The 288,358-nt window shown below is 37.1% G+C and overlaps 2 protein-coding genes across 3 annotated transcripts; both read right to left on the bottom strand.

Moving 5' to 3' along the window:
• Positions 1 to 34,902: 34,902 nt before the first annotated feature.
• On the bottom strand, positions 34,903 to 36,008 carry LOC106090879 (integumentary mucin C.1). The gene is made up of 3 exons (XM_013257216.2): positions 35,867 to 36,008; positions 35,227 to 35,803; positions 34,903 to 35,172 (listed from the first exon to the last, which is right to left on the bottom strand). Exons 1-3 carry the CDS (start codon positions 35,867 to 35,869, stop codon positions 35,060 to 35,062), a joined length of 693 nt encoding a protein of 230 aa, XP_013112670.1. The 5' UTR covers positions 35,870 to 36,008; the 3' UTR covers positions 34,903 to 35,059.
• A 37,199-nt stretch (positions 36,009 to 73,207) lies between these two features.
• LOC106090880 (aquaporin) lies at positions 73,208 to 206,305 on the bottom strand. 2 transcript variants are annotated; one of them, XM_013257218.2, is made up of 6 exons: positions 205,985 to 206,304; positions 205,792 to 205,837; positions 119,884 to 120,077; positions 74,361 to 74,504; positions 74,080 to 74,292; positions 73,208 to 74,004 (listed from the first exon to the last, which is right to left on the bottom strand). In XM_013257218.2, exons 2-6 carry the CDS (start codon positions 205,805 to 205,807, stop codon positions 73,816 to 73,818), a joined length of 756 nt encoding a protein of 251 aa, XP_013112672.1. In that variant the 5' UTR covers positions 205,808 to 205,837; positions 205,985 to 206,304; the 3' UTR covers positions 73,208 to 73,815. The 2 variants fall into 2 exon arrangements, with proteins under 2 accessions (XP_013112672.1, XP_013112673.1); XM_013257219.2 differs by lacking the exon at positions 205,792 to 205,837 and having other exon boundaries at positions 205,985 to 206,305.
• Positions 206,306 to 288,358: the final 82,053 nt, after the last annotated feature.

Below are 288,358 nucleotides of genomic sequence, written 5' to 3'. Positions count from 1 at the left end.
ATTAAAAATGCATAATTTATGGCCCCATAGCAGCTATATCGAAATATGGTCCGATTTGGACCAAATTCGACACGGATTTTGAGTGGTCTAATAAGTACAAGTCATTGTTCAATTTTGTAGAACAAAATATCGGTCTTTTTGGTAGCCATATCCAAATATGGACTGATCTGAACCATATACGACACGCATGTCGAAAAGCGTAACATAAGTCACTGCGTGAAATTTCAGCGACTTTACCAATCTGAGCCAAATTGCAGAAGGATGAAGGGCCTAACACACCGCACTGTACCAAATTTTGGCGAAATCGGACATTAAATACGCCTTTTATGGGCCCAAAACGTTAAATCGAGAGATCGGTCCATATAGCTGCAATATAAAAAACTGGACCAATCTGGGCCAAATTGAAGAAGGATGTCCAAGAGCCTAACGCATTTCACTGTCCTAAATTTCGGCGACATATGATATGGGCCAAACTGAAGAAGGATAACGACTGGCCTAACACAACTCACTGTTCCAAATTTCATCAAAATGGGATAATAAGTGTGGCTTTTATGGGCCTAAGACCATCCGGATGGGTCTATATGGGGGCTATATCAAGATTTAATCCGATATAGCCCGTCTTTGAACTTAACCAGCTTATCGACAAAAAATGAGTCGGTGCAAAGTTTCAGCTCAATATCTCTATTTTTAAAGCAGTCTTTAGCGTGATTTTTTTATATGAAGTTGTGAAATCTAAACTTATTACCCACCATTAAGAAAAAGGGATAATTCTATCATTGTTCTGGTAAATTGTGTTGTATGCTTAATTGTGAGGTGGGTAGTAAGTAGGGCTGTTTTGGGTGCTCTAACCTAGGCAATATGGGTGTCGAATTAAAGGTATTCATGAGTAAAATACTGCAAAAACAAGTCTAAAAATTGGACCCGGGGAGGACCTCGAGACCCCGGATTTTGGACGCTTCTTAACCCTAGGCAACAGGGGTATTAAGTGAAAGGTGTCTACGAGTAGATTATAAAAAAAAACAAAAAAGAAATAAATTACGATCATCTGTAGCACTTTTTTCCAATTCTCATTTGTATCCAAAATTTTGGATGAAGAGGAGGAGAATGAGTATGAAAACATCACATTGTTGGTATAAAGGAAGCCCACATTAAAATGTGATTGGCACATCCACGCCGCAATCCCTAGGTATTGCCAGCGACAACAATTGGCAGCGCGTCCTTCCAAATGGGCATTTTTCGTCCTTAGGGGGTCCAGAGGCCATTGTCCCAGATACGGACTTCAGATTCGTGTCCCTAAGCTCAAATCTGGTCATTTCGTTTGTAACACCTCGAAATATTTATCTTCGACCCTTCAAAGTGGATATATTCTCAATCGTCTTAATTTTTTATTTTTTTCTATTTTGTGAAGTCGAGAAAATTATCTCGACTCCGACTCCAAGACTTTGACTCCGCAGCCCTTGTATTATGTTCAGATTTCACTTTAAAACTTGTTATAAAAACAAGTAAAAGCGCTGTAAGTTCGGCCACGCCGAATCTTATATACGCTCCACCATGGACCGCATGGGACAAGCTCTTTGAATAATTTTTTCAAACTGACACACCGATTAGCACTATGCACCATAGTAGCATTCTTGCTAATTTACAATCAAATTGGATGGTAATTGCGCCCTCAAGAAGTCCAAGAAGTCAAATCTAAAGATCGGTTTATATGGCAGCTATATCAGGTTGCGAATCGATTTCGATCATACTTGGCACAGTTGTTAGAAGTCAAAACAAATACCTCGTGCGAAATTTCAGCCAAATCAGATAAGAATTGCCTCCAGTAGAGGCTCAAAAAGTAAAGATCCGAGAACGGATTGTATGCAAAATTTTAAGAGTCTGGCTTTACTTCTTCGAAAGTTAGCGTGCTAACGCAGACGGAGGATGAACATAGCATGTTAAACGATTAAGAATATATATACTTTGTTGGGTCTCAGATCAATATTTCAATATGTTACAAGCGAATTGACGAGATTAGCATAAAATATTGTGGATGGTATAAAATATGTGACTTAAAAGTAGCAACTACACTAATAGACAAAAGTTTGCTGAGAAAAGCAAATACTGTCTGCTGAATATTAGTGGTTAATTTTGCTGCTATTGTAGCAGTATTTTTGCTATTACAGCATTAGTTCTGCAATTTCCGAGCAACAGGCTTACTGCTGAAAATTCTGTTGTTTGCTGAAAATGACTGTTGCTTTAATTAAAGTAACAGGCAAATATACAAAATAGCCTAAAATTTTCAACTCGTTTTCTACATAAAACAGCAGGTTTTGTTTGCTGATTTAGCCGACCGAAATGTTTGCTAATACAGCAGCCCTATATTTGCTGAAACAGCGGTAGTGACTGCTTTCCTGTTTTCAGCAGACAACAGCTGCTGTTTAGCAATTACTTTTGCTGTTTTGAATAACAAATTTTGTTGAGTGTAGGCACAATTAATCCTAGTATTATGCAGGGTGCGCCAGAGTAACATATTTATTTGACAAACTCCCGAGCATTGGGTGGGGAGGTGGTTAAGAGGGTCGCATATGGAGGGGGAATTGACGAATTCTCCATCAAGACCTTCATTTCATCCCTATAAATTGGCTGTTGTGTAAGAATAAACTCAACGCGATTTTGTTGCCCGTCAAAATGCATGTGAACTGCTGATTGACAAATTGGCTGAAGACGCGGTAGTTTTTTCCATGAGGAGGTTCAAATAAAATGTTCCATATTTTGTCCATGAACATTCCACTTAGAAACAGGAGCAATCTTCTCACATATCAATGAGTGCAGTCCGATTCTAGTTTAAGCTCAATGATCATCATCATTGAATGAGGAGGTTCAAGCAAGCGAGGCAAGACAACAACAAAGCGTAACATTCTCGTCGTTAACATACCGATTGAAATGGTACAAAGAGTGGACACAAATTTGAAAAATCGGCTTATTTGGCCATTTTCCCGATGTCATTTCCAAGACAGCATGAAAAAAACTCGGATATTGTATTCTAAAAAAAAAAAAAAGAATCAAAACCCTAACTGTAGTGCTCTTATTTGTTTTGACCATTCGAAAATAAAGTTTCTCTGTTGTGTTAGTGCAGAAAATTTGCCGCAAATATTTTTAAGTATGTTAAGATATTTTATTTAAGTTTTACACAACTAAAAACAGAGTTTCCTGCTTTTGATGCCTCAACATTCTGTGTTGCCATATGCGAAATAGTGTACATATATAAAAATTTTCGGGGTCAACGCGAGCCTGCCAATAAAGCATAATGCGCTAATTCTATTTTGACCTTTATATCGCAAATGAAAATATTTTCACAGATACTTTCACTCTTTTATATAGAGTTTCACTGTGAAAACTAATCTTAATACCCACCTAAGTTCTTCACTGAGTGGAAATTTGACATTCATTAAAATCGTGCAAAATCAACTTGAGCCATACGATTTGAATGCTTTTGCAAAAGTCATTGTTCAAATTTCCAGTCCAATCGGATAAAATTGAGTGCCCTAGTTGCTCAAGAAGTTAAAACGGGAGATCGGTTTATATAAAAGATGATTTTTTAAGAGTTTTTCAATAAAAAACACATAAAATTCAGTAAAAAGGCATGAAATCTTTATTTGAATCGATAGTACGGTCTATATAATTTAATGAACCATCCAGGTCGCTTTAAAAAGCCCAATAACTCACGAATGTTCGCATCCGTTAAATCAGACAGGTTCTCAAAGAAATGAGAACCTAAAGTGAAACTCCCTCTGCTTGCTAATGGTGCTAGAAGGTGTTCTATAGTCTCTTCTTCTTCGATGTCCTCACAGCTTCTGCAAAAGTTGTTGCTGGCAATCTTCAGTCTGTCAGTATGTTTTCCGATTAGACAGTGACCTGTCATGACGGACACAATAAGTGAGACGTCTGTTCTAGCCAATGACAGTAAAGCGGTAGACCTCTTCAAGTCTAGATTAAGCCACATAGTTTTGAAATGCTCACAGCCCTCTCTTTGTGACCAACTATTATTCGTTGTCCTACGGGCCGGGTCCTGGAAACATAGCTTACATGTCGCTAGAGGAATATGTAGGGTAGTTCCTAGTCTCGCAAGCTCGTCCGCTTTACAATTCCCTGGGATATTTCTGTGGCCCGGCACCCAGAACAGGTGAATTTTGAACAGTTCAGCCATCTCTTTAAGAGATCTGCGACAGCCGAGGGCGGTTTTTGTATTTAGAAATACGTTCTCCAGGGATTTAATGGCTGCCTGCCTGTCTGAGAAGATATTTATGCTAATCGTCGTAATGACATTATATCTTAGCCTTTCCACAACTTCCTTAATTGCAAGGATCTCCGCTTTAAACATACTGCAGTGGTAGGGTAATCTTTTCGATATGACCAATTCTAGATCCTTAGAGTACACCCCAAAGCCCATCTGGTCGTTTAGTTTGGAACCATCCGTAAAGAAGTCTATGTAACTTCTATTACCACAGATATCTTAGTTCCAATTGGTTCTATCAGGAATAGTGGTACAGTAATTTTTATCAAAAAGCGGCACAGGTAGGGTGTCAATGGCTCTCTTGCATGTATATTGTGCAAGATTTGCCTTTCTTACCCTTTCCGAAATGTTGGATTTTAAGTTAAATTTCCTGTCCAGCAAAACACCCAGGTATTTTGGGCTTTTTGTAAATGGAACATTCTCTCCACCCAAGGAGACAGGTTCCACTGTAGGCAACTTGTATCTCTTGCTGAAAAGAACTACTTTTGTCTCGCACTGATTTATACCTAGACCACTTTCGCTAGCCCAATTTGCTTTTGCACGTAGAGCTTCCTGAATTATATCTCTTAGAGTGCTGGGAAACTTGCTCTAACCCCAATTGCCGCGTCATCAGCATACGCGACCACTTTTACGCCTTTTTTTCCACAGAAAATAAAAATGTTAATGGCTATATTCCAAAGGAGAGGAGACAGTACACCTCCTTGAGGAGTTCCTCTGCTGACCCATTTTGTTAGATTCTCAGATCAAAAGCCTTCCTTAATAAACTTTCTTATGGTAGAGTTATTGAAAGCACCTTTAATGTCAAGAAATGCTACCATTGTGTATTCCTTGACAGTGATAGAACCCTCTATGTAGCCGACCAGGTAGTGAAGGGCTGTTTCAGTGGATTTGACCTTTACTATATGCATGCTGCTGCCGGGACAGGCGATCTCCAGGGATCTTTGCCCTTAGATATGTTTCTATCAACCTCTCAAGAGTCTTCAGCATAAAGGATGACAGACTAATAGGACGAAAATCTTTCGCTTTCGTGTGGTAGGGTTTTCCTGCTTTCGGAATGAAAATGACCTTCGTGTCCCTCCATCCCACAGGTATATATGACATTCTGATACAAGCAGAGTATATCTCCCTAAGCCAGGGAACCAGTCTATCAGACACAGCTTGTAATTCAACCGGTGATACATCATCAGGGCATGGCGACTTAAAGGACTCGAAACTTCTTATCGCCTCCGACGAATGCATGTCAGTGACAACCTCTTCTGGCGCCACATTGTCCGTTGGAGAATTTCCCGGGAAATGTGTATCAACGAGTAGTTCTAGTGCTTCTTCACCAGACATTGTCTATACATTCTCTGACTTCTGGATAAACCCCACCGTAATAGGGGTCGAGGACTGAATCCGGTGCTCTTGTGGCTTTTGCTCTGTTGAAGAGATTTCTGCAGTCCTTTCTTAGACCAACCAGCTCTGGGGTCCACCATGGTGGTCGATGTTTGCCCCTTGGCTTTGCACTAGGGCATGCTGACGCAAGCGAGTCATTCAGGGCCTTAGTGATTCGCTTGACCACTTTGTCTATATGCTGCGTAGTTTCCACTTTCTTTTCTGGCCTAGAAGGAATAGACGTGCATAATTTGTGGCGAAATTTATCCCAATGCGCCTTCCTTCTGTTTAGCCGAGGGACCACTTCTGCAGTAGTTTCTCCAAGGCTGAAACTTATAAAACGATGATCAGAGAAGCTGTGGTCATCCAATACTTCCCAGTCGCATATTCTTCCACTTATATCTACCGATACAAAGGTAATATCTAGTACCTCCTGCCTGTTCCTGGTAATAAAAGTCGGGTTATCACTTTTATTACAAATCGATTGCCTTTATTACAATAAGATTGCAACTTATAATATATTCAATAAGCAGCTCACCCTTTTCGTTGACATCCGAACTTTCCCATATCTGGCGATGTGCATTAGCATCACTTCCTACAATGAGGCTTTTCTTTCCTACAGAAGCGGCTTCAACCAGCGACTTAAGGTTTGAAGGCGGCATCTCTGAATCGTGTGCCATATATAGGGAAGCCAGTCAGTAATGAAACTCGTCTATTTCAAGGCTAGCGACTACTAAATCTTCAGTGCTTAGCGAGGGAAGAAGAAAATATCTATACTACTCTTCGCAAGAATATAGGCTCTGTGTCTCACATTACCTTTACCCTTGAGAAGTTTAAATCCCGGAATTCTTAGTCCACGAACCATTCCTTCACACACCCATGGTTCCTGGATAAGAATCACGTCAAATCACCCTGCCATCAGGAGGATCTTTAGTGCCGACGAAGCGACCTTACAATGGTGGATATTTATCTGTATAAACCGGACCATAGTCAGGATTCAGAACTTCCAACACTGTTGTGTTATCCTCGCCTTCTGATTCCACAAGGAGTTCATCCTCACAATATACGTTAGAACTTGTCATGATGAGCTTCCATACGCATCCCGGGGCAGGTGAAAAAGCTGTGGAATCACTCTTCCTCAGAACACTGGACACTTGCGGTGTGGACGATTTCTCCTTAGATGTTTCACTAACTATTGCTTTCGAAGTACTTTCCGTGCTTCTCCGCTGGCGCACACCTTGAGCCCAGTCCAACTTTGTGACCCACCCACACAGGACTTGTAGGGTTCCTTTTCGATGCCATCCCCTCGTGTGTTGTTTGTGACAGGGGAATTTTCAGTCTCTTGCAATCCGACAGCCTTTAGCGATGTGGTCGATAGAAAGTGTTCAGCAACAACTGCTGAGTCGTCTCTTGATTCCCCAACCCCACCGCTTATATAGACGTTCAGTTTCAACTTGTTGAATCCGTAGGATACAACCCCTACAGGCTTGTTGAGGTCTACGAGACAGTCGGAGTTTAGTACGAATACTGCATGTCTCCGGTCACCATCAGCCACACCCAATCCACCAATCTTCCAGTCGGTGGTTGAAAGATAGGGATTACATTCCCTTAGTCTTCCACCTATCGATTCAGGATCTGATTGAATTCTTGGTATCCAAGCATGCGCCATGGGACGAGAAGGAATATCTGGCTTCTTGACTAAATCTAGTGCTACACCTGGCCAGATCTCACCAATCTTTTTAGCGCACACGATACATTGCTATTGAGCTTTGATCCCCGAATACCAGCCTGCATCGTCACAAATTGGAGGAGACCCAGGAAATTCTGCAAGGACATCGGATTATATTGATGACAGTCCATTGACTATCCCACTCCAATTATTCCTAGGCATGCAGCCCTGTTCTTCTCCCTTGTCGACAACTGCCATCACCAAACTGTCCATAGAAACATTAGCAAAGGTTCTTGAATCCATCTTACTGTTGTTCGTTCTAGTTCTTTTAGGCATGGGATGCCCTCCAGGTGACCCCAGCGTTTTGGCTGACTGTAGTTTCCGAATCTGGACGTGTAGTCTTTGTGGTAACCTGTGCAGGGAATTTCCCAGCCCAATTTAGGGAATCTCTCTCCCTATTAGTGAGAGTCTTAGGATAATTCGCACCAAGCCTCTCAATAAAGCTGAAAGTGATGCGCCTTCTATTATCCCAACTTCTTAAAGAGCACTTTGGTTTGCCGGGGAAGGCCGATGACCTAGGCACATTATAGGTATGCGAAGAAAGATCTTGTTCGGCCCTGTCCTTAAGACTCGAACCAGGTGTCTTCGTCAAAACCCCCTGCTGACCAGACGTCTGTCGGTTTCAGTAGCAAACAATATGCTACGGCGTTATACCACCACTGCAGCTGTTGGGTCTTTGGAGTCCATTCCAAGGCTACTCCCGGGCCTGCTGCTCCTCTGGAAACAGACGCAGATCATCAACTGCCTAAGGGATACCTCTATCGCAACTATCCTTGAGTGACTTAAATTTTTCAATGGCAGCTATATCACAGTTTTTGGAAGTCATAACGAAACACGAAACATGCTAAATTTCAGTCAAACCCGATAGGAATTACGCCCTCTTGAGACTCAAGATGTCTAATTGGGCTATATGAGGTTAAGGACTGATTTAGACTATACTTGACACAGTTGTTGAAAATCAAAATAAAACACTTCATGCAAATTTCGGACAAATCGGATTAGAATTGCGCCCTCTAGAAGATCAAGAAGTCAAGACACAAGACACGGTTTATACGGCAGCTGTATCAAGTTATCAACCGATTTTAACCATACTTAGCATAGTTGTTGGAAGTCATAACGAAACACGTCGTGCAAAATTTCAGCCAAATCCGATAGAAATTACGACCTCTAGGTACTCAAGAATTCTATTTGGGAGATTTGTTTATATGGCGGCAATATCAGGTTATGAACAGATTTAGACTATACACTTATTGGAAGTCATACTAGAACACTTCATGCAAAATTTCAGTCAAATCGGATACAACTTGCGTCCTCTAGAAGCTCTAGAAGTCAAGACTCAAGGTCGGTTTATATGGCAGCTCTATCAAAATATGGACCGATATAGCCCATTTACAATCCCAACTGACCTACACTAATAAGATGTATTTTCGCAAAAATTTCAAACACCCAGCTTGACTTCTTCGAAAGTAAGCGCGCTTTCGACAGATGGACGGACGGACGGGCGGACAGACGGACGGACATGGCTAGATCGACAATCAAGAATATATATACTGTATGGGGTCTTAGATGCATTTTTCGAGGTGTTACAAACGGAATGACGAAATTAGTATACCCCTCATCCTATGGTGAAGGGTATAAAAACAAAAAGTAGTCACATCGTACAACTTTAAACTCTTCAAAGAAACCAATCTGCCTTGTTAACACACAGAATTTCTTTATATTTCTATTTTCTTTTACATTTGAACTTCCAGCTGGGTTTCTTTCATCTCAAGCATTTTCCAATAATAATTACCTTTATACTGATGTTAGCAGAGAATTGTTGATGCCTTCGTTTGTTGCCTGTTGGCGGATGGTTGTTTGTGGCCATTGAAATTGGTATTGCATTAAAATTGAAAATTTTCATTTCCACCTTTGAGTTCAAGTGGCCACTGTGGTGCTGGTGTCAGCAGTCGTAAGATGGAAGTGGCATGGAAGCAGCTTCTTGATCTTGATGTAATCGTTACTTACTTATGGGGACCGAGCAAAATAAGTTCTTAGAATTGTGGCTATTTTGTGGCATACTTTTTCGAATGAGGACTGACATGGAATTGTTCAACATGAAATGAATTGAATCCAATCGAGTGAAAGAACATGTGGGTCGGTTTGGTACTTTACGAGTACATTTCAAGTGGAAACAAGTTGCCTTACAAGTGATTTGTTTTGTGGTTCATTCTTCGATTTCCTTTCGATGTGTTTCACTTGATTTTATGTGTGTCAGGAGGTCTAAAGGCTTCTCGAGTAAACGTAGGACGCATTAAAACACTCGGCTTAGTATTAGAATCCAAGTTAGCATTGCACTTCTGGCAAAAGCATACGTTCCTTGTGAAGCCTGCCATTTGAGGGATGGAACATTATGAAGAATGTATAAGGGCAAATATATATGAAAGTACTATGTGGAAGGGCTTGTGGGAGCTAAGAATTTCAGAACCGTTATAAAACTTATCTGAAGGAGGCAATACCTATCCAATTGGGTGTGATATGCAATGATTTGTTCTTTTATAGCCTTTAATCGAAATCGATGAAATTATAATACGACTTGCAAAATATAAACAAATGTACCAAGAATCTTTACGCGTATGGGTCCAATATCTGATATAGTAATTTAAGTTATACTCACTTCGTTTCTACTTACAGAAATATATGAAACAATGGCGAACGCGATTTATGGGGAAACATTTTTTGAGAAAATTTCATTTCTATTTTTCTACGAGTATCTATCTATCTACCTATCTATTGTATATATATAAATGAATTTATGTTTGTTTCTTTGTTTGTATGTTTGTTTGTGGGTTTGTAAATCTGTTTGTTCCGTATAGACTCTAAAACTGTTAAACCGATTTTTTTATAATTTCACAGATTGTGGGGAGTGTTCTGGAAGGAACAATAGGCTATATGTTTTTTTTTGGCGGAAGGGGGCGGACCCTCCCCCTTAGTCCAAATATTCGACCCAAAAGTAAAAGTGAACCTATCGGGACAATATGGGACTCAAATTAAAGGTATACAGTAGTAGACTACGAATTTCATATTAAAAATTGGGTCAAAGTAACTGGGGGCCGCCCCGTCCTCAAACTTTATTGGATTATTTACAATATGAGACTCGAATGAAAGATATTTGGGAGTAGATTACGAATATGGTCAACAAATTATATAGCCTATAACTCGGGTATATAATTTGTTGATATTGGAAGGGGGTGGACCCTCCCCCGATAGGGACAATATGGACCGATAGGGATAATATGGGTATCAAATGAAAGGTATTGGAGAGTAGAATACGAATATGATATTTAAAATTCGGTTCAAGTATCCAAGGTATTCGGGAGTAGACTACGAATATGAAATAAAGAATGCGGTCCAAATAATTGGGGGTTGTCCCATCCCCAAAAAGCAGCCCAAATTGAAATGAGACTCAAATGAATGGTATTTGAGAGTCGATTACGAATATGACATTAAACTTTGGGTCCAAGAATCTAGGTGGTGATTTACCTCCTAAAATCGCCTCCAATAGGTTATTTGAACCATTAAAACAATGGAGGATTAAGTGAACGATATTTTTGAGTGAAGTGCGTCATTTAAATTTGTGCTCAAGTGGCACATGGGGTGTGGCGCACAACCCCACTATAGACGCTTTACACCAAACGGCTGTATACCCAATCATGACAATAAGGGGTTCAAATGAATGGTATATGATTGCTGACTACGAATCTGATATCTTTATTTTCTCGGACTACCTCACCCAGAAACAGGCGATCAATCATAACGACCTAACAGGACACTGGGTGATTTAATTAATTTGAGGACACAAATAAATGTAGGCCGCCATTTCCCCAAAGTTATGTTGTTCAGCGTGATAGAAGTTGCAAACCTTAACCAAATCCAAACGACGTTTAATATGACAATATGATTTGATTTAAAAAAAGACTAAATGATGACTATCTAATAACTAGTCATTTATAGACAACTACCATATGATGGTCAATGTTATATGCATTAAGCCAATCCAAGCGAGCAGCACTAACATTGTTTGAAATTGGATTTAGTTGATCCAATCTACAACAGTCAGTAGATGGCGCTAATTTGGAGAAGCCAACATGAACAGAGAGCGAGGTCAAAATTGTTCATACGGCACTTACCTACCTATCGGTTGTTTGCGGCATTATTTTTTAACTTTCTCACGCTCAATAATAGGCGTTTTAAGTAGTTCAAGTGCTAATCTTTGCCATAGATAAAAATAGATATAAACACTACAAATATTCTATAGAAAAAATAATTTTGGAGAAAACCCTTATTAGTTAGAATGTAGTACAAATTTTGGAGTAAGAATTAGAAACATATTTTTCGCGTGGTGTAAATGAAGGCATAGCGAAGCAGGCCGGGCTCAGCTATCTATCTATATATATATATAAATAAATTTGTGTTGTTTCTGTGTTTCATATAGACTCAAATACGGTTGAACCGATTTTCTTGAAATTTTCACGGATGGTGCATTACGAACCCGTGGTGAAAATAGGGTACTTAATTTTTTTATCTGATTACCCTAATTTTTAAAAACACCAAATCTCAGAGATTGGTAAGGCGATTTACACTTACAGTAACCAAAGCAAAATTTTGGTATCAAAATCTGGTGTGCCTAGCAGGTTCGCCCAACCCCAAAACCCGCCAAACGAATTTATAGACCAATCACTACAATATGGGTATCACACGAAACGATACGAAATTGATAACCAATTTTGTGGCCAAGTGTTTGGGGGACGCCTCATCCTATAGACTATTTTTAAACCAATGGCAATATGGGGTCTAAATTAATGGTATTTGAGAGAAGAGCACAATGATGATATTTTTTCAGGGCAAAGTGCCTGGCCTGAATATATTCTAATGATGTCATCGGGCATCATGAGAATATCGGGCTGAAATAAAGTGTTTTGAGAATGTAGTGCATTCAACATCCAATCTTAAAGACATTAAACCCTCCGAGCGAATTCGTAATCCAATAAAGATCGCATGGGATTCAGATAAAGACAGTAATATTGTTATACTGTTAGTTGTTAGCGATATGCATATACCATTTTCGTAGCTGGTATTCCACTCTAAGCTCTTTAATTGTCGAAAATAAATATTCAAGGGATAATTTTGCTCCATACAAAGTAAAGAAGGCGCAGCAGAGTGTGTCCGGTTCTACTAGTAAGTTATAAGAGATCTTAGGTGGCATCTGTGTCTTTGGGAGGAGGCGAAGTCCTACCATTTTGAATGCTCAAAATGCCTGGGTATTTAACTGGACAGAATATTGAACCTCAAATTCAATATTCTGGAAAGGGCGATGGTGGCACGGAATTCAGAAAACGCCTAGTCAGCACATCACTGCCACACTAAGTACCAATTAATACCTTGGGACATAGTGGCCAGACAAATTTCTGCAACTACTGCCGCTGGGTTAAGGATCAATGCCTTTGATCAATCAACGGATATGCACACATTGATGCCTCAGACAATTTTACTTTACTGTCTGAAATCAAAGGAGCTTGGTTCTAATTTCTTCGAACTTGAGGTAAGACAACAGTGGACCGTAGTTAAAGGCGCAAAATAGGCTTACAAATACGAGCGTCTTTAAATGTTTAATATTTAAGGTTAAGATGCTAAGTTAAGTATAGCAACGCTAGTGCGTCTGTTTCCGATGGAGCGGCAAATCTAGAGCCCAGCAGTAGGCTTAGAGTGGACACCAAAGACCAAACAGTTGCGGTGGTAGTATCAGGCCGTAGCTTGTTATCTGCTACTGAGACCTCGACTGGTGGAGCTGTTGCGGCAGGCTCCATTAGCCTACAGATGTCTGGTCAGCAGGGGCTTTTGAGGAAGACACTCGGTTCGAGTCTTTAGGACAAGGTCGAACCTATTTTATCTTCGCATGACTATAATTTGCCTAGACCATCGGCCTTCTTCGGCTCTCATATTTATTGAGAGGCTTGGTGCGAGTGATCCTTAAACTCTTACCGATAAGGAGAGAGGCTTCCTTAATTGGGCCCGGAGGTTCGCTGCACAGGCTACCCCAAAGGCTATACGTATAGATTTCGAAACGGCACCAAAGTCAGCCAAAAGTCTACGGTAACTGGTGGGCATCCCATGCCCAAAATAACTAATGCGAACAATGGTAATACGGGTCAAGAACCTTTGCTAATGTCGCTAGGGACAGCTTGGTAATGGTAGTTGTCGACAAGGGAGAAGAACGGGGATGCATGCCTAGAAACAATTGGATTGGGATTGTCAATGGAATATATATTCCCTATATACTCCGATGTTCTTTCGGAATTGCCTGGTCCTCCTCCAGTTTGTGACGATGCGGGCTGATATCCGTGCCGTTTCAAACTAATTACTTTCAGGGATCAATGCTCAATGGAAATGTATCGTTGCGCCCTATGAAAGACTGGTGAGATCCCGCCAGGCGGAGCACGTTCTTCTAGAATTACTCGTTGATACACATTTCCCGGGAAACTCCCCAACAAACTACGTGCCTCTAGGAGAGGTTGTCACCGAAATGCATTTGTCGGAAGTTATTGGAGAAATTGCGTCTGAGTCGAAAATCCTTTGGGCGATAAGAAGTTTCGACTCCTTTAATACGTCAGGCCCCTATGAATTATCACCGGTTGAATTACAAGCTGTGTCCGAAAGACTGGCTCCTTGGCTTAGGGAGATATGCTCTGCTTGTATCAGCATGTCGTATACGTTCTATTAGTCTACCATGCTGAAGACTCTAGAGAGGAGATATACGATTTGAAGACGGTCCTTTTGGTGAAGCTTTTGCGTATTTAACTAAGGTACACTGTTGTCTTGTCCCAAAGTCAATTTCCTTACTTTCAACGGTATTTTGACCTTCATTTGAGATTTTTGTGTTTAGTTGGAAAATTGGTAATATTTCTATTAAGTGTCTTGTCTTTGGCTCGAATCATTAAAATTAGTACAAAAATTACTTCAGTATAGAGGGTTCTATCGCTGTCATGGAATACACAATGGTAGCATTTCTTGACATTGAAGGTGCTTTCAATAATGTAAAACCGACGTCAATCATGAAGGAGCTGGAGTTTCTTGGTATCAACACTACCGTAAGAATGTTCATAAACTACTTACTAAAATATGCACTACGGCAGGCCTGGGATCTGTAGATCTAAAACGAGGGGTCAGCAGAGGAACACCTCACGGAGGTGTACTGTCTCCTCTACTATGGCAATTAACAATATATTATTGTATCTGGAAGAAAAAGGTGTAAAAGTGTTATCGCGTATACTGATGATATGACAATGGCGGTTAGGGGAAAAGTTTCCCAGCACTCTTAGATTCATACTTCAGAAAGCTCTACATGCAACAGCGAAGTGGGCTACCGAAAGTGGTCTAGGCGTAAATACGTTCAATATAGAAGCAGTTTTTTCAACAGGAGATACAAGATACCTACAGAGGCACCTGTCTCCTTGGAAGAAGAGAATGTTCCATTCACTGAAAGCGCAAAATACCTGGGTGTTTTGCTGGACAGGAAATTGAACTTCAAATCCAACATCTTGGAAAGGGCAAAAAAGGCCACTCTTGCCCTATACACCTGCAAAAGAGCTCTTGGCAAAAGTTGGGACTTTTAACCGCGTATCATGACCTATAATGCTTTATGGTGTTGTGGTCTGGGGTACAGCGTTTCAAAACTCCACCTACTGCTCAATACTCAGCCGAATCCAAAGGAAGCGCATTGTGCATAACAACCGCACGGAGGGCGACACCATCTGATGATCCGAAATAAATTTTACACCGGAACTTAAATCGGGAGATCGGTATGTATGGCAGCTATATCCAAATACTCCCTGACTTAGGCCAGACCTCAGTAAGAACGTCGAGGGGCCTAACACAACTCATTATGCCAAATTTCTGCAAACTCAGTTCCCTTTTATGGGCTCAAAAACTTAAAACGGGATATCTGTTGATACGGCAGTTTTATTCAAATATAAACCAATCTACAATAGGATACACCCAGTGAGAACGTCGAAAGGCCTAACACAGCTCATTGTGTTAAATTTCAATAAAATGAGTTGATAAATGCGTCTGTTTTGAGCCCAAGACCTTAAATCGAGAGATTGGTCCATATGGGGGCTAAATCAAGACGTAGTCCGATATAGCCTATCTTCCAACTTGATTCTTATTTTACTTCATAGATGACTGCCCAATTATTATTTTTTGAAAAATTCTTTTTTTTTAAACATTGCGTCTCAACCTTAAAAAAAATTAAAAATTTAAAGACGATCCCATTTGTAACGCTGTTTTGTGTCTTTAACTACAGTTCACTGTTGTCTTGCCCCAAAGTTAATTTACTAACTTTCAACTATATTTTGACCTTCATTTTAGATTTTTGTCTTTAATAACAAGACGCAAAGATATGGTTTTATTATTGCGCCATTTAAAATGAAAAATCCTTAATATGAATGAAAAAATTGTTCACCAACAGGAATGTTTCTTTAACATTTTTGAATCTTTATCATCTTTAAATTAAGTTTGCTAATTTTTGGCCCGAATCATAAAAATTAGGACAAACATTTCCCAGGGTATGACTGATTGCAACCATCAAGCTGAAATCCTTGCAAGTAATGAAATGACAAAGTGACTAAGACAAATGTTAAAATGACGATTTGTATAATTACTTTCTCAGGTAGCCAGGCAGCCTTTAAATATCTGGGGAATGTATTTCACAATTCAAAAATCACGTTAAACTTCTGCAGAAATTTAATGTCACACTGGCAAAGACATGAAGTTCCGCTGTAGGTTTTCATTTGAGGACTTTTCTAAATTAGTGGATAGACCATGGGCTTTTTAAAGCGATTTGGATGGTTCAACTGTAAAAACTAGAACGCATCTTTTATTTGTATCATAATGCACGAAAATATGTAAATGAGTCTGATTTCAGACTGCCATTAAAACATTACCAACTTGGTATCCACATTTCCCTACATCACCTCCTTAAACTTTACGCTCAATAATATTTTTTTATATCCTCCACCATATGATGGGGGTATACTAATTTCGACATTCTGTTTGTAAAACCTCGAAATATGAGTCTTAGACCCCATAAAGTATATATATTCTTGATCCTCGTGACATTTTAAGTCGAACTAGCCATGTCCGTCCCTCTATCCGTCCGTCTGTCTGTCGAAAGCACGCCAACTTCTGAAGGAGTAGAGCTAGCCGCTTGAAATTTTGCACAAATACTTTTTATTAGTGTAGGTTAGTTGGGATTGTAAATGGGCCAAATCGGTCTATGTTCTGATATAGCTGCCATACAATCCGATTTTGGGTCTTGACTTCTTGAGCCTATAGAGGGCGCAATTCTCGTCCGATTTGACTGACATTTTGCACATAGTGTTTTGATATCACTTCCAATAACTATGCGAAGTATGGTCCTAATCGGTCCATAACCTGATATAGCTGCCATATAAACCGATCTTGGGTCTTGACTTGACTGACAATTTTGCACATAGTGTTTTGATATCACTTCCAACAACTATGCGAAGTATGGTCCTAATCGGTCCATAATCTGATATAGCTGCCATACAAACCAATCTTGGGTCTTGACTTCTTGAGCCTCTAGAGGGCGAAATTCTCGTCCGACTTGACTGACATTTTTCACATAGTGTTTGATATCACTTCCAACATCTATGCGAAGTATGGCCCTAATCGGTCCATAAACTGATATAGCTGCCATATAAACCGATCTTGGGTCTTGACTTCTTGAGTCTCTAGAGAGCGCAATTCTCATCCGATTTGGAACAAATTGTGTACAAGGGCTCCTCCCATGGCCTTCAACATACGTGTGCAATATGGTCAGAATCGATGTATAGCTTGAAACAGCTCCCATATAAACCGATCTCACGATTTCGCTTCTTGAGCCCCGAATCGGACTATAACTTGATATAGCTGCTCCTCCGTTCTTATGCATTATACTTTGTTTCCCTAAAAACAGATACTGCGCAAAGAACTCGACAGATGCGACCATAGTGGAGGGTATGTAAGATTCGGCCCGGCCGAACTTAGCTCGCTCTTACTTGTTATTCAATTAGAAGGAGATCTATGATTCAGTATTTTCATCTCCATATTGTGAACTGAGCACAGTGTGGAGGTACCGATCTTTGGGCGTGCTATATTTTATTGTGTAGTCACATCTCTTCAGTTACCTTGTATGTAACAAGACACTAGCGTTTATTATTTCGGCTCTTGATGCTTATCTATGCTGATGGTTACTTTTTGCAGATGTACACATTAGAAGAAGTACTTTCACCTATCAAATTTGACTAAAAGCGATATACTTGTCCAAATTGTTATTAGCTCACATCGCATAGAATATTTGTTTTCCAACAAAGCTTGTTTAGCTTCTTTTTACTACAATGTGGAAGTTGCATTTTATTTCATTCAGGCGTTCAGCGTCAAAGGTGGGTATGCTAACCTCTGCGCTACGGTGGCCTCCACTCCATGCCACCATTCCATGTGAGTACGTCTAAAGCTATAAACTCCTTCCATTTAAAATCATAATACGAGACGAGAATAAAAATGAATGAATGAATAAATTAGTTGCGTTTAAACCACGATAACAATCCATCTTTTGAATTTTTTAAAATATATACTTTTTGTTCTCCTATTTAAGTCGTCTTTGGAACATGATACTCTACTTCATTCATTTCACCTCAAAAATGGTTTATTATACAGTGAACCTCATTGAAACTCAAAATACAGTCATCATTTCGTAGTTAAATAGAGAATTCGGAAAAACTGAATTCCTTTTTAACGAATTCTCTATCCCGAATGACACTTGCTATAGATCGAAATTATAGAAAAGATTTATTGAAAGATTTAAGTGTTGTTATTCAATTTATTATTTATAAATTAAACTGGAAACCTTTCTGGAAGTTTTAAATTATATAGATAAAATATTTTTATTTTTTTATTCCTCTTTTGAGTCGAAAGTAAAGCCAGAAGATACCACAACACCAACCATAAATACTTTCAATAACCCCAAAATGCCAAATGCAAATTTTGCCCATGAACATTCCACTAAGGAACAGGGGCAAACTTCTCACATATCAATGAGTGCAGTCCGATTCAAGTTTAAGCTCAATGTTGAGGGGCCTTGTTTTTATAGCCGAATCCTAACGGTGTGTACAGTGCGACATCTCTTTGGTGTCGCTGTTTAATCTGAATATCATCTCCTCATGATTTTCATATGATTTATACAGCTCTGGCTTGATATAAAACCGATATTAATCAATAGCAATAAAGATGGTATCAGTGTTTCAAGTAAAGCAAACATTTCAAAACTCCCAATATATGAGAAAAATTCGGGATATAAACATTTATTATTGAGACCGTTTATATTGTATGAAAGGATTCTAAATATGCCAGATATAAGATCATTTTCCTCTTCTACTACACCCCTCATTAAATTATTAGATTTTACTGTTTTTTCTAGTTTTTTGACTCCCAATTCTTTTTTAATATATTATATTTAATGTTTAAATTAAAATTATCTCCAAATAATTCCTTCATAACAGTGATTGCATCAATAGTACCACATACCAATATCCGATCTTTGTTCCACTTGAACCATTTACTTCCAACTCTTAGCTTGTCATCTCGAATTTTAATTTGATGTGCCTTGCTAAACTCCATTAACTGTTTTCTTAGCTGCAGCATAATTATTTTGTCTCTTCTTCTTTCTGCGTTCAAATCACGTTCTACATATATATTTGTGCCCCTCAGATTCCTGGTTTTGCTTATAACATCCTCAACATCGTTTTCCGATTCAAATTCCACCAAGACTGCGGTCATTCTCTCCTTTTGGTATAGAGTTTTCACCGATTTAACGGTCTTTTCTACCTGTAACACAGTAGAACATAGTTTTTGGATTTCAATTTTGTTCGCTTGCCCAGCTGCAATTCCTCTAAACACCAAATTTTTGCCTTTAATTTGGGATTCCAAGTCGTTTAATCGCCTTTTCAATAGATTGTTTTCCTCCTTCAAAAGTTCCATCTCATGGACTAACGCTTCGTTTTGCGATTTTAGCTCTTTGACATCTTCTGAGAGTTTCGCAATACTTCCCAATACTTCTTCATTGCACTCCTTTATAATTGCTTTGAGATTTGCAACGCTCAACTCCGATACTTTTTGTTGCTCATTACTCATCTTAGCAACTTTCGAAAATTTCTCCGTTTCCACCTCAGGAGATAAGTTAAACGCCTTTCTTTTTTCCAGGTTGTTGAAAATATTTTTTGCGGTGTATTTTAAATTTGCAAAACTGCTTGTAACGGTTTTAGAAAGTAATTGTGAATGGTAATGTTATTGTGAATGGTATGTAGTGTAAACACTGCCTTTATTTGCGAATGACAGATGGTCAGCGATCAGCTGATATTGTAAATATAAATATTTATTTTTTATCCACTTGGCCAATCGGTTAACATTGATTTCTTATACTTCCAACAAATTAGAAATATTGTCAATTTTACCAAAGTTTTTTACTTAAATTTCTGTATGAAGCAGTCCTCCTGTACACCTACGTTCACCGCCAGGGCCACTCCGAGCTACCTCCGATAGTTTGGGTTCCCTTTTTTGTGAGAAACACTTCTTTGACCGGCGAAAATCAATATTCCTTCTGGAGCTCAACAAAACGTGTATGTATTTAACAGTGAAACTTACAAAAATCAGTGTCTTCTTTAGAATGATTCTGGCACACCGACAGGAAGATTTTTCTTTAAGTTCAAACTTAGTATATAAAACTATCTAAATGCCACTCAATTATTGTAGCCTAAAATCGCAATTTCGTTTGTAACTTATTGACATATTGATCTGAGATCCAATAAAGCATAAATGTATTTTCTATAACGTCTTGAAATTCTAAATCAATGTACTTCAATGTTCGTCCGTCTGTCTGTTGAAAGCATGCTATCTTTCGAACGAGTAAAACTGGGCACTTAGAATTTTGCGCAAATACTTCTTATTAGTGTAAGTCAGTTGAAATCGTTCCGCGTTTTGATATTGCTCCTATATAAACCGATCTCCCAATTTGGTTTCTTGGTCCTCTATAGGGCGCAATTCTTATCCGATTTGGCTAAAAATTATGACGAGCATATAATTTTTAATCGGTGTATGAAGTTCAATGTTGCTCCAATTTAGTTAATTTTAACTAGTCTTGAGGTTCCAAATTTTTTGAGTGTGTAAATTTATTGACCTGGATAACTTAAATGTACCCGTAATAACACTTCAATACCTCATATTGAAGCTGCTTGTAACTTGGGTTTAACTTTCAACCTTAATTTAACCTGAACTTATTACATTAATAAAACTCTTGACAAAGGGTACACTCAACGAAATTTGTTATTCAAAATAGCAAAAATGTTTGCCAGAGCAACAGTTTTGTTTGCTGAAAAAGGAAAAAGCAGACATCACTGCTGCTTCAGGAAACACAGTGCTGCTCTTTTAACAAACATTTCGTTTTGCAAATTTAGCAAACAAAATCTCATGTTTAAAATACAAAAATCTGCTAGAATATTGAAAAAGTATTTATAAAAATCTGCTGAAATGAAAACAATGTTGGCTTTTTATTTCATACTATTACCAGCTGGACAGGGCCCGCTCCGCTTCGCCTTCTTTCACTCTCTTATTTTATCTGAGCCCTATACTGGCACGGTCAGGTCCTGTTTGGAAGTGTTGGTACGGACTTTCAGATATTTCGCCCCAATGTGGATATTGGTGCTCTACTCCCATATTTTTTTCATTGGATGTATGGGGATGTTTTTGGAGGTGAAGTGGAACCCCACAGCATCAGATTCGTGCTATAGTCTTAAATACATTTCATTTGAGCCTTATATTGTCATTATTGGTTTAAATTTCCATTTGGCAGTTTTTGGAGGGGAGAGGCCGCCCAAGACATCGGGTCAAATTGCTGTTTTTGAGTTATTACAAATAAACTAACGTAACTCGCGCAACCCATCTCCGAGATCTGGCGTTTTTGAAAATGGGGTAAGGGGAGAGTCCGTCCATTAAAGTTTAGATGTTAGATCCACATCATTCTCTTGGTCCGAGCCATAAAAAAAATGTGAGCATGGCGCTCTACTGTTAAATTCCCTTTATTTGTGCTGCAATTGCAATTGGTTGAGGGGGAAGTTTATGGAGTGAGACTACCCCCAAATACTTGGCCTCAAAATTGGATATCAAATTCGTTTTCTACTATCAAATACCTTATTGCCATAGTAGGTAAACATGGCCGGTTTGAAGGGAGTTTAGGGGACCTAAAATAATATCAGCATAGTGCTGAAGCCCCATAATGTCAAGCATTTTTAAGATATTCGGGGCTACAGGTCTCGTTCAGATCCACACTAATTAATTTTTTTGTATCTATATACAAAATCATATTTCAAAACTACCATATTTTTAAAGATCCGCAGGTCTTCCTGTGTCTTTTCCAGTTTCAGGGTAGAAAGTGTACTCTCCTACCAAAGATTTTTATAGCTGTCCTATTCTATCCTGATCGGCCTTCATGTATTACTTTTAAGTCCTTTTTTTGGGTAGGATGGGAGGAAGGACGGTTCTTCTCTGACACGTCCTTTCATTTTAGTTCAATATATTTTTGGTCGGACAGTTTGGTTTTGTTTTTATTAGGAGGAGAGGGTTGGTTCCCCATGATGCACTGTGGTGCTCTTTGAGTTTTTTCGTGGCAAAAATCATATCTTTTGAACCAATTAAAATAACTGAATGATTTAAACGGCATGTAAGAAACCTGTTCAGGCTATTAAACGAATGTTTAAAAAGGGTGTTACGCCTTGTAAGTGCTCAGTTATAGCTCATCAAATTTAGAATTTATGGAAAATTGGTAAATAAGTGGATTAAAATATTTTTGTTGATTCTACATTTCCCCCCTTCTTGAAACATTAATGCTTTAAAATTATTACCTAAATAAAAAATAAAAAAAATGCTAGTTTCTGTTAAATTTTCGTCAGAATTCGTATATAAACCTATGTCTAAAAGACAAATCATTTCTAAACTATAATTGTTTTCTTACTTTTTTCGTAACTTCACATGCCGCTTTGAAGAAATAAGTGGATCGGAAGATGCTGCCAAATTGTTGTATATGTCCTCATTTTGCCTCACACGTGATGCCCTTAAAGCGTAGTCTGTAATCTATATTTTTATAGAATTTGTTAAGAGACACCTGTGCTTCTTCAGAAACCTCTTCAATTGGCAACGACTGATAATCTTTGTTATGTTCCAATATTTTATGGACTGTTGGGGTCAATATCTTCTGTGGATACTTTTCCGCTAAAGGTGTTGCAGTTTTTAATGCATATTCATTCTTTCCTTTCAGTTTAAGACATTTAAAATAGTTTCTAACCTTTTTACGATTTGATTGTCAATTCCAGTGATTATAGTTATTGCATCATAATTTTCAAAAAATCTTTTAGAAGTGTTTCTATCGTTTGTATTTCCGTATCCGTACTTGGGATAGTCTACTTTTAGTTCAAGTTGTTTAAAAAAAAAAAGCATGCTGCATTTGCTTCTTCTGATATTTTTCCTATCCTTAGTTGATGTATTTTCATCGAAGTTTTTTTTCCTTTTGTATAGGGTATATTTTAACAAGAACTCCATGCACCGTATCATCGCATGCAAAGGCATATCATGTTCGTGGTTCTCCTTGTTTGTAGAGTAGTTAAAATTACTGAAGTTCTTCTGACTCTTTTTACAAATTGAACATGACAATGTTGAGTTTGTTCCTGTCAGTTCGTTCACGATTTTTCATTCAATATATTTCCTTTCTCCAATGTTGAACATTGTGGGCTTAATCTTGCTTATTTTTTGTTTAATATCCTTCACCGCTGCACTTTCCAGAGATTCCTTTCAATTTGAGATTTCCAGATTCCTTTGCAAATTGAAACATTATTGGTCGGCAATAATGCACTGATGAAGAACATGGAATCTCCATAAACATATTTGCGTCCGATATTTTTTCATCGGAAGATATCGTTTGCTTATAAATGTTTTGTCCTGATGATCCATCGCAATGCCATTTACTGATCAATGTACGTTTTTTGGGATGAGTCGCCACCTCATTTTCAGGAAGACTCTCCAGCAGCCATTTTGAAGTATGGTCCATAAGATCCTGCAGGCTGGTTTTCGCGGAGACTTCCGTAAATTCCGTATGCAGTGGTCGTGAATCCAATTTGGCTTGCGTAATATGACTTCATGTGGGTAAAATTTCAACCCCGTATTGGATTGACGATGTCCTAAAATTTGTCTTTGGAAAGTTCTAGGTCCATAAACAAGGCCAAGGCTCTTCCAAACCATCCTTTTTAATGGGTGGGTTTGATTTTCTAAACAGGTCAAATAATTTTGAATAGTTCAACTCCATGTTTTCAGTACTTGTAGCGCCAACTTTCACTCCTAAACTAATCCACAGATTATGTTTATTTAGCAATATATAGCATTCAGTAACAGGTACCTTTTTGTATTGGTCGGTTAATGAAGTACATTTTATCAAGTGCGTACCTGATAACTTGTTAGGTAGCTTTTTGTCCATCTTAAGACTGTAGGAGGGTATTGGGATCAAATTTTGGTAAAGGTTTCCAGATTTAAGTCGTAACTTCATTTAATAGGTTGTAATGAAAGTAAAATATCAACTAAGTATACCTACTGAACATAAACGTTTAGATGGAAATCCCATTTTAAGAATGACCTTTAAATTCTTCGTTTAATTGTGACTTTAGGTACCTATGACCTGATTAGGAGTATGTCCATATAATTATGATGTAATTGTTAAATCGATGGGCATTTACCTGAGGGTGCAGATATTTATCCGCCCCATGCCACTATGGACATACACCTAAGCCAGTAATCGGCTTGTTATGCGCTCTAAATACTATAAAGTAACCTTTAAAAAGAAAATTTTAAGTTAGGAATTCCGTGCTACTTACAAAATCCTTAATTGTTTTTAATACCACTCCCCTAAGTTGGTTCATGTCTAGTATTGTGTCTCCACCTAAGTGCCGGTATCTGTTAGACGCGAAAGCCGGGCAATGACAAAGGAAATGCTACAATGTCTCATCATCTTCCCCGATGCCCTACACATGCCCTACACATGCTATCACTTGCAGAACTGATTTTATATAAGTGAGCTCGTAGTCCTATGTGTCCCGATATGATATCAATAGCTATACTGACCTCCTTCTTACTTCTTTCTGTGATAGCCTCGTCTTTCACGATTTGGATTCCCCACAGTATTTTCGCTGTCCTACCCCCGTTTCGCTGTTTTACAATGTTGCATACGCATTCGTCGCCCATTCCCTTAACTCGGACTGCGTCGACCCGAAAGTCTTCGGATTAACCAAGTTTATTGACGGCAGTCCTCTGGCCTTCACCGCCAAATCGTCTGCCCTTTCATTTACTTACTCCGTTATGGCCCGGCACACAAACGATGCGGATTTTGCCATCCTCAGAGAAGGCGTTAATCTCACTCTTACACTTTGTTATTGCCCTTATGGCAATTTTACTGTCGGTAAAGATGTTCACACTCGACGTCCTCGCGTTAGCACCACACCACTTCACACATTCCGTGATCGCCCGGATCTCCGCCTGCAGGACCGTATTATGGTCAGGCAGGACGTGACCCAAATACTTGAATCGTTAGCCTTCAAACATCAAGGAATACATTTTTATGTTAGGGTTGTACTCGAATTTAAATACCTCTTATTTGGTACCCATATTGCCCAAAGCGATAAATGTGTCCTGTTGGGTGGTGTTTTCGGTGGTGGGAGACCTCCGACACTAAGGGTGAAATTTTTATGCCAAGTTCGTAATCTACTCTTAAATAGCTTTCTTTTGATACCCATATTGTACCAGTCGGTAAACATGTTCATTCGGATGGGCTTTGAGATAGGCGTCCCCTAGGTAAGGGCATGCAAAGTTTCGCTTACATAGGTGCACCCATCTTCAAGATCTGGCATTTTTGAAAATGGTGGTTTGGGAGAGGGTCCGCCCCCCCTCGGATATCAAAACTGTAGTACCCTATTTTCACCGGGGGATCAAACTCTACCATCTGTGAAAATTTCATAAAAATAGGTTCAAAGTTTCGCCTACATAGGTGCACCCTTCTTCAACATCTGGCATTTTTGAAAATGGTGGTATGGAAGAGGGTCCGCCCCCTTCGGATATCAAAAAATTTAGTACCCTATTTCACCGGGGGATCAAACTCTAATATCTGCGAAAATTACATAAAAATCGGTTCAGCAGTTTTTGAGTCTATACGGAACAGACAAATAAACAAACAAAGGGCAACAATTTCATTTTTATATAAAAGAATACCTGGAAAGGTACGGTCAGAAAATAAGTCCCGTTTGGGGGTGCTGGTACGGCCCACGGTGCTGGATATTTCGCCCCAATGTGGGTATCATATTTGTGCTGTACTCTCAAATAACTTTTATTTGAGCCTTTTATTGTTATGGTCGGTAAATATGTCCGCTATGGGGGTATGTTTGGGGGAGAGGTGGACCCCCATATATCGTGGTCTTGTTTCATTTGAGCCCCATATCTTCATTATTGGTTTTTATTTCTGTTTGGTGGGCTTTGGAGGTGGCGCGGCCCCCTAGATATCCCTCCCTAAATAAATATACCAAATATCTGTTATGAGTTATTAAAAACAAACTATATTTCGCTTAAATCGCCCCACTCATCTCCGAGATTTGGCGTTTTTGATAATAGGGTAAGAGGAAGGCCCGCCCATTAAAATTTTGATGTGAGATCTACTTCATTTTCTTGGTTTTGGTGGTGGGTTAGAGTAGCCAAACCCTTTGCCCCGAAAGTGAATTTTAAATACATACTCTACTCCCAAAAAACCACATTAGAGCTACATATTGCTATAGTCCGTAAATAAAGATGCTCAGTATGCTTTGACATTTCATCATGAATAGACTTACTAACGAGCAAAGCTTGCAAATCATTGAATTTTATTACCAAAATCAGTGTTCGGTTCGAAATGTGTTCATTCACCGTAACGTTGCGTCCAACAGCATCTTTGAAAAAATACGGTCCAATGATTCCACCAGCGTACAAACCACACCAAACAGTGCATTTTTCGGGATGCATGGGCAGTTCTTGAACGGCTTCTGGTTGCTCTTCACTCCAAATGCGGCAATTTTGCTTATTTACGTAGCCATTCAACCAGAAATGAGCCTCATCGCTGAACAAAATTTGTCAAAATTTCGAACCGAACACTGATTTTGGTAATAAAATTCAATGATTTGCAAGCGTTGCTCGTTAGTAAGTCTATTCATGATGAAATGTCAAAGCATACTGAGCATCTTTCTCTTTGACACCATGTCTGAAATCCCACGTGATCTGTCAAATACTAATGCATGAAAATCCTAACCTCAAAAAAATCACCCTTTATGTGTGGTTTAGGGGGAGATTCTGAGGTTAGGCGTCCCTGAAACACATGGTCATAAAACAGATATGAGGTTTGAGCCTGAACAAATATGTTCAGTTTTAGGTGTATATTGGGTGTCTCCCACGCTCTTAGCTCTGAAAAATATCAGCACAGTGCTCTCAAATTTCTTTTATTCGAGCCCCAATAGCCATTGGTTTGGGGGGAGTTTATGGGGTTAGACGACCACCAAACACTTGGCCTCAAAATTGGAAATCATATTCGTTTTCTACTATCAAATATCTATTATTTATTGCCATAGTAGGCAAACATGGCCGGTTTGACGAAAGTTTAGGGGGCGGGACCTAGTCTATCATAATTTGAGGGTAAAAGGTGTACTCTACTACCAAGGACTTTTGATTGCTGTCCTATTCTATCCGTATCGACTTCCATATATTATTTTTAATTCCTTTTTATACCCTCCACCATAGGATGGGGGGTATACTAATTTCGTTATTCTGTTTGTAACTACTCGAAATATTCGTCTGAGACCCCATAAAGTATATATATTCTTGATCGTCGCGACATTTTATGTCGATCTAGCCATATCCGTCTGTCCGTCTGTCTGTCGAAAGCACGCTAACTTCCGAAGGAGTAAAGCTAGCTGCTTGAAATTTTGCACAAATACTTCTTATTAGTGTAGGTCGGTTGGTATTGTAAATGGGCCATATAGGTCCATGTTTTGATATAGCTGCCATATAACCGATCTTGGGTCTTGACTTCTTGAGCCTCTAGAGGGCGCAATTCTTATCCGATTTGAATAAATTTTTGCAAGAAGTATTTTGTTATGATATCCATTAACTGTGCCTAATATGGTTTAAATCGGTTCATAACCTGATATAGCTGTCATATAAACAGATCTGGGGACTTGACTTCTTGAGCTTCTAGAGGGCGCAATTCTTATCCGATTTGGCTGAAATTTTGCATGGCGTATTTTATTCTAACTTTCAACAACTGTGTCGAATAAGGTTTAAGTCGGTTCATAACCTGATATAGCTGCCACATAAACCGATCTGGGATTTTGACTTCTTGAGCCTCTAGATTATTATCCGATTTGCCTGAAATTTTGTACGACGGATTCTCTCATGACCATCAACATACGCGTTTATTATGGTCTGAATTGGTCTATAGCCCGATACAGCTCCCATATAAATCGATCTCTCTATTTTACTTCTTGAGACCCCAAAGGGCGCAATTCTTATTCGAATTGGTTGACATTTTACACAGGTCTCCAACATATAATTTAATTGTGGTCCAAACCGGACCATATCTTGATATCGCTCTAATAGCAGAGCAAATCTTTTCTTATATCCTTTTTTGCTTAAGAAGAGATGCCGGGAAAAGAACTCGACCTTTATTGTCGTGATATACATGTCCTGCCAAACGGCAGGACGGCTAAACACGACCCAGATTCTTGAATCCTTAAATTAACATTAGATTCGAACTCTACTGACATAGACCTTTCTTTTAATTCACATATCATTCTGCTCGAACTACACGTCCTATTAAAGGATATTTAGGGGGTGGGCCGGTCCCAGACTCTATCCCAAATATGTATAGCAGATTCTTAGACAACTCTCAAAGACCTTCCATTTACTATCAATTTTGTGACGTTGGACATTCATGGCCGTTTAAGGGGTTTTGGGGTTGGGGAGGCCTCGTAGATACCTTGGACCAAATTGTTATAACATATGTGTACTCAACTTTTAAACACTTTTTATTTGATATCCATATTGTCCCAATTGGTAAATAAGCCCTGTTGGGAGGTTTTAGGGGGGTGGGGGAGGGTAGGCGCCTCGTATACCAAGAAATAAATTTTTATATCAGATTCCTACTCTACTTTTAAATATGTCTCATTTAATATCCATATTGTCCCAATTGATATATATGGGGAGGCCCCTCAGACACCAAAGAATACATTTTTATGTTTGATTTGTACTCTACTTTTAAATACCTTTCATTTGATACCTATATTGCCCAAGTCGGTGTCCTGTTGGTTGTGGGGAGGCCCCTCAGACTACAACTGGCGAACTATCGATAATCGCAACATTCGATAGTTTTAATAATAAATATCGATTGTATCGATACTATCGTTAATTTCCCATCGCCTATATTTCAAACGAAAATGAAAATTACAAATCAGGAGATCGATTTATCCAGAAGCAATATCAATGCCATACCAAATAAAACCAATATTAATGAAGTCAGTTGGAAGTCATGAGAGAAATCATTGTACAAAATGTTAGCCTAATCGGATGAAAGCTGCGCCATCTATAGGCGGAATGTATCAGCTTGCTAATTTTTGTTTAATGTTGTAAAAAATGTATCTTTTGCGATAGTATCCTTCGCAAAAATATCAATCGATAGTCAGTCTAAAAATTAAATATCGATAGTGCCATTGATATTTTGCCAGCTCTACCTCAGACAGCAAGGAATAAATTTTTATTTTGATTTTTTATTTTGATACCCATATTGCCCAAAGCGGATAAAAAGTCCAGTTGGGGAGCTTTTGGGGGTGAGGCACCCCGAACACTTTGGGCGAAATTGTATACCAAGATCGTACTCTACTCTTAAGTACCTTTCATTCGATACCCAAATTGTCCCAATCGGTAAACATGTGTCTCCAGGTGGGTTTTGGCATGGGGCTTCCCCCCAAAGTAATTTGATCCAAAAATTTTATACCAATTTGGTGTTTTTGGGGTACCATAAGGTGGCATACAAAATTCGGTGCACGCATCTCTGAGTTCTGGCGTTTTTGAAAATTGGGGTATGGGGGTGGGTCCGAATATAAAAAAAATTAGTACCCTATTTTAACAGTGGGCCCAAACTCTACCATCTGTAAAAATTTCTTCAAAATCGTTTTAGACGTACGGAACAGACAAACAAACAAACAAAGTGCAACAATTTCATTTTTATATAATAGAAGAAGAAGAATATTTATGTATGCATTTTAATGCCGGCTATGTGTTTTGATCACTTTGGGCATTTTTAACAAAGACAGACGAGCTAATAACCATTACGAGTTATGTTGAAATAGAACATTTTAATTTGTGGAATATTACTGAAAGGAAATTACCTGATCAACAGATCCTTATACAAATGTATATTGCGGCCATTTATGTATTTATTTCGAAAGGTATAAAAAATTTTCTCGTCAACGTGACGATTTTACGTCATTTCGACTATTTTTTTTGGAAAAAATTGGCCTTTTGACGATTAACGATCGTTGCTTCAAATCTCTTTACTTTTTAACGATTTTTTTTGACTTTGAAGGTCACATAATTGTTAAGGTCATCAGGCCGATATACAAAAAAAGGGTTACATATTTTGCTATATATTGGTTGCCCAAAAAGTAATTGCGCCAACCCAATAGTAACTAGCTGAGCCGGGCCCCCCGCTGCGCCTTCTTTTACTCTATATGGAACAAAATTATCCCTTGAATATTTATTTTCGACATTTAATGAGCTTTTAGTGAATACCATGCTACGAAAATAATGTATGTATTCGCAAAAGCATTACAATTTAAATGCCTTTATCTGTATCCCATATGATCTTTACTGGTCTATGAATTCGCTCGGTGGGGTTTAATGTCATTAACGTTCGGATGTTAGATGTACTCCATTATTAAGTCTTTATTTTAGCTCGATGTTGTCATGATGTCCGATTTAGGGGTGTTTTCGGGGGTGAGGTGGCCCCTTAGACTCTTGGCCCTGAAAAAATATCAGTATCGTGCTCTTCTCTCAAATACCATTCATTTAAACGCCATATTGCCATTGGTTTAAGGGGTGTTTATGGGATGAGGCGTCCTCAAACATTTGGCCCCAAAATTTGTACAGTTCGGGAGGTGTTTTGGGAAAGAGGCGGTGCCCCAAATACGTGGTTCCGCATTTGGATATCAGATTCGTTTTCTACTACCAAATACCTTTATTTGCGATGGTCAGTAAATAATTGTTGTTTGTGGGGTGTTTTAGGGAAGGGGTAGACCCCCAATACCTTTTATATGAGCCCCACATTGATGTGGTTGATAAATATGCCCGATTTAAGGGTGTTTTGGGGAGTGCCGTGGTCCCCAAATACTAAGCCTTGAAAATATATCAGCATCGTGCTCTACTCTCAAATATCATTTATTCGAACCAGATATTGCCATTGGCCTCAAAATTGGATATCAAATTTCTTTAATTTAAACCCCTTATTGCAAAAGTCAGCAAATATGTCCGGTTTACGGTATGGGCCCTTAAAACTATCAATATTGAGATCCACTCCCTTTAAGACCCAAATTGTCATGGTGAGCAAATACGTCCTATTTGGGCGTTGTTTTGGGGGTGGGACGTCACCTAGGTCTACTCCCAAATACCTTTCATTTGTGCCCCATATTCCCATAGACAGCAAATATGACCGGTTTCGGGGGTTTCACTGGCAGCCGTTCCTTGACTTGTCCCTGAAAATGTATATCAGATTCGTGTTCTACTCTAAAATACTTTTTATTAAAGCCCCATTTTGGAATGGTCAGTAAATACGTCCTATATGTGTGGTGTTAAGGGGGTGGGGTGGCCCCATACACACTTTTCCCAAATAATGATATCAGATTTGTGCTTTACTCCCAAAGACCTTTCATTTGAGCCCCATATTGCTATTGTAGTAAATTTTTTTTGGGGGTTGTTATTGGAAGGGGCGGCCCCCTATTCACTTGGTCGACACATTTCGATATCAGATTCGTATTCTTAACCCAAATACCTTTTATTTAAGCCCCATATTGTCGAAATGATCAGTAAATAAGTCCTGTTTGGGGGGTGTTTTGAGTCCGACTATTGGATATCAGATACGTTTTCTAATCTTAAATACCTTTCATTTGAGTCCCATATTGTCGTGATTGGTCTAAATAAATATTTTGTGGGTTTTGGGGGTGGGGCTGCCCCCCTAGGTACCCCATCCGAAATTTAGGTGTCAAATTTTTATTTTTAGGTTACTATAAGAGAGCACAAATAATTTTGCTTAAATCGCAGCACCCATCACCGAGATCTGGCGTTACTAAAAAAATTAAGTACCCTATTTTCACCACGGGATCATTATGCACCATCTGTGAAAATTTCAAGAAAATTGGTTCTGCCGTTTTTGAGTCTATAAGGAACACACAAACAAAGATACAAACACAAATTGATTTTTATATATAAAGAAGAAGATAAAGTCTGGTTGTAACTATGGCGATTTTTGACCCAGAAATGACCCACCTTTCTTAAGATGTTTGATTAATTTTTCTTCTTATAGTATATATCTCCTTTATTTACAATTGGAGTATATTATATTCAGTGTGAACATTGTTGGCCAAAGCGCTTGCTTTATTCCACGATATGTGGGTTGTTTTTTAACTCTCTTTTTGTACAGCGGATCCATGTGTTTGTTCTTATTTGCAATTCTTCATTTCAGATACAGTTTGGCCAGAAAATTCGAAATATTTGGGGGTAGTCGCTTGTGTCAAGCTCCATGTTGTACAACCATATAATAAAATAGATTTCACACTACTATTGACGATCGTGACTTTTGTTTATCTGAGATTTGACTGTGCGACAGCATAGCAGAAGAAAGAGCTAAAATCGGGTATACGTAACTCACGAAATGAGAAAAAAAGGTTATTATTGATCAGACTTCGTATACATAAATAAGCATGTGCTGATTTATTGAAATATCTAAAGGGTGATTTTTTTGAGGTTAGGATTTTCATGCATTAGTATTTGACAGATCACGTGGGATTTCAGACATGGTGTCAAAGAGAAAGATGCTCAGTATGCTTTGACATTTCATCATGAATAGACTTACTAACGAGCAACGCTTGCAAATCATTTTCAGTGAATCATTTTCAGTGAAATCATTTTCAGTGAATCGACAAATTTTGTTCAGCGATGAGGCTCATTTCTGGTTGAATGGCTACGTAAATAAGCAAAATTGCCGCATTTGGAGTGAAGAACAACCAGAAGCCGTTCAAGAACTGCCCATGCATCCCGAAAAATGCACTGTTTGGTGTGGTTTGTACGCTGGTGGAATCATTGGACCGTATTTTTTCAAAGATGCTGTTGGACGCAACGTTACGGTGAATGAACACATTTCGAACCGAACACTGATTTTGGTAATAAAATTCAATGATTTGCAAGCGTTGCTCGTTAGTAAGTCTATTCATGATGAAATGTCAAAGCATACTGAGCATCTTTCTCTTTGACACCATGTCTGAAATCCCACGTGATCTGTCAAATACTAATGCATGAAAATCCTAACCTCAAAAAAATCACCCTTTATGTGTTAAATTTCAGCCAAATCGAATAAGAATTCTACCTTTTAGTGGGTCAAGAAGTAAAACAGGGAGATTGGTATATATGAGAGCTGTATCAGGCTAAAGACCGATTCAGACCATATTTGACACGTATGTTGGAGGTCATGGGAGAAGCCATTGTACAAGATCAAGATCCCTGATCGGTGTATATGGCAGCTATAACTGGTTATGAATCGATTTGAACCATATTTGGCACATTTCTTGGAAATCATAACAAAGTTGTTGAAATTCAAGATCGAAGATCGGTTTATATGGCAGCTATATCAAAACATAGACCGACATGAACCATTTACAATCCCAACCGACCTACACTAATAAAAAGTATTTGTGCAAAATTTCAAGCGAATAGCTTTACTCCTTCGAAAGTTAGCGTGCTTTCGACAGACAGACAGACGGACGGACGGACATGGCTAGATCGATTTAAAATGTCATGACGATCAAGAATATAAATACTTTATGGGGACTTAGACGAATGTTTCAAGGAGTTACAAACAGAATGACGAAATTAGTATACCTCCATCCTATGGTGGAGGGTATAACAAAGCGTTGACCGCGTGACGAAGGCACACAAGTTACTTACACTATCCTTGCGCTTCTTTCGGTTCTCCTATGCGCGCGGGCATAAGATTTTATGTGTGGTTGGGTGTTGTTGTCCATCTATGCCTTATAACAAATGAATGGATTTAAAACGAGCAAAGGGGTTTTTTCTGCAGAAAACTGTGCATTAAAAAAAATTAATAAATTTCTGTTTTCAAATTTTTAGATCTATATGCCTCCTTTGATTTTTTTCAAACTTACCTCAAAATGTTCCTTATCTCATCACCTTTCTACCCTATAAATGAAATTTTGGGGTTGATTTCTGTAGATTGGATAATTGATCAGCTTAGCCCAACATTGTCAATGTTCGACCGATTGTAATAACATCGTCATTTGTTTACCTATCCTCACGAAACTTTGCACAAGAAATTCTCTTATGATTCAGATTTTGGTGTAGCTCCCATATATATGTATCGCCCGATTTTGACTTTTAGAGCTTTTGCACGCGCATTTGTCAACCAACCTTCTTAAAATGGTTTGACAGATCCTACTGATGAGTCTGGTTATGGCGCCAGACGAAATCGCGTTTAAGGAAACCAGTCAATGCTATTAACAGAAAAACATTTTCCACCTAACTTTAAAAATAAGCTTTTTGCTTTTCTGTTTGTAAACAGAGAACCCCACAGTCTTAGACTGTGTCCATCCGTCTGTCTGTTGAAATCTCTCTACAGTCTTTAAAAATTTAGACAGTGAGCCGAATCTTTGTCTTATAGTTTTTTACCATAGGTGGGTTATGTACAGAGATTTTATCGTAATAAAGCCCCCATATAGTGCGTTCTTCCGATTTAAGTTGTTGGTCCGTTAAGAGGCGCATGTGCTATCCAGTTTCACTGGAATTTGGTACAGTGGGATTTATGTGGTAAGATAAATATTCTTGGTGGTGGGTATCCAAAGTGCGGCCAGGCAGAACTTAATAGATTTTTTCTTGTTTACTTTGTTCACATTTTGTCAAGATCATGCCACTGTGCGTCATTGAATTTTACTGACTAAGGTTGGAAACTCGCAGCGTCTCTTATCAAGGAAATTCCAATACTGATAAAGTCTCCGTGTAAATCAATTCGAAGAAAATCGTCAATTTAATAAATACATATGACTTAATTTAGTGTAGTGGATGGTTTTTAATTCGAATTCGAGTAATTGGTTGTATTTTTTGTTCTAGTTAATAAATCAAATATGTACATGTTGAGATGTCTATATTTACAAAGTTTTCCTAGCCATTCGAGTATATCATTGTCATTGTTATAGTCCTTATTAGTAATTCAGGCTGTTGCAATTTGAAGAGTGCACTGGGTAGCAGGCGGCGAACTGAGAGTACTCATACCGGCAACAGTAATAGCAGTTCAGAGGCAAGACCAAACGATATCCTGTTCAAAGGGATATAGTTTTTATTGAGAACAAGTGCTGAACGTTATACAAACCGTTGCAGGTCCACTGCCAGCGAGAGTAACCGTATTGAAGCTTAGAGTAACATTTGGTGTTGTAACTAGGATAACCCGGGTAGGCAGGATACCATGGTGTGGTCGATTGGGGCTTCAGTGGGGAATCTGTGGTTGGAGTTTGAGGATTGTTGTCGTTTGGTTTGGAGGTAGGAAGCTTCGTAGTTGGAGGCGGCAGTGGTGATGGTGTCGTAGTGGGAACTGCTTCAGTTTTTGGGGCCTCGGTAGTTGTTGTTGTAAGTAATGGTGTTGTTGTGGGTTCCTGCGTTGTTGTTGTGGGTGCCATTGTACTCGTCAGCTCCGGCGTAGTCGTTGGTTCCTGCGTTGTTGTTGTGGGCTCAGGTGTCGATGTGGTCGTAGTAGTTGTCGTGGGCTCAGGTGTCGATGTGGTCGTAGTAGTTGTCGTAGGCTCAGGAGTCGATGTGGTCGTAGTAGTTGTCGTGGGCTCAGGTGTCGATGTGGTCGTAGTAGTTGTCGCTGGTGGCTCCAATTCTGGTGGTGGCATATCCTGCGCCAGAGCACCGACCAGCAAAAATGTTAAAAGTATGCCCGAATTTAGCTAAAATTTCAAGAATTCTTACTTTTTGATGCCCTCTCAAGTTTTTTTTTTGTAACACATTACCATAGTATCTTCTTTGTTTTGCTTATTTCTGTTTGAATGGTCTAAAAGTATAGCAATGAGAAAAAATAGCGTATTTTTATATGTAACAACGAAATAATGTTGTGTTGCTCCGAGCTCGTTTTGTTGTATACTAAAAAATTTCTACTTGTTGCGGTCTCTACAAAGTCTCTCAATTCTGAGTGAAGGTAGTTGTCGCGCTGCTGCGGCTAAAAGTGATCGCTTGTTTATTTTGGTGATACGAGAATGGCAAAGTGTGGAACGAAATCATATCAATTCATTTCGTCGTGGGGATAATGGGGAAACCCGTTGCCACGCACTAAATGCTTCATGAACATCAAATGATCGGTGGTAGGGTGAAATACAGTAATGAAAAACTCAATCCTACTTGGCTGAGTTATGAATCATTTTTGTTATTTAGAAAAGGCAGCGGTAGTCGAATAGACTTTGAGCAAATTGTTTTTATTCGCATTTAAGTAAATATATAACAAATGTGGACAAAGAAAGAGTAAATTGATCCATTTGTGGTGTTTGCTTATAATTGTTAAACATATAAAATAAGGATTTTGTTACTGGTATGAGTCAGTTTTTTCTAGGTTGAGTCGGGGTCTGAGCTTCGTCTCCGCCGAGATCTGTTTATGAACCTATTTGGGAAGAGCGTTGGAGAGCATACAACACATTAAACATTAAATGTTTATTAAAATGGCAAAACACCATGCTTTAGGGTCGCAAAAAGTCATATCTGGATTTTAGCTTATAAGAGAGATATACATATTTTTGGACCTATTCAGCACAAATTTTTTTACACTTTACGAAATTGGTTATTCAAAATAGCAAAAACGTTTGCTTAAATAACGGGTTTTGGTGAAACAGACATTACTGCTGTTTCAGCAATCATAGGGTTGATGTTTTAGCAAAAATCTTCGTCTGCAATTTCAAGTAACAAAATTTGCTGTTTTAAATACAGAAATATGCTAAAATATTGATATTACTGCAGAAGTTATAAAAACGTTTTTGCTTTTGTTTTATTTCATGCTATTATTTATGTTTGCCTGTTAAAGCCGGTCATGTGTTTTGATTGCTTTAGGTATTTTAACCCAAAGGAGTCGACTTAAGGGCCATGCGAAATTATAGTCGTGGAGAAAATTTTAGTTTGTGGAATATTACTGAAAAATAATGCAATCAATAGATTGCTGGTACAAATGACATCGCGTCCATTGGTAACCATTTCGAAAGGGGGGTAAAATTGCTCGTAAATTTTATTACTCTGTTAATGTACACATGACTGTCGATGTTACTTATTTTTATATCATATGAAAAGGAATATGGATTGTCCGGCATCTGATCAACATATCAGTCATGAAACTTCCTTAAATCTACCAGTGCCTACATTCATTATTTCTTTGGACTCTGCTGTATTAACTGCAACATCTGAGACGTTGGGCATTTCCTTTGTCATTACTCGGCTTTCCCGCTTAACAGATACCGGCACTTAGGTGGGGACACTATACCAGACATGAATCACGTTAAAGAGCACAGTAGCACGTTAGAGCGCACAACAAGCCATTAGACCGCACAACAAGCCGATTACTGGCTTAGGTGTATGTCCATAGTGGCACAGGGCGGATAATATCTGCACCCTCTTTTCAACCTAACCTAGTTGCAACATCAACTGGGAGATATATTTCCGTTTGCGTACTGATAAATATCTGATTCATGGAACTGCCTTAAATCTGCCTCTGTCAATGTTTATTCGATTTTTTGGGCTAACTAACACAACATCATTTGTCCCTTGATAGTAAGTAAAACAATTACTGCATCGCATTACTTATGTGAAAAGTAATAAAAATGCTTCGTCCCTTGCTTGCTATCCCCTGCTGTTGAATGTTATTGTTTGTTGTGTGAAACCCCATTTTTATACCCACCACCATAGGATTGAGGTATACAAATGTAGTCATTCCGTTTGAAACACCTTAAAATATTCGTCGAAGACTCCATACAGTATATATATTCTTGATCGTCTTCACGTTCTGAGTCGATCATGTCCGTCCGACAGTCCGTTCGCAAATGGACCATATCGGTTCAGATTAAGATATAGCTCCCACATAAACCGATCTCCGGATTTTAATTCTTTAGCCCCTGGAATCCGCAATTTTTGTCCGATTTCGCATGTAGTTTTGTTATGACTTTCAACAACTGTGTCTGATATAGCTCCGATTTGGCTGTTATAACTTCCAACAACTGTGCCAAGCACGGTTCAAATCGGTCTATAACTTGATATAGCTCCCATATAATCTGATATCCCGATTTGACTTCTTGAGTCCTTACACTTCCTTGAAAGAAGTTTGGTATGTAGAATAAAATTATGCTCTCAACTAAATTTATTTTGTATAATTCTTTAGCAGAATCCATGATGGTGGGTTCCCAAGATTCTGCCCGGTCGTACGTTAGTACGCTTTTACTTATTATAGTTGTTTTGTTTCTCAGAATACGCGTGACGTGTGGTATGTTATGCTATTATTTGTGTTTGCCTGTAACTACCTATCATGTATGGATTTTTATACAAAATCTAAATTTTCCGTTTTATTATTTGACAAAATTGTTAGTATCTTGCAATAAAATTCTGGTCCTGAAGTCAAGTTAAATCAGAGGAAAATTTTATTCGTGATTTAAACAGAAAAACGGATTGAAGAGTTTTCTATATTGATTTAGATAGGCAAGACAACTAAAAATATAATTCCTTTTACTCATAATGGGTATTCAAATAAAAAAATTATGCAAAAATTTCAGTAGGAAATGTGAGACCGCTAGTTCATGCTTATCTAGTTCATGGAAAACATTGCTGCTGTTCGTGATACTGTGGAAGGAGAGCCGTCATTCTCGGTTTGATCGATGTTTCGTTTAATTCGATGTCAGTCCCTTAATTCAATGAATAATAGAAATGAATTAAAGGTTGCTGCAACTTAATGAAAGGACATTGTATTTGTAAGGAAAAAATAACCATATTTCTTATATTTAAAAATCAATTTGTGCTTGTTTGTTTGTGTGTTCCTTATAGTCTCAGAAACGGCTGAATCGATTTTCTTGAAATTTTCACAGATGGTGCATAATGATCCTGTGGTGCAAATAGGGTACTACATTTTTTGATATCTGAAGAGGGAGCGGACCCTCTCCTTACCCTAATTTTCAGAAACGCCAGATCTCGGAGATGGGTGGTGCGAAATTTTGTGGTATTCAAATTTCGAATGGGGTACCTAGGGGGGCGCCCCACTCCAAAACCTACCAAATTTATATATACTCCAATTACAACAATATGGGACTCAAATAAAAATTGTCGGACCAAGTGTTTGGTGGACCAAAACACCCTTAAATCGGACATATTTACCGGCCATGGCAATATGAGATTCAAATGAAAGGTATTTGCGAATAAAATACGAATCTGATATCCAAATTTGGGACAAAGTTTATGGGGGCCCACCCTTTCCCCAAACAGGACTTATTTACTGACCATGCCAATATGGGGCTTAAATAAAAGGTATTTGGGTGTAGAATAGGAATCTGATATCCAGATGTGGGACCCCAAAGAATACAATTTTACGACCAAAGCAATATTGGACTCAAATGAAATGTCTTTGGAAGTAAAACACGAATGTGATATCAATGTTCGGGAAAAGTGTCTATGGGGCCACCCCATCCCATAACACCAACCAAATAGGAAGTATTTGCTGACCATTGCAATATGAGGCTCAAATAAGAGGTATTTTAGAGTAGAACACGAATCTGATATTTATTTGCAAAGCCAAGTAACTGAACGGCCGCCCCATCCCCCAAACCGGTCATGTTTGCCGGCTATGGAAAACTGGAATGAAGGGTATTTGGGAGTAGACCATGTATATGACATCAACATTCGGGACCAATTGTCTAGGGGACGTCCCACCACCATAACAACCCCCAAGTAATTGCTCACGAAGACAATTTGGGTCTTCAAGACAGTGGAGCTCGATATTCATTGTTTTAAGGGCCTATACCACAAACCGGACAAATTTGCTGGCTTTTTCAATAAGGGGTTTAAGTGTATGGTATTTGAGATTAGAAAACGAATTTGATATCCAATTTTGAGGCCAATGGAAATATGGGGTTCAAATATATGAGAATAGAGCACAAACAGCAATTTTTTACTGACTATCGCAATATGGGGCCCAAGTAAAGGTATTTGTGAGTAGAATACGAATTTAATATCCAATTGTAGGATCATGTATTTGGGGCATCACCCCTTCTCCAAAACACCCCTCCAAAGGGTAAAATTTTTTAGACCATTCCAATATGTGGCTTAAATGAAGGGTATTTATGATTAGAAAACGAATTTGATAACCAATTTTGTGGCCATGCATTTGGGAGACGCCTCATTCTGTAAACTCTCCTTAAACCAATGGCAATATGGGTTTAAATAAATAGTATTTGAAAGAAGAGCACGCTGCTGATATTTTTTCAGGGCCAAGTGTAGGGGGGACTACCTCACCCCCGAAAACACCCCCAAAATCTGACATCATGAGAATATCGGGCTGAAATAAAGTATTTTAAGAATGGAGTACACCTTACATCCAAACTTAAATTACTAAACCAATACAGATTATATGGGATTCAGATAAAGGCACTTATATTGTTAAACTGTTTGTCAAACGATATACTATTTTCGTAGCATGGCATTTCACTAAAAGCTCTTTAATTGTCGAAAATAAATATTCCAAGGAAAATTTTGTTCCATATAAAGTAAAAGAATGAGCAGCGGAGCGGGCCCGGTCCAGCTATTCGGTTTAAAAATAAGGCTGTTGTGATTTGTGGGTAAATTAGTTAACATCAACATTGAAAATTCATTTTTCATTTTTAAATATTACTCATAAAAACAGCATATATATTATTTAGTCAAACTATGAGAATAATGTTATACTTGCAATTCACTTTCCAATCGTATTTATATATTTGTTTATTTACATAAACATCTTGATGTATATGTCAAGGATGAGTTAATATTTTAATTATGCTTATCCCGTTGAAGTCTTTTTATGATTTTAAAAACCCATTGTTGAATGAATAGAATAGAATGATGCAAAAAAAAAAAAATAATTTATGAAATAAAACATATATAAAATATAAAAAACTCTTACCAGTCATTTTGACAGATTTGGTTTTTCAAGTGTTAAATTATTACATAGAAAGGAACTTTTCAAAACTCCGTTTTATTGGTTTTGAAGACTGAAAAAGTTTTATGTTTCCCGATAAAACGCGTTATGAATAATAGAAATAACACCGATTTACATTTAAAAACAGTTCAGCATCGATAAATGAAACAAACATAATTTTTTGTTTCATTTATTTTGTGGACTTTTTTCATTGTAGGTTTTTTAATTCGGAAGTAATTTTAGTATTTTTTTTATTTCACATTTATGAACATACCTATAAACCAATACTTAAATTTATAAGATTTCTTTTGTACAGGCATAAAAAAATAAAAAAGTTGTACGAATTTACTTAATACAATGTCGTTTGTGTTTTTTCTCTACCTGAAAATTATATATTTTACGTTAATGTAATGTTTTGCAATCCCAGATAGTTGATTTAATGAATTACTGCTCATTCACGGACAATCGATACTAAACTGAAAGTAAATTTCATTTGCTTTAACTTTCCTCCTAGAAATTACAGTAGATTGTCAAAAAGAAGTGTTGATTTGTTCTACAAGAGGAAATAGTTTCACTTCAAAGAATTTTTATCTACTTTTTTAAATTTTAAACTAAGCATAGACAATTATATGTTGTTGTTGAAACTTAAAATGGTTAAAAAATATTTCAATAACGTTTTTATTTATCACTTGTATTTGCATTCGAATGTACTGCGTTCGTTCACTTCTGCTGCCAAAACGAAAATAAAGTTTGTTTTGAGTTGCATCATTTTTTTCTCGCAATAGGTAGTTCATCCAGTAAACAAGTTATTCTTCAGAAGGAGGAGGGGAAACCACCTCTGGAAGTTTTTTTTGATGGTCTCGCGAGGATTCGAACCCAGACGTTCAGCGTCATAGGCGGGCATGCTATCCTCTGCGCTACGGAGGCCTCCAAAATCTACCGAAGTTTAACATGACTAATCTCACAAAGGTTGCCAATCTTAATGAGAACATAACCACCTCCTAAATTGTTTCCTGTTGAAACTCATATGTTCGGCGACATAAGAGGACACAAGCGGATATGCTTCACTTTCCAAGGCCCCCGCAAATACCAATTTTGGCTTATTATGCGATAGAAACCAATTGAAATGAAAAAAAAATCCAAATAATGTTTTTACCTGTTATTCTAAAGCGAAAAATGGACATTGGAGGGAAATGAAAGGAAACCAAAGAATGTAATTTGCTTGTATTTGATGGCGTCATATTTGAAAAAAAGGCAAAGACGTCATAAAATCTTTTTTATAATTAGGGATTTTTAGGACATTTTTAATGCCTAAATGAATGTGAATGGAATAAAACTTTCGCAAAAAAGGCTATTCAAAAATTTTTCACGTTTTGATATATTTTCAACTATTTATTTATTTTTACTATAATTCCAAAATGTTTCGTTGCTAAGCTCTCCCAGTACAGTACATGAGGCCGTCATACTTTTCTCAGTGTATTCCGGATGTAGCCAATTTGTCTATTTTGATTCACCACATTCGACGATTGAACATCAATCAATGTATTTTCGGGCATTATTTGCAGCATAGTGACATGTCAGATGTATCGTGTCACACAAATCACACTTTATTGTTATGCTCGTATTACTGCATTCTACATTTTTAACTTACTAAGCTACTAGAAACCTTAACTTTCATGCAATATGAATGAAAATTGGTACTTATAGTATCTACTTACACTCAACCAAATGTCATCCAGATGGGTCCATGAATAGATAAAAGCCCGTAAAAACCGATCCATCAATTTTCTTTTTGAGATCAGATTTAAACATACATATCAGCATGAAATCAGAAAAATTTTAGGAGCAAAATTCTCTGCAACTAATCTTTCATGTCAAGTCATGCTTTATATTCCCATTTTTTTAATGGGAATTTTTTGAAAGGCAAAGAAAATTTAATAGTTCTTCTCGAATATAGGCCACATAGGTAAAAATTTTTGATATAAAAGTTATGGAAACCTATCTTCATATTTAAATTCTCGAACAAAAAAATTTCTTTGATTAATATCAGGATTGCACCGATTTTCCGTATTTATTAAATTAGGCCACTTAATGAGGTCTAATTTCATAAATATGGAAATATGCCTCATAATGAGGATAATGTTTTAAAATTTAATATAAACTTCCCGTTTGCTGTGTTTTTTAAACTTAAAAATAAAGTAGCAAAAATTTCTTACTAATATCAATACTATTTTTGACTTTTAATTTCAGTAGAGTGGTCTCCTTCAATTTAAACGTAAAGGCTCTATCTTAAAGTTAATATACTTCAATATAACGCGCCTCAAATTTAGCTCAAAGATATGAATCCTTATGTCAAGGACGAGATTTTAAAGATTAGTATTTAAGGTCAATAAATATTTGTAATATTTGTATTTGTAAATATTAGAAGCATTTACTTGCCATTTAGGACAAAATCATTTCCTTAATATTTCGAAAAAAATATTTTATATTAGCACACATTATTTTCAGTGCATGGTTCAGCTCAGACGTTAATCTGAATCTGGCACTCATTGAAATGTGGAACAGTAATCGTGATAGTGACGTTGCACAGTGGGAGGAAATCGAAAAGAATTAGTAAAACCAATAAGGAAAGGCAAAAGTCGGACGTAGCCGACAATATAATACCCTACACCACCGTTTCTGCGTACTACTTTTGATGCATGGAACCTATAATGAAATATAGTCAGAGTTTAATTTTACATAATTATTCATATATTGAATAGAACCTTGTAAGATTTTTTACGATAGGACCCAAATTGGTACTACTACAGCCTTAAGAGCCATATCAGATGAAAGATATATATGGGAGCTATATCTAAATCTGCATTTGCTTTGATAAAATTTAGCACACGTATTAAGACATCAAATAAAACACCACACAGAACACACCACACCTATCGGATGACAGATATATTGGGTTGCCTAAAAAGTAATTGCGGATTTTTTAAAAGAAAGTAAATGCATTTTTAATAAAACTTAGAATGAACTTTAATCAAATATATAATTGCCATTTTGTTCGATAATCTTTTGCCATCTTCCTGGCAAATTTAGTATTCCACGCTCATAGAACTTCTGGCCTTTATCTGCAAAAAACTGAACCAAGTGCGATTTTATAGCCTCATCATTGTCGAAAGTTTTACCATTTAAGGAGTTCTGCAAAAATCGGAATAAATGGTAGTCTGATGGTGCAAGGTCAGGGCTATATGGTCGATGCATCAAAAGTTCCCAGTCAAGCTCACTCAGTTTTTCCTGGTGGAATATGATTGACCAATTCTGGTCGCTTCTCCTTGATGGCTGTATTCAATTTGTCCAATTGTTGACAGTAAACATCCGAATTAATCGTTTGGTTCCTTGGAAGCAGCTCAAAATATACCACACCCTTCCAATCCCACCAAACAGACAGCATAACCTTCTTTTGGTGGATATCAGCCTTTGAAGTGGTTTGAGCTCGTACACCATGCTTGGACCATGATCGTTTTCGACTAACGTTGTTGTAAACAATCCATTTTTCATCTCCAGTTATGATTCGTTTTAAAAACGGATCGAATTCATTGCGTTTAAGGTGCATATCACAAGCGTTGATTCGGTTTGTTAAATGAATTTCTTTCAATACATGTGGTACCCATATTAAAATTGACGCCAAACAAACAAATGTAAACAAAATTTCGCGCACTTTTTTCTAAAGCAAGCTAAAAGTAACAGCTGATAACTGACAGAAGAAAGAATGCAATTACAGAGTCACAAGCCGTTGAAAAAATTTGTCAACGCCGACTATATTACTACTATATTACCGACAATTACTTTTTGGGCAATCCAATATATGGGAGCTATATCTAAATCTGAACCGATTTTTATGAAATTCTGCACACGATGTGGGACGTCAAATAAAACATCTCGTGATAAATTTTGTAATGATCGGACCTGGGTTCAAATCTCGACGTGTTCATCAGAGACATTTTCAGCGGTGGTTATCCCCTTACTAACGGTGGCTACGTTTGTGAGGATAGTGCCCAAAAATCCATACAAACAGTCCGCTTGAGGGGTATAATGTCTCCACTGTTTTCAGGGATGTACGAGTTTTAATTTTTTTTTTGTTTATGACATGGCATGGATTTGTGACAAAATTTACAACACAACCGAAATGTTTGTCCACATCTGATTATTCAGTAAAAGTTGAAAAAGAGCCCAATTTTGCAATTTTAAGTAAAAAAAAATATTTTCCTTGATTAGCTCTTATTGAAAAACCTGCTTTGATATTAATACTTTTTCTTTTTTTCGTAAAGAAAACATGGTACAACATGATTAGTCATTTTAAGTTAGCGATCTCCATAACACCTCAGCTCTAACCATTTCAAATTTCAAAGAGATATCACTACCCGTTCTCACACGTCATATTACTTCGATTTTATCCCACTGTGCGTTGTTACACATGTAATAGCCGGCCCATATCGTACAATATCATATGACTGTCATATTGACTGATCTTGGTCGTTAAAAAGAGGAAAATTAAAATTTTTGCTCACACCCAGAGAAAAATGGATATCAATGAAAAAAAAACAAAAAACCAATGAAATTGTATGCCAAGTCCGAACGGCGTTCCGCATAACGCCATGACTTGGTAGAGAATTTTTAATGTGGCAGGATACCTCACAAATGTAGCCATCATTAGTAAGGGGATAACAACCACTGAAGTTTTTTCTGATATTCTGATGTTCCTTAAAATTAAGGATTTTAAGTAATTTAAAATAGTAGATTAATAGATCCTTAACATTTCGTCTTGTTATTGAAGACAAACGCCTAATATGAAAAGGCAAAATATCGTTTAAATCATCACTTCAGGCCTTAAGTTACTAATTAAAGGCGCTTCTGCAGGAAAAAAACAGCCTGATAGTGAGAAGTGATGCTAATTCACATTATCAGATATAGGGAAGTTCGGATATCAACGAAAAATATGAGCTGTTTATCGAATATATTATAAGTTGCAATCTGGCGATTTGTAATAAGGGAATAACCCGATCTTTATTATATGGAACAGGCAGAAGGTACTAGATTTTACCTATGTATCGGAGGATACAAGCGGAAGGATATGCGACTGGGATAACCACAGATTCTCTGATAATCATTATATTGGTTTTAGCCTTAAGGAAAATACGGTAGAAGTTGTCCCTCGGCTAAAAGGAAGAAAGGCGGATTGCGAATATAAACACAATGGCCAAGTTTTTCACGAAGTCCCTGAACGAGTCGCTTGAGTCAGCATGCCCTAGAGGCAAATCAACTGGCAACATCGACCACCATTGTGGCCTCCAGAACTTGCGGTGGGGTATATTCAGAAGTCAGATAATGTATGAAGAATGCCTAGTGAGGAAACAGTAGAACTATACGTTGATATACATTCCCGTGAAACACTCAAATGGACAACACTCAAATGCACCAGAAGAGGTTGTCAACCTCTTCTGGTGCCACGTTGTATGCAGTCTAAGGTTATTGGGGTAATTGTGTCTGAGCCGAAAATCCTTTGGCCCGGATGATGTATCACCGGTTGAATTACAAGCTGTGTCTGATAGACTGGTTCCTTGGCTCAGGGAGATATACTCTGCTTCTATCAGCATGTTGTATATACCTGTAGAATAAAGAAACATAAAGGTTTCATTCCAAAAGCATGAAACCTTACCTTACCACATGAAGGCAAAAGATTTTCGTCCCAATAGTCTGGTTCCTATATGCTGATGATTCTAGAGAGGTTGATGGAAAAATATCTTAGGGCAAGATCCCTGGAAATCGCCTGTCTCGGCAACAATATGTGTATAGTAAATGCAAGTCCCTAGACACAGCCCTTCAATACAACGATAGAATTTATTGACATTGAAGGTGGGTCGGCAGAGAAACACCTCAAGGAGGTATACTGTCTCCTCTACTTTGGCATATAGCCATTAACAATATATTGTATTATTCTCTGGAGGAAAAAGGTGTAAAAGTGGTCGAGTATGCTGATGACGTGGCTCTACGAGCAACAGCAGAGTGGGCTACCGAAAGTGGTCTAGGCGTAAATCCGTCTAAGGCAGAACTAGTTCTTATCTGCAGGAGATACAAGTTACCTACAGTGGCGTCTGTCTTCCTGGGAGGTGAAAAGGTTCCATTCATTGAAAGCGCAAAATAACTGGGTGTTTTGTTGGACAGGGAATTAAACTTTAAATTCAACATTTTGGAAAGGCAAGAAAGGCGACTCTTGGCCTATACACCTGCAAGAGAACCATTGGCAAACATTGGGGGTTTTTACCACATGTCATGCAAAGGCTGAATGCTGCATTTGTCAGACCTATAATGCTATGTGGTGATTTGTTCTGGTGAAGGGCGCTTTAAAAGCCAACCTACTGGTCAATACTCAGCCAGGTTCAAAGAATGAGTTGTTTGTGGATAATAGCCACACTGAGGACGACACCATGCGATGCACTGAATTTAATCCTACACCACTAATTTCTCCTCCGTACTTTATTAAAATCCATCGGTAAAATAGTGTCGGTGAGGTGTAACCGGTGCATGGAGTGGGTAGTACATTTCCGTTCTTGCTCTGGCCTAACTTCACTACGGGAGTATAGTCATACTGATTATGTCGCAAGGTGCTGTGCGAACATAGCCAGCAGTGGGTCACAAGCGTCGTTGTCGTCGCCTTCGGCGTCCTCGTCGTCGGACTATGTGACCCCCCCGACCTCTCCCGTACGGCAATTTATGCAACGACAGCATCCTAGCCCTACTATTGCCAGGCCAGTGCCGGGAAGTGTATCGTTCTTGCAGTTAAACTGCAACGGACTGCGTGGCAAGATCGATGAGATCGTAGACTTTATGAGTCGGAAGAGCATATTGGTTGCAGCGATCCAGGAGACAAAGCTGACCAACACCTGCAGCTTGCACTGTTGTCACTGATACAATGTGCTACATAAGGATCGTACTTTAATAAAATCGATCGATAGAAAAGATGTCCGGTAAAACTATAATTTGCATAATGTCTTTATAAGTGCTAAAGTTGTCCTAATTTATTGGAGATAAAATAAGAAAAGATGGTAATGTTAGATTTCAGAAATACGAGAAGATTTCCACGTTATTGCAGTTGTAAACTTTTTTCTTTCTTTGCCCACTAATTATTACTCGGTAGATGAAATAAATAAATGATTGATGTCAAATGACCCAGCGACAATTGTAAGTTTAATATAAAACTTGCTTCCATAGATAAACGTCTGCCGACTAATATTATTTTAAAACATTTCTTTACTTATGGTGGATATAAAGATCTTTCTTTTGTAATTTTTTCATTGTAAAATATTTTTTTGGAAGAAAATCAATAATTCAAAAATTACATTTAAAATTTTTTTTTTAAATATTTGACTGTGCCCAAAACTACGGTTGAAGCCTACAAAACTAATAAATTTGTACTAGAATCAAAGCTGCTTGCTATTGACTGATAGATTTCGATCCCAACTCACTGTGAGCTCCGTATCAATTGCCTTAAATACTGTATTGTGATATATGAAATTCCAAACAAAAACCGGATTTTTTTTCATTTGCAATAATTATTTTAAAATGTGAATTAATTAATCTGGGTGATTCGGTCTTTAAAGAAAATGTCATTAACCCATTAAACACGAATGGATTGAAAAATACCCAAGAATGGAACTGTCTTAGAAAAATTTCAGCTCGATCTAGGAAAGAGGTGTCCTAATTTGAATTGACGTAAAGTGAACGATAAAAACTAATTAAAAACTAATTTTCTTGTGATATAAGGTCACGTTTTGTGGAAAATTGGCTTGCCAAAATTCGTCAATTTTTTGCATTCGAAACCACACAACAAATTTGTTTGTTTAAAATTTCTAAAATTTATTTTAGTGTCTTGTTGCATTTGATGGTTTCAATATTAACAAGTTAGAGCATGCTAAGTTCGGCCGGGCCGAATCTTATATACCCTCCACCATGGATCGCATTTGTCGAGTTCTTTGCGCGGTATCTCTTTTAAGGCAAACAAAGAATAATGAATAAGAACTGTTATGTTAGTAGAGCTATATCAAGTTATAGTCTGATTCAGACCATAAATGAATTGAATGCTGATCATTGCAGAAGTCATTGTGTAATATTTCAGTCTATTCGGATAAGAATTGCGCCTTGTAGGGGCTCAAGAAGCAAAATCGGGAGATCGGTTTATATGGGAGCTGTATCAAGCTATGGATCGATTCAGACCATATTAGAAACGTACGTTGAAGGCCATGAGAGAAGCCGTTGCACAAAATTTGAGCCAAATCGGATGAGAATTGCGCCCTCTAGAGGCTCATGAAATCAATATCCCAGATCGGATTAAATGGCAGCTATACCAGTTTATTAACCGATTTGCACCATACTAAGCGTAGTTGTTGGGAATTATAACAAAAAAACTTCATGCAAAAGCTCAGCCAAATTGGATGAGAATTGCGCCCTCCAGCGGCTCAAGAAGTCATAATCCAAGGTCGGTTTTTATGGCGGCTATATCAGGTTATGAACCGATTTAGAACATGCTTAACACAGTTGTTTGAAGTAATACCAAAACACCTCATGCAAAATTACGGTCAAATCAGACGAGAATTGCGCACTCTAGAAGCTCAAGAAATCAAGACCCAAGATCGGTTTATATGGCAGCTATATCAAAACATGGATCGATAGCCCATTTACAATACCAACCGACCTATGCTAATAGGAAGTATTTGTGCAAAATTTCAAGCGCCTAGCTTTACTCCTTCGAAAGATAGCGTGCATTCGACAGACAGACGGACGGACATTGCTAGATCGACTTAGAATGTCATGACGATCAAGAATATATATGGGGTTTAGACCCATACCCTCTACCATAGGATGGGGGTATACTAACTTCGTCATTCTGTTTGCAACACTACGAAATATGCGTCTGAGATCCCTTAAAGTATATAGACTCTTGATCGTCATGTAATTTTAAGTCGATCTAGAGGTAGCAAATCGAAATGTTTAACATAACGAACATAACGAATGGAAGAAGGTAGATGCCTTCTAGTTCTTACTGTTGAAACATCCAGATCGCTTTAAGAAGCCAAACAACTTGCATCCGCTTAATCAGGCAGGTTCTCAAAGAATTAAGAACGCAAAGTGGAACTCTATCTGACTGCTACTGCGGGACTCGCACACAGAAGGTGTTCTATAGTCTCTTCTTCTTTGCTGTCCTCACAGCTTCTGCAAAAGTCGATGCTGGCAACCTTCAGTCTATCAGAATGTTTTCCGATTAGACAGTGACCTGTCATGACGGACACAATGACTGAGACGTCTTTTCTAGCCAATGACAGCAAAGTGGTAGACCTCTTCAAGTCTGGATTAGGCCACATAGTTTTGAAATGCTCACAGCCCCCTCTTTGTGACCAACTATTATTCGTTGTCCTTCGGACCTGGTCCTGAAAACTTAGCTTGCATGTTGCTAGAGGCATACCCATAGATTCCAGAATCCCTGGAATATGTAGGGTAGTTCATAGTCTCGCAAGCTCGTCCGCTTTACATTTTCCTGGGATATCTCTGTGGCCCGGCACCCAGAACTGGTGAATTTTGAACAGTTCAGCTATCTCTTTAAGAGATCTGCGACAGTTGAGGGCGGTTTTTGTGTTCAGAAATACGTTCTCCACGGATTTAATATTTATTTTTATGCCAACCGTCGTAATGACATTATATCTTAGCCTTTCCACCACTTCCTTAATTGCAAGCATATCCGCTTGATACACACTGCATTGGTAGGCTAACCTTTTTGATGTGACCAGTTCTACAATAGATCTTTAGAGTACACCCCAAAGCCCATCTGGTCGTTTAATTTGGAACCATCCGTATAGAAGTCTATGTAACTTCTGTTACCAGGGATATTGTAGATCCAATTGGGTCTATCAGGAATAGTGGTACTGTCATTTTTATCTAAAAGCGTCACAGGTAGGGTGTAATCCACACTGCCTAGAACATCGGATATTGTATCAAGGATAACAAAGTGTCCGTAGCCGTTACATGACCAAAGAGAAAGCTCCCTTACAATTTGTCTAGCCAGAATGTCCAGAGGCATTAGATGTATCATTAAATTCACTGCATCAGATGGTGTCGTTCTCAGTGCGGCTGTGATGCACAAACAAGCCATCCTTTAGATCCGGTTGAGTATTGAACATTAGTGGGACTTTTGAAGCGCCGTCCACCAGTCCACAACACTGTATAGCATTATAGGTCCAACAACTTCAGTATATACCCATGCACGACGAGCGGTCTGAACCACCAACTTTTGCCAAAGGCTCTCTTGCAGGTATATAGGGCAAGATTTGCCTTTCGTGCCCTTTAGAAATGTTGGATTTGAAGTTCAATTCCCTGTCCAGCAAAACACCCAGGTATTTTGCGCTTTCTGTAAATGGAAATTTCTCTCCTGCCAAGAACACAGGTGCCACCGTAGGCAACTTGTATCTCCTGCTGAAAAGAACGACTTCTGTCTAGCACGGATTTACACCTAGACCTATTTTTAAGATCCTCATATCCCAAGCTTGCCGTAATGCATCTTTTAGTAAGTATGTTATTAATAAATTTTCTAATAGTAGAGTTGATGCCTAGAAACTCCAATTCCTTCATGATTGACGTCGCTTTTACATTATTGAAAGCACCTTCAATGTCAAGAAATGCTACCATTGTACAGCGAGAGAACCTCTATGTAGCCGACTAGGTCGTGGAGGGCTGTTTCAGTGGATTTGCCTTTAGTTGCCATTCTGCAAATGGATTGTATTAACGTTTGGAAACTCCAAGATTGCAAACGAAATTGCAAGTTTGCCGTACGATATGGAAAGTGAGTAAGGAAATAAAACACAAGGATTTCAGTATGCTGTTTAAGGGTTCATTGGGCGCGGTGCTTCTTACCGCTTCGGCTGCGTGTAAATCAATGCACAATGCCAATGCGAGCATTAATAAAAAAAGTGTATGTCATTTTAAATTCAGCTAGAACCGTACATGGAATAAACTCTAAGATGGAGACTAAATATCCATTTGAATAAATCTTTTATATATTTGGTTGAAATTGGATAAAGAGTTTCCATATCTTTATAAATATGTATATAAAATGGGGACTTAGGGACTGTTCAGTTCATCACTATGTGCATGCTGCTGCCGCGACAGGCGACCTCCAGGGTTATTTGCACTAGATATGTTTCTATCAACCTCCCAAAAGTCTTCAGCATAAAGGATGACAGACTAATAGGACGAAAATCTTTCGCATTCGTGTGGTAGGGTTTCCCTGCTTTCGGAATGAAAATGACTTTTGTGTCCCCCCCTCCCACAGGTATATATGGCATGCTGATAAAAGCAGAGTATATCTAAGTCATAACAGAAAACTATGTGCAAATTTCAGCAAAACCAGATAATAAAAGTGAAAAGATAATCAAGATATAGTCCGATATAGCCCATCTTCGAACTTAACCAGCCTATGGACAAAAAAGAATCTGTTCAAAGTTTCAGCTCAATATCAATATTTTTAACAGTAGCGTGATTTCAACAGGCAGACGGACAGAAATAGCTAGATCGTCTTAGATTTTTACAATCAAGAATATATATACTTTATGGGATCGAAAATGGATATTTCGATGTCTTGCAAACGGAATGACAAAATGAATATACCCCATCCTTCGATAGTGGGTATATTTTCATAATATTTTTTAAAAAAAAAAATTTTTTTGGCCAGGGAGTGTAAAAATACACTTTTTATACATCCACCAAAGGACGGGGTATACTAATCTAGTCATTCCGTTTGGAACAACTCGCAATATTGATCAGGGACCCCATGATGTATATATATTCTTGATCGTCTCGACATTCTGAACTAGCCATGTCCGTCCGTCTGTCGAAATCACGATAGCGATCGAACGCGTAAAGCTAGCCGTTTGAAATTTTGCACAGATACTTAATATTGATGTAGGTCGATGGGGATTGCAAATTGACCATATCGGCTCAGATTTGGATATAGATCCCTTATAAACAGATATGGATTTTGGATCGGATTTGGATATTTTTTTTTCACGATGTTTTCATGGGCAACATATGGGAGTAATATCGGGCTATACATTGAATTCGACCATACTCTTCATGGATCTCATATCAAAACACTATGTCAAATTGGATAATAATTACGCCTTCCGGGGGCTCAAGTAGTGCGATACGACGGAATATGGTTGAATCGCTGTGAGTAGACGAAAAGGTTTTGGGATCGAGAAGATATGTTTGCAAGCTACTGTCTATGGAGAAGTTGCATCTGAGCGGCACAATACGAAGCACTACAGTACAAACTAAATTATGTAAACATTTAACCTTCATAGGCATCCGAAATGATGATATAGATACATATGTCGACGGTGTCATTGCACTGACGTGCCACATACAGATTTCTTTTCCTTTGCTAATGTTCGGCTTTATGGCGTAGTAGAAATAGTATACGGAAATCTTTCGTGTTACAGGCAGGAGTTAAGTGGGGTAAGATCAGTCAAACTCAAGGACTTCATGCTGGCATCTAAATGATTGATGGGCCGTCTTTAAGTAGACGAAATTGAATTCTGGACGATGTTTTGGCATCTTCCTCTTTCAACATAACCAAAACTAGATTTATATGGAAGCTATTTCTAAAATATCAATCAGAAATATGAATTACAAAATCATCAAAAATTTAGATACCATTGCATACAAAGCATTTGACCCGCTATCTGTATCTTGATTTCTGATTCGCCAAGAATCTTCATCAGCAGAATTTGTCAAATGGAGATAGCCGGTCAATTGCTTTTAAGCAACATCACACATTTTGCCTTATTTTTGAAAGTTCTTTTCTGTTCTGTTCTTTGAATAGAAAGTATTGAACGAAATGGTCTATAGCCGGACAATATCATGCAATGGAATATAAATGAGATTTTAACCAAAAAAAAAAGAAAGAGCAAAAAGAAAAATGATCAAAAATGCTATGACGATGAAGAATATCAGGCCTGTTTTGATTTTCACAGAGGTCTGCGAATCAAAATCTTAACTTTAATGTGAATCTGAAGTCGTATGATTTTATGTTCATAAAGTTTCTTTGGCAAAACTTGCAGCTGCAGCAGAAATATTTAAAGGTTTAACCAATCTATGCAGTTAGGTAAAACCTTTGAATATTTTTGCACATAATGTTCTGTTTTGACTTTCAACAACTGTGTCAAGTGCGGTCAAAATCGATCCAGAACCTGATATAGTTCCCATATAAACCGATCTCCCGATTTGATTTCTTAAGCCCTTACAAGCCGTGATTTTTATACGATTTGGGTGAAATTTTGCATATAGTGTTCTGTTATAACTCTCAACAACTATGCCAAGTACGATGCATGCCGGTCTATAACCAAATATAGCTTCCATATCTTAGCAGAATGCATGGTGGTGGGTTCCCAAGATTCGGTACGGCCGAAATTAAACTGCATAACTTTTAACCGAATTATCAGATGTGGACAATTTTTGCATCGTTCGTTGTAAATTTTATTACAAATTCAAATCATGCGTAAAAATACAAATCGAACCATAGATGCCTTCATAAATTGCAATATGTGAAGCAGGTCTCGGTCAAAAATGCAAAAAAGATTAAAAGCCGAATATCCCCGAAACCAGTGGAGATATTGTAGACCTGAAGCAGACTTTTTTTAAGAGTTTGAGCACTTTCTAGCAAAAATTGAAAATGGGATCAAAAACGAAGATTTGAAGGCTCCAAAAATTTTTGAAAAACCGAGGTGACCAACTTTAGGGGCCTGCCAGAAGGCACCCGGATGGCGCAAGATCTTGCTAGCACCTCAGCTCTAACCATTCCAAATTTCAAAGAGATATCTATTCTCGTTCCCACACGGCATATTTTTTTTCGATTTTCTCCCAATGTGCACGTTCAAAGTTGGATATAGTATATATAGTACTTCGTTTGTACTGTAGTACCTAGTCTGTACTGTAGATATCGGTCTATATGGCAGCTATATCCAAATCTGGAGCGATTTGGGCCAAGTTTCAGAAGATTTCGAAGAGCCTAACACAACTCACTGTCCCAAATTTCGGCGATATCGGACAATAAATGCGCCTTTTATGGACCCACAACCTTAAATCGAGCCTAACACAACTCACTGTCTCAAATTTCATCAAAATCGGATAATAAATGTGGCTTTTATGGGCCTAAATCGGCGGATCGTCTATATGCGGGCTATATCAAGATATAGTCCGATATAGCCCATCTTCGCACTTAACCTGCTTATGAACAAGAAAAGAATCTGTGCAAAGTTTCATCTCAATATCTCTATTTTTAAACATTGTAGCGTGATTTCAACAGACAGACGGACGGACATTTGGCTAGATCTTCTTAGATGATCAAGAATATCTATACTGAGTAGGTTCGGAAATGGATATTTCGATGTGTTGCTAACGGAATGACAAAATGAATATACCTCCATCCTTCGGTGGTGGGTATAAAAAGAAAACGCAACTGAAAAGGTGCTGAGCTGTTTATGGTAGTACTAGTGTTACAATCGATGGAATTGAAGCGAGACATTTGCTTCTGAAAAACGTGAATGAAGAATAAATGACGTTTTCACCTTCCAATGACACCGAATGAGACTCAATGACTTAAGCACCGAGTGTTTCTAAAATAAAACCTTATGTCATCTGGAAACGAACCCCTATGTGTCGTTGATAACAATTTGGGATAATATGTTCATGTGTATAGGAGAACCTACTACGTAAGCGTTTAGAAAAATTCAGATGATAACAAGTGTTGTGTGGTTTTTATGTTTGTTTGGTGACAACGCTCGCCAACACCAGTGTTCGCTGCGACAGCCGCCCATAACTTTTTCTTTTATAACCGACCCTCATGATTGCACACTGTTCGATGTATGTCATTCATTCATAAGCTTTGAGGGGAATATTCGTTTTGTTAAGTTTGTGTGGCCGATTGTTTGTTATTAAAAAAAAAACTTTTAAACAAAGCCAAGACAGTTTCCTTGATTTATTTATGCGCTTTGCTTTGTCTGGCAGTCGATCTTCCTTAGTTGTTACATTCAGGTTCATTTGCCATATCTGTGAAATGTATGCAAATGCGTGACGTTGTTCTCAAGAGCGTGTCTGATGGTATTGATTTACGGCCAGACAATTCTGAAATGAAATGACGATCAGAATAACAGGTGACCAATGGAAATAACGCATACACATAGTGAGGGCTGAGTCATTTCAGAAAATACCTTTAAATTTGTCAGTGAAGTTGGTCATTTGTCATATAAATAAATAATTCGTAGGTTAGATGATTTTTGAGATATATTGACAGATGAAAGATCTCTAAGTGCAAATGTTTGCAAATTGCCTATGAACATTCCAGTAAGGAACAGGGGTCAAACTTCTCACATATCAATGAGTGCAGTCCGATTCAAGTTTAACCTCAATGATAAGGGGCCTCCTTTTTATAGCCGAGTTCGAACGGCGTGCCGCAGTGCGACAGCTCTTTGAAGAGAAGTTTTACATAGCATAGTAACTAACAAATGTTGCCAGCATTAAGAGGGGAAAACCACCGTTGAAAATTTTTATACCCTCCACCATAGGATGGGGGGTATACTAATTTCGTCATTCTGTTTGTAACTACTCGAAATATTCGTCTGAGACCCCATAAAGTATATATATCCTTGATCGTCGCGACATTTTATGTCGATCTAGCCATGTCTGTCCGTCTGTCTGTCGAAAGCACACTAACTTCCGAAGGAGTAAAGCTAGCCGCTTGAAATTTTGCACAAATATTTCTTATAAGTGTACGTCGGTTGGTATTGTAAATTGGCCACATCGGTCCATGTTTTGATATAGCTGCCATATTAACCGATCTTGGGTCTTAACTTCTTGACCCTCTAGAGTGCGAAATTCTTAACCCATTGGAATGAAATTTTGCACGACGGGTTTTGTTATGATATCCAACAACTGTACCAAGTATGGTTCAAATCGGTCCATAACCTGATATAGCTGCCATATAAGCCGATCTTGGGTCATGACTTCTTGAGCCTCTAGAGGGCGCAATTCTTATCCGATTGGAATGAATTTTTGAACGAAGTATTTTGTTATGATATCCAACAACTGTGCCAAGTATTGTTCAAATTGGTTCATAACCTGATATAGCTGCCATATAAACCGATCTGCGACTTGACTTGACTTCTTGAGCCTCTAGAGATCGCAATTATTATCCGATTTGTCTGAAATTTTGTACGACGAATCCTCTCATGACCATCAACATACGTGTTTATTATGGTCTAAATCGGTCTTTAGCCCGATACAGCTCCTATATAAATCGATCTCTCTATTTTACTTCTTGAGCCCCCAAAGGGCGCAATTCTTATTCGAATTGGCTGACATTTTACACAGGTCTACAACATATGATTTAATTGTGGTGTAAACCGGACCATATCTTGATATCGCTCTAATAGCAGAGCAAATCTTTTCTTATATCCTTTTTTTGCCTAAGAAGAGATGCCGGGAAAAGAACTCGACAAAAGCGATCCATGGTGGAGGGTATATAAGATTCGGCCCGGCCGAACTTAGCACTCTTTTACTTGTTTCTGATGGTCTCGCCAAGATTCGAACCCAGGCGTTCAGCATCATAGGCGGACATGCTCACCTCTACGCTACGGTGGCCTCCTCTCTAAGTCTAATACGAATGAAATTTATTCGGAAATATATATGGCTGCCATAGATACAATTTGGGTAAATTTAAGACATTCTGAGAAGATCCTGTTAAGTTTTACTCCACTGGTTTATTTTGAGTTACACTGGGCATATATCCACTGTGGCGTGGGGTATCATTTTAGATCGGCGTTCAGGCGCTTTAAATTACCCATAAATTTAATTTCGGTGGGGCCGTATCTTATATACACTCCGCCATGGATCAGATTTGCCAAACATTTTTTTAGCAATGTTTTCATGGGCAACATGTGGGAGTAATATCGGGCAATGCATCGATTTGGACCATACTCTTCATGGATCTCATATCAAAACACTATGTCAATCAGCATTTCACACGCATTTTGACGTGTTACAAAATAGAGTTTTTGTCGGGGAGAAAGCACAACTACTGCATCACTCTTTCGATATTTTCCGGTGTTCTGATAATCCAGTGGAGTCCATTTCAGTGTTAAGAGACTTCTACACTCCCGAAATTAGTTAACCTACGACGGAATCGAATTGCGGCCAGGAACGAGTCTGTGAGGAGGAATTTCAAAGCGGACGCGGAAGCCACATTGCGTTGCAACATGTGAACGACCGTTAGAAAAGAAGCTCTCGATGGCGAGGGCCCGCTGCAACAGACTGGAGAGAGAGACCAACTTTGGGACTTTCTCCTCCATATGCGCCCAATCTCGACCCCCTCTCCACCCAACATACCGCTCGGGAGTTTTTTCAAATAAGTAATTTTCTCTGACTCACCCTGTATTGCGGTCAAACGACTGAATGGATTTTAATCAATCGAAAGATATTTCTCCAGAAATTTGAAGAATAAATATGTATGAAAAATTATTTTCCGAATAGAAAAACTATGAACATGAGGAAATAATTTTCAATAAAAGAAGAACCAGAACAAAGCAAATTGTTATTACTTAAGCATCTGTTCATTGTGTGAATGCAATCAGTGTTGCCACTTATGAACATTATTTTCTACCAATTCTACCAATATTTAAGAAAATTCCTACCAACCCCGACAAAAACATACCAAATATCCTGCAAGCCAAACAACCACCGAAGAGTTGGCTATTTTTTCAGCCCTACAAAGTTTACATACTAAACCGTTGTAATATTCGTAAACGAGCTAGCCTTACACGTCCCTCTGTCTGTTGAAATCACTCTACAGCCTATACAAATAATACGCATGGTTACAAGATGACCTTTAAAATGTCGTATTTTTTGTCCGCTGATTTTAAGATAATGCGTTCTACCGATATAAGTCCCTGAGCCCACAAATGCTCATACACTATCGATATTTGCTGTAACAGTGAGTTGCATGGACCTGGACCCCTCAACATCCGAGTATGCCTCAGATCCAACCATATTTGTATGTCGCTGCCATATATATAGCCATATTATCCGATTGAAAGCATTGAACGCACAAAAGCCGCATTTATGAAATTTGGAGCAGGTCGCTTAACACTCGTTAAGCAGTTACATCATACTGACTAGGATTTTCGTACTCTTTTCTCTGATTTTTTAAATGATTAGAACCATTGCTCCTCGACGTTCATGGTTTTATTCAGCACTCTTAAAGAACACACAGAAACGACTAAAAAATTAATAGAAACCTAAAAAAAAAAAAAATTTGTGTCCTTATTTAAAAGATTCGAGCCAAAGACTAGCAAATTTATGGTGTTGTGGTCTGGTGGACGGCAAAATGTTGTCCCGTATAAGTGCAACATTAATGTAACACTTTTTTTTTGAATAGATATCACCATTAGTTTAAAGATGATAAAGGAAACATTCCCATTGGTGAAAAATACTTTCCTTCATATTAAGGATTTTTTATTTTAAATTATAGATTAATAAATCATTAACTTTTCGTCTTTTTATTAAATACAAAAATCTAACATGAAGATGATTAAAGTCGCAAAATAGCTTTACAAAAAGCAGGGTTTTAAATGTGTAATTTTAGGTTAAGATGCTGAGTTTTAGAAATGAAATTTTCAAAAAATAATAATTAGATATAAGAAAATAATAATTAAAATAAGAGTCAGTCAGCGATCAAAAATGAAATCGATGGAAACATTTTAGATTTTGGGCCAACTCTTTTTTCAGTGTACCAAAAACTGTAACACTGAATGCAATGCCATATAAGGGAAGCATGAGATAAGTGAGGCCACCGTGGCGTGGAGGTTAACATGTCCGCATGTCAACCCAGTCGTGAATATCAGAAAAAATTTTCAGCGGTGGTTATCCCCTTACAAATGCTGGCTACATTTGTAATGTATCCTGCCATATTAAAACTTCTCTTCCAAGTGGTGTCGCTATGCGGCACACCGTTCGGACTCGGGATAAAAAAAGAGGTCCCTTGTCATTGAGCTTAAAACTTTAATCGATCGGCACTAATGAGAAAAGTATCCCCTGTTCCTTAGAAGGGCAGTTCATGGGAAACTTTGTTTAGAGATAAGTGAGAGTAAGAGAAGCAACTGGTATATGTGTGTGAAAAAGAGTATCACTAATTAGGAGAGGGTGTTGTGGGGGTGCGATAGGTATGCGTGGGCCTACTTGGCATGTTTGCAGGTCAGCCAATTGCTTAAGGCTTGGCTGTGTCAAGTGCAGCATTTGCATTTTTGTTATTATTTGGATATGTATTGCACAATTAGATAAGACATGATAATTACAGTATAGGTAGTATGCAAAATGTAGTGGGTGGATGATTGTCACGATTCTGCTCAGTCAAAGGAGCTAATCTATGAACGAAATAATTGATGGACAGTTTGAAGAAAATAGGGGACATGATGCAATACCTTTATCATGTAAAATATCAATTTCTTTTTCTTTGTATGTCCATAAAGACCTAACAACGTCGTAACCGATTTTCTCGAAATATCCGCTGTGAAGAATGATTATGATCATGGCAATATGGTATTTCAAATGGAAGGTTACTGTGTGCTGAAAAACTAAAGTTAAATAAATTAAAAATGTTGTACTCACTTATAAAATGCACTGTACATGGTGGCGCAGAAAGACTTAATGAAAATTATGTGAAGCATACTTTTAGGATGAAACAACATATGCTTGCAAATGACTAAACTTTCATAAATAAGTGCACGGGTTTTAATTTTAAAAGGTTATTGTTAATATCTGACGTTGTTGTTGGGTATAAAACCCATCACCATACTTATCCACTCTGTTCTGGTTGCAACTCCCCGAAATATTGATCTGCGACATATATATGTCTGTCGGCAAACTGCTAACATATCAATGATGCTGTCTGATTCATGTTTCAATCTCAATGATAAGGGACCGCAGTGCGTCACCTCCTTGGGAAGGAGTCAACGTGGCGCTAGAAGAGGTTGTCACTGATATGCATTCGTCGAAGGCCATTAGGAAATTGTGCCTGAGTCGAAAATCCTTTGGGTCATAAGACGTTTTGAATCCTTTAAGTCGCCAGGCCATGATGACGTATCACCGGTTGAATTACAAGCTGTGTCTGATAGACTGGTTCCCAGGCTTAGGGAGACTCTGCTACTATCAGAAGCATTCCAAAACTATGTGGCCTAATCTGGACTTGAAGATGTCTACTCCTTTGCTGTCATTGGCTAGAACAGACGTCTCAGTCACACGTCATGACAGTTCACTGTCTAATCGGAAAACATGCAGAAGACATGAAACTGTGGGCCACTCAGACGGACGGATATGATACACTAGTCACGCGTTTCTGGGTCACCAGCCCAGAAACGCGTCTGCCAATGGTTGTGATATTCTGATAGCTGGCAATTTTTTTCTTCAATACATAAAAACAATCTCTGCTTCCTAACACACATTCTCGTAGTCATTTAAGCTCGACTAACGCAAGAAAAAAAGTATAATTAAAATTTTTATGACATAGAACATAGCATAGAACAATTGGTAGTTGATATGGTTCAGTTCAGAAACTTTCTTCCAGGTTGTCCATCGCTCCTGAATAGAGGCAATATGAATCTTGACCTTGCTGTTTTCTCCATCAGAGTGTGTGTAGCTGTCTCGCTCCGATGGAGGTTTATCTCAGTGACCTTAATCATTAGTGAATGGACTTCTTGGGAGTAGTCGTCTGTTTCCTTTTCTTTAGGCTGTATTGAGTTCCCGTTCATGCACTGCCTGATATTTTAATAGTAGGATCATTGCTTATCCTAGTCTTCCCAATATTAAGAGAGCCGTTAGGCGGTATTGAGTTACCTGCCACTGCACGATCTGATGTCTCAATACGAGGACCCTTGCCTATCTTAGTATTCCCAGTCTTCCAATGAAAAAATGTACCATATATGACTTAAAGAGATCTGATTGCCCTAGTCGATGTGGCAGATATATCCAAATATGATCCGGTCTGGATCATATCCCGCAGGGATGTTGAGGACTCATTGTTTTTAATTTTAGGGTATTGGGTTATATTTACCTAAGCCTTTTATATGACCAAAACCAAGAACAGACATCTATACATAATTTTTACCATATCCGGCGGAGACGTCTCGTGATGTAATGTAACTCAATGTTGCAGATAGAGATGTGTGCGTGAGTGATTTTCCTATTACGCACGACTTTTGTACGTCGATTCACGTTCACGCACTCTTACGAGAGAAAAATTTTAATCGCTCACGCACGACTTACAAGACAATCACGACACACAAGACAATCACGACTCATGAGACACTCATGAAACACTGACGACTCTCGAGACAATCACGACTAACGAGGCACTCACGACTCACGAAAAACTCACTAGTCATGGTTAAACGGTTAAATATTTTTCCATGAAACAATAAGAATTATTTTCCATGCGTCTTAATAATACCTAGAAATATTAATGTATCAACCTGCATTTCCGTTAAAAAATTTTGTTTTTCGTTATTTTTATACCCCTTACCATAGGATAGGGGGTATATTCATTTAGTCATTTTGTTTGCAACACACCGAAATATCCATTTAACGACGATTTCGGATCGTCGTTAAATTCTAAGACGATTTAATGTCTTAGAATTTACAACGTCCGCCTATCTGTTGTAATCACTCTATAGATATTGAGCTGAAATTTTTGAAAAATACATCTTTTTGCTGCACGCACGCAAGTTCTTGAACTGGCCAAATTGGACCATATTTGGATATAGTTGCTATGTAGATCGAACTGCCGATAAAGGGTATGAAGCCCATAAAGGCTTTATTTATTACCCGATTCCGCTGAAATTTAAGTCAGTGAGTTGCTTTAAGCCTCCCGATATTCGTCCCAAATATGGTTCAGATTGGACGGTCATATAGACCGATCTGCAGGTTAAGACTCTAAGGCTGATAAAAGCTGCATTTATTATCCGATTTCGCTTAAATTTGAAATAGTGAGTTGTTTTAAGCCTTCCGACATCCGACCCAAATATGGTTCAGATCGGACTATATTTAGATATTGCTGTCATATAGACCGATCCGCGATTAAGGGTCTGGAACCCATATAAGGTGCATTTATTATCCGATGTCGCTAAAATTTTAAACAGTTTTTTGAAGCATCCTGACATCCGACTGAAATATGGTTCAGATCGGACTGTATTTAGATATAGCTATATAGACCGATTTAGGGTCTGGAACCCATAAAAGATGCATTTATTATCCGATTTCGCTGAAATTTTAAACAGTGAGTTATTTTTAGTTTCCCGACATACGACCAGAATATAAATCAATTATTACCCGATATCAAAGAAATGTGAATCTGTGAGTTGTTTTAAGACTCCCGCCATCTGATCGGACGATATTTAGATACAGCTGGCATTTATACCGATCTGCCGGTTAAGGGTCTGAAGCCCATGAAAGCTTTATTTATTACTCAATTTTGTTGGAAGTTAAAATTGTGAGTAGTCTAAAGCCTCCCAAAATCCGCCTCAAATATGAATCAGATCAGACTATATAAATATACAATAGCTGTCATATAGACCGATCTTTCAATTTAGGGTCTTAATCCCATAAAAAGCGGATTTATTGCCTGATTTCGTTGAAACTGTTACTTGTATATGAGGTCACGTGATTGGATCTCATTCACAAATCACTTAACTCACGCGTGACACGACAACTCATAACTCACTTGCACACAAATATTGGGATGGCCAAAATAGGTGGCATTTATAATTTGCATGCATCATACGAGTACACGCAAAAAATAAAACACTTTGAATATCTTTGCAACAAATGAATCTGTTTTATTGGGGAAGAACTAGGCAACCATGCAACATTTTCTCCATCGTTAAACGTAAAGTTCTGAATTTGCCACATTTTGAAGTAAAAGTTATTTCGGTTATGGTACAACTTTTATGAAATTTTGTCTGTGGTAAAGAATGACTCTTTTACGCAAAAATTCAAAACAACCTTTAAGCCGAAATGTATCGTTTACTGTAAACGACGACTTGTTATACGAAAAATACGACTCTATTGTTTTGTTATGTCTTGTATTCATTTTATTTGGCAGAAAGTGCGGCTAAAAACACATTTTTTTTTGTTTTTATACCCACCACCGAAGGATGGGGGTATATTCATTTTGTCATTCTGTTTGCAACACATCGAAATATCCATTTCCATAGGGTCGGAAATGGATATTGAAAGTATATATATTCTTGATCAGCGTAAAAATCGAAGACGATCTAGACATGTCCGTCCGTCTGTCTGTTGAGCTATATTGAGCTGAAACTTTGCAGATTCTTTTTTTGTCTTTAAGGTGGGTTAAGTTCGAAGATGGGCTATATCGGACTATATCTTGATATAGCCCCCATATAAACCGATCCGCCGATTTGGGGTCTTAGGCCCATAAAAGCCATATTTATTATCCGATTTCGCTGAAATTTGGGACCGTGAGTTATCATAGACCCTTCGACATCCTTTGTTAATTTGCCCCAGATCGGTTCAGGTTTGGATATAGCTGCCATATAGACCAATCCTCCGATTTAGGGTCTTAGGCCCATAAAAGCCACATTTATCATCCGATTTTTCTGAAATTTGGTATAGTGAGTTGTGTTGGGCCCTTCGACATCCTTCTTCAATTTGGCTCAGATCGGTCCAGATTTCCGTCTGTCTGTTGAAATCACGCTACAGTCTTCAAAAATAGAGATATTGAGCTGAAACTTTGCACAGATTCTTTTTTTGTCTTTTTTTGTAAACAGGTTAAGATCGAAGATGGGCTATATCGGAATATATCTTGATATAGCCCCCATATAAACCGATCCGCCGATTTAGAGGCTTAGGCCCATAATAGCAACATTTATTATCCGATTTCGCTGAAATTTGGGACAGTGAGTTGTGTTAGGCCCTTCGACATCCTTCGTCAATTTGGTTCAGATCGGTCCAGATTTGGATATAGCTGCCATATAGACCGATTCTCCGATTTAGGGTCTTAGGCCCATAAAAGCCACATTTATCATCCGATTTTTCTGAAATTTGGTACAGTGAGTTGTGTTGGGCCCTTCGACATCCTTCTTCAATTTGGCTCAGGTCGGTCCAGATTTGGATATAGAGCCATTTTATTTGTTATTTCACTGGGTATAGCTGAATCAGCCAGCAGGAAAGTGAAAAATTTTCAAATTTTTGTTTTAGGTAACAAATTGCTGGTATTTACAATAATATTAACAAAAAATTTCTCAGCAAACGGCGCCAGGCTGGAGGTTGCACATATTTCTACAGCGTATACATAGTTTGACTATACCTTGGCTATTAAGATGTATCCATCCCTTGCATTCGTCTCAAATTATTGCAATTTTATCGTAAACAATGTGCCAATGTTTTTTTACAAAAAGAGTTTACTTGCCGAAAAATTCGTTTATGACTAAAGAATTTTTTTTTTGCGTGTAGAAGTTGCACAGTCAATTTCCTAAATGAACCATACTTGCTGGAAAGGGACCGCTATATTTTTTGATTAAGGCTGGATATCTAATTGTGTGTGGATATCTAATTCGTGCTCTACTAGCAAATACCTTTTTGTTTGAGCCCTAAACAATCATTTCTTGACATTGAAGTTTATTTTTCAATAATGTAAAACCGTCGTCAATCATGAAGGTACTGGAGTTTCTAGGCATCAACACAAAATGTTATTGTCTCTAGAAGAAAAAGGTGTGAAAATAGTATATTTCTGATGACGTGGCCATTGCGGTTAGTAGAAAGTTTCCCAGCACTGTTCGAAATATACTTTAGGGAGCTCTACGTGCCACAGCAAAGTGGATTGCCGAAAGCGGTCTAGGTATAAATTCATGCAAGACAGAAGTAGTTCTTTTCAGCATGAGATACAAGATACCTACAGTAGCACATGTCTCCTTGGGAGGAGAGATCATTCTTACTGAAAGCGCAAAATACCTGGGTGTTTTGCTGGACACGAAATTGAACTTCAAATCCAACATTTTGGAAAGGGCAAGAAAGGCAACTCTTGCCCTATACACCTGCAAGGGAGCCTGCAGTTATCAGAACTATTAAGCTATATGGCGTAGTGCTCTGGTGGACGGCACTTCAAAAATCCACTAACTGTTCGATACTCAACTGGATTTAATGCCACGCCTAATGCTTCTGGACATTGTGCCGTAGCAAATTGCTGCGTCCACTGCTGTGAGGCTAAGGAAGCTTTCTCTTTGGTCATGTGGCGGCTAGGGAGACTGTGTTATCCTTGATACAATGTCCGATATTCTGGGCAGTGTAGATTACACCCTGCCTGAGCCGCTTTTCTGAACTGTACCACTTTTTCTGATAGAATCGATTTGAGCAACTATGTCCCTGGTAATGATTGATTTTTGTTTGAACCGTTAAGTGTAGCGGACGTTTTGTTATTGCGCTCCGCAAGAATTTTTCTGTAACTCGTAATAGGTCATTATTTTTGGAAGATAAATTTAAGACACTCAAACATAGCTACGATAATGGTAACCATTAAGTGGTTGATGATCTGCGTCTGTTTTCAGTGGCACGGCAGATCTAGAGCCTGGAAGTAGGATTAGAATGGACTCCCAAGATCCAACAGCTGCGGTGGTGGTATCAGACCGTACCATGTTGTTCGACTGAAGCCTTGTCTGGTGGAGTGGCTGCTCCAGGATCCACTTGCTGCCAGACGGCTGGTCAGCAGGGGCTTTTAACGAAGACATCTGGACATTGCCTGATAAAAGTGCCTCCAGTATGTGACGATGCAGGCTGGCATCGGGGCCGATACAGACTAATTGTCGATACTGCTCAATTGAAATGTATCGTTGTGCGCTAAAATACCTTCTTCTATTCCTGTGGTATCACAGTAGACGAAAACGTCTGAGTGTGTCTGATGGCAGACTGCCTCTTAAAACTAACCCAACCTATTCCTGATAACAGAAGTTACATATACTTCTACACGGATGGTTCCAAACTACACGAGCAGATGGGTGAACGACCAGTATTCACCTGCTCTGGGTGCCGGGCCACAGAAATATCCCAGGGAATTATAAAGGGGACTTGGGAGTCGCCTCAAAATTGGACATCAGATATGTCTGGATATGTCTGGTTTTGGGCGGAGTTTTAGTAGTTGGAGTCACCCCAAATATTTGGGAGTCGCCTCAAAATTGGACATCAGATACATTGCATTTAATTTTCATATTGTCTTGTTTGGTCAATGTATACCCGTTGCCCCACCAATAGTTTTGATACCAAGTTTTTGTTTTAGTTTAACATAAGAGCACAAACACATAAGTTTGGAATGTGACCATCTACCATTCGTTGCCTTTCGGTTATGATGCTGAAGACTTAGCTTGTATGTGGCCAGAGGCATACCCATAGATTTCAGTTCCCAATGTGTAAGGTTGTTTCTTGTCTTGTAAGCTCGTCCGCTCTATTAGTCCCTGGGATATCTCTGTGTCCCGGCACCCAGAACAGGTGGAGTTTAAACTGTTCAGCAATCTTGTTGAGAGATCAGCGATGATCTCAAGCGATTAAACGGCTGCCTGGCTGTCTGAAGAGATATTTAAGCCAATCGGAGTTATGACATTATATCTTTGTCATTCCACAACTTCTTTAATTTGTAGGATCTTCGCTTGATACACACTACAGTGGTCGAGTAACCTTCTCGATATGGCCAATCCCGGTTCTTCAGAGTACGCCTTAAAGCGCATCTGGTCATCTAGTTTAAAATCATCCGTATAGAAATGTATGTTACTTCTATTACCAGGTAGTTATAATCGGATCAATTATGATAAGTGGTCCAGCACTTTTATCAGGCAATGTCCAATTCACACTGCCGGGAACATCGTGCATGGTAACAGTCTATGTAGCCGACGTATGACCTAAGAGAAAGTTATATTAGCCCCACTGCGGTCGTCGTATCAATTTGTCGAGCCACAATGTTTAAAGGCTTAGCTTAGGTATATGTCTTTACTGGCATGGGACGGATTATTATCCGCACCCTCTTTTCAACCAATCCTAACCTTATTGAATTAAGTCAGTTAAACTTTTTTTTGAAAGAATAAACGATTTGCAATAAATTGGTTTATTAAGCTTATAACAACTTTAATTGAATTAGTCAGCTTATAAATGCAAATTACAAAATCGTTTATTAATAAAAAAAATTCATTTATAAGACCGATTTCAGCAAAATTTTAAATTAATATCCAAATTTAATAATTATAAAGACTTAAAATTTTTGTTTGTTTCTCGTTCGAGATGAGCTCAATGATCGGAGATGCAAATGGAAAAGGAAAGCCAAAGATTGCAACACACACCAACCACTATGGAACGCGTTTCGTCTTTGTTTAGAAGACTTTTTAACCATATTAGGTGTGATGGCTTCAAGGGCCGTGCGTTGGTATGTTGTATTTGAATCGTATTATTAGCGAAAAAGCATCTATGGTACAATTGCCACATTAACTAAGCTCGACAACCCTGCTTATTAGCTATACTTTTCCCAATGCATGTATTTTTGTGTAATGACAGACATTCTATCTGTGAAAAATTACACTTCTTCAGTACTTCATATGATTTTTATTCATCTGTTGGAAGTTGTATTGATAGCTTCGAACGCTAAGACAACGACAATGGCTCTCGCTGTTGCTTCGTGTGCCCAGGTTGTTTAAGCTCAATGATAAGGGACCTCCTTTTTTATAGCGAGTCCGAACGGCGTGTCGCAGTACGACACCTCTGGTCAAAGAAAGAGTGTTCCATGTAGACCCTCCAATCCTGAACCTCATCGATTAGATTTTCCGAAAATATTGTCACATCTAATACCACCTCCCTATTCCTAATAGGTCGTTAGTATTCAATTACTCTGCCAGGACTTGGCCCCGCTTATTAGTGTTGGAACTACCCCACGAAATGTGGTGAGGGTTCGCATCGCTCCCTATTACTACCTCGTTTCCTGTCTGTTTTGCTTTCCTCACCAGCGGTTGCAGCTCCGACGTGGGTGGCGGTGTCGGAGAGTTGAAAGGCATATAAAATGATGCCAGGTAGGCTCCACCGTTTCACGAGTGTTGCATCCGATGTTGACAACTCTGGGGGAAATATATAGTGGGTTGCCCAAAAAGTAATTGCGGATTTTTCATATAGTCGGCGTTGACAATTTTTTTCACAGCTTGTGACTCTGTAATTGCATTCTTTCTTCTGTCAGTTATCAGCTGTTACTTTTAGCTTGCTTTAGAAAAAAAGTGTAAAAAAATTATATTTGATTAAAGTTCATTCTAAGTTTTATTAAAAATGCATTTACTTTCTTTAAAAAAATCCGTAATTACTTTTTGGGCAACCCAATAATTTATATTTTTATGAAAAATAACGCAGGTCCTCGGCAGAGTACCAGAGTTAGCATAGAATAAATGGTAGTTGATATGGTTCAGTTTAGAAACTTTGTTCCGGGTTGTCCATGGCTACTGAATTAACGCAATATCAATCTTGCCATTGCTGATTTTCTCCATCGTATTTTCTCCATCGTGTGTAGCAGTATCGCTCCGGTGGAGGTTTATCGGGATTACCTCAATCATTGGTCCTCCAGTAAATGGGCATCTTGGGAGTAGGTGATGATCTCATCGTCTGCTCCCTGTTCTTTAGACTGCATTGACTTTCCTATCACTGCACTGCCTGATGTCATCGTTTTAGGTTCTTTGCCTAGACTAGTCTTCCGACTCTTTGTATTTGATTTCCATTGCCTGTACTGCCTGATTTTTCAATACTAGGATCTTTGCCTATCCTAGTCTTCCAAATCTCACGTAAATGGGCTTCTAGGGAGTAGGTGATGGTACCATCATCGGCTCCCCTTTCGTTGGGTTGCATTGAGACTCCTGTCGCTGCGCTGCCTAATGTTTCAATATAAGGATCCCAGTATTCAGAATTTTGAAGTCGGTGATGGGTCCGTCGTCGGGTTCCTGTTTGTTAGGCTGTGTTGGGTCTCTCGCCATTGTACTGCCTGATATTTTAGTATTAGATCCTTGCTTGTCCTAGTCTTACCAATATTGAGAGAGGCCGTGATTGTCTCGTTGTCGGCCCCCTGTTCGTTGGGCGTTGTTGAGTCACCTGCCCCTGCGGCCTGATGTCTCAAAATGAGAATTTCTGCCTATCCTAGTCTTTCCAATCTTGAAACAGACAACTGTGCTCCCGTAGTGCGCAATGCCTTTAGTCTAGCCCAAACTCGTTACGGAGACTTGATCAATGCCAACCACAAAGAGAGAGTTCCTAACACCTCCCATTTCTCTGCGACCAAACCTTGGTTTTGCTTGCCCAAGAACCCCAACATGCGTTCCGTCTCAAATTTACTGCTTATCCCTTGATGGAGACCGTCGCCTTTGTCAGCTAAGGGATATACATCTTTCTCACCATCTCAGCAAAGCTATCGCTCACTTCTGCCGTCATCCCGATGCCCTCATCTCTCGATTCGGCTGCAATGACACCGTAGCTGCTGAATCCGAGTCAGAAACACCACCTTTACTTAAAGACTGGGGACGAACTGTTCATCCCTCAGGTTTATCCGTCTCTTCCTCATTAATTAGTGTGACGGCTAGTTGTGCGCTTGCAGCATTACTCTCGACTACAGAAGGGGAGGACAACACGCAATGGTCTGACGCCACCACCGCAGTTGTTGAGTGTTTGGAGTCCATTTCTAGCCTACTCCAAAAGGATTACAAATTTTTTCGTAATAGGTAATACCTATTCCAGGATACGGATATATTTTTTTCTTCTTTCTCAACGGCTACAATTGCATTGCTATAAAAGGCCAACATATTGCTTCAATATTTATTGGATATGTTGTCTGAAAACAGATAGATCAAAATCGTAGTATATTTGTTTCCAAGTCATGTTTTCATTAGCAGCTACTTGTCGGATTTGCACTTTTGTCTGTGGTTTGTGTACATCCCAACGCTGCTATAGTTGACAGAGTGTTAACAAAAAGCTACTGTATCGCGGTGTGGATTGGGTGCAGCTGTGTTTTCCACTATTCTTTTAGTAACTTATCTTATTTCAATAGTCATTCCGCGCCCCATTTCCGAAAGTTTCTGAGACATTTTTCGTCAAAAATCCAAATATATATATATATATATCCATTTCCATTTTATTAAAAGTAGGTTGATTTTCACTAATTGCTATATATTTCACAGCAATCAGCGAAAAACACATGCATTGGGAAAAAGTACAGCTAATAGACACGGTTGTCGAGCGTGGGCGTTTTCGCAATTATACTATTCAAATAGAACATACCAACTCACGGCCTTTGAAGCCATCGCACCTAATATGGTTGAAAAGTCTTTTAACCAAAGACGAAACGCGTCCATTGGTGGTTGGTGAGTGTTGCAATCTCTGGCTTTCCTTTTCCAGTTGCAAAGGAAATCCCCGATCATTCAGCTCGTAAAAAAGTTCGGTAGAGCCCGGAAGAGATTCGAACCTGTGCACACGGAGCAATAGCGAGAACTATTGCCGTTGTCTAGCGTTCGAAGCCATCAATACAACTTCCAACAAATGCACAGAATCATGTGTACCACGGAAGTAGTGCATTTTTCACAGAAAAAAAGTCTGTCATTACACAAAAACACATGCATTGGGAAAAAGTACAGCTAATAGACGGGGTTGTCGAGCGTGGTTAATGTGGTATATTGTTTTTCAATTACTGGTCTCATTTAGATGGAAAACAGCAAAATTTTTCTTTTTATCCTATAATTATTTGTCTGGGGTACTTGTTACCATAAACCAACACTTGATACGTTTCAGTTGTTTGCTGCCTTTTTATACCCTCCACCATAGGATGGGGGGTATACTAATTTCGTCATTCTGTTTGTAACTAGTCGAAATATTCGACTGAGACCCCATAAAGTATATATATTCTTGATCGTCGTGAAATTTTATGTCGATCTAGCCATGTCCGTCCGTCTGTCCGTCCGTCTGTCTGTCGAAAGCACGCTAACTTCCGAAGGAGTAAAGCTAGCCTCTTGAAATTTTGCACAAATACTTCTTATTAGTGTAGGTTGGTTGGTATTGTAAATGGGCCATATCGGTCCATGTTTTGATATAGCTGCCATATAAACTGATCTTGGGTATTGACTTCTTGAGCCTCTAGAGTGCGCAATTCTTAACCGATTGGAATGAAATTTTGCACGACGTGTTTTGTTATGATATCCAACAACTGTGCCAAGTATGGTTCAAATCGGTTCATAACCTGATATAGCTGCCATATAAACCGATCTGGGGTCTTGACTTCTTGAGCCTCTAGAGTGCGCAATTCTTATCCGATTGGAATGAAATTTTGCACGACGTGTTTTGTTATGATATCCAACAACTGTGCCAAGTATGGTTCAAATCGGTTCATAACCTGATATAGCTGCCATATAAACCGATCTGGGATCTTGACTTCTTGAGCCTCTAGAGGTCGCAATTATTATCCGATTTGTCTGAAATTTTGTACGACGGATTCTCTCATGACCATCAAAATACATGTTTATTATGGTCTGAATCGGTCTATAGCCCGATACAGCTCCCATATAAATCGATCTCTCTATTTTACTTCATGAGCCCCCAAAGGGCGCAATTCTTATTCGAATTGGCTGACATTTACACAGGTCTCCAACATATAATTTAATTGTGGTCCAAACCGGACCATATCTTGATATCGCTCTAATAGCAGAGCAAATCTTATCTTATATCCTTTTTTTTTGCCCAAGAAGAGATGCCGGGAAAAGAACTCGACAAATGCGATCCATGGTGAAGGGCATATAAGATTCGGCCCGGCCGAACTTAGCACGCTTTTACTTGTTTTTGTCTTCAATGTTGCATAGATTCAACGATTTTATTTAATAGGTAGTTGCTAATAATGGGACAGTGAGGTAAATATCTCGTCTTTCATCGCCATTTAAGATTTCTTTCTTTTCATGCATATTTCAAATTTACCCGCACCCCCTCACATAAATGATTAAACAATTGTTTCCTACAATTAGACATAAGGATTATACATTTATTAGAGATTAAAGCGAATTCTTAGCAAAATATATATTATTTTCGACAATTTCTTTGTAGTTCTGTTTTCTTTGAAACAATCGAATGAAGACGTTCAATTCTCTTCTCGAGGGACTCATATACTAAAACTCCTTAAAATTTATAAGCATTAACATACATACATATTTTGTAAAATATACAATTGGATATGGGGTTGTGCAGTTTTAGTGTCTGTGTATCTTTTTGTTTCCGTTTATGTTTTTTACTCGATTTAAAACTAAATAAATTTAACAATAAATAACGACGTCGAATAATGACAATTACAAACAATCAATGTACATAGAATTAAATATTCAAATGTTTAATTTCATGCATAACTTTTTCTCTTACATTCTTAACAATACAAATGTGTGGTGGCGTTCGTTTGCGAACCTGGATTTAGAGTGTTTCGTTTGAATTTTATATAAAAATCTTCTGTATTTTTATGTTAATTGTTTTAGGTGAAAGCGAAAAAATAGCGATGAGGCGAAGGTTCATAATTACTTTCGTTTCCTCGTTCTTTTCAGTATAACACTCGGGCTACGACAATAAATTCTCTAAATTCGTTTAGAAGTCATACGAATTGGCCTCATCGTCGCCCTTGCGTACCTTGAAGACGAACTTGTAGAGGATAGCGGCTACAATGGCGCCAGTAATGGGACCCACCCAATAGACCCAGTTATTGGTCCACATGTTTTGTACAACGGCAGGACCAAATGAACGGGCTGGATTCATGCTGGCCCCGGTCAATTGGATCTACATTTTAGAGAGAAAATAATAAGGAATGAGTTGAAAAAAAAAAAAACGGGAAAAGTGTTTCATCCCACTTACAGCACACAAATGACCGGCCGCAATTGAAAGGCCCACAGCCAAGGGGGCAGAACCTTTGATGTCAGTGCGACCAGGATCAGATACAGCTTTCACAACCACCACCAATATAAAAGTAATACAGGCTTCAATTAATACAGCTTGGCCGACTGTTAAGGTGCTGGAAAAGGAGGATATGCCCAGGCCAGTAGCTGAAACTTCTTCGGACACTCCCACCTAGAAGAGGAAAATTGAAATAACTTTGGATTTTCTATATTATCAAAAAGCCTTAAAGCTAAGGTTACTTTAATGACAGCAGCTCCGGCAATAGCTCCAACGCATTGAACGGCAATATAAAGGGCGCTCTTGATGATGCTCATTTCACCTACAATCAGGAAGCCAACAGTCACAGCCGGATTAATGTGACAACCGCTTATGTGTCCGATAGCCTAAAAATAAAAAGGCACACGTAAATTGTTTTGAATTTAATACCATCAACATATTGTTTAATATTTCTTTTCTTAAAACGAATATTTTAGTAAATAAATACTTCATATATCAGTGGAAAAAAAGGAAATGGTGGAATACTCTTGACATTATAGGTGTTTTTCGAAGAAATCGGTTCAGTTTTATATATAGCTCCCATATATGTACATGATCGTCCTGTTTTGAGTTAAATTGCTATAATGTGGTCGTTTCTTAAAGGACTCACTGTCTCATGTCATCAAGTCTCTTCACTGCTATTACGATATCAGCATGGATTTCATAAAACTTATTCAACTGTAACAAATGTTTTGGAATTGACTACAATTGTAAACAAATAATGGACAAATCGTTTGCAAACTGATCTTATATTATATACTGATTTTAGTAAGGCTTTTGACAAGGTAAACCATAGTCTTCAATTACTCAACTAGTCTTGCTGGGGTTTTCAGACTCATTGCTAGCGTGAATGACAATCTGCAATCACTCAATCTGTTAAATTTAATAATTCTGTTTCTAAAACTTATGATGTTCTATCTGGTAGTCACAAGGTAGTCATCTTGGGCCTATTTTGTTTTCATTATTTATTAATGATCTTTCATCCACTGCCACTTTCTCTCAATTACCTATGTATGCAGATGATGTTTAACTCTTTAAAACCATTCAAAATGACTCCAATCAACTGAAATTACAATCCGACCATGACCGATTATATGACTGGTGTCGACAAAATCTAATGGAATTGAACATAAAACAAGTAAAAAGGCGTTAAGTTCGGCCAGGCCGAACTTTGAACTCGGATATATATATATGTAAACCACCTTTCGTCAAAATCCGATGAAAAATGCATATCTTATGCCCCATAGCAGCTATATCGAAATATGTTCCGATTTGGGCCAAATACTAAAAAGTACAACTCATTGTTCAATTGTTTATAACAAAATATTGGTCTTTTTAGTATATAAAAATAAATCGATCTGAACCATATATGACACGGATGTCGAAAAGCCGTAAGTCACTGCGTCAATTTTCTATGTAATCAAGCCTTTCATCGAGATATCGGTCTATATGGCAGCTATATCCAAATCTGGACCGATCTGGGCCAAATTGACGAAGGATATCGAAGGGCCTACCACAAATCACTGTCCTAAATTTCAGCAAAATCGGATGATAAATGTGGCTTTTATGGGCCTAAGACCCTAAATCGGAGGATCGGTCTATAAGGCAGCTATATCCAAATCTGGACCGCTCAGGGCCAAATTAACGAAGGATGTCGAAGGGCCTAACACAACTCACTGTCCCAAATTTCATCAAAATCGGATAATAAATATGGCTTTTATTGGCATAAGACCCTAAATCGGCGGATCGGTTTATATGGGGGCTATATCAAGATGTAGTCCGATATAGCCCATCTTCGAACTTAACCTGCTTATAGACAAAAAAAATAATCTGTGCATTCTGTCAGCTCAATATCTCTATTTTTGAAGACTGTAGCGTGATTTCAACATACAGGCGGACAGACGGACGGACATGTCTAGATCGTCTTAGATGTTTACGCTGATCAAGAATATATATAAATACTATATAGGGTCAGAAATGGATATTTCGATGTGTTGCAAACGGAATGACAAAATAAATATGCCCCCATCCTTCGATGATGGGTATAAAAATATAATCATTTATCGTTTTACAGATTAAATAATCTAACCACAAATTACTCTATAAATGGTTCGCCACCCTAGAGACTGTGGAATGAATCATGGGTCTTGGCTTCTTGTTAGATCAAGGGTAACACTTTAGATCACATACATCATTGACGATAAAAAAAGCCTATGGTTTTTTAGGATTCGTTAAGCGTTGGAGCGAAGAGTTTTTGGATCCAATCGTTACGAGAAACCAATTTACGTTACTTGTACGACCGATTCTGGAGTATGGATCAATAATATCGTGCCCTTATTATCAAATCCGCTGCAATTAAATTGAGTCTGTGCAAAAACAGTTCGTGCTATTTTGTTTACGTGGACGTAACTGGACATTTATAACTTAATCACCCTGAAAAGTCGACGTACAATGTTGAACCTCAATTTCAAATAGAAACCAAAAGTCTGGTTTTCTATTGGACCACATTTACTTAGACGTACCACTGAGACCCACACGAAATTTTGAACATCTTCATGATGAAGGTTGGGTTAGGTTAGGTTAGGTTAAGTTTAAGTGGCAGTCTGTCATCAGACTCACGTAGACGTTTTCATTTCCATTCCATTCCATTGTGGTACCACAGGAACAGAAGAATGAAGATGCCTTTTAATTCCTACCGTTGAACTATCCAGATGGCTTTAAAAAGCCTAATAACTTGCGAATGTGTACTTCCGCTAAATCAGACAGGTTCTCAAAGAAATGAGAATCTAAAGTGGAACTCCTTCTGACTGCTAGTGCGGGACACACACAGAGAAGGGTTTATATAGTCTCTTTTTCTTCGATGTCCTCATAGCTTCTGCAAAAGTCGTTGCTGGCAGCCTTCAGTCTGTCAGCATGTTTTCCGATTAGACAGAGAACTGCCATGACGGACACAATGACTGAGACGTTTGTTCTAGCCAATAACAGCAAAGCAGTAGACCTCTTCAAGTCTAGATTAGGCCACATAGTTTTGAAATGCTCACAGCCCCCTCTTTGCGACCGTCTATCATTCGTTGTCCTGCGAGCCTGGTCCTAAAAACTTAGTTTACATGCCGCTAGAGGCATACCCACAGATTCCAGTATCCCTGGAATGTGTAGGGTAGTTCCTAGTCTTGCAAGCTCGTCCGCTTTACAATTCCCTGGGATATCTCTGTGGCCCGGCACGCAAAACATTTTAAATTTTGAACTGTTCAGCCATCTCGCTGAGAGATCTGCGACAGTCGAGAGAAATGAGTTCTCCAGGGATTTAATGGCTGTCTGAGAAGATATTTTATTCTGCATAAAATATCTTATTTTATAATTTTATTTTACCAAACTTCTGTCAAACCAACAAAAATTAAAGAGTCTACGAACCGAACAGAGATGATCGAGAGACCGCTTTATAAGGGAGCTATATCATGTTATTGACCAATTAGGACCGTACTAGGCAGTGTTGTTAAAAGTCATAAAAAAACACAACATGCTCAATATCAGCCAAATCGGACAAAAATTGCGGCTTGTAAGGGCTCAAGGAGTCAAATCGGGAGATCGTTTTATATGGGACCTATATCAGGTTTTAGACCGATTTGAACCATACTAGAGACAGTTGTGGGAAGTCTACATTCAAAATTTCTGCAAAATCGGGCAAAATTTAGGCTTGTAAGGGCTCAAGAAATCAAATTGGGAGATCGGTTTATATGGGAGCTTATCTACATCTGAACCGATATGTCCCATTTACAATCCCCAACGGCCTACATCAATATTATGTATCTGTGCAAAATTTCTATCTGCTAGCTTTACGCGTTCGACCGCTATCGTAATTTCGACAGACGAACGGACGGACATGGCTAGATCGACTCAGAACGTCGAGACGATCAAGAATGTATATACTTAAATAGGTCTTAGTTTAATATTTGGAGGTGCTACAAACGGTGGTGGTGGGTATAAAAATGTTAACATCTCTTATTGCGATTAAATTTCATTCAAATCGTTCTGATTAGGATAAGGCACCCATAAAATATCAATATGGTCTTTCTCCATCTTGATAGAAAATATTACCAACATATTTTCTTGTCACATAAACACCTCGTCCCTCCTATGTATGTACTTTTACGTCGATTTAAGGTAGTTATAAAAGTATGTTTACTACAAGCAGAAACATTTTGAGTTAAAAATTGGATTTTAATGTTGACTGTTGTATTTGGTGTTAACTACGTCATTTTTGAGAAGAAATAGCCGCAGAGAAATCATATTTATGGTTCAACATTCAACAAACCATAAATTGGTCATTAATCAAAATTCAACATTCATCATGCTTGTCAAGCGATACATAAGGTCGTATCGAAAGCCCTCATTTGCGTTTGGCAATGTCATATGTGTAACATAAATGAGACTATAATATGTTATACATCCCAATATTATCATTAGTTTCGAAAAAAAACATTTTTTGCACAGCTAGATTGGCAGGCGCCCTTTTTACGCATGCCATTGCGATGCCAAGTTCAAGACACGCTCAACTAGCCTTGTTGTTCTTTTTTGCATTCCTTAGTTATCAGACGCAAATCTTAATCGATTATTCGACATTAGCAGATGAGAACAATAAATAGTCAATTTAATTAAAATGTAACAAAATTGGGTGATGATATTGTCTAATTTTAAAACCTTAAATCTTTGTTAAATTTGGAAAATCTATTGCCTGTTCTATTCTTTTCTAATACTATTTGCGGTCTTTAAATACGGAAAATTAGAAATATTACAACACGTCAAATAATTATAGGAATTGTGGTTGCTATGTAAATTTAAGAAAACATGGCGTCATGAGACATGTAACATATCAATGTAATTGAGAACACTCAAAGCAATTGAGATGAAATTGGAACTTCTCGTTAAGGAAAGAAAAAAAATGTTTCCTACACTCAATCAAATTTTTTATTCAAAACAACAGTAGTTTTTGTCTGCTGAAAATGGGAAAGCGGATATTGCTGCTGATTTAGCAATCATAGGGTTGCAGTATAAGCAAACATTTCTTACTGCTATTTCAACTAACAAAATCTGCTGTCTTGAGTACACAAGTCTGCTGAAAAAAATTGTATGCTCCTTTTTATGGTTGCCTGTTACTATTTTCGATTACTTTAGGCATTTTTTTGAAATTTTGTTGGAAGAGATGATTTTAATTTGTGGAATATAACTGTAAAGAAGCTACTTGATCCTTCCATTGCTCGCATTTTTCGTTTCTCTACTAATGTGCACATGACTGCCATGGTCTTTTGTATCTAAATTTATGAAAAGTATATATTCAGTGGTGATTATAAACATCCACTTAGACACACATTTACATAGGTGTTTTATTTTTTTTTCTTCCAACATCCCCTTCATAAGCAGCAGTCATTTTCAGCAAAGAACATACTTTTCAGCAGTAAGCCTGCTACTCTGAAATTGCAGTGCTACTGCTGTAATAGCAGAACTACTGCTACAATATCATCAATACTGATTACTCATATTCAGCAGACAGTGTTTGCTATTATCAGCAAACTTTTTTCTATGAGTGTGTGCCAAAGAGTGCATCTGACATCAACGAAAAGGGGGTTCAGTCTAAGCGGCGACAGAAGTCAAAAATCTTCATCGGTCAAATGGTCGTTTGGATGTTGTTGTTATTCCTGCCTATAGTCTTCAAATTTGGTAAAGGCATATTTGTTTTCCGATTTCAATTGGAACAAAATCGGTTCAGATTTGGATACAGCTCCCACATATATGTATCACCTGATTTTCACTTCTACAGCCTTTGCAAGCGCATTTATGACCGATCTCCGGAAAATTTTGTAAAACGCTTTCCTCTACGACTACCACAATATCTAAGTAGTTTGGTCGAAATCGGTTCAGATTTAGAGACAGTTCGTAAAGTTCGTCCGACTTTGAATAATCTCCAAAAATGTGGTCATTTGTCAATCGATTGTCACGAAAATTACAACATATAATTATCTTGTGACTGTTTAATAATTATCTTGTATGAGATTTATAGTTAGCTTCCATATACATATATACATCGCCCTATTTGCACATACAGAGCCATAGATGTTACAATTTTAAACACATTTCATCGAAATTTGATACGGATTGTTTTATAACCCATTTGAAAACCTCCATTGAAGTCTGTAGAATTCAGAATAAGATTAGCTCCCAACTTCCACTTATGGTATTATATAGTCGGCATCGCCCGACTTTTGCGTTTCCTTACTTGTTTTATCTTATTATCGTTTATGTAACAAACGATGCCCTGAAAAATCCGACATATATGTGTATTTGGATGTCATAAGTGTACTTAAAATACAAAATTTCAGCAAATCGCACAAAAATTTATGCTTCAGGAGCCTTAAGTCAAATCGGGTACTTGTTTTTGTTTCTAATGTCTATAGTTATTTACGGATCTTTCTAGGTCTTGACTGGTGCGGTAGTTGAAGATCATAAACGTATTTTATTTACCATATTTCTGCCAAATAGAGCAACAAAGGATGTTGATTTGTATGACAGATATGCCAACTACTGGAACCATCTACTTCGTCTATCGTATGGTTATTAGAGGTCACATGTGATCGGTTTATATTAGGGCTATATCTCACTATATATAATTTAAGAATTAATTTAGTGCGGTCATTGGTCATAAGTGAACTTTATATACAGAATTTTATACTAGTCGTAGTAAAAATGAAGATTAAAAAGGTGTAATCAGTCATATCAGGATATCGGTTAAGGCCAGAGGTTAGCATGTGTGTATCACAAAACAGAATGCAATCCCATGGCAGCTAGTTGTAAGTACCGGATTGACTCGATGAATTCCTTCATCGGCAAGGGCTGCCGCCTCAGCGTGGAACACACTGCTACAACTACAATACAAAACCGAATCAGGTGTTACTCGTTCACTAATGTTCGCGTCATTTGTATGGTCTTCAGCCATGTAAAGCTTCTTTAAAAAGTAGGCATGTGAAATAAATTTCATATGCCTACCTGATTGGATACAAATCGAAAAGACAGCTCTGTTGATATGCCGGCTTTATCCAAATATGTAACGATGGCATGCGTATATAGGCCATTTTCATTCCTTAACGACCAAAATTAAAAATTAGTATGTGTATCTGTTCAAAATTTCAAGAGGAAAATGTTATCCTCTTGAAATCTTCTATATATCTTATAGGCTATATAATTTTTTGGTGTCTCAAGGTGGGCGGACCCTCCCCTTTACCCCAAAAGTACCATCCAAATACATACCAAAATAAAAGTGGACCGATCAGTGCAATATGGAACTCAAATGAAAGGTATTCGGGAGTAGAATACAAATTTGATATCAAAATTTGGGTTCAAGTACCTAGGGGTCAGCCCCGATCCCAAAACCCCTTTAAATGGGCATATTGGACGATTATGACAAAATGGAACTCGAATGAAAGGAATTCGGAAGTAGATTACGAATATGGTCAGGAAGGAGGAATAGGCTATACAATTTGCTAATATTGGAAGGTTTACCGATCGGGACAATATGGGTATTAAAGTAAAGGTATTGGAGAGTAGAATACGAATATGGTATTAAAAGTTAGGTCCGAGGAATCCAGGGTCCACTACAACCCCAAAAGTTCCCCAAACAAACATATTGGGAAATCTAATGAAAGGTATTCGGGAGAAGGTTACGAATATGACATAAAAAATTATGTCTAAGTATTTGCGGGTCGCCCCACCCTCAAAAGGCCCCCCAAAGGAGATTTCACTCTTTACCTCCAAAAATCGGCTCCAATAGATTATTTGACCAATTAAAAAAATGCGGGATCAAATGATAGATATTTTTTAGTAGAGTGCGTCCTTCAAATAAGTACTCAAGTGGCAGATGGAGTGTGGCGCATAACCCTCATATAGACACCCTCCACCAAACGGCTGTATACACCAGTCATGACAATATGGGGTCAAATTCAATATATAAGGTTGTAGACTACGAATCTGATATCTTCAATCTGCTCATATATCTAGCGGACCACCTCACCCCAAAACAGTCGATCAATCATAATGACCTAACAGGACCCTGTGTAATTTACTTAATGAGTGGGGACACAAATAAATGTAGGCCGCAATACGCCAAAAATTATGACGTTCAGCGTGATAGGAGTGTTAAAAATTAATCATACAGCATTTATCTTTTCTATGACAACCTATCGATCCTTTGAATAAAGAAAAATAAAATATGGGAATTCCGTTGCGGTTATTTGAGGTATTATTTTTTATCTTTTATCTTTCCCACTCAACATGGTGTTTAAGGTAGTCTAAGTGCCAATATTTGCCATAGAAAAAGATAGATATAAATGCAAAAAAAATCTATAAAAAAAAGAATTTTGAAGAAAAAAAATCTTATTACTTAAAATGTTGTCAAAATTTCAGAGTAAAAATAAAAAACATATTTTTAGCTCAGCAACCTGTATATACCTAGCTATCTATATCTTACCCTAATTACCCTAACGATCCCGGATATGGGAAGGGCGATTTCAGAGGAATTTGTTTGCAGACTTACAGTAAACTAAAAACAAAAATTTTGTATCAAAATCTCAGGTTGGGTGCCTGGGAGGGCTGCTCACCCCCAAAACCTGCCAAACGGATTTATAGACCAATCACTACAATATGGGAATCAAATAAAAGGAATATAAATACGAAATGCGAATAATGTATTCGTAGAATGAAATGTTTATTTAAACTGATGGGCGGTGATCCAGACTAGATTGAAATGAGGGTGCGGATAGTAATCCGCCCATGTCACTATGGACATGCACTTACGCCAGTAATCAGTTTGTAGTGCGCTCTAAATACTCCAACGTACAATGGGATAAACCAGAAAAAAACTAAACAAAATTCATATTCAAATAAGTATGAAACTATCTCTATTCGTTTTGTTCCATTGTTTTTCAAGTCAAGCTTAATGACCAAGCGAATGCAACATCCAAAGGATAGATTGTTAAATGAGTCTTGAAGAAAATAAATTGCCAGTTCCTCAGACAAGGCAGGACACATGGTACCCCACTGGTGGACGCGTTTCGATAATTGGGTTTCATTATCTCATCGCAACCATACAGTTCACAGCCTGTTGTTCGTAGTACTTATAGTTGAGATCATAAGCACTAATCCTGTGTGAAATCTCAACTACTACTACCAGACTGTTCGCTGTAAGCTTTTTCACAGAGCAATATCTCTTCAAACAAACTCCAACTACCCTCCACGGCCTTTGCATTCATTTTTATTCCCTTGTCAACGTGGCAAGCTCCGCCTGCCGACGTCAACATGACCTCCACATATGTGGTGGATTTTTTTTTTTGGAGACGAGATTTTCGTCTTCCATTTAGAAACAACAACATTGAAAGCTTTTTTTCTAAGTTCCCCGTGCTCCGGGTCATCTTTTTCATCTGTTTGGCTTTTAACTGCCGGTCATGCAGTGTTTTTTCTTAAAAATTTTTCATTTTGAGAAAAAATCGAATAAAAAAATTTCTTAATAATCCGTTTTTAAATTTTGCAGATAAAATTGTTCTTAAAAAACCAAAAATAAAAACTGCTTTTAGTGGGCGCAATTATTATTCGATTTGACTGAAATATTTCTCCTATAAAATCCAACATCCATGTCAAGTATGGTCTGAATCCTTCTCTATTGCTCCAATATAAAGGGATCTTTCGACGTTACTTCTTAAGCATATACCGGACGCAATTCCTAAGTAAATTTATAATAAACAACAAATTAAAAAGCGCATTAAGTTCGGCCGTGCTGAACTATGGATATCCATCACCGTGGATTTATTTATTATCCAGATTGGTCTATAAGTTAACTATATCTAATAACAGACCGATCTGAACCATACTCTTTCCGTATGTAGATAGCCCAAATAAAAATTACTGTTTTAAATGTCAATAAAATCGGGAGGTAAGAGCGCCTGTTATAGGCTTACTATCCAAAATCGGTAGCTCAGTCTATATTGCAGCTGTATCTAATAATGGTCCATATTCCTTTCAGTTATCAGAGGACCCAGCGCAACTCGCGGTCCCAAATTTCAGCATAATCGGACAATAAAAGCGTCTTTTATACTCACCACCATAGCATGTATTCTAATCTAGCCAATCCATTTGAAACACTTCGAAATATTGATCTGCGACCCCATAAAGAATATATATTCTGAATCGTCTCGATATTCCATGTCCGTCCGTCTGTCGAAATCACGATAGCGGTCGAACACGTAAAGCTAGCCGCTTGAATTTTTGCAGATATTTATTATTGATAGGACGTTGAAGATTGCAAATGTGCCATATAGATTCGAGTTTTGATATAGCCCCAATATAAACCGATCCCCCTATTTTATTTCTTGGGCCCCTAGAAGTCTCAATTTTCTTCCGATTTGGCAATCTTCAAACATCCATGCCAAGTATTATTCGAATCGGTCTATAAACAGATATAACCCCCATATAAACCGATCCCCGGATTTGAATTCTTGAACCCCCATCTGTTTTGAATTTTCATTTCAGACTTTTTGAGACTAAAATAATTCAAATACAAACTCACTTAATAACTTAAGCTGCCATAACATGTTAAGACATGTCATGAGCTGTCACTTTCATAATACTTGTCTTTTGTACGTCGAATACGAAAAGGGCGCGCTCTAATCGGCATGTATTCTCATATGTATTGTACTTTTTTATATACATGTATCTATTTGTACGCTCCGTTCTCTTATATGTTTTTATACCCACCACCGAAGGATGGGGGTATATTCATTTTGTCATTCGGTTTGCAACAAATATAGACCAATCACAACAAAATTTAATACGATTGAGACATGTCCGTCCGTCAGTCTATTGAAATCACGCTACAGTCTTTAAAAATAGAGATATTGAGCTGAAACTTTGAACAGATTCTTTTCTTGTCCATAAGCAGGTTAAGTTCGTAGATGGGCCATATCAGACTATATCTTGATATAGCCCCCATATAGACCGATCCCCCGATTTAGGGTCTTAGGCCCATAAAAGCCACATTTACTATCCGATATTGCTGAAATTTGGGACCAGATCGGCCCAGATTTGGATACACAATAGCTGCCATATAGACCGATCCTCCGATTTAGGGTCTTAGTCCCATAAATGCCACATTTATTATCCGATTTTGCTGATATTTGGGACAGTGCTTTATGTTAGGCTCTTCGACATTTTTCTGCAACTTGGCCCAAAACGGTCCAGATTTGGATATATCTGCCATATAGACCGGCATCTCGATTAAAAGTCTTGACCCCATAAAAGGCGCATTTATAATCCGATTTCATTGAAATCTGACACAGTGACTTATGTTAGGCTTTTCGACATCCGTGTCGTATATGGTTTAGATCGGTTTATTTTTAGATATAGCTACTGTTCTTATTAGTATTTGGTCCAAATAGGAACATATTTCAATAAATCTGCTGTGGGACATAAGGTATGCAATTTTCACCGGATTTTGATGAAAGGTGGTTTACATATAAACCCGAGGTGGTGGGTATCCAAAGTTCGGCCCGGGCGAACTTAACGCCTTTTTACTTGTTAATTACGATTTTACGAAAGTTAACTTTAAAGTAATCTCGTGTTAATTTAATAATTTTGAATTTATGTTCCAATTCGCCAAAATAACAAGTTCGTTAACTAAAACAAGTAAAAGAGTGCTAAGTTCGGCCGGGCCGAATCTTATATACCCTCCACCATAGATCGCATTTGTCGAGTTCTTGCCACGGTATCTCTTTTTAGGCAAACAAAGGATAAAAGAAAATAATTGCTATGTTATTGGAACAATATCAAGTAATGGTTCATTTCGGACCATAATTGAACTGAATATTGGAGATCATAGTAGAAGTCATTGCGTATAATTTCAGCCTAATCTAGTAAGAATTGCGCGCTTTAGTGACTGAAGAAGTAAAATTGGGAGATCGGTTTAAAGAGGTTTATAGCTGTGAGAGAGAAGCCGCTGTACAAAATTTTAGCCAAATCAGATAATACTTGGGCCCTTTAGAGGCTCAAGAAGTCAAGATCCCATATCGGTTTATATGGCAACTATATCAGGTTATGGACCAATTTGAACTATTTTTAACACAGTTGTTGAAAGTCATAACAAAACACGTCGTGCAAAATTTCTGCCAAATCGGATAGGAATTGCGCACTCTAGACGCTCAAGAAGTCAAGAACCCAGATAAGTTTATATGACAGCTACATCAGGTTAAAGACCGATTTCAACCATACTTAGCACAATTGTTGGAAGTCATAATAAAACACCTCATGCTAAATTTCAGCCAAATCCGATAAGAATTGTGCCCTCTAGCGGTTCTAGAAGTCAAGATCCCAGATCGGTTTATATGGCAGCTATATCAAAACGTGGACCGATATAGCCAATTTACAATCCCAACAGACCTACACTAATAGGAAGTATTTGTGCAAAATTTCAAGTGCCTAGCTTTACTCCTTCGAAGCGTGCGTGCTTTCGACAGACAGGGGGAGTGACGGACGGACGGACGGACATGGCTAGTTCGACTTAAAATGTCATGACGAACAAGAATATATATACTTTATGGGGTCTTCGATTAATGTTTCGAGGAGTTACAAACGGAATGACGAAATTAGTATACCCCATTTTATGGTGGAGAGTATAAAAATATGTATTTAAAAAGATTTTATTTTGTCTGAGCGGGGGGGATCTTGAGATTGCAAACCGCTCCGCTCCCGCTCCGGGTTCTAAAAATGACACTCCCGCTCTGGCAAAATTGGGCCTGTTCCGCTCCTAATCCCTGATCCAAATCATGCATTAAAATGAAAATTTATTCACACATGTCTTGGTAAATTGCAAAATGCAAATCCTATCTCGGCCAAAATTTCAACAAATAAATATAAAAACTTGTATATCTCCGAAACCCGTGGAGATATTTTTTGTAAGGATTTTTGAGCATTACTCTCATCATCTGTGTAACGTCTCATCATCTTCCGTCCCGATACGATACCGAAAGCTTTACTTACCGCCCACTCACTTCCATTTTGTAATAGCCTCGTCTTCTCACGATTGGGTCTTCCCTACCGGCGTTTGTCGCCTACGCCCTTTACTGCGCCGCGCCGAAAGGGTTAACCAAGTTTATAAACGGCAGTTCTGGCCTTCACTGTCAAATCGTCCGCCCTTTCGTTACCCCTCACTCCGTTATGGCCCGGCACCCAAACGATGCGGATTGTGCCATCTTCAGAGAAGGCCATCCTTCTTACACTCCAAGACTATTCGGGACCTTACCGTACTGTTTGTGATTGTCCTCATGACCAGTTTACTGCCCGTAAAGATGTTCACACTCGACGTCCTCGCGCTAACGTCACACCACTTCACGCATTCCGTAATCGCCCGAATCTCCGCCTGCAGCACCGTATTACGGTCAGGCAGTCGAAGACAGATGACTCTTGAGTCAACAAATAATGGTCAACTGGGCAAACAGATTGCCACTTAAACATGTTTTACTTTTAGGTGAATACATTGATCAACGATCTACTTTTAAAAATAGTCTATTTGGAATAGGGTAAAATCTTTTAAAAAGTTTTCACTGTTAAATTTTCAGTATTTTAATTTCTAAGTTCGCCAAGTGTTTGTTAGTGAATTTCAGCTGGCAAGGAAGTTTGGCAGAGGTTTGAATATCATTAGATAGAATAAAGTGAAAATTGGGGTTTCGGCTCAAATTTGTTCGAGCCATCCGTGGCGGCCATTTTCCTGAAATCCTTATCAATATATATTGGAAAACCGATATCTTTATAATAAAGCTTGGAGATAACATTTAATTATTTATGTCTAATTCCTTCATGAAAACCACACTTTTCAAAAATATAACCATTAATTTTTGTATAATTGTGCCCTCTTAAAAAGGTTAAATTTTCATTCTAATAACAAATGTACAATAGTTAAGACAGCTTACACTTCATTTTCAACAATTTTCCACCAACTAATTTAAATATGTAGTCCATTAATTGTATATATTGCTACTAAATTTACCAAAAAAATTCCACTAGGGAACAAGGGATACTTCTCTCATATCAAAGAGTGCAGACCGATTAATGTTAAAGCTCAATGTAAGGGGCCTAATTTTTTATGCCGAATCTGAACGGAGTGCCGCATAGTGACACCACTTAATGGAGAAGTTTTAACATGACAGGATACCTCGTAAGTTTTTCCAAACTCATAGAAATTTGTTAGTAAAATAGCAAAAAATGTTTGCTGAAACAGCAGACAGCAGTAATTTGTTGATAAAACAGCAAACATTTTCTGCTGTTTCCGAATTAAAAAAATTTAAAAAGAGCTCAAAAATTTTGTTGTTTTTCAATTTACCCAGCATATAACTTAGTTTTTTTTTTAATTTTCTATAATTTCTTGATTTGTGATCGAATTTAAATAAGAGCAGACAAAATAAATACTACTATTATATATTTTAAACAATAAATTAACTTCTAAAATTGGCAAAACTTTTAATTAATACTTAGCAATTATTGTTAGAAGTTAAATTAAATTATAAATGGATTTATTCAAAAGTTTTAAGTTTTTAATATTATATCACCAGACTATTTTTTCTGGGTGCAGCATTCTGATGTTCATGCCGGGGTTTGCACCCAGGTGTTCGGCGTTAAAGACGGACATGCTTGCCTCTGCGCCACGGTGGCCTCGATATTATGTTAATTTATTTAGTTAAGAACTAAATTCAATTGAGGTCAAGGTCACCAAATACTGAAATAAAGTCACAATACACACTATTGCCTACCTTTTTATAATTCATATTTCTAGAATCAAAATATTTTACAAATTATTATAATTTGTTTGAGATTATGAATAGCTGCCAAGAGAAAATGCACTTCTCGACTAACAAGCCATATAAGTTTATTTAAAACTTAATTTTGGATACAAGCAAGTCAAAGCGCGTTAAGTTCGGCCAGGCCGAATCTTATATACCCTCCACTATGGTTAGCATGTTATAAGTTCTTTGAACGGCTTTTACAAATACAAGGGAGCTATTACAATTTATAGACCGATATGCACCGTACTTGTCATGCCAGTGTGTGAGTGTGGTATATTTGTATGACTTTTATGCCACTACTTATTACAAAGGATTTATACAACTTATTACAGACGGACGTACACCTTTGAAAATAAAACTAAACCTCTACAGTGAACACTTTCATTTCTTTTTCAACAGTCAATAAAATTTTGTGGATATGGCGTAACGGAACTTCTGGGAAAATATGGTGCTTACTCCTATGCGACTGTAATTGGGAATTTTTCCAAAGCCATTGAAAACTTAAAGTGTGAACGTTTTTATTTTTCGTCTATAACGCTTAACGCACATAAGAAAAAACATTTTTCAACGGTGGTTTTCACCTCCTAACGCTGGCAACATTTGTGATGTGTCGCTCTGCGCCACGCCGTTCGGACTCGGCTATTAGAAGAAGATCCCTTATGATTGAGCTTAGAATTGAATCGGACAGCACTCATTGATTTGTGAGAAGTTTGCCCCAGTTCCTTAATGGAATGTTCATAGGTATATTTGCAAATGCAGTTTATTTTAAGTCACCTTTCTTTTTTGAATGTAGGTTCATAATTTCAGCCATATTGTATAGTAATAGCGCCCTCAAGAGACTCAAGAAGTCAAATCGGGTGTTTGGTTTACGTGGGAGCTGTATTAGGTAAAAGACAGATTTGGACCATACGTGGCGCGGCTATTGGAAGTTCTAGCAAAACGTAGCGTGCAAAATTTCGGACAAATCGGATAAAAATTTCGATCTCTGGAGGCCCAGGAAGCCAAACCGGGAGATCTGTTTGTACGGCAGTTATAGAAGGCTATATATAGCCAAACAGCCAAATTTCAGTCAAATCGAATAAAAATTGGGCTCTCTCTCTTGCGACTCAAGAGGTCAAATCGGTTGATCGGCTCATATGGAAGCAAGGGACGTAGTCAGGATTTTATTTTAGGGGGCCCACCCCACATATTTTCAAATTCGAAAATTGTCAAAATTGGTAAAATGTCTCAACTGTGAAATTGGTAAAAATATCTCAATTCCTTTTTTATGCAGTGGTCGCTATTAGGTAGATGAAATGACCCATCGGCGGTGAAACTTACTAATTACAAATTGCCTAATTGACTAATTACACACAATTTGTAGACCGATTCCTAGTTTTCAAAGCCTCCAAAGTGTGGTAGTCTTTGCGAATATCTTAGTTTTATAGTGAAAGTTTCGGCGAAACAATTACAATTTTATGACATTTTTTCATTTTTGATTACTTTTTGTAGGTAGTAGATTTTGTAGGTAATAATTTTTGTAGGAAAAGTGGCTTGTCCAAAATCGTAAATTTTTTATATATCAACGATCTAACGAAAGGATGTAGTGCTTATTGACATTTGTCTTATATCTTTGGATGTGAAAGTGGGTGGGAAAAACATTAGCCGGAAGTCGATTCCACATACGAACGGTTCGGGCGAAATAAGAATTCTCTCTGTAATGCGGTGTGCTGTCCGCTGGCCAATCAATTACAAACGGGTGTGAGTTCCTGGAATATCTAGTATCCCTGACATACATCCTTACATCAGGAATAAGAAGACGAATATCAGACGAACACACACCATGAAAGTACCGATAAAACAGCGCCAAACAACCCACATTGCGACGATGATGAAGGGAGGCAATAGAATTCGATTCCCCACTGTCCCCAATCAACGCCAACGCTCTCCTCTGTACACAGTCCAGTAGCTCCAGGGATGATTTTGAAGTTCCACCCCATACATGTGAGTTGTACTCCATTTTCGGCCTTATGAAAGTGGTGTAGATGTTAAGAAGATCAGACGGAGTTAAGTAATTCCCACACCGTTTAAGGAAGCCTAAACACTTGAATGCTTCTTTCGACACTTCAAATACATGTTTAGCCCAACGGACATCACTTTGTATTTTCATTCCCAGAACATCAAGAACTTCTGATTGCTCTACATCTACACCGTTGATAGACAAAGATGATCGTAATGGGTCAGCGAATCATTTGTGTGACAACAAGCAGCACTGAGTCTTCCGTATGTGGAAGCAGTCTGACAGAGATTACTGTCATCCGCAAATGAGTAGATCGGATTCGATGTCTGACCCAACAGATCGTTGATGAAAATTAGAAAAATAGAAGGAGAAAGAACAGAGCCCTGGAATACACATGCTGTCAATTTGTGCTCATTGGATGAGAACCCTGGCCTTAGCAAAATGTTGTCTTTGTAGAATATTATATTTATGAAATTTTCCCATTTTAAAAAAATGTTACTGAAATTTTTGTTTTGAATAAATTTAATTTAAGTTTTTATGTTAGACAAAATAAAAGGGGGGGGGGGTGGGGGTGAGGTTCTGGTCCCCAGGCTACGTCCCTGATGGAATCTTTACCAAAACATAGATCGATTTTGCCAATTTACAATTTCAACCGACTAGCACTAATAAGAAGAACTTTTGCAAAATTTCTAGCACCTTGCTGTAATCCTTGCAAAGGACATAATTAAGTCGTCTTAGAATGCGGTACGATTGTGAAATATTTCTGTCGTATTATCACGAGACGTGTCAAAGTTTACTGCAATCTGATCTTAACAGTTAGCAGTAAACATTAAAAAATGTAAGCATATGACCTTTTTTAGACTAGTTAGTATACAATCAAGTTATTATTTTGATGGCCACTTAATTGAATTTGTCTCATCTATGGCCGATCTTAGGATCCTATTGGATCACCGACTAGACTTCCGCGAGAATATTTCTGTACTTACGAACAAGGCATATAAAAGCCTAGGCTTTATAAAACGCTAGTGTAAATAATTCTCAGATCCAATAGTTACTTAGCAGTTGTGTATTTATTTTGTACGTATCTTAGAATACGGTTCTATAGTGTGGGACCCAGTTTACCTTATTCATTCCAACACAATTGAATCTGTTCAGAAACAATTTTCATTATTTTGCCTCAGGAATCAGGTCTGCTGGAACCAGCAGGTTTTGCCTAGCTATAATTACAGATTGAATCTAATTAAATTACCAACTCTGAAAAGTCGTTGCGTTATGCTGAATGTAATTTTTCTAATGAACATTATTCATGGTATAATATTATCAGATTTTATTTTAGACACACTTTTTATAAATGTTCCAATCAGACCAACTCGTTATTATCAACTACTTCACATAAATTATTATACCACCCATTATGGAAATAAAGACCCCTTGCGCCGCCTCTTCCTTGAATTCAACACTTCTTATAATCTAATTGATCTATCAGAAAATCGTGAGTCGATAAAAAAGAAGTTAATTTAATACTTGAATCATATTTAGTATTTAAACCTCTATAGTCTTAAAAGCTCAAAAAAAAATATATATACATATATTTTCTTTATACTAGACTTAAGACTTAAGACAAATAAAAAAAAATAATATCAAGACGATCTAGAATATATTCACTTTTTTGGGTCTCAGATTATTATTTCGATGAGTTACAAACGGAATGGCGATTTTAGTGTACACTCATCCTATGACGGAGGATATGAAAAAGTTTACTAGACTTTAAAAATGGACAATAAAACAAGGAACCCTTTTGAATCTGATCTTCACAATTTAATTTTGTTAATCATAACGTTTTTCTTCAGCAATTAAAACTCATTTATATAAACAGCTCGTACGAATATTTTCCTTCCATAATTTACAGAAAAATTTTTTAAATTGTGTGTTGCATAAATCTTTTATTGTCAATTTTTAGTGAAATAAATAAAAGTATTTATCTCCCGATGAATTTAATAGAACCCTTTTAATATATGTTTAAATTCAAATTCATGCAGAATTTATGAGTATGGGACACACAGCTTGCGGTTATGGGTTAATATTTATAAGCAAACGTAAATCACGTATTCGCATTTTTTGTTAATCATATTCCAGGTAATGAGCCAAAATCCTCTCAAAGATATCTTTTTGAACATTATTTTTGCAGTATGGCAAATTTATGAACAGAGAGGAAAAAAACTTTGTTGTGACAGAAAAAGTGTTGAATCTTTTTGTCATTTTCTTTAAAACCGAAGATCATTCTTTAAATGCGTGACTTAGAACAAAAACGCAAATTAGTGTAGTGGATTTAAGCAAGGGCATTGTCGGCTTGTTTAGTTGCTCGTTCGCTTAAAGACAGCGAATTGGAATTCTTTAAACGCATAAAAATTTGACCCACATTTGGTGGGTAAGTCGTCTGAGAACATCAAGCGCGACATTCGACTGTGAGAGAGCAAGTGCAAAAATTTTTAATTTTAATTTGAATTTTTAAGTACCCCCTCAGGCCGAATTCGTTACGAACTGCTTACTCATTTTGTATTCACACAACATTTACTTCTTTGTTTCTTTTAAATATTTCGCCCCCTTTCCGCGTACGCCATACACCTTTTCACGTTCTCCAGACGCCTGTCAGTTCTTCTTTTCTCTCTGCTTTGTGGTTAAGTCAATGGATTTGGAATGTTCGCAGTATTGAGTACGCACATGAAGAACTCAATCGCTAACAACGGATTATCGAAAACACATTCACATTCGAATAAAAATTACCTTCGTAATTATTTACCAATCTAATCAAGCAAGTTATTTGCGCTGATGAACAAGAATTAAGTTTTTCATTTCAAATTGGAAATGTTCATCATTGCAATTAAAAAGAGTGAGTGAGTGAGTACACGTGGATAGCAATGTTTAACAAAATTGGAAAATTAAATAGATTTATTAATATCAAGTAGCCGTTGCCATCAATCAGGTTAATCGCAGAAACGTTTCTCCAATAAAAAATAATAGTATACATTTTAAGAAACGCCTGTAAACAGCCCATTTCTGTTGATATGATAATATAAATCTCATAGGGCTAATTTGTTTAAAATTGCTTTATTTTAAAAGAGAAAGAGAGACTATGAATACAAATCGCAAAATTTTATTTTTATTGGCACATAGGTAAGAGGGGCTAATGTAATCTACTATCCTAAACATTTATCGAAAACGAGTAACACATCGGTTTTTGCTTATGTCTACCTTGTTGGCAAAAATGCCAACCATTTTTTGTGATAATTTTCGTTTTTATTTCACTGAAATTTTGTCTTTTGAAAGTCTTTCTTTGAGGATTGACCTTTATAGGAAAAGTTTTGAAAAAAAATGTATCGAAATTCTGTTATTGGGGAAAATTCCATCAACAGTTTTTATACAGACATTTTTATCCAATTTTTTTCTTTATAGAAAATATAATCAAAATTTGCTATTTTGAAAAATTTTGTCTTAATTTTTTCTTTAAAAATTTTATCAAATTTTTTTAATACTGAGAATATTAAAGCAATATTTTGTGTTTTAAAAAAATTTGAAATATAAAATTTTTCTCTTTATAGATTATTTAAATAAAATTTGTTCTTCGGAAAATTCTTGTGAAAATTATTGTCTTTGTAGACAATTTTATTGAAATTTCTTTCAAAATGTCGTCTCCTAAGAAAATTTTATTAGAATTTTTTTTCACCTCTTCCCCCAAGAACTGAAAAAATGATATGCTGATCGACTTTTGTCTCCATCAACCGTTTATTTACAAAATTGTGAAAGCATTTACTTTAATAAATACAAATGAAATTTAAAAAAAAATTAAATCTCAAAAACTTAAACCGCTTTTTTAAAAAATCTATTTTTTTCGAATAATTCGAAAACCGGCTTTTTGAGGGAAATGCTTATCCACAAGTAGTTAAATTGTTTCATCACACCCAGAAAAACAAGTTTGCTGATATCAGTAAACACTGTCAGCTGTTATTAAATTATAATTTCTGAACTTTTGAAGAAAGTAATACAACGTTTTTGGACTTCCCAACAATAGTTAAAGCATTTGCCATCATATATTAATATTATTCGCGAAGTTTTCATGCCCACCACCATAGGTTAGGGTTATACTAATCTAGTCATTCCGTTTGTAACACCTCGAAATATTGATCAGAGTCCCTATAGAGTATTTAAATTCTTGATCGTCTAGCCAAGCTCATCTGTCTGTCGAAATCGCCATAGCGTTCGAACAAATAAAGATATCCGCTTGAAATTGCAGCGATACTTATCGATGTAGGTTGATGGGGATTGCAAATGGGTCATATCGGTTCAGATTCGGATATAGGCGCCACATAAAATGATCATTAGTTTTGAATTCTTGAGCCCCTAAATACCTCAATTTGCCTGAAATTTGGCCCAAAGACTTCTGTTCCGACTTTCAGCTTCTGTGCCAAGTATGATCTGAATAGGTCCATACTTTGATATGACACTTCTTGAGACCATAGAAGACGCAATAAACTCCCTATTTGATTGTAGCAAAATAACTCAAATATAATAGAATAGAGTTATTTAAAGGTAATTTTTTAGCGGAATCCTTGGGGATGGGTACCCAAGATTCGGCCCGGCCGAATTTGGCACATTTTCTATGTTTTTAGTCAATGAAATCAATAATTAAGATTTCAGTAGTTTTTTTGTCTGTTGTTATTTAAAATCGTTAAAAATCTGTAAAATAGAATGCAATATACAAATCTGGGGCCTTCTTGTTTTTCAGCCATGTTGCTGCTTTGCTGAAGTGCATAGCAATATAGATGAAGAGTTCAGACTATGTAAAAAACATTTTTTCCAGCTGTAAGAAATCTATGGTGATAGCGGCGAAGATACCACTAATCGAAGATACCACTGACGACAACGTTTTGGATGTTATATCGACTGGTCAGATTGAGGTCAGCATAGCAGAACATTCTATTGTATTATAGACAGTTGTTAGTCTATTGTGGTTGCTACACACCACGGAAGCGAGCCCAAATTACCTCAATGCAAAAGAACTTCATTTTTAAACCCGTTAGAATTTTTACAAAAATCGGTTAAAATATTTCTGAAGATAAAATTTTTATAAAATTTTCAGAAAAGAAACTTGAAATTATTTTTTTTACAAATTTTGATAAAAATTATTATTTAATTTAAAATAAATTTAAAATTTTTAAGGCAAAATATTGGAGAACATTTTTTCAGACAAATTTTATCAAATGACAAAATGTTGATTTTTTTCTTAAGTAATTTTTTAGAGACAAATTTCAATGAAATGAAATATGGTTAAAAAGAACCATTAGTAAGAAACGGGTTAATTTTTGCAAGAAATCGAAACCCGAAAAATGTTAATTTTCAAAAAACCGATGAGTATATTCAGACCAAAAACCCGAAAACCCAGTGAAAATCATGTAACAATGTGTGTAAATAAAACAAAAAGATTCATCTATAATATGGTTCTCTTAATGGAGAACAATTTATTTGCTATCGTAGCAAGAATTTGTTATCCGCTCAGCAGTAAAATGAGAGGAATATTTTAGCAGATTTTATAGTTAAAACAGTAAATTATGTTAGTTAAAATAGCAGAGTGAAATGTGTGCACAAACAACAAACATATGTTGGCTACAACAGCCGTCATTTATTACGCGATTTCAATAAAATCGAGTAATGATGAGTTTTTCACTTCTTTTTGGCGTTAAAACAAATTTTCAATAAGAAATTTTAGATTGGCCGCTAAATCCGGATTGATGGCCTTTCCGTCATTTAAGTGCTAAGTCCTGTGTTTTTGGCATATTTTACCACACAAAAATAAATGCAATTTTTGCTGGATCTATGTTTAAATCCCAAATGTTACCGATTTGATGGCTGAATAAATGGCTGATAAAAGAACTAAAAAATGGAACCGTTTTCAAGAAATGTTGTCAACTAAGGGGCGTGATATGGAAAACAATTAGAGATTTTGTAAGCAGCACGGGGCTCACTGACTCAGGTATATGTCCATAGTGGCATGGCGCGGATTAATATCCACATTCTCTTTTCAACCTATCATAACCTATATTTTTTAAAACAAGCTTAAATATGTTAAGTTTGGCTGGGCGCTATTCTACCAAAAAATTTACACAAGCTAAATTAGTTGAAGAGTACTAGTATACATAGCGTAACTAATACCTCCAATAACAAAATGTTCCTTGATTTGGAAAATGCTGTGTCACTTGGGCTTTTTTATGATAATTGATTATCATTTTGGGGACAAGATACAAATTTTCAACAATAGTGCTGAAATTCATGCAATTTTTACTTGAAAAGTACTCTGAATCACTTACAATATATTCGCTAGCATCCCTTAAATTCACGAGCTCTCAGTATCGTACATTGACATCTGAGAGCCACTGAAATCGAGCTTTCCTGATATCAACATCTAGAAGCCATAAAGAAGTATGTAAGTGGTGCCCAAGAAATTAAGCCCACTATTGGAAGCACAAAAGAAACGGGTCCTTTTCGATCAGCAACGAATTTTGATGGAATGAGAAAAACATTTTGCTTTATATTCAATAATGTCGAACCAGAATAACGAAAGATCAATAAGCTTAAGTAGACAAATGATTGCAGTTTTATGAAAACAAAAGAAAAAAAATTGTTTTTGGTTGTGTTTTAAACGTCCCTTAATGGATATAAATCGTATGCTTTGATTTACTAACTAAACAACAACTTTCAATGTTTTAAAAATTATTTTTGCTTGTTCAATTGCACTGTCACTGTCTAGTCCTTTTACTTTCAATACCAAAATCATTTGCATAAGTATTCACACTTGCTTAGTTTTAGCCAAATTAGAGAAGATCAATCAATTTTACTCATATTCAATGAATATGCAATACACGTTTCTGTTGAGATCAAACAGTTGGTCAGAGCATTCGACACTTATTACAGATTCGCTCGGCGTTATATGGCTTACATGTACTGACTTGTTCAGAAACAAAATACAAACGTTCCCATACTTAAGTGAAGCGTATAAAACCGCTTGTATACGCGTGTGGACTAATGAGAAACGTTCAATGAACTTGTGTTGCAGAAAAAACGAAAGCTGTGGCCATCGCGGGCATAAGCATTGATTATTAACTTTAATCCGACCTTAGTATGCGCTACAGTTACTACAATGCAGCCAAATCATACATTCTAGAAAAATAAAGAATTTTTTCTTAGTCAGGATGTACATAGTGGTATACTTTTCAACCCATACTAGTCAGGATATTCTGTTGCAACTCTCGCGTGAGTTTCTGCCATACTCCATAAAACAAAATATTGGTCATATTTAAATGGAAAATATCCACAAAATCTGCAAACTAGCGAAAACAAGATATATAATTGGTCATAACATTGGATTTAAATCAATTAGACACAATCGTATAGTGATTTACCGCGTGTGCACACTGAGAGCCATTGTGTGCGTAGTTATTATCCTATTATAACTAAACTTGACGCAAGGTAGCACGTTGTTACTTTGGCTATAAAATATCTTAAATATTATTTGTACATACTATGTAAATAAATGTGGAACTATGGAATTTATAGACCTTTCTTCCCAAATTTTGCCACATTAAAGCTTCTTATGAATCTCACTATATAATATATCGTAAAGTTCAATATAGGTTTCTTGTCCATACCATGGACATGGTATAATGACAATTAGGAATTCATACATTATTCAAATGCAGTATTTACAAACTCGGCTTGTAGGGCACCCCAAGGCATGACAAACTAAAACAGTGCAAAAAGTTTGGACATGTTTGATATGTTTATTATTCACTCTAGTCAAACATTTTTACAATTCAATGAAAAAGCATTTTCTCCAGAAGAGTACGCCGATTCGTTACTATGTTAAAACAAAAGTTTGAAAGAATCAAAAATTCCGTAGCGCTTCAAACTGCAACAGTGGACCACTAACACATAACGAGTTTTTAAAAGTACTCTGTGGTGGAGCAGCCATAAACATTCGTAAAATGACTATGAACAGAAACCGTATTGGCCAAAGATGAAATAAGACCAGTTTATAGACAATGTTTACATATTTTACGCATTACAAGCCGACAAGCTAAAATAGAGTTTTTTCTCGCCAGACAAACGAACGCCACCAAGCAGTCACACTTGCGAAAACCCACGAGTGTGATGTAGGTCCATGATCACAGACAGTGTTTTGAAAAAGTAAGAAAGGTGCTAGTGAAAAGTAAAAAACAATCAATTTGGCAAAATCATTTACTTTTTGTCACTTGATTTGTTTGCAAACCCATCGAAGTCAGCTGGTTTTAAAAGTAAATACAGATGCTTTCCAGCATTTGAAGAACGAACCGGGTGGCAAAAAGTTTGTGGTTTTGACCCCATAAAGTATATGTATTCTTGATCGTCTTGACAATCTGAGTCGATTTAGCCATGTCCGTCCGTTTATCCGTCTGTCGAAATTACGATAGCGGTCCAACGCGTAAAGCTAGCCGCTTAAAGTTTTGCACAGATACATACTATTGATGTAGATCGTTGGGGATTGCAAATGAGCCATATCGGTTCAGATTTAGACATAGCTCCCATTTAAACCGATTTCCCGATTTGACTTCTTGAGCCCTTACAAAACGCAATTTTTAACCGATTTTACAGAAATTGAGCATGTAGTGTTTAGTTATGACTTTCAACAACTGTGCCCAGTGCGGTCCAAATCGATCAAGATCATGATATAGCTCCCATATAAACCGATCTCCCGATTTGACTTCCTGAGCCCCTGGAAGCTGCAATTTATGTCCGATTTGGCTGAAATTTTGCACGTGATGTTCCGTTATGACTTTCAACAACTGCGTAAAGTACGGTCCGAATCGGTCTATAATCTGATATTGCTCCCATATAAACCGATCTCCCGATTTGACTCCTTCAGCCCCTGGAAGCCGCAATTTTTGTCCGATTTGGCTGATATTTTCCATGAAGTGTTTTGTTATGACTTCCAACAACTGTGCTTAGTACGGTCAAAATCGGTTTATAACTTGTAGCTCCCATATAAACCGATCTGACTTCTTGAGCCCTTACAAGCTGCAATTTTTATCCGATTTCGCTGAAATTTTGCGTGTAGTGTTTTGTTATAACTTCCAACAACTGTGTTAAGTACGGTGCAAATCGATACATAACCTGATATAGCTCCCATATTAACCGATCTCCCGATTTGACTTTTTGAGTCCTTACAAGCAGCAATTTGTGTCCAATTAGGCCGAAATTTTGCATGCTATGTTCTGTTACGACTTCCAACAACTGTGCCAAATACGGCCAAAATCAGTCTATAACCTGATATAGCTCCGATGTAAAGCGGTCTCTCGATCATCCTGGTTCTGTTTCTAGAAACTAGAATAACTTTGTACAATAGAATAAAATTATGCCCTACAACAAAATTTATTTTGTATAATTTTTTATTAGAATCGATGGTGGTGGGTTCCCAAGATTTGGCCTGGACGAACTTACCACGCTTTTACTTGTTTTTTTTGCTTAAGTTAAAAATTGGAAGGAAGGTATTTTTTTTAAATTTAGGTAGGAAATCATTTTCTTGGATCGCAATATTGATTTCCGACCCCGCAAAGAACAGTAATACATCGATTTACTTTGTGTAAATACCAAATTGTAAATCTTGATTCAAATAACTCATACATTAAAACACCAATTTAAATTACAGTCTTAAGCCGCATTACCTCCCTTTAGGTGAATGTTGTGAAGTTGTGCCCTCCAACATAGGATGGGGTATACTAACATCACCGTTTGCAATACAACGAAATATTGATCTACGACCCCATAAAGTATATATATTTTCTTGATCGCCATGACATTTTATGTCGATCTAGCCATTTCCATCCGTCTGTTTGTGGAAAGCACTCTATTCTTCGTAGGAGTAAAGCTATCTGCTTCAAAATTTTCACAAATTCTTCTTATTAGTGTAGGTCCCTTGGGATTGTAAATTGGTCATATCGGTCCATATTTTGATATAGCTGCCATATAAACTGATATTCGATCTGGACTTCTTGAGACTCTAGACGGCACAATTCTTATTCGATTTGGCTGAAATAACTTGATATAGCTGCCATATAAACCGATCTCGGAGCTTGAATTCTTGACCCTCTACAGTGAACAATTTATGTCAGATTTGGCTAAAATTTTGCATGAAGTCTCTTGTGTTCAACAACTATACCAAGTATGGGTTAAATTGGTTTATAATTTGATATAGCTCCTATATAACCCGATCTCCCGATTGTTCTTCTTAAGCCTATGGAGGCGCAATTCTTATCCGATTTGGCTGAAGTTTTGTACAACGACTTCTTTTATGACCTTTTACATACGTGCTAAATCGGTCTAAAATCTGATGTAGCTCCCATATACAAATTGCAGAACTTCTGTTTTGTTGATAGACTAATTTTCCATTTTTTGAAGAAATTTGGTTTGAAAATGTCTCTCCAACGAAGAAAACCGCTTCAATATACAAAATTTCATATTAGTTTTAATACAATTTGTTTGTCTGTTGTTTCGCCCTATAGCAATTTTGTACTACCTTTCCAAGGTTTTTAAAAACAGTCCTGCATGAGCAGATGTCCAAATATCTTTACTCAATCAGGTTCTCGCGCTGACCACAGTTGTATCTCCGCCTTATAAGAGGTCTCGGAATCCATAAGGAGAAACATTGATAACAATAAGATCAGCTTTTTGGTTCTATTTAACCACTCAAAGGCTTTCAATACCGTTTTTCCTCGTAACTTGTGCTTTAAACTTAGTCGATTTTTCAATTTTTCAACATCTACAATACTTATAATATTATACCTTGCGAATCGTTCACAATCGGTACATACGGGGTCCACGGTGTCCAGACCACAGGTTGTTAGTAAGGGCGTTTCCCAAGGGTCTATCGGTCGGTCCACTCCTTTTATCTATGTGTGCTAACGAACTTCCTCCTTCAGTTAGTCAAATCGTGCAAATCCACCGTGGCAGCCTTATGGATGACATTGATCTGTGTATTGGGAATCTCAATGACGATCTCTTCCTTGTTTGTGCGTGGACCAAGGCTAATGGTCTTTATTCGATTCCTCAGAAATCGAAATGTCTGATTGGCCACAGTAATAAGAGATTGTCTTTGCGCGATATTGATATCATTGTTAATGGTAAAAGGGTCGCAATAGTTGTAAGCGCTAGTAGTTTGGGAATGGGATATAACAGCTCTCTGAGCTGGATAGATCACATCAATGCTGTTGTTGGACGGACTTACGCGAATTTACGGGTACTGTGCAAACTCACTCGTTCACACCGCGTAACATACGTTATCTCCTGGCTAAGACTTTTTTAGAGCCAGGTTTGATATACGGTTGTAAGTTCTTTGCTCACTGCGACTCGCAGTGACGGCGCAAGCTAAATGTGGTATACCATAGTATTATACGCTATGTGTATGGATTGGGTAGGATGGAACATGTATCGCCTTTTACCAGCTCCCTTTATGGATTCAGCTTAAACACACTTATTAATATGAGAGAACTTCAATTTCTGCACAAGATTATTTTCAGACAGAAACCAGGGTTTCTATACGACAGACTCAGGTTCGCGAGATCCAATAGGGGGGAAAAAATCATATCGTTGAGACGGCGTTGTATGATATCCGAATGGCAATTTTACATTGGTACAATCCTCCTTTGGAATACACTTGCATTTAATTTACAGGGCATCAGAAACGCTTTTACATTTAAAATCAAACTTAAAGACCTTTTTCAAGAACATTGAACGACATACGCCAATGTAAACTTTATAATCATCTTGTTTAAGTTTAAATGATTGGCTTATTCCTCTCTCTACCTCCTATTTTGAGATTGTTCAAACAGCTGAACGTAGAAATAGTAGCTCTTCTAGTTTTCCTACAACTTTCCATGGAGGTTGTTCATTAGCTCGGATCGTAGGAGACTCTTCCTATTCTCTTAGGAGCTAGTTTGCAAAGTTCGGATGTAAAGGGAGACTTCCAACACCCCAGCAATCTTTTGTACTAATTTTTATGATGGTCTTTTATTTCCCAATCCCATGCTTTAGAATATATATATATATATATATATATATATATATATATATATATATATATATATATATATATATATATATATATATATATATATATATATATATATATATATATATATATATTCTAAAGTTGGACTGGATAGTTGTTATCGTTTTCATAAAAAAACAGGGACATGTTATTTTATTGGTATATGTAGTTGCTGTTTTTTATTTTTATCTTATCGGTGAATGAACACATTTCTAACCGAACACTGATTTTGGTAATAAAATTCAATGATTTGCAAGCGTTGCTCGTTAGTAAGTCTATTCATGATGAAATGTCAAAGCATACTGAGCATCTTTCTCTTTGACACCATGTCTGAAATCCCACGTGATCAGTCAAATACTAATGCATGAAAATCCTAACCTCAAAAAAATCACCCTTTAATTATCTGTAATCGCATGATATCGATAACTTTCCAGGACTACTTTGCACTGCAATTCTGTTCAGAACATGATTTCCACTTGATAAGATAAAAATAAAAAACAGCAACTACATATACCAATAAAATAACATGTCCCTGTTTTTTTATGAAAACGATAACAACTATCCAGTCCAACTTCGCAATGGTTATCCTTGCAGTACACCTGACTTGCATTGAATGTATTTATAACGCTAAGAAAACAGACTGTTGTCCATTTTTAAAAAGTTCAAAATTTGTATATCAGTGTCTTCACGTGACTTACATCCTTAGTCGTTTTGCCGTTAGTAAAATTTATTTTTGTCTAAGAAATGGAGGAATCGTGGAGGTACCACAGTCCCTCAGGTTTAGGTTATTTAAATTCATCAACAGAAACTATCCAGACGGTCAACGTATAAGATGTTATGCGCCGTAGTTTTAATTTGTTTCTATATGGTTTTTCGGCACAGACGTAAGCGTCCAGATGTGTCCACACTTCTTTCATATTCACAGGAGGAATGAAAGGCCTTTAGGTATTTTTCCGTCTTCGGTCTTTGTTGCTTGAAAGCAAGATTAGGAATGACAATTCGTGAATTTACATTTTTACATGAACCCAAAATTTTACAAAAAGAAAATGGTAACGGTTTATCACAGCTGAGACTTTGAGTATAAATAAACTAGTTTGCAAAAAAGTGAGTGGGAGGGAGTACAACATAAATAGTAGCTGAGTATAAAATATGTGAGAAAATGAGAATAGCATAAAGCGAGCATATTGATAAAATGACAAATGAGTGATTATCTTCGAATAGTTAAACAAATGTTGTTGTTTTGTAAAAATATATTGACGGCAAATAATTATACACTCAAACAAATTACTATTCAAATATACAAAATTTTAAATTTGTGCAAAACAACTAATATACATTTTTAATTATATAAATAGATTTATCGTATACAAATTATTTATAAAAACAAATGAGATGGTCCGCTACAGAAATGAATTATATTTTTTTTTTAAACCCTATTAAAATTTGTTGGGGTTTTCATTGGGGATATTATCATAAAATTGGGGATTTTTGGGGACAAAGCATTCGAAAAAATACCGACAATCCTGAGTGCGAGCAACATCTCTTAGTTTTGAATTCATAGCTAATCCTCACAAATGCGGTAAGCATTGTTGAGGAAATTAACACCCTGCGTCATCATACTACACAACACTCCGTAAATTGCAAGCAAGACAACTTGTTGTCCTGTTCCATTGTTGTAGAAAAAATAGTAGGGGTCTTTAGGCTTTTGGGTTTCACTTGTCACCACTGTGTATACACCACGCAAACCCTAGATTCATACGCGCTAAAGGTAAGTTTGTAAATAAACCGCAAATCAAACTACACACCCTCCCCGCTCGAAACCAGCATGAATGAATGAATGAGTCGTGTGTTCTGTGTGCGATAAGGCAACAACAATTCAGCTCAGTAAAATGACGCACCAACTCGCTCGCAAAGTTGTCGAGATTGTCGCCATTCAAGAGCATAATTAAGCATTTCTTTAGCTTTGGCAGTTCGCCAGCAAGAAAACATCTACGTTCGCACGCTTGCTTCGTGTTGTTGGCCCACATTTTGCAAAACGCTGCCGTGTTATACGCATGCGCTGTCGCCTTTAATCTGTTAAGATTTGAATGCTTGCATCGGCGAGGGTAGCGTTGAAGTCCAGCAGCAGCGACGCAGGCGCGTTATCAACATTAGCTATTTGTCTGCGTTCAGCTCCAATATGTTGTATGTATGAATGAAATGAAGCGATCGTTTTGTAGGAGCTTAAGCTCGTTTATTCGATGGTGGTTGAGGTACCATGTGGAGTAGAAATCACAATGTTGCCATTGCCATGGTTTTTTGGCTCTGGTCATTTATTTAATAATGAACTTGTGCTACTGTTCCAATGTTTGGTGAAAATGTTGTTGCTGTTATAGGCTTGTAAGTCCATAACAGAGACTGCCAGTCAACTCTTGTTATAGGTTTACATACAAGCCAATATCAGAAGCGTGCATGGAGAGTAATTCCTTTATGAAATTGGGTGGTTAGAGGTAATCTGCTAAGGTTTTTATGTTTTATTTTAGATCAAAAGCTCAAAAGTAACATTATAAATATACATACACAGAAAACATATATAAATTGAAACTGATTTAGTCACGAAAACCACAATTTTTTGAAAAGGGGTACTAAAAAAGTTTCAATTGACTAACTGTGTAAAATACAATTAAAAACTTAATTGAAATTTTCGACAAATTTTAATATTTTTTTTATTTATTTTCACCAAATTTGCAAAGACAAGACAAGTCTTCAAAGACTTTTGTGAAAGTAGACCGGCCTCCTATATCAATTCGAACGGTATGGTGAATTGCCTTTTCTTCAATTTTGCAAATAGCGGAATATTGTCGATAATGTAGATAGAAAAAATATCAATCGATATTCGGCCATATATGAAAATATCGATAGTGCCATCGATTTTTTGCCAGTTCTGGTGTAAGTTGCTGGTGTAGGATAAAAGTTTTTTGCTGTACGAAAACAATATAATACCGATGTCTCCAACATAAACCGATCGTCCGATTTGATATCTTGAGCATCTGGATAGAGCTATTCATATTTTACCTTAAACTGGTGATGTGAAATTTGATTGCGTTATTTTGCCTTATAGCCCCTTCTAGGCACACAAGCCTATGTAAATCAACATTCATCGATGTCATACGCATTTTCAGCCATGGAAAACATTGACATTCTACTTTTCCACTTATGCCGACCGAGTACAGTCTTTGAAATTTTTTTCCAACCAGCAAGCTGTGGCTGTTTACATCGCCCCATTCGCTTGAATTCGTTTGTCATTTGTGCAATGCCCATAATCACCTCGAGTACTTTTGAATCTGCAGACTGACTTTAGGCTTTTAATGGTTTTGTCCATCTACATCGACTTTGATTTTTGAGTGCGTTTGCGATTGCGCTTGACTCAGTGAACGTATGTACTATGTGTGCATATCTATGTGTATTCCATTGGGTACGTTCAAAACATATGTTCATGTACTCACGAATAAATCTTTTGTCCACATGACTGTTTTGTGGAAAAGGAGAAGAATAGCATCATTAATCCCATAATTAGCATTTTTGCACGTTTTTCATTTGAAAATCATTAAACCGAAAATTGGTCTTAAAACTTGTCTGGTCTACCTTAAAGTGAACACTTTGTTTTAGTTTGATTAATTTTAGTGGACACATTACAAGAAACGAAATTTGAACTTTTCTAAAAAAAGACACTGAAAAAAAAATATTTGAATGTGTATATCGCATGGCTACGAAAATAATAATAATAATAATAAGGGAGCGAAAAACTATCTACATTTGTACATATCTGTTATAAAGAGAATAGAATCATAAATCGTCTCTCCTTAAATTTAGAGATGTTGAGCTGAAAGTTGCACAGCTTCTTTTTTTGTTCATAAGCCGTTAAATTATAGATGGATTTTTTCGAAATACATTAAGCCCGACCATACGGACCGATACTCCGATTTGGGGTCTTAGGGCCAATTTAAGGAATACCAGACCACAACACCATATATCATTATAAGTCTGACAACTGCAGTATATACCCGGTGCATGACACGCGGTTTAAATCCCCCAACTTCTGCAAATGGCTCTGTTGCAGGTAAATGGTAGTTTAATATATCCTTCATATTGCATCTTATTGTTAAGGAAAAAACTTTTCAAACTTATCATTAAAAGTTAGGAAATTGACAACGGTGTACCTTACACCCAGAAAAACGAGTCTGCTGATATCAGCAAACACTGTCTGCTGATATTAAATGACAAATTTTAAACTTTTGAATAAATCTATTCAAGAACTTTGAACTTCGAAATAACAATTTAGGCATTTGTTATAATTTAGTAAAAAAATTGGCTATTTGGGCGTTAATTTTTTGTTCAAAAGCATTTATTAAAATTAGTAGTTTTTGTGTCTGCTTTATTTTAATACGATCAAAAATTGGCAAATTGTAGAAAATTTGAAAAAAAATCAGTTATATGCTTCTAAAGTTAAAAAATAAGATGCAATATAAACATTTTTGAGCTCTTTCTAACTTTTCAAATTTTGAAAGCAGCAGAAAACTTTTACAAATTACTGCTATCCCATTTTCAGCACACTTTCTGCTGTTTCAGCAAACATTTTTGCTGTTTCTACCAACAAATTGAGTTTAGCTAATGGCAAAGAAATGCCTTTGGTCAGGTTGAAAAGAGGGTGCGGATATTAATCCGTCTATGCCACTATGGAAATACACCTAAGCCAGTAATCGGCTTGTTACGCGCTCTTAATACTAAAAAGGAATCTCGAAAAAGGAAAGCTAAGGAATTCCGTGCTACTTACAAAGTCCTTAATTGTTTTCCATACCACGCCCCTAAGTTGGTTTATGTCTGGTATAGTGTCCCCACCTAAGTACCGGTGTCCATTGGTCGCAAAAGCCGGCCAATGACATAGGAAATGTTCCAACGTCTCATCATCTTCCCCACATGCCCAACATGTCTTTAAGCGTCATTAAATTTTGAAGTTTTCGAAGTAAAGATACTAATTTCAAGTAATATGAGGAACAATCAGCGATCAAAATAGGAATTGGAAGGTTGTATCCGTTTGCACATAGCTACTTAAATTTAGAGATAGCATTTTTATTTCGAAGATTACCTTCTTTGGCTCGCAACCATTACCTTAATTCTTAGATCATGGACATACTCTTTAAGTTTGGGTCAATTTTTTTTGAGTGTATGATTTGACTTCTTACCCTTACGAGAGAGAGGTTTTAGTTTAGAACAAATTCGTCGTTCGTCATATAAATCTATTTCAACATTTGCAGTCAATGACAGATTCACATGTGTATTTGCTATAATCTAAACTCCTGTTGTGCCCTGAACATAAGAGATGTGATATGGAGGGAGCTGTAGAAAATTACAAATGATCATGGTCAATATTGGTCCTCAAATCCCATACTGAATCGTATTTTGGGGCTAGCCTTATTGTTTGGTGTAAAAGTTCGCCTAAATTGTGTTTGGAATTTTTGAACATTTCCGTAAATTAGGACTTTTAAAATCATTTAGAAAATATTAATGTTAAAAACAGTACAAAGTAAAAGAAAAACGCGAAAAACGCTGATCGAAAGTTTATAATTACGGAATTTATTGTGAAGGAATCCTCGAGGAGCTTCAAACCATTTAAGTCACCCGGACCTGATGGAATATTTCCGGCGGTATTAAAGAAAGAGGCAGACTATCTGGCGCCTCATCTGGCCAAAATTTTCACAGCGTGCATAGGACTTGCATATACTCCGAAAGCCCGGCAGGAGGCATGGGTGGTGTATATACCCAAGCCCCAAGGCTTGGGTATATACACCAAGGCAAGTTATGCGACACCAAAGGCCTACAGACCCATAAGCCTTATGTCCTTTCTACTCAAAACCATAGCGGATCCAGCGAACTGCTCAAATACAAACAGCATGCGTATGTCAAAGAAAGTTCGATGCAGACTGCCCCGCACGAGGTTGTGCATAAAAAGAAGAATCTTTCGATGCCAAAACGTACACCCTGCCGGTATGCATGGACATCGAGGTGCCTTTTAACAATGTGCGGACCGACACACTGATCCAATCCTTAGACCAGTACCGGGTGGACCCGGTCCTTAGAGACTGGATAAACTATATGTTAAGGAACAGGTGGATAAATTGTGTGTCCCATGGCATAAATATAAGGGAGAAAGTGGCACAGGGGGCATTTTATCGCCACCATAAATGACCTATTAAGGATGCTGACTGAGGATGGATTTAAACTCCTCTGTGGATTTAAACTCGTATAATACTTCTAAGGGGTGAGAATACGAACGAGCTATGCAGAAGGGCCGAAAGGGTCTTGCATATGGCATATGACTGGGCTAGACGTCTCAATATTAACCCAGAGAAGACTGAAATATGCCTGTTCACGAGGAAGACGAAGGTGGGTCAATTTAACGCACCACGTTTCTTCAATAAGACGATTTCGACATCTGACAAGGTCAAATACTTAGGTGTGATCTTGGGCAGGAAACTGAATTGGAAATGTCACATTCAGGAGCGTACTGAGAAGGCTCACAGATGTTGGGCACTATGTAGACAGGGCGTAGGCTCGAAATGGGGCCTGGATACGAGGATAGTCCACTGGCCCAACAGGAGCGTGATTAGACCAATACTTACAATATACGGACCATACAACAGGTTCAGAGAATATGTTATCTTAGCATAGGCGGAGCGATGAGGACCACGCCCATAAGGGCACTGAAGACTATTCTAGATATCCGATCCATTGACATACAGATTAAGTGTGAGGAGACTTAAGGCGATGGGAGAATGGATTGAGGATGGGAGCAGCTCATACCATCGTGGTATAATCGAGGTGACGATTGGAAATCTGGATGGAAGGGAAGAGGTTTCCGATCGGGTACCTGAGATGAAACTTGAAGTCGAGTGCAAGGCACTGCTGCTATCGGCACAGTCTTGGGTTGACGGAACCCTAAGTCGTTGGGGATTGCAAACGGTTCATATTTACATATAGCTCCTATATAAACCGATCTTCCGATTTGACTTCTTGAGCCCCTGGAAGCCGCAATTTTTGTCCGATGTGGCCAGAATTTTGCACATAGTGTTCTGTTATGACTTCCAACAACTATGCGTGTTTGCTGATATCACCAAACTAATTTTTCTGGGTGTATTCTTTGCACAATATTGTTATGATAGTGCCATTTAAAGCTCCATGTTTCATTATGGTCTATCGGATGAGTTAAAGAACTCCAATTCGGCTGAAAGAATGTTTCAATAATATTTTCAGAATTGAAATCATTGTCGTCTGGATTAGCCAGAAGGATTTTGCTATCATCTTTTAAACCAATTTTCTTCCAATGATCTCTTATTTCGGGAACAACATGATTGTTAAACTATTGTTTAGATACCCAAGCTTTAATATTGGCTTTATAACTAACGGGAAGTTGATGAACATTCTTCAAAGCTTTGTGCGAGCTTTTTTATACCCACCACCATGGGATGGGGGTGTACTAATCCGATCTAATTACCTACAAACTAATTGATCTAGGACCCTATAAAGTATGCACACACAAGACATTTTAAGTTGACTTAGCCAAGTCCGTCCGTCTGTCGAAATCACGATAGCGGTAGAACGCGTAAAGCTAGCCTCTCCAAATATAACATCTACTTAATATTGATGTAGGTCATTGGGGATTGCAAATAGGTCATATCGGTTCAGATTTGGATATAGCTCCCATATAAACCGATCTCCCGGTTTGACTTCTTAAGCCGCTGGAAGCCTCAATTTTCATCCGATTTGGCTAAAATTTTGCACATAATGTTCTGTTATGACTTCTAATAACTGAGCCAAGTATAGTCCGAAACGTTCCATAACCTGATATTGCTCCCATATAAACCGATCTCCCGATTTGACTTCCTGACACCCTAGAAGCTGCAAAATCCGATGTGGCTGGAATTTTGTTATGACTTCCAACAACTATGCAAAGTACGGTCCAAATCGGGTAAGATCATGATATAGCAACCATATAAACCAATCTCCCGATATGATTTTTTGAGCCCTACAAGCCACGATTTTTATCCGATTTGTCTAAAATTTTACATATAGTGTTCTGTTATGACTTCCAACAAATGTGCCATGTACAGTTCAAATTGGTCTGTAACCAGATATAGCTTCCATATTTTGGCAGAATCCATGGTGGTGGGTTCCCAAGATTTGGCCCGGCCGAATTTAGTACGCTTTTACTTCTTTTGCAATAACTAACGCCTTGCATTTGTACGCACAATAATGCAGGTGGTTAATTTTTGATACGTTTTGCCCATCTACGATTGCTTCTTTATGGCATGGCAAACTGCTTTAAGGCAAACACTTTCAGTTTTGGTTTGTTTAATTTTTCAAACATTATCGTTAAATTTGAGCGACCATAGCTCAGAGGGTATGACGCTAAACGCCCTGTTTCGAATTCTGGGGTAAACATTAGACATTTCTATGCCTATTAAATACATCTCCCCAAAGAGTTGTCGCACTGCGGCATGCCGCTTGGATTCGGCTATAAATGGAGGTCCCTCATCATTGACTTTAAACTTTAATCGGATATCAACCATAGATGTGGGAGAGGTTTACTCCCTGTTCCATAATGGAATGCTCGTAGGAAAGTTAGAAAATTTTCAATCGTAAAATGTGCTTATACTCCCGGATAACAGAGCAGATCACGGATAATCGATTAAATCGAAAGCAGACAAAAATATCGTTTCCATACTGAAAAATTAAGGTTCCCAGATAATCAGTTTGACTGTACTAAAAACAATTTTCTATAAAAACAAAACTACAATTTAATTTCTTCAGATACGAATTATAAAACTTTTGTTTCTCTGAGTGTTAACAAAATATTCGAAAATTTTCCCATAGCGTGAGTTGTGTTGAAGTTTCGTTGCTAAAACAGATTACAGATTCTTGTTTCTATATTGCATTCAAGTGATGCGTAATAGAATACAATAGACAAGATGAAAGATATCTGTTTTGCGTCTTAGTCAACTAAATTAATTCTAGAAAAAATTAAGGGGAATTTTTGGACAAATTACTGTGACTAGAGTGTAATTGTCCTAGTAATATATTTAATTAGATTGCTTTCATGCAATGGCTTATTTAAAAATGAATATAGCACGATATCCATCATAGGACGGGGGTATACTAATTTCGTCATTCCATTTGTGTCTCCTAGAAATATTCCTCAAAGACCCCATAAAGCATACGAAAGCATACGGCGAACTTCTGTCCGCCCGTCCGTGAGATTGTAAATGGGCCATTTCGGTTAAGGTTTTGATATAGCTGCCATAAAAACCGATCTTTGATATTGCATTCTTGAGCCACTAGAAGGCGCAATTCTTATCTGATTTGGTTGACATTTTGTTCAACGTCTTCTCCGAAGATCTTCAACATACGTGTCTAATATGGTCTGAATCGGTTTATAGGCTGATACAGCTTCCCTATAAACCGATCTCCCTTTTTTATTTCTTGGTATCAAGTGCGCAAATCTTATTTGATTTGGCTGAAATTTTACACAATTTTTTTTTTACATGACTTCTATTACGGTCTCCAACATTCAATTTAATTATGATCCAAATCGGACCATAACTTGATATAGCTCATGAGGTGTTTTGTAATGACTTCCAACAACAGTGTTTAGTATGGTTGAAATCGGTCTATAACCTTATATATCCGATTTCGTTGAAAATTGGCGTGACTTGTTTTGTTATGACTTCCAACAACAATGCTAAATTTGGTTCAAATGTCATATAAACCGATCTGCGATCTTGAGCCCCTAGAGAGCGACATAGCTCCAATAGCATATCAATTCTTTTCCTGTATATTGTGTTGCCCAAAAAGTAATTGCGGATTTTTTAAAAGAAAGTAAATGCATTTTTAATAGGACTTAGAATGAACTTTAATCAAATATACTTTTTTTACACTTTGTTTCTAAAGCAAGCTAAAATTAACAGCTGACAACTGACAGAAGAAAGAATGCCTTAAAAGAGATACCGGCAAAAGAGCTCGACAAATGCGATCCATGGTGGAGGGTATATAAGATTCGGCCTGGCTGAACTTAGCATGCTTTTACTTGTTTTATATCAGGCAAATAGTTCTGTTTATTGGATCTTTTTTCGATTGTTGTTGTTTGTCCAATTGTTATTGTTAGCGGCGTAATTTTGGCTTTGTTTGAAAACAACCCCATTATTTCAAATAATTACCGGTTATATTCTGAACTACCGTGGAACAGTCTTTAAGCCGAGTGCCTTTTACTCGAACAATACCCGATAAGTATCAATAGATCTGCTTAATTACTCCAGTTATTGCACAATATCAAAGCCCTTAAGCTTAACCCACATACTCTTAAACAGTATCAAGGTCTAATTGTAGCTAAACAGCAATAGCCACCGACATCGAGACAGACAAAAAACTCGTTAAAAGTCGGGCACGCAAAAAATTGGACGGATTTACGCACAAAAGTGAAACAATTTGCAATGAAATGTTATGTCGGTCTATCGTACGCACCGCCATGCCACTGGTGGGTAATACACTTCAATGCCCCCTCTGATCGAACGAAAGGCCGAGGTGAGAGACCAGCAAGCCACAGCAGCAACAACAACTAAAACCACACCAAATGCGAATTTTATAAATAACCGGTGACCAAAGAATTTTTAGAAGAAAAATCCATCGCAACTCTGAACAATCTTAAAATTAACGGATACACATAATTAAGCGTTAAAATTATATCTGTCAAATCTCAAATTAAACTCGTATTACAAATGAATCGTATAAATTAAAAACTTAACAAACCTTCATAGAAGAAAATAAAAAGAAAAAAAAAAAAAAAACAAATAAAGCAAACAGAAATCAAACGCAAAATATCAAGTGGAAAAAATCGAACATTTGCACTAATTGCATAAATGCATCGATGTCGCCATTTGTTCTACGCATGCGCGCGCGCTTTGAAGAGATTTTCCATGCGAACGCATGTCATCTAAAGCTGGGGCTGAGTGGTAGGCTGGTTGGCTGTTGGCTGCTGGCGGCTGGCCAGTTTGGCTGGCTGTTTTGCCAAAGAATGCAAGTTGCGCCTGATTCTAAAACGAATGCAAGAACTGCAAAAACAAAAACAACATAACACAAAGTCGAGGCAACTACGTCGATAAGAACAGAACCCAAACCAGTTTCTCAAGGCGTAATTAACGAACAATGATGCTGATGATGGTGTTTAGAGCGAAATAAAATAAACCGAAAACATAATAAATAAAGTTCGCTAAATGAAACAAATCAAATTCACCGATTAAATCTAACTAATTCAGTCGGCCAAGCAGCTAAACAGTCAAACAAGCCACCTTGCAGACAGCTGCTTAACCAACCAACAAATAAGTGAACACTCTTTTGGGGGTTTACAAGAGATGACATTTAAATCAATTGCATTGACAAGTTAATTAGCAACGAATTTAGGACTAAAAAATAGTTCGATTTACAATTTAAATTGAGAAACGTTTCTAAAGTAGACGTGTTTACATTTTAAAAATTCTTACATTTATTTATGTGTGCACTCACATACGACTTGTATTGTCCCAGGCAATGTTAGTCGAAAGCAACGTTGTATGAATGTGATTGTTAGGCTAGGTTAGTGTCTAAACCTACTCGTTTAGGTTATAATTTATTTTGTCGTAAGATACCGACTACCCGTTTGACAATTTCAATTTATAAATCAAAATATTTCATTAGAAGGTAATCGTTTTTAAACGACACAAGAGGTTAAGGCAAAGTCTGACATTTAAAATCAACGCTTACACTAGCTTATACTTTTTTGAACCTGATTTAAGTGTGAAAAGCGATAATTTTGAAATATTCCTGTAACATTAGAGGATTACTGAACTTATTGAATTTCTAGAAAGATCGTACAAAATTTTAATTCATAAGCAAATAAAACTCGTCTGTTTCCTGAGTTTTGTTTACGTTTTTATCTTAAATTTTATCTTAAAGAATTTCGGTTTTAGGCACTATGAATATTTTATAGCGATTTTTCGCCATTAATTCGCAATCAAGAGTTTGTGGGCTTGATCTAATAGTTTTTGCTGTATATATGATGAATTTATGTTAAAAAAAGTGAAAACTGGGTAATAACACCAGTGATGCCAGCAAAAGGTGTAAAATAAAGTAAAAGCGTGCTACGAGGCCTGATAAAAAATAACCGATATTTTAAAATTTTCAAAAAGTATTTATTTATTCATCAAAAACTATATTTTCCCCTTCAAAACAAACCCCACAGATATTATTTTCCAAATTTTCCTTGAAACACTTTTGAAGCTTGCTTTTTGGTTACACAAAACTTAATATATTACCAACATATATTTATAACAGACATGTGTACCAATGTAACAGAAAAAATGCGAAAATCAAACGTACTTAACTCACGAAATTTTAAAATAACGGTTATTTTTATCAGAACTCGTACACAGAAAAACAAATCGGTTTCGATCACGAATTTAATTGAGCGAATTATTATATATCACGAAAATGATAATGTCAATCACCGTTTTTGAAAAAGTAATTTAAAATTTTTCAAATGCATAGTCGATTAATTATTGAAACTTTTTGAAAATTCCAATTCGTTTCTTTATTTGGTACACAGATGTTTACCTCCCGGAACATGATCTTGAACTGCGTTGTTAGAGCAAAGGTCCGTGGGCACATGCATTAAAAAACACTCCCACATTCTCTTCAGGTGTCGGTTAGGGGAGCCCTTTAGATATGTTTTTGTTGTCGTAGCAGAGTTTTGTGCAATGGGGCGGCAGCCCTTGGCCGTTGAAGGACTCCATCGGGTTGATCCAGCACGTAGAAACGGCGGTCAAGAAGGGCACAAAATAGCATTAAATTTAATTTATTTAAGCACCATATTGAAAATTTCTTAAGACTCGATTAGTAAATGTTTGAGTCAGTTAAGTTTTTAATTGAAAACTAAAAATTTTTCAATCACGGTTGTGATTAAAAAATTTTTCAGGTTGAATTAAACAATTAATTGAATCAATTAATATTTTAATTACAGAAATTTCAATCAAGACTGTAATTGAAACAAGTAAAAGCGTGCTAAGTTCGGCCGGGCCGAATCTTATATACCCTCCACCATGGTCGCATCTGTCGAGTTCTTTTCGCAGTATCTCTTTTTAGGCAATCAAAGAATAATGAATAAGGACGGAGGAGAAGGAGCTATATCAAGCTATAGTCCGATTAGGGGCTCAAGAAGCAAAATCGGGAGATCGGTTTATATGGGAGCTGTATCAAGCTATCGACCGATTCAGACCATGGGAAAAGCCGTTGAACAAAATTTGTGCCAAATCGGTTGAGAATTGCGCTCTCTAGAGGCTCAAGAATTCAAGATCCCAGATCAATTTATATGGCAGCTATATCAGGTTATGAACCTATTTGCACCATACACATCACAGTTTTTGGAAATCATATCAAAACACCTCATGGAAAATTTTAGCCAAATCGAATGAGAATTGCGCCCTCTTGCGGCTCAATAAGATCCAAGATCGGTTTATATGGTCGCTATATCAGGTTAAGGGCCAATTTAGACCATACTTCGCACAAATGTTGGAAGTGATGTCAAAACACTACGTGCAAAATTTCAGTCAAATCGGATGAGAATTGCGCCCTCTAGAGGCTCAAGAAGTCAAGACCCCAGATGGGTTTATATGACAGCTACATCAAAACATGGACCGATTTGGCCCATTTATAATCCCAACTGACCTATACTAATGAAAAGTATTTGTGCAAAATTTCAAGCGGCTAGCTTTACTCCTTCAAAAGTTAGGGTGCTTTCTACAGACAGATGGCCGGACGGACGGACATGGCTAGTTCGACTTAAAAAGTCACAACGATCAAGAATATTTATACTTAATGGGGTCTTTGACACATACTTCGAGGTGTTACAAACAGAATGGCGAAATTAGTATTCCCCCATCCTATGGTGGAGGATATAAAAAATCATATTAAATTAACAAAAAGTGATTGAATCAATTAGTTTTTTTTTAACTGATAACGATTTTATTTCGAATTAAATTTTTAATTGAACATTTTTTGGCGATTTTATTCTGTGTAAGTTTGGCGGGGCTAAATCTTTTCTACCCTCCACCATGGATAGCATTTGTCAAGTTCTTTGCCTGGTATCTCTTTGTAGACAAACGAAGCATACGGGATACGTTTTGTTATGCTATTGGAACTAATTTTATGGACCGATTCCGACCATATTGAATGTTGGAAACTATGGTAGAAGTCATTATGGAAAATTTCAGCCAAATAGGATAAGAATTGTGGCCCAAATCATGAAGTAAAATCGGGATATTAGTTTATATTGGAGCTATATCATTTTATGAATCGATTCAGATAAAATTGGATAAAAATTGCGTCCACAAGAGGCTTAAGAAGTATTAATGGGAGCTACATTAGATAATGAGCCGATTAAGAACATTCAAGAAATAGTTGTTGGAAATCAAAACAAACCACTTCGTGGTAAATTTTACCCAAATAGGATGAGAATTGCGCCCTCTAGAGGCTGAAGAAGACAAGATCCAAGATTGGTTTATATGGCAGCTATATTCAAACTTGAACCGAAATGGCCCACTTAAAATCCCAACCGACATACATTATTTGAAAGTATTTGTGCAAGTATTTGAGCGCCTAACTTTTATCCTTCGAAAGTTATCGCGCTTTCCACAGACTGACGGATAGACGGACGGACAGATGGACGGACATGGCTAAGTCGACTTAGATTGTTAAGACGCTCATGAATATATGTACTTTGTTCGGACTCAGATCAATATTTACATGTGTTACAAATGAAATGACGAATTTAGTATACCCTATGGCGCAGGGTATAAAAGTTGTAAAAAGTATTAATATGAGTAAAATTTTATGTAAAAAGAAGTTAAAACAGAACTAGCTTCGTTTCTTTGAAAAATGTTACGAATGATATACGATTTTAAATATACTATTTGCGTTCGTGATTTAGCATTTGAATTACTCTTGAAATAGGTTAAAAACAATGGATGTCGTAACAAAACACTTTGTGCAAAACTTTAGCTCAATCGGGCAACAATTGCGGCTTCCAGTGGTTCAAGCAGTTAAATCAGGAGATCGGTTTATATAAGAGCTATATCCAAATCTGAACCAATGTGGCCATTTGCAATCCTCAACGGCCTACATCAGTACGAAGCATCTCTGTAAAATTTAAAAGGCTAGCTTTAGGCGTTCGACCGCTATCGTGATATCGACAGACGGACGGACATGCCTAGATCGACTTAAAATGTCAAGACGATCAAGGTGTACATACTTTAAGGGGTCGCATATCAATATTTTGAGGTATTACAAACGGCATGACTAGATTAGTATAACCGCATGCTATGGTGGTGGTTATAAAAACTAGGAAAATCCAAACCATTGGCGTACAATAGTGGGGCGTCGCCGCAGAATGTCTTCGCTCCGATTGTCTAGTTGCCGATTTTGTTCACTCAACAAAACGTCTGCAAAAAGATGCTCCCAGATTATTGGGATAGTTTCACCTGTCCGTAAATGGAATTCTTGTGGATAAATACACCTATAAAATTTTTGTACAATCTACTAGGCTAGTTTAATGCTCCCCATGCAAAGCAGTGCCTTCGAATTGTGATTTCTATATTAAAAAACACATTTTTTAGAAATAGTAAAAAGCGTTATGTAAAAGTGCAAAAAGAGTTTTCTAGAGCCTTTTTTGTTTGGCACTAGATTGTATATTCGGCTGTTACGAAACCTAAAAAATGCCAAATATGGTGCGATAAGAACTAAATTGGCATCCCTGATTAGCAGAACTTGATAATAGAATTACGACCTATGACAAGCCATGTGTTCCTTATATTACATATATGTGTGTCTGAAATGAATGGTATGTATGCAGTTATATTTAAGGGGAAAAAGAGGAGCCATAAAGATCGTATCAATCGTTTGATTTGATTTGCAGATAACTTTTTGCTAAGAATTTTTATAAAGAAAATGAGTAGCCAACATGGCGTATGACTTATGTCATATGTGGGCATAATTATCGAAAAATAATCATACGCACCCACGTCCAATAACATTAACAAATATTGGGTGTTATAAACGTTAAGTTATCTTTTTTTAGCTGTACTATATAGCCGTGGAAATAAACTGAAGTCGAGGCCACCGTGGCGCAGAGGTAAGCATGTCCGCCTATAACGACGAACGCGTGGGTTCAAATCCCGGCGTGAACATCAGAAAATGCATTCTTTTAATATATTTTTTAATATATCGAGCCATTCTCTCGGAAATGGTGTAAGTGATTTTTTTTTTATTTTCGTGTGTCCGCAATATGTCGCTTGCATCAAATTGCACATGAAATAATTGACTATTTTAACAAAAACAGGAGTTTTTTAATTCCTTGGATTAAGTTATGTCGTGAGGTTGAATCATAGAATATTAAGAAGAAAAATTAAATGCTTCGTTTTTTCAAATGTTAGACTCTTCTTTTGGTGATGGTGTCCTTAGCAATTTTCTTTTTCCTTTTTACCGATCGATCGATAAATATCTACTTTGATACCCTTGATTTTTGTTCCCTTTTCCCTGCGTATACAAGTTCCGCGGTAATTTTGGTATGAGTCAATAGTAAGGCACATTCTTTCTTTTGTACATACCTGTGCCAAAGTGGCTACTGTTAAACCAAATGTAAATGCTATCTGCGGTACGGAAGGGGCCGCATCTAAACCACCCGTGCAACTTCCAACGCCAATGACAACCAGGAAGAAGGTACCGATGAGTTCGGCCAACAGCTGTCGCCAGATTTTTTTGTTATCCGTGATATCCTTGACACCAACAACGGCCGACATATCTGCAGAAGAAAAACCACCAAGCAAATAATTCACAGTTCTTGTTTTTGTTTTCATTAAATGCAACATGCAATTTGGTTAGTGGCGGGAAGAGTACGTTTTTCATATACGTGGGCATATTTGCAGTATAGAAGCTGTAAATGTTCAAAACTATATGAATTGGATTACGTATGCAAATGTGACCCATTAAGCAAATTGCTCTTAAATTTGCGTTGCTACCTAAAGGATTTAAAGCGAGAGTGTCTGCAAAAATGGATAATTGAACAAATCGATAAACTAATTGCTGTGCATAGATGGGGGATCATTGGTAATTTGCTAACTGGCAGCTCTTTTAGTAGTTTTAGTTTTTTACATAAATTGAAAATAAATTTCATTTAAAAAATTCTTCTACTTGCCGCATTATCTCTGCTGCGGAAAATGAAACACCTCACATATCTGCCAATAGCACATTTAATATTGAGTAACTCTTTATTGGTTCTACAATTGATTATGTTTACGATGAAGTGAGGGATTAAGTCCCATGATGTATTGTTAATAAGCACGAGAGCCACCTCCGGTTGCCCATTTAATGTCCAAAAAGTGTAAAACATGAATTTATATCGAGATAACGTAAAACCAAATAATAAATAGGCCTCTCATGTGCGTGGTGTATACGGTTATATGGAGAAATTGACAGTTAATGTCTGGACTCATGAAACTATTTGTTTTATTGTTTTTAGCTTAAGGCTGCGTGAACTTGAATAGTATTTAGTTAATGATAAAGCCAACAACTGAAAGTATTTTTGTGTTTGGATATTTTCCCGAGTTAATGGTTGTTTTAGCGCTTGAAAGGCATGTGAAAAACAATAAAAAACGAAATCATTGATGTTATGAATGGATCGCAATGGCCACTGCGAATGGTGGATGACCAAACAAGTGTAAAAAATACTAAGGTCATAAATGTGTCGCCACCAGATGTGGAGCAAAGGACAAAATTATAGTTTTCAAAAAGTGGCAATTATAGCAACAGGCCTGTTTAATTTTGTACAATAGTGTGAAATTGTGAGGAAATGATAGCTATCTGCAAATGAAAATTTTGCCCATGAACATTCCACTAAGGAACGGGGGCAAACTTCTCACATATCAATGAGTGCTGTCCGATTCAAGTTTAAGCTCAATGATAAGCGACCTCCTTTTTATGGCCGAGTTCGAACGGTGGCCACAGTGCGCGACACTTCTTTGGAGAGAAGTTTTAAAAGTGTTGCCAGCATTAGGAGGGGAAAACCACTTTTTATATATATCGCGCTTTTCCTAATTTCACCCAAAGCGATAAAAACAGGTGCCTTTTTGGGCTTAAAAAATCAAATCGAAATATAGGCTTTTATAAAATGTCAAGAATAGTGTCTATTAACATAAATATTTTCTAATAGGTTCTAAGTATTAAATTTCATCAAGAAGCTACACTTTATGAGCATCGATTGAAACAAAAAAAAAAAAACAAAAAAAAAAAAAAAACAAGTAAAAGCGTGCTAAGTTCGGCCGGGCCGAATCTTATATACCCTCCACCATGGATCGCATTTGTCGAGTTCTTTTCCCGGCATCTCTTCTTAGGCAAAAAAGGATATAAGAAAAGAGTTGCTCTGCTATTAAAACGATATCAAGATATGGTCCGGTTCGGACCACAATTAAATTATATGTTGGAGACCTGTGTAAAATTTCAGACAATTCGTATAAGAATTGCGCCCATTGGGGCTCACGAAGTAAAATAGAGAGAACGATATATATGGGATCTGTATCGGGCTATAGACCGATTCAGACCATAATAAACACGTTTGTTGATGGTCATGAGAGGATCCGTCGTACAAAATTTCAGGCATATCGGATAATAATTGCGACTTCTAGGGGTCAAGAAGTCAAGATCCCAGATCGGTTTATATGGCAGCTATATCAGGTTATGAACCGATTTGAACCTTATTTGACACAGTTGTTGAAAGTAAAAATAAAATACGTCATGCAAAATTTCAGCCAAATCGGATAGGAATTGCGCCCTGTAGAAGCTCAAGAAGTCAAATCCCCAGATCTGTTTATATGACAGCTATACCAGGTTATTGACCGATTTCAGCCATACTTGGCACAGTTGTTGGATATCATAACGAAATACTTGGTGCCAAAAATTCATTCAAATCGGATAAGAATTGTGCCCTCTAGAGGCTCAAGAAGTCAAGACCCAAGATCGGTTTATATGGCAGCTATATCAGGTTATGGACCAATTTAAACCATACTTGGCACAATTGTTGGGTATCATAACAAAACACGTCGTGCGAAGTTCCATTTCAATCGGATAAGAATTGCGCACTCTAGAGGCTCAAGAAATCAAGACCCAAGATCGGTTTATATGGCAGCTATATCAGGTTATGATCCGATTTGAACCATACTTGGCACAGTTGTTGAATATAATAACAAAACACGTCGTGCAAAATTTCATTTCAATCGGATAAGAATTGCGCACTCTAGAGGCTCAAGAAGTCAAGACCCAAGATCGGTTTATATGGCAGCTATATCAGGTTATGGACCGATTTAAACCATACTTGGCACAGTTGTTGGATATCATAACAAAACACGTCGTGCAAAATTTCATTTCAATCGGATAAGAATTGCGCACTCTAGAGGCTCAAGAAGTCAAGACCCAAGATCGGTTTATATGGCAGCTATATCAGGTTATTGACCGATTTGAACCATACTTGGTACAGTTGTTGGATGTCATAAAAAACACGCCGTACAAAATTTTATTCCAATCGGATAAGAATTGCGCACTCTAGAGGCTCAAGAAGTCAAGACCCAAGATCGGTTTATATGGCAGCTATATCAAAACATGGACCGATATGGCCCATTTACAATACCAACCGACCTACATTAATAACAAGTGTTTGTGCAAAATTTCAAGCGGCTAGCTTTACTCCTTCGGAAGTTAGCGTGCTTTCGACAGACAGACGGACGGACAGACGGACGGACATGGCTAGATCGACATAAAATGTCACGACGATCAAGAATATATATACTTTATGGGGTCTCAGACGAATATTTCGAGTAGTTACAAACAGAATGACGAAATTAGTATACCCCCCATCTTATGGTGGAGGGTATAAAAAACAGGTTTTGATGGTACCCTACACCACATAGGGAATGCAGGCTAAATAGTCGAAATTAAAATATCCTTAAATTTGAAATGTAGAATTTCGATCAAAGTTCTTTGATATTGTGGGAGCAAAAATTTGAAAAGACCCGTTGATAAATGCGCTTGCAAAAAGGGCCTATTTGTAATAAATTTTTTTTTAAAAAAAAAATTCATTTAAACTTTTTCTAAAAACAAAATTTCAATGACATTTTTTCTTAATGAAAATTTTTCAATGAAATTTTTTTAAGGAGAAAAAACGTATCGGTGAAAAATTCTCTAAATATACAATTTAGTCCAGGCATACCTCGAAATAATTGTTTTAAAGACAAAATTTCAATAAACTTGTTTTAATATGTCAATGAAATTTTCTAAAGACAAAAAATTTATATATCTAACGACAAAAGATTCAACAAAGTTTTTTTCAAAGAAAAAAACAAAAAAAACTATAAAATTTTTGATAAAAATAAAAAATAAAATGTCGTTGAAAATGTTGGATGTCCTCTTGGTAGAAATATATGAATTGGAATAATTTTTTTCTTGCTGCATTACAAATTAAAATACTTTTAAGATCAAAGTTTCAACCTAAAAGACATACCTTTATTGCCAACTCCTACTGACGAGTTTGGGTGAATCCAAACGAAATCGCGATCTAGGAAACCAGTCAAATTCTATTACAAAGCAAAAAACACATTTCTCGTCTATCTTGAAAAAAGGGTTTTTTGATTTCTATGCCAACAATGTCCGATTGTATAAAAATAAAATTTTAAGAAAACTTTCTCTAAAGACCATTTTGCGATCAAAACCTTTTTAACACAAAATTTTAAAGATATTTCTAAAAAAAAATATACATGTATATAAAAGTTTTCGTGGAAGACAAACATTTAAAAAAATTTCTCTAAATAGAGAATTTTTTTAATTGAAAGTTGTAAATTTTGAACACTTTTTTGCCTAAATCTAATCTTTTTTGCCTTATTCACAAAATGTCAAATTCCCAAATTTTGATAAAACAATTCGAGCAATGTCCGTATGTCCGTTTCTGCGAGAAAATCCATTTGTTTGGTTTTTCTGATATTTTGACTTTTAACACAACAGCAACAATCTATCTCTAGAGTTCATTTATTTAGGTGTTTTAAACAGGGAAAAGCTGCAGTAGTGCTCTTTACCTTCTTGATGGTTATGCCGCTTTTCACTTTGTCGAAAAACGCAGCACACATGGGCAGCGTGTGTAATAAACAACAACAACAAAATGAAAACACCAGTATGTGGGTGTGTGGCCAAAACCCTTTTTCCTCATTTTCTTTCCAAAAATATTCTCTTTCATTTTATTCCTTCTAACATACCCATCATAAATTAAGCAACAGTAGTTTACAGCACACAACAGGCTTTTCAGCAGAAGGACTGCTGTTCTGAAATTGCAAAGCTACTACCGTAACAGCAACAAAATTCATTACTAACAGTCGACAGATGGCGTTTGCTATTTTCAGCAGACTTTTTTCCATGAGTGTAGGACTTACAAAGTCATAATACTATGGGCATATTGAGCAATAATTGTATGAACTTTTATTTTTATCCCACTTCCTATCCATCAAAAATAGATATTCGGCCGATTATAATGGGTTCAAAAGAGAATTTGAACAGAATGTTTTTTATAAATCTGGTTCAAAATTTATTTTCTTGAAATATCTAATAATTATATCTAATTAATGTTTGCGTACTATTTTATGGAAAAATGGCATATAAATCCGATTTTCAAAATTGGGATTATATGCTGTTGAAATCATATAATCATTTTGAGACAAATTAAAAAAAATTTTTTGCCCAACCGTCTTCAAAATACTGAGGCCATTTTTTTTTATGACCAAATATCACCTCCGGTGGGTCCATTCCTGGACCCAATAGCTACTTCAATTATCCATAAACAAACTGCAAGTATTGTTATCCGTTGCACAGTTATCGAGGGATTTTGAAATTTTTTCGATTTCGAAACATAATAAGAAGTGGCGAACGTATATTTGCAACCGAAATTAGCTTTTATTTTATTCATTTGCAAATAAGAGTAGGTTCTGTTAGGTTGAAAAGAGGGTGCGGATATTAATCCTCTGTTAGGGTATTGAATATAATAATAGTAACTAAACGAAAACAATAGTATTACGTATGATGGTGCTTGCCAGCAATCCGATGGCACACCTACAATCTAAAGAATAACTCCGTATTCATGGCGGTAAAAAATTGCACTACCATTTTGAGATAAGCGAATTCTCCAATATTAGATTAGTAAGTATTTAACATAGTTGTTTATATAATTGGAACAAGGGCCAATTGATTATTATATATTTTTATGCACTTTGCCATTTCTGTGTGTTGCTGTTGGTCGCTTTGCGTGTTTGTATGGGCTATTGAAAACAGATTTCGCAGGTATTCTACTGATAAAATATTTTGTGTACGAATTTATAATTTGATAATTTTATATCAAATTATTATCAAATTTGCCCACTGAGGAACAGCGTGAATACTTTTCTCACATCGATGAGTGCTTTCGACACAAGTTTAAGTTCAATCATAAGGGGCCTTAATGGCGTGCTGCTAGCGACAGCACAAATGACGCCAGCACTAGAAGCAGAGAATCATCGTTCGAAATTTTTTCTTCGGGATTTGAACCAAGAGGTTCAACGTCTAGGGCATGCAAACCTACGCTGCGCTACGGTGGCTTCCAATATCAAATAATGGATATTCAATTTGTCCGAACGTAGCACTACTTTACTTGTTTAAGTATGAGATTCTTTCTAAATTCGATCCTCTCAGATGAACCTTCTTAATAGTAATCTAATTGTCAATCATTCTCCAGCAGTCCCAGCGAATCTATAGATGGCAAGATCACGAACAATTTTGACGCCTTCTCAGAGGATTACACAAGCCGAAACATTGGGTTACCGAGCCATAAGGAAGTAAGGGGAATTAAAAGGTCAGACAATTTGGCGGTGAAGGCCAGAGTACTGCCGTCAATAAACTTGGTTAACCCGAAGCCTTTCGGGTCGACCTAGTCCGAGATAAGGAATTGGGTGACGAATAGTCTTGGGCAAAATCGTTCATCAAAGTGATCGATCCTTTTCGGTCCGTTCCGATAAAGGAACTAGTACCAATTTATCGTTCCATCGTTCCATTTAGTTCCTATGCCAAAGAAGCCAGGCATGCAAAAAAAGTCCACACAACACAATTGACAACAAGAACATTTAGTTATTTAGTTGTCTCAGCATTGTGGGCAACTTGTCAAGCTTTGTGGCCTACCGTGAGGACTGGAGAACATGAGAAAGATTTGAAGTCCAAGTTGCGCCCATTGAAAAAGGAAATCAAGGCGGTTACTAAAGTAGCAGGTAAGATTTACTTAGATGTTTGATAAAAAGTTTTTAATGTGTTTTTTTTTTAACTTTTAGGAGGGCGACTAGTTGGTGGCTGTAGTTATCAAATATCTACGAGTAGAAGCCCAGGAAAGCGGTGTTTTCCCCGGAAATGCTTTGCGCGAACGCTTCTTGAATGTGGAACGTGTGGCACGCACTTAGTACTTTTTGTGCTATTTACAATCCTTCTTTATCCTTACCGCTGACGATACTATTTCACAGGATGAAATACAAAATAAGATATTTGACTTTAGGAAATTATATTAGATTTAATGAAGGCGTTGAAATAGATAAACCTTCAGCAAGGCGATCCTCGGAAAATAGCTAGCGATTGGTTAAAGGAAACTCGTTTACTGCTTGAAACACAAAAAGCTGCCAGTAATTTTGTTAACTTAAATTGTACTGTATGATTATATTTTAATTTAAAAACAAAAAAATCAATAATTAGAATCAAAGCAAATCATAATCACAAACCCAATCTAGAAAAACATTTAAATTTATCAAATTGTTTTCGGCAAAAAAGGAGATTATGATTTATTTTGAAAATGTCAATAATAATTTGTTTTAAGTTATGCTTTACAGACTGCCTTTTAAATACAAGGCTTTTAATTTAGCTGTGTGCATATTAACATATCTTGCAATGATCACTAATTTAGTTGAATTTGAAATGGAAATAATAAAAATAAAAACTAATAGCCTGTGAAATCAGTTTATGATTTCATCATTTTCGATATCGTTTTGCTCCACAAAAAACTATTAGCTATATGTGCCACTTGTCATTGATTGTCTCTATTTTTTGGGTCTAAAGGTTCAAAGTTTTGGGCCGACTTAACAGACTCTTTCTCAACCTTTAGTTCGGTCGGCCAATCGCTTTAGAATAATATGGGTGGCGAATAATATGGGCAATATGGGTATCAAAAGTACGAATATGATATCCCATGGCAGCCGGTTATACGTACCGATGTTGTACGTCTGCAACATCGGTCGGTGAGGTGTAACCGGCGCATGGAGTGGCTACATTTCCGATCTTGCTCTGGCCTTACTTCACTACGGGAGTATAGTCACACCGAATATGTTGCAAGGTGCTGTACGAACATAGGCAGCAGTGGGTCACAGGCGTCGTCGTCGTCGGACTATGTGACCCTTCCGACATCCCTTGTGCGGCAGTATACGCAACAGCAGCATCCCAGTCCCTATATTGCCATGAAGTGTATCTTTTTTGCAACTGAATTGCAATCGTCTCCGTATTAAAATAGACGATATAGTAGAATGGAATAGAATTGGGGGATTGGCCTTGGTGATACACCATTCCGTACAGTATAGACCCATCTCCCCTGCGCCTGGCGGTAGTGATCTCTACATGGAAAGCATTGGGATGTCAGACATGTCCGGTACTGCCGAGATATGGCTATACAACGTTTGCATACCGCAGATTGGTGGTTGTGACCCCGTCAATGGCCAAATTTGCAGGCCCGACATTAGGCCACAATCGCCTGGTTCTAGGGGCGTTTAATGCATATCACTCCATCGCAATCTCTGCTAGGTAATGACCAGCCGGGCATAACTTTGGCAGAGCATATTGAAGACTCCACGAACTGCAGGGAGGATGCCCCCACTAGGTTTGGAAGGAGGTCCAGCTGCTCGTCAGACATTTACATTGCATTCCCTGATCTCCTGAGTGGCGTACACTGTCAAGCCGTAATTTCTTTGGGATTAGACCACCTCCCATAAATACTCACCATCGATCAACCGACCGACCTCATAACCTTTGAGCGCCGGAGATTTATCAGTGAACCATCTGGATATTAACTATGATCTAACATTAATAAGAATTGTCTTATGGTTTAAATGGTTTTATTTGTTAAACATAGCATTTTGTACATTTCTTTGTATATATAATATACGTATACGTTATGTTTGATTGAGTTCTTGCATTTGAAGCTATGCTGCCAGAATTGTTAGTAATATCAACGATATCAACACTTGACGCAGTTTTGGCAATATTAGTTGATTGTTGCTGGTCTATAATGTTACTCTCCAAATCGTGGATAATAGATTGGGTTTGCCTTTCCACTTTTATTGGTATTAGAGGATGTTTCCTTTTCATATGCCGACTAAGGTTCCCAATTGAACCCGAGGCAATGCTGAGAATGTTTTTGCAATATTTGCATTTTGCCTTTTCCGTGGCAATTTCTTCAAAATGAGCCCAAATAGCACTGGATTTTCTTTTTTCAGCCATCTGCTAGGAACAAAAACAAAAATTAATTTAAAAAATACTTAAAATCACTTCTTGAACTCACTTTTTGGAATTCTTTCACGAATTTTGAATTTTCACTTTATTTTCTTTGAAGAAAGCCGTTTTTTCGTTTTTTTTTCTTCTTTCATTACCAAGACCAACACGACTTACGAAGACAAGTTTAACCGAATGACTGACAAGAAAATAAAAATCATCGCTATCGAACAGCTGTCGATATACTAATGTTGAAATGAAAGAGTTGAGTAGAACCGATGGAACCAAATTGGAAATGAAATGAAAATAGAAATGGAACTATGGAACTATGAGAGCGAAAGAGATGGAACTAGTACCGGTCGTTCCATGTTGTGAGTCGTTCATTGGTACTAGTTCGGACCGGAACGACACAAGACTAGTGACGAACGCACATGTAACACTGTGGAACAGCGAGACAGTTGGAAGGACGTCGAAATTCCTATGAGGTGATCCGGATCGGAAAGTAAGTAAGAAGGAGGTCAGTACAGCTTTTGGTATCATAACGGGACACATAGGACTACGAGCTCAATTATTTAAACTCGGTGCGGCAACTGATAGCAGGTGTAGGGCATGTGGGGAAGATGATGAGATGTTGGATCATTTTCTGTGATATTGCCCGGTTTTCGCGGCTAAAAGACACTAGTACTTATGTGGGACACAATACCATACATGTACCAACTTAGCGGCGTGGAATAGAAAACATCTTAAGATTTTGTAAGTTGCACCAAATTCCTATCTGAGATTTTCTTTTTCGATGTTACTTTTTTAGTATTTAGAGCACCCAACAAGCCGAAATCCGCACCCTCTTTTTCAAGCTAACATACCCTTTGAATAAATTGCATGTTTTGTAGCTTCAAAGCGACATATCCTTCGTCGAGTTCTATACGCTATTTTGATTATTTAAGCTAGCTGCTTTAAATTGGGTTACGTCAAACTCTTTTGGTCGTTTTGGAGTACATCTATATACCCAAAAACTAATTTTTTCTACATCTTTAGAAGCAAAAATTTTGCTGATTTGTTTACGAAAGTTGCTAGCGTTGTTTATTTCCAAAGCAATTGGAAGTGTAACGAATTGAGAAACTGCATAATCTATTTGAAGTTTTTTTCCACAAGCATGTTTAAGCCTTACATTCTTTAAATAAATACTTTGCCTTAATTCCACAATCTCTACTCATATTTACCTAGGAGCATGCTGCCATATGAACATATCCGTCTGGACAAAAATTTTGCAAATAGAATCAGTGGTCGATTTATATGGGAGCTATATTAGGTTTTCGACCGATTCAGGCCATACTTAATCTGGCGATCGTTTTATATTGGAGCTATATCAGGTTGTGAACCGATTCGGACCACACTTGGCACAGTTGTGGGAACTGTCGACAAATCATCTTATGCAAGTTTTTTAAAATTGGGCCCTTTAGACGCTCAAGAAGTAAAGATCCGATATTGGTTTATATGACAGCTCTACCAAAACATAGACCGATATGACCCATTTACAATCCCAATTGACCTACACTAACAAGACAACTAACCTACACTCAGAATGTCAAGACGATAGAGATATATATATTCGATATGATACAAAATAAGTCTAAACTTCAGGGAGATTTTTCCTTGAGAAACTTTTATAGAAATATTGTTTTTAGAGAAAATGTTATTGATGTGTTGTATTTATAAAAAGTCTTTTAATATTTTTTTTTCATAAAAAGTCATTGAAATTTAAAAAAAAAAATTAAAGGGTTTTATAAAAAATTTGTTTTATGAAAAAAATTAATTAAAATTTTTTCTTTAAAAAAATATCAATAAAATTTTACCTTAGGGAAAATTGTATTTCTTTCAGAAATACTTTAGAAAACATTGCATTATTTTTTTTTTAAATGAACTTCGTGAAAATTTTTTTCATAAAAATTTGTCGTAAGAACCTTTTATTGATATTTTGGTTTTGAAAAAATTTCATTAAAATCTGGTATATATTAGGAGTCATAGAGGAAATAGTTGTGCATAATTTGTAGAAGATTTGTTGATAAATGCTCTTGCAAAGGTTCTAGAAGGGAAAATCGGGCGACATGTATACATGGGAGCAGACCCTATTTCTATAAAATTCACTATTTATCAGAAGAGTCGTGCCTAAATTCATGAGGATCGGTTGACGACCATAGCTATATCCAAATCTGAACCGATTTCTTCCAATTTCAAAACAAAAAGACAGACGGATGGAAATATCTAAATCGAATCAGAAAGTAATTATGGACCAAATGACTCATATTTTGACCCCTTTCCATATTCGGAAACATAGTTCGAAAATTTTTTAAGTATGTTAAAATTTTTTTATATTAACTAAAACTATATTCTGAACCATTTAACCCATTTACAATAGTCAATAAGAAGTATCTATGAAAAATTTCATTCATTCCAAGGCTGTCGGGGTTTCGACCATCTGTTGAACGAACATTAAACCATTAAACGACGAATAGGTAGAAATATACCCAATAACAGATCTGTCTTAAAAAAATTGAAGCTCGGGTTAAAAAAAGGTATACTAATAAAATTTGGATTTGGGTAAAGTGTGTGAATGAAGCTAGTTAGAAAAAATATCGTTATATATTTAGTGTACATTTAATGTCAGCTTAAAAAATCAAACCAAAAATTCTTAAGAGTGAGATTTTTGGAAACCATTTAAGAGTCTTATTGCATTTGATGGGTTCTTTATTAAAAAAATAAATTTATGGCGATAAGCCTACTATTTTGACAGCAGGAGCGGTCATTTATAACCACTTTTCTAAAATATTAAGAAAATTGTTTTAAAAAAATGTAAATATTTAAGCGATCGGAATCGACTCCGGAGTTGGAGTCGAGCATTCTGCCTGGAGTCGGATTCGGAGCCGCAGTAGAGTCAAAAATGCTCGACTACGCAGCCCTGAATTTAACACAGTGAGCTTCGATCTTAGTGCCGAATCGGTCTATATCTTAATATAGTCTCCATATGGATTTCGCTTAAATTTGGCCCATTGAGTTGGGCTAAGACCCCCGACAATCGTGCCGACAATGATCTACATATTATCCAATTTTTCTAAGACCCCGAAATTGGTACCGATAATGATCTAAATATTTCCCGATTTTGCTGCAATTGAGTATGGTGATCATCAAACTCCTATTCATTCTTCTGGAATATGATGCGGATTGGATTTGAATAAAGCTGCCATATATTTATATCGATCTTTTAATTTATGGTCTTGAAACCATATAAGAATTGCGCCCACTAGGGGCTCAAGTGGTATAAAGAGGAGATCGGTTTTTATGGGAGCTATATCAGGTTTTGGACCGAGAAATGCGCTCTCTAGACGTTCAAGAGGTATAATCGGTAGATCGGAATATATGGGAGCTTTATCTAAATCTAGACCGATATGGCTCATTTACAATCTCAACTGACCTACACTTATAAGAAGTACTTGTGCAGAATTTCTTTTAGCAGAGCAAAAATAAAATACGTCTTTTCAGTTGAACGATTTGATATAACAATGAAGAAAATATTTTATTGACATAAGTTTCAAAGACAAGAACAAACAAAAAAAAAAAAATAATTTACAAAATCAAAGCCTACTTGTTTTGTTCGCACAAGTACATTTTCAAATAAGTACTTTTCTAACACCCCCACTCGAACAAAATTTATATTACTTGCAAGCCCATTTGTTTTGAACAAAATTTGTGCTTGTCAGTTGGTACTGGCTTTGTTAAATTATCTGCTACCATGAATTGAGTTTGGATTCCCACGAAGTTAACTATATTTTGATCTTTTTTTTCGCGTACAAAATGATGTCGAACGTCGATATGTTTTGATCTCGCTAAATACTTATTAGTTGATGCCAAATTTATAGCGCTTTGATTATCGCAATATATCTCCGTCGGTTCATCTTGAGATTGTGGGTTGAGTTCTGCATTTAAATTTCTCAGCCATATAACTTCCTGTACCGTAGCAGATAGCGCCATATATTCAGCTTCCGTTGTAGAAAGAGCAATAGTTGGTTGATGTTTTGAAACCCAGGATATTGGTCCACCTTGTAATATACAAATGTACCCAGTCACTGATCTTCTTTCATCAATATCATTTGCCCAGTCTGAATCTGAATATGCGGCCAGTTTCTCATTTTCTCCTTTAGAAAATTTGATTTTTGCGCCTTTCGTCCCTTTTAAATATCGGAATATTCGTTTGACTGCTGACCAATGTTCTTTTCCGGGACACTTGTTGAATTTGCTTAGCTTGTTGACTGCCAAGCATATATCCGGTCTTGTGCATTGCGAAGCAAACAGCAAACTACCAATCGCTTGCTGGTATGGTATTTCCGACATTTCCTTGACTTCAGCAAATGTTTTCGGAGACATTTCCTTGGAAAGTTTAACGTTGACATCCATCGGGGTCGATACGGGATTGCAATTTTCCATGTTAAACTTTACTAACATTCTGTCGATATACTCTTCTTGGTCCAAATAAATGTCCCCGTCTTTGTTTTCTATACGTAGACCATGGCATTGCTTTGCCTTTCCAAAAAAACTTCATTTTGAATTGGGACATTAATTCCGATATAAGTTTCTCACGAAATGAATTTTCATTACTAAAGAGCAAAATGTCATCGACATATATAGCCAAAAACGTCATAGATTTTCCATTTCTATGTATATAAATACACGGATCCACTTTTGAGCGTATAAGTCCAGATTTCTCCAAAGCTTCATCCAGTTTGTTATTCCAAACCAAACTTGATTGTTTTAGTCCATATATAGCTTTGTTGAGCTTCAAATACTTTCCCTGTTCCCCAATAGAAACTCCATCTGGCTTTTCGATATATATATATCTTCTTTTAACTCACCTTGCAAGAATGCTGTTATTGCGTCCATCTGATAAATTTCCAGACCATATTTCGCTGCCATGGCTATTAAAAATCGAACTGATGTATATCGAACCACCGGGGAATACGTTTCTTCGTAGTCGATCCCTTGTACTTGGGTGCATCCCTTGGCCACCAATCTTGCTTTGTACTTGATATGGTTATCAGGTTCCCGTTTCTTCCTAAATATCCATTTTGTTTTAACAACATTTGTTCCAGGTGGTTTTTCGACACATGTCCAGGTGTTATTCTCTCTAAGTGACCCTAGCTCACTCCCAATCGCCTCAATCCACCTTTCTTTTTCACTGCCTTGGGTAGCCTCAGCAAAACTTACGGGTTCTTCTGTGCTATCAAAATTTCTTGTTGCCAATGCTTTCTTTTTTCCAGCTAGACGTTCGCTTCTACGAGGAATATCAACATTATAACCTTGAGTATTGACACTATCACCTTGAAGCTCTACAATTTCATTATTCTGGTCACAAGGTAATTGAAAGCTCTCCTCTAAGCTATTCTCCAAATCCCCCACTTCAGGTTCATTTTGTGGTGGAGACGATGAACATGATTCAAAATCGCTCTGGTTGTCAGGAGTTTCTGTATCATCTGCCCCCACTTCAACCGCATACACAGGAACATCTTTCTTGTCTTCGTCAATGATACCAGAATAATAAAAAGAACTTTCATGGAATATTACATCTCGACATACAAATACTTCTCTCCGCTTTGGGCTATAAACTCGATATCCTTTCGAAGTTGTACTGTATCCCACAAAAACGCACTTTTCGGACTTGGCATCCAACTTTTTACGTTTTTGCTTTGGGATATGTGCCATAGCTATGCAACCAAAAGTTTTTAAATAACTTACATTTGGGGTACGGCCGGTCCACATTTCTTCTGGAGTATTTGGCAGGTTTTTTTGAGGTGATCTATTTATTATGTAGCTTGCACAATTAACAGCTTCGGCCCAAAAAAATTTCGGCATATTAGCATCACACATCATTGTCCGTGCTTTTTCTATCAAGTTGCGATTCATTCTCTCCGCGAGTCCATTTTGCTCCGGAGTATATGGAACTGCAGTTTGATGTATTATACCACATTTCTTCAACTCGACGGCCATTTCTTTATTGATGTACTCCATTCCATTGTCTGTACGTATTATTTTAATGGTAGCTTCCATCTGATTTTCAACCTCAGCTTTATACTCACGGAAACAGTTTATGACTTCATTTTTACTTTTGATAAAATAGACCTTTACTCTGCGAGTGAAGTCATCAATGAACGTCACGAAGTAAAGACTGCCTCTGATGGATTTGACTTCCATTGGTCCACAAACGTCTGAGTGTATGACTTCTAAAACTTTAGATGCCCTTGACCCTTCTGTCGGAAAACTGCTGCGATGCTGCTTTCCTTCTGCACACGACGTACATGACGCCAAAGAACTTTCTGGAAACCGAACACCTTTTACCAAGCCTTTTGAAAGCAGTTTCAAATTATCAGATCCCAGATGAGCATACCGACGATGCCATAAATCAATGGAATCTTCTTTTGCAATGAAGACAGCATTCTGGGAAGGTGTATCGAGTTTATACAAACCATTCGTTTGACTTCCAGTTGCAATGATTTCCTTCGACGAATTCAAAATACGACAACCCTTTTTATCGAAAATTACGCTGTTGTTGTGTTCGACTATATTCTTAATTGACAATAAATTCATCTCCAACGATGGAACATAAAGAACTTCGTGCACGGTAACGATTTCATTACCTCTTGGAGTCGAAACAGTCATGGATATATTACCCTTTCCAACAGCTTTCATGGTTGCATTATTTGCAGTTTTTATCTCTCCAGAGAAATCACCAATCGTCTCGAAGCATTCCCGACTTGAAGTCATGTGGTTTGTAGCACCGCTATCTATGTACCACTCGTTGTCTAAGGACTTTGTGCCTATTGCAGCGAGCATAGAACCGCCTTTGTTGGGAGTTTTATCTTTGGCTTTTGATTTGCATTCTGATGCGTAATGGCCTTTACCATCACAATTAAAACATCGCGACTTACCCTTCTTATCTTGCTTGGAGAACTTTTTCTGACATTTTGCGTTCTTTCCATCAATATTTCTGGTTTTCTTGGAGAACAAAGCACTATTTGAAGTTGATGGCTCAAATTTGACATCTTGCAGAAGTTTCATTTTGACCCCATCGGCAGTTAACGGCTTCCCGGTACTTCCAATTGTCATTATCATGGGCTGATACTCGCTTGGCAATCCCTTCAGAAGTAAGCTTCCAATCCATTCATCGTTCACACTGAATCCTATATCATTTAATTTCTGGGCTGTTGAAATTACTTGATTGACGTAATCTTCCACCGATGAACATTCCACCAATTGAATGGAGCACAATTTCTGCAACAGGCCAATTCGTCTATCCAATCCGCTATCTTGAAAAAGATTTTTTAGAGACTTCCAGACTTCCGCTGATGTGTTGCAATCTCGCACATGCACATATAAGCTTTTGTCAATAGCTAGGATTATCTTGCATCTTGCCTTTTTATCCTTCTCAGCATCCAAAACGGCATTGTCTCCTGAAGGTTCAATACAATTCCAAGAGTCCTCTAATTCCAATTGCGTTTTCATGGCAAAGCTCCATGTTGACCAATTTTCGGATCCAGCAAGCTTTTCCATCTGTTGTATTGTTCCAATCGAATTCATTTCACAAATTTCAGGACAAATTCCACGAGAAAAAACAATATTCAATTAACAGATTTTCTCTGGGCCCATAACCTTTTAGCAGAGCAAAAATAAAATACGTCTTTTCAGTTGAACGATTTGATATAACAATGAAGAAAATATTTTATTGACATAAGTTTCAAAGACAAGAACAAACAAAAAAAAAAAAAAATAATTTACAAAATCAAAGCCTACTTGTTTTGTTCGCACAAGTACATTTTCAAATAAGTACTTTTCTAACAATTTCAAGCGCCTAGCTTTTCTCCTTTGAAAGTTAACGCGCTTTCCACGGACAAGCGGACGGACGGATCTAGATCGACTTCAAATGTAAAGGCGATCAAGACTATATACCAATATTTTGATGTGTTACAAACGAAATGGCGAAATAAGTATACCCCCATTCTAGGGACAACCAATCGACATGATTGTCCCCAGATCAAGAAGTAAGGAACCAAATTGATTACGTTGTAATAGATGGATGGCATTCATCCAGCTTGTTAGATATACGATCGATCGATGCAAGGAGCGAACATAGTTTCGGATCATTACCTTGCTGCAGAAAAGTTTCACACCTGTTTGAAAGTGGCGTGAAAAGTACGATCTGACACTACACGAAAGCTAGACATTGAAAAGCTGCAAACACAACAGATTGCAACGGCAAATTCCACTCTACTGATCAAACTGCTTATATCGGGAGAAAACGAGAGAAAGAGGCGGAAAGAAAAATAAATGGAAAGACGTGAGTGTAAGCAAATTGAGATGTACAGGGGTCAGAATGAAGACTGGCATTTTCGGCAAAGGATCAAACATCAAACCGATGGCTTTGGTGCTGGCACATCATCCTGTGGAGATAAATAAGGGAATCTGGTAACTGATACAGATATCATGCATGGGATATGGAAAGAAAATTTTTCACAGTTGCTGGTGTCCGACGATGTCGGCAAAGAGGATACCGCAGAACCAATCCCTGATGATGGTATAGAATGTTTACCTCCTAGTCAGAATGAGATCCAGGTAGCAGTGACCCAACTGAAGAACAACAAGGCAGCAGGAGCCTATGGGTTGCCCGCTGAACTATTTATTAACGGAGGCTACACGCTGAAAAGGCGTATGCATCAGCTTATCTGCGCAATCTGGCTAAACGAACGCACCTCAGCATACTATGTCGCGTTCACAAGAAACGAGGAGGAATGAGTCTCCTCCCCATTGCATACAAGATACTCTCGAGCGTACTGTGTGAACGATTGGAATCTCAAGTAAATGAGATAATTGGACTCTATTAATGTGGTTTTAGACCTGGTAAATCCCCCATAGACCAGATATTCACACTGCGCCGAATCCTGGAAAATACCCAAGAAGGGCAGGTCAACTCCTACCATCTCAAAGCCACTTCAACAGCCCTATACGTTCAAAGGTATTTCAAGCCATGTCTGAGCTTGGTACCTTTCACGTTGCTCATTCACGCTCATAGTTAAAAATAGGAAAGAATATTTATAGATTATACGACATGCAGTTGGGAATAGATATGTCACACTCCTTACAAGGCATGTGTCGCATGTGCCGACAACATGGGTCGGTCACCGGTCGTAGTAACTGCAGCCTTTGAAAGAATCGAAAGAGAACCCTAAAAAGTGGGTCTGACAGTTAATGGAGATAAGAGTAAATGGATGGTATTAACTCCATAAACGTCTTGTACACCCGATCACATAAAGAAAATGGAGAAAGCTGGGAGCCTCAAGTTTGAGATATTCAGTAAGTCTATCTACCTCGACGCCATGGTAACCGAATCAAATTACACCAGTTTTGAAATGAATTGAAAAATAATATTAGCAAAAATATGGTACTTCGGAATAAGCATGTGATTAAGGAACAAGACTACCTCTCGACAGACGAAAATTACACTATACATGACAGTTATGGTTCCGAGGCACCTGAAAGCAGGTGAGGCAGGTAAAAGGAGAGAAATATTTTTCGTAACATTTATGGACCATGGATGGAGTATATCGGCTTCGCATGAACCGCGGTCATTATTAGCTATATGACGACGTAAGATTAGTTGAACTTGAAAAAGTTCCAACGAAGAAATCTTTTGAAGACAAGCACTGTCGTACACGTAAACTGGAACCATTTTTATCGTCGTTGAAGTTGACACATATTTTTACCGCGTATATTTGAGTAATATTTAGCACCAAGTCGTAATTTAATAAAAAAAATCTAAAACAAATGAATTAGTCAAGAAAAATATGTTAAGGATGTTCTAAAATAAATTAGTAAAAAAAAAAAAAAAATCAAAATGAAAAAAAAAAAAACATTACAATCTGTAAAATTGACCTCTGAATTAAACGAATTTGGATGTAAATAATTTCTTATGAGTGCATTCACCTTGTTTACGAAATCCAAACCGGATCGAATACATTGGCCCTTCTACTGTGCATATTTAAAAAAAAATAATTTATACGTTCCACTACGTTGAGTCAGTTCTGATATTGTCTGAAGCAAGGCGATTTCTTTGGGAGGAATATCTCATATGCAGTTGCACATTTGCATATTTTAGACATAAATCTTGCAATACTCCCTATACCTATTGCACATCAAGGAACTACCTATATGACATACACTTTGCACTTTCTATATTGCCTTCATAATTGGTCTGAATAGCATCGTCCATCGAGAGAGCTGCTGCCAGACGTGAGTCATGCCAGCACTCTGACAAATTAAACATGATTTTAATCGGTTACTGTAGACATACGATGCTCAAAACATGCGCCATTTATTTGTTCGCTGCTTTGGTTTTATTTTAACACTGATAGAGCTTGAGTGAGGGGTACATGAATAACATTTTCGATGCGGTGCGAGGAAGACGCAGTAACACTGCTGTTTTCACTCCATTTAGATATTGATGGTTACAGATTCAGTTTAAATTTTCTGCACAAAGTATTAAAAAACAAATAAAAAGGCATTAAGTTCGGCCGGGTCGAACTTTGGATACCCACCACCTCGGGTATATAAGTAAACCACCTTTCATCAAAATCCGGTGAATTGCATACCTTATGTCCCATAGCAGATATATCGAAATATGTTACGATTTGAACCAAATACTAATAAGTACAAGTCATTTTATGGCCCAAAACCTAAAACCGAGAGATCGGTCTATATAGCAGCTTTATCCAAATCTGAACCGATCTGTGCCATATTGTAGAAGTACGTCAAGGGGCTTAACCTAACTCACTGTCCCAAATTTCGGCGACATCGGACAATAAATGCGCCTTCTGTGGCCCAAAACCTTAAATTGAGAGATCGGTCTATATGACAGCTATATCCAAATCTGAACCGATCTGGACCAAATTGACGAAGGATGTCGAAGGACTTAACACAACTCACTGTCCCAAATTTCAGCAAAATCGGATGATAAATGTGGCTTTTATGGGCCTAAGACCCTAAATCGGAGGATCGGTCTATATGGCAGCTATATCCAAATCTGGACCGATCTGAACCAAATTGACGAAGGATGTCGAAGGGCCTAACGCAACCCACTGTCCCAAATTTCAGCAAAATCGGATAATAAATGTGGCTTTTATGTGCTTAATGCCCTAAAGCAGAGGACCGGTCTATATGGCAGCTATATCCAAATCTGAACCGATCTGGGTCAAATTAACGAAGGATGTCGAGGGGCCTTAGACAACTCACTGTCCTAAATTTCAGCAAAATCGAATGATAAATGTGGCTTTTATAGGCCTTAGACCCTAAATCGGAGGATCGGTCTATATGGCAGCTATATCCAAATCTGGACCGATCTGAGCCAAATTAACGAAGGATGTCGAAGGGTCTAAGACAACTCACTGTCCTAAATTTCAGCGAAATCGGATAATAAATATGGCTTTAATGGGCCTAAGACCCAAAATCGGCGGATCGGTTTATAGGGGGGGTTATATCAATATATAGTACAACATAACCCATCTTCGAACTTAACTTGCTTTGTGCAAAGTTTCAGCTCAATATTTCTATTTTTCACGACTGTAGCGTGATTTCAACAGATAGGCGAACTGACATGTCTAGATCGTCTTAGATTTTTACGCTGATCAAGAATATATGTACTTTATAGGGTCGGAAATGAATGTTTCGATGTGTTGCAAACTGAATGACAAAAAAAATATACCCCCACGAAACGTACTTAACACTGTTGTTGGAAGTCAGAGCCAAACACTATGTGCAAAATTTCAGCCAAATGGGACAAAAATTGCTGCTTTCAGGGGCTCAAGAAGTCAAATCGGCAGATCGGTTTATATATTTGAGCTATATCTAAGTCTGAACCGATTTGGCCCTTTTGCAATCCCCAACGACCTGCATCAACATTGAGTATCTTTGTAAAATGTTAAGTGGCTAGCTTTACGCGTCCGACCGCTATCGTGATTTCGACAAACGGACGGACGTGGCTAGATCGAAACAGAATATCGAGACGATCCAGAATATATATACTTTATGGGCTCGAAGATCAATATTTCGAAATGTTACAAACTGAATGACTAGATTAGTATACCTCCATACTAAAACAGTGCGTTTAAAAAAGGTAAAGCATTATAAGTTCGGCCAGGCCGAATGTTACTTGGTTTGGATGTTTGGAGACCACTGTGGAAGTCATTGAGCAAAATTTCAGCCAAATCGGATAAGAGTTTGGATATCGGTTTCTATGGAAGCTATATCAGGTTATAAACCGATTAGGATAATACTTGGCGTAGTTGTTGAAGACGAAACAAAACACGTCATGCAAAATTTCACCAAAATCGGATAATAATGGCGCACTCCAGAGGCTCAAGAAATCAATATCACAGATCAGCTTATGTGACAGTTATATCAGGTTATGAACCCATTTAGACCATACTTGATACAGTTGTTGGAAATCATAACGAAACACCTCGCGTAACAGCCACATCGGATGAGAATTGCGCACTGTAAAGGCTCAAGAAGTCAAGACCCGAGATCGGTTTATATCGCAGCTATATTAGATTATGAATCGATTCGAATGATACTTTGTACAATTGTTGGAAGTAATAAAAGAAGGCTACGTGCAAATTGCGCCCTCTAGCGGCTCAAGAAGTCAAGATCCGAGAGAGGTTTATAAGACAGCTATACCAAAACATGGTCCGATTTGGCCATTTACAATCTCAACCGACTTGCACTGATAATAAGTATTTTTGCAAAATTTAAAGCACCTAGCTTTACTCCTTCGAAAGTTAGCGTGCTTTCTACAGACAGACAGGCGGACGGACAGATATGGCGAAATCGACTTAGAACGTCTAGACGATCAAGAATAGGTCTCTTTGTTAGGTCTCAGATCAATATTTCGATGAGTTACAAACGGAAAGACGAAATTAGTATAGCCCCATCCTATGGTGGAGGGTACGAAAAAAATTGAGGGGCCATTTCGCACTTCTGGCTATATACAAATAATTGTTGTTATTAAAACTAAATTGATTGTTTTTGCTTTGACGATAATCGTTTATTGTTTTTTTTTACTTTAATTGCTATAATAATATGGCGTGGATCGCAATAAATAATAATTTTCATAGACAGTTAGATGTGAGGATGGACGGACGGATATTGGTGATTACCATAACATTTCACTTTCAAAGTCAATGGCTGTTGATCGATGGAAGAAAGAGCTTGCTTGCCCTCATCAATTTGCACAAAAGTTAAAAGAAGAAAAAAAAAACAACTTAACAGACGTCAAGTGTAATCTTATTTATTGTTCAACAACATCAACATCCATTTCAATACCATGTCAATTGTTCCGAAAAATTAAGTTTTTGCTCTTGTGGAAAAGTCAAATAAATAATAGCGCGAATAGTACGAGTGCCCAGCTAAGTAACACCTACATGAAAAGACTTTTGCGTTGTGCCATAGATAACCAAACGACTACCCCCCTGCCCGCCTCCCAGCCAACCTTTCAGTCATTCAGTGAGGCAGCGAGCAACCTGCAAATCAACCGCATTGAATTCAATAACAATGGCCCAAATTTCAAATGATTTATTGATTGGTTTGCCTACGGACATTTGGACGCGTGTACTTGTTGACATATGAACTTAGTTTCAAAATGTTTAATTGCTCGGACTGACGATTATTATTTTATTTTTTTATTTCAATATCTTTTTTGTGCGAAAAAATTGCCACAGCAATAAACAAATTTGGTATTTTTTAAGTAGGTTATCATAACATCTTTGCCTTATTGTTGGCTAAATGTCAGCCAAGAAGTGACTCATTTCAGGTGTAGAGGGCGTATGATGCATGACCATGTGATCTGACGTTGGATCACTGTTATGGTCCTGTCCGGTTAAGTCCAGCATATAAGGCTTTTAAAAGGCGATTGACACATCTCAAAGTATTTGGTAAAGTCGTTCATCACTTAGTGTGTTTGAGTGCCCCGTCCATTGTTCCTATGGTCTCTGCAATTCACCTCGATTCGTCACAACGTAACTTCTATTCAAGGGGAAACTAGTTTCCTTCGCTTTTTGTCATAATAATTCTTTTTTGACATCTCTTAATAAATCTTATCTTTCATGAGAACTAAGACTATAAATTAATGGCAACACTTTTATGTAGCTCGTCTTCACAACCAACAAAACAAAAATCGCTTTCAACTTGAAGTCATTGATTATGAAATGAATAATTGATACCTTTTAAAAAATAGATTTTCAACTCATGCTCCAGCAAATATCTAAATTGTGTTGTCGTAAAGCCAAAAATAGCACATTTTTGTCACAACCCTTTTAGCCGTCAGAGCAAAATATGGAGAAGTTAAAAAAGGAGTTTGCATTAACATCTTAAGAATGTGGCAGGCATTTGTGCAAGATCTTCATCATAAAACAAATGAGGACGGACTAAAGTTGGGCAAAGACGGTCTTTGATACCCTTCACCATGTTGGGTGTGCAGGCGAAGTCGTTGAAATTTAACTTTGGTTAAATTTGAAATAAAAGTTTCGATCCAATATTGTGCGTGTCATAGAGAAAATCTTATGATCTTAAGAGGCATATGAGCAATTTCGTTTGGATCGCTTAGCCGTATAAGTAAGAGGGCGTAAACTAATATATATGGGAGCTATATCAAAATCTGAACCGGTTCCGACTGTACACATAGTAAATGTCATAAAAGACATTGTGCAAAATGTTGGGAAAATCTGATAAAAAAATAGGCTGACAAAGGCTCCAAAAGTGAAAATCGTGTACAACATTCGTATAAATTTAACAATAATTTCGTGGAAAATTTCTGCTCAGAAATTACCACTTTATTGGAATATTAGTCCAGATCGGAAGAACATAAATATGGAAGTTGCATCCACATCTGAACGGAGTTTATTCTATTTGAATTGGTTTCGATTCCAGGCCAAAAAAAGTGCCTGTGCCAAATTTCAAGACGATCGGATGAAAATTGCAAACTGTACTTTGTACACATATTAACATGGACAGACAGATGACGGACATAACTAAACCGAATTAGAAAGTGATTCTGAGTTGATGCGTGGGCTTATCAATGTCACCATATCTCTTCCTTCTAGCTGTTACAGACCAATGTACTACAAAATCTATAGCATCAAATGAATACTCGCATAGTTGGACAGGGCCGGTTATTTTATACCTTCTGACATGCATTCTGCTAAAGCTGTATAGAAATTTCCTGACTTCTTATGTGTGGATTATTTTAAAGAAAATAAATCAGAAAATGAATCAGACTTCTAAGTGTTGAGAAAGTCAATTAATGGACTTATTTCGACTGGATTTGGCATGCATTTTAAGAGATCAAGTAATTACAGCTGGTATGGGCAGATATGATCGCCAATGGCCGCTCTCTAATCGTAGTCATCGAGCCCGGCGTCAATATGGAACCGACTTATTATGGGGAAAAGATTTTTGAATCTGACTTGGAGCCGTGGGCATGACAACATTTTGGTCGTAGGCCATTGATGTATAAACAAGACTCGGCACGTGTTAACCAATACAGGCTAAAAAAAATAAGTTCCGCACTACATTTCATCCACACAGTGGCTGGGCAATTGCCAATCGCTGGCTGGCCAAATGTCAATCCGATTGAGTTTTTTTGTTTGGGCCAGGTAAGGTAAGGACTAAACAATATGCCAGTATGAATATGATGAAGATGGTCATTTTATGACAAAAAGCCAAACACAGTCAAGTCTCATTCGTACAGCTTACTCGTATTTTGATCAACTCAGACCAATAGTCAAGGCAAAAGTGAATGGATTTTGAAATTAAGACTACTTTCACACATTCGAATTGTAAGAATCAATACAAGATATTTTCACTCAAAAAAATGTGGTGTCTTCGTGCCTGCCACCCTGTATATTATAAAAAAATTAGCACTGTTGATCTGTTTATATTAGAGCTAAATATGAATCTATACCAAACATTTGCACAGCCACGACCTACATCAATAAGAAGAAGAGCAAAATTTCAAGAGATATCTAGATATGCTAGATCGGACGTCTCAGTCATTGTGTCCGTCATGACAGGTCACTGTCCGATCGGAAACCATGCTGATAGAGTAAAAGTTGCAAGTAGCGACTTTTGCTGAAGCTATGAGGACGTCGGGGTGTGTCCTTTACTGGCAGTCAGAAGGAGTTCTACTTTAGGTTCTCATTTCTTTGAGAACTTGTGTGATTTAGCGGGTGTGAACATTCACAAGTTGTTGGGCCTCTTAAAGTGATCTAGATGGTTTAACTGTAGAAACTAGAAGGTATCTACCTTCTCCTGATCCTATAGCGTCACAGTGGACAAAAACGTCTAAGTGAGCCAGATCACAAACTGCCACTTAAGCCTAACCTTAGTCATGTCATATATCTCTACCAGCGGTGTCGTTCTGCGGCTCGCTATAAAAGGAAGCCCCTTATCATTAGCAACAACTTTAAACCGACCCCATTTAGCGTATTCTCTTTTTTTACACCTTCCACCATAAAATGGGGGTATACAAATTTCGTCATTCCGAATCTAAAACTTCGAAATATTCGTTTAACACCCCCTAAAGTATATATATTCTTGATCGTCATGACATTTTAAGTCGATTTACTCATGTCTGCCCGTCCGTCTGTAGAAAGCACGCCAACTTTCGAAAGAGTAAAGTTAGGCGCTAGAAATTTTGCACAAATACTTCTTAATGGTGGGATTGTAAATGAGCCAAATCGGTTGATGTTTTGATACAGCTGCATTCTATACGGCGCAATTTGGCTGTAATTTTTCATGAGGTGTTTTGTTACGACTTCTAACAACTGTATCAAGTATTGTCTAAATCAGTCCATAACCTGATACAGTTGCCACATAAACCGATCTCCCGATTAAACTTCTTGAGCTTCTAGAGGGTGCAATTCTTATCTGATTTGACTGAAATTTTGCACATATCTTTTTGATATGGCTGTTAACAACTGTGCCAAGTATAGTTTAAATCGGTTCGTAGCCTGATATAGCTGCCTTATAAACCGATCTTGGGTCTTGACTTCTTGAGCTTCTAGACGCCGCAATTCTTATCCGATTTGGCTGTAATTTTGCATGTGGTGTTTTGTTACGACTTCCAACAGCTGTATCAAGTATATAAATCAGTCCATAACCTGATACAGTGGCCATATAAACCGATCACCCGATTAGACTTCTTGAGCTTCTAGAGGGCGCATTTTTGATGCGATTTGACAGAAATTTTGCACATATAGTTTTCATATGACTTTCAACAACTGTGCCGAGAATGGTTTAAATCAATTTATAGCCAGATATAGCTGCCATATAAAACGGTCTCCCAATTTGATTTTCGGAGCTTTTTGAGAGCGACATTATTACTCGATTTGCCTGAAATTTTCGAGGTGATATTTTTCTATGACTTGTACGGTCCATGTCGCTCTATAACTAAATATACTCATATATATTTAAAAAAATAATTCAAATGCGATTCATGGTGGAGGGTATATAAGATTCACCCCGGCTGAACTTAATACACTTTTACTTGTTATTACTTACACGCTTGAGCATTTTTTGCGAAATATCAAATTACAGCCAAATTAATTGGACAGTTTAGATAACTACAGAATTCGAAATTTTGGATTTTCAAGGATGCTTGATGTATCGTTCATGTCTATATCAAAATTCAAAGCTCTGTTTTAAATATTGCGAAGTCTCGCTTTAAATATTTCGTCTCCTACATCTACGCGAAGGTATACGGAGGCCAATAGAAGAAGCAGAACCCTTAGGGAGTTTTTCTCTTCTGACCAATTACTTTCACCGAATTGTGAATTTTCCCACCATTGCAAATTTCCCCAAACTTCATATCATAGTAGACCTGTTTGTTTCGTTTTGCTCCTTTTAGGCGAATTTTACATACTCAGTATGTTTGCGTGTGATGTTATAACTTTTCACTTCCCTTTGGTTCAATTGTGTCAAAAGGCACGCATTTAGATCAGTCATACGAATTGACTTTTGGAGATATTTTCGAAATTGTGTTTCATACCTAACCTATTTAAGTATTCCAAAAAAACCTCAGTGTGTAAAGAGTTGGCCTACCGTCATTTTTGTTGCGTGTAGAACATCCAACAAAAATTAGCCAACCTTTAATGGAGGATAGAGACAACATTTGTTCAATAGCTTTCTAGTTAACGACGACCTTTATTTATCTGCGGAAATTTACAATCGATCTGGCCAACATTGAAGATGATCTTCGCTTACAGGTGGAAATCGCCACAAACATCACAAATTAACGGTTTTATGTGAAAATTTCAATTGGGAATTCAACACCCAGGGGGAAATGTAATTTTACTCGTTCCGGACGCAACAGTGTGCTGAATATCCACCCTGCATCGTCATTGTAAATCGGATAATAATAACTTAATTATGTTTATTAGCTTTTAAACGACGCTAGAAATACAAATACAAAACGGCCTGATGTATTTTACCAAGCGCGTAAAATGGCTAAGCGAGACGAGTGAAACCAAACAAAACGAAACCTAGCCAAAGCGAGATGTGAAAAATAATATTCAAGTTCAATGAAATCTCACGAGTTTTTTTCTTCTTTTACACATTCACACAAATTGTTTTTAAATTCAACAATAATGGCAACAGCAGAAAGAGTTAATAATGTGGCTAGCGAGTTGTCTCTCCGTCAGTTGCGCCGCACTACGAATAGTGTATGGCACGTTGTTGGACTAGGTTTGTGTTACTATTAACCACCCATAGTAGTGGTGTCATTCATTCTGGGGCTGAATGGATTAGACGGACGGACGGGCGGATGGTAGTGGCTCTACGATAAACTAAGTGCTTACTAAGTAGTAGTATCTCTCGGCTATGCCGTGCAATTCAACATCAATGTCTGGGCTTCTGAGGAGCGACGGACAAACGGGCGGATGGACCACAGACTTAGCGCATATTGATTAGCCACTTGGCTACGGGCGGGCGTTTTGGTGGTGCGGTAGCATCGCTTGTCAATCATTTTTATTGAAACAAACGATGGACGACGATACCGATGTACCGTAACATCAAAACATTGGAATATTTAAATACCGGTAATATTTTCTATTTATGCGCGTTTTCCGATACTGATTGGTTTTGGCGGTAAGAGAACGAACAGGGAAAAGATGCTGACTGATATTAACGAAGCGCGCTTCAAAGACATTTGCAGCGTCTGTGCGCAAGCTCCGTCACATCGCTCAGTGTAGTGTCTCATAGATATGGCCAAGAAGTGTGAAGTATTTATTGCATGTTGGTAATAGCCTTCCTTTTGGCTAACATTTCAATTAGACGAGAACAATAGCGTACATTTCCTAAACAGCTTTTAATGAGTTTTTCTTATAAATCGCTCCTATTAGGGAGTCTGCAGCCACAAAGCAAGAGACTACAAGGCAAGAAAGAACCATTTGAAAGCAAAACAAGTAAAAAGGCGTTATATATACCATCACCTCGGGTATATATGTTACCCACCACCTCGGGTATATATGTAAACAACCTTTCATCAAACAAGTAAAGGTGTTAAGTTCGGCCGGGCCGAACTTTGGATACCCACCACCTCGGGTATATATGTAAACCACCTTTCAACAAAATTCGGTGAAAATTTCATAACTTATGTCCCATATGAGTTATATCATAATATGTTCCGATTTGGACCAAATACTAATAAGTATATCTAAACATAAACCGATCTGAACCATGTACGACACGGATTTCGAAAAGCCGAACATAAGTCACTGTGTCAAATTTCAGTGCAATCGGATTATAAATGCGCCTTTTATGGGTCCAAGAACTTTAATCGAGATATCGGTCTACATGGACTGGACCGATTTGGGCCAAGTTGCATAAAAATGTCGAAGAGCCTAACTAAACTCACTGTCTCAAATTTCAGCGACATCGGACAATAAATGCGTATTTTATGGCCCCAAAACCTATAACCTAGATATCGCTCTATATGGCAGCTATATCCAAATCTGGACCGTGCTGTGCGAAATTGCAGAAGTATGTCAAGGGGCTTAACTTAACTCGCTGTCCCGAATTTCGGCGCCATCGGACAATAAATGAGCATTTTATAGGTCCAAAGCCTTTAATCAAGAAATCGGCCTATATGGCAGCTATATCCAAATCTGAACCGATTTGGGCCAAATTGAAGAAAGATGTCAAAGGGCCTAAGACAACTCACTGCCCTAAATTTAAGCAATATCGGGTAATAAATGTGGCTTTTATGGGGTTAAGACCCTAAATCGGAGGATCGGTCTATATGGCAGCTATATCCAAATCTGGACCGATCTGGGCCTATTGACGAAGGATGTTGATGGGCCTAACACAATTCACTCTCCCGAATTTCATCAAAATCGGGTAATAAATATGGCTTTTGTGGGCCTAAGACCCTAAATCGGAGTATCGGTCTATATGGCAGCTATATCCAAATCTGAACCGATTTGGTCCAAATTAACGAAGAAAGTCCAAGGGCCTAACACAATTTCCTGTCCCAAATTTAAGCGAAATCGGATTATAAATGTGGCTTTTATGGGCCTAAGACCCTAAATCTACGGATCGGTCTATATGGGGGCTATATCAAGATATAGTCCGATATAGCCCATCTTCGAACTTAACCTGTTAGTTAAATCGGACGTGAATTGCGCCCTCTATATCAAAACATGGACCGATTTTAACCATACCTAGCGAAGTTGTTGGAAGTGATACCAAAATACCACGTGCAAAATTTTAGTTAAATCGGACGGGAATTGCACCCTCTAGAGGCTCACGAAGTCAAGACCCAAGATCAAGACATGAACCGATTTGGCCCATTTATAATCTCAACCAACCTAGCCAAAAAAAAGTATTTTTGCAAAATTTCAAGCGGCTAGCATTACTCCTTCGAAAGTTTGCGTGCTTTCGACAGACAGACGGACGGACATGGCTAGATCGACTCCAAATGACATGACGATCAAGAATATGTATACTTTATGGGGTCTCAGAGGCATATTTCGAGGTGTTACAAACAGAATGACGTAATTAGTATACCCTCATCCTATGGTGGAGGGTATAAAAATTATAGAAATGATTCGCATCGTTTTTACAATTTGGTCTATGAACACATCGAAATGTCTAACTGGCACAATTTGGGATCTACAGAATATCCAGGACGACCACTAAGTTCCTTATTGTGTTTATTATTGAAGTGTATTTTAACTAGCGACATCGTCGGTCTGGTCATGTCAGGCCACTTTTCAATGTTACCAATCGTCGATTTGCCTTCTTTTGCTTGAAAATATCGCCACACAGTGGGATAGCATCAAAAAAAGAGTACAAAATCTGCCATTTGAGAACGGGTGAAGATAGCTGTTTGAAAATTTTGAATGGCTAGATTTCAGATGTTATGGAGATGAAGTGCAAAATGCTCTGCAACCCACTGATACTTGTTGAGCTCTTAACATATATAGTGAGCGTCAAAATCAAGTGTACGAAAGTCATACATTTACAGGTTTTTTCTGCCCAAATACCTTAAACTTTATTCCATCGCTTAACAGAGCAGAAGCTCGGAGTCTGATTGTAATGAACTTGACAGCGTTAACTTCTACAAGACGGTGCTACGTGCCACACAAGCAACGAAACTATTGCTCTTTTACGGAAAAAGTTTCCGGGCCATGTAATCTCTGGAAGTGGTGATCACAATTGGCCACCGAGATCTTGTGATTTCACACCTTGCGACTTCTTCCTTTGGGGCCACATGGGCTCAAGACCTCAAAGATAGAATTTGTAAGACTCAAGAAGTATAATCGGAAGATAGTTTTACACTGGAGTCATAACAAAAATAGCCGATGTGGCCTATTTACAATCCCAACCGACCTACTCTAATAGGAAGTATTTGTGCAAAATTTCAGACACCTAGCCTTTCTCCTTCGAAACTTAGCGTGCTTTCGACAGACAGAAAGACGAATGGACATACGCACGCACATGGCTAGATTGACTTAAAATGTCATGACAATCAAGAATATGCATGCTTTATGTGGTCTTAGACCAATATTTCGATGTGTTATAAACGGAACGACGCAGTTAGTATATACGCATCCTATGATGAAGGTATAAAAATATGTATACCCTCCACCATAGGATGGGGGGTATATTAACTGTTTGTAACTACTCGAAATATTCGTCTGAGACCCCATAAAGTATATATATTTTTGATCGTCGCGACATTTTATGTCGATCTAGCCATGTCCGTCCGTCCGTCTGTCTGTCGAAAGCACTCAAACTTCCGAAGGAGTAAAGCTAGCTGCTTTAAATTTTGCACAAATACTTCTTATTAGTGTAGGTCGGTTGGTATTGTAAATGGGCCATATCGGTCCATGTTTTGATATAGCTGCCATATAAACCGATCTAGGGTCTTGACTTCTTGAGCATCTAGAGTGCGCAATTCTTATCCGATTAGAATAAAATTTGCACCACGTGTTTCGTTATGATATCCAACAACTGTGCCAAGTATGGTTCAAATCGGTCCATGACCTGATATAGCTGCCGTATAAACCGATCTTGTGTCTTGACTTTTTGAGCCTCTAGAGTGCGCAATTCTTATCCGATTTGAATGAACTTTTGCACGAAATATTTTGTTATGACATTCAATAACTGTGCCATGTATGATTCAAATCGGTTCATAACCTGATATAGATATAGATATAAATAGATATGGGGACTTGATTTCTTGAGATTCTAGAGGGGCTGTATCGATATATAAATTGATCTGTCTATTTTACTTCTTGAGCCCCCAAAGGACGCAATTCTTATTCGAATTGGCTTACATTTTACACAGGTCTCCAATATATAATTTAATTGTGGTCCAAACCGGACCATATCTTTATATCTCTCTAATAGCAGAGCAAATCTTTTCTTATATCCCTTTTTGCCTAAGAAGAGATGCCGGGAAAAGAACGCGACAAATGCGATCCATGGTGGAGGGTATATAAGATTCGGCCCGGCCGAACTTAGCACGCTTTTACTTGTTATACCTACTGTCATAAGGCCATTTCATTTGCAAGACATTGAAATAGCCATTTCTGGCCCCACAAAGTATACATTTTCTTGATCCTCGCAAAATTCGCAAGACGATTGAACGATGTCCGTGTGCCTGTTGATCAGTTGTCATCACGCTACAGCCATTAGACATTAAAATATTGAGCTGAAATTCGGCGAAGACTTGAATTTTTTTCATATATACATACAGCTGCCATATATGAATATCGATGTAACGATTTAAGATCGTGAGTCCATAAAAGGCGCAGTTATTATCCGACTTTACTTCAATTTTAAACGGTGAGTTGTACTATGTACTATGCCCTTGATGTCATTGCAAAATATGGTCCCGATCGAACTACCTTAACTTATATTAAGATAAAGGTGCCATATAGAACCATCTGCCGATTGAGGGTCTTATTACCCGAGTTTACTTAAATTTGTAGCGATGAGTGGTGTAAGATCTTTTGACATCATTTCCAATAAGGTCCAGATTGAACACTTTTCAAATATAAGTGCTAAACAGACCGATCCTATACATTAGGATCTTCATCAAATTAAAACCAGATTTATTGCAGCCCTCTGCTACAACAACAACAAATTATAAATGTCCTCAGTTTCAAAAAACATTTTATTTTGCGCTTTCGTCAAGTCGGGTTGAGAAGTGAACCAGATTTAACTTCATTTTGTGTAATGTGTCGCAGAACACTTCTTCAAAAATTACTTGGCATCTGTCAACACATGAAAAATATCTGAAAACCAGCCCTTAGAAATTATTTATTTAAAATGCGTTAATTGTTAGGTTTTTTTTTGCACCACGAAGCTTAAAAGTTTATATTACTAAATATACATTATTATTGCTATTATTGTTATTACCATTATTGTCATGCCAAAATGCTTATGGCCAATTTATGATTGAGCGTATAATTGATGTGTTCCCTGTTTATTTGTCTGTTATGGACTTCAATTAAGTTTGCTTCACAAATACGAGCAACTGCTAAGGCTTTGCCAGCAGTAATAATGACACATAATTATTGTCGAAGTTAAGAGGCAGAATGGAAAAAGGCATTTAGTTTGGTTCCCATTGCAATCATTTGAATATATTTTTGAATATTTATTGTTTCTCTATTTATCGAAATAATTATTGTCGTTATGGTCACGGTACTTGCCGACTGTTTCTAATTGCAGCGATAAAACTTTTCATTTACACCTTCAAACAATATATGACGTCATTGGGGTCTCCATGGCACTTGGCTGTCTTAAGATAAGCAAATTTGTTAACAGATATTTTTGTTCACTTTTTGGCTTTTAGTTAAAAAAAAAGTTTTCTTTTATTTAAACTAGATTTATATACTGCTATTCATGGCCGTAGTATTTACTTTTGGGCTTGTGCAAGTTAATTCAATTGAAAATTTGTTTGCGCAAATATTGCAGATCAATTAAAGGGGAAGGAAATGAGTATGAAGTGAAAATAGGTACGAAGTAAAATATACATCAGCATACACAAATATGCTACGCTCTGAGAAGGTGCTACATAATATAGCTCACCATCTGCGGAGCATCGCTGGACCTTTTTTAATCCATGTAAATAAAAAAATCCTTCCGAACTTGTTTTGGATTTTTTTCAATTTAACTTTTATAGTCATAAATAATCAATGCCCAGAAATTTTGCGCTACCTTTTTACATTTTGATAGAAGTGACAGCAGAACATGGACCATACTTTACTCGCGTATTTAAAGTCATAACATGACCTCATATGCACAATTTCAAACAAATAGAATTAGAATTGCGTTGCTCAAAAAGTCAGAAGCGAAATACTCTATAATTTCGCACATTTTAAGACCTCTCCGATCTATGCTTTTACGAAAATTGTTTTGTAAGGTTTTCTTCAAAAGATGTATGTGACCCAGATCAGATCATATTAGGAAATAGCTGTCTTATAGACAGATCCGGCAATGTAAAATCTTATTGTCAACTTTTGCCATATTGTCACGAAATTTGGTCCAGCGAGCTATATGTTTTCATTTAATCAATATTAGTTTAATAATAATAATAACTAGTAAGGAAAAGTTTAAATCGACCGAGCTAATGCAAAATTACAGATGGCCATACCGAAATATCCTATACATATATGGCAGCTATATCTGTATCGGATCAGATTTTCTTTCTTTAGTTTTGAATATACCCATCCTATCGAGGTGAACCAAAATATAAAGATATTCAGCTGACATTGGGTTTGAACATAGGTTACGTTTCAGACAGCCACCATCTGTCGATACAATAAGCTGTACTGAGCCTCTTAACACCCATGACTTGTACAAGACCTCTGCTTAGTTTGCTATAAACTAACCAATTTGATTTATTGTATTTGGATATTGTTGCCATATGGATCAATCCCCCGATATGACTCCTTCAACTGTTAGGGTAAATATTTTATTATCCGATTTCGCCGAAATTTGGAATAGTAAGTTGTGTTAGGCTCTTCGACATTTTTCTGCAACTTGGCCCAAAACTGTCCAGATTTGGATATTGCTGCCGTGTAGACCGATATCTCGATTTCAAGTCTTGGCCACATAAAAGGCGCATTTTTAATCCGATGAAATTTGACACAGTGACTTATGTTAGGCTTTTCGACATCCGTATCGTATATGGTTCAGATCGGTTTATTTTTAGATATATAGCTAATAAATATATCAAATTTTTTTATACACAATTGAACAATGAATTGTACTTATTAGTATTTGGTCCAAATCGGAACATATTTCGATATAGCTGCTAGGGACATAAGGTACGCATTTTTCACCGGACTCTGACGAAAGGTGGTTTACATATATACCCGAGGTGGTGAGTATCCAAAGTTCGGCCCGGCCGGACTTAGGGCTTTTTTAGGTTAGTTGAAAAAAGGCAATTCCATGCTACTTACAAAATCCTTAATTGTTTTCAATACCACTCCCCTAAGTTGGTTCATGTCTGATATTGTTTCTCCACCTAAGCACCGGTATCTGTTGGACGCGAAAGCCGGGCAATGACAAAGGAAATGCTCTAACGCCTTTTTACTTGTTTAAATTATCGAAACAATAAGTCTTGCCGCTACTTTTTTATTAAACCATTATAGGCTTGGAGTTTATCTAACGGCATATATAGTCTTACAAATTAGTTTGTTTTAAATGCCGACCACTAGTTTTCAACAGTTTAAAATCTTCGAATCAATCAATTAGTACCCGTTATGCCACTGTATATTCAAGAAGTTTCATGTACTTGTTTTGGAACATTAAGAATGGAGAGAGATATATTTTATTTTAATGCCGTCCAATAGATGTCGTTAGTTTGTGACACTTTTTAAAGCACTTTCGTTTTTTTTACATGTAATAATCATAAACACCGATTTCATGCAGTAAATAGCGGCCAGCCTTTCTTAAGAGGAAATCGTGTGCTTTAATTATGAGACACATTGTATATTAGTGTCTTTTCAAAGGGTCCTTAGGTCACTAAAATAAGCTCGTAAATGTTGCTATCACTTACAATGCTCTATGGAATGCAGTAAAGTTCCCATGTCATTCATTTCGCCTTGCAGACTCATACATTTTATTTTGTTGCGAAAGTAAGTGTGAATGTTCAAAGCGAAAAATGTGGTGTGAGAAGCAAAAACAACTTAAAGAATGTAAGATAATAAAAGCTAGAAAAAACGTCACAAAACTTTCCATTTGAATAGACCGGAGTTATAACAATTTCGAATGCACTGTGGCTCAATTTTAAAAAAAAAACTTCTTTACCAAAAAGCTAAATTATCATAAAATTATTCAAAGCCAGAGTTACCCTTTCCCATGTACAGTAAATAAAGAATTAGGGTGTAATATTGATAATTAAAATTTGCAAACATAACTAAGGAGCTGCTGAGCTTTGATTGTTGACTGCAAACAGTCATTAAATCCAGAAAACGTAAACAGGAACAACTTTTGACAGTTTGAAAATTTACATATGATTTTATTATGTAAATAAAACTTCGCCAACATTTGCTAAGAGAGAAACATTTGAGACAGCAAATCAAGTTTGATAGAGGCATATAATTTTGGCAGCTAAATGTTTCAGTAATGGCATAAGTACGAGTAATAATGGCAGTTCACAAATATTTTTTTTTTAAATTTGCGCAAGTCGAATGATGAAAGTTGGTTGGGATTGCAAAAGAACTAAATGCAAAATATGTGTCTGTAAATTTAGTATCATTTAGTAACAGGTGACACTACTCTCTTATCAATGAGTGCAGCCCAATAAAATTCTAGGTTTACTGATAATCAGGCATTTGCTGAATACCTAACAACCTCAATCAACCTACATCAATGAGTAGTATTTGTGCAAAATTTCTAGCGGCCAGCTTTTCCTCGTTCGAAAGTTAGCGTGCGTTCGACAAACGGACGAACATGACTGGATGATATATGTATTAATATAATCTATGGGGCCTTAGAGCAGTATTTTGATTACGTTACATATGGAATGAGAAAGTTAGTATATCCCCATCCTATAGTAGAAGATATAAAAATGCATGTAAACTACAGTTTGAACTCCTTATTATCCCATATAAACGTATGGCTACAAATGATATCTTAAAAAAAAGCAAATGATTATGTTCTATGATTGGGGGTATAATGATTAACACATTTTATTTTTTGTTATATTATCAATTTTGTCTGCCATCTTGGCCAAGGTTTTGTAAAATCGTGTACTAATAAGGAAAACTATTTCCCATATAAATAAGGCTTTTCAGTGAGCACTGTTAAAGAATTCATACTTTTCAGCGCCGACTTTTGAATCACTTTCTTTTTGTTTTGTGCTACTGTCGTTGCAAAGTCATATTTTGAACATTTCCACTATGGCCATACAACAAACTAAGAATGGCATATCGGCTATTGTGAGTAGTTTTACAATTATTCATATGCAAATATTTATATTTATAAGAGACGCAGGAAGCAAGGAAGAAAAAAGTCTTTTTAGTCTTTATTAGTTTGAGTAAAATTGGTGTCCTATAGTAGCACAAGTCATAAATTCCTTTTTTTTGAGATATGAAACAAGTGCCATTAGACTGCCAAAGAGCTACAATAAATGACCATATCAGCACTTGAAATGTTAACTTCAACGAATATTTCTAAAAGGTTATAACATACGTGCTTAAACTGTATTCGATGTCTGTTGTTAGCTATCGCTTGCAATATAGCAAGAATATTGTTAAATATTAGAAACAACATCGAAAGGTGTGTTATGTAATGCTATATGCTAATACTAGGGTTAAGCTACAAGAGAGAAAAAACAAAAATAATTTCAATAAAATTGCTGTATATGGTAAATACTCATTACCAGGTATTATGTTCCTAGTATTTGCTTTAACTATAATTAGTTCCTCACCATAATATAATACATAAAAAAATACTTATATCAGTAACTTTACTTTCATGCGTTGAATTTGTAGCTTTAAGTCTATATGCTTATGTCCATAACCCTTTTTGTCACTGCAGTTGTATTTGTAAATGAAACAACACTAACAAAAGTATCACTATTATCACACATCGTACATGCCAAGCTGCACTACTTAAGCACAAAGCTGGCATGCTTAGATCCTAGAAATCTGATAAGATTTACAATAATTTGTACTTGTACATGGTCGGAAGAATACTCCATTTGTGTTGTTCAAAATGTCTGGGAGTTTAATGTGTTCCGAGATCACCGATAGCGAAGACCCAAAATTGAGTAAAGGAAAATGCAAAACCTAGACTGTATTGCACAACAATTTATCATGGTCAGAAGTCGGAAGTTAAATGAATTGGTGAAATGGTTTCGTGCAATGGAATGTCCTTGGTGCACTATTTAACAAAAAATTTAGTTGGTTAGCCCACATTGAATTTTTGATGGTGGGAGAGAAAGTGAAATTAATTTGAGTCTAAAAATGGTTAAAACCAATGAATAATATTCAATTTCAAACAACAGAACAAAGCACAAATTGTTACCCATTGGTAAGGGGAGTTAGAGTAGTGTTCCGCATACAAATGTGAGGATCTTATGATGGATCTATACCAGAGAATTTGGCTTCTCACTACCAGAGAATACCTGCTGCAAATTGCAAATTTTGCCAATGAATATTCCACTAAGGAACGGGGCAAACTTCTCACATATCAATGAGTGCAGTCCGATTGAAGTTTAATCTTAATGATAAGGGGCCTCCTTTTTATAGTCGGTTCCGAACGGCGTGCCGCAGTGCGACACTTCTTTAGAGAGAAGTTTTACATGACATAGTACCTCACAAAAGTTGCCAGGATTAGGAGGGGAAAACCAACTCTGAAAATTTTTTTCCGATGGTTTCGCCAGGATTTGAACCCTGGCGTTCAGCGTCATAGGCGGACATGCTAACCTCTGCGCTACGGTGGCATCCTGCTGTATCACAATTAACTAGAGTTAGAACTACTACCTAACCATCATATTGGACATAATGAGCTCCAAGTGGTGCTTCTATTTGTTGATCTTATTTTTCTGATCAATGTTTCTGAAGCTAATGTCAAATTTAAATACTGGCATGTTTATATTGTTAATTTACATAATTTTAATAACACGGTGAAAATAGGCTACTTCTCCTTATTGACATCCGAAGGCCGAAGGAAAGGCGAACCCTCTCCCTTATCATAAATTTACAAAAACGCCAGATATCGGAGGGGAAATCTTGTTGTAGCATAAAACCAACAATTTATTAAGAATAAGTAAGGCAAACGTCCCATAGTGGAGCGGTTTGAGTTTTTTCGTTGCAAAAATCATATTTTTTGAGCCGCATAATATAATTAAATAATTTAAACGGCTTATACCGAACTAAATATTGATCCCAACAGTATTAATAGTAAAGTATTACCAAAACAATTCCATATGGTATGGATGGCATAAACAATTATAAATACCATACGGTATTGTTTTGATACTAATTTACTGTATTTTTTACTTTCGATACCATCAATCAATAAATTTTTCTTTCCTCTTTTGTGTGTTCAGCCTATAAAATGAATGTTTGAGTCCTAGTCCTGTTTGAATATAGTCCTAGTCCTGTTTGAATATTAAACTGATCAGCATGTAAGAAATCTGTAACAATAAAGGAATATTTTTTCCAGGGTATATTGTCGGCCTGGTTTATTCTCATCCCCTCTTACTACAAAGATCACCGCTTGATATATGTATGCCAATCTTCTTTTTGTTCTTCTAGGAAGACAACATTCACGGCTAGTTCTATTAATAACATAGCAAACGTACATTTATCCCCGAACATCTCATCAAAAAATAGTTACTAGATACCACTGTCCATTCCAAGGTCCGAAAGTGTTTTAACTTTAAATTTTTACTTCTTAAATTTGCGTGTATTGTATATCATATCAATATTGTGTTTCTAAATCACATTATTACGTTGTGTTTTAGTACGAAAACAAATCTTGTGACTTTGAGCTTTGGAATAAAATTAAAGTATTTTGTGCAGTTCACATGAGGAATTTCCTTCTCCTTTTCTTTATTTTATACCATCGGTTTCAATTGATGCATTTGCAAAATCAAGATTGTGATTAAAATTGATTGATTAAAAATCTTAATTATCTAGTAAACGAAATAATATTAAATTCCTAATTTAGTAATTTTAAACCTTTCTAGTTTTAATTTTCAAATTAATTTCCTATTGGGAATATGCGCTTTTGATTGGAATTACAGAACAAGTAGGAAGTGTCAAGTTTTTGAATAGCATTTTAAACCGATACCTATAGCCAACCGACTTTGATGAAAATTTACAGACGTGTTTAGATCAGTAGCAAATAACCACATGCTGAATATTGTATAGATCGCTTGAAAATTTTTGTTTCTAAGGCCTTATAAGTGCACTGTACCACAGTGGTGGTGTAGGGTATACAAACTATTAATTCAAAAGTCAAAAAGTGACTTCACCTTCCTCATCCATAACTGAAAATGTTACACAAATGAGTATGCCCTTATATGCACTGTTTTACTCGAACAACTTGATGATGGCAACGTGTTTGCTTTGTGGACAAAGTTAACATTTAAAAATTAGAGATAAGAAATTAAGTGTAACATCTAAATTTAACACACTATATTAGAAATGAACACATTTCTGAGTGGGATTAGTTCAAGTTGAAATGAAAGTACCATCATGCATTCCGAAGTGGCGCTAAAAATATATTTTAAGGATGTAGCAGAACGCTATCATATAAAGGCGGAAGTGTAATTGCTGTTTACCTTAAATTATAAACAATCAATTAAAGAAGTATGTAGCATGTTATTAAATAAACAATGTCAGTTTTAGATTTTATTAGATGTAATGGCATTTTCAAAAGAGTATGTCATTAAGGGATATCCATTTCCTACTCTTGTTGAGACATTATTTTGGATAAAATAAAAAAGTTCGATGTAAAACTCCGGGGTCAATTTAGCTTCCAAGTAACTACGACTTTTCATATCATTAAAACTCTCCCTTTTTATTAAAGAATGGCTATTTATAAATCTGTTCCTAATTGCCTTTGGCACCGATGCCACAAAATATATTACATTTGCTTCATATTTTACTCATACTCTAAATCGGACAATTTAAAAATAAAAGGGGAAATAAGCTCTGAATTATCTTTAGTAAGCCAATAAGGTTTAATTACCTTAACCCCAGTTTCATTAAAGAAACTCAAATGGCATTTTATCGTGTAGTAATCGAGGAAATTAATTTATTTCACAGATGTCAAAGTAAGATGAGGATGTGCTGTAATGCCCTTCTTCCTATTGAAATTTACACGTTGGCCGGCTGAGAAGGAAATTTTTATTTATGGGTCAAGGCTAATCTTAATTATAAACAAAACATTGCTAAGCCTCAAATGAAGTAGCCTTTCTACGAGTAAACAAATAAATATTTTTTTTTATTAAAATACAATCATAATAAAATTAAAAAAAATGGCTTTAACTAAATCCTTGATTTCGACTTTCTTATATATATTGATAAAGTTTACTTGGTTTCAATAAGATTTCAAACAAGTAGAAGCGTGCTAAGTTCGGCCGGGCCGAATCTTGGAAACCCACCACCATGGATTCTGCTAAAAATTTATACTACCTTAATTTAGTCAAATTGGGAGATCGGTTTATATGGGAGCTATATCAGGTTATAGACCGATTTGGAACTTACTTGGCACAGTTGTTGGAGGTCATAAGAGAACGCTATATGCAATATTTAGGCCAAATCGGATGAAAATTGTGGTTTCCAGTGGCTCAAGAAGTCAAAACGGGAGATCGGTTTATATGGGAGCTATACCAGGTTCTTGACCGATTTGAACCGTACTTGACGCAGTTATTGGAGGTCATAACGGAACACTATATGCAAAAGTTCAGCCAAACCGGACAAAAATTGCGGCTCTCAGGGCACTAGAAGTCAAATCGGGAGATCAGTTTATATGGGAGCTATATCCAAATCTGAACCGATACGGTCCATTTGTCCCCAACCACCTACATAAGGATTAAATATCTGTGGAAAATTTCAAGCGGGTAGTTTTACGCGTTCGGCCGCTATCGTGATTTCGATAGACGGATGGACGGACGGACATGGCTAAATCGAATCAGAATGTCGAGAGGATCCAGAATATACATACTTTATGGGGTCGCAGATCAATATTTCGATGTGTTACAAACGGAATGACTAGATTAAAAAACCCCATCCCATGGTGGTGGGTACAAAGAGTAAGAGAGAGCAAAAGTCGGGCGGTGCAGACTATACTCTTATCGTTCACCTAGCCTACATGTGTAAATTGGGCGAAAACATTTACTTTATTCGAATTAGTTAGTCCAAATAAGTTTATATGGGATCGGTTACAATAGAATTCTATGGTGTTTAGTGATTAAAGTTAATTGTAAGCCGATTCAAACATTTTTCCAAATATGCAATTAGGATGTAGATTTATATTGCAATCGCACTGACATGCAATTTTAGAAGTCTATTAGCTTGATCTCTAAATTAAGACGAATGTACCGAAGCAAATAAGAACTACCTCTATGCTAAACATATTTTCGATTATATATGCTTTGCTTTGTAACATAGTGTTGTCAATGAAAATGGTCAAAAGGTCTTTTAAGAGGTAATATTCTTAGGATGGATTTGATGCTTTCTTTATAAATGACTGACTCTGATTAATACGTATACTCGAAATAAAAAGTTGACCAAACTTAAAGATTTTGGCCCTAATATACATAAGTATTTTTGCCCTTAATATAAGGAAAGAAGCTAATTTGCAAAATAAAGATGCTATCTTTAAATTAAAATCGTTATATACTAACGGATACAATCTTCCGATTCCAATTTCTATCGCCTACTCTTTCTTTTTATACCTTATAGATGAATTTTATTTTTGGAAATTTATTTTTATTAATTTTTTGAAATATTTATTTTATTTTTTTGAAAAATGCAAATAATGAACTTAGCATCTTTACTTTCAAAAATTTCAATTTTTAAAGACACTCCCATTTGCAAGGCATTTCTGTGTCTTTAGCTAAGGTACACCGTTCTCTTAATCCCAAAGTCAATTTCCTATTTTTCAGCGATATTTTGAACTCCATTAAAATTTGCTTGCCTTTAATAATAAAATGCAGAATTAAAGATATATGAAATTACCATTTAAGAGACAAGTTCTTTAATATCAAAACAAAAATCATTCACCAAAGGAATTGCTTCCTTATAAATTGTAAAACTGGGCATAATTAAATTAAGTTCGGCATATTTGAATCGATTCTTTGAAGTTAGGACAATATTTGTTTCAATGTATATATATATATATATATATATATATATATATATATATATATATATATATATATATATATATATATATATATATATATATATATATAGAAACAAGAAACTGTAATCTGTTTTAGCAACGAAACTTCAACACAACTCACGTTATGGGAAAATTTTCGAATATTTTGTTAACACTCAGAGAAACAAAAGTTTTCTAATTCGTATCTGAAGAAATTAAATTGTAGTTTTGTTTTTATAGAAAATTGTTTTTAGTACAGTCAAACTTTGATTATCTGGGAACCTTAATTTTTCAGTATGGAAACGATATTTTTGTCTGCTTTCGATTTAATCGATTATCCGTGATCTGCTCTGTTATCCGGGAGTATAAGCACATTTTACGATTGAAAATTTTCTAACTTTCCTACGAGCATTCCATTATGGAACAGGGAGTAAACCTCTCCAACATCTATGGTTGATGTCCGATTAAAGTTTAAAGTCAATGATGAGGGACCTCCATTTATAGCCGAATCCAAGCGGCATGCCGCAGTGCGACAACTCTTTGGGGAGATGTATTTAATAGGCATAGAAATGTCTAATGTTTACCCCAGAATCCGAAACAGGGCGTTTAGCGTCATACCCTCTGAGCTATGGTCGCTCAAATTTAACGATAATGTTTGAAAAATTAAACAAACCAAAACTGAAAGTGTTTGCCTTAAAGCAGTTTGCCATGCCATAAAGAAGCAATCGTAGATGGGCAAAACGTATCAAAAATTAACCACCTGCATTATTGTGCGTACAAATGCAAGGCGTTAGTTATTGCAAAAGAAGTAAAAGCGTACTAAATTCGGCCGGGCCAAATCTTGGGAACCCACCACCATGGATTCTGCCAAAATATGGAAGCTATATCTGGTTACAGACCAATTTGAACTGTACTTGGCACATTTGTTGGAAGTCATAACAGAACACTATATGTAAAATTTTAGACAAATCGGATAAAAATCGTGGCTTGTAGGGCTCAAAAAATCATATCGGGAGATTGGTTTATATGGTTGCTATATCATGATCTTGACCGATTTGGACCGTACTTTGCATAGTTGTTGGAAGTCATAACAAAATTCCAGCCACATCGGATTTTGCAGCTTCTAGGGTGTCAGGAAGTCAAATCGGGAGATCGGTTTATATGGGAGCAATATCAGGTTATGGAACGAACATTATGTGCAAAATTTTAGACAAATCGGATGAAAATTGAGGCTTCCAGCGGCTTAAGAAGTCAAACCGGGAGATCGGTTTATATGGGAGCTATATCCAAATCTGAACCGATATGACCTATTTGCAATCCCCAATGACCTACATCAATATTAAGTAGATGTTATACTTGGAGAGGCTAGCTTTACGCGTTCTACCGCCATCGTGATTTCGACAGACGGACGGACTTGGCTAAGTCAACTTTAAATGTCTTGTGTGTACATACTTTATAGGGTCCTAGATCAATTAGTTTGTAGGTAATTAGATCGGATTAGTACACCCCCATCCCATGGTGGTGGGTATAAAAAAGCTCACACAAAGCTTTGAAGAATGTTCATCAACTTCCCGTTAGTTATAAAGCCAATATTAAAGCTTGGGTATCTAAACAATAGTTTAACAATCATGTTGTTCCCGAAATAAGAGATCATTGGAAGAAAATTGGTTTAAAAGACGATAGCAAAATCCTTCTGGCTAATCCAGACGACAATGATTTCAATTCTGAAAATATTATTGAAACATTCTTTCAGCCGAATTGGAGTTCTTTAACTCATCCGATAGACCATAATGAAACATGGAGCTTTAAATGGCACTATCATAACAATATTGTGCAAAGAATACACCCAAAAAAATGAGTTTGGTGATATCAGCAAACACGCATAGTTGTTGGAAGTCATAACAGAACACTATGTGCAAAATTCTAGCCACATCGGACAAAAATTGCGGCTTCCAGGGGCTCAAGAAGTGAAATCGGAAGATCGGTTTATATAGGAGCTATATCTAAATTATACCACGATGGTATGAGCTGCTCTCATCCTCAATCCATTCTCCCATCGCCTTAAGTGTCTTCACACTTAATCTGTATGTCTATGGGTCGGATATCTAGAATAGTCTTCAGTGGGCGTGGGCGTGGTCCTCATCGCTGCGCCTATGCTAAGATAACATGTTCTCTGAACCTGTTGTATGGTCCGTATGTTATAAGTATTTCGAGCCTACGGCCTGTCTACATAGTGGCCAACATCTGTGGGCCTTCTCAGTACGCTCCTGAATGTGACATTTCCAATTCAGTTTCCTGTCCAAGATCACACCTAAGTATTTGACCTTGTCAGATGTCGAAATCGTCTTATTGAAGAAACGTGGTGCGTTAAATTGACCCACCTTCGTCTTCCTCATGAACAGACATATTTCAGTCTTCTCTGGATTAATATTGAGACCTCTAGCCCAGTCATATGCCATATGCAAGACCCTTTCGGCCCTTCTGCATAGCTCGTTCGTAACCTTACCCCTTAGAAGTTTTATACGAGTTTAAATCCACAGACGAGTTTAAATCCATCCTCAGTCAGCATCCTTAATAGGTCATTTATGGTTGTCACCCATAGTAGTGGCGATAAAATGCCCCCCTGTGCCACTTTCTCCCTTATATTTATGCCATGGGACACACAATTTATCCACCTGTTCCTTAGCATATAGTTTATCCAGTCTCTAAGCACCGGGTCCACCCGGTACTGGTCTAAGGATTGGATCAGTGTGTCGGTCCGCACATTGTTAAAAGGCACCTCGATGCCCATGCATACCGCCAAGGTGTACGTTTTGGCATCGAAAGATTCTTCTTTTTATGCACAACCTTCCTTTGACATACGCATGCTGTTTGTATTTGAGCAGTTCGCTGGATCTCCTACTTTTATCATGGTGTCCACAATACGTTCCATGGTTTTGAGTAGAAAGGACATACTTATGGGTCTGTAGGCCTTTGGTGTCGCATAACTTGCCTTGCCGGGCTTGGGTATATACACCACCCATGCCTCCTGCCGGGCTTTCGGAGTATATGCAAGTCCTATGCACTCTATGAAAATTTTGGCCAGATGAGGCGCCAGATAGTCTGCCTCTTTCTTTAGTACCGCCGGAAATATTCCATCAGGTCCGGGTGACTTAAATGGTTTGAAGCTCCTCAAGGATTCCTTCACCATAAATTCCGTAATTATAAACTTTCGATCAACGTTTTTCGCGTTTTTCTTTTACTTTGTACTGTTTTTATACCCTCCACCATAAGATGGGGGGTATACTAATTTCGTCATTCTGATTGTAACTACTCGAAATATTCGTCTGAGACCCCATAAAGTATATATATTCTTGATCGTCGTGAAATTTTATGTCGATCTAGCCATGTCCGTCCGTCTGTCCGTCTGTCTGTCCGTCCGTCCGTCTGTCTGTCGAAAGCACGCTAACTTCCGAAGGAGTAAAGCTAGCCGCTTGAAATTTTGCACAAATACTTCTTATTAGTGTAGATCGGTTGGTATTGTAAATGGGCCATATCGGTCCATGTTTTGATATAGCTGCCATATAAACCGATCTTGGGTCTTGACTTCTTGAGCCTCTAGAGTGCGCAATTCTTATCCGATTAGAATGAAATTTTGCACGGCGTGTTTCGTTATGATATCCAACAACTGTGCCGAGTATGGTTCAAATCGGTCCATAACCTTATATAGCTGTCATATTAACCGATCTTGGGTCTTGACTTCTTGAGCCTCTAGAGTGCGCAATTCTTATCCGATTGGAATGAAATTTTGCACAACGTGTTTTGTTATGATATCCAACAACTGTGCCGAGTATGGTTCAAATCGGTCCATAACCTTATATAGCTGTCATATTAACCGATCTTGGGTCTTGACTTCTTGAGCCTCTAGAGTGCGCAATTCTTATCCGATTGGAATGAAATTTTGCACAACGTGTTTTGTTATGATATACAACAACTGTGTCAAGTATGGTTCAAATCGGTCCATAACCTGATATAGCTGCCATATAAACCGATCTGGGGTCTTGACTTCTTGAGCCTCTAGAGTGCGCAATTCTTATCCGATTGGAATGAAATTTTGCACGACGTGTTTTGTTGTGATATTCAATAACTGTGCCGGGTATGGTTCAAATCGGTCCATAACATTATATAGCTGTCATATAAACCGATCTTGGGTCTTGACTTCTTGAGCCTCTAGAGATCGCAATTATTATCCGATTTGCCTGAAATTTTGTACGACGTATTCTCTCATGACCAATAACATACGTGTTTATTATGGTCTGAATCGGTCTATAGCCCGATACAGCTGCCATATAAATCGATCTCTTTATTTTACTTCTTGAGCCCACAAAGAGCGCAATTCTTATTCGAATTGGCTGACATTTTACACAGGTCTCCAACAGAGCAAGCAGAGCAAATCTTTTCTTATATCCTTTTTTTTGCCTAAGAAGAGATGCCGGGAAAAGAACTCGACAAATGCGATCCATGGTGGAGGGTATATAAGATTCGGCTCGGCCGAACTTAGCACGCTTTTTTTTGCCTAAGAAGAGATGCCGGGAAAAGAACTCGACAAATGCGATCCATGGTGGAGGGTATATAAGATTCGGCCCGGCCGAACTTAGCACACTTTTACTTGTTTTTTTTGTTCTTTTTTGTAGAACAGGAATTTTGTTATAAAGTATTGGCCTTGTTCCAGATCAGTGTGTTTGGAAACGAAAAAATTTATCTGAATCGTAATCATTTAAATCAGATTTAATACTAGTTTTACATAGTTTTTTTTTGTAAATTGAGTGAAATGAGTTTTGTCTTCATGACTCTTGCTTATTTATTTGAAGTCAATTCGAAATTTCATCATTGATTTGAGAATCAATGACGAAATTTCATCATTGATTTGAGAATCACTTTTCACAAAGATTCTCATAATCGCCCATCACATTTGAAAAGTTTGAGATGTCTTTAAACGTATCATTGATTGTTTCCCTAAAGGCGGCAACGATCTTAGACAATCATTGATGATTGTAGGGAAAGAAAATCAAATCCTTCTAAGCTTTGATGACAAATACTGTAATACAAGAGCACCCAGAACTCTCTGCTCTGGACCTCCTCCTTCTTCTTTGTTTCACTCTCTTTGCCATTTCCCTCGCTCGAACGACTGTCGTCTACCTTTAATTTAATTACACGAAAAAGATTAAACCAAAACCATTGACCTTTTCCAAGCATTAAAAATGGTAAAATGTCTCAGGTCTTAAGTGTTGCTCGTATTTTCTAACCAAAAATGACGGTTTTTGGTTTTAGGTCAAAGGCCGAAAAGGATAACGGGTTTCGTATGCCCCCGTAAAAGTGTGCCCTTGCTACTGAGAGGATATTGTTGCTGGTGGGGGGATGGATATTCAGCATCCTAATTAACGAAATGATTTCATGTTAGGTGGGTCAATAGCATTGTAAAATAAAATAAAATGCGAATTGCTTAATTAGCTCATAAAGATTTTAGGGGTTTGTATACAACAAGCCCCAAACATAAACATTTATTGGCATTTTAAATAAACCAGATGTAAAAGCATTAACCGTCTTTACTTTAAGACACAATTATATTCATAATTACTAGTTATGCATGTATATATAAGGAAGATAATTGGGTTGTTTCTGTGTGATTAATTCGATAGCATACTGCCAGAAACAGTCAATGTGACTTTATTGGGGACATACTTGTCAAAAGTTGAGGAATGCCTTATCTTTGTGACACCATGAAGAACTCTAGAGATACGTGAACGTCTTATTATTATGTAAACATTTTAGGGTGATGAAGACTTTGAAACATTTTTCTTGGCAATATATTACTATCATCTAGGTATTGTGTTGAAAAACTGAGGGCGTAATTACAATTGCCGTCTTCGTTATCAAGAAAAACGACAATTATATTTAACCATAATCGCAAACTTTGGCAGGTAGCAATGTTAAACTGTTTCTGTAGCAAATTTTGTTTACAATTGATAAGTCAGACAAAAGCCTTTCGATCATAGCTCAATCGAACTCAAAAACCAAATTTCTGCCGAAAGTCGTACACATACATGCTCTTTGTTAGAAAAATAAACAGAAAATATACGCTAGATAAACTGAGAGCGTAGAAAACGATGGGTTTTTTTATCATCATGGCAAAATCTCAATATATAAGAAGCTCATAAATAATAAATTCAGTTCATTATTAGTGTTTTGAAGCATAGACGAGATCAAAATATTAGTAAAAATGAATGAATGAAATCAACTCCAGACTCATTTTTATATCTTCCACTATAGAATGAGTTATAGTAATCCATGTATGTAGTCATTCCGTTTCTAACACCTCTAAATTTATGGATTTATTTAGACAAAATAACGCTTAATTTTGGTGAATGCGTACTTTGTGACAAATGTATCAAACTAGTTTTGTCACCATGCGTTTGCTACCGAAAATTTCGCTTAAGGTGCATACTATGTCTTAGCTACCAATTTTGCACAGAAACTTCTTATCAATTTAAATGCGCCATATCCGTACATGTTTACTTATAGCTCCCATATTAACCGATCCACTTTGTATCCCCCCCATTCTTTTCCCCTAAAGGGCGAAATTCTTATGCGATTTGACTAAGTTTGTACACAAGGACTTTTATATGACCTCTAAAATCCTGAATGGGTCCATCACCTTTTATTGCTCCTATTTGAACCGATCTCCAGATTGTGCCTCTTGAATCCCTAGACGTTGCAATTATAATTCGATTGGGCGGAACGTTTGCATTATGACATCCCTTATTACCTCCAACATCTAAGGTAAGAATGATTAAAATTGGTCCATAACCCGATATATGTCCCACATAAGTCGATCTCCAATTTTACTTCTTCAGCCACTTGAGGGTATAATTCTGATCCGATGATTTGTGTTTTGGACTATGATTGCAAAGTAAAGAAGACTCTGCCCGATCGAACATAGCACATTTTAACCGTTTTCTAGATCAATTAAGTAGATAAGAATAACCAATGTGGAAGAATTTTATAACTTTGTTAATAAATATGTAGTCATGACGTTGTTTTAATGTTTGTCGTTCCCATATAAGATTTCCTAATTGAATTTGCAGTCAACAGGCTAATTGCTGTAATTGACAATTGGCTTCAAATATGTTTGATAAAGATAGGAGTAACCAGAGATATCTTGAAAATTGCAATTTTATCATACATTGGAGCGCAAAAAAGCCGATTACTGGCTTAAGTGTGAGTCCATAGTGGCAGGGGGCACATTAATATCTGCACCCTCTTTTCAACCTAACCTAACCTATCATACATTATATGCTCTCAGGTTCTAGTATAAGGATTTGCTACTTTGTCGGTAAACCATCGTTTTTCATAATTTAAGAGACTTGCATCTGCTATTGTTACAGTTTTTATAAGCTCCAGCATAGGATGGGGGAATACTAATTTCGTCATTCTGTTTGTACAACATCGAAATATTGATCTGAGATCGAACAAAGTATATATATTCTTGATCGTCCTGACATTCTAAGTCGATTTAGGCATGTCCATCAGCATGCTAACTTTCGAAGAAGTAAAACTAGGTGCTTGAAATTGTGCATAAAAGCTTCTTATTAGTGCAGGTCGGTTGGAATTTAAATGGGCCAAATTGGTCCATGTTTTGGTATAGCTGCCATATAAACTGATTTCGGATCTTGGCTTCTGGAAGGCGGAATTCTTATCCGATTTGGCTGAAATTTTGTATAAGATGTTTGAGGTGTTTGTTATGACTTCCAACAATTGTGCTAAGTATAGTACAAATCGGTTCTAAACCTTATATAGCTGTCATATAAACTGATCTCGGATCGTGACTTCTTGAGCCTCTAGTGCGCCCAATTCTTATCCAATTTAGTTGAAATTTTGCATAAGATGTTTTGTTAAGGGGTCTAACAATTGTTTTATGTATGTTTGAAATCGGTTCATAACCTGATATAGCTGCCATATAAAATGATCTTGGATCTTGATTTCTTGGCCCACAAGAGGGCGCAATTATTATCCGATTCGGTTAAAATTAAGATGTTACTTCCGAAAATTGTGCCATGTATGGTCTTAATCGGTTCATAACCTGATATAGATCCCATGTAAATATATCTCAGATGGCGCTCTAGTGATCACAGCGACTTCTCTTATGATCTTCAACACGTGCCAAATATGGTTTGAATCGATCCATAACCTGATATAGGTCCCATATAAACCGATCTCCCAATAGGATAGCAATTCATATTTTAATAACCTGCATCACCACTGTGGTACAGGGTATTATAGATTTGTGCATTTGTTTGCAACGCTAAGAAGGAGAAGAGCTAGACCCATCGATAAGTATACGGATCGACTTAGAATTACTTCATGATTCGATTTAGCTATGTCCGTCTGTCTGGCTGTCCATATATTCTTGTAATCAAGGTACAGTCGCATTTTCTGTCCGATTTTCAGAAAATTTTGCATAAGTGTCTTTTTTGGTACAAGAACGAACGCTATTGATTTTGAAAAAAATCGGTCCAGATTAAGATATAGCTCCAATAAATATCTTTCATCCGATGTGCCCTTTTAATGCTGTAGAAGCCACAATTTTGGCCCGATCCTTACAAAATTTGGCACGAAGTGTTTTTTTAACGACCCAAAATGCTTACAAAATTTTTTTGAAATCGATCCAGATTTAGATGTAGCTCCCATATATATCTTTCATCCGTTATGCCCTTTTAAAGCTGTAGAAGCGGCAATTTTGGTGCGATCTCTACCAAATTTGGCAAGATATGTTTCGTGTGACGTCCCAAAAAAGTGTGCAAAATTTCATCTAAATCGATTCAGATTTAGATATAGCTCCCATATATAACTTTCGTCCGATTTGACCTATTAAGGCTATAGAAGGCACAATTTTGGTCCGATCTTTGCAAAATTTGGCACGAAGTGCTTTTTGTGACGTCCCAATATGTGTGCAAAATTTTATCATAATCGGATCAGACTTATATATAGCTCCCATGTATATCTTTCATCAGATATGCCCTTTTAAAGCTGTAGTAGCCACAATTTTGGTCCTATCCTTACAAAATTTGGCATGGAACGTTTATTCAAAGTTCTCAAAATTCTCCAAAAAATTTTTCATGAGATGGTGGTGTAGGGTATTATATAGTCGGCTCCGCCCCACTTTTGCCCTTCCTTACTGGTTTATCCTTTGTTTACCTATCGAGTGATATAAGGCAAAGAACTTGTCACATGCCACCCATGGTATATAAGATTCTGCGCGGCCGAACTTAGTACGCTTTGACTTGTTTTTAGTCGAACCCAAAATCCGCTAAAAGTCAAAAATCGTCTCTATATTTAAGCAATTCACTGTGCATTCTCTTTCAATCGAGTCATCTATCTGCCTGCTAAAGGGATATTTGATAGGATGCGCCGCTACCGCCATCATTAAGCGGGTGATTGGGATTGTTGTTCTTTTTATATCTTACTTTTAATCGCTTTCATAACACGCAAATGACTTAACCCACATTTAGCAGATACCATACAATAATAATTTATTTTAAGAAATTCTGTCCCACATAAAACAACCTTAAGAATCGTTTACGGCTTTGCTGTGGGCGGAAAATGGTGTGCGAGGGGCAGGCGAGAGAACTTGTTAAATTAACGACGTTACAAAAAAACAAACAAAAGTATCTGGCGTTAAAAAATAACATACCAACAGTTGTTTATCTCTTAATAAAAACGCCGTATGACTGCTAGCCACAGCGCGGCAAAAAATTAAATGTTTCACAAACAAAGAGACAGAAAGTAAATATTGAATTAAGAAACAATTAAAGCAACCGGGGGTTATTCGAAATACTTCCTTACCATTTGCCATGAAGAAGATACAATTAAATTCACAATTGCAGGCATGTGTTCAACTTAATAACTTGATATTTGTATTCGTTTAGCAATGTATGTATGCCGCCTTGCAATTATAATGACATTGGAATAGGGATACGAATAGGAATACGAGATATATCCCTACCAATATCAAAGACAACGTTCATCTTGGAATTGGCATAATTTGAGGTAATTCACTGTTGGCATTTTTTTTCTCATTGCGCTATGTATTGAAAAAGTCAATTTCGACGAATACAGATAATTAAAATTTTTTTTTTGATCGTAGAATTTTCGTAATAATTAAAGTCACTGTATATTAAAGGACACGGCCATCTGATTGGGGTTTCGACAGATAGCTGGTTCCGCTTTTACTCCACAGATGACTCCCAATTTGTTATTGTTGTAAAAATCCAATTATGGAACATTCAAAGGGATTTTCTTTGTCTCAAACTAAATTACAACGTTGCCCTCGTCCCAAAGTCAACTTTTTAACCTTCTACAATATTTTTGTCTTCATTTAAAGAATTTTGTCCTTAGAAACAGAATACAATGTCAAAGATCTTTTAAATCACACTTTAACTTTAAATGTTAAGAACAAGAATCTTTCAAAAAGGAAATGTTTTTTTTTTTAATTGGTTATCTTTAAATTAAGTTCGTCATCATTTGCTCGAATCTATGATATTAGGGCTAAGGTTTTTACTTTTGTATGTAAGCACGGGCTTTAGAGTTCTAAGCGAGTATAAGGGTCTTGGAGGCCAGCGCAGAGGTTAACATGTACGCTGAAAGCCTGGGTTCGAATCGTGGCGAGAACATCAGAAAACATTTTCCAGCGGTGGTTATCCCGACATTTGGGGGGAACTTTGCCATTTTTAAAAATGGTATAACAGCCATGTAAACTCCCCCCAAAGAGGTGTCGCACTGAGGCATGCCGTTCGGACTCGGCGATAAAAAGGAGACCCCTTATCATTGAGCTTAAATTTGATATGTGAGAAGTTTGCCTCTGTTCCATAGTGGAATGTTCATGGGCAAATTTGCATTTCGGTTAAATTTCATTTGTCATATCTCTTATTTGTACTATTTTCTAAGTACATGCAAGCGTTGAAAAACTCTGTGAGATAAATATAATTGGTCGCACTTATACCACCCACCTCAACCATACCTTAATTATCTTAACCGATTGTTTGCTCCATATGTAACTCTAATATTGACACATAACATGACGATGTGCTTTGCGAAGATGTACTTTTCGAAATTCTAAGGCGCACAAATTAGAAACACCCTGAGGTTCGGGAAAACCTTGCCTTCTTGCTATGACAACTGTTTTTTTTTTATACCCATCACCGTCATATAAGGGGTATATTCATTTAGTCATTCCGTTTGCAACACATCGAAATATCAATTTCTGACCCTACAAAGTATATATATTTCGGATCGTCGTAAAATTCTATGACGATTTAACGATGTCCGTGTGTCTGTCCGTCCGTCTGTTGTAATCACACTACAGCCTTCAAAAATTGAGATATTAAGCTGAAATTTGGCACGGATAAGTATTTTTGACTCACGCTGGTTAAGTTTTTGAACGGGCCAAATCGGACCATATATGGATATAGCTGCTATATAGACCGATCTGCCGATAAAGGGTCTAATGCCTATAAATGCTTTATTTTTTTATCCGATTTCGCTGAAATTTTAAACAGTGAGTAGCTTAAGGCTTACCGACATCTAATCCACATATGGCTCAGATTTGACTATATTTAGATATAGATACCATATAGACCGATCTCCCAATTAGGGGTCTGAAGCCCGTAAACGTTTAATTTTTTTACCAATTTCTCTGAAATTTAAAACGGTGAGTAGTTTTAGGCCTCCCAATATAGATCGGATCGGATCAGATCGGGCATTATTTAGATGTAGCCGTCATATAGACCGATTTGCCGATAAAGGGTCTGAAGCCCATAAAAGCTTTATTTTTTATCGGATTTCGCTGAAATTTGAAACAGTGAGTTGTTTTGAGCCTCCCGATATTCGAGTTTAATATGGTTGAGGTAGGGCTATATTTAGATATAGCTGCCATATAGACCGATCTGCCGATAAAGGGTCTTAATTCCATAAAAGCTTTATTTATTACCCGATTTCGTTGAAATTTTAAACAGTGGATAGCTGTAGGTCTCCCGAAATCCGCCCCCAAATTTGGCTCGGATCGGTCTGTATTAAGACATAACTGTCATTTAGACCGATATGGCGATTAAGGGTCTGTTATCCAATTTTCACCGGATTGCGACTAAAGGCGGTTTACATATATACCCGAGGTGGTGGGTATCCAAAGTTCGGCCCGGCTGAACTTAATGCCTTTTTACTTGTTTATATTTTATTTTATATCACCTGAACACTTCGATTTTCATGTGGTTGGCGGCATTGAAATATGAACGAAAACAACTGAAAAACATTGAAAAAATCAATTGGTAAAATTTACACAGATGTTTGATAGAATCTTTTTGCCATTTATATTTCCGGTTGAAGTGATGCGTCTCGTTCCATTGGGAAAAAGAAGTTGTTACTTTTTATCAATTGTTTTTGGTAAACATATTAGCTGTATGTTATTTCATTTCATTACTTGATAAATATATACTAGTTCAAAGACAGAAGTTAATAGTTATGTCACATTGTACAAACGCAACAAGTCGGCTCCACATCGGCGATATAATTTAATATCGAAGTTTTGTATTGTTCAAATAGATTTAAAAGTTGTTATCATAGAATCTTAAATAAAGATGTAACTACTTTAAAGTAGAAGAATATGCAATTGAAATGTGTAAATAGTACTTACGTTCAATCTAAACAAATATAGCAATATCAAGAGCCACCATAGATTTATGAAAAAAATTTAAACGATAAACGATTTATTTTATTTTAACAATTGCTAATTACGGACTGTATTTGAAATGGGCATTCCATACTCTGTTGAAGATATCAGACATATGACAACTGTGAAAGACGAAGAACAAGTCACTTAGTTTATGCATGAAGAATTTGTATCTAGGGTCGATGAAGAATTTTAAACCAAATTTTAAAATCCTTTAATTCCTCAAGCCACATTTGTTCCATTAGCCGAACTTAGCATACATTTCTACATCTAGTTTCAGAATGTCTTTCACTATTTGACCTTTTCATCGGAGTTTGGTCCTCTCTGTTTGCGTATATCACGGTGCTTGACTTCAAAAGACATCTTCGCTGGATCTTTTTCACTCATTCTGACAACATAACCTAGCCAACGCAACCGTTGTATTGTAATACCTTTAACTGTGCTAAAGGCGAACTAATATCCGACCCTCTTTTCAACCTTTCCTAACTATGCTAACTTCGCACAGTGGGATGGGAAAAAAATAAGTGGAAATAGTTCTGCCGGTTTTGAACGGATCAAGATATTTTCAAGGATGTTTTACATGGTTCTGAGGTGTTAATCTGCTTATGTGCAAAAATGAAGGCCCTAGAACACCCGAGGGCCCAGTGGTATGCCTTTAAAATTAGTCACCTTGGCCCTCCAAAATTTTGTTCGGGCTGCCAAAACCGGATTTAAAGTCCAATTTTTAAATATTTTTATTTGCTAAATAATGCTCAAGAAACCATACATGTGCAGATATGTTTTGTAGTGTCCAAAAGATTCGATTAACAATTTTTTTTTTGTTGATTTGGAAAGCTGCTAAAATATACAAACCTTTTTCGGGATATATGCTAAGGACCGATTCTTCAGCCAATAGTTATGCGAGTTGCAAATTAAAAAAGGGGAAAAAATAAATTTTTGGATTTTTTCGTCAAAAAAGGTAATTTCATTGTTTCGTCTCTATAAAGAAAATTTGGCCTAATATTTTAAATTTTGCTACGTGTACAGTAAAGAGGACGTAATGTAGATGCATTTTAAATGTAATTTGTATACCCTCCACCATAGGATGGTGGTGTAACACCTCCAAATATTCGTTTGTAACACCTCTAAATATTCGTCTAAGACCTCATAAAGTATATATATTCTTGATCGTCATGACATTTTGAGTCGATCTAGCCATGTCCGTCCGTCCGTCCGGACGCTTGAAATTTTGCACAAATACTTCTTATTAGTGTAGGTAGTTGGGATTGTAAATGGGCCAAATCGGTCCATGTTTTGATATAGCTACCATAAAAACCGATCTTGGGTCCTGACTTTTTGAGCTTCTAGAGGGCGCAATTCTTATCCGATTTGGCTGAAATTTTGCACATGGTGTTTTGGTATGACAACAACTGAGCCAAGTATGGTCTAAATCGGTTGATAACGTGATAGCGCTGCCATATAAACCAATCTTGGATCTTGACGACTGTGCCAAACATGGTCTAAATCGGTCGATAACCTGATAAGGCTGCCATATAAACCGACCTTGGGTCTTAACTTCTAAAGCTTCACGAGGGCGCAATTCTTATCCGATTTCACTGAAATTTTGCATGAACTATTTTCGTATGACTCAAAATAACTGTGCCAAGTATAGACTAATTCAGTCCATAACCTGGTATAGCCGTCATATTAACCGATCTCCCTTGGTATTCTAGAGGGCGAAATTCTTATCCAATATGGTTGAAATTTTGCACATGTCGATTTGGTATGACTTCCAACAACTGTTTCAAGTATGGTCTGAATCGGTATATAGCCTGATATAGGTGCCATATAAACCGATCTATCTCCCAGTTTGACTTTTTGAGCCTCTGGAGGACGAAATTATTACTCGAATGCCTGAAATTTTGGAGGCGGTGTTTTTATATTTGAAAAAGTCATTCAAAGAACTTGACATGACAAATGCGATTCATGGTGGAGGGCATATAAGATTCGACCCGGCCGAACTTAGAACGCTTCTAGGTTAGGTAAGGTCTAAGTGGCAGTCTACTATCAGACTCATTTAATCGATTTCGTCCATTGTGCTACCGCGAAACAGAAGAAGGAAGATGTCTTTAAGTTCCTACCGATCGCTTTAAAAAGGCCAATAACTTGCGAATGTTCACATCCTCTAAACCAGACAGGTTCTCAAAGAAATGAGAACCAAAAGTGCTAGTTCGGGACACACACAAAAGGTCTCTTCTTCTTCGATGTCCTCACAGCTTCTGCAAAAGTCGTTGCTGGCAACCTTCAGTCTGTCAGCATTTTATCTGATTAGACAGTGACCTGTTATGACGGACACAATGACTAAACATCTAGCCAATGACAGCAAATCAGTAGACTTTTCCGAGTCTATATTAGGCCACATAGTTTTGGGCCTGGTCCTGAAAACTTAGTTTTCATGTCGCTAGAAACATACCCAGAGCTTTCAGTATCTCTGGAATGTGTAGGGTAGTTCCTGTCCCGCAAACTCATCCGCTTTATAATTCACCCAGAACAGGTGAATTTTGAACTGTTCAGCCATCTCGTTGAGAGATCTGCTACAGTCGAGGGCGGTTTTTGTGTTCAGAAATACGTTCTCCAAGGATTTAATGGCTGCCTGAAAATTTTTCTCTCAAAAACTCTTAGCACTGCCTCGTCTTATTTTACAAGTATCCATACCTCAGAAGCAAGAAACACCAAGGGAGTATTACGAACTTGTAAACTTCTACTGAAGGTGCTATTTCCCAGTAGAAATTTGCAGCATCGAACAGCAATAGAAAGTAAAGTCTGTTCTCTCCTGCAAATTTTTACTGGAAAAGTACGCGAACAGACCTAAAAATAAAGTAACAACTGCCATAATTTAAATTTCCAGCAGAGTGGATCTAAAAAGGTCCGACTTGAGCCATCTTTACTATTTTCAGTGTTCGTCAGTGACGTGTCCTGAATCAAGAACTTGCACCATTTATATATTTTAAATTATTTTGAAAAAATGCTTTTTCCTTCCCTTCTTTTTTGGATTCTAGCATATCAAAACATTTTCCAAATTCCGGAAAATTCTTCAAAACCCAAAACTAAACATAAACGCTGGAAATCAGTAAAACGGAAAACACAATTCACGGATAAAGTCGTAAGTTAAAGTAAACGCCTTCTATAGGCTTAAGAACTCAAATCAAGAGATTGGTTTTTAGGGGACCTATATCAGGTAATATACCGATTTAGATCATACATGGTGGAGTTATTGAGAGTCATAGCATAAGTAATAGTTCAGCCAAATCGGATAATAATTGCACCCTCTAGAGGCTTAAGATGTTTAATCGGGAGATCGGTTTATATGGGAGCTATATAAGGTTATAGTTGTTGAGACTCGTAACAGAGGTAATCATGCAAATTTTCAGCCAAATCCGCTAAAAATTGCGACCTCCAGACGCTCAAGAAGTGAAATCGAGAGATCGGTTCATGCAAATTTTGCCCATGAACATTCCACTAAGGAACAGGGGCAAACTTGATCGGTTTATATAGGAGCTTTATCTGGATATAGACCGATTTGGACCATACTTCCCTTTTTTTATATAACAATCAAATATGAGTCTGTGCAAAATTTTAGAGTTCAACTCTAATTATTTTTGTTCCACGAATGTATGAAGAGGCATGCCACACAATTTTTTTACATGCCATATCATTTTTTAAAATTGCATTGTTCCTCACAAATGTCGCCAGCATTAGGAGGGAATAACCATCGGTAAAAAATTTTCCGATGTTCTCTCCAGGATTCGAACCCAGCCGTTTAGTGTTATAAGCGGACATATTAACCTCTGCACTACAGTGGCATTTTTCAATTACCCCATATTTAACTTAGATTCATTCTTTACATTTACATTTTAAACATTTAAAGACGCTACTATTTGTAAAGCATTTCTGTATCATAAACTACGGTACAACATTATGCTTGTCTTAAAGTCAATTTCCTTACTTTCAAAGAATTTTGACCTTCATTCCGATAAGACACAAAATTAAGGATATAATAAACTAACTGGGAAAACGGTGTGATCACCTCAATGCGTTAGTTTAATTAATCCAGCATTTGAACCCAGGCACGGGAAAACTATAACCATTAAAAAGCTTGGAACTTTGAGCTACCATCTGTGTAGTGGTCATTGTTATCATGAGAAGCTCAGCTGAGGGCTATCGGGTGCGTCCACAGATTGCGAGTAGAGATATACGGAGTAACTGCAACAGTAGTCTCGGATAATAAGCGGAATTGTGTGGAGTGTCTTAGTAGGAGGCCGGTTGGCTCCTGCTCTTTCATAAACACTGGGTGCCTATGATACTTGACATGACAAGGAGAGTTAGTGGCGCCTTTTAATAACTAATGGCCATCGTATTTTCACGGTAACTCGTTCTATGAACCGAAATCAAAAAAACAACAGCATCTTGCATATGCTGATCAAAAAATAACCTTTATTTAAAAATTTTCCATAAAGTATTTATTTATTCATCAATAACTTTCTTATTCCCTTCAAAGAAATACTAAGGCTTCTACAGCCTTAAAAGGCCATATGCAAGATAAATATGGGAGCTACATTTAAATCTGATCCGATTTAAATTAAATTTTGCACACGTATTAGGATTTCAAATAAAACATCTCATGCTAATTGTTGTAAATATCGTACCAAAACTGTGGCTTCTATAGCCTTAGAGGCCAAATCGGTTGAAAAATATATATAGGAGCTAAATCTAAAAATCGGACCTAAATGGTGGCTTCTACAGCCTTAAAGGGCCATATCGTATGAAAGATATATGTGGGAGTTATATTTAAATCTGGACCGATTTTTTTTAAAAATTTTCAACATACAAATGAGGACATCAAATACAGCACCTCATGCTTAATTTTGAAAAGATCGAACCAAAATTGTGGCTTCTACAGCTTAAAAAAGACCATATCAGATGAAAGATATATATGGGAGCTATACCTAAATCTGGTCCAATTTTGACGAAATTTTGCACACATATGAGCACGTCAAATAAAATACCCCATGCCAAATAAAGATCGGACCATAACTGTGGCTTCTACAGAAACCATATCGGAGGAAAGATATCTATAGGAGCTATATAATAATCTGAACCGATTTTTTCCAAAATCAAGAAGTTCATCCTTGGACAAAAAAAAGAGACTTGTGCGTGAAAGTGATTCTAATCCGATTGGTATACTTATCAATGGGTCTAGCTCTTCTCCTTCTTAGCGTAGCAAACAAATGCACGAAGTTAGCCTGTACCACAGTGGTGGTGTAGGGTATAAAAATACGAAAATCGAACATACGTATTACACGCAATTTGAAAATAACTGTTATTCTTTGATAAGACCCCTTGTATAGTTTATCCTTCACCGATCGTATTCATGTAATAAAGAATTCGACCCTTCTTCTGTAATTTGTTGTAGAAATTGCCAGAGAAAACAGTATATTTCATTGTCCTTTCATTGTGGTGTAGTATCTATGTTGCTTTAGTGTTTAACTGGCTGTGATATTTCAGTGACCAGCAACACCCTCGGTCGGCAGGGGCGGGTGTGAGTGGTGTGCGAACGATCGAAGAAATGGTGTGCACCCTTTGCGTCTCCGAAAAGTGACATTATTTTGTGGATATTAAACAAACAAAAAATGCTGTTAGTTCTTTATGAAAAAGATTATCCTCACACCTTGGTCATCATTAACTGTCATTTGGTGTATTTATGATAGCTAATCATGTGTGAACCTTCCATTTGACATTGTTACCTGTGTTCATAAATTTAATCAAATCAAACAAATCTATTTCCGAATCCAAGAGGGTGTAGCCTTATATGCCCATCTATGCCCCGCTGAGTTTAACATCTATTTAATAAATAAGCAAAAAGCTACCAAGGAAATTATTACTCCATACAGAGCAGAACACAGAATTCACAAGACAAGGCAAGCCAAACCCTATTTCTTGTTACTATATTTGACATTGACATTAAAAAAACACACACTCACACATAAATACGACTGTATCCTATAACAAAAGACGACCCAGAAAGAGAAACATCGTTATTGTTATTATTGTTATTTTAGTAATTTTTTTCTATAACAGTGACTAAGGAGGCGCTTGCTTAACATATTGAAATTACAAAAAAAATTATTTTCAAAGATTTATCAATGATGGAGCAATAGTTAGCAAATCAAGATAAATACTTTTAATTGAACTATATTTCAGTATGTGCAGCCATTTCCATTTGCACACCTTTATGAGGGAAGAAGAACATATTTAACACTAAATCAAATCAAGCAGTTTGCACCACTGTACTGCACGTGCCTGTTTATACCCTGTGCAAAATGAACGACAATCCGCCAAGACCAAACTACATAGTGTGCTCGCAAAACATACAACAAGACATCCAATGAAAGTTTTATTCCAAAAGGAGAAATTTTTGCTTCAAACGAGTACGGTGTTCCAAGAGAAACCTTGATTCGTTTATTGAGAACACACCTAAGGTAAAGCCGGATAGCGTCTGATGAATTACGACAACCAAGAAACATGACGAGTAACATCGAAGTGCCACAAAATATTTGACGGCGGAATTTATGTTCATAGGAAGCATCATAAATTTGCACAAAAATAATTCATTGTAGGCCAGTTTCAGTGGCAAGTTGAAGAATATAATTCGCTTTGGATCATGATAATATTATAGATGACACATCGGTTTTTTTTTTCTTGATGTGTACTTTAGACGAAACATACAAAAATAGCTGCAGGTCTTTCCAGCCAAGACAAAAGTATAAAAAACGCCATTTAAACCCACTTATATTGAAAACAAGACATTGAAATATTTCAATCTTCTCAACGATATACCCAGATTTGGGTTATGAAATGACCTTAGAATATTGTTGGCATATGTATGAGACAGTTTTGTCAAGATATGACGATCAAAATAATATATTTTTGCATACAAATTCTGTGCAATGCAATTCTAAGCTTCAGGCTTAACTCTGTTGTCTTCCCCGTGGATGACCGCGAAACAACTTTGTGCAATGTGGAGTAAAAGCAAAAAGTTTATTTTTGTTCTTATTTATCAAAACAATTTGTGCTTGTATGTGTGCAGTATAGACTCCAAAATGACTGAACCAATTTTCTTGAAATTTTCACAGATGGTCCAGAACGGTCCAGAATGGTGCCGTGGTGAAAAAGTGGTACATCCTCCATTTTGTGCTATATAAAGGTGATGCCAGATCTGGAAGATGATGGGGCGATTCAAGCGAAATTTTGTTTGCACGCTTATAGCAACCTACTAAAAATTTGGTTTCCAAATGGATGTCACTTCAAAATCGCCATATTTGCCGACTGGGGCTCCAATAAAAGGTTTTTGAGAATGGACCTCGAATCTGATATTTTTACAGGGCCAACTCTTTGGCCACCCGAACGCTTAAACGCCCTCCAAACCAGATGTATTTACCGACTATGTCAACATGGGGCTCATGTGAAAGATATTCGAGCCCGATATCATCATGCAGTAAAAAGTATTTAGAGGCTGCCACACCCCCCAACCCTTATAATATGGGGCTCAAATAAAAGGTAGGAATTTGCATGTGTAAAAAATAATCTTAGTGAAAATAGCCATATTTTGTTGGTTGTTGAATAAATTTCGCAATTAAACGATTGGCCGCTAATAAATATATAAAATAATAAAGAAAACTTTGCCATAAATGTACTTTTATTTAATTTTTACTAAAAATGTCACATTAGCACTTAACGATTAGCAGGTAAATCCAAACTACTGAACTTATTTCTTAAAAGCTTGAATTTATGTATAACGACCTCGTGATTGATCTTCTGGAGCCCACTTGAGGTTGATTAAAGCTACATATACTTCTATATGGATGGTTCAAAATAGATGTCTAAAGAAACATGGATGGCAATTGCGAACACAGCTAGACTTTAAATCTATATAGGGTCCATCAAACGACTATTACTGCAACAATATATCTTCCTCATTAAGCTGTCCTTCGAGTTAACTTCTTGTACTTAGAAATAACGCAAGTATTAAATGATATGTTGCCATATTTAAGTCCAACCTTTATCTGAATTATTACCCAATCTTTCGATTAAAGTAATTGATACAGAATTTTAGAGCTGTAGGAAGCATGGGGCCTAAAAGTAGACTTCAGCAATTTTTTTGCTCTGTGAAATGTTCACATATGGTCCAATTTCCATACTACTTTATTTGTTGAAAAGTCCTTCGTCGCCCCCCCAAAAAAATATGCTTTGCAAATTTGTCCATGAACATTACATTAATGAATATGTGCAAACTTCTCACGTATCAATGAGTGCTGGCTGGGGTGATCAATAAACCGTATTTTTCCTAATACCGGTTTTCCACCTATTCGAAAAATTAGCTCGGATCAACATTGTGGCTTCTACAGCCTTAAAAACCATATCGGATGAAAAATATATATGGGAGCTATTTCTAAATCTAGACCGGTTTTTATGAAACTTTGCACACATATGAGGACGTTGAATAAAACGCTTCATGCCAAATTTTGTATAATCGGACCAAAATTGTGCCTTCTACAGCCTTAATAGGTCAAATCGGAGGAAATTTATATATGGGAGCTATATCTAAATCTGGACCGATTGTTATGGAACTTTTCACACATATGAGGGCGTTGAATAAAACGCTTAATGCCAAATTTTGTAAAGATCGGACCAAAATTGTGCCTTCTATAGCCTTAATAGGTCAAATCGGACGAAAGTTATTTGCACATGTGCCAAATTTGTTAGATATCGCACCAAAATTGTGGCTCCTACAGCTTTAAAAGGGCACATCGGATGAAAGATATATATGGGAGCTACATCTAAATCAGGACAGATTTTTTCAAAATCAATAGCGTTTGTTCTTGGACCAAAAAAGACACTTATGCAAAATTTTGTGAAAATCGGACAATAAATGCGACCTGCACCTTGATTACAAGAATACATGAACAAACAGACAGACGGATTGGTATACTTATCAATGGGTCTAGCTCTTCTCCTTCTTAGCGTTGCAAACAAATGCACAAATCTATAATACCCTGTACAACAGTAGTGGTGTAGGGTATAATAATTATTTAGAGTGGATCTGAGCGATACCTGAATGAATGTCTTAATCACCAACAGTTTTAAGATGCTCAAAGAATTAAAAAGCCATTTTATGGTGTATCGAAGCTCACCGGGCTAGCTAGTTTCCATAAAGACTAAAATTCGATAATTAAAATTTCTTCAAAAGACAAACTATTTTTTAAGTCATCTCAATCCGAAAAAACTCGATAACGTTTTTTAAGATAAAATGTTGATAGAAATTTTCTAAAGAACAAATTTAAAATAAATTTTCTATAAAGAAAAGAAATCGATACAAATTTCTTTATAGACAAAATGTTGATAAAATTTTCCGATTTAAATGTTAATTTTCAAGAAACCGGTGAGTATATTGATCTCAAAAAACCGAAAACCGGTATTCAAAGACCAAACTGATGTTCTTGTGCTGTCCGACTCAAGTTTAAGCTCAATGATAAGGGTCCTACCTTTTATAGCCAAATACGAACGGTACGGAGAGGAGAAGCTAGTACAAGGCTTGGTATATCACAAATGTCGCTCGCGTTAGGAGGGGATGCACCTCTGATGTTCTCGCCAGGATTCAAACGCAGGCATTCAGCGTTATATGTGGACATGCTAACCTCTGCGCTACTGTGTCAAATATTGTTTCCCGCTATGGAGATATTCGACATTAAGAATATAATTTTTGATTTTTTACTGAGGCTGGTCATATTACAATATCCCCTTCTTCCGTTAAAAGTCATGCGGGTTAGAATTGCGGTAAGAATTGCAATTCAAAATTTTGGGAAACCATTTATCTCACTCATGAATCTAGTGGGTTGAAACTAATCTTACTGTGCGTAGTAATTCGATCATTTAAATCGCAAATAAATTATGTGAGCACAATGATATTTGCAGCATTGGATATAAAACTGGCACAGGGATTTGTCATCCATGTAACTTTACCATATGTTATGCTGGCCAACATGAGCAACTATTATTAATAAATTAAAGAAAGACATTAATAAGAAAATTAACATATATGACAGTACGAATACACGAAGTAACGCGAACACATGCAAAGCAAATTTATTATTGTCTTCAACTACAATTTCCTTTTGTTGAGAGAACTGCTCATTTAAGGATACCATCTAAGGAGAGTGGGTTGGTTGTTGTCAAAATATGATACTAGTGACGGTCTAAGTTCAATCTGCGTGCCATGTATGTGTCTCATATATATTGTGGGTTATGGGAATTTCTTTTGCAGAGAGGGTCATGATGATTCGCAATATTCACGTTGCATGTTTTATTGTCACGGGAACCTAATTTCATTAATCAACGATGATACTAAGGCACCCAAATACCCAGAGCCGGAGAGTTTCCGAACTAGTTGCAACTTCCGTATAGGTACACAAACAATGTCATATTCACATTAAATGTTTGTATGTATACATTTTTGTTGTAACCGAGCAACTTAAATCCGTTTATTATTAATATGCGTATTAGGTATATATAATAATAAGTTCTATCAAACAAAAACAACTTTAATTCGCCATCACACGAGGAACGATTGAATGGGAGGATCCACAAAACATATGAATAGGAAAATAAAAAACCTTTGATTATGTCTATGGGATAAGAAACTTAACGAGGGGGCATTTTTTAGTTTGTGAACCTTTATTTAGAATGCAACCAGAGACTTTACGCACGACTTATTTTCTAAAGTGCCTCACAAAGACTCCATAGGTCTATATACATGTGTTTCCATCAATTTGAAAATACCTATTTGGTTTTCGCATACAAAAGCTATTCCCCTAGCCCATATCGTTTAAATCTTGCTAAAGTTCATGTGCTTATTGCCATCTACTTGGAATTAATGAATGGATGATTTCAGTAATGCAATGGAAATGTTTTTGTGTGAATTGTTAATATTTTATTACATCAATTAAACACATGAACAATTGTCAGAAGAAATTTTCGCCTTAGATTATGACGATAGAGGTGGAGGTAGTTTAACTTAAATTGCCTTCAATAATTACAGAAAACACAATGCTAACGGAATAACACTAACCAAAGATTCCCCACTATCTGATTGATGGTGTATTCATTTGGTTCGCTGAATTAATCCGACTTCATGTCAGACTTAATTTCTGTTTCAATAACTTATGTCACAACGTAATCTTCTCGTAATAGTGGCTTAGGAAAGTTCCCATGAAATTTGTTGTAGAATTTCATACAAACTTTCCACATCAGTTCTGGGAATTTTCTCATCTAATTATTTTTGCTATTTGCCGGACTTTGATTCACTTTGTGTATGTTGCTTGATTTTAGCTAATGCCCTTCATCATCGCGTGCTTGTCCAGAATGTATGGGAATTTTGGCAATCGTAACTAAAAAATGTGAATGATTTATTTGTGGATTGTGAAATTAATTTATAACTCATGGACAAATTTAAAATTATCACTTTCCCTTAAAGCAATAATAAAATATAGTTGTATGATAAGGTGCGCACCTGTACACTCCAAGTGCACAAATATGGCGGGAGGTGCCATTACATTGTAGTATTAGTTTCTAGATATGCGGCAGAAATTTTTAAAATTTGTTATCATAAAGTCAAGCTATCTCAGTTTGAAGTTTTGTGGGGTTTGTTTCAAGTAAAATAGACCAATAGATATATGTGGACCGCATAAGGTGTTTGATACTAATATATGTAGTTTACGAAAATGTGTTGGAAAATTGCCCCGACAGAATGAGCTACAGAAAGTCATTGTGAAAGTATTGAATGTAGAGACATTTTAATAAAGCCCCACCATTGAATGTATTTATCCGACTTTCTTATAACATTGATCTGGGACTTCATTGTGTTATTGATCCTCTTCTTATTCTATGTCGATCAAGTCGTGCGTCTGTCAAAATCACTATAGCGATCGATCGAATAAAGATATCAACTTGAAATTTTGAACAGATATCTACCTTTCATTTACGTTTGTTGTTGCGGATTTCAAATGGGTCATATAGGTTCAGATCTGGATATAGCTCCCTTATCAAATGATCATTCGACTTAAACTCATGGACTCGTATAAGCCACAATTATTATCCGATTTATCTAAAATTAAGCATGTGTGTTTTTTCTCGACTTCCAACATCTGTGCTAGATATTGTCCAACCCGCTCTACAACCTGAAGTAGCTCTCATACACACCAATCTCCAGATTTAACATTTTGAACCCCTGGAAGCTGCAATTGTTATTGGTTGGCTGAAACTTGGCATATCCTTTTGTTCAATCCTTTTTGTTCAACCAGCACGCATGGGATGTCCCTATGAATTCAGTGCATTGCGTTGGCAAATGGAAAGTTAAGGATAAGAGGGGGAGTAGGGAGTAGTTTTTGTTGAAGTGAGTTTCTAGAAAGTCTAGTATTTCTGATGAACATAAGAAGGCTAATATCTGTTGAGCACACGCCATGGAAGTATCGATAAAACAGCGTCACACAACTCACATTACGACGCGGCACAAGAAAAACAATAGAGTTGGATGCCCAACTCTATCAACAATCAACACCAGCGCTCTTCTCTGAACGAGGTCCAAAAATTCCGAGGATGATTTGGAAGCTCCAGACCATACATGTAAATTATATTCCATCTTCGGCCTGATGTAGGTTGTATAGATATTGGAAGGTCAGTGGGAGTGAAGTAATTCTTGCACCGCTTAACAAAACCTAAACACTTGGATGCTTCTTCTTCGACACTTCAAATGCATGGTTTGACCAACGGACATCACATTGTATCTTCATGCCCAGAATATCAAGAATATATTGCACTGACTCAGTGAATCGTTTGTGTGACTACAAACAACACTGCGTCTTGCGTGCGTTAAAATCTACTCTCTTCATTCGACTTCACCTGGAAATAGCCAACAAGTCGTGACAGAGTGTCACATCAATAATACACCTTCTGTCTTCAGTTTCTAGAAGACTTAAGGGTGCTTTTAACAATGCAAAACCACCGTTAATCATGAAGGAACTGGAGTTTCTAGGCAACAATACTACCGTAAGGCTTGGGTTCTGTGATCTATAAAAATGGGTGAGCAGAGGGTCACCTCGAGGAGGTTTACTGTCTATTCTACTTTGAAATATAGCCATTAACAATATTATATTGTCTCTGAAAGAAAAAGGCGTAAATTGTTCACATATGCTGATAACGTCGCTATTGCGGTTAAGGGAAAGTTTCTCGGTACTCTTAGAGATAAACTTCAGGATCCTCTGCGTACGACAGCGAAATGGTCTACCGTAAGTGGTCTAGGCGTAAATTCGACTAAGATAAAAGTTGTTCTTCTTAGCAAGGGATGCAAGTTACCAACGGTGGCACCTGTCTCCTTAAGAGGAGAGAATGTTCCATTTGCTGAAAGCGCAAAATATCGGGGTATTTTGGTGGGCAGAAAATTCAACTTCAAATCAACTCTCAGCCGGATCCAAAGCATGGGTAGTTTATGAATCACAGCTACACTGAGGACGACATAATATAATGCACTGAATTTAATGCTGCATCTAATACGACTGTACATTGTATCTAGACAAATTGCTGCGACCACTGTTTTAAGGCTAAGGCAGATTTTCTTTGGCCATGCGTCGGCTACGGACACTTGATACAATACCTGATGTTACAGGTAGCGTAGATTACTGAGCAGCTTTTTGATAAAAAGTACCAAGTACTGTACCACTATTCCTGATAAAACCGATTGGAGCTACAATATTCCAGATAATAGAAGTTACATAGACTTCTCTACGGATGTTACGTTACGAGATAGCTGAACAGTTCAAAATGCACCTTTTCTTGGTGTCGGGCACAGTGTTATTCTGAGGAATTGCAGTAGATAAACTTGCGAGTCTAGAAACCACCTTACATTCCAACTGGAATCTGTGGGTATACCCTTAGAGACATTCAAGCTAAATCCTCAGTATCAGGCCACGTGGTCAACGAACGACAGATGGTCACAAAGTGTGGGTTGTGAACACTCCAAAGCTATGTGGCCCAATCTAGACTTGAAGACGTCTACCGCTTTGCGGTCGCTGGCTAGAACAGTCCCAGAAGTCCCAGTCACTATGTCCCTCATGATAGTTCACTTTCTCATCGGAAAACATGGACTGAAGGTTACAAGGAACGAGCTGCGAGGACGTCACGAAAGAAGAAACTATAGAACATCTGCTGTGTGTGTCCAGCAATGGCAGTCAGACGGAGTTCCAGATTAGGTTCTAATTTCTTTGAGAACATGTCTGATCTGTGAACATTTGCAAGTTGAGGGCTTTTTAAAGCGATCTGAATAGTTCAACGGTAGGAACTAAAAGGTATATGTCTTCTACAATTCCTATGGTATTACAATGGACGAAAACGTCTAAGTGAGTCCGATGGCAGACTGCCACTTGGAGCTAACCTAAACAAATTGTACAAATTGTTCCAAATTTTTGATTTGTTTTCTTTTATCCCCAATGGTTTTCGAGATATTGAGCAGTCAGTGACCATTTACGTGTTTCGCATTATTTTAGCTAATGCCTTTCATCATAGCCCGTTTGTCCAGAATGTATGGGAATTTTAGTAATCGTAGCTAAGAAATTTTTATGATGTATTTGTGATATTTTAAATGAATTTATAACTCTTGGAAAATTATCACTTTCCCTAAACGCAGCAATAAATTGTGGTTGTTTGATAAGGTGCAACCATACAATCCAAGTGCAAAAATATGGCGGATTGTGCTTACGGAACTAGCTTTACATAGTAGCTAAAAATAATTTCTTGATATACCGTAGAAGTTTATAAAATTGGTCGTCACAACCAAGCTGTCTCAGTTGGCAGTTTTATTGGGTGTGTTTTTAGGTATAAAAGACCTATAAATATATGTGAACCCACAATGTTGGTCCATTTGTCGGTTGCTAATTAAAATTTCTAATAACAACTATGATTTGAGGTATGCGTAAATGTGTTAGAAAATTAAGTCGACAAAAGGGCTACTGCAAGTTATTGTAAAATGCATTCAATAATTTAGTAAAATCATTGAAAAATATTTTCTGACTTTTTTGTAACAGTTTTAAAACGTAAATTTTTCGGGGGTAACCCTAAAGGTACCCAAAGTTAGAGCCCATTTTAATGACATAAGGTAATTTTCAGAGAAATTATTATTATCAAAATTGATTCATATGTATGTCGTTTTCTACATTCTGAAGTGTCGAATCGAGTTTGGAGTTTAGTGCCATTTAGGTCGATCGCCCATAAAATTATTTTGCATTTTTTTTCCACAAATATTCCATTAAGGAACGGGGGCAAACTTCTCACATACCAGTTCAGTGGGATGAATGGCACACAGGTTCGATACTTAGCAGCACACTCACTTCACAAAATTTAATGCCGCTTTAAAGTACGTTAATTTGGCAGTTCTATAAATGAAATCCGCTGAATAAAGCTAATTTAAAGCTGCATTAAGTTTTGTGAATATTGGTGCAACATTTTTTTCCAATATTTAAAAAAAAAATCTGTGAACTACAAGTTGTCAGAATGTGAATGTGTGTAGACGTTTCATTCACAAAAACTGTTGTGCTGATTCACATGAAGTCACTTTGTCAACAGGTTAGCATGTCCGCCTATGACACCGTATGCCTGGAATCGAATCCTGCCGAGGACATCCGAAAGAAATTTTTCCGAAATTTAATTGTATATGTAACTAGTTTACTAAACATCAGCTTTTGCGTCGTGTAAACATGTGTTAAAGCTCTTTTACACGGCATGTAGATGGCTTATGACATTTCAAATTTAGCACATGTAGAGTTGTACATGTCGGGTGATGCAAATGAAACCAACATATGAAAATCACTTTTCAAAAAATAGCACATGTAATTTTTTCGATTAGAGCGTGCTCTATTCCTTCTGACAAAAACATAAAGAAATCAGCTGTTTTCGTTGTCAGTCGAATGAAAGCAACCCAAAACTAAATTGTTTTCACAAATTTACGATTTAACTTCTCGGCAACAAAATTTGCCGTTTTTTCAAATGGCACAATGCCTTACAAATTACGCCAGCATAAGGAGGGGATGGCCAATGCAGAAAATTTGTTTCAGATGTTCTCGCCTGGATTTGAACGCAGGTGTACCTCGTCATAGACAGACATGCTAACCACCACTTGTACCTATAGAAGGAGGCCTTATTACTGGATTTGGCTGCATTTTGCAACAAGGAGTTTTACAAATTGCTCCATATGCGATATTGCTATTATATAGACCAATCTCCCTTTTAAGGCTTTGGGCACATATAGGATTTCGTCATTTTGTTTGTAACTACTCGAAATATTCGTCTAAGGCCCCATAAAGTATATATATTCTTGATCGTCATGGCATTTTAAGTCGATCTAGCCATGTCCATCCGTCTGTCCGTCCCTCTATCCGATTTGGCTGAAATTTTGCACGTGGGTTTTGTTATGACTTCCAACAACTGTGTTAAGAATAATTCAAATCGGTCCATGTTTTGATATGGCTGCCATATGAACCGATCTGGGGTTTTGACTTCTTGAGCCACTAGAGGGCGCAATTATTTTCCGATTTGGCTGAAATTTTGCATGAGGTGTTTTGTTATGACTTTCAGCTGATGTGATAAGTATGGTTCAAATCGTTCCATATCCGGGTATAGCGGCCACATAAACCGATCTGGGGTCTTGACTTCTTAAGCCTCTGCAGGGAGCAATTCCTATCCGATTTGGTTAAATTTGGAACAATGGCTTCTCTCATGAGCTTTAACATACGTGTCGAATATGGTATGAATCGGTTTATAGCCTAATACAGCTCCCCTATAAACCGATCTCCTTATTTCACTTCTTCAGCTCCTAAAGTGCGCAATTCTTACCATATTTGGCTGAAATTTTGCACAGTGACTTCTACTATGGTCTCCAATATTCAATTCAATTATGGTCCGAAATGAATGATAGCTTGATATTGTTCCAATAACATAGCAATTCTTTTCGTTTATCCTTTGTTTGCCTAAAAAGAGATACTGTGTAAAGAGCTCGACAAATACGATCCATGGTGGAGGGTATATAGGAACTTATCACGCTTTTACTTGTTTTGTTTTAATTTTAAGGTTAACATATTTATAGTAAAAATTTTGGACTGAAATAGTGTTATGCAGGAAAATGCCGTATGTGAACAAGTAGTATGCATAAATGTCAAGCGCAACAAAGTGAAGGATATCGTGAAATGTAAACATGGTATTTATTAATACATATTTTTTATATTAATTTATTTTAATATGTTACTATCCAAATATGCTATGGTATGGTAGTTTTTCCCTCCTAATTCTGGCATCATTTGTGAGGTACTATGCCATGTAAAAACTTCTCTCCAATAGGTGTCACACTGTGGCACGCCGTTCGGACTCGGCTATAAAAAGGAGGCCCCTTATCATTGAGCTTAAACTTGAATCGGACAGCAATCATTGATGTGTGAGAAGTTAGCCCCTGTTCCTTAGTGAAATGGTCATGGGCAAAATTTGCATTTGCATTATCCAAATATAGATTATAGTCTTGGAAGCTTAGGAAGAAAGATAACACATGTGGATCTTGATTTCGTGGTATTCCATGCAAAATGCCAAGATGGGTATTGATACGATTTATTTAAAATTTGTGTGTATATAAATTTTATTGTTTATAATATTCTTTACAGACGGTGTCGCCGACAACGAAGACAGGCTCAAAATGGAATCGACAATTTTTCTCTTTCTTTTTAGAAGCCTCGGATTATAAGTGAAAATATAAAGAAATGTTTTTCATGTTTTATACGCAATTTAATCCAATTAAATAAAAATATTTTTTTTAATTTGAAAAATATCAGTTATTTATTTTTATTAAAAAACAGTATTTAAAAGAAATGGCGAATTTCAAATGAATGGTTTGTTGACTTAATAACCACTTAATGGGATTTTTGATCTTAACATAAAGCCAAATTGCTAAATCGCTAATCAATAATACAAATTTCTTTATAGGTCCGATCTTAGCAAAATTTTTAATTGAATGTACAAATTTCTTAATTGAAGATAGTTTTTAGTTTTTTCTGTGTATATGACTAACCCACTCTAATGTAGTATGAATGTATGGCATATTGTCATCTTTAAGAAGTAACCAACTGATCGTGCTGGCTATATGACCGTTAAGGTCAAGATATAAAGACTCTTTTTCGACCAAACATTAACTGTCAATCAAATGAGCGGACAAACCAGGCTGGGATAACCATCCAGCTCACTTGATGCTTATCGAAGCTTCAAAACAAATAGTAAATATTTGAGGATTTTCGTTGTCAATGGTTTGCGGCGCTTGCATATATTAATGACTAAATAATGTAGATTATTCAAATGTTCGACGGGCATATACGCTCGCACCGACACAAAGTGACAAAATCATAAATAAGTTTTAAAAGCGATTTGTCGTTTGTCGATCTTTTTCTTCATTTGTGTTGCTCTTTTTCTTGGTATTGATTTGTAAAAACTTAGAAAATGACTGTGATAACAAAAGAAATTCGGAAATATTATCTATTTCTTGTTTCCGAACGAAATTAGCCAATTTGCGAAGAGCAATGAAGTCAGCCAAGCAGCAATTAGCAAGCCAGCCAACAAAATTATTTGAGGAAATCAATTTTGAGCATATATATATATATATATATATATATGTATGCAGATGCCATATATAGTATTGGAAGAATACTATTGAACACTTTTTAATATGGAAATGCCAACATACATAGCAGTCGTTCACATAAGAATGCATAGATCCATGGATATGCTTGCATGACTCCATCATATACAATAGTATTTGATGAATCTCAATATTAATTCATGCCACAAGAATATGCCAATGGCACTGCAATAATTAATAGCAAATGCCTTAGTTTAAATTATTTATCGATGCATTTAAATGGAAATAGAAATGCATTTGCATACCTGTTTCTTGGTTGCATTTATTCAGCAAATTTCTAATGAACGTAATTATTTCATGTCCAGAACAATTGTGAAATTATTCCAAAATCAAATACGCAAATTAAATTTTACCTGCATCGAATCAGAATGAAGTTGACCTAACTTACATATGTATGTATATATAAAAACCATAAAATCTAATTGAATGGAGATGTCACACACAAAGTGTCAGCCTTATATTTATGCCTAATAATAACTGTCCATAAATATTAATTTAGTCTTTTATGAAGTGTGATTTTATTGCTTTTTAAAGAATGGGAGTGGTCCAAAACGATATATGTTATGTGTTAAAACGGAACTATTTCATTAATTATTTAAATAAATCATACAGAAGACAAAGAAATTTGCATGGTTTTTGCAAATGTTTTCCCATCGGAACTTTTGTTTGTTTTATTAATTTGTTGGTGTTGATACACGAGTATACTGTGTTCTCGCTGATGCAGATTCCTAATTTATCATTCCGGAATAGGAAAGACAAATATATTCAAATTATTGCTCGTTTGTATAGCGCTGATGACCCACTGACAGTTTGAACGACAAGATTGAATAATAAAAATTTTCAAAGAGATTTTTCATTTAAAACCTGCCTCTTCGAGAGTTTGTGTTTTTTTTTTTATATTAAAACTGTGGCGTATTAATTATTTGCAGAAAATAAAGAGATAATTATTTTTCGAATCTGCTCTTGGAATTGTTTCATGCTAAATTTACCAACTCTATAGATTCGAGTTTACTTAAAAGGCGACTCTGGGCACCTAACAAGTTCCTCGAAATTACGTTGCCAAGAACAGGTGCTCAAGTCCCAAAAATAGCCTCATGGCTAAGTGTTGGCCACCGTGCTGCAGAGGATAGCATGTCCGTCTATGATGCCGTTAGCCTGGGTTCGAATCTTGGCGAGATCATTAAAAAAAAAATGTTCAATTGCGTTTGTTACACTTCAAAATTCTGAATTGAACCCCTACACTAAAGGAAATTTGTTATTCAAATAATTTTGCTCAAACAGCAGTTTTTGCGTTCAGCAAGGGTGACAGCAGACATGACTGCTGTGTTAGCAAACATATGACTGCTGTTCCTGCAAGCCTTTTGGTCTGTAATTTTAGCTAACAAAATCTGCAGTTTTAACCACAAAATCTAACATATATTACTAAGGAACCGACAAACAACATATGAATGCTATGATTGCAAATAAATTATTCAACTATTAGACCATACTTAGTTCGTTGTTGGAACAAAAAAAAATAGTTTTATATTTATATTGTAAATATCCATTTGCCACATCATAAAGTGCATATATTCCTGATCGTCTTAAATTATAAGCCGATCTGGCCATGTCTGACTGTGGAAATCATGACAGCGGTCGAACGAATAACAATATCCGCTTGAAGTACTTCTTATGGATGTAGATCATTAAGATCATCATGAACCATATTGGTTCAGATTTGGATATAGCTTCCATACAAAGTGGTCCTTTGACTTGACTTCTGGTTCACATAGATCCGATTGGGCTGGAATTTTGCATGTTGTGTTCTGTTACAACGGCGGTGTCAAGTATCGTCCAATAGCTCCCATATGAACCTATCCCCCGATTTGACATCCATCTGTGAAATGAACGTTAACTTCCGAAGAAGTAAAGCTAGACGCTTGAAATTGTGCACAAATATTTCCTTTTAGTGTAGGTCGGTTGAGACTGTAAATGGGTCATATAGGTCCAAGTTTTGACATAGCTCCCTTATAAACCGATCGCCCTCTAGAGGGCAATTCTTATCTGATTTGGCAAGAATTTAGCACAGTGATTTCTTCCATGATTTTAAACACATGTGCCAAATATATCCTAAATTATACAAATTATAGCCAAAGTCGACTTTCGACTAATCGATTAGCCGACTTTTTGAGTAAAAAAGTTGAAGTCGACTTTCAATGATTAAAAAGTCGAATAATCGATTTTGAAGGCGAATAGTCAAAAAAAGCTGCATAGAAGACTGGCTTTTCTAATATTGGTGCTAGCTTGCTGGGTAAGAACCGTTTTCAATTTTAAGATTCTTGCTCTTTGATTTACTCTTGTTGCCATAAGTAACTCGTGCCAAAGTTTGTGCATATCCAAGCCAAATTTTGGGAATACGTCATTACAAGTGTAAGATTCATCTTAACAGTTTTATGTTTATGGAAGCTAAATTTTGGTACAAATGTATTTTTTATCCATTATGTTGTAGGATGGGCTGTTTAGGAATATATCTTTTCATTGCCCCCGGCATAGACCGGTCTCCAGATTTGAAATCTTCAGCTCCTAAAAGGCGTATTTAGTGACAGATTTTGCCTTAGTTTGGAAAAAATTAATATAGTAGGCGTCGTATGAAGCACGAGCTATATTACGACGATAGAATATTTAAGGCGACCCTAAAAGAAAACGCAAAAGGGAAAGACAAAAACTACAATAAAATGACCAAGTGGAGAGCGACATCTGGAAAATGGGTGTCAGAGATTGGAGAAGAAGGACAGAAGATCGAGGCGCATTGGCATCTATTCTAAATTCAACTAGGGGAATAAATTTTCTGTAATGGCCAATTAAAGTAAAGTAATATAATCATCTCAGTCCATATTTTAATGTAGCTACCATAAAGATCGATCTCCAAATTAAACATCTTAAGCCTATAAAATGCGAATATATCGAATATAGTCCATATCGGCCCAACTTTAACGTACCCCCAATTTTTGGTATTTTGGCTCAGAAAGCAATTTTTTCTCGGCCTGGCGAAAGTATAATCCATAAAGACGAATCGACCAATATTTTACAATAGATTTTGCACCGAATTTAAGGAAGTCTAGGCGGAATTTAGAATAGATGGACTCCCATTTGTGGTAGGCGGTCTCTTTTCATTTTTAATGGTGACGACAACAACACAGATTGGAAAATTTTAGATTTTTAAAAATGAGTTTTGATGATGCGGGGTTCAGAAAATCGAATAGAATAGAGATATTTTGTGTTTCTTTTTGGGTTTTATAGAGAAAGTAATCGAGAATAAAAGTTCGTTATTCATATTTCAATAAAATACGGTGTTCTACTAGTTGAACTAGTGAAAGTTCTAGTCATATACAAAAAAAAGTGGAAAAATAACTTTGAAATTAGTAAAAAATATTAGCCATATTGGCTTTAAGATGGAGGGGCGGTTTTATATAAAAATGTGCCAATTTAGCATTTAAATTTTTTTTCTTCTTTTTGAAAATACAAAGATATAATCATATCTTGATGGCAAAAGTTCACATAAACTTCTAGAAAATAGAAGTATTTTATTTAGAAAATTTTGCAAATTAAAAAATAAAAGTAGAAAGGTCCCGTATAAATCAATCTGTCGATTATAGTTGCTGTGCCCCTGGAAGGAGCAGTTATTGTGTTATTTGGCTGGGAATTGTTCAATATCTTGATGACGCTGATTTTACTTCTTGAGCCTTTATAGAGCACAATTCTTATCCGATTTGGTTGAAATTGCGATAAATTCGATAATTTAGATTTTATCGTTATAATCCGTAAGCTAGTTCAAACTTAGATTTTACATTTGTAGATTATGATTTTGCCAACCGCAAAAATTGACCCACTCTAATACATATACATTAAAGAGTTTCAGATGGAGATCTCTTTTCAATTTATTATTCAAACTTCATAATTACAAATACATAAGCACCTTTTTATACCAGTGGAGTGCAAATATACACATACTATTGGACATGATTGCATACACCCAGAAAAATTAGTCCGCCGATATTCGTAAACACTGTCTGCTGGTATTAAATTTAAATTTTTAATCTTTTGACTGAATCCATTCCAATTTGTTGAACTTCTAAACATCCAATGAGGCATTGCTATTTAGTATTAAAAAATTTGCCACTTTAAGGCATTAATTTTTTTTTAAAGCACGAATGTGATAGTAGTAGTTTATTTTGTCTGCTATTGTTAAATTCGTTCAAAAATTAGCAAATCATAGAAAATTGGAAAAAAATAAGTTTCATGCTTTTAAATTTAAGATGATATGTAATTTTTTTTATAATAATGAGATTTTCCATCTTTTTTTAAAACAGCAGAAAATGTTTGCTGTTCTAGCAAAAAATTACTGCTGTCCCATTTTCAGCAGCCTTGTGCTGTTATTGCAAAATGTTTTGCTGTTTTTACTAACAAATATCTCTGAGTGTACCTACAGAAGAACATAGCCCATGGGCTTGGAAATGGTGTGTTTATATATGTTTCTGTCCACCACTGTTTATGCCAACCATCATAGAATAGAGGGTATATTAGTTTTGCAATTCCACTTCCATCACATTGAAAAATCAATTTTCGGCCCTACAAATTGTAAATCCTTGATCGATGTAAAATTCTAAGACCGTTTAGCGATATCCATGTGTTAATCCGCCTTCAAAAATTTAGTTATTGAGCTGAAATTTTGCAAAAACCCGTATTTTTTCCATACGCACTTTAAGTTCTTGAACGGACCAAATCGAACCATGATTGGATATTCTGCCATATTGATCGATCTCCCGATTAAGGGTCCGCATTGTTCACGATTTGAACAATGAATTGCTCTAGCGTCCGCATTGTCCGAATCAAACATAGTTCAGATCGGACCATATTTGGATATAGCTGCCACATAGGTCGATCTCCCGATTATGGGTGTAAAGCCTGAATTTATTATCCGATCTATCTGAAATTTGAAATAGTTCGTTTTTTAAGCCTAATCAGGGTTATATAGCGAACTCTCGATTTGACAACTTGAGCCCATGAAAGCTGCAACTGTTATCCGATTTTGAAGTTATGGTTAAATTTTATGGTGACTTCCAACATGGTTGTACAAATTAGACGAGTTATAAAAAAATGCGAGCGAGGTCAGCCACAATTCAAAATGTATTCCAATGGATGGATCAGGTAGCTTCATCTATTCCAACAAAATTTCAAAAAAAAAAATTAAAAAGAAATCCTAAAGTAATCAAAACAAGTAACAGGCACACATAAAATAAAGCATAGCATTTTTTTTTCAACAAATTTCTGTACTTATTACAGCAGATTTTGTTTGCTGATTTAGCTGACCGAAATGTTTACCAATGCAGCAGTCCTATGTTTGCTGAAACAGCAGTAATGTCTGCTTTCACATTTTCAGCAGACAAAGACTGCTGTTTTTTTATTTTGGTATTTTGAATAACAAATTCAGTTGAGTGTATGCCATGTAAAAAAGCTGTCTCACTGCGGTGGATTTACTTGCAGCAACTGAGGCTCAATCCTTAATTTTAGCAGTAGAATGCGAAAAAATTGAGTTAATTCGAAGAAATGTTCGTTTGTCCTAAGGAGTTAGAGCAGTGAATGTTCATAATTTGTACTTTTTATCAATATTTTCTCCTTTTCAAATAAATTTCGTAACAGAATTATGGCATAATCCGCTTTTTACCGGCCATTTACCGGTAGCAAAATTTGTTCGACTAGTAAACACCAATTTTTACCATTTCCGGTAATCTCCAAAACTTTATTCTTCCCATTTTTATTTTAAATTTACTTCTTAAGGTGTCATTGTCCATTTCATAAAGATTTCAATAAACTTTATCGATCCCGACGATGTAGGGAAGCAAAAACTTTGTGCTTCTTTCCTGGTGAACCACTTAAAACATCAAATATTTTGACTTTACACCATAAAGCACCAAAAGGTACAGAATATAGAGCAAATTTTCGTTGTTGGCAGCAATGAGTGTCATCCCTTTCACAGATTATATGAAATAAAATCATCTTTAGATAAGATGCTTACTTTAGCCAATGTTTAAGTGGTTCTATCCTGGTGAACTGCCTCTTTTCCTTAATGGAATGTTCATGCGCAAATTTGCATTTGGTACACATATGCCTTTCAATCAAGTTCATTGGCAGAATCCATGCTGGTAGGTTCCCAACTTTCGAACCGTCTGACCCAAGCACGTTTTCAGTTATTAATGGTTATGTAATATAAATTGAACAGAAATTTTAAAATGGATTTTTCCCTTGAAATGATTTATCTAGTTCCAAGATTCATTTAAAATTCTTTTAGAAAAAGTCCCAATAAAATTAAAATGTAATGCAATAAACAGAATTTTACAAAACGAAAACTTTAATTATTTTATAGCGATTGGAATCTTCGTGCAGCCATCACGTGTTTTAATGTTATCACATAACGCATCTCAGAAACTCGTATTTGTCGCGTTTATTTGTTAAAATCTTTAGAGGATTTATTCAGATCAGTCGAATTATTTATCGCCTGCATCAGAGTATACCAATATGAGGAAGTGCACATGCTTTACCTCCATAAAAAACCAGTCGAATGAAGACTCCAAACAAAAAGACTATTAGCTGAAAACAAAAAGACACTAAAATGACATAAGACCAAAAAACGGTTTTCTACCAATTCAAAATTCACATGCTACAGTAAAAGCATAATGATTGGAAATTTATACAAAAGGCGCTCATTCGAACAAAAATATATGAGATAAGATTGTTCGGCTATGGTCAAATAGTTCTTATCTTTATGAAAGTTAGCCTTAGCTTCTGATAGAGTAAATTAAGTGTAAAAGGCAGTAAGCTAAAATCATTTTCAATGTTTGTCGAATGCTGTTTTTAAAGTATACCTCAAGTGTTTTATTAATACAGATATTTGAATTTCTGTTTATTACCATATAAGCTCCATAATGCGACTATTTGAACTAATCGAACATCGATGCGCTCAAAATTCTAAAGAAAAAGTTCCTACGGACATTGGTCAATTTGGATTATAAATGGATTATAAATATGTAGCTCAAATCCAATCATTTACGGGCATCTTCACAAAATTTAGTAAAGCCTTAAAATAGATTTATTTGACAGTTCTATAAAGGAAAACTGTCATATGAACCTATTCCAAATCTACACTGAGTCTTGTGAATACCGTTGCTATTGTAATTCGATGCAATATCAAATCTTTGAAGTAATCATCACCTATTGCCGTCATAACAAATTTATAATATGTTCTAGTGTCTTGCGTAGAGAAATTTGATTCTTGAGATTTTTCTCTAATGCTTAACTGACCATCTCATTCAGAGTTTTATCTCTTTTTTTTAACAATTTAATTTATTTGTTTTATGTCTGGTGTGGTTAAGAATCACCAAAATTGTTAACATTGAGATTACCATAAACAAATGCTTAGAGAAACAAAGAAACTTAACTCTGACGTTTTATGGACCGCCTGAAGGCGAACAAAGACTGCATATAAATTTTGATAATTATGAAATAAAATTTAATATAATATCTCAGTGAACATGCGGGTACGAACTCATATATTCTATGCGTTATGGATCACGTGAACTAGGTCTGGGGCATTTTTTTTTACTTTAAATGGTTATGTTGAAAATATAAAGCCAAGTTACCTCCCACAATAGATTCTCACTGTGACTTGAATATTAGATGGGAAAAGTGTTTAGGGTAAATCCATTTAAGGCTCAAGGTAAAGATAAAATTAAAAACAAACAAATAAAAAATAGAGAAAGTGCCTTAAAGATATTTCAAAATAAAAATGTTTCAGGAAAATGTTAAAAGAACCACGCCAATTCAACAATTCTAACATTTTTTAGAAACAATTTTTAAATAACAAGGCTAGCCTTCAACATAAGACGAATGGAATGAAAATAAACTCTCCAATTGGAACTGTCATTTCCTGACATAGAATCTGGAGAAATACAAGCGTCGAATTTAACAATGAAATCCATTGCTTATATATATCCCTATTTTATTCTAGCACTATCCAGTGCACGTCAAATTGCAGATTGGAAATTGCGCTTTATGATGCCAAACCAAAACAGCGCCATTGATCCAAAATTAGTTAAATGCATTGCAGAACACCTTCATTATTATTAATTCTAGCTTCTACTCATGCTAATACAGTATAAGTACGAGTATACGTATTATTTTTAACAAAACTAATCAGAAACGAAATATTCTTCAGTAATTTCCATGCCAAGTATTGAACGAATCCATCGATATCCCTGTATAGCCAACACACTAACAAAAATTCTTCTGATTTGAATTGTTTAGCTACTGGCGGGACCAGTTCTTATCCTCTTTAAATTTTTCATATGGTGCTGTGTTATAAATTCCAATACTCCTTTCAAGTCAGATCCGATTTAGCCAATAGCTCTTACGTTAGGTTAAGAGCTGGCAAACTATTGATAACCGCATCATTCGATATTTCTTACAATAAACGTCGATAGTGTCGATACTATCATTAATTTCTCACCACCTATATTTCAAACAAAATTGAGAAGTAAAAATCAGGAGATTGAACTATGTAGAACCAATATCAATGCACAGACCGAATAAAACCATATTCAATAAGTCAGTTGAAAGTCGTGACAGAAATCATTGCACAAAATTTTATCTCAATCGGATGAAAATTGCGCCCTCTAGGGACGAAATGTATCTTATAGGACACATTCAGTGATCGGATCGCTTATTTTTGTTAAATTAAAAAAAAAAATTAAACATTGCCGAAAGTATCGATAGGAAAAATATCTTTCGATGTTCAAACAAAAAAAAAATAAATGTTGATTGCTTAGATATTTTGCCAGCTCTAGTTAGGTTAGGTTTAAGTGGCAGTCTGCCATTCGTCTCACTTAGACGTTTTCGTCCATTGTGATACCACAGGAACAGGAGAAGAAATTTTGTATATAATGATTGCTCTAATCAGCCACACAGTTTCCACATTCAGAATAAAAATTTGGCTGGTATCAGGAAACATTATCTGCTTATTTTATATTAAATCTTTTAAAATTGAAAGTGATAAGCTATATCTCTATCTGAACCGATTTTGATGGATTTTTGAGCAAATGTTGAGACAGCGAATGGACGTCTTTTGAACAGTTTCGTAAAGGTTATAGTAAAATTGTGGTTACGAGAGCCATTGCAGCTCATGTCGGATGAATAATATATATAGGAACTATATCTTAATCCGCACCGATTTCCTTCAAAATAATCCAATGACTTAACCTGTGCAATTATTTACGACAATCGGACAGCAAATGTGACCCGTACCCATGCTTTTTCCGTATAAGGAAGTGATTCAAACTCGAGGAGTATACTTAAAAATTGGTCTAGAAATGTACCACGTTATAATATCAAAGTGGGGATGTAGGGTATTAAAAGAAAGGAGCGGAAAATAATATATAAAAAAAAATATAATATTACCACCCAAAGCGCAAGCAACCAGCGAAATTAACATTTTTCGTTTTTTTTTTGTTAGGAATGAAATTCTGGGTAAATGTACAAAAAAAAATATACATATATATTCAATCACGAAATCAATTGATCCACGCGATTTTTAAATTGAAACTGCCTGCATCACGAAAATGATAATTTCAATCGATGTTTTTGAAAAGGTGACTGAAACGTTTTTCAATTAAAAAAATGTCATATTTAACAAAAAAAATAGTTGACATTTTTGAGAATTTCGAATAATTTTTTGATTGATCCAATTAAGAAGTTTATTTAAATTTCTTCAAATTATTTTTGCAAATTAATTCGGCTATAGGTCCGTAATTAAAAAACAAAACAATGCTTTTAATTTATATTTTTATTTGGATTTCTTCCCAATATTTCTATTGATATCGTCAATCACCGGCAGGAGATTTTAAATAAGTTTGCACTAATAACTATGAGTCAACTTTTTCTTTCACAAGCTTTTCATCTACTTTAATTTTTCATTTAAGTTTTTAACTGAACCAATTAGGTTCCCGGAGAAAAGGTAAAAACAGATGTTTACCTCCAGGAACATTACCTTGAGGTGCGTTGTTTGGGCAACGGTTCGTGGGCACCCCTATGAATAAAAAATTCCCCGCGGGAGTTTGGCGGATGTTCTGTAGATTTTTTGTTGGCTTTGTAGCAGTATGTTGTACACAAAGGCGGTACATACACCTAGGCCAATGAAGGACTCCATCGGCTAAATCCGGTACCTAGACCCGGGTGCCATGGGATTGCTATAGATTTGTCGAAATGTGGGATGTATGAATCTTTGCAATTTCCTTCCATTTATATCGTAGGTAACAACATAGCCTCAATTGATTTATATTGCAGCTGCTTAAGTAGAAACAATAAAAGGAGTTATGGCAGATATTTCGTGTGCTGTCAGAACAAGGATAAAACATAACATTGCTTAAAACAAATTTTGTTTCAGCCAAAGTTGACATTTCCTACTATGATGCCTAGTCTATACTTCGAATTTGAGTAGTCCAAAGACAAACAATAGATAATGGATAAAAATTGCCATATCAGTTAATGCCCCGTTTCGGACTATGATTTGGATGTTGAAGACGATAGTAGAAGCCATTGTGCATAATTTCAGCCAAATCGGTACGGTTATGAACCGATTCAGACCATATTTGGAAGCATATTGAAGGTCGTAGTATAAATCGTTGTACAAATTTTCAGCCAAATCGGATAAGAATTTTCCACTCTTAGGCTCAAAATAATAATAATCGGGAGATCGGTTTATGTCGGAACTACAGCAGATTATGAACCTGTTTAGACCATAATTAGAATAGTGTTTGAAGTCAAAACAAAACATTTCATACAAAAATTTCGGCCAAATCGGATAAGAATTAAGCCCTCTAGAGGCTCAAGAAGTCAAGATCCATGGTCGGTTTATATGGTAGGTATACCCAAAAACACGAACCAATATGACCTATTTACAATCCCAATCGATCTACACTAATAGGAAGTGTTTGTGTAGAATTTCAACCGCCTAGCTTTATTCCTGCGAAAGTTAGAGTGCTAAATCGACTTAAAATATCGAAATTAGTATACCCCCTACTAGTTTCAGGGTATAAAAATATCATCAAAAATATTATATGTAACGAGTGTTAAAGTTTCTATTGTATATTCGCATGCATTTCAATTCATTAATTCAAATTCCAACTGATTTGCAAAAAAGCCGTATATTATACGTGGGAATTGGCTTAGTATGATACGCTTATTGTAGGGAAGAAGTAATGCAATAACACTTTTTTTGAAAAACTTCTTGCAGCCTTTACAGATTAGTGGGGTAAGCATGCAGGCAGGTAAAGGAAATGTGTGGAGTATTAATTTTTGTATCGAACGCGATCCGATACTCACCGAGTTTTTCCACCATTTTCACTTATAAATGTTATCCTTTTGCAGGCTTTGAAATTAGAAAAAGAAAAATTCACTTTAAAATGATATGATGAACAATTTAACAGAATTTCTATGCAATGGAAAACGATTTTTTCTTAAGACAACAAATTATATCTTGGTATCCTCTTTTGACTCTTTTGAGAGTTTAACACACCTGCTTTGTAATTATTTAATTTTCTGCACTTTCAATTCAATTTGAATCAATATTCCGTTTAACGGTTTTCTTTTGGCTTTCGCGAGGTTTCGTATTTTTTTTTATTTTGGCTTGGGATTGTTTTGTTTTTATTTTGTTGTTGTTTTGGGTTAAACTTGAAGAAATTCAAATTTGCACTGGGTCGAATAGAGAGAGCGACTGACACACGGTTGGTTTCGCGACGTTTTAGCCAAGTTGTTGCTAACACTTGCAGTGTTCGAGCGTAAATAAACGTTTGTTGTGGTTGAGCCGAAACTTAGATATGAACCGACAAGCAAGTTAGGCGGTGATATATGAAATGTGTGCAAAAATACTACGTACGTAGCTAAGAATGTGTGTTTGTCTGTTCGTCTGGCGATACGTACACTGCCAGCAAGCCTATGTACGACGAATACGTACTACGCCTTGCACACATTGCTCACACGACATTGCCGTTGACTGCCAAGTTCAGGTACTCGGCGGCATGGTTCACCAACTCAGGCGGTGAAGCGACTTCGCAGTCAAACCATTGTGCTCAACAAGCGATACGATGTCTAAAGATAGGCTTTCGCCGTCACTAACGTTGCTGTGGTTGCCGAAGACGACGTTACTCGTCGCCTGATATGTCTGCATTAGCGTCGAAAACAGCACGCAGGTGTGGTGCTAGTTCTGCATAAGGAACGTCTCGGTAGCTGACACGACAGAGGCTCGCCATGCGTACTTGTAAGACGGCAACGGCAATGGCAACGGATACGTATACGAATACGTCTACATGTTAGTAACTTGAGTTACGATCTATAAGTACAAATATCTTCTCAGCCAAAAAGTGCATATACAGTGAGTGTTAACGGAATGGTACAGTAAGAAAAGTCCGTCGTTGTTTTGAATAGAATTGGAATAATTTTAAATAGAAAAAATTTGATCATGTTGGCTTTTGGATACAAACGCTGTAATTTATGTATATACAACATCCAGAAAAAAGGTTAATTGACATCAACTACACGTGGGTAATAAAATCACTTTAATTTGTAATCTTGTTATTTCGATATATTTATCGGAATTTTTAAAAAAATTATTATTGTTAACAAAGATTTGGCGTAGCTGGGAAGAATGCAGTATATAGAGCAACCCTGCAATCAGTAGCAACGCGCCTGATGAAGAAGAGGTATCGGGAGAAAAGAGAGAGGAGAAACGTCTATTCCGCAGAAAGAAAAAGGAAATGGAAAGACGTGAGTGTGAGCGAATTGAGATGTACATGAGTCAGAATGAAGTCCTGAAATTCTACCAAAAAATTAAACATCAAACCGATGGCTTTGGTGCAGGCACATCCTCCTGCAGAGATATAGAAGGAAATCAGGTAACTGACACAGATAACATGCTGAGGATATGGAAAGAACATTTTACCCAACTGTTAGCGTCCGACGTTGGCGGCGAAGAGTATACCACAGAACCAATCCCTGATGATGGTATAGAATGTTTACCTCCTAGTCAGAATGAGGTCCAAGTAGCAGGGACCCGCTTAAAGAACAACAAGGCAGCAGGAGCCGACGGGTAACCCGTTGAACTATTAAAGACCGGAGGCGACACGCTTATAAGGCGTATGCATCAGCTTATCTGGCTAGAAGAACGCATACCCGATGATTGGAACCTCAGCACACTATGTCCCGTACACAAGAAAGGAGACGGAATGTGCCAACCACAGAGGAATAAGTCTCCTCCCCATTGCATATAAGATACTCTCGGGCGTACTGTGTGAAATATTAAAACCTAAAGTCAATGAGATAATTGGGCCCTATCAATGCGGTTTTAGACCTGGTAAATCCACCCTAGACCAGATGTTCACACTGCGCCAAATCCTGGAAAAGACCCGAGAGGGACAAATCAACACCTACCATCTCTTTGTTGACTACAAAGCCGCCTTCGATACTCCCTTACGTTCAAAGGTATTTCAAGCCATGTCTGAGTTTGGTATCCCTTCAAAATTAATAAGACTCTGCAGGATGACACTTGCTGATACGCGTTCCTCAGTAAGAATAGGAAAGAATCTCTTCGAGCCATTTAATACCAAACGAGGTTTCAGACAAGGAGACAGCCTATCGTGTGATCTCTTTAATATCCTGCTGGAGAAGATTATACGAGATGCAGATGTGGCACACTAATCACAAGAGAACACATGATACTCGCCTATGCCGACGACGTCGATATCATAGGTCGGTCATCGGAAGTAGTAACTGCAGCCTTTCAAAGAATCGAAAGAGAGTCAGTGAAAATGGGTCTGACAGCAAATGGAGATAAGACGAAATGGATGGTTTCAACTCCCAAAAGCCTTGAATAACCGAGCAGATAAAGAACATGGAGAAAATTGGGAACCACAACTTTGAGACAGTCAGTAACTTTATCTACCTCGGCACCGCCGTAACCGAAACGAATGGCACCAGTTTTGAGATTAAACGAAGAATAATACTGGCAAACAGATGCTACTTTGGACTAAGTAAGCAGTTTAGAAACAAGGCCACCTATCGATAGACGAAGATTACACTATCCAAGACACTGATACTACCCGTGCTGTTATATGGTTCTGAAGCATGGGTGCTTGTGAAAGCAGATGAGGCAGTGCTTGGAGTATTTGAGAGAAAGATTATTCGTAAAATATATGGACCAGTTTGCGTTAATGGAGAATATAGGCGACGTATGAGCCACGAGCTGTATGAGCTGTATGACGACGATACCATAGTTACACGCATAAAATACAACGGCAGCGTTGGGTAAGTCATGTTGTCAGAATGGATGAAGAAGCTCCAGCAGAGAAGTCTTGTGAAGGCAAAAACGGTGGTACACGCAAACCGGGAAGACCAAAAGTCCGATGGAAAAATCAAGTTGTGGGTGACACCTCGAAACTTGGTGTCAGAGATTTTGGAATGAGCGCAGAAGATCGAAGCGCTTGGGAAGCTATTCTACGTTCGGCTAGTAGAACAAATATTCTATCATAGCCAACTAAAGTAAAGTAAGGGATTTTTTTTGTAAACACATTAAGTTTATACATTAGAGTGGCCCAAAATACAAAAAGTAATTTCTTGAAATAAGCAAAATACGAAATATTATGACGATTATCGGTTAACGATAACCCGTGCCAACAGGACGTCCAAAGTTGGATGTACTACTTTCTAAGGAAACCAGTTGAGGATTTTATGTCCTAGTTTGAAACACGTAAGCAAAGTACATATTCTTATAAAATTAATGGTTGAAACATCAACTACACCCTGTGGCACTACTGTGGTTGTAGAGACAGAACTTCTTCTCTATTCGGTGTATCCATGTGCGCCTGACCGCATATCCTTTATGTGAGTTCGATCATCACGAAATTTTCGGCATATCGCTTTCTTAGCTTAAAGAATAGTTCTGATTCTGCCGAAGTTTGGCAGGAAGGGTTTTTTCTTGCACTATTGTCTAAAGTTGCCTCAATCTCACGATAGGTCACATGACGATCATTCAATATCAGTTGGTGTTGCATCAATGGTTTTTGGAACAACAACTGATTGTGGACGACCTTCACGCAGTTCGTCTTGGACTACGACCTCGGTTGAATTCACCATACCATAGATAAACACAGGACCTCGATGGAGCTTCATCTCCAAAAATTTAATTAAGTTCATAGATGCACTGTTGTTGAGTTAATCCAAGTTGAAAGTCGTAAAAAATAATCGCACGAAAATGTTCACGATTTAATTAAATTTTTTGGTCGAGATGAATCTTTTAAGTTACTATAAATAACACAAACAGCGCTCGTATGTAAAAACGTTCTGAGTACGTATAACCTCAAAATTTTCAAGATTTGCAATAGGGCTTTCAGTTGGTAGATTTTAACACAAAGGTTTTCCAATCCCGAAATATAAAAGGCAACCCTCGTATGCATGTCGCCCGATTTTACCATCTAGAGTCACAGAAAGCGCATTTATTAAACAATATTATTAACATTTTGCACAACGCTTTCGTCGACGACTACTACAATATCTAAGAAGTTTTGTTGAAATCGGTTCAGATTTAGATATAGCTCCCATATGTATGTTTGTCAAATTTTGGTTAATTTGCAATAATATTGTCATGTACAAAAGATCCTTCTACGTCTCTGCAGGGGGGTGTGCCTGTACTAAACCTTACGGCTTGATGTTTTCTGAACATATATATCCTACTTACGAGGGCTGCTTTATAAGTTTATGGCCGTTGGAAAGTTTGAAATTTTCTAGCATAAGCATACTCAGAACATTTTACCGTCAGACCACCATTTGTGTTGTTTACAGTGACTTAAAAAACGTGGATTATCACGACAAAGGAGCATTGGCGAAATTAATTCTATGTTTGGCGATGAAGAACCATCCAATGGCACCGTGAAAAACTGGTTTAATAAATTCAGTTATGGCCGACGCTGATTCAAAATCGAATTCCGTAAAGATCATATAAAAACGACCGTTGTACCAGAGAACATTAATGCCGTGCGTCACCTTATTATGCAAGATCGTCAAGTGACATATCATGACATAGGGGGATCCTTGGGCTTTTCTTCCACCCTCATACATTCCTTATTGTATGAACACCTTGCCGTAAAGAATGTGTGCGCACGTTGAATTCCGCACAATTTGATAATCGTTTGAAAAAAGGCAAATCATTGTTCACAATGACAATGCAAGCTCTCACACATCGGCTCAAACCAGCTTCTTTTTGACCGACCAAAAATTCGAATTGATGGATCATGGGCCGTACTGCCCTGACTTGCCATCCAATAACGTTTTTTTTTATTATTTTCGTCACCAGAAAATGATTTTGAACCATGTTTTGGAGGTGTCTCGAGCGGATGTATAAGTGTATAAATCATGCTGGAGGATACCTTCAAAAACAATAAAATCATTTTTGATCATAAAAAATTCCAATTTATGTATTTTTTTCTCTTTCGAGACGAGCTTAATGATCGGAGATATTCTTTGCAAATGGAAATGGAAAGCCGGAGATCGCACCACACACCAACCACTATGGGACGTAACTTGGTGACAGTTACTCATCAGTCATATTAGGTGTGAAGACTTCAAGGGGCGTATGTTGTACTTATGCAGAATTTGTTGCGAAAATGCCTCTATGATGTTAAATCCACAAAAACCGCGCTCGACAACCCTATCTGCTATCTGTGCTTTTCGCAATGTATGTGTTTTTGTGCAATGGCAGATCTTTTTTCTACACAAATTACACCACTACCATGGCGTGCGCATGATTCTGTGCATCTGTTGGAAGTTGTATTGATGGCATGATTGGTTTTCTTTTTCATGAAAAGGCCAGAAATTTATATTGGAGCCCTCGTATTTCCATTTTTTCCTTTTCTATTGAAACCTCTCTTCGAGGTTTGGCGTGTTGTTGCTAACTAGTATTCCTCCAGGCGCTGCGGGGTAATCCGATTTTTTAGAAGACTGACAATTCGCACACAAAATTGAAGATAATAATTAAAGCTTTCCTTGTTTTTTGAAATTATATTTCTTATATTTGCCTCTGTACCGTAATGTTCATGTGCAAATTTGCAATTTATTCCAATAAAAATTTTTAGAACTCTACAAGACAAAAGCATTGTTAAGTCACTCACTGTACACCTACTCTAATCGCTGAAAGACTAACACAAAATACATGAATTTGGTGGACAATGTCCTGAGCCTGCACGTTAGTGCAGCTGTACACGTAGGTGTGCCTATTTCTTGTTCCTTATAGCACAAATAGTGTTGTGTAGAATACTTTTATTTCTTTTTGTGTGCACATATGTGTTAGGTTTTTGTATTTCCTCTTTTTTCGAACCTAGGGCTCAAAACAATTACAACTTCTACCCACACCTCCACTGGCCTATACTTATTGCATAGTGAATAGCCAAGTTAGGACAAGGTCGTTCCTTTCATTTCGGATAAGATTTAGTGCTGTTGCATGTGGAAAAGGAAATTAATATTCCTATTATTTCCTTGTGGTTTTATGGTATACCACGGTCCGGTATCTTTTGGGTATTATAGGAGTTGTTGGTCGCCTATGAGCCATTCCTTAATGAAATCGAAAGTTTGCTGAGTAGGCATTTTTTTGAAAACATTGCAAAAAGATGTGCATGTCCCTAGTCATTCCGTGTGTAACACCTCGATATATTGATTTGCGACCCCATAAAGTATATATATTCGGAATCGTCTTTAAGTCGATCTAGTCGGAGATGGGTCCGTCGATCCGTTTCTCCGTCTGTCAAAATCAAGAAAGCGGTAGAACGAATAAAGATATTAAATTTTGCACAAGGACTTCTTATTGATGTAGGTAATTGGGGATTGGAGGCCACCGTAGCGCAGAGGTTAGCATATCCGGCTATGGCGCTGAACGCCTAAGTTTGAATCCTGGCTAGATCATTAGAAAAAATTTTCAGCTGTGGTTTTCCCCTCCTAATGATGGCAACATTTGTGAGGTACTATGCCATATAAAACTTCTCTCCAAAGAGGTGTCGCACTGCGGCACGTCGTTCGGACTCGGCTATAAAAAGGAGGCCCCTTATCACTGAGCTTAAAAAATTGAATCGGACTGCACTCGTTGAAATGTGAGAAGTTTGCCCCTGTTCCTTAGTGGAATGTTCATGGGCAAAATTTGCATTTAAAATTGGGGTTTGCAAATGGGCCATAACGATTCAGATTTGGGGTATATCTCTCATATAAACCGATCTATTGATCTGATTTCTTAAGTCCCTGGAAGCCGCAATTTTTGTCCGATTTGGCTGAAGATTTTCAGGAAGTGTTTTATCATAACTTTGAATACCTGCGCCAATTACGATATAAATCGATCAATAACCTGAAATAGATCATATATAAATAGATATCCCGATTTGACTTTTTGAGCACCTGGAAGCCGTAATTGTTATCCGATTTGGCTGAAATTTTGCACGGAGTGTTTTAGTATGACTTCTAACAACTATGTCAAGCATGGTCCATATCTGGACCGTAGCCTTTATCCTTTCTATACCCCTCCACCCTCCACAATATTGATCTGAGTATATATACTTCCATCAACTGTGATCGCTATGGTTGAAATCAGTCGATAACTTGATATAGCTGCCATACAAACTGATCTCTCGGTGTGGCTATTTCAGTCTCTAGAGAACGCAGTTATTATACGTTTTGCTAAACTTTTTGGTGTTTTGTTATAACTTCCAACAATTGGGCCTAGTATAATATAAATCAATCTATTACCTGATATGGCAGCGATATAAAAAGATTTTTAGATTGATCCAAATATGATCCATATTACCAAATATAATCCATCTGGTATTAAACATTCCGTATGAACCATTCCGCGATTTGACTTTTTGTGCCACAGGGGGCACAATTATTGTTCGCTTTGCCTGAAATTTGAAGGAAGTCATAATAAAAACTTCTAACAGCTGTGACTAGTTCGGCCCACATCGCTCCATTACGGATTTGTACCCACTTCCATTTCATACCCATTTTGCTCCAATCGGTCAACATTTCCGTTTGGTTAACAAGAATGGAAGCTCTGGGATAGATATGTATGTGTGTATATGTTGGTGTCATAGCAAAATGTTCAGTCTACAAACTGCAACAATATTTAAGCGCCATTTGGACCTTTGAAAAAATTAAATTTCTTTTAACTACTGAACAATGCATTTGTAATAAATTATAGCTAGAACCACAAACGGTATACCACCCAATGAGTCAGAGTAAGACAGGCTTCCATTCAAGCGACAAATTTCTAGTGGTTTGGCACGTAGTATAGCTTAGAAATATCTAAGCAGAAATAATTTATAGCCTTTAAAAATTTGCCGTGGCAGTGAAATTTTCAATAATAAAAAAAATTCATGAAAATTGTTTTTCTATTAAGCCTACCACAGATCTCATTGTCGCCTTTGCTACACCACAACTGTGGTACAGTATATTATAATTTGTAACACCAAAAAGGAAGAGATAAGTATACCGATACCATGATAAGTACACCGACCAGAACCACTTTCCGATTCGATCTAGCTATCTCTGTTTGACTGTCTGACCCTCCTAATTTGTGATCAAAGAACAGATTGCAAATTTATTTCGATCATTTACAAATGTGGCGCAACATTTTTTTGGCCAAGAGACAAAGTGTATTGAATATAGAAGAAATCGGTTCGAATTAAAATAGCCTTTATATATATGATCGTCCGATTTGGACTCATATTGAACCGGGTTCCCAAACGATCATCACGAAAAAAGTTTATAATTATTTCTTCTGGAAAGTTTGCTCAATGTCTTCTTATTTGATTTCTGCTAAGTATGTGTACGGAATTTAGTAAAAATTGGCACAGATTTAGCTCCCATATAAATGGTCGTTCGATTTTCATTCAACATTAAGTTGCAATAATTTGACCATTTTTCAAAAAATTTTTATGAGATTGAGCATATAGAATTCTCTTATGAATCTTGAGATTACTACCAAATTTCAAAGATATTGGTTCAGATTTCTCTATAGGTTTTATATATTCAGCTATGCGCAAAATAATAGGGACAGCGATTAACAGACAAATATTTGATTTTAAAGAGTGTAAAATATGAGCCGAATCGAAGGCTTAGAACAATTTTTAGTGCAATTCTCGTTAGAAAAATGTCAAACGTGATATTTCCCAAAAAAGCACAACTACTACAAAAAGTCCAGTTTTTGTTGGTAAGGCACAGTAAGTTAATTCGTTTAAAAATACAGGAAATTAATTGAAATGAGCTGAAAGCAGATAAACAATACACACATATATATATATATATATATATATATATATATATATAAGAATTGGAAGTCAGAAAAAGAGATCACAGAGGCCTGGTTTCGAATCATGGCGAGAGCATCAAAACAATTTTTGAGGTTTTATAGTTTATTCAGCCGTGTAAAAATTCTATACTAAGTTGTCGCTCTGCCTTAACCTTTCAGACTTATAAAAATTGCATAAAAATTGGTTTAAACATGAAAGCGACAGCACTAATTGATAAAGGCGCTATTACACGGCATGTATGTCACTTCTTGTATTCACATGTAATTGAAAATGTTTGTCGAAATTGTCAATTTATATACGACTCATCATTTTTCCTATCACACCTGTATGTTATTTTCGTATGGGGTTCATAATTTTTTGAAGCATCCTCCACCATGGTTTATGCACTTTTGTGTGCTCTCAAATCAATTGTCGAAGCATGTTTTCCACTCCGTTTAAGATACCTCCAAAACACGGTTAATGAAAAATTCAACAGCATTTTCTGGTGACGAAAATCATTGGCCACGCGTGCGGGTATAAAAAGAAGTCATTGGGTGCCAAAATAGGGCTGCACGGCAGATAGCTCACCAATTTGACGTTTTGGTCGATCAAAAAGAGCTGGTTTCAGGCGATGTGTGAGAGCTTATATGGTCATGGTGAACAATGATTCGTCGTTTCTCGTTCGTTTTTTGAATTGCTGCTAGGACTTCAGCCAGTTAAATTGTAATGTACCACTCAGAATTGACCGTCCTACGTTGCTCAAGCGGAACAGAAGAAACAGATGACCATTGTTTCGAAGTGCTTCTTGCACAACAACTTTCGTTTGATTTGGCTCTATACTTCGAAGACCCTAACGGTCGATTGTTGTTTTGTTTCGGGTTCATACGCATAGGTACACGATTCGCCACCTGTTACCATCTTATGAACGTATTTTGCAAAACCGTGATCGTATTTTTCAACTTTCTTTGCACTAATCGATATAAGCTTTTTTTAAGCGATTATGAAATTTTGCGGAATGGCAAGGTGTTCATGCAATATCGAATGTAAAGAATGTCCAAGGAAGTCTTTATCTCATGGTATGTCACATGACGATCTTGCATTATACATATTATACACAAATAGAAATATGGCATTTCGATAAAATTAATTGTTTTTGCATTGTTGTTTCCCTATTGTTTCGTATAACACGGTATGCATTAGAGCTTTCCAAAAACCAACAGTTTTTTTTTTTTTTGAAAATCATTTTTCATTTTTATTTTACTTTTGATCCTAATAAGCAAAATTCGAAATGATATGATGATGATCGGTTAACAAAAACTCGAGCCGACACGACGTTCAATGTGGAATATACAGCTTTCTATGAGATTCTGTTGAGGATATTAGGCCTTAGAATTATATTTATAACCAAAGAACCCATTTGTTTGTAATTTGATGAAGCTAATCTAGTACCAGAAATGTTTGCAGGAAATTCCTCCCTGCCGGTAAGCAGTCAACCACTCCCCATGATTGATAGCGTATCTAGTTCGATGCCTCAGATTTTTTTCGAACACGTGGAGTTCAAAGTGTCTTTGCAGATTTTGACATTAATAAATCTCAGGCCCCGGATGATATATCAAAACTTCTCCTTAATAAGTATTTTTAGACGCTTGCTCGTCCTCTATGCAACTTTTTCTACCTTGCTCACCATGCGAGAGTTTTCCCGGTGCGTTGGAAAATTCCGAACGTTCCGCAGTCCCCCATGAAGAGTGAAGCGTACAACCAGACAATTGTCATTCATATTCATTCTACCATAGGCCCAGTCCACAATAAATTGGGAACAGGAGGCGCATTATGCATGCGGCGCTCGCCCAGGATTTGTTGGCCATTTCCGAGTTGGGTGGAATGAACAGAGTATACATTAACTCAAAGAAGACGCAGTGCCGTTTCTTGTCTCACATAAAATTCACTGAACCACTACAATCGTCAATGTCTATCGACGGTATAGACACTGAGCATTCAGATGCTCTTGATGTTCTGTACATGATAATTGAGTGTTATTGAAAGTGTCAAGCGGTGCAAAAAATATTTCACCTTTTCTTCTTCTTCTTCTTAATATCTATACTACTGGATTCACGACAGCGATTATGTTGATTGGGCACTGTAGGATATACAACTCTATTGCTCTCTTGAACATCGTCGGAATGTGGGAGGCGTTGTTCTGTTCCATCACGTTAAAAAATTTAAGACGAAGCTCAATAAACACTACCATTTCTTTCCCACCCTCCAATTCTTAACTTTCTTATTGTCATCGCAAGGCACTGCATATATAGGGGGCATCCCCTGAGTGTTGGTCACACCAATTCCTTGGCAGCGTTTTTATACCCTCCACCATAGGATGGCGGTATACTAATTTCATCATTCTGTTTGTAACACCTCGAAATATGCGTCTGAGACCCATAAGGTATATATATCCTTGATCGCCATGTCATTCAAAGGCGATCTAGCCATGTCCGTCCGTCTGTCTGTCGAAAGTACGCTAACTTTCAAAGGAGTAAAGCTAGCCGCTTGAAATTTTGCACAAATATTTTTTATTAGTGTAGGTCGGTTGGGATTGTAAATGGGCCAAATCGGTCCATGTTTTGATATAGCTGCCATATAAGCCGATGGTGGGTCTTGACTTCTTGACCCTCTATAGGGCGCAATTCTCGTCCGATTTGACTGAAATTTTACTCGTGGTGTTTTGGTATTACTTCCAACAACTGTACTAAGTATGATTCAAATCGGTATATAATCTGGTATAGTTGTCATATAAACCAATCTTGGAACTTGACTTCTTGAGCCAATAAAGCGCGCAATTCCTATTTGGCTATAATTTTTCTTGAGGTGTTTTGTTATGACTTCCAATAACTGTGCTAAGTATGGCGCAAATCGGTATATAACCTGATATAGCTGCCAAATAAACTGATCTGGGATCTTGACTTCTTGAACCTCTAGAGGGCGCAATTATCATCCGATTTAGAAATTTTGTACAACAATTTTGTACTTCTCTCATGACTTTCAACATACATGTCTAATATGGTCTGAATCGATCAATAGCTTGATACAACTCCCATATAAACCTGTCTCCCGATTTTGCTTCTTAAGCCCCTACAGTGGCAATTCTTATCCGAATGAACTGAAATATTACACAATGAATTCTACAATGTTCTGCAATGTTTTTGGTCTGAATCGGACTATAACTTGATATAGCTCCAATAGCAAAAAGTTCTTATTCAATATTCTTTGTTTGCCTAAAAAGAGATACCGCGCATAGAACTCGAAAAATGCGATCCATGGTGGAGGGTATATAAGATTCGGCCCGGCCGAACTTAGCACACTCTGATTTGTTGTAATCAAGGTGGAGGTTCTATTTGTCGGATTTGCACGAAATTTGGTAGCGACTGCTTAATTATCCATCCCTGCTGATAACCATCAAAATCGCTTGAAGTGTAGGTGTAAGATATCATATCGTCGGCAGGCACCGCACGACTTGCCTTTCTTTAGTTTTTATACATAAAAGGAAACATAAAGAGAATATACAGGAATGGATATTTAGGACATGGTCGCATTAGCAGTAGTATCTAATTTAAAGTAACAAAATTAATAATAAAAATTCAAATTTCAATTCAAATTCGCTATATCTATTTGAAACACCACAATCGTTACTTATAAAAAGTCAATGATAATATATGGCAGTATTTTCGATCCTACACTTGCAGTAATCAGTATAAAATGGTCGTATTCATATGAGGCCAATGGGTTCTATGAGCTACATCAATTTACAACTCCCCCGAAGGAATGCCTGGCCCAAGGGATGAGTTATTAACTTCTGGAAAGGTGTGGAATAATTTCATTATTCGAGTTCAGGTAATTTGGGCTATTTTATGGGGTTGCAAAAATATTAAAAATGCTTATTTTCCTATTGTTGTTGACTTCATCATCACACTGTTGTTTTTTCCTGTTTGTTTAGTTTTTGTTTTCATAAACACTTTTCATTGGAATGAGGTTTTCTTGACTGATACGCTATTTTTAAATAAATGAAACTTAACACAGGATACCACTCCTTTGGCAGGTTCTTTGCAACAGTTAGTCAACTTTTAGATGCGATACCGTTGGAGGTGGCGTTGATTCCAGTCGTTGGGTTATGTCATGCCTTTACTTAATAATTCTTATCATTCGCCACTGAATGTAGCTATTGTGGGATCATGTTTTTCCGAACAATGATTTGTTTTATTTTCCACATTTCTCTCTTGTCAAGTATTTGCACTTTTTCTTATTAATTCTGAAATCATTTGAAACTGGTGCCACATATAAATGCTGGTATGCCATAAAGTTGGCAGCAAACGAACAACTGTGGCTTACACTCAGGAAAGATACCATGACAAATTGTTCTAGTAAAGTTATAGTGAAGAAGAAGAACTTTTCATTTTGGATGCACCAGAAACGCGACAGCGATATCGGACTGGCTAGTGTGTAGTTCATATTTTCTTCAAACCATTGAACTGGAGCAGAGGTGTACAAAGTAAAAAATGAGATTGTTTGCGTAATTTACTATCTTTAAATTTGTATATCTTACACCACTACTGCATTTGTTTCTAACACCCAGAAGGAAGAGTGATAGACCCATTGATAAGTACACCAATCGACTTAGAATCACTTTCTGGATTGGTTTAGCTATGTCTATCTGCCTGTCCATGTTAATTTGTGTACAAAGTACAGGTGGCAATTTTTATCCAATAGTCTTCAAATTTGACATACATTTTTTTGGCAAAGCCTATTGAAATTTGTCCTGATTTGGATAAAGCTCTCATATATATGTTCGTCCGATTTTGTTCTATTTATTTCTTTTTTTTTGTAGTAATAATGCAATGAAATTATCATTTATTAAACGATTATAAAAAAAATTTGGAACAACGGATTCTCTTATGGTTTTCGACATTTCGGGTGAATTTCAAATTAATCAGATACATATGTATCGCCCGATTTTCACTTTTGGAGGATTTTTTGGTCAAGGTCACACGTTACAACTAATTTATTGAAGAGTAAGCTTCATCAGCGTGTTATTTGAAAGAATAACCCAGTCGAAGTTCATGCGATTTGATGCCTCTAGACAATTTTCTTTGAGACTACGTTAGTCATTGGTCTATGCCAACAAGCCGACGACGGTGGAAGAGCTCTTAGCCAACATTGAATGGGAAATAGCGACCGTTTCGGCTGAAATGAAAAAAGCAAACACAATTTTCAATAAAAAATTGAAGGTACCTATACCAATTTCAAAATAACAGAAGAATTTTTTTTAAAATTTTTCGATTTTAAAAAAACTGAGGTGGCCCTCCCCAAAAACAAAAAATTCTGGCTACGTCCCTGATAGGTTATGCTCGTATGTATTAAAGGCAGTACGTAAACTCAATGGTGTAGGGTATTATGTAGTCGGCTCCGCCCGACTTTTGCCTTTCTTTACTGGTTTAAATTCTCTCCATGACTAAAACTTAAATTTTTTGACAGAAAGAAAGAAGTTATTCAAAAGTAAACATAATAATAAGGTCGGATTTCTTGCAGCAAAAATAAAGTTAGCCTAGCTAACCGGAACACTAATTTATAGTGGGCATAAACTTCCTGTTAACAAATTTGGATTCCTCGTACACTTTTATAGTAATTTAGAAGATATGGCCACATTATGCAGCAATCAGCAATTGGAGTGTTCGCTTACTCAAAAATTTGCACAAACTTTTACGGAAAGAGTGTGAGATCGAGAAACATTCGGAGAGCTTTGTAAATGAGAGGTTAAAAATTTCTGCTAGATGTGTTTTTCCCCCACAGAAGTTTTTTACTGTTTTGTACATTTTTTTTGGATAAGTACGCGAACACATCATTCTATTATGCAGAAATCAGTAAACAAAACACAGCTGTATTTATCGGGACGATAAGAAGAATAAAGGAATAAAAGAAGAATAAAGGCTAGTATTACCGAAGGTAGTGTTTTGGGGCCAATTCTTTATACGATCTTCACAGCAGACATACTGTCATCAACCAACGTAACTACAGCAACATGTGCCGATGATACGGCGATACTAGTATCAAGTTAGTCAGCTACAGAAGCCTCGACCTTTGGCTCAATATTTGGAATATAAAAGTTAACCGTACAAAATCGCAGCATATAACATTTGCTCTAAAACGAGGAGATTGCCCACCTGTTTCAATAAATTCTTCCGTAGTCCCCAACACTTCAGCGGTAAAATATTTCGGCATGGTGTTGGACAGCAAGCTTACTTGGAAAGACCATATTCGTGTTAAACGACAACAATTAAAAATTAAAACTAGGAAAATGTTCTGGCTGGTGGGCCTCATATCATAATAAATGGATTTAAATATTGGGTTGCCCAAAATGTAATTGCGGATTTTTTAAAATATACTTTTTTTACACTTTTTTTCTTAAGCAAGCTAAAACTAACAGCTGATAACTGACAGAAGAAAGAATGCAATTACAGAGTCACAAGTTGTGAAAAAATTTGTCAACGCCGACTATATGAAAAATCCGCAATTACTTTTTGGGCAACCTAATAAAAAACAAATGTATGCTAAATGTTTTATCAATTAATTCAATTCTGGAAGAAATCGAAGGCTTTCAGAAAATTATCACCACAGACGTCCGCCATATGCTTGCTGGATAGCTCCAATGAAACAACAATACTGAAGCGCTACCATGTACTAGATCTACCTGTTAGAAATTAATCTTTAAATGCTTAAAAATGAATTTAAACAAAAATAATTGTTATATTTTTACTTTAGGCTTCTCGACGGAGTTGCGCATTTGTTCCTCAATTTAAAATAAAAAGGGAAACTTTTTATCGAAAGTACTATTGAATTCTAGAAAAATTAAAGTTTTTGATCCAATTTATCTGTATAGAACTTATTTTTAAGAAATTTTAGGCTCTTTTTTACTGTTGGACCCATGAGAGAGGATTAAAATTAAAAAAATCTGGTCGCCCGATACATACTGTTTACGTGTAGCTGTATCCCAAATTTAGGAGTTACAGCTCAATCCGAATTTCAAAAATCTTATGTCGGGGTAAAGTTGAAGCATACATTTCAGAGCTCTAGCTCAGAAATACCAAACGGTTCCAACTACAGCACTTGGATATGTATTTTTCCACTCCTGGTACGATTATGGCATTTGGTACAATTTATAACATTTTTATCAAGACCATTCTTACCAAATTATATAAATTTACCTGTTTCCGTTCACTGTAAAAGTAAATAAAATATTTCGTACTATTTAGTACATTTTGGTACCAAAATGTACGATTTTTAGAAAAATTATTTGAGCACTCAACATATATCTCTAGAGCTCTGGCTCAATCCGTTAAGAAAGTACCAAATGGTTCAATGTGGTCTGAATCAATCTATAGCTTAATACAGCTCTCAAATAAACTGATCTCCCAATTTTGCTTCTTGAGCCCCTACAAGGTCGATTCGTATCTGAATGGACTGAGATATTACACAATGAGTTCTACAATGTTCAGCATTCAATTATAGTCCGAATCGGACTATAACTTGATATAGCTCCAATAGCATATCAGTTCTTATTCATTATTTATTGTTTACCTAAAAAGAGATATTGCGCAAAGAACTCGACAAATGCGATCCATGGTGGAGGGTATATAAGATTCGGCTCGGCCGAACTTAGCACGCTCTTACTTGTTTTAGCTAATTGACTTTTTAACAAGAGTCAAGCTAACAAACAAATTTTTCGAATAAATTTACAATTGTACCCCAAGCGCTGTTGTTATGCAAATTTTTCGCGTACTCATGCTGTAGAATTTATTTATATAAAAGGGCTCTTTCTTACTTTTGCAAATTTTTACCGGCAAATTTTTATAGGAAAAGTACGCGATCGGACCAATTAGGTTCATTTTTCATTAAAACATGACGGACATGTTTACCGATTGGGACAAAATAGGTACTAAATGTGCCGGGGGCCGCCAACCCCCAAATAAACTCCTAAGGTGACAGGTTAACCGATCGACCCAGTGTGGGAACGGAGCAATTTGAGATTCAAAGGTCTCTAAGAGAAGAGTACGAATTTAATTTAAGAGCTACTGTTGGGATGGCCGCCCCACCCCACAGAACCCGAAACGGCATTGTAGGGCGATCGAGTTAATATGAATTTAAATGGAAAGTCTTTGGAGTTAGAGTAGGAATGTTTTGGATAGACAAATGCTTGGGGTCCACACAATAAAGAGGGAAAAGGACTCAATGTTACTCAAATGAGTTGCATATGTCATAGAACCTCCCAAATGTCGCCATTAAAAGGAGGGGATTTTAACCCAGGCGTTCAGTGTCATAGGCGGACATGCTAAACCCTCAGCTACATTGGACCCCAAGACAGCTGGTATAAATTAAACTGTAATGATTTCTTTAAATTGCCCTCATATTTCTGACAGTGTACACTTGGAGACATTTGAGATGTTACGAGTGGCTGGGAAAAGTGTAAAATGCGTCTCATGAAATGTAAAAACCGTTTAAAATTTCGTACACATTTAACACGATTATGAACGTGTTGTGTTAACTAATTATAAATGATTTGCGCCAAGTAAATGGCAAGCAAACCAAGCCGCAACAACAACAGGAACATTTTTAATTATGCTCGAAAGAAATTACAAATGTTATTAACACTTTGACTATTATTTGAACAAATATCGCCCACGCATTACACTTTAAGTAATAAAAAATAATGACGTGCCCTAAATTTTCGCAATTATTAAAATGATTCTACGCTTGGAAGTCATAAATCAATCACAATGCTATGACCGCTCGAATGGCAATAGTCAACTTGAATTAGTGTCGGAGCTTAGCTGTAAGATTTCGTCATGGTGACGTCGTCCAAAGCTAGCCAAAACATATTTTGGCATGCCCAGCGGGAATCTTTCTAATCCTTGTTGCTTTGAATCAACAGGAGGATTAATTTGTACTTGACAGGTGATTTGTTATTTTGACTCACAAAAGCAGACAGAATTTCCTTTCAACTGTTGCGTGTGAGAGTGTACTAGTAAAGTGAGATAATGAATGTATTATAAACGGGATTAATCGCTACAGCTAACTATCATGCCGTTACACTTAAAATATTCGACGAAAATTGATGAGATGAGGCTATGCCATCTTTGAGTTTAAATGAACATAATGCAACTAAAACTATCTCGAACAGCATAAGCAGAGGATTACAGAAAAACAGCCTGGACAATAGCTTTTAAACAGTTCCAAATTCACTTCTAGAGGTAACCTCTTCAAGTTTACATTGGGCCAAACAATTTTGGATTGTTCACATCCCCCAATTCGTGACCACCTGGCAAAACTCTAGCCTCTCAAGCCGATATTAACATAAGAATTTTGGACACTACTATTCAGCGAATGGAGTCAACTAGCAATTTGGGTTTGACTTTCAACACCAAGTTGACATGGTCTAACCTCATAAATCGAGCTTCCGCCCAAATTCATGGTATGTTACGAGACCTATGGAAATTACGTACATCGAATTCTCAAGATATTCGTTTGTTGCTTGCTAAAACGTATTAAATCCTGTAGTCCTGTAAAACTGTAATGACTGCGGTGCACAAATGATAACATTATTGCAAATTATCCCAAAATCTGGCGAACATATGAAGGGTGATTTTTTAAGGAGCTAAAGGAAAGTTTTTCAAAAAAAAAACATAAAATTCAGAAAAATGCATAAAATCTTTATTTGAATCGATAGTACGATCTATATAATTTAAAGTTTGAATATTATTTCATGCAAATGTTGACCGTGATTGCGCCTCAAATGGTCCATCTCCTCAATCCAATTTTGGCACACTATTTCCAACATTTCGCCCGCTATCTCACGAATAAATGCTTTAATCTTATCTTCCAATGCGTCAATTGAAACAAGCTTGTCTGTATAGACATGAGCTTTAAAATAGCCTAACAAAAAATTTGCTAAGGGCGTTAAATCGCACGATGTAGGCAGGCAATTGAACGGTCCCTAACGTGAAATAAAATGTTCACCGAACTCGCCTCTCAATAAGTTTATTGTTACGCGTGCAGTGTGGGCAAAAAAATTTGATCAAATCGAACGAAGATATATATGGGAGCTATATCCAAATCAGAACCTATTGTTTAATTTCAATAGGCTTAGTCTCTTGGCCAAAAAAGATGCCAGTACCAATTTTGAAGACGACCGGATGAATATTGCGACCTGTAATTTGTACACAAATTAACATAGACAATTACAATTGTCGCTTCTTGATAAAGAGTACTGTATCACTATTCCCGATAGAACCCACTGGAACTAAAATATCTCTGATAAAAGAAGTGACGTAGACTTCTATACGGATAGTTCCAAACTATTGGGTTGCCCAAAAAGTAATTGCGGATTTTTTAAAAGAAGGTAAATGAATTTTTAATAAAACTTAGAATGAACTTTAATCAAATACACTTTTTTTATACTTTTTTTCAAAAGCAAGCTAAAAGTAACAGCTGCTAACTGACAGAAGAAAGAATGCAATTACAGAGTCACAAGCTGTAAAAAAATTTGTCAACGCCGACTATATGAAAAATCCGCAATTCCTTTTTGGGCAACCCAATAGATAACCAAGTGGGCTCTGGGGTGTACTCTGCAGATGTTGGACTGGTCATATCGAGAAGGTAATTAAAGAAGTAGTGGAATGGCTAAGATGTAATGTCATAAAAACGATTGGCATAAATATCTTCTCAGACCGCTATGCAGCCATTTAATCCCTAGAGAATGTATTTCTGAATTCAAAAATCGTCCTGGACTGTCGCAGATCTCTAAACGAGATGGCTGATCAGTTCAAAATGCACCTGTTCTGGGTGCCGGGCATCAAAGATATCCCAAGGAATTTTCGAGCGGACGAGCTTGCAAGACTAGGAACTAATTTACACATTCCGGGGAAACCGGAATCTGTGGGTATGCCTCTAGCGACATGTAAGCTATGTCTTCAGGATTACATCCGAAGGGCAACAGATGATCGATGTTCACAAAATTATAAAGCCTGGCTTGAAAGACTTGAAGAGGTCTACCGCTTTACCGCCGCTGGCTAAAATTGACGTATCAGTCATTGAATCCGCCACGGTCTGCTAGGAAAACATGCTGAAAGACTCAAGGTAGCTAGTAACTGCTTTTTCCGAAGCTGTGAGAACGTGGAGGAAGAAGAGATTAAAGAACACCTGTTGTGTTTTTTCCGCGCTGACAATCGGGAAGAGTTCTACTTTAGGATCTCACTTCTTTGACAATTTGTCTAATTTAGCGGAAAAAAATTAGGTGTATTTTTTTATATGGATATGAGCGAACAAGCTGGCGTATGATGTATGGCATATCTGGGCTTGATTATTGAAAAGTTATACACACCCATATTCAATACACTTAATAAAGACCATACATTAAATAGTTGGTGTTGTTTCAGAGGTTTTCGTCACACTTTTCTGTCAAGCATTTTGAGAACCCATGGCTTGTCCTGATGACGTAATTCCACTTTAAAGTGCACCCAATACGAAATTTAACAAAGTCCAATGTAGATTTTTCATATTTTTCCATTTATTATTCATCACATATGTATATAGCGGCATCTATTTGTATCAGGCACATAACATCTTCTTTGCGATAAAACTGATAAATTTTAGACCTAAGCTATATTTGAGACGAGTTGACCGGTGTTATATATAACCTTCCTACAATGGACTCAACATAGTAGTAATTAGGCTCAGGAATAATATAGCACCAACAGCCCATGGATTGCTTGCTGAATGACTTTTCTATCCATTTGAATTTTTCTATCCATTCTATCCATTTGGGCTTTTCTATCCATTTGAATGAATATCACATAACCGAAGATTGGAACTTCACCATACTATGTCCTATGCACAAGAAGCGAAACAAAATTGTACATGAGGTCTGAGAGAATTAAATCTTCAACCAATGAGATAATTTGGCCCTATCAGTGTGGAATAAAATCTCCAAATTTCCATATAGAAAATATTGACACAACGCACAGTAGGATGGGAAAAGTAGTGAAAATAAGTCTGGACTGATCGTGATATCTTCACGATCTTTATGTTGTTATATCTGAGGTGTTAACCAGATTATGTTCAAATTTTCAGGGCCCTAGAAGGCCTGGGTCCTATTGGTGGACCTTCAAAGTTGGTCACCTTTACTCTACAAAATGTTGTTCGTGCTGCCAAAAGCGCATTTATCTGATTTTCAAAATTTTAAATTTGATGAAAAGTGCTCGAAAACCCTTTTTTTTTCTCAGAGGCTGGTCCCTTCACAAAAACAGAATATTTGTGAAAATATTTCATTGTTTTAATGGATTCGGATAACTGAATCCATCGGATATTATCCGGCTGCAGACCATCGGGTAATCTATTTCTAGGCCCAGTTTCAGAAAAATATCAAAGAACCTAAAACAACTCACTGTCCCAAATTTCGACGAAATCGGACATTAAATGCGCTTTTTATGACCCCAAAAATCTCAAATCGAGAGATTTGTCTATATGGCAGCTATATCCAAATCTGGACCGATCTGAGCCACATTGAAGAAGATTGTCGGAGGGCCTAACACAACTCACTGTCCCAAATTTTTGCAAAATTTGACAATAAATGCGCCTTTTATATATGCGAGACCTTAAATCGAGAGATCGGTCTATATGGCAGCTATAGCCAAATCTGGACCGTTCTGGACCAAATTGAAGAAAGATGTCGAAGGGCCTAATGCAACTCACTGACCCAAATTTCAGCAAAATCGTATTATAAATATGGCTTTTATCAGCTGATCGGTTTATATGGGGGCTATATCAAGATATAGTACGATATAGCCCATCTTCGGACTTAACCTGCTAATGGACAAAAAAAATCTGTGCAAAATTTCAGCTCAATATTTCTACTTTTAAAGACTGTAGCGTAACTTTAACAGACAGTCGGACAGACGGACGGACATGGCTAGATCGTCTTAGATTCTTACTCTGATTTAGAGTATATTAACTTAATGGGATCGGAAATGGATATTTCAATGTGTTGCAAACGGAATGACAAAATGAATATACCCCCATCCTTCGGTGGTGGTATGAAAAAACCTGGAAAACCCAAGTTCTAGTTCTCAAAACTCAAAGATGGAGCCCCCCTCGGCAACATATTTTTGTTACACATGGTCCCCAAATACATGCAAACAGTTTTTGCGCCATGCAACGATTGAGCAAACGTTGTATGGGCATTTTCGCCAAAAGATGTTGCCAAAATTATATTTATTTTTGAGGAGATATTCGTCTACAAAAAGTTGAAAAACTACAACGATATGTTTATTGTTTTTGGTTTTATGATAATGTCGATTAGAAGAATTTTGGTTTTGCACATTTTGATGTAAAACAAATCTTGACCTCTGCTAAAGTATAATAATTTATATATGAAGGATTAAATGTAGAAATCATTAATAATTTATGAGACGTAGAATCCTCAATTTTAATTTCAATTGGCCGAAATTTGATATGTAATGGATTTTTATACTCTGCAATAGCCACACTGAATACTGTCCATATTGTTCCGTGGATAGTTATAGCCCCTATACAAACCCATTCGCAAATTCTACTTCTTGAGCTTTTTTCCAATTTCAGTTTCAATTTGTATTAATTCTTGGCAATTGTGTGCCTAAACATTCTTTTATAGATATCAAATCAGTCTAAAAGTACGGTTTTGTGTGGAAAATTAAACGATATGAATAATTGAACAACCTTTTGTATTCGCATTGAATGCATAAATTCTTTTGAGAGCCCATTTGAAATGCACAAAACAATCCAAACAGTAGTGAAGTGTTAATTGAAATTACAAAAGCTAATTAATTAACAGATGTTGTTGTTGCTATGATTGTGTGGAAATTATCATGCGATTTTACTATAATTAACAAGAAGCGATTATAAAACAAGCCGAGGATTATTGTGGGCACCCTTCAAATGGGAATGCCGAGAAAATTCTATTGTTGCACATATTAAAACTTAACTTACGGAAGAAAAAGCATCGTTCAAGCGCAAACAAAAGCACTTTTTATTTATTTTCAACGTACAATAGTTTTGAATAAAAAAACTCCACCAGAAAATAGGAACCAAAAATGATCAAAATCAAGCTTATTTTTAAATTTAAATGTTTTTCAACAAGCATTGTCTATATGCCCATGTACTAATACTTTTTTAATAGTTTTAAAAAAGTCTTCGTGATTGCAACATGAAATTTTCCAACATTAGGTACGACTTATGCTAATTAATTTTGAATTTTACATGATTTGTTCCTAGCTTAACAAGATCTAAGTAAAAGCTAATTTTTATTCTAACGCATCGTCCCTTCATTAATGAACCCTCACGAACCATTTTGGTGAGGGGATAAGTTTAAATTTACCTCACTTCCTTCCTCTTAATTGTTCCAAAGCTGATAATAGAAAGATCCCAGTTTCTAATTTCTATAATCACTTAAGCCCTGACATTTGCAGAGAAAGTAGTTACTATCTTTCGTAGAGCCGGTTTCATGACAACCAACATTCCAATGACAGTTCCAAGATGTATCTTCTCCATCCAAAGCAGAGCATCTATGGACAGTTGCACACAGATGTTATTTGCGCTCACAACTTGCTATGGAGTTTCATCTCCCGAATCCCATTTTATTCCATTGTACTCGTGGTTCCTAATTGATATGTGGGAGAGACGTGGAAACATCTGTAGTCGAGATCCAGAAAAGATTTGCATCAAGCTATTCCGAACTAGTTCAGAATATGCTTATCAAAACTAACACAGAATGTTGTGTTTTTAAAATTCTTGTAGCCTACACATTTTAGCGAAACGGTCGTTAGGACGACGAAAAGCCTATAGGGGATCCAAATCGTGAGAAGACGAGGCTATTACTGAAAGGAAGTAAGAAGGAGGTCAGTATAGCTATTGGTATCATATCGGGACACATAGGACTACGAGCTCACTTATGTAAAATCGGTGCGGCAAGTGATAGCATGTGTAGGGCATGCGGGGAAGATGATGCGACATTGGAGCATTTCCTAGCACGGAATTCCTAACTTAAAAGTCTCTTTTCAGAGGTTACTTTACAGTTTTTTAGAGCGCACAACCAGCCGATTACTGGCTTAGGTATATGTCCATACTGGCATGGGGCGGCTTAATATCTGCAAACTCTTTTCAACCTAACCTAACCTTACACATTTTACATAATTTAGTATAAATCCTCATTAAAAACGGTTTTTATATAAATCCTTCCCCACACCTAAAGATTTCTCATGGAAACCCCAATTGCCAAGGGGTCGAAATGCGTCAAATCATGGTTGGCGTGGTGTATGCATGGATTCAGAGCTTTCGCCACCGTTATCGAAAAGTTTTCATGAACCGATTTCTACCAATTATAAAAGGCTTCGTCTTTATGTCAAGTAAAAACGTGATAAGTTCGATTGTGCCCAACTTTATATACCCCCACCCTCCTCGGTTTCTATTTAAGGCAGAAAGTTAAAAGGATCGCCAAACAAACTCCATGGACTTTTTTACTGGGGTAACAACCACAATGGATTCCGCCAAAAATTTACGTAAAAAAAAACTTAGTTGAAGGGCATAATTTTACTCTACGTACAAAATGTTTGCCAAATTAGGCAAAAATTTAAGCTTCTTGGAGCTGTAGAAGGCTAATTGAGGAATCAGTTTCTATGGGAACTATGTGAGGTTATGGACCGATTTGGACCATACTGTACACGGTTGTTAGAAATCATAACAGAATACTGCGTGTAAAATGTTAGCCATGTCCGACAAAAATTGCTAACGAAAATTGCGGCTTTCAGGGACTCCAGACATGAAATCGGGAGATTGATTTATATGGAACCTACTTCAGGTTATACACCGATTTAGGCCATAATTGGCAAAAGTGAAGGAAGTCATATCAGAACACCACGTGAAAATTTTCAGCTTAATCAGATAACAATTACGGCTTGTAGGGGATCAAGGACCACTCTATATGGGAGCTATATCCAAATCCGAACCGGTATGGCAAATTTGCTATCTCCAATGACCTTAATCAATAAGAATTACCTGTGCAACACTTCAATCTTTAGGCGACCGACCGGACATGGAATATCGAAACGACCAAGAAAATATATATTTTGTGGGGTCGTAGATCAATATTTCGAGGTGTTACAAACGGACTTAATTAGTGGGTATGACTTTTATGAGCGTGAGTTAAATCGAGAGATCGGTATATATGGGGGCTTTATAAAGATGTAGTCCGACATAGACGACGATCAAGAATACATATTAACGGAATTGAATATTGCCAGTCAGACGTATTGACAAAATTAATATACCACTTGCCCAATGACGGTATGCATAAAAAGAAAATTATAAAATAAATAGTCAATTAACAAAGGAACAGAAGCGAAGTGTAGAACGGCGCGAAGCAAAAAAATTCCGGAGCGGAGCGAATAAGTTTTTGCCTGAGTTGAAGCTGAAAAAACTTTCGCGCTCTGGATCTCAGTGTGTATCTCCTGTGGCTTTCATTCTTCCATTGCATGAAATGATCGATCATTAAGCTTTTTTGGAAAGAAAAATATGTATATTTTGAAATTGACATTAAATAAATATAAAGCTGCCTTTTGAGTTTAATTAAATCAGTTCGAGCTTTGAATATCCATATAATATTGGTTTTAATGCGGTACACCCAGAGAAAAGTTGATACCAAACGAGCTGATTTCAGTACCATACGGTAATGATAGTAAAGGAATTCCGTATGGTACAAAAACAATACTGGATGGTATAGATGAAACACAAAATGGTTAGTACCGTTTGGTACTAGCCTTATTACCGCACTGGTATTGGTGTAAATACCAATCTGTTGTTGGTTATAGCACCATACCGTTATACGTTTTGGTACCAAACCATTATTAATTATTCCACACCCTAATGAACCAAAAAAAAAAAAAAAAAACATAGAAAATAATAGTCATCTAGTTTTATTTCGATTATTTATGTAAAAAATTACAAAAAGTAATGTTACACCAACTTCAATTCTTTGTATTCATTAATTGATTCCATATTCAACGATTCCTAGAAGTGCTTTTCATATGAATACATCAACACAGCATCATTTTCCAAACAATGGACTATCATGTTTTCGATGTAGAATGTCCTTAGAATTTGTAAAATTTTGATTTTCACCGCTTTCGAGTATTTGAACTGGTTTTTGCGCACTCAATTTTATTAGAACTTTTTATTTATTTGTTTAACAATTTTTATAATGGCGACAATATTTTAAGTACAAAGCTCTACAACAATTTGACGCCGCCAATTCTTAATAGCCTCCTTTGTGTGGTATTGAATTGCTACCAAATGGCATTAAAAATTCTTGCCAATGAAGCGAACAAAAAAATAATACTAAGCGGTAATGTAAAGAACCGTCATTTTTCTATCTTTATGTATAAGTTAGAATTTACATTTAGAAGGTTCATAGTACCATTTTGAACTATTATGTTTTTGTTAAGTCTCGCGTTATATATTAAATGTTTTGTATTGACATATATTTATGGGCAGAATGTGTTCCATTCTTTCCCTTTCTGTTGGAAGTGAGATTTTGAAATTTCAGGTGATATTTCCAGTTTTCCTTTTTCATGATCATTTTTTACAAGCCATTTATACAAGATTTATTTTTAAGGATTATCATTAAGAAGACAAAAAAATAAGATTAAAATCCGACGTATTTAAATATTTCTATCTTGATACTATAACTTAAAGTTTTGGCTCAAGGTTTCATTAACTAACTTAAGTGATTGGACTGTCGTCTGTGAGATTATCATCATTGGAGTAAATCAGCTCAAAATGTATCAACTTTTCTTAATGGCAAAACATTTTCCCTGCTAGCCTTAAAAGTTTAAATGGAAATTTAACCCCACATTAATCGCTGTTTAAGTGCAATGAGCGTCGGTTGAACGGTAATTATTATTTGGCAGTCGTTTTCATCCTCACAATCATACCACAGAGGTATTGATACTTTTTATATACGAGGTCTGATCAAAAAATAACCGCTATTTTCAAATTGCGTGAGTTTCGTATGTTCGATTTCCGCATTTTATACCTTACACCACTACTGTGGTACAGGGTATTATAATTTATTGAATTTGTTTGTAACACCCAAAAGAAAGACAGACAGACCCATTGATAAGTATACCGATAGACTCAGAATCACTTCTTGATTCGGTTTAGCTATGTCCGTCTGTCCATGTTAATTTGTGTACAAACTGCTATTGAAATATATAGCCTATTGAAATTGGAATATAGTTCCCATATATATGTTCGTCCGATTTGCAGTAATAATGCAATAAAATGGTCATTTGCCAACCGGTTCTCTTGAAATTTGTCAGGAAGGATTTTATTACGACTCTCGACATTACTGATTAATTTCATAGAAATCGGTTCAGATTTAGATGTAGCTCCCATATATATGTTCGTCAGATTTGCAGTAATAATACAATAAAATGTTAATTTGCCAATCGATTTATTGACGAATCTTTCCAAAAATTTTTACAAAGTTTTCCTCGACGACTTCCACAATAGCCATAAAGTTTGGTTGAAATCGGTTCGTCCGGTTTTGAGAAAAATTGCAATAAAGTGCTCATTTGTTAACTGATTCTCTCGAAATTTGGCAGAACGAATTTTTTTCTAACTCCTAATACTGCCCTTGAATTTCATAGAAATTGCTTGAGATTTAGATATAGCTGGCATATATGTATATCGCCCGATTTTCATTCCTAGAACCACTTCAACCGCATTAATTGACCAATCTTGCTTTCCTCGACCAAATCGGGTCAGATTTTGATGTAACTCCTTCGTCAGATTTTGGGTAATTTGTAGTCATTTGTCAACCGTAATAATTACATTTGGAACATATTTGCTTTGCTCGAAATTTAATACTGGGATTTTAATGACCCATCTAAAAACATTCGCCAAGGTCCAAGGTTGTTCAGAATTATATATAGCCCCCACTTTGTATTTATAGGGTAGGTGAAGGGTATTATAAAGTCGGCACCGCCCGACTTTTGCCTTTCCTTACTGGTTTTTTTGTTATGTTGGTACACATGTCTGTTATGTGTTGGTTAAATCAGCCATTTTGGATTGTCAGTTTGTTTTTGACATATAAAAAGGTTAGTCGCATTTTGGTGTGCTCTTTGGTTTTTACTATTCGAAAAAATAGATCAAAGAAACTGTATTGAGTTTTGTGTAAAGAATTAAATTAAATGCGCAAGGACTATTAAAATATTGACTGTTACGTTTGTCGAATCTACTATGAGCAGAATACAAGGTCAATTGTGGTATAATCGGTTAAAGGAAGGCCGAGAAGATGTCAATGACGGTGCCCGGCATTGGGTGTATGGCTATGACATTGAAACCAAAGCCTAATCATCCCAATGGAAGTGTCCTGAAGAGCCAGGACCGAAAAAAGCACATCAAGTTTGGTCAAATGTAAAGGTTTTGCTCACTGTTTTCTTCTACTGCAATAGCGTGATGCATCATGAAATCTTACCATAAGGTCGTACGGTCAATAAGGAATACTACATTCAACCAAATTTGTTATTCAAAACAGCAAAAATGTTTGTTAAAACAGCAGTTTTTGTCTGTTGAAAATGGCAAAGCAGATATTACTGCTTTTTTAGCGCACATGGGGCTACTATATTAGCAAGCATTTCGGTCAGCTAAGTCAGCAAAAAAAATCTACAGTTTTATGTACAAAAATCTGCTGAAAAAATGTATGCTATTTTTTATGTTTGCCTGTTACTTGTTTTGATTAATTTAGAATTTTTTTTAGAAATTTTTCTGGAATAGATGATTTTAATTGGTGGAATATTACTGTAAAGAAGCTACTTGAGCCATCCATTGGTATACATTTCGAAATGTGACTGAACTCGCTTGCATTTCTTGTTATTGTTGTACTACTGTGTATATGACTGGCTGGCCTTGCGTATCTAAATTTAAAGAAAAGCGATTCTGGAATTATACATAATGTGGTGATTATGATGTTTATTTTTTCTTCTAACATCCCCTTAACTAAGCAGCAGTCATTTTCAGCAAACAACAGAGTTTTCAGCAGTCAGCCTGCTGCTCTGAAATTGCAGCTCTACTGCTGCAGAACTACTGCTATTATAACAGCCAAATTAACTACTAATATTCAGCAGGCATCGTTGGCTATTTTCTGTACACTTTTTCTATGAATGTACCTTGAAATTATGCGCCGTTTGCGCGAGGCAATTCGTCAGAAACGCACAGAATTTTGGATAACCTAATTGCACCATGATAACGCACCAGCTCACACATTGATGCTTGTGTGTGAGTTTTTGGCCACAAACAAAACCGTTATCATGCCTCAACCAAAGTATTTACCGGACTTGGCCCCCGCTGACTTTTTCCTCTACCTACAACAGAAGGCACCGATGAAAGTAAAGCGTTTTGCTACGATTGAGGAGATCAAAGAAAAATCGAAAAAGGAGCTGTTAGAAATACCAAAAGGTTTGTATCGGAAGTCTTTCGAGGATTGTGAAAAACGCTGACATAAATATATTATTTCCGAGGGGGATTACTTTGAAGAAAAAGTTATTGATGAATAAAAAAATACTTTTTGAAAAAATTTAAAATAACGGTTATTTTTCGTTCAGACCTCGTATGTATAGTAGTAGTAGCATGCTCGAATACAAAAATTTCAACTAAGTTTTCACAGTGGGATGTACCGACGGAAATTGAAATACGAAATAAGTAAAAGTAGCGTTAAGCGCAACCGAGTCCAATTTGGTTTCCGCACCTCCATGGATTCTCTTGTACTTTAAGTCCACCAAGGGAAATAAGTTTGCTGATATCCGCAAACAGATTCTGCTGATTTTGAATTAAAAATTTTTAACTATTGAAGAAAACTTTCTCAAATTACGAAAAATCAATTAAACCATTTCTATAAGTTAATAATTATTTTTATTTATTTTTGAGAAAATTTTGTTCTTAATGGCAGTAATATGATTTTAGTAGAAAATTTGTCTGCTGTTATATGGAATCGTTAAAAATAATCAAATTGTAAGAAATATAAACAAAATGTACGCATATACCTCTCATAAAAGAGATATGACTCAAAATAAAATTTTTGAAGTATTTTTTGAAATGCTAGGTTAGTTTCAACTTCTTACCATCTGAAAACAGCAGAACATGCTTGTTGTTTCACAAAAAAATACTGCTGTCTCATTTTTAGCAGGCTTTCTGGCTTTCTGTTGTTTCAGCAAACATTTTTGGTGTTTTCACTAAAAAATTTCTATGAGTGCCAAGAAACTCTGCCAGAAAGAATGTTATAACAACAAACATTTGTTGAATAAGGGAAAGCGGTAACTTTTTGTTGAAACAGTAAATTTGACTGGTGTCTTCTCCTTTGGCGTTTAAGATGAGAGACACATTCATAAGTATGTAAAATATATTTGGCCCATATACAATATGGAGCTATATTGGTCATATTTTTCTTTTACATTTTTTCGTTTGTTCCCACGCCACCCACAGTTTCGTGAGTTCATAATAAAGTTGGCCAAAAATAGAATGGTTAACATAGGTGCATGCAACTTGGCACATACATTTGTTATTGCTATAGAAGGCTTAGGACCAAAAATGGATCATATGCGTCCACGTTTTGGAATAGATCCCATATAGACCGAACTTCGAGTTTACTTTCCGAGACAGCAAAATGCTCATTTTCTATCCGATTTGAAACTTGAAACAAAAACTTCTTTTGACCCTCTCCTCACTCATGCCAAATATGGGCCAATTCCGTTTTTTTTTGTAAAGCTGCCATATAAACAGATCTACCGATTAATGGTTTTGACCTATAACAGACCTACAGTCCAACTTCTCTATAATGAACTTCCCTATAACGAACGAAAATTGAACACACAACTTTTTTCAGCCATTTTCACCTAAGCAAATTTCCACCAAACAAATCCTGCACGTTCATAAACAAACAATATAGTGGTGTGTAAAGGTACATTCAGATTAGTGAAATATTTGATCCATCTTGTTTCGTTATTTTTGCCCAAAATACCTCAAATTCGTACATTGGTTCATAACCTGGTATAGCTGCCATATAAACTAATCTTCGATCTTGACTTCTTGAGCCGCTGGAGGGCGCAATACTCACCCGATTTGGCTGAAATACCTACACTAATAACAAGTATTTGTGCAAAATTTCAAGGGCCTAGCTTTACTCCTTCGAAAGTTAGCGTGCTTTCGACAGACAGACGTACGGACATGGCTAGATCGACTGTCATGTCATGACGATCATGAATATATTTACTTTATGGGGTCTTAGACGCATATTTCGAAGTTTTACAAACTGAATGACGAAATTAATACACGCGTATCCTTTGGGTATAAAAATTGCCAATTTTAAGCGTTAAATTGGCTTAAAAGCATAAATTTAACAGTAGAAATTTAACAGCTGTTATTTAAATTCGATCAAAAATAAGCAAATTGTGGACAACTTGAAAAAATTTCAAATTATGTGCTTGTCAAATTGAAAAACAGGACGGAATATAACATTTTTTTTTTAAATATTCATGACATTTTAAAGATTTTTTAACTTTTTTTGAATTTAAAAACAGCAGAAAATGTTTGCAGTTTTAGTGAAAAATTACTGCTGTCCCATTTTCAGCAGAATTTCTTTTGTTTCAGCAAACATTTTTCTGGTTTTACTAACAAATATTTATGAGCGTACTTTTTTGGACTTAAAAACAATATTTTAGGGCGATAATTTTTGTATTGAACATGCTGTCACATTATTTACATCCCAAACTAACCAACTAACTTACTTTTATACCGACCGTTACTTTAAATTTTAAAACTTGTGAGATGTAGCTTTAAATCTCGTCAATATATAAGGAAAAATGCATTGCCAACATATATTGGATTTGAACCCCTATATGCACAAAACTACTTGACATATTGGAAACGAAATTCAAATTTACAGTAATTGGAATGTTCTCTATCACATTGCATCCAAAAAATTACTTTCGGAATATACTGACTTTTTTCATTTTTGTCCACTGTCATTACATTATACACTCGCCCCTGTCGACCGAGGGAGCCACCTCCCCTTAAGAGTAAGGGTAATACTGGCTACCGAAATTTCACAGTACTGGAGTTGGATCAACATACACATTCTGTCTAGTGCAACCTATATATTACACAACAACTTCTGCAACAAACTATGTGTAAGGATATAATTCTTTATTACATGAAAAGGACCTAAATAGCAATATAAACTTTATGTCTTGAAATACTATACGCAAAAATATAAATTTCTTAAACTCGTCTGTCGGGAGGCTTCGTATAACTCTTGTTGTGTGTATATAATTTTATTTGAGAGAAAGTTCTATATGTGGGCTTCACGTCCTTAGTTAGTCCAGGCAGAAACTTGGATTTTACTAAAAACTTACCCCAATGAACTTAGTTAGAGAGCATAGTTGCACTTTACGTAATAAATATCTGCCATATCTCATAAAAATTGAAGCTTCCAGTGGACGTAATATGCTAATCTGAAGATCGGGTTATATAGGTGTTATATCAGGTTATAGACCGATTTGCACAATACTTATCATGGATGTTGGAGATCACAATATAACACTACATCCTTTTTATCCCCACATCGATTAAAAGGATCTGTGCTAATTTTCCAGCAAATTAAATGCCATTTTCGATTAGACTCTATCGTGATTTTCACCTACAGATGTACGGATGGGCAGATGGACATGGCTAGCTAGACTTAAAATGTCATGACGATCAAGAATACACCCATAGAAAAAAGTTTCCTGATAATAACAAACACAAACAAACATAATAGCAAACACTCTTATTGCTTAATTTTGCTGCTACTTGGCGGTTTTACTGTTGTAACTAAATGTTTGCAATTTCAGAATAGCAGGCTGAAAAGTCTGTTGTTTGCTGAAAATGACTGCTGCTTTGTTTGTTTAAATGAAAGAGATTTTAATTTTGGGAAAGATGATAATAAAGATGCCTGATCGTAGTCAGAAAACAAAAATATTCAAAACTACCGGCTGTAACAGGCAAACATTATTGTAATTGCATTACATTGCATAAGCCACGCATATTCTGCGAAACAAAACAACATTCAAGTGATGCTGTTGTTGTTGTATTTCTATTTCAAAGAGTAAGGTTTTCAAATAACAAAGAGCAACATCCACCACCAATGGATAATAAAACAAGGGTCAAATCGATGTTGCTGCATAGCACAAAAGTGATGTGATGCTGTTGTTGTTGTGCTAACTATCAGCAGTGAATAGTAAGTAAGGGACTAATAATGTTGCAGTCAATGCATTACTCATTAGACCGTCCCGTCCTATAAGGGAGACATGTTTTTTTCAAATAAAGAAACGCAACCGCATTTTTTGGGATCCATTGGAAGAATTTACGCCTTAGAGTTTAATTTGAGCACAAAGTAAACATTTATATGGCAGATGCACCTAGAATTACTACTTTGGCAATTAATAGTGTATCGAACGAATCAGAGTTTCTTTCTAGTTCGATCTAGCCATATCCGTCTGTGCGCGAATCCGCATGTGTGTCTGCCAATTTGTTATCCAATCATCTTCAAATTGTGCACATATTACTTTTTTCGCCTAGGGATAAACGCTACTAATTTTGGTGATTGGGCCGCCCCACCCCAAAATAATGTTGAATATTTTTGCATCAAGAAGAGGTATTGAAGATGGTCATTGGGGAACCATCCAAAATTCTCTTACAAGTTCAAGTACTGACGTAACTCCCTTATAACAGTTCCCCCTTTCTGACTTCTTGAGCCCGTAGTGGCTTAACAAATTTCTAAATTTTTGCGGCATTTGGCTGAAATTAACATCGAATAAATTTTTCGACACAGCCTATTGTACTTGTCGTACATACTTAACTTAATAGTCGTTGGGTGCTTTATACACATACTTGGTCAAGTGCCAATTACAGTAAAAATGACACGGAAAATCTATGTTTTGAACGCAATGATCATCCTAATTAGTATGCAGCGACCATCAGCAGTGAGTGAGTGGTCCGTTCAGCTAGGTTGACTTGGTCACTCGGTGGGAGCGATGAGCAACTCAAAGATAAATAAATAAGCGATTTTACGCCAACGCGGAAGTACTATCACTTACATACTCGTGCACATGGAGGTACGTACGAGTATGTGGATTTACGATAAAAATCAAAATGTGCTCATCAATTCAATTGTCCAGCAATTCTAGGCATTTGACCATTCATTGGTCAATTCGTCAGAGTGGGTAATCGTGCTATTAACAAGGCACAAAGGTACCGCCCAACATACATTCGTCTGCCATAGATGAAGTAGTACTCACTCACTCGCTGAATTGTCGAAATAATTGTTGCATCACTCGATAAATTATCATATATTAGGTTCTATTGAAATACTTGTTTGAACCGTTGAGTACAGCCGACGTTTTGTTATTTCCCTCCGCAAGAATATTCTGTAACTCGTTATAGGTAGTTCTTTTCGGAAGATCAAGAGCGGTGGTGGTATTTAACATGTTGTCTGCTACTGAGATCTCGACTGGCGGAGTGGTTGCGCCAGACTCCCCTGGTCATCAGTGCCTTTTGACGAAGACATTTGCTTCGAGGCTCGAGGACAAGGTCGAAGACGGTTTTATTTGGCAAACCAATACGTTCTTTAAGAGTTTGTAATAGTAAAAGGCGCATCGCTCTCCGGTTTATTAAGAGGCTTCATGCGAATGACCCTTAAACTATCACCGAAAAAAAGAAGGCTCCGAGATTCGCAGACTATCCTTAAGGCTACACGTCTATATTCCGAAACAGCACCGAAGTCAGGCAAAAGGCTGTGATCACCTGGGGTTTCATTCCCAAAAGAACTGTGGCGAACAATAGTAATATCGGTCCAAGAACCTTTGCTAATCTCGGTTAGGACAGTTATCGACAAGGGCTGCATACTTAGATGTCCTTGTGGAATTACCTGGAGCTTCTCCAGTTTGTGACGATGTAGGCTGGTACTGAGGCCGATACAAACTAATTGCTTTCGGAGATCAACACTCAATTGAAATGTATCCTTGTGTCCTAAAATGATTAGTGATATATGGTCTGGCGCAGCACTGGATTTAGTCAAGAAGGTTAAGACAGGTCAAAAAATTATTGTCTATATATGTATGTATCATGAGTGGATAGAACTGCTGAAAAAATTTCGGCGTGTCGTTTTGACCGTTCGAATGTCCAGTTTAATTAATTAAACGTATTTTCTAAATAGTAAATTAAATTCCATTCACATTGTATTCAACTCATAAGAGGAATTTTATGTGTACTTTTATTTAATTAACAATTATTATGCTGTCGTCTTTTGAAAAACACTTTGTGCCCAGCTCCATGATAAATAGTTTAAAATAATGATGAGCGCTATAAAGATGCTTTACCGCAATTGAAAAACAAATCATTTCATTGTCATTAGTGGCCAAGATTAATCGAGAATAATATATTCAAAAAAGACTCTGCTCTGCGGAGAAGCTATTCCCATTAAAATTAAATTACTGATGATTCATGGCAGCAAAACGTGCAGAGGTTTAAAACTCTGCCCAACATTGTTAAAACTTCGAATTAATAAGAAATAAAAAATGAATAGTGTCTCAACAGTTGTTAGATTTTATAGCTTCTGAAGTAATACATAAATCAAAAACTAATACAGCAATTGTGGATAATGGGAACGATTCGTCACAAGCGCAATTTCAAATAACTATCTAAACTAACAACCATCCAGAGGTTTCCCTTTAAACATTTGACTACGCTGGTGAATTATTGATTTTGCGGGAAGCCGTTAAGGAAAAGTCCAAACAACCAAAGGAGTTCATGAAAAAAAAAACCAAAAACGCTGTGCCGAACTTTGTATAACCACCACCAAAGATAAACATTTTATAAACATTTCGTCAACATTTGTCTACCCAAGAAGTTTTTCGGTTGTCGGACTACTTATATAGCTACATCTGAAGAAGGGTTGATCTGGATCAAATCGGATAAGGATGCCGAGGGTACCAAAACCACTTACTGTTCCAAATTCTTTCGATATTAGGTAATAAGTATGCCTTTTATGGGCGCACGTCCCAAAAATGAATAGAACGGTCGATATACAATAGGCGGCTATGTAAGTATACGCAAAATAAAAATAAAACGTTTGAAATATTTTGTCCTTCCTGGGAACTCTCGGCTTTGTCACCGATACCTACTCCATTAAACGAATTTCTCGCCCACGGTGAATGCATTCTGATGTGCCGAATGGTTCAGACGGAATTTCACGGCTCAAACCAAGGGTGAAAGGCATTATTCATAAGTGCAAAACATGCATAATTTTTAAGAAGAAGCCTTGCTTCCAGATGATGTCCCACTCCCACTTGACGGATTCACGATAACACCGGCGTTTCACGTGACTTTTGACATCAAAAGTTCAGCTCCTCGCCGAGCACCTCTCTTGAAAGGCATTGTAAGCATTTTCGTGTGCTTCGCTACAAAGGATTTGCATTTAGAGCCATGCATCGAGCTCTCCACGGCAGCATTTAAGGCCTCATTTTCTCGATTCGTTGGGAGGCGAGGCCTACCTCGGACGATAGTATCGGTTAATGGGCGAAATTTCGTAGTTGCCAGTCGAAAGTTGTTAAGACAATTTAGGAGTTTCAATCGGACTGAAGCGACCGACATAGCTGAGAGGTACTCGACACAGGGATTTCAATGACAATTTATACCGCCTCATGCTCCACATATGGGTGGGATTTGGGAGTCAGCTGTTAAGAGCTTCAAGCACCATTTTAGATGGGTGGTTGGGGCTCACTTGTTCACCTTCGAACAGTTTCCCTCCGTTTTTGCGAGGTAGTCTTGAACTCTCTCGCAGCTCAGACTTCCGGACACTTTTTGTCATTTCCCGAGCCGCTGGCTGATGATATCTCCTTAGTAAATAGGTGGTTAAAATTAAAGGCAATCCATCACCAGTTTGCCATTCGATGGATAGAGGAATATCTTAAGGCACTACAAAAGCGTTACAGGTGGAAAACCACATCTCCGAACATAGAAGTTGGTGATCTTGTAGTTGTAATGAACGATCTATTACCGCCTAGCGACTGGGAAGAGTGACTAAGACCTATAGCGGTTCCGATAGGGATGACAGATTTGCTGATGTAAGAAGTCATTACTGGACCAATCGTGAAACTATGTCACTTATCCTTGCTCTATCAGGCTCAATAGAAGAAATTATTGCTGTTTCTCCTCCCATCGCCTAGGAAACATATCATATTAGTTTTTTTTTAATCCCAGTCTCACTCCCATTTGTTTTCTCATTTCTCGCTTACGTTATCATATTTTCAGGTCAAATATGAGTGCCCAAGATGTTTACAAGTGTATGCTATGCAAAAACGCCATGCCCTCAGGTACTGCCCAGAATTCATCCAGATGACTGTGGAAGACAGAAAGGACGCTGTTCGACAACACAACTATTATCGAAATTGTATGGCAAAAAGCCATACCGTAATAGAGTGTCAGTCGACGCAATAGAGTATCCGTAATAGAGTGTCTCGTCAAAAACCAAACAGGACCCACACTAACCAACCAACTTCGTCTCGGCACCAAAGAAAAACAACAGCAAAGACCAATGTCACAGCCAAATCACGTCAAGCCCAACACACATTAGCCGGTCAACAACAAAGAAGAGCCAAAATGCACAATAAATTGAAGGGCTAAAGTAGCCACCAACAACAACAACCCAAGCCTGAATCCCAGCGAAAATCGATGACCCAAAGGGCCAACAGAGAGTGCTCAGCGGCTCCACAACCAAACATCCTCATTTTGCCAGACGCAATTAAGTCATTGGCAACCGTTTTATGCGCGAATCTCTCGAAATTTGGCAGGAAGGATTTTCTTATGACTCTCGATATTGCTGGTGAATTTTATAGAAATCGGTTCGGATTTGGATATAGCTCCCATATGCAATGCAATAAAGTGGTTATTTGTAAACCAGTTCTCTCGAAATTTGGTAAGAAGGATTTTCTCTTGACTCTCGACATTACTGGTGAATTTCATAGAAACTGGTTAAGAAACAGGTTCTAGTAGCTCACATGTGTATATATCGCCCGATTTTCACTCCTAGAGCCACTGCAAGCGCATAAAAATCGGTTCAGATTAAGAAATAGCTACCATATATGTATATCGACCAATTTTCACTTCTAGAACCACTGCTAGCGCATTTATTGACCAATCTTGCCAGAATTTTGTACAACGCTTTCCTCCACGACTTCCACAATATCTGTTAAGTTTAATCGAATTCGGTTCAGATTTAGATGTAGCTCCCATATATATGTTCGTCAGATATTGCTCGAAATTTCATACGGATTGTTTAATAACCCATCTGAAAAAATCCGCCGAGGTCTAACAAAATTGATTCAGAATTAGATATAGCTCCCACTTTATTCCTAAAGGGTAGGTGTAGGGTATTATAAAGTCGGCACCGCCCCGCTTTTGCCTTTCCTTACTGGTTTTATTGTAGGTTAGTTCAACATAACTTAAGGTTGAAAGGAGAGTGCGGATATTAATCCGCCCCACTCTACAATGGACATACACATTACCCAGTAAATAATAAAAAGTAACATCGAAAAAGAAAATCTAAGTCGGGAATTTCCTTAATTGTATTCCATACTATTGTGTCCCCACCTAAGTACCGGTGTCTGTTAGCCGCGAAAGCTCGACAATGACATAGGAAATGCTCAAATGTCTCATCATCTTCCCCACATGCCCTACACATGCTTCCACTTGCCGTACCGATTTTGCATAAGTGAGCTCGTAGTCTTATGTGCTCAGCCATGATATCGAAATCTATATTGACGTCCTTCTTACTTCTTTCCAGTAATAACCTCCTCTTCTCATGATCCGGATCCCCCCATAGGATTTTCATCGTCCTACCGACCGTATCGCTATTCCACAGTGTAACATGCACTTTCGTCGCCCTCGCTCATAACTCGGACTGCCCCGAAAGCTTTCGGGTTTACCCAGTTTATTGACAGCAGGCCTCTGGCTTGACTGCCAAATCTTCTGCTTTTTCACTCCCTCTTACTCCGCTATATACTATCTTGTCCCCTTCAAAGTAATCCCCCTCATATATTTTTTCCGTTTTTTCCAATCCTTGAAACACTTTTGAAACGCAAAACTTAATACAGTTTCTTAGATTCATTTTTTCAAATAGCAAAAAATCGAAGAGCACACCAAAACACGACCAGCCTTTTTATCTGCCAAAAACAAACTGACAATCCAAAATTGCTGATGTTAACAACATGTATAACGGACTTGTGTGCCAACATAATAAAAGAAACTGCGAAAATCGAATATACGTTGCCCACGAAATCATTTTTTTGATCAGACCTCGAACATCCTACTTTTATATATAAACAAACTCTCTGATATGGCGTCATTATAGGGGTTGTAGAAGATCTCTGGTGGTACTAAACAAAAGTTTAGTCCATCCAAGCATAAAGTATTTTTTACCATACACCATAGTATAACATGTATTGTTACTTCTCATTCAGTTTGAAACTCCTCGAAATATTTGTTAAAGAAACTATAAAGATTGTATATTGTCAAAGACGAGCTACTTATGTCCGTCGAACAATCGAAAAAATTTTACATAAAATAGGGTTCATAAGCTGTAATTGAGGCCGGTCTCGTCGACGCAGATATTTCTATTTTTGCACAGTTGTTCAAACAAAATTGATTTTTGAGATATGTAATTTTTCAACATAATCCAAAATTTTAGGCAAAAATTCGACATTCATACGATTATTAGAAAAAAATACGTATATGGATTACAAACAAGGCTTCATAACCTGTTTTTTGAGGCCGGTGTCATCGACGCAAGTCGCTGCACGGTACTAAATTTCCCATGATTAAGGAACATGGAATACTGCTCTATCAGTTCCGAGCTCGAATCTCGGACCTGCAAAATGGTTTTTAAATATTTTATTACCTTAAAGTTAAGCCCCACAATCAGCGGATTTGTGGGGACAAAAAAAAAATAAAAACAAGTAAAAGCTTGCTAAGTTCGGCCGGGTCGAATCTTATATACCCTCCACCATGGATCGCATTTGTCGAGTTCTTTTCCCGGCATCTCTTCTTAGGCAAAACAAGAAGTAAAATAGAGATCGATTTATATGGGAGCTGTATCGGGCTATAGACCCATTCAGATCATACTAAACACGTATGTTGATGGTCATGAGAGGATCCGTAGTACAAAATTGCAGGCAAATCGGATAATAATTGCGACCTCTAGAGGCTCAAGAAGTCAAGATCCCACATCGGTTTATATGGCAGCTATATCAGATTATAAACCGATTTGAACCTTATTTAACACAATTTTTGAAAGTAAGAATAAAATACGCCATGCAAAATTTCAGCCAAATCGGATAGGAATTGCGCCCTCTAGAAGCTCAAGAAGTCAAGTCCCCAGATCTGTTTATATGACAGCTATATCAGATTATGAACCGATTTAAACCATACTTGGCACAGTTAATGGATATCATAACAAAATACTTCGTGCCAAAACTCATTCAAATCGGATAAGAATTGCGCCCACTAGAGGCTCAAGAAGTCAAGACCCAATATCGGTTTATATGGCAGCTATATCAGGTTATGGACCGATTTGAACTATACTTGACGCAGTTATTGGATATCATAACAAAACACGTCGTGCAAAATTTCATACCTATCGGATAAGAATTGCGCACTCTAGAGGCTCAAGAAGTCAAGACCCAAGATCGGTTTACATGGCAGTTATATCAGGTTATGGACTGATTTGAGCCATACTTAGCACAGTTGTTGGATATCATAACAAAACACGTCGTGCAAAATTTCATTCCAATCGGATAAGAATTGCGCACTCAAGAGGCTCAAGAAGTCAAGACCCAAGATCGGTTTATATGGCAGCTATATCAAAACATGGACCGATATGGCCCATTTACAATACCAACCGACCTACACTAATAAGAAGTATTTGTGCAAAATTTCAAGCGGCTAGCTTTACTCCTTCGCAAGTTAGCGTGCTTTCGACAGACAGACGGACGGACGGACATGGCTAGATCGACATAAAATGTCGCAACGATCAAGAATACATATATATGCTCTATGGGGTCTCAGAGGGGGTTACAAACAGAATGAAGAAATTACTAATATTGTTGGATCTCTTTTCCCTGCAGAAACCAATTGGTTTTGATTTTACTTATATTTAGAATACGAAGCAAAATAAAAATCTTTTAAAAAGTAAAAGCATATGTGGTGTGCTTAAATGCTTTGGGCAGACTACGGAGATAGCGATTTCGAAACTGACCATAGCTTCGTATCAGTCCGATAAGAAGATTAAAGATCACACGCTTTCACTGCTCACTTATTAGGGAGCTGTGCAACGGTAGAAGCATGCCTTTTTGAGAAGAACATTGGATCCTATAACACAAAGAATGTTGATAACACGTTGTATTTTAGCTGCTAGTATATCTAAGGATAGTGAGTTATGCATTATTTAACATGCCAAAAATAATTACATGTACTTATCAAGTTTTTGCTAGGTATAGTTTTACCATAATATTTTCTAGGATTTTCTTATTCCTTTTGTGAGGTTTGAAATTAAGTTTTCAAGAATAAATTTATTTTTTTCGAAGTCATTAATTAATTCTGTGCAAAACTGCTTAAAAGTGTTCTGCTAATTCCAGCTACAGAGGGCTGTTAGGTCAGTGCATTGCCTCTCTATTAATTACATTCGGAATTTATCTTCAATCACATCATTTTATGTGAGAGCTATATCCAAATATGAATCGAATTGGTTCATTTGCAATCTCCAACCTACATCAATAGTTATTTTGACTTGATAAGCAATGTCTAAATTTATATTGAAACATCTAGCCAACAACCAAAACGACCATTGGCGAACGCCTGCTTTCGCCTAATTTGCTAGTGAGGTCCCAACACAAAATAAAAATAAAAATTAGTTTCAATTAAGAAATTTGTACATTCAATTAAAAAAATTGCTTAAATGGGACCTATAAAGGAATTTGTATTATTGAATAACGGTTTTGTAATTTGGATTTATGATAAGCTCAAAAATGTAATTAAAAAGGTTATTAACTTCATGAACCAATTATTTTGTTTTACACTGTTTTATATATATAATTGATATTATTCGCATGAACAAAAAATTTTTATTTCATTGCATTAAATTGCGTATAAGTCAGAGATGGTCCGTAAGACGATTTTTTAGGTTTCCGACTGTCAAAAAGTTGTAAAAGTCGAAAACGTCGTATACTTGTATAAAACGTAGAAAAAGTCGCAAACGTCATAAACCTTAACAAATATTATTGTCACTTATTTGTTGTATATAGATATTTCGCAATAAAAGAAATATTAAGTTTTTTTTTTAATTTTTGCATTTACATTTTTCACACAATAAATTGGAAATATTCGCAAATTTCAAGTCAATTTATAAAGTAACGTTTAAGGATTGTTTTTGTGAAGCAAAAAATCAATAAATTATTAGTTTTCATCAATAATAATTAGAAATTGCAATTATTTTGTATCCTTTTGCAAAATTATTTGCTTCTCCCGTTTTAATTTGCTTTTTGAAAGCTGTTGTAAACGACATATGTTAAAAATGCATGACATCTGAGGAAGTGTCAAGTGAAATGGTACATGGAGTGTTAATTATGTTATTCAATAACAATACTTAAAAATAACATTACTTATTCAAAAAAATACTTAACACGCCATCTTCCATTTCACTTGACATTACCTCACATTAGCATACTTAACACGCCATCTACCATTTCACTTGACACTACCTCAGATGTCATTCATTTTATAACATATGTCGTTGTCAACAGCTGTCAAAAAGCAAATTAAAGCGGGAGAAACAAATAATTTTGCAAAAGGATAAGAAATTATTAATAAATAAAAATGTTGCAACCACCCAATAACTCGCAACAGCCAGAGGGATTTTGCGTGTGCCACAATTCGTGAAGATCGGTTAACAAATGACCACATTATTGCAATATTGCTAAAAAATCGTGTAAACCTACGGTAGCTTTTTCTAATTCTGAACCGATTTTTTTCCAATTTCAATATTGTTCGTCTCCAGGAGGAAAAAATTACTTATGCCAAAGTTTTTAGTTAATCAGATCAAAAATTCGACATATTTTCGTTCGAATTTTTTTTTTCTGTCAGAAACCTAGTTTTTTGGCTAGGTTTACGACGTTTTCGACTTATGTAATATACGTCGGAAATGTATGTCATATATGTCACTGTTTCTGAAGGCCATCTCTGGTATAAGTACTTATTTAGCGATCATCAATTCATCCATTCTATTTGTTCACATTCTATTTTTCTCCGCAGTTCACTATTTTAGTGTAACGTTTTTTACAAAACTCTTTTTTTACTTTGAAATTATAATTAAATTAATTTTATTTTATGGAGATGAAAAAAATTACACTTCTATATTTCTTGATATTTTTTGCTAGCCACGCCATTTTGTATCTGAATATTTTCGAAACGAGACATATATTTGACTCATTCTCACTTCTTTTCGAAAGGGAACAAAATATAAATTTAATCAATGCACAATTTGTACTATTTTGTATCACTTTCCGTGATACATTTCTATGTCATAAATTTTTAAAGCAACTAAAACCTTTTGAAAAGTTTTTTAAAAGTCAATACCATATTTAATCGGTCAAATTTAGGTCTATATTTTTCAGTGAATGTATAGTCGAGTTCTATTGACTATTTGTTAAAAAAAAACCACAATCAATAATGCCAAATCGTGCTACACTTAAGAGATATGATAATGGACTATGAATTGAGAAATATTTCATTTTCTAATCAATTTTTAATTCTAATGTACGTATTTATTAGATAAGATTGATGGAATGTCTTCGTGAGAATTTTAACGAAATTGTAAACATGAATTAATTTGCCCCTTATTTTGGCTATCTTCGGCTAGAATCTAAAAATTCGAAATTTTTTTATTTAGAAATTTAGTTCAATTGTTATCTTTTTAATGCAATACAAACTTGGTATAGATTTTCCTTAATTAATTGAATTATATTTGTTCGAGTTTTGGTTATTTTGCCATAACAAATAAATGCTTTTAGCTGCAAAGCCAATTACCTTCAATTAACATCACCACCGAACGGCCAATTGCCACCAATTTAAATTCGTTTGGATGTGAATGGATACCTGGCTTAGATTTAAATCTGCTTTTGCTGAAGTTCGTTTGGCTAGGGCTTAATAAATAAATAACCCTAGTAAGGAAGAGAAATTAGTGAAATATTTTGAGTTTCATTATATTGAAATACCTATAAAAATTGCTATTATGTAAGCTTTGGTATTTTATTTAATTTAAACAAATAACTCAGCGAATGTCATATGTACATATTTGATTTACTACCATAATTCCAAACGGTATAGGTAAATCGATTAAAGGGTGCTGCTACCGTCCACCCTAAAAACCCCCAAAAGAACATGCAGACCGTTCCTGACATTAGTGGTATAGAGGTTTTGGAGAGGAAAGTTCCAATGCACACTGGTTCCATTTGTAGGGGAAAGTGTGACAAAAATAGTTTAAGTTGAGCTATTTTCTGTACAACTGCTCGAATTGTACTTTTCTCCGTATCACTTAACGAATGGAGCAGGAAATCTATAATTGGGTAAATGGATTGGTCTGCAACACTAACAATCGTGGTATTTGGTACTATATAGAACCATTTGGCACAAAAAGTGCTATTCGGTACAAAAGGTACTATTTAGTAGAAAAGTAGTGTTTGATACCAAAAAGTACTGTTTGGTACAAAAGTAACTATTTCGCACAACGACTATTACTTGGAGATAAAAAGTGCCAGTTAGTTAGGTTAGGTGCGGCAGTGTTGCAAAGTTTTGATTTGCTAGCGACTGTGAAAAAGTGCTATTAAGATCCAAATATTACTATTGGTACTTAAGTCCCAATTCAAGAAAGTAAGTAAGTGGTATCAAGTTGGATAACATAAAATGAACATTTAATCAAAAAATATAAATAATTCAAAATGTGTCATTATTTCTCAGCTCATATTATTAGTTTCCAAGTTAAAATATATTCACATTCAATTCCAAGGAAAAAGGCATTTCCTTTGCTCTCCAACTTCCATTTAACAAAACCCATTTATCACTTTTTTCACAGGGATTGACTTTTTTTTCAACACCTTTCTTCTCCTTTTTTTAAATGCGATTTTTGGAGCGTTTAAGCAAAGTGCAATGTGAGTTCAAGAGTTCAGAGGCATCCAGCCCACTCCACAAAAAAAAAACTGCTCCAACCCTCCTCTCAAATTGGTTAGCCTGGATCGAAATGCAATTGTTATTCAGAACACCATTATATGACGGCACCGTATTAAAATGCCCCAAATAAGTACCGCGTCGAAGAAAAGACATTTTGCCGATTTGCAAAGAGATCGTAAGAAATAAGGGGCTTGTGGGAGTAAACTAGGGTCGATTTCTCGTAATCGTGAACCATTTGAAACCAGATGAAAGATAACCTTCTTGCTTCCTCATGTACAGTTAGCTTTCCCTGAATATACAACACCACTGTTGCAATTTGACGAATGCCCCATGTGATTATACAGATCTCTGATTGGCCCAAGATTTTCGGAATACTTCCCCAAATAACTGTGCTAAATGGTCGAATTCATGTCAAATAGCATCATCACAGATAAGGAGTTATAACTTGCAATTTCGGCCATGAATTGTGTTTACCAGTACCATGGAATCAGCAACAAAACAATTATATCCTGTAGTTACCCTCCAAGTGCAAATAATTTTCTTTCCAGCTATTCGATCTAGTATTTTCTGGCATTTCTTGTATATCATTCTTTTCTCCAAGCGCCTTGCGTGCACTTAAATCATATGCAAGCTGGTTGTTTAAATGTTGTCAAAAAACATAAAAAACTAAAACTAGCAAATCTGAAATCAACATTTATGCACTAACATCGAAATAATACCACAAATTTCTGAGAAGTCATCAATTTGTGCATACAAACAATTCCTAAGAGATCTCTTTGGTATATTTATGCGATTGCTACAAATCATCGGCCACATTTTGTGCGAATTTGGCTTTAAGGTTTCGAAACATTTCTGTAATTTTATATAGCACAATTCGAAAAGAATTCAAACAAGTAAAAAGGCATTAAGTTCGGCCAGACCGAACTTTGGATACCCACCTCCTCGGGTATATATGTAAACCCCCTTTCATCACAATCCGGTGAATATTGGATAACTTATGCACCGAAATTCGGATCGGACATTGAGTGGTCTAATAAATATAAGTCACTGTTCAATTTTGAAAGCAAAATATTGGTCTTTTTGCCAGCTATATCCAAATATAAACCAATCTAAACCAAAAAGGACACGGAGGTCGACAAGCCTAACATAAGTCACTGCGTCAAATTTCAAAGAAATCGGATAATAAATGCGCTTTTTATAGGGCCAATACGTTAAATCGAGAGTTCTTTCTTTATGTGGCACCCTTAAAGGCTTAAAAAAATTCACTGTTTCAAATTTCAGCGAAATCGGGTAATAAATAAAGCTTTTATGGGCATCAGACCCTTTATCGGCGGATCGGTCTATATGGCAGCTATTTCTAAATATAGTCCGATCTATACCATATTTTGGTCAGATGTCGGGAAGCCTTAAACTACTCACTGTTTAAAATGTAAGCGAAATCGGATAAAAATAAAGCATTTATTGGCATTAGACCCTTTGTCGGCAGATCGGTCAATGTAGCAACTATATCCAAAAATGGCCCGATTGGGCCCGTTCAAGAACTTAACCAGCGTGCTTAAAAAGACGTATTTGTACCAAATTTCAGCTCAATATCTCAATTTTTGAAGGCGGTAGAGTGATTACAACAGACGGACGGAGAGACGGATAGATGGACAGACACACGGACATCGTTAAATCGCCTTAGAATTTTACGACGATCCGAAATATATATACTTTGTAGGGCCGGAAATTGATATTTCGATGTGTTGCAAACGGAATGACTAAATGAATATACCCCCTATCATACGGTAGTGGGTATAAAAATCACGAAAGGATTTTAAAGATCGAAATACCCAGAACGAACTAAACGAACCGGCCCGCCACTGTGCTGTAGGTCAATATGGTCTAAGCACAAAAAGCACTTGCAGTAACACTCAAAGAATGTTCAAGTACACAACAAAAAGTGTTTAGCAATGTTTGTGTTTTGTTGTTCTAATCATTGGCAAGAGGGCAAGACGATGAGACGTTGGAGCATTTCCTATGTCGTTTCTCGGCTTTCGCGGCAAACAGACACCGGCACTTAGGTGGGGACACAATGAAAGACATAAACAGACTAAGAGGCGTGGCATGGAAAACCATTAGCAGCATGGAGTTCCTGACTTAAATTTTCTTTTTCGAGGTTACTTTTTCGTATTGAGAGCGCACAACAAGCCGATTATTGGCTTAGGTGTATGTCCATGGTGGCATGGGCGGATTATGATTCTGCTAAAGACTTAAAGAACTTCGATCAAGAGAAACTATATTCGCCGAGAAAGTAGAGAGGTCTGATTCAATTAAATCCTAAAATATTAGCGAAATCGGATAACAAATCATTATGCCAAGTTTCGCCATGAATCGGAAGAAAAATACGTGGTTTATAAGCTCTAGATGTTATGTACGGAAATCGGTCTCCGTAGGCCTAAATCAATATATAGTTCAATTATATATTTTCAAAAAAGTATATTTTAAGTCAAATTACATTTTGTTTACGAGAAAATAACGTTAAACCAAAAAAAAATGTCCTTGGTAATATAAGGATAAAGAAACTCCGTAACGCCCGTTATATTTAAGTGTAACACAACTTAAGCTATAATTTTTTCAACGCTCAAGAAATTGGGGATAGAAAAATATAAATCAGATGAAAGAAAATTATGTAAACTTTTGTTAGTGAAAACTTTCAAAATTTCGTCAATTGTAATAGAATCGCCCGTTACGCTAGTTGATGGCCGTTGCACTTTCTATTTTGGCAAAACCTATGACAATTGGTTCATTAAAGGGGAAACAATTGCACAAAGTGCATATAAAGTGAAACTATTAAAAACAATTGTTCAGAAGATACCCTTATTCGTATACTTCGGAAAAAATGTTACACCCGTTACAATGGAATTGTTCATTGGAATTGTAAAATGCAAACGTGCAAATATATTTAACATTATCTTTTTTTTAAATAGTTAATTATCCATATATTAACTTGGAAACCGGCGCTGAGCACTGACGATAACATATGTGGATGTAGATTTCGTGGTATTTTGTGAAAAATGCTAATATTGGTAATTATTACGATCCATTTTAAATATGTTTATAAATTAATTTGCTTATAATACTCTTTACAGACCATGCCCCCGACAATGAAGAGAGGCTCATAATGGGAACGACAATTTTTCTTTTTGTTTTCGAAGCCTGAAATCATTAAACATATCATGCGCAATTAAATCCAATGAAATAAAAAGATTTTGATTCATGTAAAAACAAGTAAAAAGGCGTTAAGTTCGGCCGGGCCGAACTTTAGATACCCAACACCTCGGGTATATACGTATACCACCTCGTCAAAATCCGGTAAAAAATGCATACCTTATGCCCCATAGCAGCCATATCGAAATATGTTCCGATTTGGACCAAATGTGTATAACAAAATATGTCGAAAGGCCTAACATAAGTCATTGTGTAAATTTCAGTGGAATCGGATAATAAATGTGCCTTTTATGGGGACAAGACTGTTAATCGAGGTATCGGTCTATCGGTCAAATCTGGACCGATTTGGGCCAAGTTGCAGAAAAGAGTCTAACACAACTGACTGTTCCAAATTTCGGAGACATGGGACAATAAATGCGCCTTTTATAGGCTCAAAATATCAGAGATCAGTCTATATGTCAGCTATATGCAAATCTTGATCCATCTAGGCCAAATTGCAGAAATATGACGAGGGGCCTAACTTTACTCCCTGTCCCAAATTTCGGCAACATCGGACAATAAATGCGCCTTTTATGGACGCAAGACCTTAAATTAAGAGATTGGTCTATATGACAACTATATCTAAATCTGGACCGATCTGGGCCAAAATGAAGAAAGATGTCGAAGATCCTAACACAACTCCCTGTCCCAAATTTCAGCAAAATCGGGTAATAAATGTGGCTTTAATGGGCCTAAGTTTAGGTCTATATGACAGCTATACCCAAATCTGGACCGATCTTGACCAAATTGGAGAAGGATATTGAAGGACCTAACGCTACTCACTGTCCCAAATTTCAGCAAAATCGGATAATAAATGTAGCTTTAATGGTTCTAAGACCCTCAATCGGCGGATTGGTCTATATGGGGGCTATATCAAGATATAGTTCGATTAGCCCATCTTCGAACTTAACCTGCTTATGGACAAAAACAGAATCTGTGCATAGTTTCAGCTCAATATCTCTGTTTTTAAAGACTGTAGCGTGATTTCAACAGACGGACGGACGGACATGGCTAGTCGTCTTAGATTTTTACGCTGATTAAGAAATATATTTTATAGGGTCGGAATGACAAAATGAGTATACACCCATCCTTAGGAGGTGGGTATAAACATGTCAATTATTAATAAACATATTTAACGACCAAGGGTTTTATAAAAGCGATTTTGTGGTACACATTACGGCCAAACGGCTGTGTGGATTTTAAAAATATTTTTCCAGCGAAGCGATGAATATATATGAAAATTAATTTCCATTAAAGAAAATACCATTTTCTGCCGAATTTGGTAGGTTTCACTTTCAACTTTAAGAGTTTGATCGGATGGACGGCCCATTTCGATTTTGGTAGATTTTTATCGAAATTGCATTTTTTTACCCGGCACCATAAAAGGGGGTATATTCATTTAGTCATTCCGTTTGAAACTTATCGAAATATCCATTTCCGACCCTGAAAATTATATATGCCTTATCGTCGTAAAAATTCTAAGACGATTTAACGATGTACGTCTGTCCGTCCTACACTGATAGAAAAAGGACGGTACATTATTGGCAAATATGTTTAATACCATTTGGTATCAATTTGATACCAGTTGAAATTAACGGCATCACTTTTGTATTCTTCTCATCGCGGAAAAGATGTTGTTTAGCTTGGTACTTAAAATATTGACGCCATAAAATGTGTTCTAATACAATAAAAAGTTTTAATACAATTTATGTGCATAAACACATGTTTAAATACTCGAAAGTGGTGAAAATGGAGATAGTAAAAACAAACATGATAACGTCTCTTGTGTGGCAAAAGATGGTTGGTGTATTCAAATGAAAACCACTTCTGGGAATCAATGGTTATGAAATCAATTGCTGAACACAAAGAATCCAGGTTGGTTACCGGGCAACATTATGTTTTGTAATTATTTAATTATAATTGTTAACTGAAATATAAGAATAACACTTTTCCAAGGCTTTTTATTTTGGTTCATTAGGGGGTGGAATATTCAATACCGATTTGGTATAAAACCGATACCGGGTCGGTACTAACACCAATAACAAATTGGTAATGAAATCAATACCAGCTTGGTAATAAGGTTAGTACCAAATGGTACTAATCATTTTATGTGGCTTAATTTCAAGATATTTGAGAATAGAGTAGAAATTTGACATCGAAATTTCAATTTCAAGCTATTTGAGAATAGAGTAGAAGTTTCACATCGAAATTTCGGGGCACCAATCTCAAGAGCCTACAAACCTTCTCGAAAAGACATGTGTCCAAAGAGTAGAGAACGAACGTAACATTCAAAAACTTGTCAAGTGGCTGAGGGTCCGCCTTCTACCTAAGTTCACTTGCAGCCCAATTATGGCGATATGATATTCAGATGAAGGGTAAATGCAATGGGGTAACAATTTGTTCCGCCCACATGTAAAAGCTCTAAACAATAAGTATGGTAAGCACCTGAAACTGCGACATAAAATAAAGTTTCCAGCGCTCGCACCTTCATCAATTGCCACCAAACGGGCATATAGCCCCATAATAACAACATGGGGCATAAATTAAAGAAGAGGGGTACGAATACTACAAATCACAATCTAAATTTTATGAAATACTAGCTGACCCGGGCCCGCTCCGCTGCGCCTTCTTTTCTTTATATGGAACAAAAGTTTCCTTGGAATATTTATTTTCGAAAATTAAAGAACTTTTAGTAAAATACCATGCTACAAAAATAGTATATCGCATGACTATCAGTTGAACAATAAAAGTGCCTTTATCTGAATCCCATATGATCTTTATTGGTCTACGAATTTATGTTTGGATGTAAGGTGTACTCCATTCTTAAAATACTTCATTTCTGCCCGATATTCTCATGATATCTGATGTAGGAGTATTTTCAGGGGTGAGGTGGTCCCCCAGACACTTGGCCCTGAAAAAATATCAGCATCGTGCTCTTCTTTCAAATGCCATTTATTTAAACCCCATTGGTTTAGGGGTAGGGGTAGACCTCCAGAAAATTGGTCCCGAAAGTAGGTATCCATTCTTGCTCTTCCCCCCAATAACTTTCATTTAAACTCCACATTGACATGGTCGGTAAATATGTCCGATTAAGGGGTGTTTTGGAGGTTGGGGTGGTCCCCCTAACACTTGGTCCGACAATTGGATATCAGATACGTTTTCTTATCCTAAATACTGTTCATTTGAGTCCGATATTGTCGTGATTGGTCTAAGTATATATGGGTGGGGCGGCCCTCCTAGGTACCCCATTTGAAATTTGAATACAACATTTTTATTTTTAGGGTACTATATGAGAGCACACAAAATTTCGCTTAAATCGCACCATCCATCTCCAAGATCTGGCGTTTCTGAAAATTAGGATAAGGGGGATGATATCAACCTCGACTGTGGAGCGGCTGCTCCAGGCTCCACTAGCCGACAGACGACTGGTCATCAGGGACTTTTGACGAAGACACCTGGTTCGAGTCTTAAGGACAAGGCTGAACCTATTCTTTCTTCGCATGCCTATAATTTGCCTAGGCCATCGGCCTTTCCGGCAGACCATCCCATGCTTAAAAGAACTAGGGCGAACAATAGTAGGATGGGTCCAGGAACCTTTGCTAATATCGCTAGGGACAGTTTGGTGATGGCAGTTGTCAACAAGGTAGAAGAGCAGACATCGTGGTTAGACAAATTGCAGCGACCACTGCCGCGAGGTTAAGGCAGCTTTCTCATTGATCATGTGGCGGCTATGGACATTGTGTTATCTTTGATACAATGTTCGATATTGCAAACAGTGTGGATTACATCCTATCTGTGCCGGTTTTTGATCAAAAAAAGTACTGTAACACTATTCCTGATAGAACAAATTGGAACTGCGATATCCATGGTAACCGTAGTTACATAGACTCTATACGGATGGGTCCAAGTTAAAGTTAGCGGTGTACTCTAAAGATCTAGAACAGGCCATATCGAAAAGGTTACCCGACCATTGCAGTGTGTATGAAGCGGGGATGCTTGCAATAAAGAAGTGTCGGAATGGCTAAGAATAAATGTCATAACGACGAATGGCAGCCAGCCATGCAGCCAACGACGATTGGCAGATAACCATCAAAACCCTGAAGAGAGTATTTCTGAACACAAATACCACCAGGGACTATCGCAGATCTCTCAAAGAGATGGGTGAACAGTTCAAAGTTCACCTGTACTGGTTGCCGGGCCACAGGGAATTGTAAAGCGGATGAGTTTGTGAGACTGGGAACTACCTTACACTTCCAGGGAAACTGGAACCTGTGGGCATGCCTCTAACGAGATGTAAGCTACGTTTTCAGTACCAGGCCCAAAGGATAACTAATGATAGATGGTCACAAACAGGGGACTGTGAGCATTCGAAAACTAATATGTGGGCTTATCTAGAATTGAAGGGGTCTACCGCTTTGCTGTCACTGGCTACAACAGACGTCTCAGTCATTGTGTCTGTCATGACAGGTCAGAAAACGTTCTGACAGACTGAAGGATGCCAGCAACGACTTTTCCAGAAGCTGTGAGGACATCGAAGAAGAAAAGACTATAGAACACTTTCTGTGTGTGTGTCCCTCACTAGCGATCAGAAGGAGTTCCACTATAGGATTTCATTTCTTTAAGAACCTGTCTGATTTTGCGGATGTGAACATTCGCAAGACCAGATATTTACACTGCGCCAAATCCTGGAAAAGACCCAAGAAGGACAAATTAACACCTTCCATCTCTTTGTTGACTACAAAGCCGTCTTCGATATTCCTTTACGTTCAAAGGTATTTCAAGCCATGTCTGGGTTCGGTATCCCTGCAAAATTAATAAGACTCTGCAGGATGGCACTTGCTGATACGCGTTTCTCAGTAAGAATAGAAAAGAATCTCTCCGAACCATTTAATACCAAACGAGGTTTCAGACAAGGCGTGATCTTTTTATTATCCTGCTAGAGATGATTATACGAGATGCAGATGTGAATAGGTACGGCACACTAATCACAAGAGAACACATGCTACTCGCCTATGCCGACGACATCATAGGTCGATATCATAGGTCGGTCACCGGAAGTAGAAACTGCAGCCTTTGAAAGAATCGAAAGAGGGTCAGTGAAAATGGGTCTGGCAGTAAATGGAGATAAGACGAAATGGATGGTTACAACTCCCAAAAAGCCTTGCACAACCGAGCAGATAAAGGAAATGGAGAATGTTGGGAACCACAACTTTAAGATAGTCAGTAACTTTATCTACCTCGGCACCGCCGTAACCGAAACGAATGACACCAGTTTTGAGATTAAGCGAAGAATAATACTGGCAAACAGATGCTACTTTGGACTATGTAAGCAGTTTAGAAACAAGGCCACCTCTCGACAGACGAAGACTACACTTTACAAGACACTGATACTACCCGTGCTGTTATATGGTTCTGAAGCAGTGGTACTTGTGAAAGCAGATGAGGCAGTGCTTGGAGTATTTGAGAGAAAGATTCTTCGTAAAATATATGGACCAGTTTGCGTTAACGGAGAATATAGGCGACGTATGAACCACGAGCTGTATGACGACGATAGCATAGTTACACGTATCAAAATACAATGGGTGCGTTGGCTAGGTCATGTTGTCAGAATGGATGAAGAAGCTCCAGCAAAGAAGTCTTTTGAAGGCACACACGGTGGTACACGCAAACCGGGAAGACCAAAAGCCCGATGGAAAGATCAAGTTGTGGGAGACACCTCGAAACTTTGTGTCAGAGATTTTAGAATGAGCGCAGAAGATCGAGGCGCTTGGAACGCTATTCTACTTTCGGCTAGTGGAAGAAATATTCTGTCATAGCCAATTAAAGTTGAGTAAGAACATTCGCAAGTTATTGGGCTTTTTAAAGCGATCTGGATGGTCCAACGGTTTGAACTAGAAGACATCTTACTTCTTCTGTTCCTGCAGTACCACAATGGACGAAAACGTCTAAGTGGGTCTGATGGCACACTGCCACTTAAACCTAACCTAACCTAAAGCTTAGTAATCAATAAAAAATTTTAAAATTGTTCGTTTGCTTTTTAAATGAACATGTATGTAATATCAGCTCTAAAAAGTTTTGGAACGAATAAAAATCAACAACAACGCACAATTACGACTTCACATCGCTAACAAATACAATTGGGGATGTGAACATGCCACCAGCCAACACTCAATGGCTCTCCAGCATGCTCATGAGTCATGATGTGTACGCGAAGTATGTAAAATATTCCCATACGCAACTAAATGAAGTGCATAAGTGCAAATAAACGCAGCCGTTGGAATAAATCTATTTAAAATTGAATAAAAATATATTTACTCCGAAGTTGGAGCACTGCTGCAGCCCCCATGAAAAACTTTAAACACTCTGCAATCACTCGCTCCTTTGCTCATTCACTCATTGTTTGCCACAAGAGCTTTGAATATTCGACCCTCAATAGGGATGACAATAACAATAATCAAGAAAGCTAAATGTTTGGAGTAAAATAAAACATGACTGAAATTTTGTATTTGTTAAAGTAAATTTCGCTCAAAAGTGCCATTTACTAGTGGTTTAAGAATTCAAATCTGAAAATGACATAAAAGAAACTGCGGATGAATTGTTCAGTCAAAATGGACAAATTTTTTTCAGCCAGTACCATAGGAGAAACAAAGCAAACGCAAAAATATGAACGCCCTACTAATGAACATCCCACAATATGAAAATTTTTTATACCCACCACCCAAAAATTGAGATATTGAGCTGAAATTTGGCACAGATACGTCTTTTTAATGCACGCTGGTTAATTTCTTGAACGGTCCAAATTGGACCATATTTGGATATAGCTTCTATATAGACCGATCTGCCAATAAAGGATCTAATGCTCATAAAACTTTATTTTTCATCCGATTTTGCATAAATTTGGAATCAGTGAGTAGTTTAAGGCTTCCCGACAACTGACCCAAATATGGTCCAGGTCGGACTATATTTAGATATAGCTACCATATAGACCGATCTCCCGATAAAGGGTCTGAAGCCCATAAAAGCTTTATTTATTACCCGATTTCGCTGACATTTGCAACAGTAGGTTATTTTAAACCTCCGGACATCTGACCTAAATATAGTTCAGATCGGACTATATTTAGATATAGCTGAAGGCCATAAAAGCTTATTTTTTAACCGATTTCGATAAAATTTGAAACAGTGAGTAATTTTTAGCCCCCTGATACCCGACCTAAATATGGTTCAAATCGGACTATATTTAGATATAACTGCCATATAGACCGATCTGCCGATAAAAGCTTTATTTATTACCCGATATCGCTGAAATTTTAAACAGTGAGTTTTTCTGAGCCTCACGATATCCGACCTTAATATGGTTCAGATCGGTTTATAATTGGATATATCTGCCAAAAAGACCAATATTTTGTTCTGTAAAATTGAATAGTGACATATATATTAGACCACTCAATGTCCGTGCCGAATTTGGGTGCATAAGTTATCCAATTTTCACCGGATTATGACGAAATTAGATTTACATATATACCCGAGGTGGTGGGTATCCAAAGTTCGACCCGGCCGAACTTAACACCTTTTTATTTGTTTATTTCATTGACTGCTACAAAGTATAAAATCAGTGACAAAATCTTTAAAATTTTAACAGTTTATTTTTGCCACAAAAAAATCAGTTTTTTTTGGATTAATAACTTTTTTTAAATAATTAATGATTGATTTTAAAATCAATTAAACAGGAAATAACAAAAGAAACCCATATTAAAAAAAAACCCTTTTAAAGGGAAATTAGATGCTATTCGCATAGGGAACGCATATGCTGAATTTTGTTTCCTTTAGATCCCACTGAGCAACATACGAAATATTATAGAGATTGTTCAACGATAGCGTCAAGATGTCCAAAGTTGGATGCAGTACTTTCTTGGCGATCGAGTTGAGAATGAAATTCGACTTCCTGATTCGGCTTAGGCATGTCCGTCTGTCCGGATTTGTTTTGCTTTTTTTTAAGTTTTAATTTTTAAAGCCTTCACCATTTCTTTGTAACTCCACGAAATATTCGTTTAAGACGCCATAAAGCATATAAATATTGGGTTGCCCAAAAAGTAATTGCGGATTTTTTAAAAGAAAGTAAATGCATTTTTAATAAAACTTAGAATGAACTTTAATCAAATATACTTTTTTACACTTTTTTTCTAAAGCAAGCTAAAAGTAACAGCTGATAACTGACAGAAGAAAGAATGCAATTACAGAGTCACAAGCTGTGAAAAAATTTGTCAACGCCGACTATATGAAAAATCCGCAATTATTTTTTGGGCAACCCAATATATTCTTGATCGTCATGACATATTAAGTCGATATAGCCATGTCCGACCGTCCGTCTGTCTGTCGAAAGCACGTTATCTTTCAATTATGGTCCAAAACTTGATATAGCTCCATATAGGAAAAGAACTCGACAAATGCGATGCATGGTGGAGGGTATATAAGATTTGGCCCGGCCGAACTTAGCACGCTTTTACTTGTTTCTAATAGTTTATTTACTAAAGTAAGATCTTTTTATAATTTAATAATGTAGACTACGAAAAAAGCAATGAAACATACTTTTACACGCGTTTTGTGAGAAAAGAAATCAAAAGTTCATCCTTGACCTCGTATTATGCTTATTGAGATCAAAAGGACAAAAACATGGAGTGATATGCGTTTCACAACAAAAATAAAAATTTTTTTTGGGACACTGTAATATTCATTCATTTCTTTTGAAACACATCAAATGTTACTTGCCAAAGAAGTGTCGCTCTGCGGCACGCCGTTCGGACTCGGCTATAAAAAGCAGCTTAAATTGAGCTTAAAATTTAATCGGACAGCACTCTTTGATTTGTGGGAAGTTTGCCCCAGTTCCGTAATCGAATGATCATGGGAAGTTTGCAGTTTAGCTAAAAATAATTTTCTGTTTAAGAACATTGATATAATGGTAGTATTGATTTTGTTTGCTGTTATTTAAATTCCCGCAAAAATTGGCAAATTGAAGAAAATTAGAAAAATTGTAATCTGTATGCTAGTTAAATTTAAAAATAAGTTGGTTTGAAATATTGATGCAATTTTTGAGTTTCTTTTAACTTTTTACCAGTACAGTAAAAAATTTTTGTTATTTCAGCAAAAAAATTAACTACTTACTTATTTTCAGCAGATTTTTCTGCTGTAATAGCAAACATTTTAGCTGTTTAATAACTAATTTCTCAGAGTGTACATAAAAATGCATATACAAATATATAACTTTTATTTCAATTATAGTACATTGATGCATATTGGAGCAAAGTCATTGAAAATTTTGGTCGCCAGTCCAAATCTTGAAAATCGAACCATAAACGCCTTCGTAAATTACAAAATACGAAGCCAATCTTGGCCAAAATTTAAAAAAAAAAATTAAATAACCTCGAAACCAGTTGAGATATCGAATACCACATGCGACTTTTGTTGTAGGGATTTTTAAGCACTATCTAGCAAAAAAAGAGTTTTGAAAATGAAAATTTGGCAAACCGAACAATTTTCGAAATGCCGAGGTAACCAACTTTAGGGGCCTGCCAAGAGGCTCCCGGATCACCTAAGGTCTTTAAATTTTGCACATAATCTCAATAACGCCTCAGCTCTAACCATTTCAGATTTTTCAGATTTATTTTTGCCTTTTTTAAATGGCATTTTTTTACTATTTTACTCTGGCCATCACATAAACCATATTCAGTAGCTTAAAAAATGGCACGTAGGCCCAACCGGTGACTGGTTCGCCCGGTGCAGACGAACCCCTCCTGGTTGGTGCTTCATCGTCATACAAAGATTTGAGTTCATCAATGCACACTTGTTGTGATAACCCACGCCGAATGTTGTGAAAAAAGGTCGAACGAAAAAGTTCACAACTAAAATTTGTAACAGTCGCCATCATCTTATTGGATACCTAAATTTAATCGCTGTGTTTATTTTAATCATTAATCGATTTATTTGTGTTAACATGTTTAAACACTATTTAAATGATCATCTGTGTATTCGAGTTTAATTTTTTAAGCCTTGAGTCCATTTAAAATGTATTGGAATTGTACTGGAAATTTTATATTTATTCATTTTCTCCCAACGTTCAAACCTTTAAAATTGTAACAGTCCATTGCTTTATAAAACTAGGAAACACATTGTAACCATCATCATTCTATGACTTGCGTCTACCCAATAAAGAGCACATAATAGAAAAGCGCATATTTTTCCCTTTGGGAGTTTGGGCAATTGACTATCAAGTCAAAGTCAAGTTAAACAATAATAAACATTAATAAACCATATTAATTCTAGCCGTTGGCGGATCTGACGCTGGATCGTCTGTCCAAGCCTCGACTAATAAAATTCTATAAATTATAATATTTGTCTGGTTTTGACCCTAAATATTATATTTATATAAAATTATATTAATAAGGAGTCTCATCCTCTACAACTTCACTTTTTTTGTCAAATTAATATTTTGAAGTCACTATGGATAGCACAAAAGACGGTCGTACGTCAAAACATTCAAAATACGATTATATTAGAAAATGTCAAAATTTTCAATGAAAATGTCAGATTGAACCTGGCAACACTGTCAGCCTTCGTAAAGTAAGGACTCCAAACATTACTTAAAGTTGAAGTCATCTCAGTTTAAGTTTTACCGTATGACATCCCTAGCGATACGCCACAGATCACTCAACGCAATTTGTTTTTTTTTTTGAAACTGCAAAAGCCTCAACAACAAACTAACCGCATGCATTGGCCTTGATGCTGTAGCTGAGAACCCAAACAATCTCAGTACTTCGCTATTGTCAGTCATTCAAATCAACCATTAAAATTGAATAAAAAAGTCGGTGCAAACAAAAATTGAAAGGTTTTGGTGCATGCGGTAGTATGTGTGAATTTTCCAGCGTGATAATGGAGGAGGCCCTTCACTATAAGGCCTCATGGAAGGTGTAAAAAAACATTTGAAAGATGTAACAGCCATTCAATACGCTACGTCAAGTTTATAGCACAATGCTTACATCACGGTCGAGGGAACAATTTTCACATGGATAAGTGCAGTTATGAGTTACTTTAAAGAACCAATATAGAATGGTGGTTGATCATGAAATGTTAAGGAGACGAATTTCTAGAATTTGCCAGCAGTATGACCCTGAACGCCTGGTTTGGAACCCCGGCGAGAACATCAGGACAATTTTTTCCCTCCTAGTGCTAACGACACTTGTGAGGTGTTTACCTTAACTAATCAGCCTTTTTATACCCACCACCGACGGATGGGGGTATATTCATTTTGTCATTCCGTTTGCAACACATCGAAATATCCATTTCCGACCCTATAAAGTATATATATTCTTGATCAGCGTAAAAATCTAAGACGATCTAGACATACACACACACAGATTCTTTTTTTGTCCATAAGCAGGTTAAGTTCGAAGATGGGCTATATCGGACTATATCTTGATATAGCCCCCATATAGACCGATCCGCCGATTTAGGGTCTAAGGCAAATAAAAGCCACATTTATTATCTGATTTTGCTGAAATTTGGGACAGTGAGTTGCGTTAGGCCCTTCAACATCCTCCGTCAATTTGGCTCAGATCGGTTCAGATTTGGATACAGCTGCCATATAGACCGATCCTCCGATTTGGGGTCTTAGGCCCATAAAAGCCATATTTATTATCCGATTTTGCTGAAATTTGGGACAGTGAGTTGTCTTAAGCCCTTTAACATCCTCCGTCAATTTGGCTCAGATCGGTCCAGATTTGGATATAGCTGCCATATAGACCGATCCTCCGATTTGGGGTCTTAGGCCCATAAGAGGCGCATTTATTGTCCGATGTCGCCGAAATTTGGGACAGTAAGTTAAGTTAAGCCCCTTGACATACTTCTGCATTATCGCACAGATCGGTCCAGATTTGAATATAGCTGCCATATAGACCGATCGCTAGGTTTTAGGTTTTGGGGCCATAAAAAGCGCATTTATTGTCCGATGTTGCCGAAATTTGGGACAAAGAGTTAAGTTAAGCCCCTCCACATATTTCTGCTATGGGACATAAGGTATTTGTATTGCACCGGATTTTGACGAAAGGTGGTTTACATATATACCCGAGGTGGTGGGTATCCAAAGTTCGGCCCGGCAGAACTTAACGCCTTTTTACTTGTTCTTCTTCTCTACTAAAGACTGTGCTACACGGCATGTAGTTGTTTCATAACATGTCTAATAAAGCACATGTTGAGTTGTACATACATAATACAAATGAAACTAACATATGAAAATCACATTTCATATAAGCACATGTAATATTTTTCGATTAAACAACGATTAAACGTTCTAACAAAAACATAAAGAAATCAGCTGTTTTTGTTGTCAGTCGAATGAAAGCAACCCCAAATGAATTGTATTCTCAAATTTATGATTTAAACAGCTTCCTCACAACTTTAACCATTTTTACGCATAAAAAAATAAGCTTTTGCTCAAATTTTTAGGTTATGTCATACGAAAATCACATACAGGTGTGATAGCAAAAATGATGATTCGTATGTAAATTGACAATTTTCACAAATATTTTCAATTACATGTGAACATGTCATAAGACATCAACATGCCGTGTAATAGTGCCTTCAGTGGTGTCGCTCTGCGGTAATCCATCATTAAACTTATTTTTGTATTGGACAGCACTCATTGATATGGGAGAAGTATTTCCGCCGGTTCTTAATGGAATGTTCATGGGTATATGTCAAATTGGTAATCACTATCTTTAAAAGTTAAAAAAATGAACTTCTTTAACTCAGAAAAAGGTGCCCGATTTCATCTGAATTCATCTTCTTTCATTCCAAGCACAGCCTAATTAAATTAGTTTTGTATATATTCCACCTACCTTCCGAAAAACTTCTTAAAAGCAAAAGCGCTGAAATATGGATAAGTGGTGGCACCCAACTATATATCTTCCATATCAATATTATTGTGTTTGGTGGGCCAACCCCAAAAAAAAACATACATTAAGGGTATTTGGGATTACAGTTTAAATCTTATGTGTTCAGCCAGAAAAAAACATTGAATCTTGTGGGTATTTAAAAAAATTAAATCCGAAATGGTATTAATCAGAGCGATCAGTTCGATTGAAGACTGTTTTTTCTGGCTGAATTAAGTAATCGGTTTTTTTTTCGGGAGTTTGATAAATCTTTTTCTTGCCAAAAAAAAATAATAATCGGTTTTTAGAGTTTCAATACTAGTAGTTCGTTATTAACCATATTTGGTGATCATTTCGTCTTCTATTTTGAAAAATTTCCTTTAAAGACAGTATTTTAACTAAAGATCCAATTTCAAAGACATTTAAAAGCGCCCCTGAAAAAAAGTTTCTTTTGAAAAATTTGTGAATTTTTTTCGATAGAGACAGTTTCAGTTGAGAAAAATTTCATCTGCCTTAATTTTATTTAAAATTTTTTTATCAATATTGGCTGGGTCCGCCCATAAAATGCATGTTTCCTCAAACCTCGTCACTTCGTTTGTAACACCTCGAAATATTTATCTTCTACTCTACAAAGTATAAATATTCTCAGTCAATCTAGCCATATCTGTCCGTCCGTTAAGCAGTTATTCGAAATCACGATATCGTCGGAACGAATGAAGCTATCCGCATGAAATTTGCATAGATACTTCTTCTTAACCCATTAGTGCAAAGTATTCATTTTATCGGCCTTTTTTATAACCACCACCATAGGATGGGGCTATACTTATCTAGTCATTCCGTTTGTAACACCTCGAAATATTCGTCTGAGATCCCATAAAGTATATAAATTCTTGATAGTCTCGACGTTCTGAGTCAATCTAGCCTAGTCCGTACGTCAGTCGATATCACGATACCGGTCGAACGCGTAGAGCTACCCGATTGAAATTTTGCACTGATACTAAGTATTGATGTGGGTCATTGAGGTTTGCAAATGGGTCATATCGGTTCAGATTGGGCCATATCGGTTCAGATTGGCTGAAATTTTGCATGTGGTGTTCAGTTATGACTTCCAACAACTATGCCAAAATACGGTTCGAATCGGTCTATAACCTGATATAGCTCCCACATAAACAGATTTCTCGATTTGACTTCTTGGGCCCTTACAAGCCTCAATTTTTGTCCGATTTGACTGAAATTGAGCATGTAGCATGTTATGTTATTATTTTCAACAACTGCACCCAGTTCGGTCTAAATCCGATCCGATCTCCCGATTTGACTTCTTGAGTCCTCACAAGCCACAATTTGTGTTCGATTTGTCTGATATTTATCATGCGGTGTTCTGTTGCGACCAATAACTGTACCCAATGCGGTCCAAATCAGTCTTTAACCTAATATTGCTTCCATGTAAACAGATCTCACCATTATCCTTGTTCGGTTCCTTCAGTTTTAATTTTGCTGGTTTGACCAAATTTGTGGTATGTAGTATAAAATTATGGCCTTCAACTAAATTTATGGTGTATAAATTTTTAGCAGAATCCATGGCGGTTTGTTCCCAAGATTCGGCCCGGCCGAACTTAGCACGCTTGTTTTTTCTTACGCTACCTGTTCATGCTATGAATCTTTTGAAAACCCAAAAGAAGTTGGAACATATTGCAATTCACATTTGTTTTATAATTTTTATCAAGTTTCAACTTTGAAGGTCTCGTTTGCTAAAAGCAAAGAACTACTTTTATAACTTTATATAAAACATATTTATATCCTACACCACTACCACTACTGTGGTACAGGGTGTTAAAACTTAGTGCATTTGTTTATAACACCCAGAAAGAAGAGAGATAACCCCATTGAAAAGTATACCGATCTGATTCGATTTAGCTATGTCCGTCTGTCTGTCTGTCCATGTTTATTTGAGTACAAAGTATAGGTCGCAGTTTTCATCCGATCATCTTAAAATTTGGTACAGGCATCTTTTTTGGCCTAGAGACGAAGCCAATTGAAATTGAAAAAAAATCGGATAAGATGTGAATATAGCTCCCATATATATGTTCGTCCGATTTGCAGTAATATTGCAATAAAATGATCCTATCTTTCGAAATTGGGCAGGAAGGATTTCCATACGATCTTTAATTTTACTGGTAAATTTAATGAAAATCTATTCAGATTTAGATATAGCTCCCATATTTATGAACCAATGTGGCCCACTTGCAATCTTCAATGACCTACATAAATATTAAGTATCTGTGCAATATTTCATTCATCTAGCCCTACGCCAAGTTTCATGAGTTACGTATGTTCGATTTTCGCATTTTTTTCTGTTATGTTGGTACACACGTCTGTTGTATGTCGTCCCCTAACCGACAACAATATGTAAGTGCCAAAATCAAAACTATACAGGAGAAGGTTTTTATTTAATAAATCATAGCATAACTTGGATTGGAATATAATTTTTATAAATGTATCACTTCTTTGGCAGATGCATATAGTGGTGAAAAAATGTAATGCCTTTAAATAATGATAACGGTATTTTTGGCATTTACATCTCTTTCGCTGTCACATGAATGACCTATTTTCGAGTAATTTAGAGGTAAGTGCAATTAATACCATTGTTTGAAAGCAAGTTAGAAGTCTCAGTCCGATTTGAATGCAATTTCGAACATAGAGTCTTATTACACACCGAGACATTTGTGGCAAATTTCGTTCATATCCGACCATATCATTTTTGATCGGACGTCGTTCGTACGAGTATAATGTAACTGGAATTTCAAACCGTTCGAGCTTACTCAAAAAGCGTTTTTAAATATAGAAAAACAAAAAAGTGACATTTTCACTAAAATATGAACCAATTTTATCCTGTGAGAAAATTTAATAACATTTTTTCCAAATACACAATTTTCAAGACAAAATTTTAGTGTAGCTTTTTTTTAAGAATTTTTCCATCAAATCTTTTTTAAAGACAAGTTTGTAAACACAAAATTTCAAGGAAATTTTTAAGGGCAATATTTCAAAAAAAAAAAAAAAAAAAAATGCAGAAGATAAATATATATTTTACATATATAACTTAAATTTTACTAAAGGAAATCAGAAATAATCTTATTGAAAAGATTATTTCCAAAAAACAAAATTTCAAATAAATTTTTTCCAAAGACAGAATTTTAATCCAATTTTCTTTAAAGACTTCATGCAATTTTTTACTAAAGACTTCAATGAAATTGTTTTCTAAAGACTTCGATGAAATTCTTTCTAAAGACAACATTTCAATAAAATATTTCTATATAAAAAATTTCAATTAAAGGATAAAACTTCAACAAAATTCTTTCTGAAAACAAACATTACATTGAAATTTTTATAATCTAAATTTAACTAAATCCAAAAACAAATCCTCTCCGTTTACACTGCGTGTTTTGGGGATTTAAGTGACATACACAAGCATATATGCGTTTACATGAATGTGCATATCACACACATCGCTGCACAACTTTTGAGAACAATTGCATATTTTGGTACTTTTATCGATTATTCAGCCATGAAATCGGGTCTATTTGAGATTTTAAAATAAATCCTGAAAAAATGGGATTTATTTTGTATGTTAAAACCTGCAAACATAGGATTTTGCACTTAAATCTCGAAAAACCGTATGTCCACCACATTATCATAGCATGCTTTTAGGCGGGTATATTTTATTCGATGTTGCCATATTTGATATTACAGAAAAAAACCTGTTGGATTGATCAACATAAAATCATAAAATAAATTAAAGCTTCCCACACACATAGTGGACAAATCAGAAGTGCACCACATTTCATAAAATCATTGAATTGTAGGGTACCTTAATGACTGCTTAAATCAATCTAACACCTATCATGACTTATCGATTGTTTCATTCAATAATGGGAGGTTCCTTCATGTCGGAGTTTCATGGTAAATGTGTTAAAATCACATCACATATTGTAGCTCTGTTAGCATTTTAGTTTGCAATATGCCGAAAACGCCAACTTTAACCAACATAAGTTGACACTTATGAATGGAGTTGAATGGAATTGAATCGAATCGGATTTGTATGGAGCGAGAGATTCCCAAGAAACTAGGCTCGGTTCAAAGTGGATGGATTAGAGTGTTGTTGGCGGCTGACGGTTAATGTGTGTGCGGTTTGCATTTGTCTGGCCTCTTCCAGCCATTGTTTGAATAATTGCAGCTTATTCAAGTGGTCACTTTTGTCTTTTTTTTCTTCGCCTGCAAAGATTCTATCGTTAGCGCTTTTAGGCCTTTCAGTTATTGTCTTTTGTGAAGCATAAACCTTAGGTATTAGTTTTGACATTTACATTCATAAATTTTATTTATACTCTTGGAGATTACAGATCTATGTGCGCTTTTGTTCGAGAGACCTTTGCTATAGAGGAGCTCAGACTTAGATTGTGGGGATTATTTCACTTAACACATTTATTCATTGTTCTTTCCAACGCAATAGTGTGCAATTAATTTGAAATCTAAACAAGATTTATGATTGCTCACAGTGTAATTACCATGTACAATAGAATCACTTCAAATGGTTTCATTTCGAAGAGCCATGGAGTGTTTAGACGTCACAGTACTCGTATTTGTGAAACATAAGCCTAAGGACCTAAGGCGGGAAGAACACCTGAGATCCGAATTGCAATTCTATCTAAAGCCCATTGATTGTTGTGTAAACCAAGAACATGACGTGGGGGTACTGTGAGTACTATGATACATAGCACAAGTAGAAAATGAACACGATAGGCTTAATCTGAATGGCACATAAAGTACATGTCAAAAATTGTTGTCACTTTTAAGGCACAAGTAGTATGAATAATGTAAGCAATCAAGTGGAACGTTTATCGTAAAAGTGAAACAATTTTCAGTAAAAGTATCATGCCTGGGGGGATGATGAGCTGGTGACACTTTCGACCCATGGCTGCGGCTTAAAATCGCCGGATTCGTAACTTAGTTTCCGCTTTATCCCATTAAAATTTTAATGCAAGTACTGGAAGTTATCAATATATTTGTATACCCTCTACCATAGAATGGGGGTTTACAAAATTCGTCATTCCACTTGTAACACATCGAAATATTTATCTCAGACCCTATAAAGTATATATATTCTTGATCGTCATGGAATGCTAAGCCGATCTAGCCATGTCCGTTCGCCCATCTGTCGGCTGAAAAAACGCTAACTTTCGAAGAAGTAAAGCTACGCGCTTAAAATTTTGCACATATATTTCTTATTAGTGTAGGTCGGTTGGGATTGGGAAATGGGCCATATCGGTCCATGTTTTGATATAGCTGCCATATTAACCGATGTTGTATCTTGACTTCTTGAACCACAAGGGGGTACAATTCTTATCCGATCGGGCTGAAATTTTGCATGAGGTGTTATGTTATGACTTCCAACAACTGTGCTAAGTATGGTTCCGATTTACCGATTATATTTCTTAAGCCTCTGGAGGGCGCAATTCTTATCCGATTTTGCTGAAATTTTGTACAACGGTTTCTTCTATGACGTCCAACATACATGCCGAGAATGGTCTGAATCGGTCTATAGCCTAATACACAATGACTTCTTGTTTGAACCGTTACGATAGCGTATAGTGTTATCCATTAGGCGGTTCATAATCTGCGTCTGTTTCCAGTGGAGCGGCACATCTAGAGCCCGGGAGTAGGCTTAGAATGAACTCCAAAAACCCAACAGATGCGGTGGTGGAACAGCATGTTGTTAGTTACTGAAGCCTCAACTGGTGGAGCGGCTGCTCCAGGCTCCACTAGCCGACTGACGACTGGTCTTAAGGACAAGGCCGAACCTATTCTATCTTCGCATGCCCATAATTTGCCTAGGCCATCGGCTTTCCTCGGCAAACCAACACGCTCTTTGGAAGGTTGGAATAATAGAAGGCGCAACGATCTCAGGTTTATTGAGAACCTTGGTGCGAATGATCCTAAGACTCTCACTAATAGGGAGAGAGACTCTCTAAATTGGGCTCGGGGATTCGCCGCGCGGGCTACCTTAAAGACTACACATCCATATTCGAAAACTGCACCGCATTCAGCCAAAAGGCTGCGGTCACCTGCAGGTTATCCCATGCCTGAAAGAACAAATTCTGCACGTCTATCCCTTCCAGTTCAGAAAAGGAAGTGAAAATTGCGGAAGATATAGACATAATGGTCAAGCGGATATCGAAGGCCCTGAATGACTCGCTTGTTTCAGCATGTCCTAGTGCCAAGCCAAGGGGTAAACACCGACCGCCATGATGGACCCCAGAAAGGCCCAGAACAAATTCTAGGTAGAATTCTGCAGCTCCGTGGAGGATACATGTGAGATCTCTAGGCTAAGGAAGATTCTGTCCTTGAGACCTATTACGGTGGGGTATAATCAGAAGTCAGGGAATGTATGGACAATGTCTAGTGAGGAAACACTAGAACTACTCGTTGATACACATATCCCGTGAAATTCTCCAACGGACAACGTGGCGTCAAGAGAGGTTGTCACTTATATGCATTCGTCGGAGGTTATTGGGGAAATTGCGTCGGAGCCGAAAATCCTTTTGGCGATAAGAAGTTTTGACTCCTTTAAGTCGCCAGGCCCTGATGATGTATCACCTGTTGATTTACAAGATGTGTCTGATAGACTGGTTCCTTGGCTAAGGAAGATATACTCTGCTTGTATCAGCATGTCATATGTACCTGTGGGATGGAGGGACACGAAGGTCATTTTCATTCCGAAAGCAGGAAAACCTTACCGCACGAAGGCTAGATTGCCTATCTCGGCAGCAGCATGCTGTTTCAAATCCAATGAAACAGCCCTTCACGACCTAGAGGGCTACATAGAGGGCTCTCTCGCTGTCAAGGAATATACAATGGAAGCAATTCTTGACATTGATGGTGCTTTCAATAATGTAAAACCGACGTCAATCATCATCTAGGCATTTGTACAGAAGTAGTCATTTTCAGCAGGCGATACAAGTTGCCAACAGTGACACTTGTCTCCTTGGGAGGAGAGAATGTTCCATTTACAGAAAGCGTAAATTACATGGATATTTTGCTGACAGGATATTGAACTTAGAATCAAACATTTGGAAACCTGCACTTGCAAGAGAGCTATTGGCAGAAGTTGGGGGTTTTGACCGCGCGTTATGCACTGGATATATGCTGCAGTTGCCTGACATATAATGCTATATGGTGTTGTGATCTGGTGGACGGTGCTTCAAAAGTCCACCTACTGTGCAATACTCAACTGGATCCAAAGGATGGCTTGTTTGTGCATCACAACCGCACTGAAGACGACACCATCTGATGCACTGAATTTAATGCAACACCTACTGCCTCGAGACATTGTGGCTAGACAAACTACTTCGACCACTGCCGTAAGGCTAAGGGAGTTTTCTCTTTGGTCATGTGGCGCCTACGGACACTGTGTTAGCCTTGATACAATGTCCTATGTTCCAGGCAATGTAGATAACTCCCTGTCCGAGCCGCTTTTTGCTAAAAAGTACTATACCACTATTCCTCTATTGCAACTTCGATATTCCTGGTAATAGAACTTACATAAACTTCTATACGGATGGTTCCAAATTAGACGACCAAATGGGCTTTGTGGTATTTTCCAAAGATCTAGAACTGGTCATATCGAAAATGCCCTCGACTATCGCAGATCTTTCAACGAGATGGGTGAACAGTTCAAAATTCACCTGTACTGGTTGGCGGGCCACAGAGATATCCCAGGGAATTGTAAAGCGGATAAGCTTGCGAGACTAAGAACTACCTTACACTTCCAGGGAAACTGGAATTTGAGGGCATGCCTCTAGCGAGATGTAAGCTAAGTTTTTAGGACCAGGCCCGAAGGACGACGAATGATAGATGGTCACAAAAGGGGGCTGTGAGCATTCCAAAACTATGTTGCCTTATCTAGACTTGAAGACACTGGCTAGAACTGGCGTCTCAGTTATTGTGTCCGTCATTAAAAGTCACTGTCTAATCGGGAAACATGCTGACAGACTGAAGGATGCCAGTAACGACTTTTGCAGAAGCTGTGAGGACATTGAAGAGGAAGAGACTGTAGAACACTTTCTGTATGTGTGTCCCGCACTGGCAGTCAGAAGGAGTTGCACTTTTCGTTTTTATTTGTTTTAGAACCTGTCTGATTTAGCGGATGTGAACATTTGCAGGTTGTTGGGCTTTTTAACAGGATCTGGATGGAGGATGGATGGAGGTTCAACGGTAGGCACTAGAAGGCGTTTTCCTTCTTCTGTTCCTAGACGAAATCGTCTATATGAGTCAGATGGCAGACTGCCACATAAACTTAACCTAACCTAACTATGGTCTCCAACATTCAAGTCAATAATGGTCCGAATCGGACCATATCTTGATATAGCTCTAATAGCATAGCAATTCGTTTCTTTTATCCTTTGTTTGTCTATAAAGAGATACCGGGAAAAGAACTCTAATGCGATCCATGTTGTAGGATACATAAGATTCGGCCCGGCCGACCTTAGCACTCTTAGCATTCTAACAATCACTAATTCTTTGCTTACTCTGTGTGTGAGCTATTGTTTCAGGATGTGTGATTGTAAACACGCCCTGCTTGGCCACTTTTACCATTTGTCTAAAATCTTGTTGACGAATATACTTGTTTTCCACACCACGCTACAAAATCGGGTCATGTCTGAGATTGTGTCTCCACCTAAGTGCCGGCATCAATTAGGTCAACGACATAGAAAATACTCCCACGTATCATCATCATCAGACCCCCTCTGTCCTCTAGCTACGATCCATCTGTCTAGCATGTTCTTCCAGTTAGCAATACCAGAGTTCCGTCTGTCCAAAACTGTGCCTCTGGCGGCAGTGTCTCGCACTTGACCTTAGGTGTCATCTTAGGTTCCCGATCGGAACTTCTTCTAATTCATCCGGATTTCCTATCGTTGCCTCGATTATACCGCGATTTTATGAGCTGCTCCCATCCTCTATCCATTCTCCCATCGCCTTAAGACTCATAGCCGCAGCGGCTGCCTCACACTTAATCCAATAGTCTCCAGTTACCTAGTGGGCGTGGTCCTCTTTGCTCCGCCTATGCCGAAACAACATGTTCTCTGAACCTGTTGTATAGTCCTTATGTTACACTTTTTCTCCATAGCAGTCCACCAAACTACTGAGGCGCAAGTAAGTATTGGTCTAATCACGCTCATGTAGAGCCAGTGGATCATCCTTGGATTCAGGCCCCATTTCAAGCCTATGGCCCATCTACATAGTGCCTAACGTCTTTTAGCCTTCTCAGTACGCTCCTGAATGTGACACTTCCAATTAAATTTCCTATCCAAGATCACTCCTAAGTATTTGCCCACATCAGATATCGAAATCGTTTTATTGAGGAAACGTGGTGCGTCTAATTGACCCACCTTCGCGGGTTAACATTGAGCCATTGGGTCTAGCCCAGTCATATGTCATAGGCAAGACCCTTTCGTCACTTCTGCATACCTGGCTCGGATCATTACCCCTAAGAAGTATTATAACATTACCTGTATAGCAGACGGGTTCAAAAATTCCTTCCTTTGTCAAGTTGGTTTTCAACTTATTATGGAAAATTATCGGATTCCACGCTGGTCGTGCGATTCTAAACCTTATGTAGCGATGATCGGAGAATATTCCAATCCTTAATCTCATCGATCAGATTTTCCAACATTTGTCACATCTAAAATCTTCTCCCTAATCCTGTTAACAAAGGTAGCGGTGTTACCAATATTGAGTGCTATTAGGTAGTTTGTTTTGAAGAATTCTGCCTGGGATTGGCCCAGCTTATTAATATTGGGACTACCCCACAAAATGTGGAGAGAATTCGGATCGCACCCTATTAGTAACCCATTTCCTGTCTGTTTTGCCTTCCTCACCAGCCGTTACAGTTCCGTGGTGGATGGCGGTGTCGGAGAGTTGAAAGGCACAGAAAGTGATAACCGTCTTCCTGTCTCATCACTGTTGCATCCGACGTTGACAACTATGGGAAAAAGATATAAAATATAAATTGGAAGTCCTCGGCCGAGTACCAGTTTTAGCATAGAATAATTGGTAGTTTATATGGTTCAGTTCAGAAACTTTGTTTCGGTTCGTCCGAAGCACCTGAAATAAGGCAACATGAATTTTGCCTTTGTTGGTTTTCTTCATCAGTGTAGTTGTCTCTCCCCGGCGAAGGTTTATCTAAATGACCTCAATCATTGGTCCTTCAGTAAAAGGGATTCTTGGGAGTGAGTGATAGTCACATCGTCTGCTCCCTGTTCTTCAGGCTGGTTGAGTTTGCCGTCACTGCGCTGCCTGATGTTTTAATATTAGGATCTTTGCGTATCCTACTCTTCCCAATATCTAAAGAGTCGGTGGTGGTCTCGTCGTTGGCCTCCTCGTCGAAGACCTCCCAGTTCTTCGCGACCAAACCTTGGTTTTACTTGTCTAAGGATCCCAACTGGTGTTTCTTCGCAAAATTTTCTGCCCCATCTCTGATGGCCGTCGCCATTGTGAGCTGGGGGATGTCCATCTTTCTCATCTTGTCGAGATTTGAGCCCCTGGAACTGGGTATACTTGCGACGAACTTTTTGACGTTATCAATACCGATGCAAAGATGTCTCTTTTATACTCCTAGCTCATAATTTGTATGGATGGACCTTCTACACATGGTCGAAAATTCGTTAACCACATCCTCCACTTGGGACCGATGATCTGTTGGAATCCTAACTAATGCATTGCGGCTACTGATGACTGCATAAGTCAGCTCATCTCTGTTGTGCTTCCTTACCACTCTGGTTTAAGAGGGCGGCTCCTTACCATACTCAGGGACCACGTTCCATTTCCGTGATCATGTGGTCTCCTTTTGAAAGTCACAGTCCTCCATGAAGACTCAGGGGCAGTGCACGCTTTCATTCCGGTTCCGACTTTGTGCCCCTCCGCAGAACACTGTCTGAAGTCTCAATTGCAGGAAGGCTGGACTGGATTTCCCAGAGTACTTGAAAGCGGGAAACTATTTTTTTTTGTCAGCATTATAGCATTGTAATGCTCTTCGGGAGATCTGACTCCCTTTCCAGCTTCCGTAGAAGTGCTTGAAATGTTAGTTCGATCTCTTCCAGAATCCTGCACTTTCTTCCGCTGCCGGTGAATGCTCTTCTGTCTCCTTCGTTGTGCTCCGGATCGCTTCCTCGGTCTTCTTGTGAGTTTAGCAAAGCCATCGCTCACTTCTGCCGTCATCCCGCAGCCACATCTCTCGAATGGGCTGCGATGACTATTTCATTGACACTGTCGCTGCCTGAATCGGAAACATCACCTTAACTTAAAGGCTGGAGACGAACTGTGCATCCCTCTGGTTCATCCGTATCTTCCTCATATGTTAGTCTGATGACTAGTTGTGCTATTATCGTTTTTGCGTAATAGGTAGTACCTGTTCCGAGATACAGATATTTTTCTTTCAGGAGCGAAACGGTTACTCCTGTGATCTGCTTCCATTTAGTTTTAATGTTTACGGAAATATTAGAACGAAAATTCCTGGGAATCAAAATTTGTGTTCCTGGCATTGCTAAAAAGCCGGCAAATGAAAAACTCTAGTCCCATTCTATGGTGATGGGCCAAAAATGAAAAAAAAGGTTTAACGTTCAATTTTTTTCCTCATTACGTTGGGGTAACAAACACAAAATGATTGAATTCTGCAATATATCATAATGATAACAAGTTAAATATGAATGTTTCACTAAATTATTTCTTGTTTGTTTCTCTTTCGAGACGAGCTCAATGATGGGAGATTTTCTTTGCAAATGGCACACGGAGCAACAGCGACAGCCGTTGCTATTGTCTAGCGTTCGCAGCCATCAATACAACTTCCAACAGATGCTCTAAATCATGTGCTACCATGGAAGAAGGGTAATTGTTGCAGACAAAAAAACTGTCATTGCACGAATTCATGCATTGGGAAAAGTACATCTAATAGACAGGGCTGTCGAGCGTGGGTAATGGGGTATTTGGGGCATAGAGGCATTTTCGCAATAAATACGATACAAATGCATCACATCAATGTACGGCCCTTAAAGCCTTCACACCTAATATGGTTGAAAAGTCTTTTAACTGGCTTTCCTTTTCCATTTGCAAAGAAAATCTCCGATCATTGAGCTCGTCTCGAAAGAGAAACAAACAAAAATTGTGAAATTTAATGATCTTTGGCCTAACAGGCAAAAAACTTGAAAATTATTTGTTACAAGGTGAAAAGGCCTACAAGCTATTCAACGGTTGCCATAATATCATGGCAGCATCACTTTAGTTATTTTATTGAAATTTAAAATTTTAAATCGACAATTTCAGTAACATATTCATTTCATGCTTAACAATAAAATATTGGAACCTAGTTAAAGCTGTAATTTCAATAATCCCTTCGATTTATAGCACTTCCAAAAAACCCAGGACTTTTATTTTAAAATCGACGAATGACTTCCACAAAGTTCTTATTGAAATCCTAGACATTTACGACTCTTCGCAGTATTTTGCTTAACCATTATCTCGAATGACTCCACGGAATTTATTATGGCCTACTAGGAACCCCCATCAAATTTCCCATAAAATGTCGTAGTGGTTCCGGTCCAAAAACCATGCGGAAGCCTCATTCGCTGTCAGGATATATCGTTTATTTTATCGAGTATTTAGTGTTTATAATCTGAAACTGATTGATGCAAAACCCAATTTATGACATTGTGACGATAGGCCCTTTCAAACGAATGCGAGCGAGCATGTGTAGCAGCGCGAGTTTGAATAAATCAGCAAATTTACAATATTGCATTACTCATAAATGTACATGCGAACAGAGAGAAAGTGAGAAGTTCCCAGCCTTAATTCTGCCAAAAGCTTTAATAAACGCCATTTCAAACCATTCACCCAATAACATGGCGCATATGCGGATATGGGGCGGGGAAGGGTGGTTCGGGCGTATGCAATAAATGCTGGAATAAAAGTGGTATCAAAATATTTACTGCACTGACAGAGTCACAGACAGCCACGGCCGCCCTAAGCCCATATCCATCAAAGCCTCTTTGGCAGTTGGTTCCTCTCAACCCCTATCGGAGCTTCCCCACCTAAATGGAAGAATAACGCAAAGAAGAATCATTCAAAAGACTTTAACCGTTAAAATATGAACTTAAACACAAAATAAATGCCTTTTATGCTCAATTCTGGGTGATAACTCTGTGCTGGAGTTGGCGTTGATGCCATTTCCGGGCATTCAAGTACATCAGCATTATATTGGTGTTTGTCGATACATAAGGATTCCATCTCTTTATACCGAGAGATGTAGATGGCACATTGGTGGATGAGTTACTTGGTGGTTTCTCTTCATATGTGATGCTTTCGTTGTCGTTCGTATTCATCAGATGGTGAAAATATCATGCAATTTTTATGCGTGAATATTTGCGTAAATTTTAGATTTACTTGCAACAACAGCACAAAAAAGACAACAACATACATGAGCTAAAATAAACGGGTAAATAAATCGAGCAAATCAAGCATAAAAATGAAATGTCTACGGGGAACACTCACAGAACTCGCAGTGACATAGAGTCAACCGAAAATCGGTGTTTGAACAGGGTAGCTAGCACCAAGTGTGACCAATTCAAACGACCACGTTTTTTTGTGGAAATAATCGAAATTTCATAATCCATTCACGTTTTCTGGTCATGACCGCCTTTGGCCTTGACTATTGGCCTGAGTCTTCCAAAAAACGAGAGCAAGCTGCACGAATGTAATCTGCCAGTATCCATTCGCCAGGATTCGAACCCAGGCGTCTACGAAATGTGAAACTGCAAGTAGTTTTTGACACCTCAAACCCATTGCCGGATATGGTCTAGATCGGGTCATATAGCTATCGATCGATTTCTCGAATAAACTTTCTGTGTTTTTTTATGGGGTTTCGGTCCGACAGAACTTCACGTGTTTTACTAGTATTTACTCTGCTTTAATAAGACTTATAATCAGAGATTGGAAGCGGGTTGGGGTGGTCAGAGAAAACCGTACTGCTACCACCATGTACCACACCATCACTGTAGTACAGGGTATTATAAGTTTGTACATTTGTTTTCAATGCTAAGAAGGAGAAGAGCTAACCTCATAGATAAGTATACCAATCGACTCAGAATCACTTTCTGATTTGATTTAGCCATGCCCGTCTGTCCGTGTGTGAGTCCATATATTCTTGTAATCAAGGTACAGGTCGTATTTCTTGTCCAATCATCACGACATTTTGCATGTCTCTTCTTTGGCTCAAGGACAAACGCTATTGGTAATATCGGTAACAATCGGTTCAGATTTTGATATAGCTCCCATATATATGTATCGCCCAACTTGCACTTTAATGGCTGCAGTAACTACAAGTTTCAACCGATCTGCCCAAAATTTGGCGTGGATAGTTTTATTACCGATGTGTTGTTATTATATGTAGGTTGCATGATAATTAAAAAATTTCTACAAAGTTGTTGTTTTTCTAAATTATTCTTATCTATGTACGATTCGTACTCTACTTCCAAATATATAAATTTTTATTATGATAGCTATCACCTTTTTTTGCTTGATTTTTTTTTTTTTTTTTTTTTTTGAGGTACTTGTGTCTGGCGTGAATGATCCGTAGCGCAAAGGTTAGCACGTCCGCATATGAAGCTGAACTCCTGGATTCGAATCCTGGCGAGAGCATCAGAAAGCATATACAGCGGTGGTTATCCCTTCCTAATGCTGGCGACATTTATGAGGTACTATGCCATGTAAAAACTTCTCCCCAAAGAGATGTCGCACTGTGGCACGCCGTTCGGACTCGGCTATAAAGGAGGTTGTCCCTTATTATTGAGCTTAAAATTTAATCGGACAGCACTCATTAATATGTGAGGAGTGTGCGTCTGTTCCTTAATCGAATGTTCATGAGTATATTTTCAATTTGCACTTCGCAGTCACAGAATTTTTCAGCCAAAATTGAAATGACACTTACGTTATAATCGTTTTTGTTGTAGTATCATAAAGGTTAAAGCTATCCATGCAAACTTTGAACAGAAGTGGAAACAGTAGTAAATTATAGATTTTTATTACAAAATGAAAATCTCAAGTTTTCTTACCCACATATTTTTGGCGGTTAGCGGACGATATATTGTTAAATACTCATAAATGTTACCAGTATTTTACGAAAGGATGACCACCTTTTAAAAGTGGTTTTGGATCTTTCGCCAGTCACATACAAAGTCTATTTTTTAAAAAGCCTTATCGTAGAGCCAGATGAAAAAATCATAGGTTAGGTTAGGTTGAAAAGAGGGAGCGGATATTAATCCACCTCATGCCACTATGGACATACACCTAAGCCAGTAATCGGTTTGTTGTGCACTCTAAATACTAAAAAAGTAACTTCGAAAAAAATCTTAGTTAGGAATTCTGTGTTACTTACAAATTCCGTAATTGTTTTCCATGCAACTCCCCTAAGTTGGTTCATGTCTGGTATTGTGTCCCCACCTAAGTGCCGGTATCTGTTTGCTGCGAAAGCCGGGCAATGTTATATGAAATGCTCCAACGTCTCGTCATCTTCCCCGCATGCCCTAGACATGCTTCACTTGCCGCACCGATTTTACATAAGTGAGCTTGTAGTCCTATGTGTCCCGTTATGATACTGAAAGCTATACTGACCTCCTTCTTACTTCTTTCAGTAATAGCCTCGTCTTTTCACAATCCGGATCTCCCCATAGAATTTTCACTGTCCTAACGACCTTTTCGCTGTTCAACAGTGTTACATGCGCTTATCGACCACGCCTTTAACATGGACTACGTCGACCCACAAGGCATTAGATAAACTAAGTTTATTGACGGCAGTCTTCTGGCCAATCTAAAGCGAGCTTATACGCGATAAACGAACCTGGGTTTACAGACAAGTCGTATTTTTGCAGGATTCCCTGTTCGCAACATACAGTCCTGTTGGAAGCGGGTGTACGCTCCATTGAAGTGATGTGATGTTTGGATACATACCCATGAAATGAATACAGAATATGTATTTTCGATTTGCCAGCCATATGAAAGGATGAAACGGCTTTCTACTCGATACTCATCCAGTCAATTCATACATGCTGCAGGAAGAGAATTCATTGCCTGTAATACCAAATGGAATCTTTTATGCCATATTATTTTTCGCATTCAGTTTGATGCGAAATAAATTGATTGAATTTGAATAGTAATTTAATAGAATGGAGATGGAATACAAGTGGAAAACGAGAAAACTTTGCTTAGAATCTCTAGCTCATTGGTACTTTTTTGTTTGCCCTGAACTAAAACTCTAAAGCTGTCAATATCATAATGAAGTAATTGATTAATAATAACAAATATAGATTAAGAAAGTAAATGGTATAAACAATTAACAAAAATTTTAAATCGTCGAAAAATATTTCCATTAAGTAACACTCTTTTATTACGAGGAGGAGAAAATATGCCCCGTAATCGAAAGTCAAATGAACGATAAACCAATACATGCTGTTGAAGCCTTCATTATCACTGTGATGAAAGCTTTGTTGTAACTGCCTTGAATGGAAATCTAACATAAAAAAGAGTTCCGCCTTCAAATTCTGGCAAAAGAACTCAAAAAACAGAAAAATGTTTTACAGAGGAGGCCCTTTGTCAAGTAAAAGTTTGAATGAGCCCTCATGATAATGAGCGAAGTCTACGCGCTGCTCTTTAGGTTCTATGTCAGTATTCTTAGGCTCTAAGAATTCTACAGAAATCGTCACTTGCAAGCTTTAATCTATTTGCATACACGAGGTGCCATAACTCTGTTCTAGCCAACGAAAGATTGTTGGAAAGATTGTGCCTCATAATCTTTGATTGTTCTAGGCCCCTACTCATGACTTTCTGCCATCCTCAAACTCAAAGAGGAATCGAAATAAATAATTTTTCTCATAGCCTGAAATAATCTTTTATTAATTTAAAAACATCACAAATCTAAGTAATATGAACACAATTATTTAGGAAAAGCACTATCAATACCAATTGATTCGTATAAAACTTATGAGGACAGTGTTTTTCATATTAAGAGACACACGCTACCACGCTCATTAATTGATTGTACGCAAAAATCTGAAATGCTTTAAGAAAAATCCAGAGAAAAATACTCTAAAGCCATCGTAAATATTTATCTTTATTTATTTCGTTAAAGTAAACACCAAATAATTGTCCGTCGTTTAGTTAACGAATTTCTATTCGTAAGCGAAAACAGCTGATTTTAATGCTGTCGATTATTGTTAAAAGAGTCTACTGAATACCAAATTCGTTAACTTTTCTGTTGTTGCTTTTTAGCTTACCGATTTTCGTTAAAACAATTTACCGAATTCCACTACAGTTCAATCGGGTTTTGCCTTGAAACCACTGAAACGGCGTCAATCGAGTGACAATGTAAATCGATGTTAAGGTAGTGTTAGACGATGTGTATTCTCATATGCATTTTCAAATTTGGCAACTCTGAAAGTTTTACACGTCGTTTGACACTTACGAAACATTTTGGGATAAATAAGTAATTCTTTGGATTAAAACGAGCTCTTAAGTTATCGACCATACATGCAATTTTTTCTTTAAAAAATTAGTACATATAGTAAAATACATGCCGATTGTTTGTATTTAACATGGAAAGTCATACGGATACAGACAGTGACAGGTCAAATGAAAACACATGTCGTGTAAATCCAAACGACATTAACCGAGACAACAAAAATGAGGTGTTTTTGTACTAAATAGGGTTTGCTTTACACGGCTGACTAGCTCACCAACGTCGCCAGCATTAAAAAAATAGAACCACCACGGGAAATTTTTTCTGATACTCTCGCCGGAATTTAAACCCAGGCGTTCAACGTCAAAGTCGGTCGTACTAACCTCTGCCCCAAGGAAGAAGATATTTTTTCTCGACCAATGGCTCACGCTTGGATACCAAGAGTATCCTCAGATCCTGAATCGCTATTGGAAGACCAATGAAATGTAATCCCAATCTTTCAAACACCGATTGAAAGATTGGTAGATTGGATGAGGCTCATGGCGACCGGAGACATGCAGAATTCATACTAAATTCCGACTATGTCACAGACCTCCTACGGATCCAACAAGTTGAAACTGAAGGTATATAGAAGCGGTGGGGTTGAGGAATCAGGACACGACTCAGCAGTTGTAACTGATCACTTGTCTGAGGAACTATCGACCACATCTAAAGTCCGGCGAATTTCAGGAGACTGAAAATCCCCCTGCCACTATCAAAACAGAAAGGGAAGGCGTCGAAACGGGTCCAACAAGGCCTGCGTGGGTGGACAACCAGTCGGATTAGGCTCAGGGTGTGGATAAGAATTTAAGGAGAAATCGACCACACCGAAAGTGTTCAGTGTTCTCAGAAAGAGTAGTTTCACTGCTTTCTCAACTGCCCATGGATGCGTAAGGAAGCTCATCATGACCGAATGAATCTTGTAAGGATGAACTCCAGGCGGACTGGCAAGACGAGGCTAACGCAACAGTGGTCCGTTTTCTGCAGATTAAATCTCCCTCTGATGCCAGGTGGGTTGGAGGTTGTTCTTATGCAGGAACCATGCGTGTGTGGAGGAATGGTTCGTGGACTAATAATTCCTGGATTTAAACTTCTTAAGGGAACGGGGAATAGGAGAATAAAAGAATGTATTCTTACAAGGACTATTCTAAACGTTGTTATTCTTCCGTCGCTAAGCAGAAGTAGCTTGCCTTGTAATAAACAAGTCTCAGTTCTGGCTGGATTCCCTATATATGGCACACGATTCAGTGATGCCGCCTTCAAGCCTTAAGTTCCTGATTGAAGCCGCGTCTGCAGGGAAAAAGAGCCTCATCGAAGTAAGTGATGCTAATGCACATCACTAGCTGCTTCGAATTTATTAGAAGTTGCAATCTAGCGTTTTGTAACAAAGGGAATAAACTGACATTTATTACCAGGAACAAGCACGAGGTAGTAGTTGTTACCTTTGCATCGGAAGATATAAGTGGATGACCACAGCATCTCTGACCATCGTTAGGTTAGTTTCAGCCTTGGCGAAAATACTGCAGAAAAGGCCCCTCGGCTGCAAAGAAGAAAGGCGGATTGGGATAAATTTCTGCACACATTCTGCACGACTATCCCTTCTAACCAGAAAAGGAAGTGGAATCTAGTGAGGATATAGGTATAATGGTCAAGCAGATCACGATGACAGTACTGGTTGGTCTAAGGAAGGACTGCAGAAAACACTTCAACAGGGTGAAAACCACAAGAGCACCACACGATTAGGACGTCTATAAGGCTGAGCTAAGAAAATACAAGGGCGAGCTGAGAAAGGCTCAGAACAAATCCTTGGTGTAATTCTGCAGTTTCCTGGAGGGTACATCTGAGGCCTCTTCTGTCCTCGAGACCTATTACGGTGGGGTATATTCAGAAGTCAGAGAATGTATGGACAATGTCCAGCGAGGAAGCTCTCCAACGGACAAATTGGCGTCAGAGGAGGTTGCCACTGATATGCATTCGTCGCATATCGCATGTCACAAAAGTCACTTTTTTTCCAAAAGCAGGAAAACCTTACCACATAAAGGCGAAAGATTTTCGACGTCTTAGTCTGTCATCCTTTATGCTGAAGAGAAGTTGATAGAAACACATCTTAGGGTAGAGATCTCAGGAGTTCGACTGTCTCGGCAACAACATGCATATAGTAAGGGCAAGTACACTGCAACAGCCCTTCACGAGGTAGTCGCCAACATGGAGGGTTCTCTCGCTGTCAAGGAATATACAATGACATTGCTTTCAATAATGTAAAACCGACGTCAATCATGAATTGGCCCGATTTTTTAGGCGTCAACACTACCATAAGAAAATTTATTAAAAAGATACTTACTACTAAATACTAATATAGTAGTATCCTACGACATTAATATTCTCTCATATCAAAAAATGCAGTCCGGTTAAGTTTAAGGGAGGGGAGAATGTTCCATTGTTCACGCGGGGCTTACGGACACCGTGTTATCCTTGATACAATGCTCGATGTTCCAGGCATTGTGGATTGCATATTGTCAGTGCCGCTTTTTGAAAAAAAATTACTTTACAACTATTCCTGATAGAAACCCATTGGGACTACAATATCCCTGGTATTAGAAGTTACGTAGACTTCAATAGGGATGGTTACAAACTAGACGGCCCTGTTGTCTTTGGGGTGTACTCTGATGGACATGACTGATCAAACCGAGGATATTACCCGACCACTGCAATGTGTATCAATCATAATTAAAGAAGTGGTGGATTGGCTAAGATATAATGTCATAACTACGATTGGCATAAATATCTAATCAGACAGCCATTAAATCCCTGGAGAACGTATTTCTAAATTCAAAAACCGCCCTCCACTGTTGCAGAACTCTCAACGAGATGGCTAAACAGTCCATGATTCAATTACTCTGGGTGCCGGTTCACAGAGATATTCCAAGGAATTGTAGAGCTTGCGAGATTGCGAACTACCAGAGAAACTGGAACCTCTGGGTATGCCTTTAGCGATATGTAAGCTAAGTCTTCAAGACCAGACCCGAAGGACAACAAATAGGTGGTCACAAGTTTAATTTTACACCAAATCTAGGTCTACAGCTTTGCTGACGCTGGCTAGAACAGACGTCTCAGTCATTGTGAAGCTAGCCAGTGACGACTTTGCAGAAGCCGTAAGGACCTCAAAGAAGAAGAGACTATAGAATACCTAATGTGTGCAAAACAAAAAGAAAATGCTGTACATATTTTTTCCCAACTTAAAATCACATGAGGTTTATCTCACTGGATATAAATTTGGTTGAAATCTGAATTCAAACTTTTATATGGCTAGGTCTGTAAAGCATTAGCAAAAAAAAATCTCTTTTTCTGCGTTTACTAAAACCAAAACAGCCCTA

Source organism: Stomoxys calcitrans, chromosome 2 (genome assembly GCF_963082655.1).
Source record: "Stomoxys calcitrans chromosome 2, idStoCalc2.1, whole genome shotgun sequence".
Classification (NCBI taxonomy): domain Eukaryota; kingdom Metazoa; phylum Arthropoda; class Insecta; order Diptera; family Muscidae; genus Stomoxys; species Stomoxys calcitrans.
Note: the sequence above shows the minus strand (reverse complement) of the source record. Positions and strands in the feature narration are given on the sequence as shown.

Bases quoted from the DNA above. Each gene is read 5' to 3' on its own strand.
- LOC106090879 (XM_013257216.2), bottom strand. The intron at 35,173-35,226 runs GTTTGTATAACG...CCCTTTGAACAG, and splicing joins CTGGCAGTGGACCTGCAACG to GATATCGTTTGGTCTTGCCT.
- LOC106090880 (XM_013257218.2), bottom strand. The intron at 74,505-119,883 runs GTATGTACAAAA...TTTTATTTTTAG, and splicing joins CAGTAGCCACTTTGGCACAG to GCTATCGGACACATAAGCGG. The intron at 74,293-74,360 runs GTAACCTTAGCT...TTCCTCTTCTAG, and splicing joins CCGGAGCTGCTGTCATTAAA to GTGGGAGTGTCCGAAGAAGT.